The 288,358-nt window shown below is 48.0% G+C and overlaps 4 protein-coding genes and 1 non-coding gene across 8 annotated transcripts; 1 reads left to right on the top strand and 4 right to left on the bottom strand.

The window, feature by feature from the left end:
- Positions 1-23,103: 23,103 nt before the first annotated feature.
- LOC113880707 lies at positions 23,104-37,140 on the bottom strand. Of its 2 annotated transcripts, none has more exons than XM_027523216.1 (4): positions 36,980-37,140; positions 29,714-29,806; positions 27,893-28,101; positions 23,104-25,435 (listed from the first exon to the last, which is right to left on the bottom strand). In XM_027523216.1, the coding sequence occupies exon 4, from the start codon at positions 25,432-25,434 to the stop codon at positions 24,385-24,387; it is 1,050 nt and encodes a 349-aa protein (XP_027379017.1). In that variant the 5' UTR covers position 25,435; positions 27,893-28,101; positions 29,714-29,806; positions 36,980-37,140; the 3' UTR covers positions 23,104-24,384. The 2 variants fall into 2 exon arrangements, with proteins under 2 accessions (XP_027379017.1, XP_027379018.1); XM_027523217.1 differs by lacking the exon at positions 36,980-37,140 and adding an exon at positions 36,141-36,467.
- LOC113880709 (endogenous retrovirus group K member 7 Gag polyprotein-like) lies at positions 23,211-27,837 on the bottom strand. Its single transcript, XM_027523218.1, has 2 exons — positions 25,404-27,837; positions 23,211-24,994 (listed from the first exon to the last, which is right to left on the bottom strand). Exon 1 carries the CDS (start codon positions 27,820-27,822, stop codon positions 26,758-26,760), a length of 1,065 nt encoding a protein of 354 aa, XP_027379019.1. The 5' UTR covers positions 27,823-27,837; the 3' UTR covers positions 23,211-24,994; positions 25,404-26,757.
- A 27,149-nt stretch (positions 37,141-64,289) lies between the features above and the next one.
- Positions 64,290-172,291, bottom strand: SCN5A (sodium voltage-gated channel alpha subunit 5). 2 transcript variants are annotated; one of them, XM_027523174.1, is made up of 28 exons: positions 172,147-172,291; positions 154,978-155,303; positions 152,189-152,307; positions 143,318-143,407; positions 141,860-141,988; positions 135,007-135,098; positions 131,589-131,828; positions 130,139-130,202; positions 128,838-128,979; positions 128,150-128,347; positions 126,906-127,085; positions 125,914-126,285; positions 120,260-120,392; positions 119,079-119,317; positions 108,551-108,724; positions 106,892-107,248; positions 101,335-101,775; positions 99,796-99,957; positions 96,834-96,954; positions 95,818-95,972; positions 85,762-85,935; positions 81,871-81,993; positions 79,513-79,794; positions 76,824-76,877; positions 76,068-76,205; positions 75,324-75,428; positions 73,674-73,944; positions 64,290-67,841 (listed from the first exon to the last, which is right to left on the bottom strand). In XM_027523174.1, exons 2-28 carry the CDS (start codon positions 155,248-155,250, stop codon positions 66,601-66,603), a joined length of 6,069 nt encoding a protein of 2,022 aa, XP_027378975.1. In that variant the 5' UTR covers positions 155,251-155,303; positions 172,147-172,291; the 3' UTR covers positions 64,290-66,600. The 2 variants fall into 2 exon arrangements, with proteins under 2 accessions (XP_027378975.1, XP_027378974.1); XM_027523173.1 differs by lacking the exons at positions 99,796-99,957; positions 135,007-135,098 and adding an exon at positions 135,227-135,318.
- On the top strand, positions 166,585-166,691 carry LOC113881077. The gene has a single exon (XR_003507931.1). It is a non-coding gene; the product is annotated as a U6 spliceosomal RNA (small nuclear RNA).
- A 25,827-nt stretch (positions 172,292-198,118) lies between the features above and the next one.
- On the bottom strand, positions 198,119-287,722 carry SCN10A (sodium voltage-gated channel alpha subunit 10). 2 transcript variants are annotated; one of them, XM_027523303.1, is made up of 27 exons: positions 287,453-287,722; positions 285,671-285,798; positions 281,318-281,398; positions 262,935-263,063; positions 261,002-261,093; positions 258,609-258,800; positions 258,123-258,189; positions 253,954-254,095; positions 253,609-253,806; positions 252,709-252,879; positions 248,589-248,882; positions 245,849-245,957; positions 240,496-240,734; positions 237,195-237,368; positions 227,511-227,870; positions 224,999-225,451; positions 223,566-223,700; positions 221,849-221,972; positions 220,713-220,867; positions 216,900-217,073; positions 212,568-212,690; positions 211,108-211,392; positions 210,326-210,379; positions 209,340-209,477; positions 208,981-209,085; positions 203,157-203,427; positions 198,119-199,932 (listed from the first exon to the last, which is right to left on the bottom strand). In XM_027523303.1, the coding sequence occupies exons 1-27, from the start codon at positions 287,720-287,722 to the stop codon at positions 198,674-198,676; spliced, it is 5,922 nt and encodes a 1,973-aa protein (XP_027379104.1). In that variant the 3' UTR covers positions 198,119-198,673. The 2 variants fall into 2 exon arrangements, with proteins under 2 accessions (XP_027379104.1, XP_027379103.1); XM_027523302.1 differs by having other exon boundaries at positions 223,566-223,703; positions 225,005-225,451.
- Positions 287,723-288,358: the final 636 nt, after the last annotated feature.

Below are 288,358 nucleotides of genomic sequence, written 5' to 3'. Positions count from 1 at the left end.
TGGTGCTCCAGGACTTGGGCCACCCGATTTGAACAACTGACTCACTGGAAAAGACCCTGATGCTGGGAAGGGCTGAAGGCAGGAGGAGAAGGCGGTGGCAGAGGATGAGATGGGTGGATGGCATCACCGACTCAGTGGACATGAATCTGAGCAAACTCCGGGAATTAGTGAAGGACAGGGAAGCCTGGTGTGCTGCAGTCCACGGGGTTGCACGGAGTCAGACACGGCTTAGTGACCAAACAACAACAAACGTAGAAAAGAAACACACATGGAGTTCAGCAAGGTCCCAGGAGACAAAATCAATACACAGAAATCACTCGCATTCCTATACACTGACAATCAGAAAGAGAGATTAAGGGATCAATCCCAGTTACCACTGCAACAAAAAGAATTAAGTATCTAGGATAAACTCACCTAAGGAGACAAAAGAACTGTCCACAGAAAATTACAATACACTGATGAAAGAAAGAGAGATTCCATGTTCCTGGGTAGGAAGAATCAATATTGTGAAAATGACTATACTACCAAATGCAATCTATGGATTCAGTGCGATCCCTATCAAATTACCAGTGGCATTTTTCACAGAACGAGAACAAAAAATTTCACAGTTCATATGGAAACACAAAAGACCCCGAATAACCAAAGCAGTCTTGAGAAAGAAGAATGGAGCTGGAGGAATCAACCTTCCTGACTTCAGATTGTACGACAATGCTACAGTCATCAAGACAGTATGGTACTGGCACAAAAACAGAAATATAGACCAATGGAACAAGATAGAAAACCCAGAAATAAACCCACGCACCTATGGGTACCTTATTTTTGACAAAGGAGGCAAGAGTATACAGTGGGACAAGACAGCCTCTGCAATAAATGTGTTGGGAAAACTGGACAACTACATGTAAAAGAATGAAATCAGAACAGTTCTAACACCATACACAAAGATAAACTCAAAATGGATTAAAGACCTAAATGTAGGACCAGAAACTATAAAATTCTTAGAGGAAAACATAGGCAGAACACTTGACATAAATCAAAGCAAGATCCTCTATGTAGAAGATCAGAAATAGAGTAACAGAAATAAAAACAAAAGTAAACAAGTGGGACCTGATTAAACTTAAAAGCTTTTGCACAGCAAAGGAAACTATAAGCAAGGTGAAAAGACAATCCTCAGACTGGGAGAAAATAATAGCAAATGGAACAACTGACAGAGGATTAATTTCCAAAATATACAAGCAGCTCATACAACTCAATGCCAGAAAAACAAACCACCCAATCAAAAAGTGGGGAAAAGACCTAAACAGACATTTCTCCAAAGAAGACATACAGATGGCCAACAAACACATGAAAAGATGCTCAGCATCACTCATTATCAGAGAAATGCAATTCAAAACTATAATGAGATGTCACCTCACACCGGTCAGAATGGCCCTCATCAAAAAGTCTACACACAATAAATGCTGGAAAGGGTGTGGAGAAAAGGGAACGCTCTTGCACTGTTGGTAGGAATGTAAATTGATATAGCCACTATGGAAGACGGTATGGAGATTCCTTAAAAAACTAGGAATAAAAGCACCATATGACCCAACAATCCCACTCCTAAGCATATACCCTGAGGAAACCAAAACTGAAAAAGACACCTGTATCCCACTGTTCATTGCAGCACTATTTACAACAGCTAGACCATGGACGCAACCCAGATGCCCATCGACAGATGACTGGATAAAGAAGTTGTGGCACATATACACAATGGGATATTACTCGGCCATAAAAAGGAACACATTTGAGTCAGTTCTGATGAGGTGGATGAACTTAGAACCTATTATACAGAGTGAAGTGAGTCAGAAAAAGAAAGATAAATATCGTAGTCTAATGCATCTATGCAAAATCTAGAAAAATGGTGCTGAAGAATTTATTTACAGGGCAGCAATGGAGAAACAGACAGAGAGTAGACTTACAGACATGGGGAGAGGGAAGGAGAGGGTGAGACATATGGAAAGAGTAACATGGAAACTAACATTACCATGTGTAAAATAGACAGCCAACAGGAATTTTCTGTATGGCTCGGGAAACTCAAACAGGGGCTCTGTATCAACCTAGAGGGGTGGGATGGGGGGAGATGGAAGGGAGGTTCGAAACGAAGGGGACATATGTGTACCTATGGCTGATTCATGTTGAGGTTAGAAAACAACAAAATTCTGTAAAGCAATTATCCTTCAATAAAAAGGTAAATTAAAAAAAAAAAAACACACATGGATATATTATACAACATGGAAATATGACCACTATTTTGTAGTAACTAAGAGGGGCATAATGTATAAAAGTACTAAAATTTTGTACCATTGAGACTAATGTAATATTACAAATGACATATACTTCAATTTAAATAATCCATAGGGTGGCTGAATGGATTCACAAAAATCAATTACATACTGTGTACAGGAGATTTGTGTAAATTTTAAGGCCGTGTATAGGATAAAACTGAATAACTGGAAAAAAGATATTCCATGCAAATGATACTTGCCTCACTATTATAAGGCAAAGAAGACTTAAACCTCTCAAAGAAATGAAGGTTATCATATAATCATGAAGGGACTAATTCATCAAGAGATTATGTATGTAACCAACATACATATATTGTATCCTACATAAATATGTATGTATCCAACATTGGAGCATCTCAGCATATAAAGGAAATATGAACACTGTGAAAGGGAAAACATGGAGAAATAAAATAATGGTAAGAAATGTCAGTACCCAACTTTCAACACTGTATAGATCACCCAGGCAGAATACACACCCAGAAGCACAGAACTTGAATACACACTTGATATCACGTGACCGTAACAGACGTTTACAGTACATCGCACTCAACGGCAGCAAGATTTTCATCCTTCTCAAGTATTCATAGAGCATTTCCCAGGATAGATTAAATGTTATACCACAAAAGAAATCCTCAAAAATCTAAGAACATTGAAATCATGTCAAGCATCATCTCCTACCACAATGGTTCGAAACGGAAACTCAAGAAGAACAATTAAAAATTCAAGGACACTTAGCAATTTGAACAACAAGCTCTGAACAGCCACTGCACATGAGACTAAATCCCTAGGGGACGTCCCTGGTGGTCCAGTGGCTACGACTCTGTGCTTCCAGTGCAGGGGGCCCGGGTTAGATCCTACGCACCGTGACTAAAAATCCCGTGTGCTACAACCAGGACTTGGCAGAGTCAAATTAATAAATATTTTAAAAGAATAAAGCAATAGAGAAATAAAAACTACATATCTTAAAGCAGACAAAATTGGAAATGCTAGTATCTAAGCTCATGGTGTACAGGTAAAACAATTCAAAGAGTTATGTTTACAGTGTTAAGTGCATATATTTAAAAAAAAAAAAAAAAGCTCTTGAGAGGCGATCAAGAAGATAAGAGTAGGAAGATACTGAGCTCACCTCCTGCCACAGACACATCAAAATCACAATAATTTACCCCAAAATTATCTCCGAAATGACCTGAAGACTAGCAGAGAAATTCTCCACAACTTCAAGTATAAGGAAGGAGAAACCACAGGTAGGACAGGAGGGTTGGAATCACAGTCTAATGGTACCCACACCTCCAGCACAGTGACTCTCGACTGGAAGGTGTCACAGCCGCATGAGGGGGCCAGGGTCTGAGGCCTCCATCAGGCTGCTCAGCCCAGCACAGCAGGTCTGACTCTGAGAACCTGCCGGGCTCACGTTCCAGAGAGCCGGAGGCTAAGGGAAACTGAGACTCTGCTCTCAGGGGACACCATACAAACTCTCCCCTGTCCTCAGTTCCCGCTCAGAACCAGCAGTTTCAAAGACACCGGGGTCAGACCTACTTGCTCAACTCAAGAGAGCTTCTTGGGGAAGGCGAGAGGCAGCTGGGACTCCTGCTAGGGACTGAGACGTTGGTGGGCAACATTTCGGTCTTCCCTCGACCTGGGGTATACCCTGGCGTGCCCCAGCTGCCAGCATGCCTACGGCCCTTCTGCACCACAAGGCCTCACACCCAGACGCACTGGCGGCCTGGCTGATCCCCTCTGCACCTGAAGCCCCATACACAACCGCCCATAATGGGGGCGGTGCTGCCTTGCCCACCAGCACGCCCAGGGCAATCAAAAAATGCAGGACCTCCTGCCAGTTTAGGCCGGGGTGCAACGCCGCCTACCAGCCGGCCCACAGTAGCTGGCCCTGCCACGCAGCCCACAGAGGGGTCGCCCCTGGGCGCCTGCAGGTGCTGGCCAGGGAATGTGCTGCTGGGCCCTCCAGGCATCTCCTGGGTAAGGCCACTTCTCCAAGACCGGGAAGTGGAATGAACAGAACCTAATGAAGAGAAGTGCACAGAGAATCAGGACACGTAAGGAAACAGAGGAATCTGTTACGAATGTGGTAACAAGATACAACATCAGAAAAAGAACTAGATAAAACAGAGATAAGTGTTCTACCAAAAAAAAAAAAAAATAGTGTTCAAGGTAATGATTATAGAGATGCTTATCCAAGTCAGGAGAAGAATAGATGGACAGAGTGAGAACTTCAGAGAGTAATAAAATATAATAAAGAACCAAACAGCTGGAAAATACAGTAAGTGAGATCAACACACACACACACACACACACACACACACACACGAGGGAAGCAACATTAGCTGATGTGGTACAGGAGAACAGTGATCTGGAGGACAGAGAAGTGAAAATCACCCAAGCTCAATAGCAAGAAGAAAAAAGAATGGACAAATAGAAAGTGGGACCTCTGAGACAACATCAGGAAATATCAACATGAGCATTATAGGGATCCAGAAAGAAGAGAAGAGAGAAACGGGCAGGGTGAAAGTGAAATCGCTCAGTCCCATCTGACCCCCAGCGACCCCATGGACTGCAGCCCACCAGGCTCCTCCGTCCATGGGATTCTCCAGGCAAGAGTGCGGGAGTGGGGTGCCACCGCCCTCTCCTAATCAGAAGGTATAATAACTGATAACTCTCCAAATCCGGGGAAGGAAGCACAGAGTCCCCATCAAGGTGAAGGGGTCCACACCAAGACATTTTAAAGGGTCAAAAATTAAAGATAAAGAGGGATCATGGATGTAGTGAAATAAAAGCAACTAGTTATGTGTAAGGTATTCCCCTAAGACTGTCAGCTGACTTATCAGCAGATGTCGCAGACCAGGAGGGAATAATAGGGTATATTCAATGTTCTAAAAAGAAAAAAGCCTACAATAAGGACACTCTACCAGCAAGATTATGATTCACAATTGAAAGAGAGATCAGGAGTTTCCCAGACTAGCAAAAGCTAAATGAGTTCGTCACTAATAAAACAGCCTTACAAGAAATTGAAAGCAATTTACTTCAGCTTAAAAGAAGTGTCACTAATCAGTAACAAAAAAACACACAAAAGTAAAAAAATCTCCCTGGAAAAGGTATACGTATATTAAGGGTAGTAGATCAAACACTTATTAAGCTTCTGTAAAGAATAAAAGACAAAAATAGTATTTTTTTTTTTAAAAGAAAGGGCCCAAGTAAACCAGAAATGAAAGAGATAAAGTTATAAGACAGCACAGTACGACGAAGAGATTACTACAAACAGTTATATACCAACAAATTGGACAACCCAGAAGGAGTGAATAAATTCCTAGAAACATAAATCTTCTAAGATTGAATCAGGAATAAATAAAAATAGAAACAGAGCAATTATTAGAAATGAAATTGAGTAATCAAAAAATTCCCAATAAACAAAAGTCCAGGACTGGGTGACTTCACTGATTAATTTCTGTCAAACATTTAAAGGAACGTTAACATCAATCCTTCTCAAACTATTCCCCCCAACCTGAAGAAAGAGTGTTTTCAAACTTATTTTCTGAGGCCAGCGTCACCCACAGATGAAAACCAGAGAAGGACCCTATTAAAAAAAAGGAAATCACAGGTCAATATCAGTCATGAACACAGATGCAAAAACCCTTAACAAAACAGTAGGTAACTGAATTCAACAATACATTAAAAGAACCATACACCATGATCAAATGGGGTTTAGCTCACCAATGCAGGAATGTTTCAATATATGCAAACCAACAAGTGACCCACCAGATTAACAGAACAAAGGATAAAAATCATATGATGATCTTCCTCCAGCAAAAGTATTTGGCAAACTTCTGTATCAACAAAATTCAAAATGTGATTTATGACAAAAACTCTCAGTGTGGGCATAAAGGCAACGTAACTTTTATACTAAAAGGTGTGTATGACAAATCAGAGCTACTATCATACTCAGTGGTGAAAAGCTGAAAGAAATTCCTCTAAGAACAGGAGCAAGACAAGCATGCCTACTCTCAGCACTTTTATTCAACACAGTATTAACAGTGCTAGTCACAGCGAAAAAATAAAAATAAAAACTTGGATCTAATTTCTAAAGGAAGTAAAACTGTCACCACTTGCAGATGACATGATAACATGTAGAGAAAACCCTAAAGATTTCACCAAATAATTAGCATAAATAAATTCAGTAAACTTGAAATATACACAAATATAACAGAAAAAGTTATTTTTCTCTGTACTAATAATAAACTATCAGAGAACTTAAGAAAGAAACATGTGATTGTATCAAAAATAATAAAATACCTCAGAATAATTTTAACCGCAGAGGTGAAAGATTTATATACTCCAAGTATAAGACATTGATAAAGGAAATTAAAGGTGACAAATAAATGAAAAGGTATCATATCCCATGCTCTTGGATTGGAAAAATTAGTCTTTTTAAAAGAGCCTTATTACTCAAAGCAATGTACAGATTTAAAGCAACCCCAATTAAAATACCCATGACACTTTTCACAGAACTACGACAAATGATCCTAAAATAAATACAGAACCACAAAATACCCACGTTGCCAAAGCAATCCTGAGGATAAAGACCCAAGCTGGGGACAGCACGCTTCCAACTGTGTGAATGCAGCGAAACAGGCCTCTTGCTTTCTTGCCCCATCCAGTGTGCTCAGTTACGAGTTAGTTTCATGCTTGGGGGCTGGGAAGAAGACTCACAGGATTCTCCGAAGACACTAATGTGGCACAGATGCTACTAACTGTGTCACGGACTCCATCAGGAAGCCCATCCACGAGTCAACAGGGATGCTTCACTCAGCCTCCAAACTGGACAGAGGGCACCCTCGGCGTTCAGCACAGCTTACCACCACAAATCCTCACGGTTTGGTGGTTGGTTCACCATGTGCGCTCCCCACCAAGGCCCTGAGAGCAAGCTTTGGGCAACAGCTTGAGAACACACACAGAAAGCTGGGTCACCTCTGCAGGACAGAGGCAGACCATACATTTCTGCAGTAGCACCATCCTTAGGAGAAGAAAAGAGGGGCTGTCAGCACCCAGCCTATTGTGTTGCAAGATCAAAAGATGGTATATAAGCGCAAGAACTCTGCCAAAAGATGTGATAAGAATGTGAAACAGGTTTATCCATAAAGGCCTGAGAAAGCCGAGAAAGCCCTCTCTAATTCTAGAGGGCTGACAGAGGGTGTTTCCTTCCTGAAGACAATCAGTAAACCCTGAAGCAGGTGGCTGCTACTTGGGAAGTGAATACAGTAGCACAAACACCCCAGGAACATTAAAAAAAACAAAAGTAATCTAACAACACTAAATGACTTCACAAGTCTTCCAGTTATCAACCCCAAAGACTTAGAAATCTTCAATCTACCTAATTAATAAGTTTAAAAAGCTGTTACAGGAGATCTCAGTAAGCTACAAGGAAAGACAGAGAGTTCTGCTACTGCTAAGTCACTTTAGTCGTGTCTGACTCCGTGTGACCCCGTAGATGGCAGCCCACCAGGCTCCCCTGTCCCTGGGATTCTCCAGGCAAGAACACTGGAGTGGGTTGCCATTTCCTTCTCCAATGCATGGAAGTGAAAAGTGAAAGTGAAGTCGCTCAGTCGTATCCGACTCTTAGCTTCCCCATGGACTGCAGCCTACCAGGCTCCTCCATCCATGGGATTTTCCAGGCAAGAATACTGGAGTGGAGTGCCATTGCCTTCTCCAACAGAAAGAGAGTTCAATGAAGTCAGAAAAAAAAAGGGGGGGGGGGGGCGAAGAAAAGAGCAGAAAAACATAACAGGCAAAAACTGTAAAAAAGAACAAAAAACCAGTCTGGAGCTAAAATGAATGAAATGAAAAATGTCAGAGAAAAGTGGATACTTATAGCATTTTGACAAATATGCAGGTAAAATGAGGTATTTTGTGAAATAAAAAACATAAAAGGAGAATAAAAGAACAGAACGCTTACAGGCATGCAAAGATAAGTTTCTGTCAGCATAAAATGGACTGTTTTAACTATGGGATGTTTTCTGTATGCCCTACGGTAGCCACAAAGCAAAGCTCTTTAGCAGAATCACAAACAGTAAAAAAAAAAAAAAAAAAGCAAGCATAGCATACCAACTTGGTAAACTACTGATTTACAGAAATAGACAGGCACAGAGGGGGGAAAGAAACAATGGAGTAACAAAACAGTCAGAAAGCAATTGATAACATGTCAGTCTAAGTCCATACATGTCTAAAATCACTCTAAATGTAAACAGATTGAGTTCACAAATCAAAGCCACAGAGTGGCTGGCTGGATAAATAAGGCCTAGTTAGAGTCTGCATATAAGACACTCATTTCAGCTCGAAGAACACAAATAGGCTCAAAGTGAAGGGATGGATGACTGTATTTCATGCCAGTGGAAGCCAAATAACGTGGAGGCAGCCACACTCACGTCACATAAAACAGACTTTAAGTCAAAACCAACAGCAAGACACAAAGAAGCTGATTTTATAATGATACAAGAATTAATACTTCAAGAAGATATCAATGAAAAGTCAGCCCTCAGGATGGGAGAGAATATTTGAAAATGAAGCAACTGACAAGGGATTAATCTCCAAAATATACAAACAGCTCATGCAGCTCAATTAAAAAAAATCCAATCAAAAGTTGGGTGGAAGATCTAAATAGACATTTCTCCAAAGACATATGGATAGCTAAAAAGCACAAGATGCTCAACATTATTAATTATTAAAGAAATACTAGTCAAAACTATTCAGTACAATGAGGTATCACTTCATACCAGTCAGAATGCCCATCATCAAAAAATCTACAAACAGTAAATGCTGGGTAGGGTGTGGAGAAAAAGGAACCCTCCCACACTGTTGGTGGGAATGTAAACTGGTACAGCCACTTCTGAGAACAGTAAGGAGGTTCCTTAAAAAATGAAAAATGGAGCTACCATCAGTTCAGTTCAGTTGTGCAGTCATGTCTGACTCTTTGTGACCCCATCCCCTGCAGCACGCCAGGCCTCCCTATCCATCACCAACCCCCAGAGTTTACCCAAACTCGTGTCCATTGAGTCGGTGATGCCATCCAACCATTTCATCCTCTGTCATCCCGTTCTCTTCCCGCCTTCAATCTTTCCCAGCATCAGAGCTACCATATCCAGCAATTCCACTCCTGGGTATATATCCAGGGAAAATCATAACTTAAAGAGACACATGCACCCCAATGTTCATAGCAGCACTATTTGCAATAGCTGGGACATGGAAGCAACCTAAATGTCCATCAACAGGGGAATGGATAAAGAAGATTCAGTATGTACTGTAGAGTCCCATATTGAGGTCACAGGTATGAGGCCACAGATGCGGAGCCCAGCACTGTTATCTCTGGAACTGACTGAACTCTACAGCAACCATTGCTAAGAGCTCCCCTATAGTCCTTACCGACCAGTACCCTGACCCCATATTAGGTAAAAATACCCATCCTGGTACTCACCCAAAAGTGCCCTAACCAGTCACCTAATGCCTCCCTTTCAGCAAGAATTTTCTGTCTTGAGGCTATAATACTTGGCTACTGGCCCATAAAAGGGCTTCCGTGGTGGCTCAGATGGTAAAGAATCTACCCACAATGTTCAATCCCTAGGTTGGGAAGATCCCCTGGAGAAGGGAATGGCAATCCACTCCAGTATTCTTGCCTGGAGAATTCCATGAACAGAGGATCCTGGTGGGCTACAGTCCATGGGGTCGAAAAGAGTCAGACACAACTGAGTGTCTTTCACCCAAGTTCAAGCCCAGGAAAGCGTTGGCTCTCCTTTGAGCCTGCCGACCGTTTATGCCCTCCCCCTCTCTAGTCTCCCTTTGGTCGGTGCTCCCTGATCTGTCGGGAAGTCGGCCCAACTGTGCTTGCAGTGCCCACGTTATCTCTGATATTTGTGCTTAATAAACACGCTCCTTTCTGAAATACTCCACGTCTGGAGATTCTTTCCCAACCCTCGCACAGACCACAACACATATATACAATGGAACATTACTCAGCCATAAAAAAGAATGAAATAATGCCATTTGCAGCAACATGGATAGAACTAGAGACTGTCATACTGAGTGAAGTCAGAGAAAGGCAAATACATCACTTATGTGTGGAATCTAAAAAAAAAAGGGTACAAACGAACTTATCTACAAAACAGAATTACAGATGTAGAAATCAAACATCCTTACTGAGATTAGGGTGGGGGAGGGATAAATTGGGAAATTGGGAATGACCTATATGCTACTAAGTCACTTCAGTCGTGTCCGACTCTGTGCGACCCCATAGACGGCAGCCCACCAGGCTCCTCCGTCCGAGGGATTTTCCAGGCAAGAGTACTGGAGTGGGGTGCCACTGCCTTCTCCTGGGAATGACCTATACACACTATAATATGTAAAATAGATTACTAAGGACCAACTGTATAGCATAGGGAAATCTATTCAGTAGTCCATAATGGCCTATAAGAGAAAAGAATCTAAAAAAGAATGGATATATGCAGATGTATAATTGATTGCTGTACACCTGAAGCTAATATAACATTGTAAATCAACTAGATTAGAAAAAAAAATAAGATCAAATTATATGCTGCCTATCAGAGACTGACTTCAGTGTTAAAAACACAAATTAGGCTCAAAGTGAAGCTTTAGAACAAGACATGCCACACAAGTAGAAACTAAAGGAAAGCAGTGGTAGTGAGAGTCATACCAGACAAAACAGAGTCTCAGCCAAAAGCTGCAACAAGAAAAAAAATTAAGGTCATTATATGATAGGAGAAGGGCAAGATGGCAGAGTAGAAGGATGTGTGTTCATCTTCTCCTGTGAGAACTCCAAAATTCAACTCGCTGCTGAACAACCATCAACAGAATGTTGCATCCCACCAAAAAGAGATACCCCACATCCAAGGGCAAAGAGAAGCCCCAGCAAGAAGGTAGGAGGGGCGAAATCACCTTTAGACTCAAACCCCATACCCACCAGAGATGCTCAGAGGGCTCAGACAAAACACCAGGATCCAGAGACCGCCTCCCCGCCAGAGACTGAGCCAGACCTGTGTTTGAGTCTACTACTGTGGGGAAGAATCCCTTAGAAGAAATGGAGTAGCCATCATAGTCAACAAGAGAGTCCAAAATGGAGTACTTGGGTGTAATCTCAAAAATGACAGAATGATCTCTGTTCGTTTCCCAGGCAAACCATTCAATATCACAGTAATGCAAGCCTATGCCCCAATCACTAATGCTGAAGAAGCTGAACGGTTCAATGAAGACCTACAAGACCTTCTAGAATTAATACCCAAAAAAGATCTCCTTTTCATCATGCTGCTGCTGCTGCTAAGTCACTTCAGTCGTGTCTGACTGTGTGACCCCATAGACGGCAGCCACCAGGCTCCGCCATCCCTGGGATTCTCCAGGCAAGAACACTGGAATGGGTTGCCATTTCCTTCTCCAATGCATGAAAGTGAAAAGTGAAAAGTGAAGTCGCTCAGTCGTGTCCCACTCTTAGCAACCCCATGGACTGCAGCCTACCAGGCTCCTCCATCCATGGGATTTTCCAGGCAAAGTACTGGAGTGGGGTGCCATTGCCTTCTCCGCCTTTTCATCATAGGGGACTGGAATGCAAAAGTAGGCAGTCAAGAGGTACCTGGAGTAACAGGCAAATTCGGCCTTGGAGTACAGAATGAAGAGAGCAAAGGCTAACAGAGTTTTGCCAAGAGAATGCACTGGTCATAGCAAACACCCTCTTCCAACAACACAAGAGAAGACTCTACATATGGACACCACCAGATGGTCAATACGAAAATCAGACTGATTATATTCTTTGCAGGTGAAGATGGAGAAGCTTTATGCAGTCAGCAAAAACAAGACTGGGAGCTGAATGTGGCTCAGATCATGAAATCCTTACTGCCAAATTCAGATTTAAATTGAAGAAAGTAGGGAAAATCACTCGACCAATTCAGGCATGACCTAAATCAAATCCCTTACAATTATACAGTGAAAGTGACACATAGCTTCAAGGGATTACATCTGACAGACAGAGTGCCTGAAGAACTATGGACAGAGGTTCATGACACTGTACAGAAGGCAGGGGTCAAGACCTTCCCCAAGAAAAATGCAAAAGGACAAAATGGTTGTCTGAGGATGCCTTACAAATAGCTGAGAAGAGAAGCGAAAGGCAAAGGAGAAAAAGAAAGAGATACCCATCTGAATGCAGAGTTCAAAGAATAGCAAGGAGAGATAAGAAAGCCTTCCTCAGTGATCAATGCAAAGAAATAGAGGACAACAATAGAATGGAAAAGACTAGAAATCTCTTCAAGAAAATTAGAGATACCAAGGGAACATTTCATGCAAAGATGGGCACAATAAAGGACAGGAATGGTATGGACCTAACAGAAGCAGAAGATATTAAGAGGAGGTGGTAACAATACACAGAAGAACTGTACAAAAAAGATCTTCATGACCAAGATAACCATGATGGTGTGATCACTTACCTAGAGCCAGACATCCTGGAATGCAAAGTGAAGGGGACCTTAGGAAGCATCATTACAAACAAAGCTAGTGGAGGTGATGGAATTCCAGTTGAGCTCTTTCAAATCCTAAAAGATGATGCTGTGAAAGTGCTGCACACAATATGCCAGCAAATTTGAAAAACTCAGCAGTGGCCACAGGACTGGAAAAGGTCAGTTTTCATTCCAAACCCAAAGAAGGGCAATGCCAAAGAATGTTCAAACTACCGCACAATTACACTCATCTCACATGCTAGCAAAGTAATGCTCAAAATTCTCCAAGCCAGGCTTCAACAATATGTGAACTGTGAACTTCCAAATGTTCAAGATGGACTTAGAAAAGGCAGAGGAATCAGACATCAAATTGCCGACATCCACTGGATCATCGTAAAAGCAAGAGAATACCAGAAAAACATCTACTTCTGCTTTATTGATTATGCCAAATCCTTTGACTGTGTAGCTCACAACTGCAGAAAATTCATTTTAAGAGATGGGAATACCAGACTACCTTACCTGCCTCCTGAGAAATCTTGGTGCCAGTTAAGAAGCAACAGTTAGAAGCGGACATGGAACAAGACTGGTTCCAAATTGGGAAAGGAGTATGTCAAGGCTGTGTATTGTCACCCTGCTTATTTACCTTATATGCAGAGTTCAGTTCAGTCACGTCCAACTCTTTGTGACCACATGAACCACAGCACACCAGGCCTCCCTGTCCATCACCAACTCCCATTCACCCAAACCCATGTCCATTGAGTCAATGATGCCATCCAACCATCTCATCCTCTGTCTTCCCCTTCTCCTCCTACCTTCAATCTTTGCCAGCATCAGGGTCTTTTCAATGAGTCAGCTCTTTGCATCAGGTGGCCAAAGTACTGGAGTTTCAGCTTCAACATCAGTCTTTCCAATGAACACCCAGGACTGATCCCCTTTAGGATGGACTGGTTGGATCTCCTTGCAGTCCAAGGGACTCTCAAGAGTCTTGTCCAACACCACAGTTCAAAAGCATCGATTATTCGGTGCTCAGCTTTTTTTATAGTTTAACCTCAGATACGCAAATGACACCACCCTTATGGCAGAAAATGAAAAGGAACTGAAGAACCTCTTGATGAAAGTGAAGGAGGAGAGTGAAAAAGTTGGCTTAAAACTCAACATTCAGAAAATTAAGATCATGGCATCTGGTCCCATCACTTTATGGGAAATAAACGGGGAAACAATGGAAACAGTGACAGACTTTATTTTCTTGGGCTCCAAAATCACTGAAGATGGTGACTGCAGCCATGAAATTAAGACACTTGCTCCTTGGAAGAAAAGCTATGACAAACCAAGACAGCATATTAAAAAGCAGAGACATTAGTTTGCCGACAAAGGTCCATCTAGTCAAAGCTATGGTTTTTCCAGTGGTCATGTATGGATGTGAGAGTTGGACCATAAAGAAAGCTGAACGTTGAAGAATTGATGCTTTTGAACTGTGGTGTTGGAGAAGACTCTTGAGAGCCCCCTGGACTGCAAGGTGATCAAACCAGTGAATCCTAAAGGAAATCAGTCCTGAATATTCATCAGAAGGACTGATGCTGAAGTTGATGAAGTTTGGCCACCTGATGTGAAGAACTGACTCATTTGAAAAGACCCTGATGCTGGGAAAGACTGAAGGCAGGAGGAGAAGGGGACGACAGAGGATGAGATGGCTGGATGGCATCACCGACTCGATGGACATGAGTTTGAGTGAACTCCAGGAGTTGGTGATGGACAGGGAGGCCTGGCGTGCTGCAGTCTATGGGGTCACAGAGAGTCAGACGTGACTGAGTGACTGAACTGAACTGAAATAATGATAATGTTGTCAATTCATCAAGATGACAAACAAATAAATATGCACTCAGCAGTGTTACTGTGTTAAGCAAATACTAACAGATTTGAAGAGAGACATAGAGAAGAGAAAAAAAGTGTTTGGATCTTTAATACCCAACTTTCCACAGTGAACAGATCATTCAGAAAGTACATCAGTAAGGGAGTACTAAACTTGAATTATACATTAGACCAAATGGACTTAACAGGCAAAAACAGAGCAGTGCATCCAATAGCAGCAAAATTCTTCTCAACTGCTTGTTGAACATTCTCCAGGACAGATCAAGTAATGTCCTGAACATTCTCCAGGACAGATCATGGTTCATTAAACAAATCTTAGCAAATTTAAGAAGACTGATATCATACTAATTATTAGTGAGTCTGTTATATATTTATGTGTGTGTGTGTGTGTATACACACACACACATTTTTTCCATTATGGTTTATCATAGGATAGTGAGTATAATTCTCTGTGCTATACAGTACAACCTTGCTGTTTATCTATTCTATACATAAAAGCTTACATTTGCTAACCCCAACCTCCCACTCTATCCTGCCCTGAACCCCTCCTCCTTGGCAACCACCAGTCAGTTCTGCACATCCGTGATTCTGTTTCTGGTTCATATACAGGTTCATTTCTGTCATATTTTAGGTCTCACATATAAGTGATATCATATAGCATTTGTCTTCCTCTTTCTGACTTGCTTACTCACATATTAACCACAATGGCAAGAAACCAGAAATGAACAACAGGACAGAGACTAGAAAGTTTACAAATATGTAAAAACTAAACAACATGATCTTAAAAAGTCTATAGACCAAGTAAAAAGTTAAAAAAGAAAAAGATTGAATCATGAAGAAGTAAAACAATCTGAACAGATCAATTTACTATTACGGACACTGAAATAGCGCTCAGAAATCTCCCAGCAAATAATACCAGGACTATATGGCTTCACTGGTGATTTCTACCAAGCTTTTTCCCCTCTATCAAATGTTTACAGAACAATTCACACTAATTATTTTCACCTGGGTAAATCTTGTCACTCTGTGGATGGTACACTTTACATTTTACAAATACACTAGGGGACACATATGCACAATATCAAAAATGTTAGAGCTCTTGGTTCTGAATCTTTGAGGTCTTTGAAAATATTTATCAGTTGAGTTCAAACGTATTTCAGAAATTTAACATGACTGAGCATACATTAAAAATTTGGCAAAACTAATACAATTATGTAAAGTTTAAAAATAAAATAAAATTTAAAAAATATGATTCTTTTTTTTAATTTTATTTTATTTTTAAACTTTACAAATTGTATTAGTTTTGCCAAATATCAAAATGAATCCACCACAGGTATACATGTGTTCCCCATCCTGAACCCTCCTCCCTCCTCCCTCCCCATACCATCCCTCTGGGTCGTACCAGTGCACTAGCCCCAAGCATCCAGTATCGTGCATCGAGCCTGGACTGGCAACTCGTTTCATACATGATATTATACATTTTTCAATGCCATTCTCCCAAATCTTCCCACCCTCTCCCTCTGCAACAGAGTCCATAAGACTGTTCTATACATCAGTGTCTCTTTTGCTGTCTCGTACACCGGGTTATTGTTAGCATCTTTCTAAATTCCATATATATGCGTTAGTATACTGTATTGGTGTTTTTCTTTCTGCCTTACTTCACTGTGTATAATAGGCTCCAGTTTCATCCACCTCATTAGAACTGATTCAAATGTATTCTTTTTAATGGCTGAGTAATACTCCATTGTGTGTATGTACCACAGCTTTCTTATCCATTCATCTGCTGATGGACATCTAGGTTGCTTCCATGTCCTGGCTATTATAAACAGTGCTGCGATGAACATTGGGGTACACGTGTCTCTTTCCCTTCTGGTTTCCTCAGTGTGTATGCCCAGCAGTGGGATTGCTGGATCATAAGGCAGTTCTATTTCCAGTTTTTTAAGGAATCTCCACACTGTTCTCCATAGTGGCTGTACTAGTTTGCATTCCCACCAACAGTGTAAGAGGGTTCCCTTTTCTCCACACCCTCTCCAGCATTTATTGCTTGTAGACTTTTGGATCGTAGCCATTCTGACTGGTGTGAAATGGTACCTCATAGTGGTTTTGATTTGCATTTCTCTGATAATGAGTGATGTTGAGCATCTTTTCATGTGTTTGTTAGCCATCTGTATGGCTTCTTTGGAGAAATGTCTGTTTAGTTCTTTGGCCTATTTTTTGATTGGGTCATTTATTTTTCTGGAGTTGAGCTGTAGGAGTTGCTTGTATATTTTTGAGATCAGTTGTTTGTCAGTTGCTTCATTTGCTATTATTTTTTCCCACTCTGAAGGCTGCCTTTTCACCTTGCTAATAGTTTCCTTTGATGTGCAGAAGCTTTTAAGTTTAATTATGTCCCATTTGTTTATTTTTGCTTTTATTTCCAATATTCTGGGAGGTGGGTCATAGAGGATCCTGCTGTGATGTATGTCAGAGTGTGTTTTGCCTATGTTCTCCTCTAAAAAATATGATTCTTGTAAACTGTTTAGAACATACAAAGAAGTAATAAGGAAGAATATCACTGTCTGTTACGAGAGAGTGGAGAGTAATGGAAACCTACAGGAACAAGCCTGGACTGATTATAAGCTCCGCTTGAAAAGCCAGTGTCTTTAATAAGCAGAGGTGACTGTTCATCTTGTTTGCAGTGAAGTTGTTTGCATTGCAGTTTTGGTTGAAAATAAACCAATGGCAACAATGGAGGGTGGATTAGCATTTTGTTCTGGGAATGGACAGAAGCCTTTAAAAATGATGTTGTGAATACATACTGATAATTCACAAAGGAAACTGTGATCTGTGTTAATAAAGCATATTATAATTGAATCAGTGATCAGCATTTTTTGTTTATTGTGTGTCTATGTGTGTGGTATGAATTGTGGTGCAACTCACATATTTATATTTTCCCAATTCTCTGAAGTACACTGATTAAGAGAAAAATCTGACAAAAGCTTATCTATTTTTTCAAATATTCTTTGAGAATAAAAAATCTTTAAAAATTTTTTATTTTTAAAAATTAAACAAATGTAATAGAATTTTAAAGGTTACTTCCCATTTATGGTTATAAAATATTGCTATTTCCCCCATTTTGTAGACTATACCCTTGAGCCTGTATTTTTTTTTTTGGCTGTGCCAGGGCTTAGTTGCAGCATGTGGGATCTAGTTTCCTACCAGGGATCAAACTTGGGCCTCCTGCACTGGAAGCATGGGAGTCTTAGCCACTGGATCACCGGGCAAGTCCCCCTCAAGCCTGTCTTATGGCCAACACTGTGCACCCCCACTCTGCAACCCCTACACTGCACCTCCCACCTCCCTCCTGGTCACCACTGGTTTGTTCTCTGTATCTGTGAGTTTGCTTTTTTTCCCTCTAGCTATAGTCACTCATTTGTTATATTTTTCAAACAGTATTTGCCTTACTTCACTTAGCACAATGCCCTCCAAGGCCATCCATGTTGCTGCAAATGGCAAAATTTCATTTTTTTCACTGTTAGGTAGTATTACATTGTGTGTGTGTGTGTGTGGTGTGTGTGTGTGTGTGTGTGTGTGTGTGTGTGTGTGTGTGTGTGAATACACATCTTCCTTATCCATTCGTCTGTTGATGGACACTTAGGTTGCTTATATATCTTGGCAATTGTCAGTACTGCTAGTGTAAACACTGGGGTACATCATCTTTTTGAAATAGTGTTTTGGCTTTTTCTTCAATATATATCCAGGAGTGGAATCACTAGGTCATACAGTAATTCTATTTTTAACTTTTTTGAAACTTTAGTATATCCCAATAAGCCTCTCATACTCCACATGCCAGTATATTTAAAATTTTAAGTGATTTTTAAAACAGCCTTTTAAAACAATGTTTTTTGGCTGCATGGGTTGCAGAACCTTAGTACCCCGCCAGGGACTGAACCTGGTTCACAGCAGTGAAGGCGCTGAGTCCTAATCACTGGACTGCCAGGAAATTCCCAGACCAATTAGACTTTAAAATAAGGACATTTAAAACAGACAGAGGAAGACACTACATAATGATCAAAGGATCAATCCAAGAAGAAAATACAACAGTTTTAAGTATTTATGCACCCAAGATAGGAGCACCAAAATACATAAAGCAAGTATTAACTAACATAAGGGAGAAATTGACAGTAACAATAAAAGTAGGGACCTTTGACACCTCACTGATAACACTGGACAGGTCATCCAGACAGAAGATCAATGAGGAAACACTGGCCTTAAATGACACATCACACCAGAAGGATATACACTTCTATCTATATATTTAGATATAGATATGCAGTCACTCAGTTGCATCCAATTCTTTGCAACCCCATGGCAGTAGCCCACCAGGCTCCTCTGCCCATGGAATTTCCCAGGGAAGAATACTGGAGTGGGTTGCCATTTTTCGCCTCCAGGAGATTTTCCCTACCCAGCAATTGAACCTGTGTCTCCTACATTGCAGGCAGATTCTTTACCTGCTAAGTCATCAAAGAATACCATATTTAGATGAGCTATTTAAAAAGGCTTCCAAAAAATGAAAGTGCAGGAGCAGATGGCTTCACAAGTGAATTCTGCCAAATATGTAGAGAAGAGTTAATTCCTTTCTTCTCAAACTATTCCCCAAAATTGCAGGGGAAATTGCAGAGTCAGGAATTATAGTTCAGTTCAGTTCAGTCGCTCAGTCGCGTCCAACTCTTTGCGACCCCATGAATCACAGCATGCCAGGCCTCCCTGTCCATCACCAACTCCCGGAGTTCACTCAGACTCACGTCCATCGAGTCAGTGATGCCATCCAGCCATCTCATCCTCTGTCATCCCCTTCTCCTCCTGCCCTCAATCCCTCCCAGCATCAGAGTCTTTTCCAGTGAGTCAACTCTTCGCATGAGGTGGCCAAAGTACTGGAGTTTCAGCTTTAGCATCGTTCCTTCCAAAGAACACCCAGGACTGATCTCCTTTGGAATGGACTGGTTGGATCTCCTTGCAGTCCAAGGGACTCTCAAGAGTCTTTTCCAACACCACAGTTCAAAAGCATCAATTCTTCGGCGCTCAGCTTTCTTCACAGACCAACTCTCACATCCATACATGACTACTGGAAAAACCATAGCCTTGACTAGAAGGACCTTGTTGGCAAAGTAATGTTTCTGCTTTTGAATATGCTACTAGGTTGGTTATAACTTTCCTTCCAAGGAGTAAGCATCTTTTAATTTCATGGCTGCAATAACCATACACAGTGATTCTGGAGCCCCCCAAAAATAAAGTCTGACACTGTTTCCACTGTTCCCCCATCTATTTCCCATGAAGTGATGGGACCAGAGGCCATGATCTTCGTTTTCTGAATGTTGAGCTTTAAGCCAACTTTTTCACTCTCCTCTTTCACTTTCATCAAGAGGCTTTTTAGTTCCTCTTCACTTTCTGCCATAAAGGTGGTGTCATGGGGGAAATGGTGCAGGAGACTTGGTAACTGAGGACTGGAACATTTGAGGGCATTAGGCACACAAGACATGAGAAATGGGCGGAAGTCCCTGGAATGACGAGAGGACAAATGGCAAAGGAGAAGGAGGAAGCAACGGATAAAAGGCTTGGGAGAGCAGAAGGGGAGGAGGGCTGGGCTGAGAGTTTGGGATCAGGGGATAGAGGCTTCATGGAGATGAAGGTCTGAAATGCACAGGATGGGTGTGGGAGCGCAGTAAAGAGGCTGAGAAGGGAAAGCCTTAGTTCTAGAGATATCTAAAGGTCACAGGCAGAGAGAGTGAGGTCACCATGAGGAGCAGAGAATGAAGGAGGAGAGGGAAAGAGGCAGGTGATGGCAGTTGCAGCGGGTAGATTGGGGGTCACTAATTTTTTCTATTTACTAATCCCATGACTTGCATTTGAATCATAACCTAACTGTGAACAGTTTCTAGTTTTAGACCTTGAGGTAATGACCTTCCTGACATAAAATACTTGTGATGATCCTTTCAACTGAATATACTGTAAAAGATTAGAGAACCAATGAGTCCACAGGGACACAGTATTTCTTCTTTCCTTCAGGGACACCAGGTGCAAGGTGTGACCACGGAAGCACGACACAGAGACCACCAGAAGGAAATGGATCCTGCTGAGCATCTGAATGGTCCTGGAAGTGGACTCTCTCTTGGAAGCTGCAGACAAGAACCTATGCCTCATGAGCCCCCTCCTCACTGACCTTCTAAGACCCGAAACAGAAAGCCCAGCCAAGACTGCTAGATTTCTAACTTACGAACTGTAGAACGTTCTTTAAACTGTGAAATGTGTGGTCATATATTAAGGTAGTGATAGAAAATTACAGAGGAACAAGTTTAATTATAAAGTAATACACATTATGAATAATAAAATCAAGTAAAAATGTCCATGAATTAACCACTCCCCCAGAGGTAGTAAAATGTTATCTCCAGATTTCTAGTCGCTACTAAATGTACCCTCCTTGCTATGCAATTTCCATGTGTCACAAACTGCTTTTGAATTTGTATAGTGCACATCCACCCATACACCACTGCTAAAATACTACGTACATGGTTCAACATTGACATATTGTCAAATCAAACTTTCTGTCAATGAAATCGCTTTCCTTTACCAATGATATTTGAAGGTGATACTTTTGCACCAGTAGCAATGGATCTCCTGCATTCCCAAACAGCGTCTTATTCCATGGTAATTACGAATAAAACGACTTAACCAAAACACTTCGTAATATGCATTTACATAGCTGCACATGTTCTTTTTCCTGCTGTCACAGACGTGGATCTTTGGTTTCTACACATGTGGCTTATCTGGTGAAACTGCTGCACCAACATGCCCGTGCATTTCTGTGTTAGGTGGACAACTGCTAAATTACCTTGCAAATGGATGAGAAGTGTAATATTCTGCCTACTGAGTTCCCACTGTTAAAAGTGATTAAACAAGGAGGCCACTAGGCTGAAGTGACTCTCATGCTTCGGTAGCCTATTTAAGCACACAAAACTTAATATCGAGTCAAGGCATGTTAACCTGAGAACATAAATTAAGAACAGCCAATCACACCCAGCCAACTAGGCTTTCCAAGACCAAGGTGGCTGGGTAAGATACAATCAAATAGTATCCTTGCTTTCATTTGGCATCTTCTCTAGAAAAACCGGACTTCCCTGGTGGCTCAGACAGTAAAGCATCTGCCTACAATGCGGGAGACCCGGGTTCATTCCCTGGGTCGGAAAGATCTCCTGGAGAAGGCAATGGCACCCCGCTCCAGTACTCTTGCCTGGAAAATCCCATGGACATAGGAGCCTGGTAGGCTACAATCCATGGGGTCGCAAAGAGTTGGACACGACTGAGCGACTTCACTTTCCACTTTCCTTTCCTACTCAAACCTGTCCCCTAGTTCCTGCAGATAAAGTGCTCTTAACCACCTTTGATTTGATGCTGCTGGAACTGAAAGGAGGTAGGTTCAGATTAACTCTTGAAAACCTGAAATGGGCAGAAATCAGTATTCTAACACACAGTGCTGCATTTCACAGGGAGCACACGCCTCTAGTCCCTGAACACCTCGCTGAGGGGCACGGGGGCCGAGGACCCTCAGTGCAGTCTCTTCCCACTCTTCCTGGCCCCCCTCGCTCATGCCAACCTCTCCCCAGCACCTCTGTGCCCTACGAGCAGAGACTTCGCCCTTGATAGTAACATCACTCCGCCTGCCTTACCGTCTCCCATCACACGCCGAACAGTGCACGGAGGACTTCCTGCACACGCCAGCCCCTCCCAGGGCCAAGACATCCCGCCCTGGGCTCAAGACCACCAGTCCCGAATCCCACAGTAATGAGGCCCACACACCTCAGCCTGCAGTTCAGGCAAGCTGGTATCGCAGCATGCAGCACAGACCACTTCTCACTCTGATCTGTGGTTACCCCACCTAGGGTTTTCCCTTTTTGCCTTTTCTTTATCTCAAACCTCCACACAGGCACACACAGGGAATCCAGGTGAAACTCACGGTGACTTGAATCTAGTAACTCTAACAATGCATCTGCCCCAAGAGCAGACTGGAATCAGGGGCGCTGGTCACCCAGGATCAGTCCCACCTCCTGAGTAGCCCATTTGATGCCTCAGATCTCTGTTTCTCATTTGAGGCTTAACATTCGGGCACAGAGTTTCCATCCAGAATATAGTCCCTCTTCCAAAATCAGACTTGCAGAGCCTAATAGGAAATGTCAGTTCAGATTCCGTTTAAAGTGATCACTTAAACGACCAAAAAAGGAAAAACTGTCCTGCCATGGCTCCGCCCCCATTCCTTGGTCACCCTTCTCAGAGCAGCTCAGAGACCAGAGCTCCTGGCAACTCTGCCACCTTTGTGAATGGATCTGGCACTTCCAGTTTTTGATGCTCAGACTCAGTTAAGGAGAGCAAAGGACTTGAAATTTGGTGGGTGGGTTTTATCTTTATTATCTGCCGGAGCCAGCCGGCAAAGTCGATCAGGTCCCGAGAACATGCATGACGCGGTTGAGAAAGAATACTACAGCAAAGATGGGGTCGAGAGGATCAGACACGTCTTCACAAAGGGAAGCGGTCTGACCACGACCTTATTCAGCATCTTATATTTATACAGGAGAGCAAGAGAAAAACAAGACAGTTAGCATTTTTCTTGGCTGACCTATACATCTTACAAAAAGTCACAAGAAATCTTGACAGCATGGGAATGGCACCCTGTTATTATTTCTTACACCAGATAACATTTCCTTAAGTGTGAGAAGTTTGTCCAGAACTCCAGGTGTCTGCAGTTAATAGTCGCCTAATCTCTGGGGTGGCGGGACAGAGAGCTATGTTTGCAAGCAAACCCTCAAAGACTGAGGCAGCTCCCAGGGCTGTGTCCTTTAGATAAAGGACCCCGTTCTCATGGGCAGCTCCCCGCATCTCCCCCTTTCTTTTTATATAGGCGCACGCTTATGTTCCTTTAACCTCAGACAATTTCCGTAGATGGAAGCCTTTATCACCCATAGATCATCAATCAGTTTTTTAATTAGACAAGGTGCAAGAAATAAAACAGTTAAAATTATTAAGAATAGTCCTCCTATGGCTGCTCCCAAGTGCCAAATACTATTGATGGTAGGTACATGTCGAAAAAGTTCTTTAACAAAAGACTCAGCTCTTTTTGCAACATCCAAATCAGGTCTGGGCACATTTTCAATGTTCATTATTTCCTGATGTAGATGCAGTAAATCTCAGGAAATATTTTCATTATGCCAAATACCTTCTAAATGAGCTTTCACCTTATCCCAAGCAGTTATACTACTATTATATTTTTTGGGGGTAACACAGATCCATCGAAAATCGGCATGACATTGTACCTGTAATCTCAACTTTATACCTTGAACCTCTTTGCCTAAAAATCTTATAACATCATAAAGGGCATTCAATTGGTCCTCTAGCTTTTTATCAATATCTTCTTGAGTCCCCAGGGTAACGGATACATTTTGTGCCAGATTATCAACAAAAGTTGCAGTTTGCACTGATTGTGCCAGGGACAGGGCTGCAGTAATGGAGGAGGCAATAAGGGTTACCAAAGCTACAAATCCCAGAATTATTAACCCTATTCCCCTGTGATAACGCATTAAAGCAACCTCTACTTCTCTCCAAAGCTCAAGTCCTTTTTCATCACACCAAGACCCATTAATCTTTACAGGAATCATAACAAAAGCAGGCTATCTTAAGACTAGAACCCTAGTTTGATTAGTAATTCCCCTGACACAGTTAGTCAAAGTACAATTGTTACAAGTTACATTATAATTTCGTGACCCAAGTTGTATATTGATAGATCCTACTAATAAAACATAAGGGTGAGGTACACATGCTCGAGGGTACCTCATGGTGAGATTCCATAAATAACCGTGTCTCACTTTCAATCCCACCTGAAGGTAGGAACCCTCACATCCAAGGGCGGCAGCTAGTTTCCAGATTTCTGTTTGGAACACTTTAGAGCCACCCAAGTTCCAAATACGGGATGCAAACTTTCTATTATCTTGTGCTCCAGGGTTTCTGTTCGAATCTGGAGACCAGTCCCACAATGATTCATTTGTCCCAAATATGTTATAAACCGTGGCAGTCTCATTTCGACACAGTTTCCATGGTGCAGCAGTGACTCTTCCCCTTGTTCCAAAGTCGCAGAAAGGGATATCTAAAGGACCAGTTCCACTACGACGTTGAGGAATTCCAGATTCTTTCGTTACTCCAGGAATATATAGGCGCCAACCATTGTCATAATCAGCATATCCTGACTCCCCAACAAAAAGGCATCCTGTGGAATTAAAATATCTAGACAGACAGATAGGTAAACGATCAAACACTCCATGATAAGAGAAATTAACTTGATTAGGAATAATATGTTTATCCGAAAACCCCCCCAAAGCCACAGTATCATTAGTATAAATGGGAATGGACTGATCCTCCCAGCCCACCGGTTGGAGAAGGGGAGGGTCGGGAAAATAAGCCCAGTAGGCATTTGAATCTTCTTCAGAATGTGCAGTATTAATCTGATTTAAGGTAATTAATAAGGTTATCAGAAAGCTTAAAGGCGATATCGGATCGCCCTGCACAGCAACACGATTCTGTGCCTCTCGCATCAATGCCTGGAGTTGTTGCCGAGATGGTAATTCATCATGCTCTTGAATCGTCAATCTCCTCATCTGGTTTACTAGAGATTGTCTCCACCGTGCGTACCAACCTTTCCGGCAGCCATCGCGGCGCTTTGGCATCCTGTGGGAAAACACAAACATGCCCTCGTCCCCAAATTATTACAGGATCTGGTCCATACCATTTTCCCACAAGTGGGTCTTTCCAAAAGACTTTAGGTCTTATTGTTTGCGCATCAAAGTTCCAAAATCGCTGTGCTGCTTAACAGCCACGTATATCCAATTGTAAAAAATTTAGAACAAATAAAGCATGATTTAGAGAGTTGGAGGGGGTACTGACATACAATTCCCCCTTCTTTAGTTTTTGCAATTGATGTTTGAGAGTTTGATGTGCCCGTTCAATAATGCCTTGACCTTGAGGATTATAAGGGATACCTGTTTTATGTGAGATAGACAACTGCGTACAAAATAGTTGAAAATTTTTTCCAGTGTATCCTGGACCATTGTCTGTTTTTATGGTCTTAGGGGTTCCCATCACAGCAAAACATTTAATGCAATGAGCTATACAATGTTTGCTAGCTTCTCCGGATTGTAGAGAGGCATGTAAAAAGCCAGAGAAGGTGTCAATAGTAACATGAACAAATTTTTGTTTACCAAATTCAGGAATATGGGTAATATCCATTTGCCATATGTCGTTTGGCAACAATCCTCGGGGATTAACTCCATAATAGGGGACGCTAAAAAATTGAGGACATGTTTGACATTGCTTAACAATCTGTCTGGCAGCGTCTCGAGTAATGCCAAATTGAAGTCTTAAGCTATTGCTGTTTTGATGGTGTAAGCTGTGGGAAGTTTTTGCCGTTTGTTCCAATGAAGGAAATATCATACGTGTAGCTTCGTCAGCCAAAGCATTGCCTCGTGCTAAAGGTCCAGGAAGTCCAGAGTGAGCACGAATATGACCGAAATAGCATTTATTAACTCTGGAGCAAATTAAATGTTGTATATCACAAAAAAGAGTTTGGATAGTAGAATTCAGGGTACCAATAAATGGAACAGTCTCAATAGTGTTTAAGGCTCTTATGATATATTGACTGTAGGAATATAAATTAAATGGAGCAGAGATTTGTAATAGAGCCTGAAAAACGGCAAACAGTTCTACTTCTTGAGCAGACTTATAATTAGTATGCCAGGCGGCAGTATTGTCCTGTATAATCAAACTAGCTATTCCATTAGAAGAGCCATCAGTAAATACAGTTAGGGCGTTGGCAAGGGGCTGAGAAACAACGATTTTGGGGAAGAGAAATTGGTGATAGTGAGCAAATTGCAAAATTTTATCCGAGGGATAATGATTATCAAGCCGTCCACTAAAACCAGCTAAGGCAATAACCCAATTGTCATGGTGTTCAGTCCCTGTCACCGATTGATATCCGCTGTGATCCCACACTGCTAAGCAAACTCAGATTTCCATAGTAAATAATCTCCTCCAGATAGACAAGCCCGAGCAACCTGTTTCCAATCATTAGGTGGCAGATTTTGATTTCCTAAAGCCTCTATAATAGCCCGAGTAAACGGCGCAGTTGGGCCGTATTGTGCACAAGCCATCTTTAACTCTTTTAGTTGCTTAAAGGGCAGCGGTTCATAATACCTCTGCTGTTGGGCATTTTCAAACACTGGATAGATTCCTGAAAACCCGGGAATATGTTCTCCTTCATCATTAGCTCGCTTAATCGCTTGTTGAAGAAGAGATAATAATATCTCACTTCTAGTTTTCATGTTTTCACCGGGCAAAGAAGCAGGGATAGATATAAGCTCTCGCAGTTCTACGAAAGGCAGACGTGGGTCGAGCCCAGCAAGAACCGAGGGAGGATATGCTGGAGGCGCAGGCTGGCTGGAGTGGGAGTCTCCCTGTGCATCCTTTTTTACTGCTATAACAATTTTCTGAATTAAATTCTCCAGCTGTTCTTTGAAAAGCCCTGAATGCTTTAATTCCCCTTTTCCTGAGGGGGGTTGCATGCTAACCATCATCTCCCAAGGCATATCCTCTCTATGGTACTGAGCCGCTTGTTCATTTAACTCTTCCTGTTCATCAGAGCTTAACACATCATCACTCCCTCCAGCCTTACAAGCTGTTCCCTCAGGCATGGCATAAAGCGGCTCAGGCAGAGGGGCGGAAGGCTCTGCAACTTCGGGTTCTGTGGAATCCTGGAGGGCCGTTTGAATCTTATGTCCCTCATGTTCAGGATCCAGACAGTCTCTTATGAGGGTCCACAAAGAAAAAGCATCCACAGGGACACGATTGGGACCATGTAAGGAATAATATGTCTGCAATTGTTTTCCTACTTTTTTCCAAGTTTCCAGACTAACTGTTCCTTCCTCTGGCAACCAAGGACAAACTTCTTCTACAAAAAGTAAAAACTTCTCTAGCTGTAACTTATTTACATGAATTCCCCTGCCTTTTAACATAGTTTTCAACGTATGTACAAATAACTGGCGGCTATTGCCTTGTCCCATGACTTACTACTCTCGACAATAACACTCCCTGCCCCTTACTTCAAATAATTAGGAATTCCTCGTTACTTACCTCAATCCTGACGGGCAGCGGCTGTCCTCACGCTCCGATTCTCAAGTCCCTGTTCGGGCGCCACCTGCCAGAGCCAGCCGGCAAAGTTGATCAGGTCCTGAGAGTGTGCACGACGCGGCTGAGAAAGAATACTACAGCAAAGATGGGGTCGAGAGGATCAGACACGTCTTCACAAAGGGAAGCAGTCTGACCACGACTTTATTCAGCATCTTATACAGGAAAGCAAGAGAAAAACAAGACAGTTAGCATTTTTCTTGGCTGACCTATACATCTTACAAAAAGTCACAAGAAATCTTGAGAGCATGGGAATGGCACCCTGTTATTATTTCTTACACCAGATAACATTTCCTTGTGCGTGAGAAGTTTGTCCAGAACTCCAGGTGTCTGCAGTTAATAGTCGCCTAATCTCTGGGGTGGCAGGACAGAGAGCTATGTTTGCAAGCAAACCCTCAAGGACTGAGGCAGCTCCCAGGGCTGTGTCCTTTAGATAAAGGACCCCGTTCTCACAGGCAGCTCCCTGGAATTATCCATAATATGGAAAGAGAAGAAACAAAGATAATCTCTACTCCCATGAAGGCAAGCCTGACCTCTAAGTCCTCCTGGTAAAGATGAACACAGAACACCCAGTCCCCAAAACTGAAGACCCCATCCCCAACACTGAAGCCTCCGTCCCCAGAAGATTACAACAATCAACTCTCGTAATGTGTGGATCTTAGCACAGTGTCTTTAACACATATGTGTGAGCAGGCAGTAAATCCTCATGAAACATTGCTTTCATGAATGCATACATGTTGTTCCCCCACTGTTCAGACTCCACTGCTTTCTCTAGTCCCTACTCATTTTGCAAGTGGTGAGCAGAGAATGCCATCTTTCCAGAAGTTGGGGGTGGGTCTTCACTGGGAGCAGCAGTATTTGTGTTCAGATAGGGTGACTGTGTGTAAGGCACTCAGGCACTGTTCTTGATTTCTCTAGATTAATGCTGCTGGGAATGAGGTCTGGGGGAAGCAACTTCATTGACTGCTCAAATTGCAAATTAATGACCCAGACTTGGAGAGTCATAACCTCTGAGTATTAGGCCCCTATTACTGTTTTTAATGGGATTCAAAAGTGATTCATATAGATGGGAAATTCTGAGCAACATTCACCAAAGTCATTTTCACCGTTGACTCTCCATTGGGATCATTTCTGTTATTTTTAGAACTCTACAGTCCTCTGTGTTACATCCCCAGAGCTTCTGTCAGTTAGTCCTACGTAAGGCCCAGGATCAATGATATCTTAAAGAAGTGGCCCAGGTTACTCTATTGTGACGCTGGGTAAACACTGGGAGGCTCCCAGATTCATTTCTGAGGACCCAGTGGAGGGTGTGGGTGCTGGGGAGGCCTGCTCGGCACAGACGTGAATGGGGGACTGTCAGTCTGCCTCACGCTCCCGGTGTCGTAGTGGAACATTCAGGTGTCTCTAGGAGATGAGGAGAAACTCACACAAACTCCATAAAGGAACTCTGTAAATGCACAGATTTTCCCAGGCCCCCAAAAGCAATGGAAGAAGAGTTAGAACATCCCTTGCTGGGCGTGGGGAAGCCTCTGGTTCTCACTCCGATTGCCATGGAAGATCATCGGAGCAAAAGGAAACCCTTAGAGGATTTAGGAGCATGGGGAGTGGAGCAGGAAAGGGACCTCTGTGACAGCGGGACACAGAGGCCTGGACTTCTCAAAGGAATCCCCAGTGAAGCAGAGCCGCCCAAACCACACTTTAGGCCTCGGCTCCTCCTTCACCTTCGGACATCACCTCTGTGCGATCTGCTTATTCATCCCCACCTACCTGGGTGCATGACTGTTGTCTCCTTTTCTTCACATCCCAGAGCTCTTCTTGGCTCAAAAAAAGGTGACCAGATTCAGCTTAGAGACAGCAAAACTTGATTAAAAAAAAAAAAAAAGGAACATATTACTCATCCTGGGGTTTCTACAATATCCAACCCAGTAGTGTTCAGTAGTGGAGAAGGCAGTGGTATCCCACTGCAGTACTCCTGCCTGGGATCCCAGGGACGGAGGAGCCTGGTGGGCTGCAGTCCATGGGGTCGCTAAGAGTCGGACACGACTGAAGCGACTTAGCAGCAGCAGCAGTGTTCAGTAGAGATGACACTATGTAACCAGCAAGAGTTAATTTTAAATTTACACTGGATCTGCTTCAGTGACTTTAACTCTTTTTTATTGTAAACGTACATAATTGCCTGCCCCAGGGAGATAACCGGAGCTGCCCACCTGTGAAGGACTGTAAGGAAGTGCAACTAACACATTCCCCTGCCTGAGGCTTGCCGTTCTAGGAGACATTTGCAAGGGTTTAATAGTCTTTTTACGTGGTTTCCTCACCTCCCCCTATCTCCAATCCATAAATAACCTAGCAACCAGGCCCTGAGAAGATGGTTATTATAAGGCACTAGCCTGCCATCTTCTCTGTCAGCCAGCTCCCGAATAAAGTCCCTTCTTGATCCCAACACCTCTGAGTAGAGTGAGCCTGGACTCTGGTAACAGCTGTAAGTTATACAAAATGACTTCACCAAATAGTATTTCCTGACAGCCTCTTTAAAACACTTAGGAAGCATTTCTCATTTGCAGATCCTTAACTCTACTTCCAAGTACTACTCAATCAAAAGTAAGGAATGGTTATTTGATTTTAAGATGTGGGCAACAATATCTTATTTTATTTTAAATATCTAGAATGACCACTCATCTAGAGCGAAAGATGCAGATCGGCTCAAGAAATGAGGACAAGATGAAACATCATGATTTTTTTTTCACATCAACAAATTGTTATTTTCTTGAAACGATTTCATTTTTAATTTGTGATTATATTGCAGCATTTTAAGATACTTGAATATATACTGCTGCTACTGCTAAGTCACTTCAGTTGTGTCCAACTCTGTGCGACCCCATAGACGGCAGCCCACCAGGCTCCCCCATCCCTGGTATTCTCCAGGCAAGAACATGGAGTGGGTTGCCATTTCCTTCTCCAATGCATGAAAGTGAAAGGTGAAAGTGAAGTCGCTCAGTCGTGTCCAACTCTTAGTGACCCCATGGACTGCAGCCCACCAGGCTCCTCCATTCATGGGATTTTCCAGGCAAGAGTACTGGAGTGGGGTGCCATACAGAACTTTTTTTTTTTTCCCCTGGAGAAACAAAAAGAAACAAGAAAATAACTGTGAAACAGTAATGGAATTGAAGGAAATTTACACGGATTTCCCTGGTGGTACGGTGGCTAAGACCCCGCTCTTCCAATACAGGCGGCTGATGTTCAATCTAGTCAGGCAACTGGATTCCATATGTAACTAAGTGTTCGCGTGGTGCAAGGAAGACCCAGCACAGCCCAAATAAAAAAATACATAAATGTATAAATAAATAAAATTTTTAAATTAGAAAAAGGAAATTTATAGAACACTTAATAACAAAAGCCTGAACAAAGATGAGAGGCTTCATTTTCCAAAGGAATCTCCAGGCAAGGGAAATGAAGTAGAGAAAGACAATTCCCATGAAACGCGATGGTTCATGCACAGTTCTCAGTAGACCCCTCCAAGACCCTGTTAATGGTAATTGGAAAATTATTATCTTTTCAGTTGAGGAATCTGGCCAACTGCCCCTGATTCAAGTGAACAAAATTAACATCAGCTGTGCTGGGACAAATTGCTATTAGCTGCCTGCATGCAGGACTCATCGCCATTGTTGGGACAGTTTTGCAAAATAAAAAAGTGAATGAAAACATTAACCCTTGAAACATTAATCTGCTTATGAGAACAGGGTTAACAGCTCATTTAAAATCACATGTAACTCTCAAGTCCTGTACTGTCGTGTATTTTGAATAGAAAGTCTTTCCTTGAGGCAACTGAGAGCTCTCTTTGTTTTTTAGAACTCTGTGTTATTTCTAGGCCATACAGCAATCAGCTTTATCGGAGCATTTTCGTTATCCTTGTCTATATAGACCAGGAGTCCCCAGCCTCTAGGATCTGATGCCTAATTATTTGAGGTGGAACTGATAGAATAATAATAGAAATAAAGTGCAGGATAAACGTAAAGCACTTGACCCATCCGGAAACCACCCCCTGTCCCCGATCCATGGAAAAATGGTCTTCCGTGAAATCAGTTCCTGGTGCCAAAAAAAGGTTGGGAACCAATGACGTAGACTGATGCTGAATCCAAACAGGACCTAGATATTACATATTCTCCTTCTTCACTGATGTCCCACGACCTACCCTTATATTCAGCAGGCATCTTCTGTATTAACGCATCCCCAAGTTAATAAGAAAAAAGAACATTTTCAACATGTGCACATCAGTAACTCATGGCAGGAATTTGTCATGCTCTAAAGGGAGCCTGTGGAGAAGGTAATGGCACCCCTCTCCAGTACTCTTGCCTGGAAAATCCCATGGACGGAAGAGCCTGGTGGGCTGCAGTCCATGGGGTCGCTAAGAGGTGGGCACAACTGAGCGACTTCACTTTCACTTCTCACTTTCATGCATCAGAGAAGGAAATGGCACCCCACTCCAATGTTCTTGCCTGGAGAATCCCAGGGACGGGGGAGCCTGGTAGGCTGCCGTCTATGAGGTCGCACAGAGTCGGACACGACTGAAGCGACTTAGCAGCAGCAGCAGCAAAGGGAGCCTGGATGGAGAAAATGGAGAGAAGACAGTGGGATATCCTAAAGACCTAACCTTGGCTATCATTAGGAGGAAAAAAAGTATCAAAAATAAAGGTTAGGCAGGACCACCAGAGATACAGAAGTAAATGTTTACAAGGTCTGAACGCATGGGACTTCAGCAAGAAAAGGGGGCACGGCTGCTGATCTGAGTCACTTACAAGGTCTGAATACGTGGGACTTCAGCAAGAAAAGGGGGCACGGCTGCTGACCTGAGTCACAAATTTTATCTGAGAAGCTACCATTTCTTCCTCTTTCTCCTCCATTTCTAAGTTTCTTTCTCAGATGCTATTATATAGAGAAATCACACCTGTACATCTTTGAAGGCATTATCAGCACAGCATTTTCACCTGCTACCTATACGCTCAGGAGGCCTGTGAAGTGCAGAAAGACCACTGCTCTGTCCTTTGCCACGTGGCATATTCAGGAGAAATGAGCTTCTATAGGGAGACCACAAGGTAACATTCTCCTTCCCCGTTTTCATATGCCCTTCCGTCTCACGGTCCACTATGCTGCCACAGCAATGGGGAGGGTGGGGAGCACTGACCTGGCCCACCCACACAGACTCTGTTACCTTGAATCAAAGGTTATCAAGCAAAGGTTACTCAAGTCTCACACCACAACAATACGACAGCTCTCCTGCATCATCCTGGTTTCATCTGGGAATTGCCTGGAAAACGTAATTAGTATTCTATATAGATTATGTTGGTCACCTAAAACTATGTTATACAATTTTGTGAATCAAATACAATATTGAATGTCAACTATGTGTGTGTGTTAGTCACTCAAATTGTGTCCAACTCTGTGACCCTATAGACCGTAGCCAGCCAGGCTCCTATGTTCCTGGGGTTCTCCAGTCAAGAAGACTGGAAAGGGTTGCCATTTCCTTCTCCAGGGGTTCTTCCTGACCCAGATTGGAACCTGTGTCTCCTGCATGGCAGAGAGATTCTTTGCCACTGAGTCACACGGAAAGCCAAATGTCAACTATATTTTTTAAAAAATGTACTCTCGCCCAGACCAATAGACAGAATCTGAGAGGGGTCACAGGAGATAGTAGTAATTAAAACTCGCCTAGTCATCTTTACTAGTAAGCCTAGGGTTAAAAGCACTTATGCAAATCTTGCCTCTCAAACTTGAATATGCATACAAAGCAGTCCACATCCAAGGAAGAAACTGATGCTGCAGGTTTGGAGTGGGGCCCATCAACTGGCATCTTTAACAAGCTTCTTCCTTGAGTCCACTGCTCGCCTAGACCGTTTTTGAGTAGCAGTGGAGCAAGCAGGCATACCACACCTCAGCCCCGACCACCAAACACCCTGTCTCAGGACAACTACTGTCGTCTCCACCAAAGACCACCGTATCACGGTCTTGAAGGCTCACACGCCTGGCTGGCACTTTAGGGCATACGGAAGCCTAATGAAGGCTGTAACACCTGAGTAAGTTTCTGCTTGGAACACATGTATATCGTCATCAGGGCAATGATTACTGAGTCTCCACCATGTGTTTGCAGTAGGTTATAATGTGCTGTTTTGGACATCTCACAGTTGTTATTAGAGTTAACCGTTATGATACCCGAGGGTTTGGGCATTAGGAGTCTCACAATAACCATGATGATGTAGGTAGAGACTCACCTATTTTTCTGTTTCTCTATCATTGACTTTTATTTTTAATATTTGCATACAATAGAGACTACCTACAGATGGCTGGAGGAATACAGAAAGGAAGGCTATCTTAGTTCAGAGTTGTTTTTAGAAATTTATTATTTTGTGTTTACTTTTACTCTTTTCTTTTCTAATAGTGAAGGAGGAAACAGAACAGGGCCAGACAGTGGACTTCCAGTATCTGGGAACGACATACCAACTGGAAACCAGACCCCGCTGCCCCCCCGCCCCACCCCCCACACCTGCCCATGGAAGAGCCCCAGGGCTTGTACCTAGACTCTCTGCCGCCTAAAACAATACCCTAATTATCTGTGTAACCCGAATAGAATCATACATTCTATTATGCTTACTGGGGTATGATCACAGGACTATTGATAATTGTCCACTGTTATTAATTGACCACCTAGGCTTAAGGCATATGAATCACAGGGGAACTTTGATTGTATCTTTCTTTTCCTTTCTTCAGACTAGTTTCAGAGAATTTGGGGAGGTGGGTTTTAGCACGTACACTTAGGGTATATAAGGTTTTCATAAAAACTGGTTGGGGTCCTTGGCTAAGAGGAGACTCTGCCTTGGGCCCGCCAGTGTAATAAACTGCCCTCCGCTATCTGCATTGTCCTTCTGAGTGAGTTTGTTTCCCGAAACACGTGGCTACAACAATACGGTACAAGATTTAAGTTCTTAAGTAAAAGCCAATTAGCTTTCCTGACTAGGTGTATTTTTTATACTCCCATAACTCAAAGGACATGAGTTTGAGCAAGTTCCAGGAGTGGGTGATGAAAGGGAAGCCTGGCGAGCTGCAGTCCATGGGGACGCAAAGAGCAACACGGGACACGACTGAGCGACTGAACTGCAGCTATACAGGGTAATTTTTATTCCTCTATGTTCTCACTAAAATTTGATGTGACCCATTTTTGGTTTATTTTTTAATTTAGGCACCCAGAAATTTGAGGTGCATCTTTTTCTGTTTCCCTGGTCTAGCATAAAGAAAATGTGACATATTTATACACACACACACAATTTTACTCAGTCTTACAAAAAGAGACATCCTTCCACTTCAGACAATGTGAATGAAACGGAAAAACATTACTCTAAGCTGAAAAAGCGAACGCAGAAAGGAAAATAGTGTGTCCTCTCAATTTTGTGTAGAATCTACTAAAGTCTAATTCACAGACCAGCAGGCTGTCTGGCCACTGAGGCACTTGCCAGGCTGGAAATGCCCCCAACACATGCTGTAGTCAGACCTCTGCCCCCTTTGTGAGGCGTGCCGAGAGTCAGAGCCGCCTGGTAACCAACAACCATTACTCTGGGCATCGCCTTGTTGTTCACCACTCATGCCCCATCTCAGAGCCTGCAAGTCTCACCTGGGAGCCGCAGTTGCGTTCCGCCGGCGCTCCTGCGCCCTCTTGCGGCCATCCTCTCTAACGACCACTCCCATCCCTTCCTCCTGACAGCCCAGGCCCAGGGGCTTGCTTGGCCTTGGGCACCTTCCAGCCTGATTTCGTTCCTCTTCTCCCTCTAAGTGCAACGAAGTCTCTACATAGGGGCGTATTTCTCTCTCAAAGTCTGCCGAAGCACTCACTCACCTCTCCCTTCTCCACCACACTACTCCGTTCACCCTTCCGCCTCCACCTCTGGAACCCACGGGGCAGCACTTCTTAAGTTCCAGCCCCCAGCCTCCCTCCAGCCTGGATTCTTCCCGGAGCCCGGAAAGTTCTGGGGCTGGAAGCCAGGCTTCCAGGTCGCTGGTTGCGGGATCATACCGGGAAGGCGAGGAAAGGATGGGGAACTGGAACTTTCAAGCCCATCCACCTCCTTCCAGTGGAAGGAGGAAGGCATCATTTTAATAGTACTTTTCATGGGTCAGCCTGCTCCCCCACGCTATGGTGATTAATACTCACTTGAGGCGGCAGGGACGACCTCTTAACTGTCTCCCTCGATTCCGCCAGAAAGGTCCGGGGCGTCTGTGATACCGCTGGTCCCGACCTCTTTTCTGGGCGGAGGCCAGCGCTCCAGGGGTCCCTTCAGTCCAATCCCCGCTCCCCTGCCCTCGGTACTTGCATCTCAGAGAGGAAGGAGCGCAGAGAGATTTGGCTGAATCCAGGGACCTGCTAGCCTAGGGATGAATTTTAAGCCAGAACGTCCCAAGACGCAAGTGGAGTGAAGTGAAAGTTGCTCAGTCGTGTCCGACTCTTTGCGACCCCATGGAAAGTCCATGGAAGTCTCCAGGCCAGGATACTGGAGTGGGTAGCCTTTCCCTTGGCCGGCGGATCTTCCCAACCCAGGGATCGAACCCAGGTCTCCCGTAATGCAGGCTGATTCTTTACCAGCTGAGCCACAAGGGAAGCCAAGACGCAATTAAAAGTTATTAGAACCTCCTGTAAGAGGGGGAGGGGAGGTTAGGAGGCTGAGGCCCACCGCAACGAGTCCAGCCTCGGAGGACCCCCGCACAGCCTCCCCCGACCCCCAGCTTTCCCGCCTTCAGGAAGAGGGGCGCTGCGACTTCAGCCCGGACTCTGCACCTGCCGCTCCCCAACTCCAGTTAGGACGCGCAAGTCGGCCCTCTCCCCACCCCGGGAGGCCCGAGTCAGCCGGGCGGAGGGTACCGGCGACAGGACGGACCGAAGTTCCCCCGGAGACGCCGCGCGTAGCTCTTCCTAAACAGCAGCAGCGACTGCGAGCGACCCCGCGCGCCGCGCGCAGCAGCCGGGGACGCGCCGCAGGGGCCGGACCCACTTACCCGGCGCGCGGCCCCGAGGGCTGACGGGTTTTGGCCGGAGCGGTGAGGCTTTGGGTGGGGTCGGGGGTCGGGGTGTGGGTCAGAGTCACGCCCTCCCCCTCTTCGTTTCCGGGGCGGGGAAGCGACGAGAAGCCGAGAAGCGAACTGAGGCTCGGCGAGGATCCCCGGGGGGCGGGGCCGCGTGGCCTCGGGTCAGGCGCCCCAGCCTAACTGCCTTCAGGTGTCCCGGAGGACGGTTGACCGCAGTGTCCTGGGATTTAGGTGTTGCTCCATCCTGGATGACACTTATGGTACAAAAGAGTATGGACGGCTCAGAAGCGGGTTGAAGATTTCTATCACAATAGGTAGGACAGGGGGCCGAATTAATAGACGGCTTTGTATTCCTTGAAAGCATCTTGTCGGCTTTAGTTTTTAGACATTGGGAAGTCATAGGTTTTTAAAGCATGGGTGACTTGATTTGTGGGTTTTGTCAGGAAGTATTCTGGCAGCACTGTGTAGAGTGGTAGGGGAGGAAGCTGGTGCTTGCAGGAGAGGTCTGAGACATGAGTGCAGAAGTCCACGTGAGGACCCACGCGGGACTGAACCCATGCACGTGGAGTGACCGAGGAGAGAGGAAGCATGAATCCCGTTTTGGGGTGAGGAAGAGGGAAAATTTTAGGAGGGCATCCCGATTGCACTTAGTTGATTAAATGGGAAGGAAAGCTTTTCTTTTAGACGCTTGGCTTTTTTTTTTTTTTAAGGTGAAGTTTTTTACATGCAAGATATTTGAGATCTTTATGGACCAAAGGAAAGGGAGATGAACACGGGAGAATAGTTGGTGGTGTGGAACTGCGGACAGCTCCAATTGATGTCTAAGATTGAGGATTCTCCCAAGATGGTGGCTGAGTTGATGTACTGTGGGAAAGAAAGACTTTCTGGAAAGTCCAAGAGGTGTATTTGGGAGTAAATGCTGCTTAGGTTACATAGTTACTTAACAGGATCTGTGATAAGACGGAATGACCTGAGAAACAGAGTTAGGAAAACAAGAACAATTTTAGGGCATATTCTGTCACACTTGACTGGCTTTTTCTCAGCCTGTTTGGCTCTGATGAGCAGTGATGTGTGTCTCCAAGGTGTTCACAGGGGTACTCACACCCTCAGAACATTCCAGGCGTTCTTGTAGGAGTGAGAAAGTGGTAAGAGTGTTAGTATTCTAAGCAGATTAATCTCTCTCCTCTGATCAACTTGCAGATTTTAGTATTTTTTGTAATATTAGAAGAAAAATGGCTTAAAGTTCCCTGCTGCTGCTGCTGCTAAGTCGCTTCAGTCGTGTCCAACTCTGTGCAACCCCAGAGACGGCAGCCCACCAGGCTGCCCCGTCCCTGGGATTCTCCAGGCAAGAACACTGGAGTGGGTTGCCATTTCCTTCTCCTAGACTCACTTATTTTTCAAATACTTACTATTCTGGAGCTTTGGTAAATCCTCTTCACTCTCACCTTTGGAAAATAGGCTCTCCCAGCTTTCACTTCTACACCTTAGTGAGCAAATTACAATTTTGTGTGTGCGCTGTTTTCATAAAATTTGTATGACTAGCTTCCTGTGTAGTAGAAGCAAAACATATACAAAGTTTAAAAGGGAAAATTAACCAGTAATTAAGAGCATTTCATAAAACAGCTTTTTGTGTGTGTGTGAATATTTCTCTTAAATGTGTTTTGAGCAAATGCTGTCATGGAAAGTGTGTTGTTTTTCTTAACCTGGCTATAATTTGTATGATCTATCTGCTGAAAGGGCCTAGAAGCAGTGGTAGGCTATTAGCAATGAGTGTACCTTGAGACAAGATCTTGGTTTCTAAAAAAAACATCTCCTGCTGAAAGGACCTGGCACTTGCAGAAATGGCTGATTCCAGGGCTGGTGAGGGAAAGTACATGCTGGAACATCTTGTGCCAGAAAGCAAGAAAGCGGTCAAACAAATGGCGAGGGCATGTCAAAGCGATGCAGGAATCAGGTTTATGGAGTTCTAATTTAACGTGTCTGGAACTACTGGATATCAAAATAAAATGGATTATAGACCTCTTAAATAGGAATCCATATTTTAATATGTAAGTCAATACATGGGTGTAGGAGAAGTTCTGCTTACTGTCAACTGATAAGTTTGTTAGCATGAAAGAGAAAAATCATTTTGTAGCCGTTAATGGCAGTAAGTGTTTCAGACAGTCATCAGTGGTTGTTAAAGCTGGAAAGTGACGTTTTATGAGGAATAGGCATTTACATAGTCCAAAAGATTTCCTCCACAAATTACCTATTGATAACAAAGCAAGAAATGATAACTTCACAGTGGAGAAACTGCCCTTTAACCGAGTGATCAAGGTTAATATTAAATGTGTGGGACTTACTGATAAACTGTACCTCCTGGTGTGATGCATTAAAGTGAAGTGAAACTCGCTCAGTTGTGTCCAACTCTTTGCGACCCCATGGACTATACGGTCCGTGGAATTCTCCAGGCCAAAATGCTGGAGTGAGTAGCCTATCCCTTCTCCAGGGGATCTTCCCGACCCAGGAATTGAACTGGGGTCTCCTGCATTGCAGGTGGATTCTTTACCAACTGAACTATCAGGGAAGCCCATGATGCATTAAGGAGGATACAATATCATTTCTATGATATTTCTGCCCCAGATGCATAATGCTGAGTCTCATCATGCGGAAGTATTAGGCAGACCTCAACTGAGGGATGTTCCATGAAATAGCCAACTTAGAGCCTTCAAAAATGTCAGTGTCCTCAAAGACAGAGGCCGAGAAATTAACTGTTCCACATTAATGAAGACTAAAAACTAAAGACTCAAATACATGAAAATAAAATGCCTTGTGTTATCTTAGGTCAGATCCTGGATCAGGAATACAAAAGTTGCTATATAAGACTTTATTTGGATAACTGGTAACATTTGAGGTCTATAGATTAGATAATTATATTTTATCAGTGTTAAATTTCCTGATTTTGATCATGGTACTATGATTATACAAGTGAATGTCTCTGCTCTTAGGAAAGAGATCCCGAAGGTTATCTTACGACTTATTTTTAAAAGGTTTAGAGAGAGAGAGAGAGAAAGCAATAAAGTGTATTGGGCAAAGTGTTAAGAGTTGGTGAATCTGGGTGAACGGTATGCAGGTGTTCTATGCCAGCCGTACACATTTTAAATTTGCAATTAATTCAAAATAAAACATGTATATTTGTACCTTTCAGTGTATCTTGTCTATGCCAGAATTCTTATTACACTGGAATGTATAAAACTAACCATTAAAAAGACTTAACCTTGCTTCTCCTGAAGAGTCAATCAGTGAATGCTATTCAGACATGTTCAAGTAGCCTTGAAGAGAGTTTCAAAACAGACCTGTCCGCTCTTCTCCACGTAATTCGTGTCAGGATGATGAATGTGTGAGGGCAGTCAAGATAAGCTTCCTGAGGAGTATACTTTGAGTAACAGTCCTTTTTTTATTTTAAAGCATTATCAGTCTTTTCTTTCACATTCTGAGCCTCTGAACCTATATCGTTAGTTTTCCATACCTATATTAATTGATAGGACCTATTCATGTTCGGGCTTCCCTGGTGGCTCAGTGGCAAAGAATCCACCTGCAATGCAGGAGACACAAGAGACACAGGTTCGATCCCTGAGTCGGGAAGATCCCCTGGAGGAGGGCATGGCAGCCCACTCCAGTATTCTTGCCTGGAGAATCCCATGGACAGAGGAGCCTGGTGGGCTGCAGTCCATGGGGTTGGATGCGACGGAAGTGACTGAGCACACGCTCATGTTCACACTGGCAAATCTTTAATTCAACAAATCTTTAAGTACTTGTCAAATGGGAGGAATAAATGACATGCTGCAAATGATGTTCTTGGTTGCCTTTTCCTTCTTCCCTCTATTTCACCTGGTGGGAGTCATCTCTCTCTCTCTCTCTCTCTCTCAATTTCTTTGAATCCAAAACCTTTATCAATTCTTTTACTTAATAACTTGTACTCAGATTTTGCTGAAGCTCTGAACTCCTGCAGAATCGCTGAGGACTCCGCTACGTTTCTCTGCACTTCCTGCTTTCTGGTATGACGGGATGTTCCAGACTCAACGTATGCAAACTCTGGAATCAGCCATTTCTCTTGGGTCTTTTTAACTAGGATTGGTGTTTAGAAACCCAGATCTGGACAAGTTGATTCTTGAGTACTCAGTCTGCCGTATGGCTTCTCACCTGTGTTCACCACATTTATTTTTAGCCTTTTATAGTGAGTGAAGAGAGCCCTCAAGAACACAGTATGTGAATTTTATTGCTTTTAGTGGCTCACTGATCAGAAGACCTTTTTTCTCCACCTTCAATATTCCTGTGCTTTTTGAGAAGGAGATTTATAGATGTTGGTTGTAAAGGAGGCAGATAACTCTGTGTATAATGTATGAGGACATAAAGTTGAATGTTGATAGGAATATATATCTACTATGGGTATGTAGTTTTTCATCTTTCTTAGAATAATATCAAAGGGACATCAACTTTTATATATGTATTTATATTTTTCACTCAATTTCTATTATAGCTTTTGTTAGATTTGGCAACATTTTTCAGATCAAACTTGACTTCAGGTGGAATTTTGAATTTAAAAATCTTTAGCATATCTGTTAGCATGAAAGCAAAATAAAAAGCTATTTTAATAAGTTAAATTGGAAAAAAGGTCTTAGAGCTTGCTAATTGAATTTAGTTGAGTAAAAAATATTATATGTATATGTACAAACATCTACATGTAGAAACTTGGGTGAATTTGGTTAAGGAAAACAGAAATGGGAGGCAAAGGCAGGCAAGGGGAGGAGGCAGGATGTGTGCTGAGAAGCAGCCCCACGGACAATTGGCTCAGAGCACTTGTAAAGGGAAGGAGGTGAAAATAAAAGAAGAGGATAAACAATAAGGGCCTCCTGTATGGCACACGGAGCTATATCACATATTTTGTAATAACCATAATGGAATATAATCTGAAAAGGAATATATATATGTGTATATATAAAACTAAATGACTTTGCCATACACCTGAAATGAATACAACATTAAAAGTCAACTATATTTCAATAAAAAGTTGCTTTGAAAAAAGGGGGGAAGGTTTGCACCAGATGCTAGAAACCTTGAATGCACTGCTAAAAATTCAGGTTATTTTCTAGCAATTCATAATGAAATCATTGTTAGTAAAATCATGTCCTTTAGTGATGCTGACAAAGAGGACATGGCATCGCAGACCCAAGGTGGGTCTGTTCCTCTCAAGGAATGAATTTATATTTGAATCATGAATTCTTGTTTCCAAGGGGATGCATGTAATTACATGTGGCAATTCAGAAAACCTGAGAAGTGCTTGTGTTTTGTCTTCTGAAATCCGTCCATTTAGTATTTGCTTCTTGTTTACAACTATACTTTGAACCTTACTTTAGGAGAATGTGGCTAATAAAAATAAGGTATTTATTTACTTTTCTATCTAGGTAATGAAGTATATATGCGTGTACTTCGGAGGAAGTGGAGCAGATGAACGGGGATTTATCAAGGGCCTTGTTTACCTCCCAGTATGTATGTGGCTTTGTTCATGCTATCCCAGTCCGTCCTTGCAAACAGCTCTTACAAACAGGTGGTGATTCTCTTGTTTTAAAGGAAGGAGATTGAGGTTTTGAGGGGTCATGTTCAAGTGACATTGCTAGTAATTGTCAAGGGGGAAATCTAAATGTGGGTCTCTCTTCTTGTATGAGAATTGCTCATCATTCACAGCGTTGTTCTTTAAGCTCTCATAAATCTCCAGTGAAGGGATGGTTCTGCTCTTCATATGTAGAAACTTAAGGCCAGGAGGTAAAACATGGTGTGGATGGAGAGCAGTTACAAGTGACAGTTGCTGGCGTGCAAAAATAAGAGCAGAAAATGGGCCAAGAGGAGGATTCCTTCTAGCCAGGCAGAAATGTCTGCTGGAATATGTAGGAAAGAACTGCAGCGTCATAGGACCGGAGCGAACATGAGCCCGCGGGAAGATGAGAGGCAGTGATTTTATCAGAAGTGAGTCATCTGACAGCTCTAATCACAATCACCCCCTTTATTATAGCTTAGGTCAGCCATGTGCCTGTTTCAAGAAGAGATAGAATCCAGGCAAATGAAACATACCTGAAGATTCCAGCCTGAACATTATAATTGTCCTGGCAAGAAAATGAGCTTCAGATTGGATGGCTCGGCAGTGGGGGTGGTGGTCCTATTAGAAGTGCTTACCTGTCTGTGTTTTCCTTCTACGGCGTTATTTTCCAAACTTCCACTAATTCCAGGAGGGGGAAGAAAGGGAAAGTATGCCTCCTGGGATCTTTAGGCTTCAGCTGAAGAGATCAGGAATTTTTTTTTTGAAATCTCCTGTTTTATCTTTAGACAGTCTTCATTTCCATATCTGTTTCACTTGAAATCCATTATTTTATTGGTTAAACATTTCCTTATCCCCCTCCTAAATCACTCAGTAGAAGTGACCATCTGGGCAGATGTGCTTGTTTCACTGGCTTGGCATCTCCCGCCCCCTCCTAGGGCGGGTGCCCAGTGTGAGAAGGACCATCTCCCAGGGTTTGAGTGTCCGTAGAGGCTTCACGGGTAGCACACGGGGCGGCCACACCCCTGTTGACTCCCCACCCCTGTGACTCCCTCCCTTCTTGTCCCTCAGGTGGGGATTCCCCATTTATCACACCGTCACGGTCTCTTTCTTTCACTTGATTGGCATGAGTTTATTTTAAGGGCTTCATCTCTTGATGTGTCCAATCGCTTTATTTTTGGAGTGTCTTTTTTATGTCTTGCTAGAGGAACATAACCAAATACCTAAGTGAGTCTTGCAGGTACCTATTTTAGCCTCAGCCTGTGTCGCTTGTGGCCAGTCTCTCTGGCCCTGCATCAGCACGAAGGCCCAGCTACATGTGTGTGGAGCTGGGGGTTAGATGGGGGACAAATTGTCATCTCTGTCTCTTGGGTGGGAAGAAACAAGCTCAGGCCCTCATGTACAAAACCTGATTTCAGGTTGTGAGGGAGTGCCAGATTTATGATTGTTATATGTATTGTATTTTCTCTCCTGGTCGATTTCCAGTTTTCGTTACAGCCTTGACAAGAGTGCAGTGTTTTTTGGTAATTTGACAGCAGCAAGGATTTCCTTTGTAAAGTATTTTTATACCTAAATATTATATGAAAAGGATTGTTGCTGATTTACTGATACTAAAGACTTGGTTCATGTTAAGCCCTTGGTCCTTTGTTGAGGGCATCATTTGTGTCCAACTTGTTTTCTTCTGAAACCCTTTTGTCTACCTTGAACTGGTCTCATCTTGCTTAATTCTGTGTTTTCCCACAGGAAACTGTCCCTCTGCAGAGCTATCTTTTGTACCAAATGCAATTGCATTCCTGTCTTTTGAATGACATTTGCTACAAAAATAGCTCTTCACATAGGCCTTGCAGATTTCTAAGTTTTTTTTTTAATTTTAACTAACGGCTCTTTGTGTCTTCAGAATTATTCTATGAGAGGGATGATTTGGGGATTGTTATTACCCGTTTTATGAATGAAAAAGGAGATACTGGTGGCTGTGATTTGCAACTTAGTGCAAAGCCTCAGGTCTCTGGGGTTTCAATCTGGTGAACCATTCTGCTTCAGTACCCTAGTTTCTAGAAACATTTTCTGAAAGTCTTCCAATTTTCCTGAAAGTGGGAAGAATTTGTTATGTAGATTGAGTTATCTGCAGAAAAGAGAGCTCTAAAATATTTCAGGTTTTTTTTGTAAGTTTTAAAATCAGGGAGGAAAAAGAGTTTTCTGAATTTCCAAGTAGGACTGGTTCCTACATTAGATAGATTAAAGATGTTTACTTCCTGTGAAAAAAGAGGACTGAATCAGAGAAGATAGTGAGTGACTAAGTGTTCATTTTTCTCTTTATTTCTGGGGATAGTATTTTATCCCTCTTAATTGAAATATTGTGAGAAGGTCATGGTGGAAGAGTCACACTTTGTGATTCCTGGTAGGAATTTCTATGTCTCCGAGATTTCTAAAAAGTAGTATTGGAGGTCCTTTAGCTATGTCAACAGTTTTAAAAAATCTAATAGAAATGGTTCATTTCCATGAGGTAAAGCAATGAATCTTGAGATGTCAAGCTTCTTTACTTTTGGGTGGAATTTAATGAACCTGATTATAAGCCCTGTTTGGCAACACATGGATATGAACAATTAATTATTTTTGAGAATTGTCATTTGTAGACGAAGAGTCCACGAGGAGAGAAAATATTCAAGTGGCTGGTCTCAAAGGCTTCTAGAATAGAATGGGAGTCTGAGGTTTGTGCCGCAGTGACAGAGGATGTCCACCAGGTGGCACCAAGGATTTGCCTATCCGTTGGCTCCCGGCTAGTTAATGCCTGGAATACCTGAAGCCCATTTAAACTTCTCCCTGCTACCCGCTCCCCACCCCCCGCCCCCCCGCCCCCCCCGGCCCCCCGCCCCCCCCCGCCCCTGAGTTGTAAACCCTGCGCAGCTGCTGCCCTGCCCTCAGTTCTGGTTCCTGACTTCCTCTGCACCCACGACCTCAGCGCAGGCATTGATGCTCTATTGATACCTCACCACATTCTACCTGCAGTGAAAACTGTGGGTGTTGACTTCTCCCCGCCATGGGACGCTTCTGAGAGCAGCGCGAGCTGTATTTACTTACTTTCAGCCTTATTCCTTTAGTATTTCCAGCGTGCCGGGCACAGCGCCTCTGAGTTGCATTCTTGAGTGAACATCTCTTGGTGATCTGTGCGCTCGTTGTGCACCCCATCGGGTTCACTTCGGTGTGTTTTTTGGTCTGTGAGGAACACGCGTAAATGACTTGTTGGAGGGGGTCACGTAGGCTGTGCAGTTCCGTGAACCTTACTCTAAACCGCACCCTGACCAACCGCTTGCACTAACTTCCAGGACAGCTAGTTAGAGATCACTCCTCTGGGTGGGTCTTCCCCGCACCCCTGTGGTGGGTCGTGGTGGCGGGGCCTCCCTGCGTGCTAGGCAGCAGATGGCCTGAGTCGTTGGGCTGTGCCGCGTGGGTAGGAGCTGGGGAAGGCAGAAGCGAACCCTCTCCGGCTCTGGTCCCTCTGTCTTATCTGGGCTGCCGGCGGGGCCTGCCCAAGCTGGCGGTTTGGGTCTGGAAGGGAGGCCTCTTAGAGGGTGGGCGGGCCTGGGAGGACCGGGGCCAGCACAGCATGCCGTTGTGGGATCGCGTCATTTTATTGGAGGCCATTAAGGAAACGGATGCTCACTTTTTCTTTTGCAGAAAACAGATAATGGCTCTTAGGCCAATTGGAAGGAAATCTGAACAGGTTTCCTAACAGTGTTACTTCATTATTACAGCCAGCCGGCACAGGCGACCAAGTTGTCTCCAGCTCTGGCTGCTTTGTTGTGTGGAGACCTTTCCAAAGTGTTAGATTTGATGACACATTCAGGAGTTGTGTGTTTGATGGCAGACGTGAGTGTGCAGAGCTCTGAGCAGACGGCGTTTACATTTACCTAATGTAATTTTTAAAATGAGCCGCAGTCTAGGTGACACTGGAGATAGCGATCCTGATGTGGTCTGTCTGGCTGCTTCTTGAAAGGCTGTTTAGCTCCCTAGTGAATTTGATAAACCGAGGCCGTATTTTTATTTCTAGTGATGGGAGTTCCCAAGCTGGCGGTTCTGACCTTTGAATGTTTAGAGCACCAGAAGTTCTGATTGTGAGACAAAGAGAAGGCCCTGGCTTTTCTTAAAAAACCCAGGGGACTTACCTGGCGGCCCAGTGGTTAAGACTCTGTGCTTCCAGTGCCGGGGGCACAGGTTCGACCCCTGATCATGGTACCCACACGCCTCGTAGTGTGGCAAAACCCAAAACAAAACCAACCCAGGACTCACTCCTGGCATTCCTTTGTCCTACAAACAGAGCAGAGGATGGGACCCCTTCTCTTTGGGGTGACCTTCCTTTAAAAACAATAAGAATTCCATGGTTAATGCTCATCTTCTCTGGGAATCTGTGTTTTGGTTTCTTATTACCTTTGGCAGGTGAATTTAAATCCGTTGGGATGCATGTCCCTTATCGTACAGGAAGGTGTTATGTTTTCTGTCTCCAAATCATGTATTTACTCAGCTTTCTTGGAACCCAATATTGTGTTTTCTGTAATTAGGACTTGAGTTGGTCTAACGCCTCTATGCATTATCCTGACCACGTGTTGTATATTTCTTTCTCGTTGCTCCTCTCGTGGACCCGCTGTTTCTCCTCTTCTGCCATGTAGAAGCCCCCAGAACCTGCATTTTCTGCTCACTTAGTGAGTCGTGTATACAAAGCTCATTGCTTTCCATGTGTTATCCCACAACTACCCTCTAAGGGAAACGGCACTGTCCTCATCTTACCCATGAGGAAGCTGAGGCTTGGAGAGCTTAAGTGTTTTGCCCAAAGTTCATCTTCCCAAAGAAGTAATCCATGAGGAACGAGGCACCCGACATGGGGTATGTTGAAGTCGTCTCTGACACAGAGGCTTTTGGCTTAGAAAGACGTTCTTCCGTGGGTGTCTGTGAGCCTGGGGCCCGCTTGGGGAGAGCGTCTGGTTTCTTGTCTGCCGTCCAGCCAGAGACTTGAATGTCCTCTGACTTGAACCCTCCTTAGTTCTTTGGGAAGAAGCAGTCACAGGGGGACTTTCCTGGTGGTCCAGTGGTTAAGAATCTGCCTGCCAGTGAAGGGGACGTGGATTCGATCCCTGGTCCAGGAGGATTCTGCAGACCTAGGAGCAACTAAGCCTGTGAGCCACAACTGTTGAGCCTGCGTGCTGCAGCTGCTGAGCCTGTGCCCCTGGAGCCGGCGCTCCACAGCAAGAGAAGCCGCCGCAATGAGAAGCCTGCACACCGCAGCTGGAGGGCAGCCCCCACACCCCAGCTAGAGAGAGCCCGCATGGCAGCAAAGACCCAGTGCGGCAAAAGTAAATTAAAAACAAGAAATGGTCATTGAAGGTGAGAGGTCAGTGCTTTCCGGGGTTGATCAGAGTCCCTACTTGCCTTCAGAAATGTGGCTCTTCTAGTGACCAATCCATGCGTGTCGCTTGCTTTCCAGGTGGGCCTTTTGTTCCAGAGGTTGAGGCACCTAAGAAGGGTCTGTGCCTGCACAGTCACCAGCCCTCACCTTGGGCCTGTCTGTCTACCTGGATGGCATAGGATGGCTGGTTGGGCCAAAGACCCCAAAACTGTTAGCTCCGAGGGAAGCAGTGGCTGTGTTTCTGAGCCAAGTCTCTAGTTTGGGTTTACGTGGAATCCTTTCATGGGCTGTCATCAGGGTAGGAAGTAAAAATATCTTCAAATAGGATGTAGGGTGTAGGGACTTGTCTGTGTCCCATCACTGCTGTCGTTCCAAGTGGTATTACCAGAACAATTTTCATGGTGTTTTGTGTTTGTCTCATTTGTCTCTAACAGAAATGCCAGGGCTTGAGATAAAGTTAAGATGGTAATGACTGGCCTGATTCTGCCAATTGTTAAAAAAGAAGGAAGCTGGTGGGGTCAGAACACCGCAGCCTGATTATAATGGCCTCTTCATCACATCATTCCCCATTAGCTTGTGCCAGTCTTTTTTCTTCTCAGGGAGAAACAGCCAAAATGTCACTGTGACCAAACCCCCCACCCCCAGAAAAACACCTGTTACTTTCTCTCCTTGTTGGAGAGGGGACAGAGGGGTCTGGGTGTTTCTCCAGGAGCCCGAGGGTGGCTCTGGGGGGAGGTCTTACCACCCATCTTCGGAGGCGAGCCCCCGTCTGCTGTCCCCTGAGCCTGTCACTGCGCTGTCCCCTGACCTGAATTTCCAGCAAGTGTGTGGTTATCCCCGTACTGTTTCCACTCCCGCATCTCCACCTGGATGGTTGAGAATCTTGATTTTTAGATCAGTAAATTACAGTCCTTTTTAAAAGATTTTTTTTTTCTAATGTGGACCATTTTTAAAGTCTTTATTGAATTTGTTAGAACATTGTTTCTGTTTTAGTGTTTTGGCCACGAGGCACGTGGAATCTTAGCTCCCAACCAGGGACTGAACACACACTCGCTGCCTTGGAAGGCCACTTCTTAACCACTGGGCCACCAGGGAAGTCAGTAAAGGGTCTTAACATATTTTTAGTTCCTGTAAAAATGCTACCTGGTCATTGTGAAAAATAGAGATAACTACGTATAATTTTAAAAAATGCAGTCTCCCAATCCTCATTTTTATATGTAAAAGCTTTGTTGGTGTATGACAGGTAATGCTTGAATTTTTATCTCAGCACTTCCGTTAAGGGTCAGAGGGTAAAGAATCTGCCTGCAATGTAGGAGACCCAGGTTCAATCCCTGGGTCAGGAAGATCCCCTGGAGTAGGAAATGGCAACCCACTCCAGTATTCTTGCCTGGAGAATCCCATGGACACGGAGCCTGATGAACTACGGTCCATAGAGTCACAAAGAGTTGGACACAACTGAGCTAACACCAAGACAGACTTTCCAGTGTAAGCACTGCATAGAGCTCAGGACGTTCCTCTGAATCGGATCACTTCCGCCTCCTCCCGTGGGACGTCTGAGAACTGGGGCTCAGACGCAGCAGAGCCGTAGGCCAGGCGTCTCCACCTCACTACTGCCCTGAGCCGATCCCCGTCCAGCCCTCCTCGGTCCTGTGAGTTTTGGGGCTCCTGTACCTGGGACTCTGCCTTCTGCCCCGATGTACCCAGGGAGCCCCTGGTGCTGCCGGGGAGAAGGACCAGGCTGGGGGCTCTGCTGCTGAGAGCCTGCCTGGGGGTGAGGGGCTCCCTACTCTCTCCACTCACAGTGACATCTTTATTTCGAGGCTTCGGGCTCTCTGGTCTGTGCACTGAGACTGTGTCACCAGTATCGTGTGGCAGGGGGACCTCACACAAGTGGCCAAGGTAGGATGGGCGTGCGAGCCCCTTAAACCCCTGCCAGCGCTTCTGGCCTCGGGCCTCGGTCTTCCAACTGGAAACCTCCGTCCATCCTTCAGGACTTAGACTGGAGCCCAGCAGGAGAGGCAGAGTGTGATCTGGAGGGAGCGGCTTCCTGCGGGGCCGGGTGCAGCCTGCAGTCCTGCTCTAGGAGTGACTGTGAGTGCCCACGGGCTCCCTGGCCTCATCCTCCTGAGCCCCTGTCGGTCACTGGTGTCAGCATGACGCACCTCGAATTTCCCGTCAGTGCCTGTCCCCACCCAGGGCCTGCTGTTGTGTTGCCTGCTCACGCCCCCGTCCACCTTGTCTGCCCTTCCCCTTCATGGGCCCCTGGTCTCCTCCTCGAACCTCTGATTCATTCTGGTGGAGCTGGTGAGGGGTGGCCTCGTATCGGCTGTGGAGCTCCCGCTCTTGCCTGCCTCCAGCCTCCATCCAGCCGCTGTGCTGGATGTTGTCATGGAGACAACCTATCACGGGATGCCATAGGTATCCAGGGACCGACCCTTAGGTCAGAGGGCTGACAGATGCCCTGCACTCTATAATTTGGGGCAGAGGAGATGGGGTAGTTGGATGGGCTTTTCTTCTGTGCTCATGAACTTGACAGTTTGGCCAAGGGCCAGTCTACCCTGAGCGCACAGCACCTCTAGGGGTCACTGAACTAATGCCACACTGCTGGGACCCGGCCCCAACACGGAGCTTCAGTCAGCAGGCTGGGTGGGATGGAGGGACCCTTTGTCCAGTGCACCTCGTGTTTGGCTCACATCAGAGTAGCCCAGGAGGCTTAACTTTTCCTCCCAGTTTTATTTTGAATAATTTCAAGCCTTCGGAAAAGTTGAAAGTGCATTGAAAGCCCTCTCCCTCTATATTGCATCTCCTTTGTGTTCTTCTTTTCTTGAACTACCTAAAATTAACTCATTGTCTAAAAAAAAAGTAAGTCGTAGACATAGCACTTCACTTGTGTTGTTGTTTTTTATTTTTTAATTGAAGTATAGTTGATTTATAATGTTGTGTTAATTTCTGCTGTACGGCAAAGTGATTCAGTTTTATATATATATATATATATATATATATGAAAAGTGAAAGTAAAGTCGCTCAGTCGTGTCCGACTCTTCGCAACCCCGTGGACTGTAGCCCACCAGGCTCCTCCGTCCATGGGATTTTCCAGGCAAGAATACTGGAGTGGGTTGCCATTTCCTTCTCCAGGGGATCTTCCCGACCCAGGGATTGAACCTGGGTCTCCCGCACTGTAGACAGACGCTTTACCGTCTGAGCCACCAGGGAAGTCTATATATATATATACACACATCCTTTTTAAATATTCTTTTCTGGTATGGCTTTTCATAGGACATTGCGTATAGCTCTCTGTGCTATACAGTAGGGCCTGGTTTATCCACTGTCTATATAAAAGCTGACATCTGCTAAGTCTAACATCCCACTCCATCCCTCCCTCAAAACCCTCTTCCTGGGAAACCGCAAGTCTGTACTCCGTCCGTGAGTCTGTTTCTTTTTCACAGTTCGTTTGTGTCATATTTTAGCTGCCACATGTAAATAATATCATGTGGTACTCGTCTTTCTCTTGGCCTCACTTAGTATGATAATCGCTAATGACATCCATGTTGCTGCGAGTGGCGTGGTTTCACACTTTGCTATGGCTGGATAATACTCCATTGGATATATGCACCGCATCTTCTTTATCCATTCCTCTGTCCGTGGACATGTAAGTTGCTTCCATGCCTTCGTTATTGTGAATAATGCACAGCACTTCACTTTTTAATACTTCAGCCTGAATTACCCAGGGAAAAAAAAGCCCCTATACCCAAAATAAGTATTATCCCCTCTAAGAACATTATCAAGAACTCAATATCATCTAATAACAATCTCAATGAGAGATTTTCCTGCATGTTCCCAAAATATTTGTTATACTTTTGAAGCATCAATTTCAATCCAGGTTCATATATTTTGTTGTTATGTCTAATCTCCCTATCTTGAATAGTCCACCTAGTGAGCTTCAAAAAATACAGTAAATTCTCCAAATCCATACTTGAAGAAGATTTTGATTCAGTATCTAAAGGTCTTCCCTGGTGGCTCAGTGGTAAAGAATCTGCCTGCAATGCAGGAGACCTGGATTTGATACCTAGGTCAGGAAGATCCCCTGGAGGAGGGCACAGTGACCCACTCCAATATTCTTGCCTGGAGAAGTCCATGGACAGAGGCGCCTGGTGGGCTGTAGTCCATAGGGTCGCAAAGAGTCGGACACAACTGAAGCGACCTAGCACACACACTCGCACTCTGAAACAGGGAGGTGGCCCACTCACCTCGGTGCACACATGCATGTGAAGCTAAAATCTATTTTGTGAACAAGCAACACTGGTGATCCTGATGAGCATCCAGGGTTTGGAACCAGACTGGGCCCTCCTTTACTCCCACCCTCCCATTATGCACATGGCCCCTAGACAGGAGTGTTCTGGCAAGAAGAAGGTCTTTGAGCTTGACCTTGTGAGCATCCTGGTAGCTCAGCTGGTGAAAATTCCACCTGCAGTGCAGGAGACCATGGTTCGATCTCTGGGTCAGGAAGACCCCCTGGAGAAGGGATAGGCTACCCATTCTAGTATTCTTGGGCTTCCCTAGTAGCCCAGCTGATAAAGAATCTGCCTGCGATGTGGGAAACCTGGGTTCCATCCCTGGGTTGGGAAGATCCTGTGGAGAAGGGAAAGGCTACCCACTCCAGTATTCAGGCCTGGAGAATTCCATGGAAGGAGTTAATCAAGGCTGTATATTGTCACCCTGTTTATTTAACTTATATGCAGAGTACATCATGAAAAACCCTGGACTGGAAGAAGCACAAGCTGGAATCAAGATTGCCGGGAGAAATATCAATAACCTCAGATATGCAAATGACACCACCCTTATGGCAGAAAGTGAAGAGAAACTAAAAAGCCTCTTGATGAAAGTGAAAGTGGAGAGTGAAAAAGTTGGTTTAAAGCTCAACATTCAGAAAACGAAGATCATGGCATCCAGTCCCACCACTTCACGGGAAATAGATGGGGAAACAGTGGAAACAGTGTCAGACTTTATTTTGGGGGGCTCCAAAATCACTACAGATGGTGACTGCAGCCATGAAATTAAAAGACGCTTACTCCTTGGAAGGAAAGTTAAGACCAACCTAGATAGCATATTCAAAAGCAGAGACATTACCTTGCCAACAAAGGTTCGTCTAGTCAAGGCTATGGTTTTTCCTGTGGTCATGAATGGATGTGAGAGTTGGACTGTGAAGAAGGCTGAGCGCCGAAGAATTGATGCTTTTGAACTGTGGTGTTGGAGAAGACTCTTGAGAGTCCCTTGGACTGCAAGGAGATCCAACCAGTCCATTCTAAAGGAGATCAGCCCTGGGATTTTCTTTGGAAGGAATGATGCTAAAGCTGAAACTCCAGTACTTTGGCCACCTCATGCGAAGAGTTGACTCATTGGAAAAGACTCTGATGCTGGGAGGGATGGGGGCAGGAGGAGAAGGGGACGACAGAGGATGAGATGGCTGGATGGCATCACTGACTCGATGGACGTGAGTCTGAGTGAACTCCGGGAGTTGGTGATGGACAGGGAGGCCTGGCGTGCTGTGATTCATGGGGTCACAAAGAGTCAGACACGACTGAGCGACAGATCTGATCTGATCTGATAGTCCATGGGGTCGCAAAGAGCTGGACACGACTGAGCGACTCTGATTTTGTGAATATCAAGGAAGAACTTTCTCCTATGCCTTTGGGCCCCCAGGCGTCCAATTTTCTTTGTAGAAGAGCTTCATAACATTAAGACAAAACCTTCCTTGTAACTCTGCCTATCAATGACAGACCCTAACAGCTGTTCTGGGCTGCACAGACCTGGTGGGTACCCACTCTCACCTGATAGCCCTTTAGAGATGAGGAGCTCCTAGAGACATCTGTGCATCTCATGGGGATTCATGGATTTCAGACCCTTCAGCATTATTTCACATGCCCTCCCGGTGGGCAGCCACATCTGGGGAAAGATTTCAGGGTGAGGTGATAGCAATGCTGAATCAAGTGAGGGGATTGACACCCTCCTTTTCTCACAATACCACTGGTTCATGTGGAACTCACTGTAACTGGCAGCTTCATGTCTTTTCCACATGATCTACCGTCACATCTCTTCCCGTCATGTGCTTACATAGTCAATTTTTGGAACACAAATGTGGCATTATACATATATATGCCCAACTGTTAAGATTCTATTTTCTTATAGTTCCTGCCCATCTTCAGGTGAGTTCTCATTCTTTATGATCCTGACTTGACCATCTGACATGTTAGCTATGTCTCCCAGCTCTAAGATCGCAGATTGGATAAACAAGCCTTCAACGTGTCCCTTGAAAACAGTGAAGCAGACAGAGCCAAGGAGGGTCCTTTTGGTAAAAATTTCATTTTACACAGCAATCTCCTTCACACACTCACCCAGCAAGTTTCATGTGATAATAATGGGCTCTGGTATTTTCAGAACTTCTGTTCATTTCTCTTCTATATCTTAAAAAAAACAAAATTAAACTAAATTGACTGCATAATGCAAAAATAGGTATTAATGATAATTTGCTGCTAGTAGTGAAGAGCCTGCCTGCCAATGCAGGAGACATAAGAGATGTGGGTTCGATTCCTGGGTCGAGAAGATTCCCTAGAGAAGGAAATGGCAACCCACTCCAGTATTCTTGATTCTTGACTGGAGAATCCCATGGACAGAGGAGCCTGTGGGCTACAGTCCATAGGGTTGCAAAGAGTCAGACACGACTGAAGCGACTTGGCACACACGCTCGCACTCTGAAACAGGGAGGTGGCCCACTCAGCTCTGGGTGCACACAGCATAGCTGGGTCAGTGCTTTGGACCCAGGGAGGCACACTTGGCTGCCCAACCGTCTTCCCCCCATCTAACATTTGACCTCCACCCCATAAGGCCAGCATCTGCCTCCAATGCAGGAGACCTGGGTTCCATCCCTGGGTTGGGAAGATCCCCTGGAGAAGGAAATGGTAACCCACTCCAGTATTCTTGCCTGGAGAATCCCATGGACAGAGAAGCCTGGTAGGCTACAGTCCACGGGGTCGCAGAGTTGGACACGACTGAGCGACTTCACTTTCCCTTTCCCTAAGGCCGTTGCAGTTATTTTACTTTGCTTCATAATCCAGTCATTCATCATTGACTCGCTTTAGCTCTCCAAGGCCTCTTAACTTCCTGGAGGCAGGCAGATTGTGGAGGTGGCTCTTTTCTGGGGCCTCTAGAGGGTTCTGTAAATAGCATGTGCCCAGGACTTGTTGTGGAGTTACCAGCAAGTTATCCTGCTTGATTCCCGGCGTGTTCCCTGTCCCTGGGAGGGAACCCAGGAAGGCTGGAAACTAGGACCTGGCTGGTGGGCCGATCCCCCTGCAGGAACCAGTTGGACCAGCTGACCGTGAGACCGGCCATGACAAAGGCTTCTCAGAGGGGACAGCAAAGCACGTGCGTTGGCCTTTAGGCTCCAGCCAGGGCCCAGGCTGTGTGCCGGTGGGCGGGCTGCTGTGTGCGGAGCAGAGCAGGGCCCTGTGTCTGGGATGTCTGGGTGCCCAGCACTGCTTCCGGCCGCTGCAGCTCTCAGGGCGCTCTCCCTGCTCACTCTTCATCAGGCTCCGCCAGGTCTGGTCCTGAAGCTGCCTTTCCCAGTGGGAGCATGGGAGCAAGGGGGTGCCAGTGAGAGTGTGCTGAGCAGGGTTTTTGTGTGTTTGGCCCAGGGAGAAGCTGAGTTAATTTAGGTCTTCCAGCTGTGTGCAAGTGTGGAGCCCTGCCCTCTCCCCTGCCCCCAGCCAGGATCTTGGGATTATTTCCAACCTCTCCCTCCCCCAGCCTCAGTTCCTTGAAAAGCACAAGATGGACCACCCTCCCTCTGCTGATGCCAGGGCTCCTTTCTGCACAAATGTCTCCTAAGGCTGTGGGGGTAGGGACAGTGGCGGACAGGGGCCTTGAATTTGCCAGGCCTTCCCCATACCTGCAAGACCTTGGCCCAGTCAGGGGCCCACCTTAGCCCATGAGGTGAAGTGAAAGTCACCCTGTCATGTCCGACTCTTTGTGACCCCATGGACTGTAGCCCACCAGACTTCTCTGTCCATGAGGATTCTCCAGGCAAGAAAACTTGTGTAGGTAGCCTTTCCCTTCTCCAGGGGAATCTTCCCATCCAGGGATTAAACCCAGATCTCCCACATTGCAGGCAGGTTCTTTAACATCTGAGCCACCAGGGAAGGCCATCAGGTAGGACACAGGTTTTCATTCCCACCACCTTTCATGATGGGCCCCTGACTTCTACCCCGGCCTCCTGATTTCTGGGCAGTGGGTCCCCTCTCACCTCTCTGCAGCCCCCAGCCCCCACACTGCAGAGGAGGCCTTCAACCTCTCGCCATCATTGCCATTCAGACACAGGCTGAGACCTTGGATCTTCTCCAAGGTCAGTGGAGTCCAGGACAATATGGCGTGTCTGTGTCCTCACTCCCCATATGAGGCTGAAACTTGAACGGCCTGGGTTCTTCAGGGACAAGCGTGCCCCTCACTGCTCCTTCACTGTGGCCCCAGGACCCTGCCTCCAGGGTCCCAGGTGGAGGCTCAAACCCTCACCTGCCCTGGTCCAGAGTCAGAGCCTAGCTCTGCTCCTTTGCCTGCTTGCAGTATGATTTCAGGTGAGTGAGATCTGCCTGGTCCCCTAGGTGGAACGAGGACCAGAAACCCTCCAGGGTCGCTCGGCGGCCAGTGTTCTGACTGTCCAGGGCAGGGCTCTGCTTCTCAAAGGCAGCCTGCAGAGGGGGCTTGCGGGGAGGCGGGTGGGGGCAGCCTGGAGGCCCCGGGGATGCACGGGCTGGGGGGCCTCAGAGGAGGTGCGAATGAGGGAGGCAGAGCAGGCCAGTGCGGACAGCTCTGTCCCAGCGCTATCTCCCGTCCCCGACACCCTCTCCACACCCGGGCGCCGATAAGCGGGTGTGAGCCACGGCCACCATGTGACAGGCCCTTCAGCGGGGAGGGGATGGGGGTGTCCATCCACCGCTGAGCCTGGACGGCAGCGGCCTCCTCCCCCTCCCCTCGTCCCTGGCGGGCTGGACAGGCCTGGGCAGCCCCTCCCACCCCTGCCTGGAGACTGTCCTGGGCAGCGAGGCCCCGCCTGCTGGGTGCGGGGAGCAGACCTCCCTCCGTCCTTTCTGGCAGAAAGCCCAGGAGGACGGCCGCCCCTGCCCAACTGCTCCTGCAGTGACCTCATCCCCACACCCCATCTCCTGCAGTACGCATGGCCACCAGCTTTCAGTCATCCCCCACCCCCCTACCAGCTCTGACTTTGGGGCCAGCATTCCAAAGGGGCCTCCTCCTTTCCTCCATGGCCCCAGGCAGTGATCATCGCCAGCAGGCCAAGGCCAGAAACCCTTCACTTCCGGGTGGTGGGCCAGGGGTCAGGGAGGAAGAGAACCAGAGCTTGGAGCTCTCTGGATGGGGAATGGAAAGGCCAACCGTCTGGGCTAGAGGCTGCGCGGACCCTCTGGGAAAGGGGGTCTTTGTCCCCTACGCCTAAGGCACTCAACTTGGAGCTTCCTCCTGCTTTCTCAGAGTCTTGCTGATATGTTCAGACCTGGAGGTTGTTTTGATTCTCAGGCTGTGGCCTGCTGCATCCGGCAGCCTGTCCATGTGCATTCAGGCGTAAGAGTGTGGGGTCCTCTGTGCTCCCGTCCCTGGGTTCCGTTTTCAGCCTCTGCATGGCTTGTGCATTTTCAGGGCCCACAGTCTAAGGGTGCTTGGCGTCACATCCCAGCTCTGCCATCCTAACTGGTCTGGGCCTCAGTTTCCCCATCTCCATGACAACAGGGATGTTAGTACCGCATACATTGTAGGACTCTTGCAAATATCAAGTGAGTTACAAAGTATTTGGACAAGGCCTGGCACACAGCATGCACCATGGGGTTTTGGCCATTATTATCATTTGCGTAAATTTTACTTTAATTTCACTTATATCCTTTATGCTGAGTCACCAGTTATTTATGTTTTGCTCATTTATTTTGTAATTCTCTCTACATATACGTGTCTAGTATACTGTATATATAGTATATATATATGTATATATATAATGTATTATATATAGTATATTTAATATATTTTATACAATATGTATATACTACATATACAATATATTAGGTATATAATATACTATAAATAGTGTATATTTATACTGTATATATTCTATATATACAGTATATATTCTATATTGTAATATACTATGCACAGTACACACATTTCTTTATCTGAATCACTAGAGAGTAAGTTGAAGACATGATGCCTTTTTACGCCTAAATACTTGAGAGTATATTGATGAGGATAAGGATATTCTTTTGCAAAACCACAACACAGTTAACAAAACTAGAAAATGTGTTATTTAATCCTTAGGCTATATTCAAATTTCGTTCATTGTCTCAATCTTATCTTCTATTTGTTTATTTTTTCCTTTTCGAGTCACCTGTTGCATTTAGCTACCATGTCCCTTTGATCTCCTTTAATCTGGAGGAATTCTTCAGCCTTTCCTTGTATTACTTGAACCTGACGTTTCTGAAGAGTTGAGGCCAGTTATTCTGTAGAATGCTGTTGCTCAAATGCTGTTTGCTGTTTCCTCGTGACTACTTTCAGGTTATGCGTTTTCGGTAAGATTACCACATAGGTTATGATGTGTCCCTGTGAGAATCACATGGGGAGACATGCAATGTACATTTTCTCATTTGTTAGAAATGTTGTCTTCGATCAGTGGTTTAGGAGGTGAGCACCAAATTCGCCCTCCCCACTGTTAAATTAAGAAAGCTATAAAAAGCAATGGTTGGAGGATACTTTGAGACTATGTTGCTCATCAAACTTTTACGTTAATTTTCATCCACTGATGATTTGTTACTCCCTTACTAACTGGCCCATCCAAACTGCCCGCTGTGTGTTTTGATGTGTATCTATCCGCCTAAGAACTCTCTTACTTTCCAGGATGGTCCAGGGCTCATCTTGTATTTTTTCTCTACTCTAACAGTGAATCAGCCGTTTCACCAAGGAATCCTCTTTCCTTTGAATGAAATGGTATTTGTAATCTTTGTAAACAGTATTTGTTTATGTGGCTGTGCTGGGTTTTAGTTGCAGCATGTGCACTCTTAGTTGGGTCATGTGGGACCTAGTTCCCTGACCAGGGATCACACCCAGGCCCCCTGCATCGGGAGTTCAGAGTCTGGGCCTTTGGACCATCAGGGAAGTCCCCAGGATAGTATTTAGAAAGCAAGACTCGGGCGCTACATGAGCTCATTGATACCAGTGTATTATTGTTTCTAGGTGAGCATTTTATCGTCTGTTCATTTGGATGCAATGGTGGGAGCAACGCCAACCAAACAGCAGCTTGGAGATGGGAGGGGCAAGGTGGGCTGGATAGGGTCCCTCCCCTCTCTGGCTGTCTGAGTCCTCCCCGCCTTCTCTGTCCTTCTCTCCCTCTTCATCATGACCTCATGTCCTCTTTCTTAGTCAGAATTCCTCTGGAGATTCCAGCTGTGGGAACCTCTGAAACCAGCTCCCCAGCTACGTGTGTGATACCAGAGGCAGGCAACTGCGCGACCTTTGTGTGTGAACAGTCAAAGGCAAAGATAATTTACGAGAAAGTTTTTGCTGAGAACAATCTGGTGACAGGGTGATTGGGGAAGACACATTTGGAAGATTTCCACCTGGAAACTTTCCTTCTTCCTGCACGAAAAGCACACAGCCTGTGCTGAGGTTAGGGCTGGGGTGCTATTGGAGGTGTGCTCTCCAGATAAGCCTCCGCCAGGCTCGGGGGACCAGCAGGAATGGTTATACGCCTAGCACAGCCCACTCACCACGTCCACAGGGAGCAGGTAGAAAGAAAGTACCTGGAGTCCAGTGAAGGCCACTTGGCGGGCTTTGTTAGTTACGCAAACGTTGGGTGAGTGGGTCTCCCCAGTCCCCCACTTGAAGTTAGTTAACTGTTTCGAGACAAGATCCAAGGCTTCCTCTCTCTGAAATCCGAGGTATGCAAAGCTGGCCTCTGGCGGAACTGCATCAGGTCACAGCAGGACCCAGTGTCCACCTGCTGCTTCCTGAGACGGGAAGGGAAGGAGGCTGCGGTGGGGTGGAGTGGCCACAGTAAAGGCCCTGGGCCAGGGGCTTCTGAAACGAAATGACTGGGGAAGCAGAAGTCGGTGGTGGTGGCAGGGCTCCCCTGTGTTTCATGCGGGGAAGGCTGGCTTCAGGGTGGAGTGAGGCCACTTTTGGGAGGTGCTGAACTGGGCTTGCGCTCTTGACTGGAGACTGTGATTATTTATCCACAGAACTGTCCCCTAGAGAAGAGTCAAAGTGGGTTCACCCCTTCAGCTCTCCATGTCTTTGAGGAATGGTACTGCCTTCGGGTGGGCTTCCCAAGTGGCCCAGCAGTAGAGAATCTGCCGACAATGCAGGAGACGTGGGTTACGTGGGTTCAATCCCTGGATCGGGAAGATTCCCTGGAGAAGGAAATGGCAACCCACTCCAGTATTCTTGCCTGGGAAATCCCAGGGACAGAGGAACTGGCGGGCTACAGTCCATGGGGTTGCAAAGAGTTGGACCTGACTTAGTGACTGAACAACATCAACGCCTTTTGGTAGCCTGGACCCTGCAAGGTATCCAGGTCTCCTCAACAGTGAAATGGCAGTGCTGTCAGACCTCAGCCCCTATTTCGTTTTATAAACAATTCAAGCAGAGAGTGAAGATCCCTCAAAAAAAAAAAAAAAGTAAAAAAGAGAGGAACTGGATACGTCACTAAATTCTTGACTAGTTGATAGAAAACATTAAGTCCGTTCTCTGAGTGAGCTGGGGGCCACTGGGGTTCTGTGTGAAGCAGCAGCCTGAGCCAACAGCATGACTTTTGATAGACCCCTCTGGCTGCTGTGTTGAGAATGGTCTGGACCCAGGACCAAGCAGGAGGCCTTTGGGAAATTCCATGCGAGGCCATGGTGGCTCAGACCAGCAATGGCGGCCGTGCAGGTGTTGAGAAGTGGTCAGGCTTGGGATGCATTCTGAAGGCAGAGCCAACAGGATTTCCTGGGATTGGATGTGGAGTGAGAGAGAGAGAGAGAGAGGAGGCGGGGAGGACGCCAGCTGGAACCGAGTAGCTGGATCTCCAGCCGGACACCCCCGTGGAGGCTGCTGACTGGTTTTGCCTGTCCCTTGGGGGCCTGTGGCTGAAGTCAGGACAGAGACCGGCGGTGGGGGGTGCGGAGGGGAGTGGAGGGGCTTGGCCTGCTCCTGGCTCTGGGGCTCAGGGCTGCACATACTGATTATTCCATTACCCCTCATTTATTGGCCTTATTGGCTTTTGTCATTTCCTCATTGTCTCCTGTCTGGAGGGAAGACTATAAACGTGATGGATTGATACAGGATACAGGAGGCCCAATTATCTCCATCGAGCCGGCCTCTCCTCTTGGTCAAGCCCTCCCTGCCCTCTTGTCCTTGTAGAACCTTCCTCAGCCCCGCACACAGAAGCAGCCTGGCCCCTGGCTGTCCAGGAAGTGCAGCCCGAGAGGGTGAGTGGCAGACAGATGGTCCCCAGGAGACATGGCTCCAAGAGCAAATCCTGGAGGCAGACTCAGCCCACGGCGGCCAGACACAGGACGGCAGGGCGGGAGGCCAGGATGGACCGCTGCCGCTCGCCCGCATCCGGGGAAGGGGGCTCTGCTGCAACTTGCATGCCTCTCTGGAACCCGAGCCGGCTCATGCCTCCACGGAGGCTGGAGTAATGGGCCTTTTCTCTCCGGCAGCAGGTGCCTGGCAGCTGACCGTGGATGCCAGCCCCGTGAGCTGGCATGGGAGGAAGTGCTTGGCAGAGTGGTGATTGTACGTGTTGGGCTTGGGCCGGCCCAGCCCCCTCCCCTGCCATTTACACTGACTTGGGACACCCACAGGAGAGAGGTGCCTCAGGTGGGGCCTCTTGGGATTCCCCCCGGACAGAGCTTGGCAGCTGCCAGGCTTTGAGTGTCATTTCTAAACCAAGTCCCTTGCCCCAACCTCTGGTCTGTCTGTCTCCCCTTATCCTGAGGATCGTGGTCCAGGGTGGTTGGGACAGGAAGCCTGAGGTTCAGTATTAGGATTTCAGGCATCTCCCTGTGAGCACATCTGCCCCCTCATCAACATGGACACTGGCTACTGTGCCTTGAGTGTACCCTGTGTGTGAATCTGCCCATGCCCCTCCATGTAGGTGACCTCCTTCCAGAAGAACAAGGAATGGAAGGTAGAAATGTGGCTGAGAAACAGGGCCAAGGGTCTCATAGGACAGAAAGGTAGGAAGGGTTCAAACGGAGGAGAGGGTCCAGGTGAACCCCGTGGACACTGAACAGCTGGGTTGATGGGGTGTCTCTTGTTTTAACGCTCCTGGGGTTCTATCTGTGTCGGGCACGGGCAGGGCTGGAGAGGGTGGTATGGGGGTGCTGGCTTGGCCTTCCCCAGCCCTTAGGGAGCACATACACAGAGGACAGTGTGCTGGAGGGGTGTACAGTCCCGGGGCACCCCCAGCCCATGAGAGGTGGCCTTTGGCATCTCCTGGCTCTCGGCTGCTGCCCACTCCATCTCCACCTGTAGGAGTGAGTGCCTGGCTGTCTCCCTGACCCTCCCAGCCTCCGGGCACCAAATCCCATGGCCGTCAGGGCTGAGGCGGAAGAGCGGCCGGCACGGGGCAGGGAGCTGCCAGGGCCACGGCCCCAGGGTGAGAGCTGACGTCTGTCCAGGAGCATCTCTGTCCCTGCCAAGGGCTGAGATCCCGGGCTGCATGCCTTCCCTCTGACACAGAAGCCGGCGTCCGTCCCTCATGGAGCCTGGACCCCTGCCTCGCCCCAGAGCGGCCGGGTGACAGCTGCGGTGGTGCAGTGACTGCAAGGCCCCCTCTTGCCTCCCTCTGGACCAGTCTGCACCTCTTCTGTTGGAGGGACAGGTGATTTACAGTGTTGCGTTAGTTTATTGTTAGTTTCAGGTGTACAGCAAAGTGATTCAGTTATACGTGTACATACATCCATTGTTGTTCAGATTCTTTGCTCGTATAGGTTAATATAGAGTATTGAGTAGAGTTCCTACGCTACAGCAGTTCCCTGTGGATAATCTGTTTTATATATCGTAGTGTGCTGTGCCAAGTCACTCAGTCATGCCTGCCTCTTTGCGACCCTATGGACTGTAGCCCACCAGGCTCCTCTGTCCATGGGGATTCTCCAGGCAAGGATACTGGAGTGGGTTGCCATGGCCCTCCTCCAGGGGATCTTCCCAACCCAAGGATCGAACCCGGGTTCCCCACATTGCAGGTGGATTCTTTACCGTCTGAACCACCAGCGAAGCCCAGTAGTCTGTATTAATCCTCAATTTATCCCTCCCCACCCCCACCTTTCCCCTTTGGTGACCATAAGTTTGTTTTCCAAGTGAGGACTGGGCCCCCCCGGGGCTGAGAAAACTCAGGTGGGCCAGTGACAGGGATCTGAGTGGGGCTCTGGGATCCGGGTGGAGGTCTGTAGGCCAGCTGCTCTGGAGGTGGCTGTGGAGCACAGTGCTGCCAGGGCCGGGCCGCAGGCCAGCGTCGGGGGCAGAGGCAGCAGGCGGAGAGGGGCTGTGAGCCACCACAGCAGGGCTACTGGGGGAGCCCAGGGGCTTGGCAGGAAGAGGCTGAACGGACCCACGGGTACCCACGGGCAAAGAAGGGGTCATGGGGCACCCAGAAGAGTACATCCCCAGGGCTGGGAGACCACTGGGAGAAGGCCCCACAAGCCTGAAGATGCCGCGTGGTGCCTGTCCAGCCACCCCATCTCTGACTGTCACGGGACTGGACATGCTCAGAAGGAAGCCAAGGTGGTGTTTACAACACAGGGCGGCTGAAGGCTGCTGTTTCACCAGGACTGAGTGGAAAAGCCCCAGGAAGCTAAGGTGGTATTTACAACACAGGGTGGCTGAAGGCTGCTGTTTCACCAGGACTGAGTGGAAAAGCCCCAGGAAGCTAAGGTGGTATTTACAACACAGGGTGGCTGAAGGCTGCTGTTTCACCAGGACTGAGTGGAAAAGCCCCAGGGCTGGCCTGGTTTTCATCTGGGGCCAAGGAAGTTATCTCCACTGAATAAAGTTGAAGGGGACAGGGAGAGGCAAAAACAAAGGCTGGATTTGATGACATTGGGGCCGTGTCTCTTCAGACACCATCTTTACAGGCATCTGTTCCCCCCTAAATATATGTGTGTGTGTGTGTGTGTGCACGCAACTGAATTATTTTTCTGTACACCAGAAATGAACACAATATTATCAATTTGTAAATCAACTCTACTTAAAAAAAAATGGACAGAGTCCAGACCAGGTCATGTAAGCCATTTATTGGTTTGTTTTAAAAATATGTATCTTATTTATGCACGAAGTTTGGTGCGAAGTGCTTGGGTAGTTCCGACAACGGCTGGCACTTGGTGCTTGTCCCTCCCTCCTGTGTCCTCCCCTCCTGCTGGTCACTGTGCAGTTCTGGAAAAAAAGCAATGAGAGACACGCTAAAAGCTAAGGAGTTGGCTTCGCTCGGCCCTGCCCTTGGCCACACGGTCTGCAGTCAGTGGCCGGCCCTGGCACCTGCCTCGGGCTCCTGGGCTGTCCCCACACACAGAACCCCAGTCTCCTTCCGGTCAGCTGGGCCTGCAGCCCGGCCGGCCTGCCCACTGCCTCCCCGCCCACGCAGGGTGCCAGGTGTTGCGGAGGGCATACACCTCTCCAAGCCTTGAGAGCACAGCACAGAGAGCTACAAAAATAAGATTTCCACTCAGAGAAGTGGTGCTGGGATAGTTAAAACCACGTCCCACGCCGACTTCCAGGGAACATGAGAGAAGGGAAAGCACTGGGGGCGGCGGGCGGCTGGGGCTGCCACCAAGGGAACTCGAGTGACAAGAAGAAACGTTAATACTTGACTCGCCGCTGGCGGTTCCCCCTCAGCTCCCCACGGCTCCCCCCGACGGCTCGGCGAGGTAGGTTAGGACAGCCAGCTTCTGGCTTCTGGGGCTGCCCCGAGAGGCGGCCTGTGAGGTGGCCGCCGGGTGGAGGGCGGCTTTGCTGGAGAGTGGACTTGGCAGCCGAGCCCCTGCCTGCACAGCCTCCACCAGCCACCACTGTCCCTCTCAGGGTGACAGTTCTCTACGTTGAAAGATTTGCATATGCTCAGTAGGATTGTCAGCAGCTGAAGAGGCCCTGTGGTGGGGTGGGGGGTGGGGTGGGGAGGGTGGTGGTAATTGGACTAGAAAAAAGTATTTTTCCCTGAAAAGGCCTGCTCACAAGACCCATGGGCAGCCTGGACCCTGCCCCAGGAGGTCCCGTGTGTGGTGTTCCCGGGACCCTGGGCTGAGCAGGGGGGCGCTGGTCCAGGGTCACTCGACTCCCTTTCCCAGGAGACCTGGGGTCCATTCCCCTCCTAGGGCCCTGGGACTGGGCTGAGCATCCTGCAGCCCCTTCCCTGCACAGGGCATGGGCAGCCCTCCCCACTCCCCGTGCTTTCGCAGCTGGAGAGGAGCTGGGGTCCACATAGGCACCCCCTCAGCCCCGAGCAGAGGCAGAAAGGTTTGGAGAGAGAGCCTGGGTGATGACAGCAGATTCCATTCTCCAGGCGGGCTGGGGGGTACCATGCTGGGGGCTGTGGAGTGGGTTCTTCACCCCAACCCCATGGGCTCAGCCTTCTCTTCCTGGCCTGTGGGGCAGGGCCAGCCAGGCTGGACAGCGCGGACAAGCTGGGTGGCAGGACATATGTGCCTCCCTCAGGCCCTTCCCTTAATGTTAATACTCGAACAGAGGCCACGCTCTACAGGGAAGAAAGGCAACGTCAGTGCCAAGGACGAGCCCTGGGAGCCAGGCCACTCTCTTCTGGAAGCTTGTATTTACAGGCCTGACTCCAGGGTGGCCTGCATAAACATACAGGGGGGAAATGGGGTAATGAGTGAGCCCTGGCTGACAATAATCCCACCTGTGGGGGACTGGGGGGAAAGGCCGGTCACCTCGCTCGCCTCGGGGAGTCCAGGCCACATGTGGCTTGTGTCTGGCCTCTGTGAGTGTGAGAGTGTGCGCATGTGTGTATGGGAAGGGGTTCAGCCCTCCTGGCACCTCAGCCCAAGCGGCGGGGGACCCCCTTTCTGCCCCTAGGCAGTGAAGGCCCGTGGGACCCACACCGGATCTCACTTTTGCATTGACAGCAGAGCCGCAGCAGCTCCACAGACACTCTTGTTCAGAGTTAGGAAGAGGCAGTGTGAATCGCTGCCAATCCATCCATAAAAAAAAAAAAGTTCTTTGCTCAAGTAAAAAAATATCAAATATAATAAATTTATGAAAGCCCATTCACAACATACACAGTCTCGGTTTCGCATTTTGCCTCAGCAGCTGGGATGGAGGTGGTGGTCAGAGCCCCAGAGCGTTGCCGGACCAGACCCAGCCCCCAGGACTGGTAACCCCAGACAGACAGCTCGGCCAAGTGCTTCCAGCCATCAGCGCGGTGCACAGGACTCTGCCTTGTCGGTCCACGGGGCCGAGGCTCCTCTCTCACTCCCGAAGCCCAAAGCAAAGGTCGGACGGCCCAGCGACTGCTGGGCTGGGGCTGCCTTTGGGTTTGCCGCGATGCTCCGCGCTGGCGCCCCCCTCCCTGGGCTGCGCTCACACGATTGACTCACGGTCCCTGTCGGGGGTTGGGGGGAAGTCGGCGAGATCCTCGCTTGGGCTGTAGTCAGACGCCCGCACCTGGGGGTTGTCGCTGGTGGCCCTGGTGACGCTGTCATAGGAGGGCGGGAAGGACGTGGAGGAGACGGAGGAGCTGGAGGGCAGGCCGGGGCGGCGGGAGAAGTTCTCGTTCATCATGTAGGCGATGAGGCCCTCCTGCTCGGGGGCGTCCTCCTCCGAGAGGCCGCTGCTGCCCGCCTGCTGGCGGTAGAGGAAGGAGGCGTGCTTGACGGAGCGCTGCAGCAGGTGCCGGCGGAAGGCCCGCTGGATGATCGTGGCCGACACCTCCTCGTGCTTCCGCCGCAGCGTGGTGGTGATGGGCTCGTAGGAGATCTTGGACGGGTTGGCCGCCATGAACTTCTCCTCCATCTGGATCTTCAGGGCGTCCATCTCCCCAGATTCGCCCAGGACCCTCTTGGTGAAGGCAAAGAGGATGTCCATGCAGTGGATGCGGTCTCCACTCACCATGGGCAGGTCCATATTGATGAGGCTTATCTGGTTGGGCTTGGGGATCCGGAGTGGCTCTGACAGGGCATCGGCGAAGTCAGACAGGGCCAAATACTCGATGAACTGGGTGGCCTCCGGGTCGAACTTCTCCCAGATCTCGTAGAACATGTCGAAGTCATCCTCACTCAGGGGCTCCGTGCTCTCCTCCGTGGCCACGCTGAAGTTCTCCAGGATGATGGCGATGTACATGTTGACCACAATGAGGAAGGAGATGATGATGTAGGTGGTGAAGAAGAGGATGCCCACCGCGGGGCTCCCGCAGTTGCCCCGGGAGCCGTTGCTGTTGGGCAGGTTGGGGTCGCAGTAGGGGGGCCCCGTGTTGAGGATGGGGCTGAGGAGCCCATCCCAGCCCGCCGACGTGGTGATCTGGAAGAGGCACAGCATGCTGTTGGCGAAGGTCTGGAAGTTGAACATGTCGTCGATGCCAGCCTCCCACTTGACGTAGGCGAAGTTGGCCATGCCGAAGATGGAGTAGATGAACATGACGAGGAAGAGCAGCAGCCCGATGTTGAAGAGCGCGGGCAGGGACATCATGAGGGCGAAGAGCAGCGTGCGGATGCCCTTGGCCCCGCGGATCAGCCTGAGGATGCGGCCGATGCGGGCCAGGCGGATGACGCGGAAGAGCGTCGGGGAGAAGAAGTACTTCTGGATGATGTCTGAGAGCACAGTGCCTGTGGGAAACAACAGAGACTGTGGCCACTGGTGGCATCACTGTCCTCCCTCCAGCCCAGCCTCGCTGGGAGGGGTCTCTGCACAAGCAAGGAGCCTGGGAGTGGAGGCCTGGGTCACCTGGGGCCTGTAAGGACCCTGCCTCCACCCACCTGAGTCTCCAATTCTGCATTTATGGTCCAGAAAAGGACCCACAATTCCTGCATCCTTTGCAAAGTGCCTTCTCAGCCCTCCGCTCCTTAGTCTCCTGAGCCTACCTGCACATACGAGGCCCATTATCCAGACTGTGGTTCAGGGGCCTCAGCAGACCTGCTCAGCATCCCTGATAGCCTAGCTTGGACCAGAACTCTAGAACTTTTAGCTCCTTGCTGCTCAGAGTGTGGTCTGCAGACCAACAGCCTTGGGATTTCCGGGGCACTTATCAGAAATGCAGATCTCAGCTCTGCACCCACACCCCTTGTGTTTTAACAAGTCCAGGTGGTCCGTGTGCACACTGAAATACAAGAGGCACCGACCAGGCAATTGGCACACTCCTCACACCTCACCTGTCACAAGTCAGCCTCTCCGAGGTGCTTCCTGTGACCTTCCCACCCCTGCTAGCTGCCAGGCCTGCCCACTCTGTCTCTACTGACTACTCTGAGTTTGGAGTTTCAAGGAGCATGGATGTAAGTTATAGAAGAAAGAATGGAATATACTTGCCTTGTATTGGCCCAAGTGAACTTTCCAGACTTTTCATATATTAGGTTGGTGCAAAAGAAATGGTGGTTTTTGCATTGTTGAAATCTGCTGTTTGATATTGGAATACATTTTAAATAAATGTAGCTAGGTTCTACATCACTTTAGTGTGCATTTCTCGCTTTATGTTTTTGTTTTTTTGTTTTGCTAATGACTTATTACTTGCTGTTTATTTTATATTTATTTTAGACTATGGAGATGATGTTAGGCAAAAAACAAGTTTGAGCAATTTTCTTTTTTGAGTTCAAAATGGGTTGTAAGACAGCACAGATAACTTGCAACATCAACAACACATTTGGCCCAGGAGCTGATAACAAATCCACAGGGCAGGGGTGGTTCAAGGAGTTTTACAAAGGACACGAGAGCCTTGAAGATGAGGAGCACAGTGGCTGGCTATTGGAAGTTGACAGCAACCAACTGAGAGGATCATTGAAGCTGATCCTCTTACATGAGAAGTTGCCAAAACTCAACGTTGACCGTTCTACAGTCTTTCAGCATTTGAAGCAAATTGGAAAGGTGAAAAGGCTTGATAAGTGGGTACCTCTTAAGCTGACCGCAAATCAAAAAAAGCATCCTTTTGAAAAGTCATTTTCTCTTATTGTATGCAACAACAACGAGCCATTTCTTAATCAGATTGTGACATGCGATGAAAAGTGGATTATATACCATGACCAGTGATGACCAGCTCAGTGGCTGGAAAAAGAAACTCCAAAGCACTCCTCCAAGCCAAACTTATACCAAAAAAGATCATGGTCACTGTTTGGAGGTCTGCTGCCCATCTGATCCACTACAGCTTTTGGAGTCCCTGTGAAACCATTACCTATGAGAAGTGTGCGCAGCTGATTGGTGAGATGCACTGAAAACTGCAGCACTGACAGCCAGCACTGCTCACCAGAAAGGCCCAGTGCTTCTCCGTGACACGCTCGACACACATTGAACAACCAACACTTCAGAATTCGAACGATTTGGGCTATGAAGTTTTGCCTCATCTGCCGTATTCACCTGACCTCTTGCCAACCCCCTATCACTTCTTCAAGCATCTTGACAACTTTTTGCAGGGAAAACGCTTCCACAACCTGCAGGAAGCAGAAAATGCTTTCCAAGAGTTCATCGAATCCAAAAGCATGGATTTTTGTGCTATAGGAATAAACACTTATTGGCAAAAATGGGTTGATTGTAATGGCTCCTATGTTGATGAATAAAGATGTGTCTGAGCCTAGTAATAATGGTTTAGAATTCACGGTCCAAAACCGAATTACTTTTGTACCAACCTAATGATAATGTCACTCACGAACATGTGTCAAGTGTTCACTGTCAATAAAGCACTGGGCTGAGCAATTCACACATCCATTTACCCCTTCCAGTTACCCTAGGAGGGAAGCTGATACTATCATCCTCCTTTTCCAGAAGAGGAAACTGAGAGGTGAGGTAACTTATCCAAGTTGCCACCTAGTCAGTGAGAAGTGGGGATTTGACTCAGACGCTCTGGCTCCAAGTTGAGCTGTTAACCATGCCTCTCTGGTACACAAGCTCTGGAACCAGTAGTTCCTGAATATAGTCTACACTTCCTGGAATCTTGGAGACTGTCCCTCAGGGCTCCGTTCCAGCTCCTGACACCTGCTTTACAGAGAAGCTCCTCTCTAGCCCCACCAGGCATGGCCTCACCCTCATCCCTGCCTGAGACCTCCTGGAGCATTTCCTGAGCCCACTTCTAGCTTCTAAGCATCTGTGCATCACTATAGCCACAGCAGCCCCTCTCTTGGCCCCTGCCTTTCCCTCTGAGTCACTGAAGAGGCTATACACGGAAGAAAGATGAAAGCCAGTTATCCCATGGCAGAAGTCTGTGGGGGCAGGGTCCAGATTGGGCTCTGAACACAAGTGACAAAAGAAAGTACTGATAAATTGGACTTAAAACCTCTGTGCTCCAAGAGGTGACAACCAAGAAAGTGAAAAGACAACCTACAGAATGGGAGAAAACATCGCAAATCTTGTATCTGATAAGGGACTAGCCTCTGGAATATATAAAGAATTCTTACAACTCAATAAAAACACAAATACGTCAATTAAAAAATCAAGCAAAGGATTGGAACAGACATTCCTCCAAGATACTTCTCCTGTTATATACCAAGATATGCCAAGGAAAATGACCAATAAACATATGAACAGATGTTCATCATCATTAGTCATCAGGGAAATGCAAAGCAAAACCTCAATGAGATGTCACTCCATACCAGTTAGCAAGGCTGTAATTAAAATATACAGACAGGAACAAGTGTTGGTGAGGATACGGAGTAACTGCAACCCTCCTACACTGAATTTGGGGTTGTAACGTGGTGCGGTCACTTTGGAAAATAGTTTGGCAGTCCCTCAAAATTTTAGATTAGTGGCTGCCAGGGGGTGGCTGGCTGTGACTGTGAAAGTTGCTCAGTCATGTCCAGCTCTTTCCAACTCCATGGACTATACAGTCCATGGCATTCTCCAGGCCAGAATACTGGAGTGGGTAGCCTTTCCCTTCTCCAGGGGATCTTCACAACCCAGGGATTGAACCCAGGTCTCCTGCACTGTGGGCAGATTCTTTACCAGTTGAGCCACAAGGGAAGTCCAAGAATACTGGAGTGGGTAGCCTGTCCCTTCTCCAGTGGATCTACCCGACCCAGGGATTGAAGCAGGGTCTCCTGAAATGCAGGCGGATTCTTTATCAGCTGAGCTGCCAGAGGGCAGGGAGAGGGAAAATGGTGAGCTCAGTAGGTGCAGAGTCTCTCTTGGGGGTAAGGAAAATATTCTAAAATTAGAGCGTAATAATGGTTGCACAGGCATACACTCTCAACGTAAGACCAGAAACTATAAAACTACTAGAGGAGAACATAGGCAAAACACTCTCTGACATACATCACAGCAGGATCCTCTATGACCCACCTCCCAGAATATTGGAAATAAAAGCAAAAATAAACAAATGGGACCTAATTAACCTTAAAAGCTTCTGCACATCAAAGGAAACTATTAGCAAGGTGAAAAGACAGCCTTCAGAATGGGAGAAAATAATAGCAAATGAAGCAACAGACAAACAACTAATCTCAAAAATATATAAGCAACTCCTACAGCTCAACTCCAGAAAAATAAATGACCCAATCAAAAAATGGGCCAAAGAACTAAATAGACATTTCTCCAAAGAAGACATACAGATGGCTAACAAACACATGAAAAGATGCTCAACATCACTCATTATCAGAGAAATGCAAATCAAAACCACTATGAGGTACCATTTCACACCAGTCAGAATGGCTGCGATCCAAAAGTCTACAAATAATAAATGCTGGAGAGGGTGTGGAGAAAAGGGAACCCTCTTACACTGTTGGTGGGAATGCAAACTAGTACAGCCACTATGGAGAACAGTGTGGAGATTCCTTAAAAAACTGGAAATAGAACTGCCTTATGATCCAGCAATCCCACTGCTAGGCATACACACTGAGGAAACCAGAAGGGAAAGAGACACGTGTACCCCAATGTTCATCGCAGCACTGTTTATAATAGCCAGGACATGGAAGCAACCTAGATGTCCATCAGCAGATGAATGGATAAGAAAGCAGTGGTACATATACACAATGGAGTATTACTCAGCCATTAAAAAGAATACATTTGAATCAGTTCTAATGAGGTGGATTAAACTGGAGCCTATTATAGAGTGAAGTAAGCCAGAAGAAAAACATCAATACAGTATATTAACGCATATATATGGAATCTAGAAAGATGGTAACAATAACCCGGTGTACGAGACAGCAAAAGAGACACTGATGTATAGAACAGTCTTATGGACTCTGTGGGGGAGGGAGAGGGTGGGAAGATTTGGGAGAATGACATTGAAACATGTAAAATATCATGTAAGAAACGAGTTGCCAGTCCAGGTTCGATGCACGATACTGGATGCTTGGGGCTAGTGCACTGGGACGACCCAGAGGGATGGTATGGGGAGGGAGGAGGGAGGAGGGTTCAGAATGGGGAACACGTGTATACCTGTGGTGGATTCATTTTGATATTTGGCAAAACTAATACAATTATGTAAAGTTTAAAAATAAAATAAAATTTAAAAAAAAAGAAAGGGTGGGTTTTGTGTTATGTAAAGTATATCTTAATAAAACTGTTCTTTAAAGAAGGAATTTGGGCTCTGAGGTCAAACAGATATGGGCGTGTACTCTGTTCTCAATGTTTCTGCCTCTCCCTAAATTCGTATGTTAAAATTACCCCTCTCAAAGATGATGGTATTTGGAAGTGGGGCCTTGGGAGGGGCTTAATTTCATGAGGGTGGAGCCCGAATGAATGGGCTTAGTGCCCTTATAGAAGAGGTTCAGGGAGCTCCCTAGCCCCTTCCAGTTTGCGAGGACACAGCAAGAAGGTGTGGGTTATGAACTGGGAAAAGGACCCTCAGCAGGAAACCCACCATGCGGCGCTTTCCTCTTGGACTTCCAGCACCCAGATCTGTGAGAAGTAGATTTCTGTTGTTTATGAGTTACCCAGTCTGCTACTTCTGTCGTATCAGCCTGAGTAGGCTATGTGTGATTCCTATCTCAGCTTCTCCCTAGCTGAACGATTTCCCTGCCTTGGTGCTGACTTTATATGGTGAATTGCATGAGGCAAGTGATGTCTGAGAAGCCTGGCACACACCAGGGTGTGCTCCGTGGTGTGTGCAGGTGGCAATTCTCAACTCCAGAAGGTCCATCTCCAGGGTTAAACGTCTACTTCAGAGGGCCACCTGCCTCCCAACTCTGGAGACTCTTTCTTGGGCTTGAAGGCTTTCCTTTGGGAAGGCAGGGAACCCCCACAGGCCCCATTCCCTTTCCAAGACTCACCCTCGAAGTTCTCCAAACAGAGAGCTGTGTTCCAGGGTCTCAGGGAGGGTGGGACCAGGAGGGGGTGTTGGGTCCTCTACCAAGCTGGCCCCTTGGCCTGAGTGGCCTTCCCAGATGTGTGTGTGTGTGATTGTGGGGGGTGGGGGTAGGAAGGACTGTAGGGAGCGAAGAATTCAGGACGCTGGTGTACTTGGCATGGAGCACAGATCAGGGGCCAGGGGAGGCCTTCTCTGCCCAGCTGACGTGCATACCCACCTACGATGGAGAGGATGACAACCACGAAGTCGAAGATGTTCCAGCTGTTGGTGAAGTAATAGTGGCGCAGGGCAACCATCTTGAAGATACACTCGGCTGTGAAGATGCCCACGAACAGCAGGTTGATCTTGGCCAAGATGTTGACCTTCTCGGGGCTCTGGTCGTCTGTCTCCACCATCATGGTCACCATGTTTAAGCAGATGAGAAACATGATGGTGACGTCGAAGGCCTGCTTGGTCACAATGTCGAATATGAAGCCCTGGTACTTGTTCTGAAAGGAAGGGCAAAGGAAGGGCTCAGCAGGGGCCTCAGACAGGCTAGTAGGCCTCCTTTGCTGCCCCTCAGCTCAGACCACCCACCCTCCGACTCCACCCTCTGGGGCAGGGGCGTCCAGTGCTCACAGACTGCCACAGGGAGAGGAAAAAGGCAGGATGCTGGACAGTCTGGCTCCCTGCTGAAAGCTCCCTGGGCTTCCAGGCCCAGCCCCGGGCTCCTTGTCCCAGACACCATCTCTCATGGCGCCCCTTGTTCATCAAGCTTCTCTTTTTGTTCCCACTGTCTGAAGGCTCAAGGTCAGATCTAATGTTCAGCTCTAGAAACTGTCTCAGCCCTCAGGTTAACAAAATTTCTCCATTCTTTCTGTGTGATTTATTTATTCCATTGAATCTGTATATGTGTCTTGAATTGCAAGATTATTTTGGGGAAAGTGTAAGTCGCTCAATCACGTCTGACTCTTTGCGACCTCATGAACTGTAGCCCGCCAGGCTCCTCTGTCCATGGGATTCTCCAGGCAAGACTACTGGAATGGGTTGCCATGTTCTTCTCTAGGGGATATTCCCAACCCAGGGGTTGAACCCCGGTCTCCCGCATTGCAGGCAGATTCTTTACCATCTGATCCACCAGGGGAGCCCCATTTTGGGGAAGAGAGATGATTATAAACAATTGAAAACACACACACACTGCTAACCTAGACCAGAGCATGGAGAACAGGAAAGAGTCAGATGACATGGATGAATTGGATGCAAAAACTGGGGCTGCCACCTACAAGCTAATGATTTAGGTACCATCATCTGCATAACCTAGGCTGCCCTGGTGGCAGTCTGCAGGGTCACAAAGAGTGCAGGGTCACAAAGAGTCAGACATGACTGAGTGACTAACACTTTCACCTGAGTTACCTAAGTATTGCCCCCATCCTGCTCCAGTACACACACACACATACACACACATGGGTGTGTGTTGGCCTGATTTGGCCAAGGGAGTCAGCCTAGCAGAGCACTCAGCAGGCCCCACCCACCTGGGGACTCTATGGCTCAGGGAGTTACAAGGATGAGGTCACACAGGGTCTGCCTAGCCCTCCCTGGGGAAAGCCTGCAGTGCTATAGGGGAGGAGGGGCCTCACTCAGAGGTTCCTGTGGGAGGGGATCATCCCTGGGCTCCCACAGCTGTCTCATGCCTTCCCCTGTACCTCCATGAGACTGAGGCCCCTGTGCATGATTGGAGGTCCCTCCTTCCCTGGGCAGGCCAAAGGCCCCAGGTTGCACCAAAAGACTGTGAAGAGGTTCCGATAGCTGGTCTTGTGGTGTGGGGGCTTCCCAGGGCCCTCTTTGGGCAGATCTTCCCCACGCCCACCGAATTGAGAGCCTGGCTCACCAGGGGCCGTGGGATGGGCTTCTGGGGCTTCTTGGAGCCCAGCTTCTTCATGGCGTTGTAGTACTTCTTCTGCTCCTCTGTCATGAAGATGTCCTGGCCCCCTAAGTGCAGAGACACAGGCACCAGCCTCATCTGGGGGTTCTCAGGGACCTAGCCTCCTTGGTGAGGTTGCCAGGGTGGCCCTTCTCCTCACTGCCTCTCCTGGGGGAGAAAAGTATGCCTTATCCTACATCAGAGAGTCCCCCTCAACCACCACCCTGGACCTGCTTCTCCAGGGTGCCTTTCCTCATTCACCTTGAGCTCTCTCTGACTTTGGGACTTGCAAATGCAGCCCCGGCCTCCATCCTCTCCCCTGCCCGGCTCAGCCACCCTGGAAGTTCCCTCTGCCCACCTGGCTTGCCTGCCACCCAATCGTAGCTTCTATGATGGAACTCTGGGAAGACCTAGGCCTCTGTGCAGTGGCTCCCCAGCCCCACCCCCATGATCCCCGATCATGGGCCAGGTGAATAGTCCCAACTCTCACCCCAGCTCCTCTCAGGAGCCTCATCTCTCAGACTAGGGGCCCCTTGTTACACACTTACGGGCCTAAGCAGGTCACATTATGGATACACCCCTCTCCCACCCCAGCCCGATGGGAGCTTAGTCCCCAACAGGAAGGAGGAATGGGGCCAGGAGCCAGAGAGGCTGCCAGGTGCCTGGCACCCAGCCCTGCCCTGCAGCCTGGTGGGCCCGTGCTCTACGTATCTTTTTCTTCTGCTGGTTGAAGTTGTCAATGATGACACCGATGAACAGGTTCAGGGTGAAGAAAGACCCAAAGATGATGAAGATGACAAAATAGATATACATGTAGAGGTTGTATTCCCACTGGGGCTGCTCCTCGTACTAGAGGGGAGAAAGCAGACAGGAGGTCAGGCAGGCAGGAATGGGGGATGGGCTGGCCGGGTGTGTCAGAGGAAGGTCACCACCCGGGGTGTGTGTCTGCGTGCGTGAGGGGCAGGCGGGGATGGCGTTGAGGAGGGTGGGTGGTGGCAGGTGAGGAGGGCAGGCACGCCGGGCTCAGAGCTGGCGCTGTGTTCCTGTGTGGCTCCTGCCCCTGGGCCACTGGGAGGTTTGAGTATATGGGGGTGTCTCGCAGCATTCAGCTGTCCATGTGATATGGTGGCTGGTGTATGTCTGTGGGGCGGGGACAGGACCACAGAGAAACTTGATTGGGTCTCTGTTGCTCCCACCCCACCCTCCAGAGGTAGAATTTTTGTTCAACTAAATTACAGTGAATGCAATTCACAAGATATCTGAGAATCTGGGGAGTCCCCGGGAGACCATACAGCCATGTCCCAGGGGAAGCCAAGGGCATTCCAGAGAGGCTCAACTCTGGGCTGACACAAGAGACCTGGCCCTTATGGGATGCAGACCCTGTTTCCGTGGCAGCTAAGCAGCTGGGAACCTTGGGTGCTTGGAACCTTGACTGATTCAAGGAGAGAGACCAATGTGACAACCTACCCCCCTGGAGTCTACAGCTGCATACATGATGTCCATCCAGCCTTTAAATGTTGCCTGGAAGAAAGAGACAAGAGTAAGGAAATTTAATTCTGCGTCTATGGAGTTACTCCGGGCTCCTATCTGGGCAGATGGGACCAGGAAGTAACCTCCCACTAGACGTAGGCAGCCTGCTCCACCCTTTCAGCGGTGTCCAAGTGGCTGGGCAGTTGGGGAAAGGCCTTCTTGTTCAGGGCTGAGGCGGAGGGGAAGCCAGCCAAGCAGACACTCCAGGAAGGTCACTTAGTGGGGGAATAAGCCTTCTGATGTTGGCCAAGAGACTACCCTTCAGATCTGCATTCATTTCAGATTCTAAAATGACACAGAGGCCTACAGGGGTGTCAGGAACACAGAGCGGGCACTGGGGTTCCCTGCTCTGGTTTGAGGCCGGCCTCAGTGCTGACCTGGTCCTCTCTGTCATAAGCCTTGGGGCTTCTGCTCCACAGCTTTCCAAGGACATCCCTCAAGAATCCTAATGTTCCCTCACACTTAAGGGGGTCCTTTTGCTAGTGGTGTGTTGGCAAATGACTAACAACAAATGGCTTTCCAGAAGGAAAAATAAAAGCCCTGACTGGGCTTCCCTGGTGGCTCAGTGGTGAAGAATTCGCCTGCCAATGCAGGAGACACGGGTCCGATTCCTGACCCAGGAAGATCCCATATGCCGAGGAGCAACTAAGCCCGTTTGCCACAGCTATTGAACCTGTGCTCTAGAGCCCAGGAGCCACAGCTACGGAAGCCCTTGAACCCTAGAGGCTGTGCTCTGCAACAAGAGAAGCCGATGGGAAGCCCACACACGGCAACTAGAGGAAAACCCGGGCAGCAATGGAGACCCAGCACAGCCAAAAGTAAATACCATACAATTATACATAAAAAAAAGCCCTGACTGTGTGTGCCAACTTCTCTGTGTAAATATTCCCATCACGGCCAAACTCAAGTTGCCAAAGTGTCGTTACTGAACTCAGTGCTGGGAAGAGATGCACAGGACCACAGCATTGCAGTGTTTCCATGGTATAACTATAATAGGCGTGTGTAACCTCAAGAGCATAGATGATAACAAGCGGTCATGGTAAGTTTTTATTTTGTTTCAATATCGTTGAGTTAATTACAAGTTTATAAATCTAATTTTTAATAATGGCTCACAGAATAGCGGAAAATATAACAACCGGCTCTTGCGAGTCCACACTCGCTGGTTCTGGCATGGCAGGAAAGAGGAGGCCGAACAGGACAGGGTCCTGGCGCCGGTTGCATGGATGGCCCCAGTCTGGGCTGCTAGGATGATTCAGAGCTGAGGGACATGCTTGGTGGTGAGACTGACTACCTAGCAGATCTCATTGGTATCCTTGGCACAATCCTATTGTGTCCTGAGCCTCTTCAGGGTGTAAACTGGTCTACACAGATTTCCTACATCTGAGAGTTTTTATGAGTCAGGAACGGTGGATGGGGAAACCAAAGCAGCCATAGAGAAGGCAACTGCTTCAGCTTCCTGTGCCATGGGGCCTCACCCGCACAGAGGCCTGGAGATGCGGTGGGACCTGCTGGGGACCACCCAAGGTTATGAAGTGCCCGTGACCGGATTCTTTCTAGCCACTGTGCGGGTGTGTCTGCAACGGCAGGCAGCTCTCAGACTACAACGGGGGCTTTCCTTCTGAGTGTTGACATTCAGAAGGGAAGGCTTTCTGGGTTGGGCTCTAATCCTGTTCCCCATGAAGTATTTCAGACACTCTGGAGCAAGCTACTCCTGGGATTTAAGAGATGGGTGGAGTTGCTTCCCTGGTGGCTCAGCAGTAAAGAACCCACCTGCCAATGCAGAAAATGTGCAGGAGGCTAAGATTTGATCCCTGGGTCAGGAAGATCCCCTGATGAAGGAAATGGCAACCCACTCCAGTAATCTTGCCTAGGAAATCCCATGGACAGAGGAGCCTGGTGGGCTACAGTCCATGGGGTCACAAAGAGTCGGACACGACTGAGCAACTAAACAACAAACAACAATGGAGGTGTGAGGGGAAGTGTGAGTTCCCCTCTGCTCAGCACTAGAGACAGGTGTCTGGGCTTTGCACTGGGACAAGAAGAAAAAGCTGCAGCTTTACGTGTTACAGTTCTGTTTGCGGTTCTGCTGTCAAGGCTATTTGTATGCTGTGCGTTAGAGTCACTGAAGCCATCGTCCTCACAAATCAATAGAAACTTTGGTAGGGCCGTGAGTGTTTGAACATCCTGCACATTAAAGATGAAAGTAAACATATTCTTTTAAACAAGGCAGGAGGAATCACCCCCTTGTATAACGAGGGGCGGCCAGAGTCACAATTTTGCTAACGGTTCAGTCCCTGGGTGTCTGTGGTCATTCACGTGCAACCTGTGCTATCGCACTGCCAAACTGACAGTGTGAGGAGTCAACCTGACTGCTGGCTGCAGAGCTGGGTAAAATGCCCCAGTGTGGAGTCCCACGCCATATTTGGAGAGTGTAGCATCTTCCTTAGAAAGGAACATCTGGCACCTTCCCAAACAGACAAGAAGTCTCTGGAGAATCCTGACCCTCTTGTGAGGATGCAGAGTGGCCCCGCTGTCCCCCTCCTGCCCACAGCCTCGGGGAAGGGACCTGTTGCTGGACAACCAGGGAGAGGAAGGCAGCCCCCCCACCGCCCGCCGCAGGACTCACCACCTGCAGAAGGGCCAGGTACCCGGCCCCCACGTTGTCAAAGTTGACCTTCACCTTGGTCCAGTACAATTCGCCAGTCACGTTGAAAGACTCACAGTCGCTCTTGTTGTTCACGATGGTATAGTTCAAGGGCAGGTCTCCCTCGGTCTGGTTGATGCATCTCCCAAACTTCCCCGCGAAGAGGTTCACGCCCATGATGCTGAAGATGAGCCAGAAGATGAGGCAGACGAGGAGGACGTTCATGATGGATGGGATGGCGCCCACCAGGGCGTTAACCACAACCTCAAGTGGGCAGAGAACAGACTCAGTTTCTGGGGGTGCTCAGAATGCACCCCCTTTGTAAGATGCCCCCCCAAACCTACTGAACTCCCTGGGTGTAGGTCCTTGCGGGGGTACGGGTGGGGAACATTTCCTGTCAACAAGAAAGAACAGTCCATGGCTGGAAGCTCTGGTGGGCAGTGAGAGAGAGCACACATGCCTTCTGCTCTGCATCCCACACTCACACAGCTCAGAGCCCTCTGTCTTATCCTTCATAGCACTGCCCGGAATCCATGACCTTCAAACTTAACTTTCAACACAGTCTCTGCTAGATAGTATGCCAGAAATCTGATGGGGAAGAAAGGGTCTCTGGAGACACATTCTCTGGGCTGAGTTTCTGGTTCATTTTGGGGCTGCCGCTCCTGAGATGGATGGGTGTTCTCCCGCAAAGCGTGCCCAGGGGCTCTCTGGGTGGTGCGTGTGGAGGGTGCTCAGGGCTGGCGGGGCGGTGTGCACGCACTGGGCCTCTGCCCGCTCCAGGGAGCGGCCCTCTGACCCTGTGGAGCCACAGCCCCGTGCTCTCTTCATTTAAATTCACAGCACCCAGGAGAGGCATCCTTGGCAAAAAGCACTGGGGACTTCACTCCAGGGAGGGACCTAGTCCCCAGCTGTCTGTGAGCCAGGAACATGTTTGCCACACAAACTGGAGGCGGAGCTGGCGTGGGGCTGTGTGGTGGGTATGGTGCCAGGACGGGTCATGCTGACACGTGCAGAGGAAGTGGGAGGGGGGTGCCCCTGGCCCAGCATGCAATGAACATGGGAACAGGGTGGAAACCAACTCTCGCATTTGCCTTTGGCTGCCTTTGTAGCCAGTAGCCACAGCAGAGGCGATCCTGGTAACTAGTGTCTCCCCCATGTCCCCGCGCCCCAGAACCAAGTGTTTTTTTCTCCCATTGGACATTTGGGAGCATCTAACTTAGGTCGGATTATTCACTTGTGAGTGGCTTCCCACCAGAAATAAGCAGTTTGTTTCTCCATGGATCAGGGATGTGGGCGAAGTTCAAAACCATCAACCGAATGGGGCTGCAGAGTGGTGTCTTCTGGGTCAGTGAGAGACACACAGAGCTGTCTGCTAAAGTCACAACAGAACCATGCACATTTCATACAAACAATAAAAAACTCAATAAAACTCATACTGTTATGCTGCTGCTGCTGCTAAGTCACTTCAGTCATGCCCGACTCTGTGCGACCCCATAGACAGCAGCCCACCAGGCTCCCCCGTCCCTGGGATTCTCCAGGCAAGAACACTGGAGTGGGTTGCCATTTCCTTCTCCAATGCATGAAAGTGAAAAGTGAAAGTGAAGTCGCTCAGTCGTGCCCGACTCTTCGCAACACCATGGACTGCAGCCTACCAGGCTCCTCCATCCATGGGATTTTCCAGGCAAGAGTACTGGAGTGGGTTGCCATTGTTATAAAAAACAATAAAATACTCAAACACATAGGCTTGTTTTCTTGCTATATATCACGGGTAATGTTTTTTCTTGCTGGGCTTTTAAATTTGCCTTAAATGTGCACATTCTTTGGTAGAACTTAGTGACTGGAGAAAAGGCAGAGCTCTCTGCACTTAGAAAATAGTGCCAAAGAGTTTACTAAACAAATCAAACTGCTCTCTGATCGGTAGGACTACAACTGGCTGCTTGCTTGCTTGCTTTATCCTCACTAGCCCTGCCCTACTGCCCATCCTAGAGGGGAGGCAACCTGTGTCTGTCAGGAGGCGGGGGACACAGACGGGCACAAGGAGCCAGGGCACACAGACACGAGGCCCCATGGGAGAGCAGAAACTGAAGGGGCCCGGGCTGGCGGGGCTGGGCTGCAGCTGAGACACCCGTGGTCCAGCCCTTGCTTCCTTTCCTTTGTCCAGTGCTCTCTGGCCCTCGTGGAGCCCACAGGGCTGGGGCATCGGGCCTGGGGGGAGATTCTTACAGCTCTCCACCTCCGGGCACCTCTAAGCCCAGCCGTACCTCCTGGAGATCTCACACATGTTTGCAGCAGGTCAGCAAGTGAGTCTGGGGGTCCCCTTTACGGAGCCACCCCTCTTACCCTCATGCCCTCAAATCGTGACAGGGCTCGCAGGGGTCTGAGCGCACGCAAGGTCCGCAGTGACTTGATGGGGCCCATCTCAGCAAAGCCCAGGGCGTTGGCCACCAGGCTGATCAGCGAGACCTGTGGGAGAGAGGGCGGTGAGGCCATGAGGCCAGCTCGAGACTGGTGGCGGGGCTCTTGGCCTACCGAACTCAGGCTGGGTTCAGTGAGAGAGCCAGCAGGCCTCCCCGTGTCCAGGCTTTATGATTTCCGGCTGGATCGTCTTCACAGGCTGTCCTGTGCTGGGTCAGCCTTGCCCTGGCCCAAGAGGCTGGGGACAAGGCCAGGCGTGTCCCAGCTTTCAGGCCTTCACCACGGACGGGCCTGCGGTGTGCACTTCATACACATGTCTGTGATAGCTCCACTCACCCCAGGCCTTGGAATGCATCTCCCCATTCTACCGATGAGAAAATGGAGTTCCAAAGCCACCTGCTAGTGTGGAAGAGCAGGGCCACAAAGCCTGGGTGGCTTTAGGTCCCCGTGTGCTTTCCTTCAAATCAGATTCTTGGGCTGGCCCATCCCCTCCCCCAGAGTAAACTCTCTGGGGGAAGAAGGACCATCCTGAGTTGAATGAGAGCAGACAGACCATCCTGGGGCATTTCCTCAAGGCTGAACCTTGCAACATTCTATCATCTTCACGGAAGAGAGGCTCAGATGGAGCCCCTGTGGACTGCTCTCTGCTTCCTCTGCCCTGCCCCCACTGGGACATTTCTACCCCTCGGACTTTATCCCTCTAAAGCTCCATGGGCATCCAATCCCTTCTTATGTCACTGCTGGCCAGTGATCACAGGTTGGAAGTGGCCTCCTGCCTGACCTCGCTGGCTATCACCATTACCGCCATCCGGGCTCTGAGGGCAGCCTGGGGGTGGTGAGGGGCCATGGGGAGTGGGGGGTAGGTGTGACCCCCATAGCCTGCTCCAGGCTTGGAAGTGCAGGTTGGGAGAAGGCTGGGCAGAAGAGCTTGGAGGAGCTGCCTCCTCCAAGGACTCCCAGGATGGACTTCTGTGCTGCCCCGACTCACCCCTCGAGGATGCTGGTCCCCACTCTGGAGAGGACGAGGGGCCTCTCTCAGGGACCTGCTGCTGAGGCCAGGGTCCCAGGGACCAGGTCTGGCCAGGCTCCCTAGCTAGTCCCCAGCAGGCCGCCCTTGTCTGTTCCTTCCCAAGCTTGCCCCAACTTTCCACCCGATCTCAGCTGATGGCAGCTCCATCCTTCCAGCTGCCCAAGCCACAAGCCTTGGCATCATCCCTGCCTTCTCTGTCTCACACACCCGACATCCAACCCATCAGGATTTCCTGTTGGCTCTGCCTTCAAAATACCTCAGAAGACCAAATATTTCTCACCACTTCCACTGCCGCCATCCTGGCCAGGCCACCGTCATCTCTCCCCTGGATTACTGCCACGGCCTCCCAACCTTCCCCCTGCTTGCACTTCCCCTCCCCTGGACAGGGTGATCCTTTCATAATGGGTCAGATGATGTCATTCTTCTGTCCAAAGCCCTCCAGCACCTCCCATTTCATTCTAAATAAAGGCCCATGGTTTTTCAAAGGCTGCATGCGTTCTACCCCATGCAGTCTGGCCTCAACTCCTGCACTTCCCGTCCCCTCCTCTGCTCCAGCCACTCTGCGCTCCTTGTGGTTCCTCGTGTCCCAGGCACTCTCCCACCACAGGACCTGTGCACTGCTGCTCCAACCTCTGCTTGGAATGTTCTGCAGACACCTGCCTGGCTAGCCCCAACTTCCTTCAAACATCGCCACAGTTGGCCTACTTTCAGCCAGCTTGTTTAAGTTGTCATCTGGGTCTTCTCTCTGAGTCCGGGCCCTCCTAATCCCCTTCCCTTTCCACTTCTTTTTCTCCATGTGTACATCACCAGTGTAATATACAAAGCCGGCTCATGTATTATGCTTCTGGTTCCCAGTCACCTTTCTCCACGCAGGCAGCGACTTTGTCTATTTTGTTCCCTGAGGTCCGCAGCGTCTGCTCTAGCACCTGCATATAGTAGATGCTCGGCAGTTTTTAAAAACTGCACGAATTGAACATGGAAACACCTTTCTCCAGATCTTGAGGCCTGAAGTACACCATTTCCATGGGGTGTGGGAATGGGGTCAGGGGGCACGGCCAGTGTCAGGAAAGCTGGATTCCAGCACTACTTCCTTCTTTTTCTTGGGCCAGGCCCTTCTCCGCTGGGACCCTCAGTTTTCCTCTCCACAGGCTGATTCTCCAATCTTGGGAATTTCAGGCCCCGAGGCCTGGCCTCAGCTAAGTTCTCCAAGGTGGCAGGGGGTGGGAGGCGGGTGGGAGGGGTGTGGGCTTCCCCAGACATCTTTGCAGACTCTATCTGGCCTGCCCTGGGGAAGTCAGTCCCACGAAGCTGCAGGAACAGGTGGGTGAGGGGGCCAGGGCGGAGCTGCCAGGCTCCCAGGGCTTCCCACAGCCCCTTAGCAGGGAGGCCCCACGGTCCTTTCCGTCACCTCAGGGAGGCTCTGAGGGCCCCAGGCTATAAGCGCCCCCAGAGCCCCTCCCTGACTGCCACCCCAGCACCCCTTACCCCAGCATTGACATCTTTTCAGCCGCTTGTGGTGGCTTGGAGTCACCTGTGAGGAGGCCCACCCATGAGGCTCTGTGTCCGCACGCGTACTCTAGCTCAGGGGGCCACTCAAGCTTGACCTCCCACCAAGGCCTGACCCTGGCCAGGTCCACTGGCCGTCGAGCCCCGCCTTGGGCCTCTGGGGCTGCTGTAAGGACTGAGCACAGGCCTAAGCTAGAACTCTAGGAAGCACAGCCCCTGCAGGTGGGCAGAGCCTGACACCAAGCCCAGAAGCCATGGGCGTCTTCTGGAAAGCTTTTCCCAGCTTGCACATCCTGACCCACATTCTGTTGTGGGAGAAGCACCACAGCCAGATGGTAAGCCCTCACTTGGGCCCTTCGCCGTGTTCCCTCTGCCCTCAGGGAGCACAGATCCAAGGCTGCCCTGCACCCTGAGCCTCAATTCTCCCCCCGTCACCCTCTGGTTACTCTCCCACTTGACTGTACTCAGGAGCCCCGCAAGACCCCCAACTCACCCTGCTTGCACCCAACAAGGTTCCGGGGCCTGGGGAGCTGTGGGGAAGGGGCTGCATTCCATCTGCCCACCGGGTGCCCAGAGGACATGCCAGCCTCCTACCCCAGGCCCCTCTGGACACATCAGAGACTGGCACAGCCTGCCAGCTACCAGATGACCCAGGGAAGCTGGCCGGAACCCCTCACCCAGCCCATGTTCATGGCTTTCCTCCTCACAGGTGACTCCATCCCGACTCATCCTCCCCGTTGTGGTACCTTCTACCTGAGCCAGGACGACCTCCCACCTGCCCAGCACCCCTTCCCCAACCCCATGCCCTCTGGCCTTTGGTTCACTTCATCCCCTCTCATGTGTAGACATGTAGGCTCTTAACTGGCCATGTGTGTAGTGGTCCTGACGGACACTTCACAAGGTGCCGTGGTGAGGGCTGTAATACAGGCTCATCAGCACCCTGCTTCTGGCAGTCCTGAGAGGGTGAGAACTCACTCCCGCCCTGGCTCACAGCCCTGCCAGGACTGTATGCACTGACCCCCACAGTGAGTCCAGTTTCTCCCAGGAGCAGGGCCTAGACTTCCCTGTGTCCCTGGCTGGGGGTTCTGATTGCCTCCCTTCTGTGACCTCAGACTCAGATCTCCTGCCCCTCTGCCTGCCTTGCAGCACAGCCAAGAGCCTCCACGTCAGCCTGTGGAACTCCTGCCACCTGTCCTGTCCTCCGATCCCTCAGCCTCAGCTCCTTCTCCCACTGGCAAAGGGCGCCCCCTCCCCTCTCTTCCCTCAGGGGCCACACTCACGTCCACGATGAGGAAATCAAGCCAGCACCAGGCGTTGGTGAAGTACTTCTTGAAGCCGTAGGCCACCCACTTGAGGAGCATCTCCAGCACGAAGACGTAGGTGAACATCTTGTCGGCGTACTCCAGCAGGACCTTGATGGTCTTCCGCTCCTCCAGATAGATGTCCTCAAAGGCCTGCAGACCAGGGTGGGCAAGGCAGACATGGCGTCCTGACCCAGCCGGTCCCAGCCCACATGAGCCTTCATCCCTGACGGCATCCCTCCCCCAGGAGGCCAGGGCGGAGGAGGCCGCACAGTGGAGGGGCTTCCGCGGCATGCTCTCTGAGCCCCGTGGGCACCACTGCTGGGTCAGGAAATGGTGTTAGATGGTGTATGGACAACAAGGAAGAATGTGCAGTGAGAATGCTTCCACCTTCACTTTGAAGAGCAAGTCTCAGTTCAGGGCTAGTGCATCCATCGTGAAGATCTCTCTAAAACAGCTCACAGCCTATTGTCAGAAACAGCACACATCTATCTCCCCCTGCCCACCCACCCCACTGTGTTTTTACTGTCTTCACTTTGGGCACTTACCTACTTTTCATAGGAAACAATATTGGTTTCCAATGACAACAATCATTCAAAGTTGCCCTTTACAATAAATTTATTCAAACAAACAAAAAACCAGTGAGTGTTTATATTTAATGCAAAATTGCACAGAAGTGATAGTGAAGGCAGTCTGTAGATATGAAGATTAGGAAACACAGGACTAGACAAAGTCAGACCTTCTGCAATCGTCAGAATCTGGGAGTCAGTCTGTCTAACAAGCTAGCTGTTGGTCTTTCCCCACCTCCTCACTCCTGCCTCAACCCAAATCCCTGGGCTGAGAGAGACTCGGATGGCCTCTGCTGCCCTCTTCCAACTCCAGGCTTCCGATATGTATCTGCCCCTCCCCCAGGATGTGCTCTGAGGCTCCCAGTCTAGGCAACTGAACGCGTCACTGAGGGCCCTGGGGAGTGCCTCCATCTTTCGCTCTGGGCCTCCCTGTGCAACTGCAGGGCCTCTGTGAGCTGCAGTGATCCAGGGGCCCAAGCCATCAGCAGTGCCCAAGGACGCACTGCCCAGGCGACACGTGGTTAACCTGGTCTGTGTAGGTGGGACAAAAGGATAATTCAGGTCCCCAGGTGGGGTTTGCGGATTCTTCAAGATAAAAAGCAGGCATTTTTTTTCCTGATTATAAAAATATGTGTCTTTGATAAAAAAATGAAATAATACAGAAATTATAAAAAAGAGAATAAACAACAATAACAACAACCTCCATCCCCACAAATAACCCAATCGAAAAATGGGCAGAAGACATAAATAGACATTTCTCCAAAGAAGACATACAGATGGCTAGCAAATACATGAAAATATGCTCAACATCACTCATTATTAGAGAAATGCAAATTAAAACTACAGTGAGGTACCACCTCACGCCAATCAGAATGGCCATCATTAAAAAGTGTACCAATAACAAATGCTGGAGAGAGTATGGAGAAAAGGAAACCGTCCTACACGCTTGGTGGAACTGTAAGTTGGCGCAGCCACTGTGGAAAAGAATGCAGAGGTTCCTCAGAAAACCAAAAACAGAACTGTCATACGATCCAGCAATCCCACTCCTGGGCAAAGACCCAGACAAAACTCTAACTCAAAAAGGTAAATGTACCCTCTATGTTCATAGCAGTGCTATTCGCAACAGCCAAGACATGGAAACAAAAATGTCCATCAACAGACGAATGGATAAAGAAGATGTGGTGCATATTTACAATGGAATATTAGCCCGAAAAAGGAATGAAATTGGGTCATTTGTAGTGATGTGGATGGACCTTAAGTCTGTCATACACAATGAAGTAAATCAGAAAAAAAATACCATGTATTAACGATATATATGGAATCTAGAAAAATGGTGCAGGGCAATACTGTTTGTAGGGCAGTAACAGAGATGCAGACGTAGAGAATGGACATGTGGAAAAGGTGGTGGTGGGGACAAGGGAAGGGTGGAACAAACTGGGAGACATATACACATACATGGCATTGACATATATACATACATGGCATTGACATATACACATACATGGCATGGACATATATACACTACCATGTGTGAAACAGCTAGCCAAAGCAGTCTTAAGAAAGAAAAACAGCTGGTGCAATCAAGCTCCCTGACTTCAGCCTACATTACAAAGCTACAGAAATCAAAACAGTATGGTACTAGCACAAAAATAGGAATATAGATCAATAGAACAAGACAGCCCAGGAATAAGCTCACACACCTCTGGTCAATTAATCTACAACAAAAGAGGCAATACTATACAATGGAGAAAAGACAGTCTCTTCCATAAGTGATGCTGGGAAACCGGACAGCTACATGTCAAAGAATGAAATTTAGAACATTCTCTAACACCATACACAAAAATAAACTAAAAATGTATTAAATACCTAAATGTAAGATCAGATACTTTAAAACTTTTAGAGGAAAACATAGGCAGAACACTCTTTGACATAAATCGTGGCAATATATTTTTGGATCCACCTTTTAGAGTAATGAGAATAAAACAAAAACAAACAAATAGGACCTAATTATACACAAAAGGATTTGCACAGCAAAGGAAACCATAAACAAAGCCAAAAGGCAACCCACAGGATAGGAGAAAATATTTGCAAACAAAGTGACCAACAAGGGATTCATCTCCAAAATATACAAACAGCTCATTCAACTCAATATGCCCCCTGAAATAGACACTTCCAAACAAAGCACACATATGGCCAGAACGCACGTGAAAGGGTGCTCCACATCACTAATTATTAGAGTAACGCGAATAGAAACCACAGTGAAACCAGCATCAATCACCTCACACTGTTAGAATGGCCATTACCAAAAAGCCTACAAACGATAAATGCTGGAGAGGGTGTGGAGAAAAGGGAACCCTCCCACACTGTTGGTGGGAATATAAATTGGTACAACAACTATGTATTCAGTATTGAGGTTACTTAAAAAGTAAAAGCTAATCCAGCAATTCCACTCTTGGGCATATAGCTGAAGAAAACTATAATTTGAAAAGATGCAAGCACCCCGATGTTCACCACAGCACTATTTACAACAGCCAAGACATGGAAACGACCTAAATGTTAACTGACAGAGGAATACATATACACAATGGAATATTACTCAGCCATAAAAAAGAATAAAAATTCCATTTGCCTCATGGATGGGCCATGGAGATTATCACAGTAGGTTAAGGCAGAGAAAGACAAATATCATGTTATCACTTAAATGCGGAATCTAAAAAAAAACCAACAAAATGATACAAATGAATTATTTATAAAACAGAAACAGATTCAGACACAAAAAACAAACTTATGGTTGCCAAAGGGAAAGGTAGGGGGGGTGCATAAATTAGGAGTTTGGGATTAACATGTACATACTATTCTATATAAAACAGATAATCAACAAGAACCAGCTGTATAGCACAGGGAACTCTACTCAATATTCTGTAATAAGCTATATGAGAAGAGAATCTGAAAAAGAATATGGATATATGTATATTTAGAGCTGAATCACTTTGCTGTACATCTGAAACTAACACAACATTGTAAATGAACTATATTCCAATATAAAATAAAAATTTAATTTAAAAAAGACTACAAAAAGTTAAAAACAAAAAGAATGAGGTACACATGTAAAAGAAAGTAAAAGAAAGCCCTTGCCTATTCCAAAGGCCAGAAAAAAATGACCTTTCTTTTCTATTTCTTTCCTTCTTGTTTCATTGTTTTGTATCATAATTTAAAAAATCTAATATATTTTGGTAAGGAGTAAATATCTATTTTAATATTTTTTCTAGAGTGACTCGTCAAGTGTCCTAACACTTTATTAAAGAACCCACTCTAAATCCACAGAGTAGAAGTCAACACTATAATCTGCTGCTGCTGCTGCTAAGTCACTTCAGTCGTGTTTGACTCTGTGCGACCCCATAGACGGCAGCCCACCAGGCTCCCCGTCCCTGAGATTCTCCAGGCAAGAACACTGGAATGGGTTGCCATTTCCTTCTCCAATGCGTGAAAGTAAAAAGTGAAAGTGAAGTCGCTCAGTCGTGTCCGACCCTCAGTGACCCCATGGACTGCAGCCTACTAGGCTCCTCCGTCCATGGGATTTTCCAGGCAAGAGTACTGGAGTGGGATGCCATTGCCTTCTCCGATAATCTACTACACTTCTATATTTGCTTACGACTTCTGTGTGGTTCCATTGCTCTCCTGGTCGATTCCTGAATTAGTGTCACACAAATTTTCCTAGTCACTTTTCATAATTTTTAAGATACATTTAAACAACGTTTTGTCAAATTCCCTTTAAAACGTTAGAAATTTATTACTGCATTGAGTTTATCAACTGTTTTAGGAACTAATTCAGTCTTTCTGCTCAAGGCTGGAGTATATTTGTAGTGTGTTTATCTGTTTGTCTTCCTTTACACTCCAAAGGAAAGTTTAATAGTTTTCTTCATGTATCTGTTATACATTTCATGTTATATTTATTCTCAGTTATTTTATGGTTACAATGCCTGGCATCTAAGGACTATTGGAGAAATGTTACTTGTGACTAAATGTTTCTATTACAACAGCAACAATTATTTGTACATTTGTTTTATAACTAGCCATATTATACGGCTATGCTATGCTATGCTATGCTATGCTAAGTCGCTTCAGTCGTGTCTGACTCTGTGCGACCCCATAGACGGCAGCCCACCAGGCTCCCCCGTCCCTGGGATTCTCCAGGCAAGAACACTGGAGTGGGTTGCCATTTCCTTCTCCAATGCATGAAAGTGAAAAGTGAAAAGTGAAAGTGAAGTCGCCTAGTCGTGTCCGACTCTTAGCGACCCCATGGACTGCAGCCTACCAGGCTCCTCCATCCATGGGATTTTCCAGGCAAGAGTACTGGAGTGGGGTGCCATTGCCTTCTCGGATTATATGGCTATATATATTATATTATACGGAGAAGGCAATGGCAATTCACTCTAGTACTCTTGCCTGGAGAATCCCAGGGACAGGGGAGCCTGGTGGGCTGCCGTCTATGGGGTCGCACAGAGTCGGACACGACTGAAGCAACTTAGCAGCAGCAGCAGCATATTATATTATATTATATATAATGGCTATACATATATATAATATTATATATTATATATAGCTATATATATTATATATATAATATAGCCATATTATATTATATTATATGGCTAGTTATAAAACAAATGTACAAATAATTGTTGCTGTTGTAATAGAAACATTTAGTCACAAGTAACATTTCTCCAATAGTCCTTAGATGCCAGGCATTGTAACCATAAAATAACTGAGAATAAATATAACATGAAATGTATAATAGATACATGAAGAAAACTATTAAACTTTCCTTTGGAGTGTAAAGGAAGACAAACAGATAAACACACTACAAATATACTCGAGCCTTCGAAAAAGCAAGAGAGTTCCAGAAAAACATCTACTTCTGCTTTATTGACTATGCCAAAGCCTTTGACTGTGTGGATCACAATAAACTGTGGAAAATTCTGAAAGAGATAGGAATACCAGACCACCTGACCTGCCTCTTGAGAAACCTGTATGCAGGTCAGGAAGCAACAGTTAGAACTGGACATGGAACAACAGACTGGTTCCAAATAGGAAAAGGAGTACGCCAAGGCTGTATATTGTCATCCTGCTTATTTAACTTATATGCAGAGTACATCATGAGAAACGCTGGGCTGGAAGAAGCACAAGCTGGAATCAAGATTGCGAGGAGAAATATCAATAATCTCAGATATGCAGATGACACCATCCTTATGGCAGAAAGTGAAGAGGAACCAAAAAGCCTCTTGATGAAAGTGTAAGTGGAGAGTGAAAAAGTTGGCTTAAAGCTCAACATTCAGAAAACGAAGATCATGGCATCGGGTCTCATCACTTCATGGGAAATAGATGGGGAAACAGTGGAAACAGTGTCAGACTTTATTTTTTTGGGCTCCAAAATCACTGCAGATGGTGACTGCAGCCATGAAATTAAAAGATGCTTACTCCTTGGAAGAAAAGTTATGATCAACCTAGATAGCATATTCAAAAGCAGAGGCCAACAAAGGTTCGTCTAGTCAAGGCTATGGTTTTTCCAGTGGTCATGTATGGATGTGACAGTTGGACTGTGAAGAAGGCTGAGCGCCGAAGAATTGATGCTTTTGAACTGTGGTGTTGGAGAAGACTCTCGAGAGTCCCTTGGACTGCAAGGAGATCCAACCAGTCCATTCTGAAGGAGATCAGCCCTGGGATTTCTTTAAAAGGAATGATGCTAAAGCTGAAACTCCAGTACTTTGGCCACCTGATGTGAAGAGTTGACTCATTGGAAAAGACCCTGATGCTGGGAGGGATTGGGGGCAGGAGGAGAAGGGGACGACAGAGGATGAGATGGCTGGATGGCATCACTGACTCAATGGACGTGAGTCTGGGTGAACTCCGGGAGTTGGTGATGGACAGGGGGGCCTGGCGTGCTGCGATTCATGGGGTCGCAGAGTCGGAGACGACTGAGGGACTGAACTGAACTGAATGAGTGTTAAATTTTCTCTAAGCAACCATTATCTACAAGTAATGATATGCTTGTATTATTTTAAACTCATTTTATACTTGATTCTATTAACTTCAGTTCTTCTATTTTCCTATTTTTATGCTGCATGTTTGGTTTTCTTGATTAACTGCACTGGCTAGTACTTCAAAGTCATTATTAAATAATGAAAAACAGCTAAAAGGTAGTTAAATTATCTTTTTTTATCCTTGACTTTAATAAAATGTTTCTAGTGCTTTACTTACTACTAATGATGATGTAGAAGTTAACTTGAAATTAAGTTTTTCATTAAGTAAAGGAAATCTATTTTATTTCTATTTTTACCAAAGTTTTAAAAATCAAGCATTCACTGAGATAATTACATGGCTTTTCATCTTTGTCTGATTCATGTAAATAGATTTCCTAACAGGGCATCCTTCTGACTTTTTAGGATATACCTCGCTGTGACTCATTTAATCTTTTAAATATTTTACTGAATCCTATTTGCATGTATTTTAATATTTTTGCATCACTACTCACAAGTATAGAGTATGAAAACTAGTGTGTTGTTTTACTTTTGGTAATACTTAAGGTTTTTAAAAATCAGCACTGTTAGCTTTCATAAAAATAATTTATAGATTTTCCATCTGTTTTTCATACTCCAGAAGATTTTTAAATAGAATTTAAATTATTTTCTTCCTTGAAAATATGAAAGAATCCACTCTTGGAGATGTAAGAGATTAGATAAGCTAGTGGTTTATTGATCACTTTAATTTCTCAAGGAATCAGCTTTGGAATTTTATCAATTTTACTGTTTATTTTCTAATTCATTAATTTGTGTTTTTACTTTATTATTTCCTTTGCTTTCTTTACAATTATTTTGTTGTTATATTTCTAATTTCTTGAGTTAACAAATTTATTCTTTCTATTTAACAAGGAAAATGTTTAAGTCTATGAATTTTAGTCACTACAGCTTTGGCTATATCCCACATAAAGTATTAGCAATATTGTTACTTTCTAGTTTCTTCACCTGCCCCAAGTCAAAGTTTTTTCTCTACCTCTATTTTTCCTTTCTTATTTTTTTAGATATCAGGAGGACAAAACTGGTTGAATCATAATCTTTGATGCCACACCCCCATATTTGGTTCATGAATAGTTTCTTTACTTCTTTCAGTTCAGTCGCCCAGTTGTGTCTGACTCTTCGAGACCCCGTTGGACCTTCTTTTTTTATCTGAAGATTTTCACCTTGAGTTCAACATTTGTTTGTTTAACATTAACAAACAAAAGCACTTTGATTTTTGTTGTCCTTGTTTACAATTTCCTGCTATATCTTACTATTTCACTTTTAATATTTCCGAGTCACAGAGTTTCAGGGTTGTACTTTGAGAACACACGGCTGTAGTTTTTTGTTTTTTTCTGATCCACTTAGAATCCTTTCCTTTTAAAATGATGAATTTTATCCAATTACATTTATTAATAAAACACATGTCTGATCTTGTCTTTGCCATATTATTTTGTTTCCTGATTTAATGCTTCCTGGTTCCTTCTTTTCTCCATATCTTTTTTGCTGTAAAATCTGTGTTCTCAAAAGAAATTTTTTTTCCCTTCAGCAATTTCAAAGTGATACATAGTCTGCTTTCTGTTAAACAAGTTTATAACTTTAAATAACACACTCTGACTTATTTTTCTCAATATATCATTGATGTGGTTTTTTTTTTAAACAGTGCTTGGCTGTCTACCCTGATGAGATTCACCATTTGCTTGCCAAAACACCTCCTCACTTATGCCAGGCTGAGCTTTTCCTCCACAGCCCAGACTAAATGGCTCTGGCTGCCCTTGTTTGTGGCTGTTTAAAAACAAAACTCGTTGACATATTGTCAAATCCTCCTTCTCTGAAGCCTACAGAGATTTGGCTCTAGCCGATGGTAAAACAGCATGTAGCCAGCAAGCAGCGGCTCCAGGCCCACTCTGGAACAGCGACAGGATAGTACAGGGTGGGCGGGAGGCCCAGAGGTTTAGAAGTGACAGCCGCAGTGTCTCCCCGTGGCTGGCCCCATAGGAGGCAGCATGTGGACTGTGTTAGTCGCTTGGTCGTGTCCGACTCTTTGCGACCCCATGGGCTGTAGCCCGCCAGGCTTCTCTATCCATGGAATTCTCCAGGCAAGAATAGTGCAGTGGGTAGCCATTCCCTTCTCCAGAGGAACTTCCCAACCCAGGGATCGAACCCTGGTCTCCTGCCTCGCAGGCAGATTCTTTACCATTTGAGCTACAGGGAAGTCTCAGAGGCAGCAGCAGCATGAGCTGGAGGCAAACAGCCTGGGATCAGAGTAGCCCTCTCACTCTCCCTATCTAAAGTCCAAAGCACTCCTTGTTAGTTGCTCATTCATGGGGCTCTCATCTCCCCAACAATACTGGGTTCTTGCTCCTTCTGGGCTAGTGAAGTTTCTGTTTCCTCTGCCTTCTTGATCACCCCTCTCCCTGTTCACAAGTACCTTTCACAACTCTCTCCTTCTAGAAGGGCTCCAAGAGATGAGTAGGGTGCTTGGGAACCAGTTGGGGCATCTCCAGAGGCCCTCGCTGTTCCTCCTGGTCTCACCAAACCTCCCTGTTTTCCGTAGTCCAGCTCCATCTGCTTCCTCTAAGGAGTCTTCCTGATTGTTCTAGTTCCCCCTGACCTTCCATCACTCTGAATCACCTACTCCATTCTTGTTCTCCTCTCTCTGGAGCTGATCTCTGACTATCTCAAACCTGCTGAATCTAGTTTCCCCAACTAGACTAGGAGTCCCTGAGGCCAGAGCCGGGGTCTCTTCCTCCTGTTGCCCCTCCACGCATCACAGGACCAGTAGATACAAGGAGAGCTTAGTAAAGATCTATTGAACAAATGGAAAGTCAAGACAAAGGACTTAGAATCTGACTCTCTGGGCTCAAATGCCACATCTGCTGCTTGTGAATGGTGGGGCTTTGGACAAGTTACTTAATGTTTCAACAAAGGGTTGCTATGGGGATTAAATGTGATAATGTGTGAACTACATAGCTTGGCCTCTAGCCCTAGAAGACATGGAAGGAGTGGAGCTACCAGTGTACGATAGCCTGCATTAACTGCACTGAACCAGTCTGATGGCATGTCTGATGCTGTGTGCAGGTGGGTATGTCACCAGGGCTTAGGTGTAGGTGGTTGGTGACCTGAGATTATGCTAGCTGTACACTGGGATCTGGGAAAATCACTTCCCTTTGTGGAACAAGGAGGCCTGGACAGATGACCTCTGCCATGATCCCTTTCTGCTCTGACCTCTGTATGTGCTGTGGGTGTTGACAGTTTGTGAGTTGGTCCTCATCTGGGGCCCTGGGGGGTTTCATTTTCAGCAGAGGGCTCTGCCCCAGTTTCTAACCTGGCTTTCCAGCTGGAGATGTCCTTTCTCTGCCTACCCCTTCTACTTCATGCCCCCTGCCCACCCTCTACCCCCTGGAGGGTACCAGTGCGCCACTGCTGAGCAGGATCATGAAGATGATGAACGTCTCGAACCAGCTGTGCTCCACGATGCGGTAGCAGGTCTTGCGCAGCCTCCACCAGACCTTCCCGTGGGCCTGTGTGGTGTCCACGGTGCAGCAGGGACAGCGGCGGACACAGCCTGTGGGGGAGGGAGAGAGCTCAGACCCAGCCCGGCACCTGCGAACGCCCACATCTGATAGCAGGAAGTTGGACACTTGAAAGGATGACTGAAAGTGGTTACAATGATGGATAATGAACTGGGCCACGTTGGGGGCGGAGCCATGGTGGGGGGTGACGACCATGGGACCTGCCCTCAGGAGGCTGCAGGCGGCAGGTACTCCATGCAGAGGGTGGATGGACTAGGCTACCAGTAAGTAGATGAAGGGCCTGGCAGGTCTGGGCCGGGCTCCAGCTTGTCCCGTGCTCACCCGGGCAACTCATCCCCTGGGGGAATGTTCCAGAATCCCCTGGGGTGCTCGGTCCCTGGACTTTCTCCATGTTTGCAGTTTCTGAGCCTTGGGAAGGGCAGACTTCTCACTGACAGTCCTAAAGGGTGTGCCACATGGAAGACAAACCCTCATTTTATCCCCGGCTGCCCTCCAAATATACCATGGATTCATAAAAGCTCCAGATGCTGTCACCAACATGGCCACATGTCACACCCACCTTGAATGTTTACAGAGGGCCTACTACGTGCCAAGCACTGTGCCACAGCCTGAGGGGATGGGGGAATTAGACCAGACCCTGCTGCTATGGGGGCCCCCAGTCATACCACCACGCCACAAACGCAGCCGACCCACATCGGTCCAGCCAAACACATCTGAAGGCACACCTGCCGTAACTCACGTCACGGGCAGGTGGGGAGGCCCCCAGGGTCTTGAGGAATAGGGAAAGAATAACAGGCATCTGGGTCAGAGCGGGATGTGATACAGCAGCTGTGGGTCCTCCTGCCCCTATGCGCAGGGCTGAGGCTGGGCCGTAGTGCCAGCCGGGGCCGTACCTTCAGTGAAGCAGTCCTCTGGATCTTTGACATCCTCTCCGAGGTCAGGGATCTGCTCCAGGAGGTCAGCAGTGTTGGTCATATCTGCCGTGCTCCCCTCAGAGTAACTGTCTTCGGGAAGCTGCAGGCAGGATTGTAAGGTGGGGAGGGTGAGCGCATGAGTGTGGGCTCTGTAGCAGCCTCCAGCCTGGGGCTCCCACAGTGGAGGTGCCTAGGCCATCCCCTCCACAGCACACCTGGGGAATCTGAGCCCAGTGGGGTGGGAACCTGCCACAAAGGTCATTGAGGCTGGGCCTTAGGGCCCCTGGATCTGTGATTCTGGGCTGCTGGTGTCTAGAGCAGGGGTGCAGGGGTGGGACAAGGGTTCTGGGAAAACCCCAGGAATGGGGAAGGCATCCAGGTGGAAGTGAAACAGGCATGAGGAGCAACAGGGACACACACTGGGATGTGGACACAGTGGCAGCCCAGCACACACGCAGGAAACAGGCAGGCCACGCCCAGAACAGTCAGCGCCAGGGTCAGAGGCACACACAGGCACCGGGTCAGACATGCAAAGAGCAGGCCAGGGACCCCAGCCCACATTTCTCACTCAGTTCATACGGGTGCTGGTGTGAGGCATACAGCCTAGAGCAAGAAGGTGCCGGAGCCTTCCCTGCCTGGTCACGCGGGCTTCTGTGGCCCTGATCCCGCATAACCTGATGATGACAGGTATGTACCACTGCCCTAGGAGCACCTGTGTGTGTCACATGTGGGCACCTGTACAGGTGTGCTATAGTTCTGCCCAGTTCCCCTCTTTGGGCCAGTGCACCTGTCTCCAGCTGCTGCGAATACTGTTTAGCCGACCCCGTCTCCAGAAAAGTGTCTTTAGCCAGGGACCTGCCATCCTTGGAAATAGCTTGGGGGTTACAACCCAAGTCCAGGGTGGCTGACACCCAGTGACTGACTGATATGGAAGAGACCCGGCTGAGGCTGGAGTCCAGCCAGCATAACATCTGGAGCTGCTTCTTTTGCCTTAGCCTGCTTTTCTCACTTCCTTATGGGTCTCTCCTGAGGGCACCTTCTCAATGAATCATTTGCACAGGAAGCCGGGCTCTGGCTCTGCCTCTGGGAATCCACCTTAATGACAAGTATGGCAGGGAAGAGGGTTCTGGGGAGGAGGGCAGCCTTCATTTGCTTCAGATCACATCTACAACACCCAGCTCAGTCGTCCACCTCATGCTGCTCAGGCTCCGCTCCTCTGGGGAGAGCTGGTTTGAGTTCTTGGGCAGCCTTGGCTCTCAAAGCTGCCTTCTTTTCTCTTCCTTCCACAACTCAGTCCACTGCTGTCTCAAAGTCCTCTTTAACCTTGAGACTGGCCGTAAGGAGTAACTGGATCCTGGTGAAAATGTAGAGAGTGCCCCTGCGTGCAGGGTGGCTTCTGTGGCTCTGAGGGTCGCGTCCTCACTCCAGCTTCGTTGTGCAGTGCTGAGCTGGGAAAGTCACAGTTGAGGGACTTTGTGTGCCTTTTCTTTTCAGACACTAGAGCTTTCACGTGTGACGACAAGTTCTCAGGATTTCCCGGGCAAGTGAGATGAGGGGTCCTTCTCCTAGGAAAGTCCCAGCCCACCTGGCTGTCTCCTCATTTCCACTGGGACTTGATCTGAAGAGGTGATGAAGGTACCAGACTTGCTCAAAGGTCAGCATTCCAGTACGGGAGCCCCTTCTGTCCATGACCTTCTGTCCCTCCCGTGTCTTCCTGTTCCCCCCGCCTTGGTGTGTCAGACTGTCCAGGAGGACAAGTGTGACGTGTACAGTCAGGGCAATGATTCCATTAGGCCCTTGTACTCCCAAAATGGCCATGAAAACAAAGCTTCCCATGGGCCCATCCCATGAAAGGAACGAGACAAAGGAGAAATGTTGTCTTGGAGCAAGTCACAGCTGCCGGACTGAGGCTGAGGTCAGGCTGCAGGACAAGGGCCCTGGGCATGGTCTCAGCACATGACCTCCACCTTCCTGGGTGCTTGGCAGAGCAGGGGTGGGGTGTAGACAGTAGCGCCACAGTCCAGTTAGCTCAGGGGCTGCAAACCCAAATGCTTACGGGGCCAGGCAGGTGATGGAATGAAGGCAGGCAGGTGAGATCTGGCCAATCGCAGCATTCTGGCCAGTCAAGGAGGTGGTTACATTCTTCAGCAGGGAGGCTCTTCTTCCAATGTTTTTTTCAAGAGAAGCCAGAATGCAGACTTTTTACAGAAAAGCCTCTGGATTTTAAATGTTGGTCATTGTTATTTTGTTGTTCAGTAGGTCAGTTGTGTCTGACTCTTTGTGACCCCATGGACTGCAGCACGCCAGGCTTCCCTGTCCTTCACCATCTCCTGGAGCTTGCTCAAACTCATATCCATTGAGTCAGTGATGCCATCCAACCATCTCATCCTCTGTCATCCCCTTCTCCTGCCTTCAATCTTTCCCAGCATCAGGGTCTTTTCCAATGAGTCGGCTCTTCGTATCAGGTGGCCAAAGTATTGGTAATGAGCTCAAATTAAAACTCTTTTGTGTCCAGAACAAATTCCCCTGACAGGCCTTGTATTCGCCGCCTCAGCTTCCGTCCAGGTGAGAAGCGGCTAGTGGCTCGAGTGTTGAGAGCCTGTGCTCAGAGCTCCCCCAGTCCCCCAGGATGGGCTGACTCACAGGACAGACTTTCGCCAACAGGACCAAAGCACAGGAACCCAGTGAGGAAGGGGTGAACACGCAGGGGTTTGGGGTTAGTCCTGTGGCGTGCTCCTGGGGGGCTGCTTCCTAATTTCCGAATGGCTCTGGGCCCCAAGCCATCCCTCCCCTGTGTGGGGCCACTCCGCAAACAGGTCTCCCACACTGGCTGTGACAGCGGCTGTGGCTCCCACCAGAAGGTTGGTGTCTGGGGGCCTCTCACGGCCTCCAGCCCCAGCGGCAGTGCCCCATTGGCTTCGGGGACAAAGGTGTGCGTTACCTCACTGCACCCTGGGGCGGGGGCCTCTGCTCGCCGCTGCTGCCGCAAGTCTGCCTGAACCTCACTGGCCTCGGCCCCAGAGGAGGTGGTCTCCGACACCTGGCTCCAGACCCTCGGCTCTGGGAGGGCCTCTGGGCTGCCGGACGCCGGCTGGGATTCCTGCTGAAGAGACCCCCCCAGCTTATGAGCTATCCAGCCAGTGTTTCTAGGATCCTGGCTCTGCTTCACTACTCTCTTCATGAGGCATCATCTCCCTGAAGACCCCTCCCTCAGGCATTCATTCTAAGGCTGACGAAAGCTCCTGAGAGGACCAGGCAAAGGGCCTAAAGCTAAACAAAGCCCCTGGCCTGGCTGGCACAAATCTCCCCTCCTCTAGCTTCTTGAAGGGTGTCAGTGCACCATGATGCCCAGCTCCCAGGTGCTGGCAGCTCCACTTAGGAAGGACAGGCTTTCCCAGGAGTTCCCATGGCAGCTCAGCTTGCTTACACACACACACACACCACACACACACACACCACACACACACACACGTCTCAGGGCCAACAGGCTCAAGAGAAGGAGAAGAGGAAAAGCAGGGACAGCCGGAATCCCACTCCTGTGCTGGAAGCATCCTGGAACTAATTCCAAGCCGCAGTTCTGGCAACACCAACCCTTCCCCTCCCCCAACTGACTCTGTGGCTGTCCTGCCGCCTGCCTGAAAGGGCAGGAGCTGGCCTCAGGGACCACAGGAAGGCAGGAGTTTGTGGAATCAAGCCTGGAGCCACAGATCAAATTCCGTGCAGGGGAGCAGCTGCTCTTCTCAGCCAGACCCACCCAGTGCAGGCCCCAGGGAGGTGGCCAGCGTGGGCCCAACGAAACTGAGACCCAGTCCTCACTGTCTGACCAAGGACCTTGGGACAAGCCACCTGAGCTGGGCTCAGGCCGTGAGAACACTGAGGGAGCCGGGGTGGGGGTGGGGTGTACAGTCCTTTTTGTTCAGACTCCAGTCCTAAGTGTTAAAAATAACAGGTTGGGAGATAAGATAGTGCTGTCTCTGACACCTGCCATCTTAGGGATGCTTATTTTTAAACCTTAGAATGAGCTCTGGGCCTCGGGGGAGGGGAAGGGGCAGTGGCGGGGTCAGGAGGCCGCTCTCCCCCACTCACCAAGACATTCCGCCTTGTTAGTCTTGGAGGGGATAAGGTCAGGGTTGGGTCTGGGAGCCAGGCTTCCTGGCTCTGTCCTAGACCTGTGAGGAACTCCTAGCAAGTCTGTCTCTCTTGTCGTGCCTCGGTTTCCCTCTCTGAACAACTGGCTGCCTGTGTCCAGCCCGGGGATGAATGATAGACAGCGGTCCCTTGAAGATGCCCTCCTGGGCTGGGCTGGGGAGAGAGGGTTGACGGCTGGCCTCAGCATGCCTCCAAGAGGCTGGTTCTGGGGGGGTGGCCTGTGTTCCCCCTCCAGGCCAATCCCTACTGGGGCAACTGCTCCAAGTGAAGCTGGGTCCCCTGGACAGGAGGTGGTGCTCATGCACACGAGGGCCAGGGTTTGGGGGCTCACCTGCTTGCTGGACTCTTCCTCTGTGCTTAGGCTGTTCTCCTCATCCTCCTCGGGGTCATCCGTGTCTGACTCGGCCAAGGCGATGGGCACACACACAGGCTCGGCATCCCCAGGTGCGCCCTGACCTGGCCGCTGGCCTTCCTCAAACCGCGTCTCCTTGCGGGCTGGGGGCGCCTTCTCGCTCTCTGGTTGGGGTGGGGGGCTGGAGGTGGCGATACAGCCTGGCAGCTGGCCCTGGGAGGCGAGGGCCGTGGGCTTCTGAGGCGGCCGCTGCAGGAGCACGCAGCAGAAGTCCCAGGTGGTCCGCTTGATGAAGCGCAGGCCTCGCTGGATGCGGGCCAGAGCCAGCTGGAGGTTGTTCATCTCCCCATCCTCGTCAGGAGCTGTGAGGTTGTCTGCGCTGAAGGAGCTGAGCAGTAAAGCCAGGAAGAGGTTCAGGACCTGTGGAGACAACGCCAAGCCCTGGGCGCTCAGGATGGAGAACACTTGAGGAGGGCCAGACGCAAAGAGTGCAAGGCTTGGACCGTGGGGCCTCATTCTAAGCTCTCACTCCCTTCAATATAAAGAGTTTAGCTCTAAAAGGAAAGGCGAGCTCTCATCCTGAGGTAGGAGATACACAGGCCCCGGACTGAGCAGCTGCAGCTGGTCTCCTGCTGATGCTTCGAGATGGGAGACCAGCGGGAGCGCTGGGTCCTGATTGGGTGTGTTCTCATGGGTTTCCCGGGCCAACATGTGTGCAGAGAAGGCCCTCAATCTAAGGGGAGGACAAAAGGAGTGAGAATAGGCCAGCTAGAATCCATCTTGGCTGAGAGATGCATGTCCACACTAGGAACAGATATGGAGATGACTGGCTAGAAAAAAACACAACAATGGAAAACTGCCCGATTTAAGCAACCTAAACTGCTCCCTCCTAACTTGCCTGTCTGCTCTTCCACATGTACTTTGCTTCTAATAAACGCTTTTATCTTTTTCACAGTCTTGGTCTCTTTGCTGAATCCTTTCTTCAAAGAAGAACCGAGGTCCTTCTTCCAGCTTTTCACCACCAGAATCAACCCCTCCTCCCAAGGGTTCAGATAGTCTGAATTGAGGGCGTGCAACACCAATGGGTGTTGGTGCACATTCTATGGGAGAACCGTGGGTTCCTCTGATGTCAAAGCCTGCAGATATTGCCATGCTGTCTTGGGAGTAATGGGGGGCCCTGTAGGCACGGCGAAAGCTTCCCTAGTGGCTCAGCAGTAAAGAACCCGCCTGCGGTACAGGAGACAGGGGTTTGATCTATGGGTTGGGAATATCCCATAGAGGAGGGCATTGCAACCCACTCCAGTATTCTTGCGTGGAAAATCCCATGGACAGAGGAGCCTGGCGGGCTACAGTCCATGGGGTCGAAAAGAGTCAGACACGACTGAAGCAACTTAGCATGTACACATGCAGTCATGGTGAGCACAGGACTGCTCCCTGGGAAGTGGGATCCAAGCTGGGAGTACCAGGGAAAAGACAGCCTCCCACCCAGAAGCAACCCAGAGCATCCATTCATCGGCCCACCCATCCATCGCTCATCTGCTGTTGGGGACCTCCTGGGAAGGGGCCTGTGCGTCTGTTGGTGAAGGAGGGACAGTGATGTGCCTCTAAGTTCCCCACTGAAGCTAGTTCCCCACTCAAACATCTGGGGGCTCCTGCTGTGCAGCACACTCCACCGGTGTCCCCAGATGTTACTATGCTCCCCAGGTGAAGGACATGGGAACTGAGCACGGAAGAGGGCGATGGCAGGAGAAGAGGCCAGGTGGCAGCTCTGGGGACTGACTGCAGGGTCAAGCCACTGAGAGGGGGTTGCTGTGTCCAGGTGCTGGAGGGTGCTTGGGTGGGTGCTTGTAACACTAGACAGCTGGGATGGAGTAGAGAGACCTGGGGCTGGTGCCAGGGGCCAGCCTTGGCTCCAGTGCCCATATGCTGCAGGGAGTCAGGGGAGGGGCTGAGGTCTCAGAGGGGCCAGAAGACACAGACTTACTATTATGGATTTGAGACCCCTAAGGAGGGGTTGCAAAATCCTCCTGTCTTTGGATGGTTCTTGACTACTGCTTGTTGCTAAGTGAAGTGAAGCGAAGTCACTCAGTCGTGTCTGACTCTTTGCGACCCCATGGACTGTAGCCTACCAGGCTCCTCTGTCCATGGACTGTAGCCTACCAGGCTCCTCTGTCCATGGGATTTTCCAGGCAATAGTCCTGGAGTGGACTGCCATTTCTTCTCCAGGGGATCTTCCCAACCCAGGGATAGAACCCGGGTCTCCCACATTGTAGACAGACGCTTTACCATCTGAGCCACCAGGGAAGTCCATTAGCTTGTTGCTAAACCATCCTGCAAGTCTGAAGCTTTAGTTTTGGTTAAAAAAGCGAACTTCTGTTGAGTGACAAGGGACTGGGCTTGGGTCTTGGGGAGGGTAACTGAAGATGGCAGCGGGCTTGCTCCACACAGGGGGCAGACTGGCTCCCGGGCACCACCAGGCCGATGGGCTAGAGAAGCAACCTCCCCCACCTTGGGCTTGTTCTTCCCCCACAGCCACTCCCAGAAGGGAGTCCAGTCAGATGGGGGCCTCTACATCAGGGTGGTGTGTGAAGGTGGACACCCAATCTGAATCTTTCCTGCCCTGGCTTCTTACAAGCCCCTGAGACACGTCTGTCAGCAAGCTGGGAAGGAGAATTCTGACGAAGGCAGTGGGCAGGATTGGCGTGCCGGGCCTCAGAAACCTGCCTTTGGTTTCGGAAGTAACACTCATTCATGTGGACAGTATGGAAAGGTTAAGAAGTGGGCTCTCCTGTCCTATATCCACAGAGAGATGATCGCTTGTGACACCTGGCAGCCTTTTTTTTTTTTAATGCCGTCACTGGAGGGGTGAGGCATGTGATGGGATTCAGAGCTGCTGTCTACACTGATCCCTGGCCAGGCCCCTGGCCTCTGTCCACACTGGCCTGGGCCTGACCTGCCTCTGTTCCTGGTAGCCCACCCTGGATACGCCCACCACAGCCCTTGCTCACGCCTGGCTTAACATCTGATCACCAGGCATCCAGGGTCAGGCTGGGGGTGGGGCAGGGGGTGCCTGGGCAGCCCCTTCTGCCCACAGAGTGTGCCAGGGCCTTCCTTGCCGCCGGCTTCGGAAGTTCGGCGGCTTCCGGTGCTTTCCCCGTCAATCACACGCTGCTGCTCCCTGGCCCCTGCCTGATCATCACTTCCCATTTCAATGGCAATCTTGCTTCCACCCACGCCCGGCAGCGGCCCAATTCCTGAGGCGGCCAGGGAGGGGTCTGCGTGGGCTGCGTTTGCTTCCCTCCTCCAGCAGCCTCTAATCTTCTCATCCCCAGGCAGATCCGCTTGGAAAGCGCAGGCTGCGTGTGCGTGAGAGCAGCTCAGCCTGGCCCTGGGCTAAGAGCTCTGTGCACTCACATCCTCCTCGGAACACACAAGAGTCTGCTGGGCCGGGGGCTGAGTGAGGGGCACCCCGAGTGGCCGCGGCGTGTTTGAAGGGATGGGAGGGGGTTGCGGGGCCAGCCAAAGAAAGAGCTGGACTCCATGGGCACTGAGCACCCTGCTTCCTCTCTGAGCTCCATCCTTGGAGACCAAGGGAGATGGACCTCAACTCAGACTGAGCCCACCCTGGCCTGCTTAGGGCATGTGGGAGGAGAAAGCAGCAGGTCTGAGACGCCCTTAGGAATCTGCAGCCCATGGTACTCACATCACCCAAAACCTCCCTGTGTGCTGTGGAGCCTGCAGTGCCCACACCAGAGGCAGTGGGAGCCAGACCCTGCAGCTGTGACGGTGGGACGTGTGTGGGCCCCTGTACACCCAGGAAGAAGGCTGCATGTCCACAGCGGACACTGACTTCTCCCTGAACCACTGACCCTCTCAACCTTGCTTCTTCCAAAGGCTCCATCTCTGGCATTTAGATTTTGATCTCTCTCAACTCCAAAAATTTCCCACGTTGTAAAGACACAAGGCAAGATGCACTCGCTCTGGGACAGACAGGTGACCAAGAGGGCAAAGACCTGGCTCCTTCTGACGGGGCAGCAGGGCCTCTCACCACAGCGACCCAGGGTGACATGCAGGGCTCCCTCAGGCCCCACCTCCTGGACCAGCACCTGCCTGCACCTGTGCTTTGCTTAACCTGCTTCTTCCCTCTCTAGCAGCGCTTGTCCATCAGGTCAGCAGCAAGTCCCCTCTACCAGAAAGGCCTCCTTGATTTCCCTAGCTGAAAGGGATCAGTACCCATGGTCTCCCCCTTAATGGCTCTGATCATTCTGACCAGCTTCATTCAGGCCTGTTTGAACTCTCCACCTGCTCACTCTCTCAAGGTAGCGAGGAAAGTCAGGGCCACATTCACCTCTGTATACCCAACAGCATCTGGCACAATATTTTGCATGTACCAGGGGCTCAGCAAATGTTTGTTAAGCTGAATTGAATCAGGTGATAAATCAGACAGTGAACAGCTAATAAAGTAATGAGTAGCTGAGCAAATAATTAATTAATGGATATAAACTGAACACATAAAGAATAAATAGGTAAATAGATGGGTAAATGAATGAATGAGCAAATAAAGAGTGATGTGGATGAATGGATAGCTTAATTAGTGATAACTGGCTGGATAAATGAGTAGATGGATGGGATTGACGAATGAATGAATAGATGAGCGGACTGATAGATGGACGTAGAGCTGGATGAATGAGCAGAGGGATAGATGAGTGACTGGACAGATGAGTGATGGATGAGTGAATGGATGGATTCGTGGGTGAGTGAATGGATGTGTAGATAGATGGACAAATGGATGGATGAACAGGTGCACGTGTGTGTGAATAAATGGGGATTGATAGATGGATAGTTGATGGATAGATGAATGGATGGGTAAGAGAATGAGTAGATGGGGTTGATGGGTGGATGGCTGGGTGAGGGGATAGATAAATGGATAGGCAGATTGGTAACTTAATAGATTGATAGAGACAGACGTAGACAGATGGACGGGTGGGTTATTGATGAGTGGATAGATAGCTGGATAGGTAGAGTAGATAGATGAGTAGAGAGATGAAAAGAATGAATGGGTAATAGATAGATACATGAATGGATGGGTAAATGGGTGAATGAGTGAATATTGCTGTTGTTGTTCAGTTGCTAAGTCATGTCTGTCTTTTGTGACCACGTGGGCTATAGCCCACCAGGCTCTCTGTCCATAGAATTTCCCAGGCAAGTATACTGGAGTGGGTTGCCATTTCCTTCTGCAGGGGATCCTTCCTACCCAGGGATCGATTGTGTGTCTCCTGCATTAGCAGGCAGATTCTTTACCACTGAGCCACCAAGGAAGCCCATGAATGAATAGGTGGAAGGATGGGTAAACGAGTGGATGGATGGATGAGATTGATGGGTGGATGGGTGAGTTGACAGATGACTGACGGAGGTAGTGGATGGATGGAAGGAAGGGTAAGTGAATGGACAGATGGATGACTGGGTGGATGGGTAGCTAGGCAGATGAATGGACGGTTAGGTGAGAGAGTATGAGAGAGGCCTCTGGCCAACTTACCACGAGGTTACCAATGACCATAACAAGCAGGAAGACCAGCAGGCATAGTGACTGCCCAGACACCTCCATGCAGTCCCACATGGTCTCGATCCACTCTCCACAGAGGATGCGGAAGATGATGAGGAAGGCATGGAAGAAGTCCATCATGTGCCAGCGGGGCAGGAGGCCCGAGTCACTGATACGGTGCCTCTGCTCTGAGTAGTTCTTGCCAAAGAGCTGCATGCCCACCACAGCGAAGATGAACACAATGATGGCCAGCACCAACGTCAGGTTGCCTAGCGCGCCCACTGAGTTCCCAATGATCTTGATGAGTGTGTTCAGGGTGGGCCAGGACTTGGCCAGCTTGAAGACCCGAAGCTAGGGAGGGAGGGGTCCTTGTGAGGGCCTCTGGCTCCCACTGCCCATGGACACCCTCACGCCCCTAGCTCCTGCCTGAAAACCCAGGGCTCCCTTGGAGGTCACCAACACCTGTTTCTCCCCTTTTTCCAAGAGCACACATTACTGTTTCTCTCCAGAGCCTGAGGGTAGTTTTCACTGCGCTCTGATCTGGGAGTCAGGCCGACAGCTCCAGACTCCTCTCCCCAACCACCCCTTCTAATTGTCCCTGCATCAGCCTGTTACTCACCTTGGTCTCACTTCTAGGAACCACCCAGTAGATTCCCCCATCATGGAATGTCCCTTTTCCAGACCTTTCCTCATCAGGGGTCCTTCCAGGCAGGCTCAAACCATCCCAGACTTGCCCAGTCAACTCTATACTTCCCTCCTCTCAGTCATCATAGAGAAAGGTAGCCAGTGCCTAGCATTTATTGAACACCTACTGTGTCAGGCCTTATGCTTGGATCAGCTAATTAGGAACTCCAAATAACTACATGAGGGTGGCACTGTTATTACCTTATTTGACAGATGAAGAGGCCTGGAGTAACTTGTCTAAATCCCTTGGATCTTGGCAGTGCAGTTGGGATTAGAATCCACAGCCTGGGCTTTCTCTTTTGCCCCAACCATTCTGCTTTCCTAGCCCAAGTTGAAGCCACTTCCTCCAGAAAGCCTTCCCTGACCTACTTCAGGCCCCATGCCTGGACCTCTGAGACAGTGTGAATGAACTCAGAGAATGGTCCACAGACTCATGGCTATGACATTATCTGAGACCTGCTAAATCCACATTGGAACTTTAGCAAGATTGCCAGGCAATTTGTCTGCACAGTAAAGTTTCAAAAATGCAGATTCTAAAACCAGCAGGTAGAGCCCCAGGTGAGCTGTCAGGAGACTTGGCTCCACCTGTTACCTGCCATGTGGCTTTGGAAAACTGTTTCACCTCTTTCAGACCTAGTCTCCTCATGTGTAGGATGGGAATGCAGTAACACTAGCTCCTCTCCTGAGATACTGTGAGGACTAAACGGGGCATGCTGAACCATAAAGGGCTTTGCAAATTATCAGGATGGATACTACCCCAAATGCCTCTCTGGAGGGAGGGATAGCTCCCCTGCCCACCTCTGTGTCCCCCACATTACCCATACTAGCCTAGGCTGTACCTAGCGAACGGCTTCTGGGTGAAGGTATGAAAGATCAGAGCAGGGGTGACTGAGTGATGGCCTCAGAGAGGGCATGCCTCAGTGGTCCCAGGCCCCCACCCACCCACCCCTGCCAGGCCCAGCCGGGTACCAGGCGGAAGGAGCGAAGCACCGACAGATTGCCCATGCGGGACAGGCCCAGCTCCATGAGGCTGAGGATGACGATGATGCTGTCGAAGATGTTCCAGCCCTGCTGGAAGTAGTAGTAGGGGTCCAAGGCAATGATCTTGAAGGTCATCTCTGCTGTGAAGATTCCTGTGAAGACCTGGGAAGGAGTGGGAATGAGGAGTTCCCAACATTTAGGCTGGAAAGAGCCTCTGGCAGCAGGGTCTCCCTACCTCCTGACTCTTGCTCCGGGAGGGTCCCCCTCCAGGGCTGCCAGCTCTGACTGTGCCCAGAATCCCAGTGGGTGCTTGCTCGGCCCTGGCCCACTTCCTTGGGGACACCTCCAACCCGATAACTCCAGCCAACTCTGCTGTTTCCCAGACATGACCCACCAGCCTGGGCTTCAAAAACAACCGAGCCCACTGACGGCTAAAGACTGATGGCTCTGGGAGGCACCTGGGATCAGGGGAGGCTGGGGTGGACCTCGACACCACCCAGCTTCAGACTTGTTCAAGCCCATGTTGCCACAGGAAATTTTCCCTGCTTCACACACACCAAATTCACACATTTCCACAAACACTCATGCTTCCACGGCTCAGCACCTTCGCCCATGCTGTTCCCACTTCCTCCCTGTCCATGTGATGACTTTTCTCAATGTAACAACAATCAGCCACCATTTCTTGAGGCTTGACTATGTGCCTAGAGCTGGGCTAGAATGCTTAGAATAAGTCATTTATTTTAACCTGCCTAACAACCCGGCAAGAAAAGTAGCATTAAGCCCATTTTACAGGTAAGGAAATTGAGGCACTGAGAAGTTAAGTAATATGCTTGGAGTCAAGTAGCTCATAAATTTGAGAACCAGGAGAAGAACATTATGGCAATGTTTTTAATAGGGACAAAAGAATGCCCATCACAAGGAAATGGTTAAACTATTTATGGCTCATCTGTACAGTAGAATATCCCACAACTATTTTTCTTACAGGGAAAAAAAAAAAAAAAACGATGCTGTCGGAGAAGGAAATGGCAACCCACTCCAGTGTTCTTGCCTGGAGAATCCCAGGGACGGTGAGCGTGGTGGGCTGATGTCTATGGGGCTGCACAGAGTCAGACACGACTGAAGCGACTTAGCAGCAGCAGCAGCAGGTGTTTAATTAGTATGAAAGGACAGTCACAAGGTGTTATGTTTCAACAGTAAGTTTATAATGTGTACAGTATGATCCCATTATAGACATAAGCCAAGGTTAGAGAGTTTTGTTGTTGTTCAGTCACTCAGTAGTGTCTGATTCTTTGCAACCCCATGAATGCAGCACGCCAGGCTTCCCTGTCCTTCACCATCTCCCAGACTTTGCTCAAACTCATGTCCATTGAATCAGTGATGCCATCCCACCATCTCATTCTCTGTCATCTGCTTCTCTTCCTGCTTTCAATCTTTCCCAGCATCAGGGTCTTTTCCAGTGAGTCGGCTCTTCATACCAGGTGGCCAAAGTATTGGAGCTTCTGCTTCAGCATCAGTTCTTCTAATGAATATTCAGGGTTGATTTCCTTTAGAGTTGACTGGTTGGATCTCCTTGCTGTCCAAGGGTCTCTCAAGAGTCTTCTCCAGCACCACAGTTTGAAGGCCTCAATTCTTCAGCTCTCAGTCTTTTTTATTGTCCAGCTCTCACATCCTTACATGACTATTGGAAAAACCATAGCTTTGACTAGACAGACCTTTGCAGGCAAAATCTTCCCACTTCCTCGGAAGCCACTATTAGGGCTCAGGGCTCTGTGAACCATCTGCTGGGAGTCAGGGGAGGTGGGTGCCCACACTCACAGCCTGTCTGTCAGATCCCAGTGAGCTTGTAAAACACGAAGAGCTGTTTGTATCTGAAGCCCCTGCTGGGGCTGGATATCTCAGCAGTCATAATAAATGAGGCCAAAGAGAACAATAACCACCCTCTCACCCACTTGACATCCTTGAACTGTAACTCTTATAAACAGCCTATGGAGTTATTATTCTCCCCATTTTACATATGAGGACACTCAAGGCTCAGAGAGATGGAGAAACTGGCCCAAGATTCCCCCAAGGCAGACCCGGCTCTGGAACCCAGGTCTGGCTGCTGTTCTCTGCACATCTTAAACTATCCAGCTTTGCTCTCATGCCCTTACAATGCCAGTGATGATCCCTGGTCCAATTCATTTCTTATTATAAATTTCTGGAAACGGAATTGCACAGTCAACAAGCACTTTCAGAGATTCTGACACCTGGGTGCTAAATGATCCTCAGAGATAGGTTTTAAGCAATTCCATGAACCACGTGGGAAAACTGTTTTCCCCATAAAGATGCTAATTCCTGTCTCACTCACCTCTCCAGTCCAACAGGACAAAGGCCGTTTTTTATTGTTGTTTTGTTGGACATTTCTTCAATGTTTTAAATTTCTCCTTTTGTAAAGTTGCCTCTTCATATCCTTTACTTATTTTCCTGTTAGGGTGTTTGCCTTTTTTGGGGTGTTGTTCATAAATAAATGTACTTTATGCCTTGCAATAAACGCACTGTATACATTGCGATTTTCTTATAATATTGGTGCAAATACAGAAAAACAGACTAGAGCTACAGAATTAAGAACTCAGAAATAGGAAACGCATATTTGGAGACTTGATAAATAACAGAGATGGCATTTTAAATCAGGAAGAAAAAGGACAGACTATTCAGTAAACAATGCTGAGAAGAATGGTTACCTCTATGGAGGAAAACGAGTTTAGACTCCTACCCCACACTATATTCATTAATTAGTTGCAGGGAAATGGATTCAATACCCAAATACAATAAACATTTAAACCTTCTAGAATAAAAATGGGGGGAAATATTTAAAATTTGGAGGTTGGGAAGGCTTTCTCTAACACCACCGAAAGTTTGTACCATGAAAGAAAAGATTGCTAAATTTACATACATTAAAATTTATATCTGTATAGTAAGTGATACGGTGAACAAAGTGAAATCACTACCACAAACTGGAAATTGAAGTTAGGAAAAGTATCTAACTGGAAAGACATGGAATCCAGAATATATACTGAACGCTTACACATCCGTACGGAGAAGAGGGACAACTCAGCGGCAAAAACACAACCACAAGAATGGATGGCGGAGATGACAGAAGAGGACCTTCGGATGGTTATAAACAAACGACACACAGAGAATGCAAATTAAATCAACACCGAGTTACTATTTCTCACCCATAAGAGAATCAAAAATAAACTTCTCTGTGTTGGCAACGACATGAAACAGTGGGAACTCACACTCTGTAAGAGCGTGGATTTGGTGCAGCCCTTTCAGGGAAGAGTTGTACAGTATCTGGGAAGTCACAGCTGCGCATACCCCAAGCTGTAACAATGTCAGATATGTATAGTCTTAAGAAAGTCTCCTTGTCTGCGCAAGGAGGCACGTCCAAGGAAGCTCTCTTCGCTGCATCGTTAGTCACGGGAAGGGCTTCCCTGGTGGCTCAGATGGTAAAGCTAAGAAGCCTTGTAGGCTACAGTCCATGGGGTCGCAAAGAGTCGGACACGACCGAGTGACTGCACCTCACTTCTAGAGGAACATAGCCAAATACCTAACCGAGTCTTGCAGGTACCTATTGGGGCTTCCCTGGTGGCTCAGATGGTAAAGTGTCTGCCTGCAATGCGGGAGACCCGGGTTCAGTCCCTGGGTTGGGAAGATCCCCTGGAGAAGGAAATGGCAACCCACTCCACAGAACTACATTGACTCCAAGGTAATTGCTATCATGCATGTTTCTAAGTATTTTTGCCTGGTTTTAAGGTTTATATAAAGGGGCCATGCCCTATGTATTCTTTTTTTTTGCAAGTTCCTTTTATTCTTCACATCATGTTTATGAGATTTATCCATATTGAAAGATATATATGCATTCCTTCTAATTGTGCATAGTGTTTCACCGCATGGAAATACCACAACATATTTTATACACGGGAGGGTAAGCTCTGGCTTCCCCAGGAGCTCAGCGATAAAGAATCCGCCTGCAATGTGGGAGACGCGGGTTTGAAACCTCGGTCGGGAAGACCCCCTGGAGGAGGGCACGGCAACCCACTCCAGTATTCTTGCCTGGAGAATCCCCATGGACAGAGGAGCCTGGCAGGCTACAGTCCATAGGGTCGCAGAAGAGTCGGACACGACTGAAGCAGCTTAGCATGCACACACACAGGGTAAGCTCCTCACCTAATTCCTTAATTTGTCTTGACAGACTTTACTTTTCCATATGAATTACAGGACTGCCTTGTCAAATCCCATAGGTAAAAAGTATGTTAGGATTTTTATCAGAATTACACCAAGCATCTAGGTGTAATTTGATCAGAACTGATATTTCTACAATATTCAGACTTTCATCCATGAAAATGGCATATTGCTGCACTAAATTAACTGTTTTTCATGCTTTTATAATTTTTCATATCAAATTTATAATCTTCTGCTACATTTATTCCTATATTCCTCAGTTTTTATTGCTATTGTGTTAACTTATAAATTCCTCTCTCCAAATGATCACTCATGGTGTCTTGGAGCAGAATTAATTTTAATATATTGAGCCTGTACCTACCAGCATTGCTGAACTCTCTTACTAGTTCTAATATTCCTTCTGTAGATTTTCTTGGATTATTTCTCTAGACAACAACATAATCTAGAAAATAACATTGGATCTGTTTTCCTTCATTCTTCCTTCTTTTTCTTCTCTTACTACACTGATAAGGGCTCCAGTATAACTTGGACTGGAAGCAGGCAGATGGAAACAAAGCTCGAGCTGTGGCGCAGCTGTGTAAGCCACTAGCAAAGAGCACGGGCTCTAGAAACAAAAGGCTTGGATTTAATCTTGGGTCTTTCACTTCCTGGCTGTGTGACCACTCTGCCTGTTACCTTATCAGTAAAATGTTGTTTTTGTTTAATCGCTGCGTCGTGTCCGATTCTTTTGCGACCCCATGGACTGTATCCTGCCAGGCCCTCTGTCCATGGGATTTCCCAGGCAAGAATACTGGAGTGGGGCACCATTTTCTTCTCCAGGGGATCTTCCTGACCCAGGGATTGAATCTGTGTGTCCTGCATTGGCAGGTGGCTTCTTTACCACTGAGCCACTTGGGAAGCCCCATCAGTAAAATAGGGGTAATAATAATAGCATTTCCCTTACTGGTTGTTATAAAAAATTAGGTGTTCAACAAGTGTTAACTATGCTTATTAGAGTCTCTTTGTGTGTTAATTTTTTTTTCCTCTTTTTTTTTTTAATTTTTTTTTCTAATTTTATTTTATTTTTAAACTTTACATAATTGTATTAGTTTTGCCAAATATCAAAATGAATCTGCCACAGGTATACATGTGTTCCCCATCCTGAACCCTCCTCCCTCCTCCCTCCCCATACCATCCCTCTGGCTCGTCCCAGTGCACTAGCCCCAAGCATCCAGTATCGTGCATCGAACCTGGACTGGCAACTCGTTCCTTACATGATATTTTACATGTTTCAATGCCATTCTCCCAAATCTTCCCACCCTCTCCCTCTCCCACAGAGTCCATAAGACTGTTCTATACATATCAGTGTCTCTTTTGCTGTCTCGTACACAGGGTTATTGTTACCATCTTTCTAGATTCCATATATATGCGTTAGTATACTGTATTGATGTTTTTCCTTCTGGCTTACTTCACTCTGTATAATAGGCTCCAGTTTCATCCACCTCATTAGAACTGATTCAAATGTATTCTTTTTAATGGCTGAGTAATACTCCATTGTGTATATGTACCACTGCTTTCTTATCCATTCATCTGCTGATGGACATCTAGGTTGCTTCCATGTCCTGGCTATTATAAACAGTGCTGCAATGAACATTGGGGTACACGTGTCTCTTTCCCTTCTGGTTTCCTCAGTGTGTATGCCCAGCAGTGGGATTGCTGGATCATAAGGCAGTTCTATTTCCAGTTTTTTAAGGAATCTCCACACTGTTCTCCATAGTGGCTGTACTAGTTTGCATTCCCACCAACAGTGTAAGAGGGTTCCCTTTCCTCCACACCCTCTCCAGCATTTATTATTTGTAGACTTTTGGATCGCAGCCATTCTGACTGGTGTGAAATGGTACCTCATAGTGGTTTTGATTTGCATTTCTCTGATAATGAGTGGTGTTGAGCATCTTTTCATGTGTTTGTTAGCCATCTGTATGTCTTCTTTGGAGAAATGTCTATTTAGTTCTTTGGCCCATTTTTTGATTGGGTCGTTTATTTTTCTGGAGTTGAGCTGTAGGAGTTGCTTGTGTATTTTTGAGATTAGTTGTTTGTCGGTTGCTTCATTTGCTATTATTTTCTCCCATTCTGAAGGCTGTCTTTTCACCTTGCTAATAGTTTCCTTTGATGTGCAGAAGCTTTTAAGGTTAATTAGGTCCCATTTGTTTATTTTTGCTTTTATTTCCAATATTCTGGGAGGTGGGTCATAGAGGATCCTGCTGTGATATATGTTGGAGAGTGTCAGGGTTAGTAGAAGGAAAGAAATCTTAAAAATTAGAGCAGAAGTAAATGCAAAAGAAACAAAAGAGACCATAGCAAAAATCAACAAAACCAAAAGCTGGTTCTTTGAAAGGATAAATAAAATTGACAAACCATTAGCCAGATTCATCAAGAAACAAAGGGAGAAAAATCAAATCAACAAAATTAGAAACGAAAATGGAGAGATCACAACAGACAACACAGAAATACAAAGGATCATAAGAGACTACTATCAACAATTATATGCCAATAAAATGGACAACGTGGAAGAAATGGACAAATTCTTAGAAAAGTACAACTTTCCAAAACTGGACCAGGAAGAAATAGAAAATCTTAACAGACCCATCACAAGCATGGAAATTGAAACTGTAATCAAAAATCTTCCAGCAAACAAAAGCCCCAGTCCAGACGGCTTCACAGCTGAATTCTACCAAAAATTTAGAGAAGAGCTAACACCTATCCTGCTCAAACTCTTCCAGAAAATTGCAGAGGAAGGTAAACTTCCAAACTCATTCTATGAGGCCACCATCACCCTAATACCAAAACCTGACAAAGATCCCACAAAAAAAGAAAACTACAGGCCAATATCACTGATGAACATAGATGCAAAAATCCTTAACAAAATTCGAGCAATCAGAATCCAACAACACATTAAAAAGATCATACACCATGATCAAGTGGGCTTTATCCCAGGGATGCAAGGATTCTTCAATATCCGCAAATCAATCAATGTAATACACCACATTAACAAATTGAAAAATAAAAACCATATGATTATCTCAGTAGATGCAGAGAAAGCCTTTGACAAAATTCAACATCGATTTATGATAAAAACTCTCCAGAAAGCAGGAATAGAAGGAACATACCTCAACATAATAAAAGCTATATATGACAAACCCACAGCAAACATTATCCTCAATGGTGAAAAATTGAAAGCATTTCCTCTAAAGTCAGGAACAAGACAAGGGTGCCCACTTTCACCATTACTATTCAACATAGTTTTGGAAGTTTTGGCCACAGCAATCAGAGCAGAAAAAGAAATAAAAGGAATCCAAATTGGAAAAGAAGAAGTAAAACTCTCACTATTTGCAGATGACATGATCCTCTACATAGAAAACCCTAAAGATTCCACCAGAAAATTACTAGAAATAATCAATGACTATAGTAAAGTTGCAGGATATAAAATCAACACACAGAAATCCCTTGCATTCCTATACACTAATAATGAGAAAACAGAAAGAGAAATTAAGGAAACAATTCCATTCACCATTGCAATGGAAAGAATAAAATACTTAGGAATATATCTACCTAAAGAAACTAAAGACCTATATATAGAAAACTATAAAACATTGGTGAAAGAAATCAAAGAGGACACTAATAGATGGAGAAATATACCATGTTCATGGATTGGAAGAATCAATATAGTGAAAATGAGTATACTACCCAAAGCAATTTATAGATTCAACGCAATCCCTATCAAGCTACCAACAGTATTCTTCACAGAGCTAGAACAAATAATTTCACAATTTGTATGGAAATACAAAAAACCTCGAATAGCCAAAGCGATCTTGAGAAAGAAGAATGGAACTGGAGGAATCAATCTACCTGACTTCAGGCTCTACTACAAAGCCACAGTTATCAAGACAGTATGGTACTGGCACAAAGACAGAAACATAGATCAATGGAATAAAATAGAAAGCCCAGAGATAAATCCACGCACATATGGACACCTTATCTGTGTGTTAATTTTTTAAGCAGGTTCCAGGAACAGTCAGGTATAAATTCGAACTCCAAATCTGTATAAAGCCAAATTCACAGACACAAGCTCCCAAGGCTCACTTTTTTTCAGCCCCTCTCTCCAGCCCTGACTGAGACTGACAACCTTCCTTCTTTATCATTTCCCAGGGCCAGCGTGTGAATTTTTTTTAGTTCACCACTGTATTGAATGTAGGGTCATATTCCTATGGGGCTACTCGGTTCCAAACCCTACTTGCACTGCCCCAAACACAAGTCTTGTCTCTGCATGATCACTGAAATCCAAGCCCCCCAAATTACTCGATCAGCACCCATCCCACCCTCTAAAGCAACTACAGAATGATTTCCCACATTTACCGCTACGGTTTTTAAGTCCCTCTTTGTTTTCGGCACTTGGGGATTTTTGTTTTGTTTCCTTCTCATGAACTTTGCTATGTGTGTCAAAGAATATTTGCTATATTTTGCCATAATTTGCTATAATTTTGCTATATTTTTAATTGTTTTGGAGTTGGAGACATCTCAGGTTTTCTTCTCCACAGTATTGCTAAAAGCAGGTATTTCATTTGCCTTTTACCTTTGTTTATATAATGGGCTAGTTAAATCTATCAATCTTCTCCTTTATGGAATTTGTCTTCAGCGACATGCTTAGAAAGGCTCTTTTCACACCAAGGTTATTTACCCATGCGTATTTTTGTGGTTTTGTTTCTTTACATTGAATATTTAAACCATCTAGAATATTAATATTAACTGCAAGACAATTAAAATATTACATACTAACAATAAAGCTATCCAAACAGGAAAGAAGAGCTGTAATCCAACGACATGACCTATTACTAATAATCTAACCACAAGTTTAACACAATCACAATTCAATCACATCTTAGTGGTCCAGGGAAGCCACCTGTGCTCTTCATCACCTTGACGAATGGCTCCGTCCAACCCAATGGTCACATTCCATTAAAATTGCATTCAGCTGAAACCCTACATAACCACCACTTGGAGACCGACCAACACAAGACCGGCACAATAGTGCAACGAGACTCCTACAGACTGAGAGCTAGCTTTTCCTTCTGTTTGTATACAGAAGGAAAGAAAAGTAGAACCACAGCAAAACAGACTCACATTTGTGAAAAAATGTCAACAGACCCTGTAGAGAATTACCTAGAGCTCTGGATATGGAAAGTAATAAGGGAAAACGATCTTCACACTCCACAGTGTAGGAGACCTGCCCGCCCGTGGGGGCCACTGTGGAGCTGGGACTGAGACAGACTGGGCTGGGTCTGCAAGAGGAGACAGCTTGGACTGAATGAGCCCTCTGCCCACTCAACCTCAGCAATGACCCCAGGAGCTCCTTCCAGAAGCCAGTGGGCTCTCTGCAGCTCTGCCCTGGGATCTGCTGCAGAAGGACCAGCAGGACCCTGTCCCCTGGGGTCAGGAGACAAGAGCCACACGCCAGCCCAGTATGTCACTTCTCTGGCCTCAGTTTTCCATGTTTAGGGTGAAGAGCTAGGACTTGATTTGGTGTCAAGAGAAAAAAATCAGAATTAGAACTGACACATTCTGACTTCCAGGGATAGTCTCTTCAACAACAACAACAAAGATAATAACCACAGCTATCATTTGAGTGCTTATTGTTTATCAAACTCTGAGCCAAGCACATTACACACATTATCTTATTCAATCCTCATTAGCTTCCTGAGTTTGATATTGTCATACTAATTTTACATTTATTACATTCAGCAAATACTTACTGTACCAATTACTGAAACTAAGTAATTTGCTTGAGGTCATATAGTAAGACTGAGTCAGAATTCAAATCTGTCTCTGTCTGATTTAGTCACTCACTCATTCACCCAGTCATCCATCCATCCATCTCTGTGTCCTTCCCTTCCTCCTTTCTCTCCATCCCACCATCCATCCATCCTTTCCCTAAGAGAACTGCCTCTTTTTGGCATATTCTCCTCCTCCATTACTGCCACGCCCCATGTCCCCACACATCAGGATCCCCTCAACTCACTTTTGTTTTCTAGCCTTTGGGCATCTTTATCCCTAACTCTCTTTCCCAAATACATCGCCCAGCTCCTTGAAAGCTGATCCTGAGGCTCCTACCAGAACGTCTTCCATAAAGATGCCTATCTTCAGAAGACCCTTTTGTGCTCTGAGTCCCTCCTCCCTCACCCACGAGGGCTGTGCCAGCTGGCCAAGAGCCCTTCACACCACAATGCCCATTTGAGAATTAGCTGCCAGCGGCACTTACCAGGTTTCCGACCTGCAGCATCTCCTCAAATTCGGTCGTCATGTTGTAGTGCTCCAGTGCCATGAAGAGCGTGTTAAGCACGATGCACATGGTGATGGTGAGGTCAGCAAATGGGTCCATGACCATGAACTTCACTTTCTGCTTAATGGACATCCACAGCGGGCAGCACTCCCAGATCAGGTAGTGCTGGGCAAAACGGATCCAGCACGGTGGACACCTGCGCTGAGACTCCTCCAGCTCTGGGGGCAGGGAGTGGGGAGAGCCAGTGAGCTGGCTTGTTTCTGTTGACTGTGTCACATAACTTTCCAGAAAAGCTGTATGATGTTCTCAGCAGATGACAGGGCTGCTGCATAACAGGGGGACAGAAAGCAGGCCAGGGAAGGCTAAGGGGAAGAGGGGCCTGTGTCCTGACTTCTTACTCTTGGAGTGTGGGAAAAGAGGGCCACAGGGACAAAAAGCCAGCATGGGTACGGGGAAAATGGGGACAAGACAGATGAGGACAGGTGTGGGCTCTCTGGAAACAACACTCCCACATAGATGTGGGGCCCCTCGGGGGAGGACAGGCAGAGACAACATCTGAGATGGGCAAGTGCAGATATAAGGACACTCAGGACCCAAGAGGTAGGAACAGATGTGGATATCTGGGACATGTCAGGAGAGATGTGGGGGTGGGGGTGGTGCCTGGGACAGGAGTCATATGGGACAGGAGGGAACAAATCAGGGGGCTGGTACCAAGCTCAGGATGAATGAGATGTGGCGTTGCCTAAAGTGGGACTAGCTGAGACAGATGTGGGATGCTTGGACTAGCCTCGGCTAGATGGGGAATGATGGGGAATAGGCTAGAACAGGCCTGCTTGGGGTGGGACGGCCCCAGCAGACCTGGGGATACTTGGCAGAGGACAGGATGAGACCAGTGATCACCTGGGATGGGGCAGGGCGGCTGCAAGGACATTTGGAAGAAACACAGGCATGACTCCTGAGGATGTCCAGGACAAAACAAGCTGGCACAGATGAAAAGACACTCAGGACAGGCGACAGAGACTGAAAAGTCTGGGACAGCTGTGGGGATGTCCAAGGCAGGCTCAGCAGCTAGGGCGAGCCTGGCTCTGGTCTGGATAATGGCTCAGACCAGAAGCGGGGGGTTGGGGAGGGCGGTGTTTGGATGACGCCGGGGTGCTGACCTTCCAGGGCACTGGTGAGGACGCTCACTGCACTGAGGGCTCGCTGCCGCTCTCCTGGCTCCTCGAAGCTGTCTACACACGGAGCCTGGGGCGTCAGCGTCTGGGGCCTGCCCGGCTCCTCCGATGGTGTGGTCTGGGTGTAACCGAGAGATCTGCATCAGCCTGGGGATGGACGGGGGTCCACCTGGACCTGGGGCAGGTGCCCCAGACTCAGGCTGGGGAGGTCCCAGGGGGCCACCATAGGGGTCTTGACGTGACACCGGGCTCTGCTCCCAGCTCCCTCCCAGTTAACACTTCCCCTCTCGCCAATCGTTATCCCCTTTGTTTTCTTTTCCTGCACATCTCTCATTAGTGGTGATTCCTGGGTGGGAAACGACATGTACTGAGTTCTTTAACCAGATGCTCTCATATACATTAGTACATGTGAAAACGATCTGGGAGTCTTAATTGATCCCAACCTCCCTTGAGGCATGAGCATACAGAAGCTGAAAAAAAAATATGTACCATGCTCTAAGGTGACATTAATAGAAGCATAAAGCACAATGCTTTGACATAGCTGGTCGGAGCTTTTGTGGAGGTAACTTAGCTGTATCTACTAAGAAAATTTTCAGTTGGCTCTGAGTTCCTTGCCTAATAATTGAACTTCATAAATAATTATACACGTGCAATCAAAAATATGCAACGCTGCTCACTGCAGCACTGTCCCTAATACCATAAAAACAAAACAACTGATCAATAGGAAGAATGTTAAAATCAGTTATGGATACAATCCAACTCTGGACTGTGACACAGACAGTAAGGCGAGCAAGGCTGTTGCATGAGTGTTCCCATGGGAGCACTTCCAGGACCGTTTGATGAGAAAACAGGAAAAAGATCTGGAAGATAACACACTAAATTGTTAAAGTGGCTGTATCCGGGGAGTGGGACTGTGTGGGGAGGGCAGGGCCTTTGACTTCTGCACAGTTAGATTTGTTTTCAACAAGCTTGCACCAATTTTATAAGTAAAAGAACCAGGCCTGTGAATGGAGACAGCGTGAGTCCTGATGAAAAGAGGGGCAAAACATACATTCCCTGGGCTTACTCAGAACCTCCCACAGAACCAAGCGGGGCCCACAGAGGCTTCATGTCGGCATGGCCATAGTCTGTGAGGCCAAGGTGGGGCTGATGAAGGCACTGGGCTCTTCAGCGTGCAAGAGTGAGGCACTATAATCTCTGTGGGTCAGAGGGAAGATGGGGGTTAGGGCCTGGGGTGGGGTAATACATTGATCTGGGCTCAAGTTAAGGTCAGCTTTTGTGATCCGTGGAATTGCCCTAAAGTGTTGCCTAGGGAGGTAGTGAGCTCCCAGTCATGGAAGTCTTCAAGCAGAGGTGCCTGAGAGGGATACATAGCTGGTGGAGCAGTAGTACCCTGGGTCCAGTACACCCACAAATCAGGCCAGCTTAACTCACAAACATGTCTTAAATTTTCCCAACTTCTCTCCTCTACCATCTGTGATAGTTCGGGTTTTCATTCAGCAAATTTTACTCTTTCCTCTCCCACTGTGACTGAAGCAAAAGTCCCTGTCCTGTTGGTGACACGCTTGCTTTTGGCCAAGGGAACGTCAGTGGGCATGCTGTGAACAGAAGCTTTGATTGTCCTTGTGCCATTCACCTTGTGTTCCAGCAATCCTCCAGGAAAAGAGCTTCCCCAAGCAGCTGCCACCCTTTCGGCTCAGGACAAGCACAAGGGGAGCATCCCTGAGCCTAATCTATAGTACGGAGCCAGCCACGTGCAGTCTGAGGCACAGCTGCCTGGCCAAGGTCAACCTAGACCAGGCTGACCATGGTCAGCCTGCAGAGAGGTGAGCGTGAGTTCTCACTTGCTGTTAGCCATTGGCTTTGGGGGTAGTTTGTTTCGCAGCAGTATTGTGGAAATGACTAGTACGCTGTTCTAGGGCATGCTCTCATCATCTCTTTTCCAAAAATACTACAACAGCCTCCTAACTGACCTCTTCTCTCTCCTCTATTCTCTACACAGCTGAAAAAGATACCCTTAAAAAGTAAATCAGTTCCTGATAATCCTTTGAATAACAACTCTCCCCCGTCTTATTCATAGCACATCCAAACTTCTCTTTAGCTTACAAGGCCCTGCACAGTCTAGACCCTAACTGCTCCAACTCATTTTCTATTCCTGGTTCCGCCACACCGAGCCCTGCCCAGCCCTCTCATCCCTTAAACATGTCAAGCTTATTTCCTTCAATGCCTTTACACTTTCCGTTCCCTCTGCCTAAAGCTCTATTCTTCGACATACGTGTGGCTGGCTCCCTAAAATCTTCTACTGGTCAATTTTAATGTTACCTTCACGGGGAGGACTTCCCCGTGTATTCTAACCAATAGCTCCCCATTCCCAGCCCTCCCCCTAGCGACTTTCTATCACATGACCATTATTGGTCCCTAGAAATATTGATCAGTTTACTGTCTTCCTGACTATGATGCCAACTCCACGAGGTCAGAGCTCTTGTCTGTTCTGTCCACATCCTTGGTGCCTTAAACACTGGCTGGCATTCAACACAGAGGGCTGGTCCTGGGTAGATGTTGGATGGATGGATAAACACGTGGCAGCCAGGGGCCTGGGTTAAATTCTAGCTCTGTCCTTGAGATGACTGTGGGGGTGGGGGAGGAAGGAAGGAGACGAATCTGTTCAAGGTGCCTCTAACACCCCCTCTGCCTTTGGGGCCAGGCACATATTCAGATATCAAGCAAAGCAAACCTTCACCCTCTGCTCCCAATTAAAGCCAGCTGTCGGTCGGGTCAGCTCTCTCCCTGTTGATGAAGCACCCACTATGTGCCCGACACTGTGCCTTTTTTTCAGACTAGAACTGGGCAGGAGTATCGCCAGGGGCCCGGCAGACACAGGGAAGGCCTCCTCAGGGGACGACAGCCCGCTAATCTCTTTAACTTTTCAAATAACCCCCTTGGCCTGCTAATCCCTTTAAGGTTACAAATGGGCCCCACCGAAGTGAGAATGGGTGAAGTCAGAGTTCCTGGTAATGAAGTGTTTGAACTTGGATTCCTCCCGACATGTGCGGTACAATGAGATGATTTTCTCCCTAATGAGATTAGGAAATTCTATTAGTGCTCCAGCTGCTGACCTGATTCCACAAGGCTGAGGCTCCAGGGCTGGACCTGCGGCCCTGGAAATCTGTGTTCCTGGGAAGTTGGACACCCCACCCTCCAAGTGATGGCCAGGGGCCTCCCCAGACCCACCCAGAAGCTATGGTCTCCCCCAGTGTGTTCCCAGGACCCTCTCCTTGACTCCCCACTCCAGAGCAGTGTGAGGGCCCCAGGCGCTCGGGGGGTGCTCCTGGAGTTGTCACACCTTCTTGCTCTCTAATAACAATAATAGCTAATAGTAATGATTCCTCGAACATGAGGCAAGTACTGGTCTAAGCACCAGACAGGTTTTAACTCTTTCAGTCCTTGCCACAACTTTTTTTTTTAATGCTCTATGATTCCATTTATGTAACATACAAAAAAACAGGCCAAATGAAATTCTGGTGTTAGACGCTGGGATAATGGTTAACTTTGGGTGGGAAGGAGGGAGGAAACTGGGAAGAGGGATGCTGGGGGAGCACCTGAGGTGCTGGCCAAGTTTTTATTTCTGCATCAGATGGTACATGCTTGGCTCAACACAACCTGCTGATGTGGATATTAATTTTATTTCTACTTAACAAGTGATGGGGTTTCCCTTGTAGCTCAGTCGGTAAAGAATCTGCCTGTAATGCAGGACAGCCCGGTTTGATTTCTGGATTGGGAAGATTCCCTGGAGGAGGAAATGGCAACCCACTCCAGTATTATTGCCTGGAGAATACCATGGACAGAGGAGCCTGGCAGGTTATAGTCCATGGGGTCGCAAGAGTCGGATACGACTTGCGACTAAACCATCACCACCAGCAGGTGAGGACACGGAGGCACAGAGAAATTCGTTGACCCGTGCAAAGTCCCACAGCTGCAGCACCTATCTGAGCTGGAGCAACAGTCTCTCTCTCCAGCCTGCCTCCACCTTTCTGCTCAGATTTCCCTGTCTTGTCCCGCTTCCTCAGAAAGTCTGCCCTTCTCCACCTCCTGCCGGCCTCAGGGTCTGAGCCGCACATTTGCCCTTCTCCCGGGTGGGCTGCTCCGAGGCCTTTGTTGGGGGACAGCGGTCAGCAAGGGCACTTGATGACCGGCTGGGCGGTCACCAGCCTGTCATGGGATCGGCTGACTGAGTGATCAAAGCTCTGACTAGCTCTAACTATCTGGCACCTCCATCCCTGTCACCTCTCTGACAGTCGGTCCAACACCTCTCCCCTTCACTCCCTGGTTTCCTGCACCCTGCCCTCATGGTGTGTCCTCCCGTATGGGAGGCATGCTTCTGCCTCAGGGCCTTGGCACTTGCTGTTCTTTGGGCCTAGAACATGCTTCCCCCAGATGATGCAAAGACAGTCCGTTACTACGTCGTTATCACCACATCAACACATGTGTGCATGTCCTGAGTACTTTATGCACATTAGCCCTTCATCCTGACGTCAATCCTGAGGTGGGTATTTTATTTATTTTTGGCCAAACCGTGCAGCATGAGGACCTTAGTCCCCCCAGCAGGAACCAAACTCATTCCCCCTGCAATGGAAGCCTGCAGTCTTAACCACTGGACCACCAGGGAAGTCCCTGAGGTGGCTGTTTTAAATCCATTTTACAGACAAGAGATCTGAGGCGCAGAGAAATAAAAGAACTTGCTCACAGCCATCCAGCTGGTAAGTGATAAGGCGAGATTCAAATCCAGTTTGTCTCTAGAATCTGAGTGCTAACCTGTCTGCCATAACCCCCTCCACTTGCCTCCGTTAAGTTGTTGTTTTAATACCCTGCAGTAAGGAGGTTTCCCTTTCTCTCTTTCCTACTTTTGTTCTTCCATAATACTTAGAGTTTGGGTCAGTATTCCCCAACATTTACCGGTTTGTAAAGCTCTGAAATACTTCAAACTTGATGAGGTTCTTGTTGCCCAGAACCTAGGAAATGTCCCCTTGCCACTCTGGCCCTTCTCCAGACTGCCTAGGGTCCACAGCCCTCCCGGGCCCACCCCGGGCACACACAGGGCCTCCAGAGCACTGGTCTTGCCACTGCAGTGTCTCAGTGCCTGGCTAGTTGCTAAATGTTTAACTCTCATCCCTGTTTATCACCATTAATATGCACATACTCGTTCGTTTGTTGTTTAGTCGCTAAGTCATGTCCGACTCTTTCGCGACCCCATGGACTGTAGCCCACCAGGCTCCTCTGTCCATGGAATTGTCCAGGCAAGAACACTGGAGTGGGTTGCCATTTCCTCCTCCAAGGGATCTTCCCGACCCAGGTCTCCTGCTTTGGCAGGCAGATTCTTTACCACTGAGCCATCAGGGAAGCCCTGATATGCATATATATATATATATATTTTTTTTTCTTCTTTTTCTTTCTTGATTTGTGTCTGTCTGGAAAGTCTAGGAAGGAGAGATTTTTTTTTTTTTTTTGGTAGGCTTATTTATCCTCGAGCCCAGCACACAGTAGGTGCTCAGTAAATACTTGGCAAGTACTTTTAGACCTGGCTGTGGTGAGCAGTCTGGGAGATGGGATGTGCCTGGTGCTGCGCCGTGGGGCGGGCTCACCGTGTCCGGGGGGCGCTCCAGCTTCATAGGGTGGAGGAGGTGACTCCCTGGGGAGGTGGCCTCGGGGTCTCCTGCCCCCAGCAAGGAGACCACCCCGTTACAGTCCACAGTGCTGTTCCTTTTGCCGTTGAGCACGTGGCCGGGAGTTGAGGTTCCGGGACTGGGCTGTCCCAGGGTACTAGGCTGCCGCAGGGGCCAAGGCACCAGCAGTGATGTGCGGTGGCTCTCACTGTCCCCGGCGGTGCTGTTTTCATCGTCCGCAAAATCTGTCTCGGAGCCCAGGTCCCGTCGGCGGAAGGTGAAAATGCTCCCGTGGCTGGAGCGCGGCTTCATGGAGGTCCTGCTGAGGCCATGGGTGATGCTGAAACGATTCTGAAGGCACGGAGAGAGGACATGGCTGGGACAGCGTTTCACGTGCTCCCGGCCTGTCACTCACGGTATCGGCCCCGGCTCAACTTGGAGCACTGAGGGCTTCTGTCTGCCACATAGGAACCGAGGGGGCTGAACTAGGGGTGCTCCGAGGAGGGGTGCAGATTACAGGCAATCCTGCATTTTCTAGGGTCTCTGCTCACCTGAGGCCTGGGCTCCTGGGGCTCTGAGACTGAAGCTCATATGGGAAAGAAGCAGCAGAAGGCTCCTGATGGTATAGACAGGCCTGGCCCGAGCAGGACCTCGGCAATCAGCCACATCCCTTGCTCATCTGGGCATGTCTGTGAGCTCCTACCAATCCACACGACGGGGGTGCCCCCAACTCCAGTGCTGGGACTTAGCTGAGGTTGGGGATATGCTAACACCCAAACCTACCCTATCCCTCTGCCCAGGGCTTCTCCACTCTAAGAGTGGCCATGGGAAACAGGAGGGGCTGGGAGGGGGCTCAAGGAATATTTTCCTTGGGGAGCAACCATGGGGGCTCTGACAGCACTAGGCTTAGCATGATGGCTTTTGGATGCCAGATCCATCCTGAAAGGGGCAGAGCCGCAGCTGGGGGTTACCACTGCTCGGGGACCATCCTCTGAGTCGGACTTGGGGAACTTGTCGTCCCCACACTCTTCCGTCCCTGAAGACATTCGTTTTCTTCTCTTGCTCCTTCTCTCGTGGGTGGTTACTGGGGCCAATGGGGACATCTCCAAGGAGCTGCGGGACACGGTGTCCACACCCCTGATGGCGAGGGCCTGAAAAATGGTGGAAGAAGGGATGTCATGGTCATGCAGACAGGGTGCAGACTCAAGCCAAGGTAGGCCAGACAACTATCAGCACCTTGGTTTTCCCCAACAGTAAGTGCACTTGCCCACTCACCCCAAAAGGGGGGCATTATGGAGAGGTGTGCACAGACAGACCCAGGATGTTTCGAGAAACATCCAGATCCAGGGAGGAGGAGAGTAGTGGCGAAAGTGGACAGCTCATGAAAGAGTAGAGTGTTGGGCAGGTGCGACTGGGGGTGTTGATGAGCAGAAGTGACAGAACTAGAGGGCAGGGGATCTTCTAGAAGGTTTGGCTGGCCAAAATGGGTGCTGGAGGAGGTGGAATAGGGCAGTTTGTGGATGTCCTTGGCCTGGCTTCTAAAAGGTTTGTTCTGCAGTTAGCTGCCAGCACCCATGTGTGGGACTGTGGGGACAGCCACGGCAGCATTACCAGTTCTCATTTGCTGAGCCTGAGCCTTTGACCTTGGATCTTCCTATCCCAACAGAAGGTATCCCTTGACCAGGATAAACTATGTCTATGGACACAAGATTCTCTTTTACCCAGCATGCACTGGGCTCACAGTGACCGCTTTTAGCCTGGAGCCACCACCTTTATCCACCTGGCACCACTTCATCCGGAAGAGACCATGGTCATAGGGAAGAGCTTTCCCCCAGCAGGCACCATCCTCACAAGGCCCACCTTCACTCAGCAGGCACCACTTACACCCACCTCATGAACAGGCTCTGTCTTCACTCAGCAGCTAACAAATTTTTATTCAGCAGACACCACATTCACAGGAAATATCTATACCCACCAGACACTTGCTTTATCCAGCAGGTACCAGCTTTACCCAGCATGCATCACTTACAGCCACCAGCTGTACCCAACATGCATCATACCTCCAGACACTGGTTTTGCACAGCAGGTACCAGCTTTACCCAACATGCATCACACCCCCAGATACCAGTGTGACCCAGCAGGTATCATGCTTGTAGGCACCCACGGTCAGGTGAAGGCTTGGTCTGGAGGTTCCTTGGCTGCACTGCTCACTCACCTCCTGCTCTTTCTTGAGCAACTCCATGGCTTCCTGGAATCGCTTTTCCTTCTCCTCTGTCTCTGCGATGGTGGCTTGGTTTTGCTCCTCGTAGGCCATGGCGACCACAGCCAGGATCAAGTTCACCAAGTAGAAGGAGCCCAGGAAGATGACCAGCATGAAGAAGATCATGTAGATCTTCCCTGCAGACCTCAGGGTCTGGAGGAGCAAGGGGGCAGAGGTCATCTTCACTGGGGCTCCATCTGGGTCATGGGTGTAAATTCCAAGTTGCCCAGCCTGGCTGTGCCAGGGGTTCAAACGGCCACAGCATGGGGAGGCAGTAGAACATGTCCCGCCTAAAGACAGAAGCATCTTAACCTACAGAGAGGGACCTACATGCACGGGGCGGTGCCCCACTCGTGGGAGGAGGCAGAATGCTCCAGTTGACAGAGCAAGTGTTGCATCACATAGGGTGAACTAGCATCCCACTCACAGAGCACAGAGTGTCTTATATAGAGGGCTGGGTCCTTGGTCACAACAGAAGGCAAGTTTCTCTGCCTGCTGAGCCCCGCCCCTCAGAGCCCTCTGTCCTCACTCTGTTCTGGCCAGTGGGGAAGCTGCTGGGGCCGCCTGTGGCTAGTCACTTGTGCAGCCTGGGCCCTGCTGCTGGGTGCTCAGCCCATCCTGGCGGCCTTGCGCACCCACGTACCTGCTGGTAGAGGCGCTCCCAGCAGTCCTGCGTCATCAGTCGGAAGAGTGCGAGGAAGGCCCAGGCGAAGGAGTCGAAGCTGGTGTAGCCATGGTCAGGGTTCTCACCTGCCTTCAGGCACCTGTAGCCCTCGGGACATGTCCTGTGGCCAGACGCACCAACTCTGTTCCATGCTGTGAGGGGGCCTCTGTCCCCGAGACTCTAGTTCCACACAGCGGGGTCCTGCCTTCCTGATTTTTCACACTGTGCCTCCCACCCGGGACAGGCTTCTCCTTTTCTCTTCATCTGTCTGCTGCCAGGCCTAAATCCAGCTCCCTCTGTCCACACGACATGCCATCCCAGCTGGTGTCTGCATTGCTTCTCCCCTCCCAGAGGAAGTGTCCAGGGCCTGGCTCAGGTTTCTTCCCTGCCTGCCTACCCCAGGGTAGCTGGGCACAGGGCAGACACTCAGGGGGAGCACTGAGGCTGAGCTGAATAGGCCAGACCTGGGCAAAGGCCAGACCATGGGGTTGCGGGACGACTCCGGGCTGGACAGGCTGGGGCCCAGCCATGTCTGGAGGGGACAGTCTCTCTCCCAAAAGGGAGCACTGGGCTGGAGCCATGAGTGGACTGTGAGACAGGATGGGGACAAGGGAAACTTGGCAAGTAGGAGGATGCAACCAAGGGGCCTCTGCGCCTTGCTGATGTGCTAAATTAAGAAAAGAAGACTTTCTCTTTGGCAACAAGAAGGGCTCTGGAACTCCACAGTCAGACGAGCAGGCCTACTGCCCCGCAGAGCACTCCCCTCGGTAAGCCTATGTGGCCCTGCGGAGCAGTTACCCTGCCCGAGGTGCAGGCGCACACAGGGCCCCAGAAGATGCACGTGGCACCGAGCGTCTCTGGGAGCCACACCCTGCTTGCCCTGGAGGAGAGTCTAGGCCACCAGGGGAGGCCATGCTTACTCTTAACCTGATGGACAGTTCAAGACAGAGAAAGCGAAGCCTGGAAGGGGAGGGTGCCACCCTGGGGGGCTTTGGGAAGGGAATGGAGCCAGGGTTGGACTGGTGGGGGGCCCTGCGGTGCTTCCTGGGTCCTCTCTTCAGCATTCTGTCTGCCCTCCCTGCAGAGGTGAGTCCCCTTCTCTTTCTTTACCTCTCCAGGCTGTCTCCCTGTGGGGGTGGGGGGAATCTTCCAGAGACCTGGCTGGGAAGAGAACCAGGGAAAGTCTTGCTGTCCCTGGCGTCAAGGGCATAAACAGAAAGCACTGGAAGGAGAGTCCCCTGGCTGGGTGAGGTGGCCCTGGGGGGGGGGGTGGTACATACCCAGCGTCGGAGCTGTTCCCACACAGTAACACGTCAGAGGTGCCATTCTTGAGTAGGTAATTTTCTGGAAGAGAAGCATCTGATAAGGAGGGGCGTGTGGGGTCCAGACTCCTGGGGTTTCCAACTTACATCCTGGATGTGGGGAGGGGTACAGAGGCACCACTGGGTGTCTTCTGTCTGCTTCTCTGTTCCGGCCCTGACCTCTGCCCTCTGGCTAGGTTTGAGGCAATGCTGGCTGCTTCTCTGGCCTTCTGCTTGCTGCTCCTCAGACAGTCACCTATCAGTGTCCCCAGTGGACTCAGGAAGTCCCCACAGGGAACTTCTACACCTGCTCCAATCACTCAGGGGCCAACCTCGGTCATGAGAGGCCACGAACTAGGAGGCAGGGGTCTGTTCAGACAGGGCTAAGGTTGGACCAGGTAAGACATGGGACACCAATCCCGTCGCCTCTACTCTGAGGCCATCTATCAGTCCCCCTCCCACCCCACTACCTGCCTCGGTCTTAGGCAGCAGTTTTCCAAGACCAGCAGCATCAAGCATCAACTGGGAGAAAGGCAACTTTCCAGAGATACCAACTCAGAAACTAGGAGGTGGGGCCCAGCAGTCTGTGTTTCCTGGAACCTTCCCAGTGACTCTTGCATGCATGAAAGTTTTGGAACTGCTGCTACATGGCCACAGCTGCATCACAAGCAGATTCACTCACAGAGTTTCCATCTATTTCATTTTTCCAAAGTGGACTGCTGGTGTAGGTTAGAGGCCTTGACTTCAGAATGGCCCTTGGGGCCCTTGTAGACGAGCACATGGCCTTGTACCACCATCTACCATCAACCTTTGGTCCAGACTGATGGCTCTAGACAAGGGGGGTTCTGGCCATCAGCCTGGAGGATGGAAGTGTAACCCACACGGCAGTGAGACAACCTGAGGGGCCCACATGGCTTTGCAGCATCACAGAGCTTGTCCTGGGCTGCACACGGATGGAATTAACATCCTGACAAGGATCACTGACCTCAAGTGACAAAGCCCATGCCAGGCAGTTGGGGTCTCCACTCTGAAGCCTCAAAAACTGTCCCAGCTCTGTTCCCCGACCCCTTCCCAAGAGAAAACCCTCCCCCTGCAGGCAGGCTGGTTTCTTCACCATTCCCGACCCTGCAAACGTGGTAACTGCTGTTCTCCTATCTATCTCTCCATCCTCCTGCTCTTCAAGGGTCATCTCCCCATGCAGCCTGAGAACTCAGTGCTAAGACTGCTCTTCTGCCGTCCTCTCTCCCGGAGCCCCAGAGGGCAGGGGCGGGGATCCCTGACACCCAGCCAGGTCTCTAGGGGGGCGGGTAGGGCTTGGATGTCCCCGGAAGGAGGCCTGTATGGGAGATGCCCGGCCCTGGGTGGGAGATGCCCAGCTCTGGTGGGGGTGTCAGAACCCTGCCAGGGGGCCACAGAGCCAAGTCGGCACCTGGGTCGTTGAGGTAGTCGTCCAGCGATGCCCAGATCAGGCCGTCGGCCTCCACAGAGGCATTGGTGCTGTTGGTGCCGTTGAGCACCGTGAAGTTGCGGACGCACTTGTGCCTCAGGTTGCCCATGAAGAGCTGAAGGCCGATGAGGGCGAAGACGCTGAGGCAGAAGACCGTGAGGACCATCACATCGGCCAGCTTCTTCACAGACTGGATCAGGGCCCCCACGATGGTCTTCAGGCCTGGGGGAGGCAGGCAGAGCGCGGGGTCACCCGTGGTGCCACACCCCCTGCCCCAGTGAGCAGGGGCCGGGCCTGAGGGGCGCTGGGCTGGGCGGGCGATCATGAGGTGTGGGCATGGGAGGGAGGCCTCTCTTGCGTTTTTCAGACCAAAGCTCCCCCCTTCCTCTGCTGCCGAGATTCTGTCCTGATCCCCTGCAGCGGGAGCCCAGCCTGGAGTGCCTCTGTGTGTCTTCAGAGGGGCCTCGTTCTCCTTGCTCTCCCATAGCCAGATACCTGATATAAGCACAGACAGTGCTGTTTCCTTGAAGGAGCAAACACTTGAAGCCTGTCCCTCTCTCACTGGCCCCTTTAAATGTGGTCCCTGGGAAGGAGACAGAGGGCCAGGCCCATTGCAGGGCAATGGAGAGCCTTGGCCTTGACCCTGAGATGGGAAGAGACACAGCCATTCTCAGCAGGGGAACGTGTAAGCCAGGCAGGTGTGTGTGGGGGTGTGGGATCCGGCAAGGCCGTGGTGGGGGATGTCCCAAGGAGCCTGTTCTGCCTCAGGTCACACTTTTTGGGAAAGGCTCAGGGGCGCCTGTTTTGTGTTTTCCTCCTCTGCCCTGTGCCCTGGGGACTCGTCCCCGTCCATCCTGCTCCCCAAAGCTGAAAGGCCTGATGTGTTAGTTGCACGGACCGTTCCCTGCAGAAGCTAGCACGTGTGGACGCCTTTGGTGTGACACTTGGCTGCGGGCCTGTGGCAAGTTCACAAGTTCGAGCAGAGCATAGGCAGCGAGGGAGCTTTTCTGCCAGCAGCGGGGACTCACCCCCTCCACCCCTCCTCCCCAGCCCTCCATCAAAGCGGCCAGATCTCAGATTAAGCCCCATCCATCCATCGTCCAGCCGGTTAAAGTGTTAGGAGCACCCGTGTGGCAGTGCCCATGACTCAGAGACAAGGAGGCAGCGATGGGCAAACACGGGAGAGGGGAGAGGAAGTCCTCCCCACAGTGCCAGCAACGCTGCTGCCTGCCCGGGGCTCGGAGGCACTCAGCGTCCTCTGGGAAATCGTCCTGGCAGATGTTGGCAACTGCCTGGGCAGTGAGTGGACCTCGCAGGGGTCTGGGCCCGGAGTAGTGGTGGTGGTGGTGATGGGATTCACGAGCCCTCTGTAGTCCGGGACTATGCTTCATTTCTAGCAGAGCTTCTGGGACCCTGTGGTGGGCGTCTGGTTCTCCTCGCCATGCCCACTGAAAGAGGCACGGGGAAGGGGGCAAAGTGAGCGGCAGTGGGCAGCAGCTCACATTTCCAAACTGGACTCTGCCTCCACAGCATCTTTGGCCTAAAGTACTCAGTTCAAGGCTCTGAACACCTCCTAGTCTATGGAGACAGTGTTCTTGGGAACAGTCAGTTGGCGACCCATCCCTTTAACCACTTCTCAGATTGATGAGAGTCCACTTCTGGCCAGGAGGATTCCAACCAGGGACAGGGGTTCTCTCTGAAAAGACCCAGGAAGGGATGGGTCCTGGCGGATCAAATGGGTAAGTCTCCCTCCACTGAAGCTCTAACAGGCTGGCTGTTAGAAACCAACCATTCCGATTCCTTCCCATTTTAAAGCAAAGGAGACTGAGGTCTGGAGAGAGCCACGGCTATTAAGCCTCAGCGCAGGGGACAGCTCCTCCAGGGAGACTTCCGTAATGCTGACCACAGCATTTTCCTGATGCTCACTTTCAGGACCTGCTGTCTGGCAGCTTTGAAGAGATCCAGTGGGGCTGGGCTGGGAATGGCGGGCTCCCTCTCCTTTAACCCGAGACGGAGAAACAGTTTCCTGTCACCCTTTTGTAATAAAACAAACTGGGGCATGCCTTTTCTTAATGGCTCTGGTCAGTGTGCTTTCCTACCTTCGCCGGGTATGTGCTATAAAGTCCCCGGGGCCCTAGAGGACAGACCCTGAAGTATCTGAGGATGTGTGTGTACCAAGGCCAATGACACCTGTTACGACGGTGGGGTGGGGGAGGCTTCATGGGAGTTGGAGCAGCCTGTCCCACTCACTATGAGCTCTTAGCATGCCTGGGCCACTTGTGGGGAGTGTGGGGGCAAGTTGCTCCTGTGCTCAGCCCATGGTGGGATCAGAGCCAGAAAGAGCATTCTGAGGCTCAGTGTGAAGTCAGCATGAGTAGGGGCTCCCCTTATATGATAAATGAGCCCCACCAGGGGAGGCTGAACTTCAGGGAGCTCAGACCAGGGCCCCTGGCTCCCTGGAGGCAGCAACAGCCAAAAGCAGGCCAAGGGCCCAGGACCCATCCGCTTTCCAAATCAGGAGTGGATACCACCATCTGGTTCTGCCGTCTCTCCAGATCGGTGGCATACAAACTGTTTTCAGCTGCCTGCTCAAAAGAAGCACCTGCTCCAGTTCTGAGTGTGGACATGCTGGGAGGCGCCTCTGGGCTCTGACAGCGTCAGAAGTCTTAGAGAACGTTCCTAGATGGATGGGGTTGGCTGGCTTTCTGGAGAGGCCACCGGGGCCTTAGCCGCTTTCCCGGGGACAATTGCCAACATGTTGTCAAGGAGAATTTCTTCCCGAGGCTACCATGCACGGTTTGCTAAACGTCTACCGCACGTGCAGCGAGGGCTGTTAGACGCCAAGGCCCGGCGGCGCCTGTCCACAGAGTACGCTCTGATCACAGAATGGGGCGCGAGTGCCAGCTGTGCGTGTATCACCCAGGGGGCTCAGGGCAGGGACGGGGCGCTCAGCCGCCAGAGGCCACGCCCATTCTGTCTTTCTGGGCTCTGGGTGTGGTTTCCCTGCAAATAGCTCTTTTAGTGTCCTGATCGCAGGACGATGCTTCAAGGGGAAGCAACACACACATAAACTTTGACCTCTTCCGATGGTTGAGTTCAGTTTGGGAAAGCAATCACTGTCCTGGGGAGAATTTGGGTTCAACCCAGGACCTTCCATGGTGTACTCTGGGCCCCCGGGGGTCTGTGGTGCTGGGCTTTGCTGGGGTGGGTCTGGAGCCCCTTTGAAGCACCGAGGGGACAACCGTGTCCAGTGCTGATAGCCCCAACATCCGAGCTCTGGGAAAGGTACTCTGGGGACAGGCACATTCGGGGGGACCTTCCCGAGGGTCGCCTTGGCCCCCAGGTGGCTGGAAAGGCCCGAGCGAACCCCTCCAGCCTTGGCGTTTAACCTGATTTTCACCTGAAATGACTGATATAGTTTTCAGGGCCCGGAGGACTCGGAAGGTACGTAAAGCTGAGACATTGCCCAGGTCCACAAATTCAGTGGTGTATCTGTAACAGGGGAAATTCACACACAAGAGTGACAACACACCAGGAGGACACACGTCGGGGCGGGGGTGGGGGAGACAGAGAGAGAGTCACTTGTAGCTGAGATCCGGGAGCAAAGCTGAGCATCTTACCTGGGATAACTGAAATAGTTTTTAGAGCTCTCAGGACTCTGAAAGTTCGAAGAGCCGACAAATTGCCTAGTTTTATATTTTCTGATACATACCTGCAGAATCAAACCACAGTTATTGGGAATTACAAAGCAGCAGCTCAGCCCACCCTCCCCGACCAGCCCTCTCTCTTCTCCCGCTCCCACGGGAAGGGCTGGGCATGACCCGCGGCCTCCCCCAGGTCTTTTTCCTGCTCTCATCCCTCCTGCCATGGGGACCTCAGCGAGGATGCCTTAAGAGTGTCCACAGGGCAAGCTCCCAGGCAACTCTCTTGGTGACGGTGCTAGGAGGCGGCTACTCTGCCACATGCTCCATGCCACTGGAGACCGATGCCCAGCCACATGGTGGGGTCTGGGGCTGGGGACATGGCCAAGAGGAGACTCCATTTTCCAGGGGGAAAGTGATAAAGGAAGCAAGCGGCTGTCTGGCCCCAGTTGTGCCCTGCGTCTTCTGCAGTGTCATGGCTCATGCCTTGAAGCTCTGACCTGTGGGACTCAGAAGCCCTAGAGACCACTGTAGAGGCATGGCTGGGTGTCTGAAGTTAGTCTGCTTGCTCCTTCCAACCACAGATCTCTGTGCATGGGCTGGTTCAGGACTCCCTGAAGTCAGAAGGTGGCGGTGACCTGAGAACTCAGAGGAAGAAGACTTCCCAAGAGGATGCTTTGGAAGGCGAGATGGGAGGTTGCCCAGATAGTGAGCTCTTTGACTACAGGCAATGGCCAACAAAAGAAGAGGAAAAAAGCAGGTTGTGGAGTCCTAGGGATGTGCCAACCCCTCTCCCATGAGGCCACCTCTGTCTTGGTGTCCCCTTCCGATGGGTCTCCATGGGAGGAATCATCTTGGGAAGTAAGCAGCCCGCCTGGGGATATGTCCTGCTCAGGCCCAAGTAGTGTTTAGCTGGGCTGAGTGGCCATGGGCCCAACTTGGACAACAGATTCCATAGCCCCAGAAGGAAGGTGTCAGTCTCCGGGGGGCTGGGCCCACCCAAGCAGAGCACAAGGACATGTGTGGATGGGTCCCATGACCAGGCTGTCTGAGCATGGATGGATAGTGTGTGCCCGGGGCCGTTGGGAGAGTGGCAAGTGACTGGTGATATTTAATCAAAGGTTTCACATCCAAGGTGTCTGACATTTAACCGAAGGTGTCTGATGTTTGACAAAGAACAGCGGACTCTGGATGGCTCATGTGTAACCAAGTGTGTCCGACCCGGTGTCTGAGTGACATCAGCCCAGCGACGCTGGGTGAGTGTCGAGGGTGGGTTGACAGGGCTGATGGACTCACTCTGCCAGTCAGGGTGGCCCTCCAGGCCCTTCCACTCTGCTTAGAGCTTCTGCATGTGCCTTCAAGCTCTGGGGGTCTGCAGGGAGGGACGTGGCAGGCTGCGCCAGGGACTCAGTGTCCTGAGGTTGGTCGGGTCCGCCTGACCAGCACTGACACCAGCTTCCTGTCCGTCCACTCACGGGCTCCTCCATCCTCATGGGGCTCTGTGGACCAAGCCTGCTCCCTCCTCACTCTCCATATCCCTTCAGGGATGGGAAGTCAGCAGACTCATTCTCAGTAGAGCTTTCCTTCTGTCTGTACCAGGTCCTTTCTATGGTGTGGTTTCCATTTCTTCCACTGGACTCACGGCAGCCTGCAAATCTTTCTTGGTTGCAATAGTCAGATACAGCCCTGGCTCCCGATGGGAGGTGAACATCACCTCATCTGTTGATTCGGTTGAAGCTCCCTCTCCACTTTGGATGGCTAGTCCACTTTCTGTGAGGGCTCTGACCCTCAGGCCTCCGAGGGTCACACATTCTCCTCTCAGGCTTGGACTCTGTCCTGATGAGGTGTGGCCATGGGACTGTCAGGATGAACCTGCACCACTGCCAACGTCACTGTTACATGGAAGCCACCGTTCCGGCCTGCAGGTGGCTCTGGGTCCATTTTCTGCGGCTACTCCAGTGGGTGTGCCCCAGAACTGGGCTTTCTTGCTGAGGACACTGGCTTCAAGGCTGTGTCTCCTGGGTATAGGGAATGGGCAGAGAGCTGTGCCAGAGAGGGGGCCAACTACTTCAGTCTCTTGTCCCTTCCAGACCCTGCCTGTTCCCTCGGGTCTCCAGGGAAGCCCTGCCCATGTCCTTCTTGGATTTAGCCAGTCTGTGCCCGTCCCAGTGTAGACCCTGCCTCCCCCACCCCCTAAGGGTCCCTAGCATCAGCAGTGCTTGCCCTCTAGTCAGCACCTGCTGGGCACAGGGAAGCCAAGACCCCAAGGGGTGTGCTCCCCATAGCCTTCAAGGCCAGTGGCGTGGCTGAGAATGGGGCGGGGCCAGCAGCCAAAATACTGAGGAGGAAGAAGCCTGGAAGGCGGGGTGCAGGGCAGGGTGAGGGCAAGGTGTGTCTGTGAGCACGTCTGTGACACGGGGGGCTATTGCCTCTTTTACTCAACCCAGAACCTGGTGCCTGACTACTTCCCATCTCGGGGCCCTAGACCCTCATCGAAGCCTCTTCTGGGGCCCTGGAGTACGGCAAGGCAGGAGAGACCCTATATCTAGCAAAGGGGCAGCTTCAACAGTGCCCCAGAGCGGGGTGGAGCAGAGATCTGTGCCGCCCAGATGCTCCATCGAGCCATTCTACTCTTTCTGCGGGGGCCGAGCCTCAGGGCAGGGGCAGACAGCTGGGGTGGGATCATGGGCCCTGACACAGAAAGAGCAGACGGTGGTGGGTGAGAGTTCTACCCCATCACACCAGCCCCAGTGCGAGAGGCTTTTGGAAGCTGAGGAGCCACGAGGAGGGCAGAGCCCGGCTTTGCTCCTGCTCAGCCCCCATCCGGTCAGGCGGCCCTCCCATTCCAGGCAGACGGCCCCTCCTGGGCTGCAAGGCAGAGGTACAGCCGGCACGTTAGCTGCTGCGGTGATTGCCACCCTCTCCTCTCTGCCCTCCCTGCCTTCCCTTCCAGGTTTGGTTTCCATAACAACCCCAGAAGGTGGGAGGCAGCTGGTAATGCCCAGCTGAAAGGGGGGCCACAGGAAGAGCTCCGGCTGGAGGGTTGCAAGTGGAGCCTGACAGGCTTCCTGGCACCCTCCTCTGACCCTCCACTCTAAAGTGGGTGGGACTGGGGATCAGGTGCAAGCCTAAGTCAGAAACATCAGATTAGGGGTGCTTCTCAAGGTTACGAGTTAGGAGACCTGGTTTGAGTCCCTGTGTTGCTGCTGATTCATCCTACAATTTGAGGCAAGGGGTAGGCTCTCTTTGAGCCTCAGTTTCTCCATCATTAAAACGGAGGGGAGGTGGGGGAATGTCAGTGAACAGAGCTTTCCTGCCACTCTGATTATTCTAGGAGCCCCACATTACTGAATCACTTTGGTTATAGCAGAATGCTTTTCACTGCATCACCACAGCAGTAATTCATTGTTTTCGCAAAGCAGGAGCACCGTCAATCGAAGTGCTGGGCCAGTCTAGCCCAGAGAGCAAATCTGGCATTCCAACGGGCCCGGCAGCTCCAGGGGAAGTGAGCGGGCCATTTCTTGTGAGACATTCAGAAACGTGGAAACAGTCTGGTCGCCGTGGAGGTTTGCTCTGCTTTTTCAGCCCAGGGTCAGTGTAGAATGAGGGCAGGAGGCCTTGGTGAGCAAGGCACTCCTGTTCTGCGATTCTGAATGAAGGGAGTAGTTTCCCTTGGGGTTCCGTGGAGGGGGTGGGCGCTGACCTGGATCCTCTCACGAGACAAGACAGGAGGACTTCCTAAGAGCTAGATGGAGAGGACTCGGAGCACCACCCAGAGCCACGGGCTGAAGACAAGGCAAAGCCTGGCTCCTGACATCAGACAAGGGGCCCAGGGTTCTGGGTGCGTTGTTGCAATAACCCAGTTCTCTGCTCAGGCTCCAGGATAGGAAGGTAGGGAAGGCTCAGGCAGACGCGGTATCCTCCTCCTGTGACTTCAGGCCCTCAGGGGTCTGTGGATCACCGCCCACCTCCCGCAGGGCACCTGAGAGCTTGGGCCTGGGGATCCTACTCCACTCTCATCAGTCGTGGCTCAGACACAGAGAACGCTACCTCCCTTCTCACACCTGGGACTCGCCTCCCAGCTCTGTGTTCTCAGTTGATGACCCTGCTTCTTACCACAGAGAAAACAGAAGCAATCAGGAGAGAAATTCCTTCTCTCATCATCGGATCTATCAATCCACCCCCACTGCCCCTGGGAATTCTGTCTTCCCTGCTCTTATGGCCAACACTCCCCCCAGACCCTGGATTCCTGACCCCTCGGGGCCAGCTCAAGGGCTTTGGTCCTGCAGTTGGCCCCTTTCCACCATCACCAACTTGCCCTCTCTCCTGGATCGTTCCCATCAACCTGCACAGATGCTCCCTTCTTTAAGGGTTTTCCCTTCACCCATCCTCCCCTCTGATCACCATCCTACCTTGGGTCCTCTTTTAGAGTAAACCCCACAGACCAGATGGGTACACTTGCCCTGCTCCACTCTCTTCCCACCCTGCCTTGAGCCCTCTCTAATCAGCTGTGTCCCCCATCATGTCAAGGTCAAAGTCATCTGCCCTTTTTACGTTGTTGACTCCAACAGTGCAGCTCAGTTCTCACGAGCCTCCTTGTGGTTCCTTTCGAGTCACGTCCCCTCGCTGGCTTTCAGGACACTGCTCTCTCCTGGTTTTCCTCAGCCTTCCCCGGGGGTTCCTTCCAGTCTCTTTGCTCCATCCTCCTTCTTCCTGACTTCAGGATGTCGGAGCGTCCCAGGGTACAGTCCCCAGGCGGCTTCCCATCCCTGGCGACTCTCCCAGATGATCTCATCCGGTCTCCTGGCTTTAAATACCATCCGTATCCCGATGGCTTCTAAATTTATACCTCCGAGTGGACCTCTTTCCTGAACTCCAGGCTGGAAGATCCAGTTGCTGACTCGGTATCTCACCCTGGATGCTTTCAGACTTAATATATTCCACACCGGATATTCGAGTCTTCTCCTCCCTGCGTTCTCCAGGCCGACACATGGTCACACCGGCCACCCAGCTGCTCAAGCCAAGAGCTGCCTCGAGGCCTCCTGTCAGCCCTACTTTCAAACACCCCCAGGATCTGAGCATATCTCACACTTTCTCCACTGGAACCCTGGTCCCAGCCGCCACCCTCTCTCTCCTGGCCCCCAGTACAGCCTCTGTGCTTACCCTTCCCCAGAGTCGCACCCACAGAGCAGCCAGGGCCACCTCCTCGAAGGTAAAGCAGAGTGCGTCCCTCCCTGCTTTTACCCCCATCAGCTCTCATCACACTTGGCTCTTTTCTCGGCCTGTTTGAAGTCTGTCTCCCACAGCCCAGGGTTCTTGCCCTTGTTTGCTCTGTCTAGGCCTAAATCGACACTGGATTCCGGGTGACTGGTAGCCCCCTCCGAGCCTCGGTTTCCCCACCTATAAAAGGGTGGGCTGGAGTCAGCTGACCAGTATCGTGCCTAGAAATGGGGGCTCTGCTGCCTGTTCTGACCGGAAGACAGAGAGCACCCCATCATCAAGGTCCAGCCTCTCTCTTTCCCTCTCTCCTCCACTGCATAGCTGAGCTCAGAGCCACTCACATCCAAGGGCCAATAAAGACTTCATCATGAACAGGCCGATTTAGTCAATCTGAGAAACCTAGAAAGCGGCAGCAGAACTGCACGTCGGATAACACCCAGCTCCACACCACCCCTTCACCAGCGGGGAAAGCGAGGCTCGAAAGGGCAGGGAGTATAACCCTCACCGGCTCTGCTGTTGCCAAGGTGCAGCACCCAGCCCTGCACCCACTGGGCTCTCCACACACATCAGTCTTTCGGAATGGGTTTGATGGCTAAGCCCCTGACCACGACTCCTGCATGAGAGGCCTGCCCTGATCCCTCCAGCCTGCCAGAACCCATCCTCCGTTGTCTGAGCTATCCAGAGCGGCATGCCTCAATCCAGCCCCTCGGCAAGAGGTCTCCTCCCAGGCAAGGAAGTGCGGCTTCAGCCGGTGGAGCAGCAGGCCTAGGGTCGCACTTGCTCACTGCGTCCCCGGCGTCAGTCTGCTCATCTGTAAACTGGAGATAAGGAACCTCAATCCCGTCTACCTCTCTGGCTGGTGTGAGGACCTAGTGGATCATATCGGTGACTAGGGGTCTCGCAATGTGCCAGACGTGGGGTCTGTGAATGGAGATTGAAGCCACGCCAGGGTGCCTGGCAGGAGCTCCTGGGGATGTCTGGCCACTTCTCTGGGCTCCTTTGATCTCTCTTCTGCAGTTTAAGTCACCTTGGAATCCAGGTCACTTTTCATAGTGGTCCAGAGATTTCAGGTTGTAACACTGGTTTCCCTTGACGGAAAGCACAGAGGATGCGAAACCTGAATCTTAATGAAGCCCCTTGAGCACAAGGCTGCCACGGAGCCACAGATGAGCCAGTGGCCCTGAGCCCTAAGGAAGCCTGAGCTACCCTGAACCCGTCTCTCCCCACCAGGATGAGCCAAGGGCCTCTGTGCCGTCTTCCACCTCCACAGCAGGAACGCGCGTTGCTCTGCAGCCACCTGTGGAGCTGGCGTGGCCTCAGCCTGGGGCCAGGAGTGGCGCCCTCGCCCCTCAGTGTGGCCTCTCCCAGAAAGCGCAGCCACAAGGTACTTACGCCATGATGATCACGCTGAAGTCCAGCCAGTTCCACGGGTCCCGAAGGAAGGTGAACGCGTGCAGGCAGAAGCCTCGAGCCAGAATCTTGACCAGAGACTCAAAGGTGTAGATGGCAGTGAAGGTGTACCTGGGGAGGAGAGATCAGCGGGGGGTGGGGGGGGTGAAGCCTGCAGGCCAGTTGGCATGAGCCCTGTGCATCTTTCCCCCTCGGCGAGGGCCCTCAGACCAGGCTCTCTGCAAAGCCCCCCGGGCAGAGCTGGAGTTGGGAGTTGGAGCTTTGTTCCAAAAACCTGGTCGGCTAATGCATCATCCCGTTTACTCAGCATCGTGCACAGGCCTCCCACATTCCCGTGTGAACTCTCTATCTTCTCTCAGTTGTCTTGATGTAAGAAGACCCTTCACCTGTCTCCTCACCGCAGCCCTGGGGGTTGAGGTACCCTCTGTGGCCACTGTCGGGCTGTCAGGACGCTCAGAGCCATGGCCCCGCGCTTGTTTGTGGATTCTCAGTGGACAGCCTGGTCTATCGTCAACCACCTGTGGGTAGGTGGGTACAGGGGTCTGCCTTGGCTTTGAAAGCGGGTTGATGTTCTAACACCTGGGACTAGAAGACGGCTGTTCTCCGAGCTCGGGGCCAGCGGAGCAACCCCAAAGGCTCGGATGCCGGGGCTGCGGCCCACAGGGCCAGACGAGGAAAGGGCCACGGCCCTGCTGGTCTCCGGGTCTTAGCAGCTGGATGCGGAGCGCAGCGTCAGTGATGCTGCCGGGCCCTGTGTGAACGAGGCAAGCCGCCTAGGGAAGAGAGGCTTCCCCAGCCTTGTGGTGGTCCCCTGAAAACAAGAGCCAAATGCACCAGGGGTGTTGGGTCCTCTTAGAGCCCATAGGGCAGGTACTTTCATCTGGGAAGGAAGAACCAGGCAGCTTTCTAAAACTGGTTATAGGAAGTAGGACCTAGGGAAAAGAGGCAGCAGCGTGTGGTGCTGAGCTACGGAGAGCCGGGGGCCCTTTCGGGGTGCCCACTCCCCCTAGCTGCAGTTTGAAGGGGTTACTTCTCCAGTTCTCTCTCATCTGTCAAACGGGCCCAGCGGCCATACCTGCCCTACTGGGTTGTTGTGAGGGTCACGGGACATGATGCTTACAGTTCTAGGACAGTGCCTGGTGCGCACCAAGCGTTCATTCAATTATTAGTTAGTATTGCCTCTGTGCATTCTCCAAAACCATCAGGTGGGTCAGGGAGAAAGCCCTCTTTTTGCCAACCCAGAGAGCTTCCTCTCCTGACGACACAAATCAAAGCACAAATTTGGCAGGACTGGAAGCAGCAAGAGAGGGAAGGGCTGGGCCAAGGGCGCCCCAGGTGGGTGAGTCGTGGGTCTCTGCTCATGTGACCTTGAGGCCAGGAGTCTCGAAAGGGAAAGGCAGAGGGGGCAGGGCCTGCTGGAGAGGCCCTGGGGATACTCACTCGACATATTTGGTCCAGGGCGGAGGGTCGTGCTGGGCCATGAACACGCAGTTGGTCAGAATGGTACACATGATGAGCATGCTGAAGAGCGTGGCGCAGTGTCAAGGAAGGTCGCCTGCAGGGGGCCAACCGGCCGCCACCACCAGCGGGCCTCACCCCTGGGCCCCACCCCACCAGGCCAAGGCTGCCAGGTGGACGAGACGAGGGCTCCCAGGAGACACACTGGGGCTCTGCCCAGTCCTTGCCAATCCCTCCCCTCTGAGGCTGGACACCTGCCCTGCTCCATGGCCTCTGACAGGGACCAGACCCTTGAATTTGAGCTATTAGCAGAGTCCTTTGTAGGGCCCATCCCAGAGGGATGGATGGAAGGAAGGAACCTCCCAGACCTCAGAGGTTTTTACCTTTATAAACGGCTGCTCAGAGGCCACTGTTTTGGGGGGAGGGAAGCCATGATGGCAGGGCTCTGAGTGCCCTCCTCCACTTCTATGGGAGTGGCCCAGGCTGACCTTTGAATCAGGACTTCTGCCAAAACCTATATGCCTTGTCAGGACACACTGTCCTGGGGGGAAGCAGGAGACGGGTTCTCTGGCTGTTGCTTCTTTTGCACAGGCTTTTCTCTCTTGGCCTCTGCTCCACCTGGTACCCTGCTTCTCTCCTTCAAGGAGCTCCTCAGGGTGGTCTGCCCTGACTCCTTGCTTATTGCATCCCCAGGGCACCGGGCACCCCTCTGTTAGCATGTCTGCCTCCCTGAATGACAGCTTCCCTCTGTTCCCACCAGAAGGGGAGCTCTTTAAATGCCACGACTGTGTCTTGGGCAGCCTTGGGCACTTGGCCTCGAACCGAACTGCTCCAGGCCTTGTCTGATCCCTGACTCCTTGGCTCCAAGTCCCAGACGCTGCTTCAGACTGGATGAAGCTCTGCCTGACCGCCATGGCCTCTCTCACCTCTACCAGGACTGCAGAGGAACAAAGGCCAGACCCTGGGCCTCCTGTGGGCGGGGACACCCTAGGGTCCCGGCCCAGAACAAGGACACTCTGCTGCCCTCAGGAATCCTCTCCCGAGTCTGACTGAGGAAACGGCTTCCCACCCCTGCAGCTGCTCCCACGGTCACCATCTTGCCATGGCATGGTCCTGCAGGGTGATTCACATGGACGCCCCAGGTGCTGCAGTAACTGAACTCCGGGGGCCTGCCTTTTCCCTCCCCATCACAGTTCCACCCTTTCCCATGGCCTGCCCAACCTCAGGCCCAATGCGGAGTCCAGTGCAGTCAGACTGGAGAGGGGGCTGAGCTAGCGTTTTGATTTCTGGAAGAGGGCTGGCCCAGCGGGGGAGAGAGGTGGGATGTCTTCCACACCTCCAGTGCTTCTTGGAGAGAATCCAGGGAATCAGGCAATAGCATGTTAGATCCAGCCTGCAGCTTTATAGCGAATTCTCCAATTTCTCATCTGAGATGACAGGGGTCAGATTTGGAGACCCTCACCCCTAGTTAAAACAGGGTTCAGTTCAGTTCAGTTACTCAGTTGTGTCCGATTCTTTGCGACCCCATGGACTGTAGAACATCAGGCTTCCTTGTCCATCACCAACTCCCGGAGCTTGCTCAAACTCATGTCCATTGAGTTGGTGATGCCATCCAACCATCTCATCCTCTGTCATCCCCTTCTCCTCCTGCCCTCAATCTTTCCCAGCATCAGGGTCTTTTCCAATGAGTCAGTTCTTCACATCAGGTGGCCAAAGTATTGGAGTTTCAGCTTCAGCATCAGTCCTTCCAATGAATATTCTGGACTGACTTCCTTTAGGATTGACTGGTTGGATCTCTTTGCAGTCCAAGGGACTCTCAAGAGTCTTCTTCAATATCACAGTTCAAAAGCATCAATTCTCTGGCACTCAGCTTTCTTTATAGTCCAACTCTCACATCCATACATGACCACTGGAAAGTCATATGACTACTGGAAAGCTGGTAGCTCAGCTCAGAGGCCAGGACTGCAAGGAGCCTTGATTTCTCCCCAGCTAGGGGGCACCTCCCAGACACTGGGGTCCTTCCCTCAGCTTGGTATCTGTCCCTCCCTCTGCCTGGGGGAGGGTCTCCACCACTGGGCCTAGCTCCTTCTCCAGCATTCAAGGGCAGATTAGATAACCATCTCAATAGCCCTTCTCCCCTACACACACACACACACACACACACACACACACACACATTCCTCACACCCTGGCTCCCTGCCAAGGCTTTCCTCACTGGGCAGGGAGTTAACAAGCTCCCTTAACCAGCCTTTCTTCATCCCCAAAGGTCCATTGCTTAACTGTCTACTGAGGATCAGATGACTCCTGAAATATGAAGGTAATGATGCTAACCGCAAGTATTTATTGAGCCCTTCCTAGGTGCCAGGCTCTGCTGTCTGCACCCATTGACTATTTCTCTCCTCCCAAGAATGCAGGAGGTGGAGACTTCTTCCCCATTCTAGAGATGAGGAGACTGAGGCACAAAGAGGTTACCTTGAAGGATACTCTAGTAGGTAGAGAAATGCCCCCCAGCAAAGACAATCAAGTCCTAATCCCTGGAAACTATAACCGTTCATGTAGATGGCAAAGGGGACTTTGCAGATGTGATTGAATTAAGGATCGGGTGATTATCCTGGATTATCTGGGTGGGCCCAATGTCATCACAGGGTCCTTATAAAAGAGGACCAGCAGGCGTCAGCATGATGTTCGTGAGAAAGACTCCACCAGCTGTTGCTGACTTTGGAAATGGAAGGAGGCCAGAGCCGAGGATTTTCCGCAGCCCCTGGAAAACAGAAAAACCTAGAAAACGGATTCTGTCTGTGAACCTCCAGAAAGAACTTCGGCCCTGTGGATACCTTGTTTTTAGCCCAGTGAGATCTTTTTTGGACTTCTGACCTCCAGAACCATAAGACGACAAGTCTGCATTGTTTCAAGCTGCTAAGTCTCTGGTAATTTGTTGTAGCAGCTGCAAAAAATGACTGTGGGTCCAACCCTGGTCAATAGCAGAGCCCAGATCTGAGACCTGGCCGTCCTGATGCAGGCTCCACTCTGAACTCCGCTGCAGCCTCACCATCTCTGCACAATGACAGCAAAGTCCCCTGGTCCCTTCCCTCACCTCCAAACTGAAGGGCCTGTGGGAATCACATTGTTTCAGGCCCTCAGTCACCAAGTGAGAGTGCCATCCCACACTTGGACTCTGACACCCACAGGCACGCTGAAAACCATGGGGTGAAGAGCTCTGTAAAGTGTGTGCAGACAGCCACCCAGGAAGACGAACTGAATTATTTGTCATTTTTAAGAACCCACCTCACGTGAGCATAAGGGCGTGGCTCTGTGTGGGGGACAGGGAGACCTCCAAGCCATTGAACTGCTTCAAGATAGGAGATTATGAAAAATCAGACTGGTCTCCAGTGAGGCTGGGCAGGAAGGCTTCCTGGAGGAGGCATTCACATAGGCTCTGGAGGCTGGTTAGGGTTCCTCCAGCAAACAGCCCAGCTGGTCCTGGGGAAGCTCAGGACTAGAGAGATGCCTGTCTGAGGAACCGAGCCTCTCCCCGCTGTGGTCATAGCACTCACGGCTCTCATCAGCGTGGAGAAAAGGCTGCTTGGCAGACAGCAGCAGTGTGGACAGGCTGCCTTGGACCAGAGGACTCAGCTGGACACAGACAGAGGTGAACTGCAGTCTGACATCAAGACTTAGGGAAGAGCCAGAGCGGACAGCCCTTCTGAGCCCTGCCAGCCACGGCCTGCGCTGCACAGGGGGAAAGGAAAGGCGCCATCTGAATGAATTTTGGCTTCTCCAGACTCAGCAATGCCCTAGCGTGAGTTGCCGAGACTCCAGTCTCTGCCACTTGACTGCTCAAAACCCTGCCTGGCTCTCCAGTTCTTGAGGACGGCCCTGCCGTTACTCTCAGTTGTTGTTGGGTAGGTGTGTGAGCGTGTGACCTTTTCCTACATAGACTGAGCCTCTCGTCCACGTGACTCTGCCCAAGCATCCCTGAGTTCCCATGGAGCCACCACACAGCCAATACCAGAGAGAGAAGCCAGGCACACTCCCGGCCGGAGCGCACCTGTTTGCGCTGCCTGGTGGCTGCAGGCCGATGACTGGGCGGGTTTCGTGCGTGGGCAGAGGCAGAGGCCAGCTCTCCAGGGCTGAGCCGAGCCGAACATCTTCAATCCTGTCATGTCATTGTCCCTAAACACCCACTCCCAGCCTCGTAATTAAAATGCCAGCAAGGACTGCCAGCCTGGGTTGTGGGGAATGCCTGAAACTGGGGCCGCCTGTCTTCAGATGCTAAGGAGTCAAAAAACTCCCAATGAGAAGGGAATTAACAGTAGGCATATTTTCATATATTTGTTCTATTAAATGAACACACACACCACACACACACACACACACACACACACACACACACACACGGTTTGATTGCCCATTTGAATCTAGAAGAACGTGGGAGGATTTTGTGAACATATCCTGTGCACCCAGAAAGGCAAAATGCTGCTCGCCATGAACGTGCAGCGTCTCTGAATGTGACTGCAGTGGAATTTGGAGTTCTGTTGGTTTCTTTTATTTAATCCTGGCAGGAACACATTCTGCAGGATTATAACAAAAATACATCGGGAAAAAAAGTTCTCCATGCCCATATTTACTTTTTAGGCAACTTCCCAGGGACGCACTGCGAGCATGGAGCCCAGAGCAAAGCTGAACAGAGTTATCGTGCGCTTGCGAGCCGGTCCCTGGGAATGCCTGGATTGTCACAAGTGAGAGGAATTTCTTTCTGGAGAGCAGGGCCTGTGTTCCTGCCCGCTTTCAAGTAGTCTTTGTCCTTACTGCCCTTTCCAAAGGGCCTGGCACAAAACTTTGCACATTGGGGGCTGAGATGTTTGAATATCTGTAGAAATGTAAGCCAGAGAAAGCGATGGCACCCCACTCCCGTACTCTTGCCTGGAAAATCCCATGGACGGAGGAGCCTGGTAGGCTGCAGTCCATGGGGTCGCTAAGAGTCGGACACGACTAGGCGACTTCACTTTCACTTTTCACTTTCACTTTCATGCATTGGAGAAGGAAATGGCAACCCACTCCAGTGTTCTTGCCTGGAGAATCCCAGGGACGGCGGAACCTGGTGGGCTGCTGTCTATGGGGTCGCACAGAGTCGGACACAACTGAAGCGACTTAGCAGCAGCAGCAGCAGGAATGTAAGCAGATAATTAGCTTCAGTTTTGCAACATGAAAAAGTTACTAAAGATCTGTGGCACAGCAATGTCAGCATGACTGTTCTGGACACTTAAGAATGGTTAAGATGGTCAATTTTATATGTTTTATACCACACAAAATGTGTGTGTGTGCTCAATCACTTCAGTCCTGTCTGACTCTCTGTTACCCTATGGACTGTAGCCCACCAGGTTCCTCTGTCCATGAAGATTCTCCAGCCAAGAATACTGGAGTGGGTTGCCATTTCCTTCTCCAGGGGATCTTCCCAACCCAGGGATCGATCCCACATCTCCTGTGTCTCTTGCACTGCAGGGGATTCTTTACTGCTGAGCCACCAGGGAAGCCAGCGCACGTGTGTGTATACATATGTATATTCTGTGTTATTCTTAGTCACTCAGTCATGTCCGACTCTTTGTGACCCCATGGACTGTAACCCACCAGGCTCCTCTGTCCTTGGGGATTCTCCAGCCAAGAATACTGGAGTGGGTTGCCATGCCCTCCTCCAGGGGATCTTCCCAACTCAGGGACTGAACCCAGGTCCCGCATTGTAGGTGGATTCTTAACCATCTGAGTCACCAGGGAAGCTCAAGAATACTGGAGTGGGTAGCTTATCCCTTCTCTAGGGTATCTTCCCCACCCAGGAATAGAATCAGGGTCTTTGGCCTTGCAGGTGGATTCTTTACCAGCTGAGCTACCAGGGAAGCCTATCTATATATAGTCATATATCTCTATCTATCTATCTATCTATCTATACAGAGAGAGAGAGAGAGAGAGAGAGAGAGAGAGGAAACTTTTGTAATTCAAGACTTGAAATCTGTATGCTTTAGAAATGCATGGTGACTGCTGATTGGCATGGGACTCCTTCTTCATGATAAAAATGTTTTGGAATTAGAGAGTGGTAATGGTTGCACAGCCTTATGAATATACTGTACTGAATATAAGTGTACTGAACTGTACACTTAAAATGGTAAATTTTATGGTATGTGAATTTTATCTTGATTGAAAAATGCATGAAGAACTTGTAGATTTGAGGCCTCACACTGGTGGTTCTGGTCTGGAAGGGGCTAGGAGTCTTCATTTTTAGCAAACTTCCCTGGTGCCACTCAGACTGACATTTAGAAGTGACTGCCTTTGAGCAGTGAGTGCACAAATCATAGTTGTTGTTTATCGCTGCCGTGCCTGACCCTTTGCAACCCCATGGACTGTAGCCCGCCAGGCTCCTCCGTCCATGGGCTTTCCCAAGCAAGATTACTGGAAGTGTGTTGCCACTTCCCTCTCCAGGAGATCTTCCTGATCCAGGGATTGAACCCACATCTTCTGCACTGGCAGGCGGATTCTTTACCAGTGAGCCACCAGGGAAGCTACAAATCACGGAGACTTTCCTAAAACACAGGTTCTGGACCCGAGATTCAGTAGTTCCTGTAAGATCCTTGTGATGCTGCTGCTGCTGATCAGCATACCCCACTTTGAGGGCAAGACCCAAGGACACAGAAGGGCTGCTCCCCAACCGCACAATCCAGGCCCCTCCTCTCCCTCAGTGCCTCCCGAGCCCGCTAGGGGGCGCTGTGGGAGGCCCGCCGGGCGCTTCCATCCCCGGGTAGCAGAGCATCAAGGAGCCTCCCAGAGCCATCAAGAGCCCAGCGCAGGGCCTCCCGGATGCTGAGCCTCTCCCTGGGGCAGCTGCCCTGGGAGACAAGGTCCACATCAGGGTCCTCAGGGCCGGTCCTGCCAGGCAGAACCAGCTCCTCACAGCCTGAGAGCCACCACTTCTGGTGGCCCCTCTGGCCAGGCTGGGGACTCTGCTGGCCCTGCTCCCCGTGGCTCACCTGCCTCCCTGGCCTCAGCCGCCCCGTGGCCCAGCCTTGCAGGAACCCCGGGGCTGCAGGTGCATCCCCAGGGGCTGAGCTGACTGCTAAACAGAGCTGGTTGGTTAGATACCTGGAGGAGAAGCCCCAGGTGGGAGCCAGAGCCTGCTTTCAGTGAGGCCACGCCCTCGCAGTGAGTCCAGAGAGAGGCTCAGAGCACGAAGAAGGATGGCCTTTCCTCCTACTGCACTGCTCTCACCAGGCTATGCCCACACGCCAGCAAAATGACAACTCCTCATGTGGTTGTCTAATCACTCTTGGGCGGGGGGGTGGGGTGCTGTAAAATTCCCAAGGGGGCAAGGACAGGGACTTATCCAGTTTGATAAGCACCCCAGAGTGCCAGGCAAAGTGTGTAGCACCTACAGGGAGCTTGGGAATGGCTCAAAATTAAATCCAGAACCACCCATGCCTCACAAAGTAGGATGCAGCTGTGAATAGTAAGCTGCTCCATGAACACGGTCCCTCCCCACAGTGTCTGCCCACCTTGGAGACCACCCTTCTGATGCCACAGTTACGGCCTAAAAAGGGGGGTGCGGTGTTCCCTGGATGTACACGTCTCAGGATCCCCAGGAGACAGGTCAGAGCAAGCTGGAGGGGGCCAGAGAGCATCTGCATGCAGAAAACGAATGGGCCCTAAGGCCCTCTGAGTGGCCCCGGGTTTGGGATCAGCGCTGGGTCACAGGTGGGCAGACCATGGAGCCAGGAATGGGCACCTCTCATCCCTGCCTGGATAGGAAAGGCCCCCTGAGTAGTCAGCATTCGGTTACTCAGTTCCTCACTGGACAGCCATTTTCACCAAGCCTCCTGCCCTGCCCAGAGGCCTTGGCCTTCCAACCAGAAGGGGAACAGAGAGGAAATTTTAGGGAGCTCCCTTGGGCCCAAACTGCCAACCCCACAACTAATCACACTGCTGAGCCCAGCAGTGTTGATCAATTAACAGCCAAGCCAGCTGCAGCTAAAGCAAAGCTGCCCAGGCCCTCACGCTGAAACACAGGCACCTCTGACTCCATGGCCAGACACCCGCCCTCCCCAAGAGGCTCTGCATGTGGGATCCCTTTTCTGAAATCCAAAGAACAGCCATTTCCCTGTTCCATGCTCGGTCTGAATGGGATCCTTCTAGGACCCAAAGACCAGTACCCATCCCTCATCGCACCACAGCCCACCCATCGGTCTCCTCCACAGCCTGAAGCTTTTTCAGGCTGTGGTTTACATAATTTAATGCTAACCAGAGTTCTTTGAGATACTCTGAAACTGCAAATGTTTTGTCAACACCTAATCAAAAAGCAAGTGTTGCCTCCCTCGAAAGAGGCCCACGTATGACTAAACCAGAGGCCTCCTGATTGGGAAGCAGTTTCTCCTTGGCTGAGCCCTGGTGACCTGCCGGAGGTCCCTGCCAGTGGGTGGGGAGGTGCAGGGCATGGCAGGGTTGGGGGGGGCTGCAATGCGAAGGGGACATGGGGAGCCAAGACCAGAATCAGGGGACACTGACCGGCCTCATTTCTTCTGCTTTCCTTGGTAGCTCAGCTTCTAGGACGCTTCTCTCCTGAAGAATCAGCTGAATCTCCCAAGCCTTCATGTGTCCACTATCCCCCAGGATCTTGTTAAAATGCAGATGCCAAATCGGCAGGTCTTGGGGTGGGGTCTGAGAGACTGATGTCCAATCGGCTCCCAGGTGAGGACTGTGTGCTTGCTTGTTTGAGGACTGACCAGGAATCAACATCGCCCTTAGTCCTAAATGCCCTGTCCACCCTCTTCCCCGGGTGGGGCCCACCCAGCAGGGATCGATTGCAAAGGATATGAATGCACCAAGATCTTCACAGCCACTCTCCGGATGGGGTGGAAGGGGCTGAGGACATGCAAGGCGTTGGTGGCGCTGAACCGGAAGATGGTCTTGCCTTTGTTCAGGACGATGAAGGTCTGCGGACAGAGAGCCACTTTAGGTAGGGTGGCAGCCCTAGGTCCTTATGGAGGAGCTCCTGGGGGGCAAGTGTGGGCTCAGAGGTCTAGAACTCTGGCAGAGGGGTAGGGTGAGAGGAAGAGGAGAGGGCCTGACAGAGTGGTGGGGGTACCGGGAGCTGGCAGGTGAGTGGATCCTCACATGGTCACCCATGGCTGGGCTGGGACAAGAGCAAGTTCAGGGGATTGTCAGGTTGGGTAGATTTAGTTTCGTTTCAGTGAGAAGGGGCCTTTCATGATCCTAGCTGAGCTGTTATCATAGCAGAGGCCAGGACCCAGCTGATGCCCCCCTGGTTCCCCTCTCCCTCTGACCCCTCTGTGCTTCCCCACCGGGCCCACCGAAGACTGAGGGTGCGAGGAGGGAGCTGGGTCAGCAGGGACAACCAAAGAGGGATGAGGAAAATGCAGAACTCAGCCCAGGAGACAGAAACTTTCCCTGGGACCCTGTCTCCTGGAGTCCAGACAGATGGCAGCCCCAGCTGACACCAGAGGCCACGACCTGGTGTCTTCCTCACTAGGGTCATGTGTTGCCCAGGGTAAACCTGCTCTTCACGCTTCTGGAAGATTCTATCTACACAGCACAGTGAGGCATGGGAGTGGACAGTGGGTGTTGGAGGCTGCGCCACAGCACATGGAGTGGGCATCTGCGTCCAGTGCCGTCTTTGAGGACAGCGGTCCATCCCCGTTGGCTACAGCAGGCACTGCTGAGGTGGCAAGGCCTGGGGCTGGGCTTCTCCCAGGGCTGAGCTGGTGAGATAAGGTTCTATTTAATCTGGGCTAGGGAGACAAGCTGTCCAGAAAGATCGGGACTGAAAGTTCTGCTGTGGTACCTGTGTCACCCCATGGGGTTGCAGGCAGTGTGACCAGGGGTCAGTAAGGCAAGACAGGAGGTTAGAGACCAGAATCCTACCTGGGGCCACTGCTCAAGTGTCCCTGGTCACAGGGACAGGAGAGTGTCCCTGACTGCTCCCGGGCTGAGCTGCCACCAGCCCCCAAAGCCCAGCCCAGCTCTGGCCCACTCTCAGTTGGGTCCCTTTGCCATGACTCCAGTCTGTGAACTCCGACCCCATCACCACTTTGATGCACCACTCAAACCATGACTCGTCCCAGACGTGGCCTTAACCCCAGCCCTAATTCCAGCTCTGACCAACCAGGACCTAGGCCCACCCACCCTGACTAATCCCAATATAGCCAGAGCCCTCACCTTCACCCAGCCTGAGTCACCTGAATTGGGGGGTGGGGAGTGAGGCCAAATTCATGGTCTCTTCGCCCACATGTGCGCATAGCCTGGGTGGGCTTGACCTCCACCCATGCACACATGCGTGCACAGGGGGAGACAGCTGCGCATCACTCCCACTCGCAGACCCCTGGTCTCCTGGATGCAGTCTCAGCGCATAGTGACACACCGCTCAGGCGCCTGGTAACACTGACACACACTCAGGAACACCAGGTGCTGGCCCTGCCCTGGAAATGCCAGCCTGTCAGCCCTCAGTGCCTCCTCAGCCCGGGCACTGACAGCAGGGATGTGGGCAGGACCCGTCTTGCTTGGCACCCAGCCTTCTGGGAAGAGGCCTCCACCAAATTGAAACCCACCTTCCCCTGGCCATGTAGCCCAAAGTGTGGGCAGCTGGGGTGGGGACTCAGGCCTCTGCAGGAGCCCTGTGTGCCCGAGGTCTGGCCGGGTGCAGGCGGCACATGGTCCTGAGAGGTGAGGACAGCGCAGGGGCCCCAGATGGGGGAATTTATCTCCTGGGTAGAAATTCATGCTGGAGGAAGCTTGAGTTACCCCATCCAAGTGGCCAAAGGGCTTCCCTGGTGGCTCTGACAGTAGAAGAATCTGCCTGCAGTGTGGGAGACCCAGGTTTAGTCCCTGGGTCGGGAAGATCCCCTGGAGAACAGAATGGCAACCCACTCTGGTATTCTTGCCTAGAGAATCCCATGGACAGAGGAACCTGGCGGGCTACAGTTGTGGAGTCGGACACGGCCGTGACTAAGACACACAAAGAGTGGGCCAAAGTCCATTCCTCTCCCCACACTCTGAAGGGACAATGGCAGAGCCACCGGCTTCCCACTCCTTTCAGATTTCCCATGAGCCCTCACAGTCCCATCACCAGCCCACAAGGCCCAGATGCTGCCGCTGTGGCCCCCAAGCCGTGATGGCACAGCCAATGCCCAGCAAATTCTCTGGGGTGGGGGGCGGAGGCTACACGCTGTCCCTGCTTGGGGGAGGGATCCCATGCTGTGCTCTGGGTCCAAAACTCAACTCAGGACAGGACTCAGGGCCCGACTCTGACTGACATACACACCACAGGATCAGGAGTCCTCCAGGGGTGGAAATCTGACCACAGATTATCCCCTGAGTAGATGCTCCACCAGGAGGCAAGATTTCCAGAGTGGCTGCCTGCTCTTTCCTTAACAGCACTGAACCATCTCAGGCTGCATAATTCTGGGCTTTTTTTCTGGAACTCCAAAGTTAAGGTGATTGGAATATAGATTACTAATGACTCACTTCCCCGAGGCCCAAGGGAGCCAGCCCCAAAGAGAGCCCCGTATGGAGGTGAGAACCTCTCCCTGTCTGCCTGGTCGACTGAGATGCTGCGGGGAGGCGGGGTGGGAGTGGGTGGCAGTCACCTTTTGAGTGCTATAGAAGGGGTCCAGGTCCTCCAGGGGCTCCCCGATGAGCTCTCGGGGTGGGTTGCCGTAGAGATCCGGCAGCTTTTTGGAGGCTTGCAGGTCCAGCTGGGGCCGGGGCGCCTCCTCCTCGGGCAGCCCGTCGCGGCTCTCCTGCGAGGCGGCCGAGCTCCGGGCCTGCTTCTCTGCCATGCGCTTCTCGATGGCCGCCAGAGACTCCCGGGTGAACCTGCGGAAGCTGCTGGTGCCCCGAGGTAACAGGAAGGCTGCCATCTTCTCATCCTGCTTCTGGGGCACAGGCTGTCCTCACGCTGCCTGAAGGGAAGCTGAAAGACACGCAGACATGGGGCTGAGGCTGCATCCGGGGCCAGGGGGCGGGGTGGTCAGACCTGGGGGGAGCGGCTGGGCCTGGTGGAGGAAGAACCCACATCCTTGCAGAGATGCCCCCCACCTCTCCAGAGGCATGCCCGGCAGATGCCGACCCGGGGAAACCCGGAATCCTCTGGGCTGCGGGGAATGCAAGGGGATCTGCAGGAGGGGCACTTGTCCCTTCCCCATCCCAAGGAGCAACTTTGAAAGCAAGTACACACGAGAAACTGGGTCACCAGTGACCCTTCATTCTACCCTATTCAATACAAAAGGAAACCCTCACACCTGTGGGTTTCCTGACCAAGCCCACTTTGACACACTTCTCACAACTGGTGCCCCCCCAACACCCTGGGCTGAGGGGGACACTCCACGGGAAGGGGCAGGAAAGGGGCTGGTCATCTGTTCATCCTAGATCTCTGGCAGGGCTGGTCCTGAACGCACGAGTGAGGGAATGAATGGTGACTACGTAGGTGAGGGGCAGGTGCATTAGAAGGTACCTGATGGTGCCCTTCCTCTCATTTGCCTCCTCTACAGGACACCCTGGGACCCTAGGAGGGTGATCAGAGGCCTCCCGGGCCAATGTACGAACTCTGGGCTTCCTTTCCAGGCAGCTCTCTGGCCTGAGTGGTGGGACCAGAGGGCGGGGGACAGTCTGTCTGGTCTTCCCACCGTGTACCTGTGCGGGGGAGGGTACCCAGACTTCACCTGGGGCACGGAGGTGCCAACATCTGGCAATGGCTGGGGCATCTGGATCTGCTGACCGAGGCCCAGGAAAGTCCTGCAGGTTTGGGGAAACAGCTGGGTAACAGTTTGGCAGCTGCCATCCAGATGTTGGCAACCTGGCGTACACAGCTGCCTCAGGGGCCACCCCCCAGAGCATCTCAAGGAAATCCCCGAGGGAGACAGCCTTCCAGAGATGGGAAATGCTGACGGAGCATCCCAGACTCCCCCACGCCTCCACTCGCTCCCCTCCCCCTGAGTCTGAACAAACCCTGAGAGATAGCAGAACCAGAAAATGGTGACCCCGCCTCCACTAGGACTTCCAGCCAGGCGCCCACGAGTGATGCCATACAGGGAGAATGTGGCCCCCAGTGGCCTCAGATGATCCAGGACCTGGTGTGAACAGGCTCTGACTCTGACACGGAGCCTGGAGAATGTGTGCCCGACTGCCCCACCAAAACAGGATGTGGTCAGCCCAGCTCCCCAGTGGGACACCTCAGCCAATGGGAGGGGAAGGCCGTGTTGCTAATTACCACATCAAACCCAGGCAGGGCCGGGCACCTGTTGGAGGTCTCTGCCAGGACAAAATCCCTTTCCGTCAAAGATCGGCTTGGCCTTGATCTGACTCCTGACACACGTCACTGCTGACCCCAACGAGCAGCCGCCACCCTGACCCCTGCGCATACCCCGCCAAGGGCTGGGGCCCCGAGCACCGCGAAGTAGGCACCTGGCCAGGTGACAGGTAAACAGTGAGCAAGCACAGCCAGGTCTCAAAAGGGCGCCCCTGGTCCCAGGGGCGCCATGGCGCGGAATGTGTGAAGGGAAGCCAGAGGAGAGAGGTCCCAGGACGCTGTCAGAGCCACCCGTGCTTCAGCCTCTTGCGCTTCTCTTTCCCTCCAGTAAAGTTAAAGGAACATCCTTGTTGAAAACAGCAGGTGAAGGAGTAGGTCCCCCTTTAATCAAAGGCTGTCCCTCTCTACCTCCGTCTTTGCATGCACAAAGACAGGCAACTGTAATACTTATCACCAAATGTGAATGGTGATTTTTTTTCCCCCAGGCTGGGAATTCAGGTAATTTTAAACTTTCTTCTTTGTGCTCTTCTTCAGTTCTTGAATTATTTATGATGATTTTGTGTTACTTTTACAAATACAATAAACTCATTATTCTTTTTTATTTTTTTTTTAAAGAAGAAGCCAGCCTGGATGCCAGTAGCCCCTTCCTTGCAGGGCAATCCTCTTCACTCAGCAATCACTAGCCCCGTAAATCAGGAAACCTCCTCTTTTGCTTGGAATTATTTCCTAAAAATAGTGTTCTCTGTCTCACTGTATCCATCTGTGTCCATATGCCTGCAAGGTTTCTGGAGACACGTGGACGCCCATGGACCTACGGAGTCTTTACTGGTACATACCCGTGCATGTGTGTGTGTGTGCGTGCAAGCCTGCACCTGCATATGCATCTGTTCCAGTAAAAGTGTTTGTAAAATGTGTACTGAAATCAACTTTTCATACAGATTGGTGCCCATATCCTAAGTGTACACACGTGGATGAATTTCCACAAACTGAACTCACCCAGTATCTAGCATCCAGGTTGGGAAATAGGTAATTTCCAGTTCCTCTGAAATAGGTAATTTCTAGCTCCCCTTCACTCCCCAACTGAATAACCATTCTTCTGACTGCTAACAGTCAGGAGACCAGCTCTGTCTCTGCAGTTCGGAGGCACCTAACAGACCTCTTGGAGTGATGGGAAAAAAATTCAGGGGAGGGGATTGCCTCTCATTCTCAAATTACCTACCTGAAATCTAACAAATTCTCTACCTGAAACTTAACATCTCCTTCCATTATGAATGTAGGCAGCAAAACGGAAGGGCCAGCATTACCGGTGACCAACAGAAATGCAGCTATTTCCCTGTCCCATGACAGGGGCTGCAATATCTCAAATGTCATTAATGCCATGGCTACTTTAAAACTGGGGCTTCCCAGGTGGTTCAGTGGTAAAGAATTCACCTGCAATGCAAGAGACGCGGGTTCGATTCCTGGGTCGGGAAGATCCCCTGGAGGAGGATATGGCAAATCCACTCCAGTATTCTTGCTTGGGCAATCCCATGGACAGTAAGCCTGATGGGCTACAGTCCATGGGGTCGCAAAGAGTCAGACACGACTGAGCAACTGAGCATGCACATGTATTAGAACCATTGTTAGATATTATCTAATAAAGTAATCATGAAGCCCCAACAACGGGGCCCTGGGTCCTGGGAAGGGTCTTTCCGCAGCTGGCTTCCAGCAGGGAACCAAACCCCTGGGGCTTGGTGGTTTGTGAAACCAGATTCCAGAGGAAGTTCCCGGCTCCCCAGCAGCAGGGCAGCTTCAGGTTCCAAAGTAAACCTGCCATGAGCGTGCTTTGTCTCTGGGTCCCCACAGGTGGCCCACTGTGGGCGGGTGGGATCCGTTTTCTCCCTTGTTCTCCGCTGCCTGCACCTGGCTCTGGCCCTGCCCTTCCCTCAGAAGCTCGGGGCCCACGCCCTGCTGAGGCTGAGGCTGAGACTAGCTGAGCCCTGGCTGCAAGCTTTCCAGTGACAGCGGGGTAAGGAGACGTCGGTGTAGATCTGAGGACACTCCAGACTCCATACCCTTCTGGCATAGGTGCACAGGCCCTCAGCTTTGTGGGAAGAACCCACCTCTGGCTGGGGAAGTACAGGGGGCCTCTGTCTCTCACAACTCCATCATGTGGGGGAGCCGGTCCCAGATTTGATTCAAAGATCACACAAAGATCATACTCTTCTAGATGCCAGCATTTCATGACTCTCACTCTCACCCAGGACAGCCTCTCCATCTGCACAACTTCTCCACTGGCAACAGTCTCTCCACCTGCACCAGTCTCTGTACTTGAACCAGTCTCTCCATTTTGGACTGCCAGGAGATCAAATCAGTCAATCCTAAAGGAAATCAATCCTGATATTCATTGGAAGGACTGAAGCCGAAGCTCCAATACTTTGGCCACCTTATGCAAAGAGCTGACTCAATTGGAAAAGACCCTGATGCTGGGAAAGACTGAAGGCAAGAGGAGAAGGGGATGACGACAAAGGATGAGATGGTTGGACGGCACCACCAAGTCAATGGACATGAGTTTGAGCAAACTCTGGGAGATGGTAAAGGACAGGGAGGCCTGCCTTGCTGTAGTTCATGGGGTCTCAAAGAGTCGGACACGACTGAGCGACTAAACAATAACAACTCCGTTTATACCAGCTTCTCCATTTGTACCAAATTCTCCATCTGCACCATCATCTTCACCTGCCCTCTAGGCTGGGTCAGCTTCTTCCAGCTGATCCCTCTTCCTGGGCCAGTTTCCCCTGTTCTGTCACTTAAGCTCTAAGGAGCCCTTACTCCATCCTGTCCCAAGTCCATCAGTGGATTACCACGTGCATCTCTCCCTAAGTTCTGCTGGCTCCTGCGAGTTCTTGGGAGCAAACGGTGAGCCCTCCTTTTCAAACCGGCTCCTCCTGACATCATCTCCTCGGACACTGGCCACAATCCCCCAACTCCACCAAACATCAGGCCTCCATCTCCACAGCCACTGCCCTGGGATGGGCTTCCTGGCTCCAACTGGGACTAGTCCTGAGCCCACTGCCACCGCCTCCTCCCTCGTTCCTTCCACCTGCCATGTGCGGCTCCCACCACTCCCTGGCTCAGACATTCCCAGCACTGCCGCTGGCCTGTGCTGGGCTGAGTCGCTGCAGGCTCCTCTCACTGCCCCACCTCCTCCAGGAGACCCTCTCTGACTGCCCCCGCCCACACTGACGTCCCTCCTCTGGGCCAGGAGGCTGAGGCCGCATCCCGTCCTGGATCCCTTTCTGGCCTCAGCTGCCCTCTGACAGTTGGTGGAGTGGGTCTGGTCTCCCCAGACATGTTGGAAACCTCTTCTGAGGACAAGGCTCCCTCCTCTGAGTCACTAGCCTGTAGGTACAGGAATTCACATCTGGGTGGAAATGCTGTAGGGGGAGAGTGTTAACTGTTCACACCAGAAACTCGACCTCCCTAGACTGTCTCATCTTTTTACATCTTCCTGAAAGAAGATTTCCTGAATGCACAGGGCACACAGCTGGTGCTCAGTCAGTGGTGGTGGTTATGATGCCGGGACATGGGACAGGACAGCCTGGCAGCCCGCGGTGCAGCCGCGTAACGTTGAGGTGGAGGAGGGACACGCAGACATCCCGGGCGTCAGCACTGAAATTCCTGAATCCCCAAATACCCTTCAGTCCCGGGAAAATTAGGCCAGCTGGCCGTTCCCTGTGGTGAGGAGGGACCCGACTCCAGCCTAACCCCTCCTTGCAGCCCCTTCCTGCCCACGCTCCTCCCGGATCCTGAAGGCAGTTCCTGAGTCACTTCTGGCATTTTGGTCACCTTGGAATTGGAGCCTCTGGAACACAACAGGCAAAGAATATTCTTTGCCATGTAAATTTATGCAAAGCACTCTGTGGAAGTGGTTCCCTGGCTTCCTAGAAAATCTCTGCTGGCTTCCTTGGCTCTGGGCGCCTCCTTCCTGCCCTGCAGCCCAGGTGACCTCAGGCTGGAGCACCCATTGCCCTGGGCAGTGGTTTCACCCCTGATCTACCCCTGCCCCCTCAGTCCCGGGGGCTCAGGGAGCTCAGGAAGTAGGAGCTCACTCCCCAGAGGCAGAGGTAAGGGTACCAGGAGCCACTTCATTTCTTCCTTGAGGAGAATCCGTTGGAACTAATCAGTACCTCAACACATAGACTCATTTTATTAACTGAATGACTCAGTGAACATTTAATCAGCACTCACTGTACACAGCCCTACAAATTATTTCTTAGAATACTCTTCTTCCTCAGATGATGGATTCCAAATCAACAGATGCAATGATAGGAAAGGGAGAAGAGTCACCAGCAAATAGACTGTGGTAGCTTGTAAGGATACTTTCACTGGGTATTGTTGAGACTGGCATGAGGAGATGCCCTGGGCCAGAGAACCCAGACTTGTGCCCAGGTCTGCTTGCCTCTCTGTCTCTGAAAGACTTCCAAGTTCAATGCGGGACAGCGGCAAAGTCAGGGCTGTGGCTCGGAAGCAAGACGGCCTGTGCGATCCTGGGTCCTGGCCACTTGTGTGTTCTTGGGCAACCATCAATTGATGGTTCTCTACCTCACTTTTCCCACAGGTAAAACAGGGTTAATAACAGTACCTATTTCATGGGGCTGTTCTGAGGCATAAGTATATTAACATTTGCACATGCTCAGCACATGTGTCATTTGCTATAATCATTGTGGTTATCGTTGCCATTCTTTTTTCTCTCAAGAAGTCCAGCTCAGAAGACCCTTCTCTGAAAAACCTTCTGGTGGCCCACACCTGTCCTCCCTGCCTGGCTGGTCCTTCCCTTCCCTGTGTTCCTGGCATACTGCATTCCCATATTTGGCTTTATCACAATTTGCTTCCACATCTGCCTCTCCCTCTCCCAAAGCACAGTCTGGCCCCCAAGAGGAGCCTATAAGGGCCTGGTGAATGAAGGAGTGTATGCGTGAATGAACAAGTGCCAGCTTAACCTTCCTATTCCCCAGCCACTAACCACACCGTGACCTTGGACAATGTTATTACCACCCACCTCATCCTTTCTGGACCTCAGTTTCCCCAGCCATGAGCTGAGGTGGGTCAGCCCAGCAGCGTCACCTGCTAATTACCTGCCTGGGAGTAACTTCACACAACAATCCTAGGACGAAGGGAGGTTATTATGCCCATTTTACAGATGGGAGACCTGCTGCCACCATCCGTGGCGAAGCCAGGCCCGTGAGACTAACCACTGCACGACACTGCCTCCCGCCTCTGCCGGCACGGAGAGCAAGGAGGAAGGGTCAGGGTTACCTGCGGCCTGCCCCTCTGGACTGAGCATGTCTGTGATCCTGGCTCCAAAGCTAAGAGCCAGCCCATCAGCCTCCATGGAGGCTGATCCTCCTCCAGCGCAGCCCAGCTGGCCAGGACCACGCCCAGGCGCCCATGTACGGCCAGGGAGACCTGGCTGATTTCTGCCCCTGCCCAGAGTCGGCATTTTCTCTGACAGCAATTTTCTCTCCACCTCAGGCTCGTGGAGCTGCTTGGTACCAGGGCGAAGCCACCCCGACCCGCGGCTCGTGAGCACCTGGCATGTGGCTGGTGCCCGTCCAGATGTGCTGTTGTTACATCCACACCAGCGCGGAAAGCTGCTTGTCACGATAAAGAAAGCCAACTATTTCATTATTAACTTTAAAACATCGATTACAACTTAAACTGATCATATTTTGCATATATGTACTGGGGGAAGTAAAACATATTAAAATTAATTTCACTTGTTTACTCTTGAAAATGTGGCTACTAGAACATTTTTAATTGCCTCTGGGACTTCGCATTTGTAGCTCAAATTATATCTCTATTGGGTGGCACTGTCTTAGAGTTCCAGCCACTGGACCCTTAAACCCTTACAGAACTCCACCTGCTTCGGGGCGGGGCCTCTGGCTGGCCTGGGGGTGGGGGAGGGGAGGGAGCAGAAAATGAAGGGGAGGAGGGATGGAGGGGCGGGGGATGGGTGGGAAGCGAGCCATCCTCAGCGGACTAGAAAGTGGCCACCCGGGTTTCTGGTCTTGGCTGTGGGTGGCTGTGCTGGCTCCAGCCACAGGTTGGGATGGGAGGGGGCGGCGGGAAGGGGAGGGGTCAACAGCGTGTTTCGGGGCAGCCCTCCTGCCCAGGCAATTATCTGCACAGTCCTGGCTCTCCCAGGGTAACAGCTTGGACAAAGGCTCAGCGGGGGTGTCAGCTGGTGCTCGTGGCCTGTGCATTCAGGTCCCTGCTCCCAGATCAAAGGCACATTGGTACGTCCTTGTGCGCACAGGGGCTTCAGCTAACCGGCTCCCTGCAGGCTCCATTCCTTTGAGGCTGCACAGGCATTAACCCTGTCCACTCTGGAGCCGGGTCCTTGGGAAGTGGGGAGCCGTGTCACGAAGGGGCTTTCCTTCCCCAGCCGCCCTCCCAGCCCCCAGAAATCTGGGGAAGTCCTGCAGAATCATCCTCATCTCTCTCTGAGGTGAACACGCCCACCCCAGAAGCCGGGGATGCCCTCATTTACATGCATTTGCATCTCATTTATTCCAACACTCAGGCAGAAGCTGAGGCTAATTCAGCTGACAGCAAAACCTCACTGGCTTGCTCTGCTCAAGTGATTCCCCAGGCAGGGAAGAAAAGGGGATCCTTGAGACCAGGCCCCCTTCTGGACTGGGAGCTGTGGGCAGAGCTCAGGTCCAAAGGGGCACTTTGGAGCCAAGCCCTGGATTCAGCCCAAGCCTCCTGCCTTTTCGTCCCGCTTCCCCGCAGTAAGGGTGGGGCCTGGGGGCTAGGAAGTGGCAGGTCATCTCATCTGAGTGTTCCGTGGTGTTTCGGTGGCAGGTCAGAGGAAGTGCAAACCCTCCACTGGGCACACGGCACCCCCTCGCCCCAAGCTCAAGTCTCCTCCTCCCGCTCCCCTCCAATGCCCATGACTAAGGATCTATAATGTGCTGAGCAGCTCTGAGCTGTCAGTCAAGGCCCAGCACTGCCTCCGGCTCTGGGTCTCCCGGGTGGAGACCTGGATCATCCACTATTCAGAGACCAGAAGTTGGAGAGCTGGCTCAGTCACCCTGGGCACTTCGGCCCCAGACCCTGTGGCAGCTATACCCACACAATACATATAGCCGGGCCAGAAAGGTGCCCCACTGTGGCTCAGGAAACGCCCTCCAGGCATAGAGGTGCCCCTGAGATAGCAATCAGCATCCCAAGTCTTTCTCTGACCCGGTTCCTTCCAACTCACTTTTCTCAATCCCTGGGTCAAAAAAAGCCTCCACAGGGGAACTGTGTACAGATGCCATGGCAACCGAGGCATTTATGGGGGCACCTACTGTGTGCACTGAAGAAGACACAAATCCCCCAGAGAAACCTAGGAGTCCCCAGAGGGAGAAGCCAATCCACTAATCCACAAAGTTCACGCCACAAAACTGTCCAGAACACAGCAGAGCCAAATGTGCGACCCTTGAGCCTTAACACTCTTTTAAACTGAGGCATAATATACACCTAAAAATGCACAGATTTTAGGTGTACGGTTGGTTGAGTTTTAACAAATGTGTATATATGCCTGTGTAACTACTGGGGCTTCCCAGGTGGCGCTAGTGGTAAAGAATCTTTCTCCACCGCAGGAGACCTGGGTTTGATCCCTTGGTCAGGAAGATCTCTTGGAGAAGGAAATGGCAACCCACTCCAGGACTTTTGCCTGGAGAATCCCACGAACAGAGGAGCCTGGCGGGCTACAGTCTATAGAGTCATAAAGTCAGACACGACTGAAGAGAGTTAGCAGGCATGAGCATGTAACTACTACCCCAATTAAGATGGCTCCCCACTGTCCCTTTCCAGTCAACTTCTCTTGACTTCTATCACTGCAGATTAGCTTTGCCTGTTCTAGAACCTCTTATACATGGAATCACAACGTATGGGCTCTTGTGTGTTGTGTTCTTGCTTAACATAATGCTTTTGAGACTTTTACATTTTATTTGCTGGTGAGTGCCATTTAAATTTGGAGAAGGCAATGGCACCCCACTCCAGTACTTTTGCCTAGACAATCCCATGGACGGAGGAGCCTGGTAGGCTGCAGTCCGTGGGGTCGCTAGAGTCAGACACGACTGAGCGACTTCACTTTCACTTTTCACTTTCATGCATTGGAGAAGGAAATGGCAACCCACTCCAGTGTTCTTGCCTGGAGAATCCCAGGGACGGGGAAGCCTGGTGTGGCCGTCTATGGGTTCGCACAGAGTCGGACACGACTGAAACGACTTAGCAGCAGTAGCAGCAGCAGCCATTTAAATTACTTGTGCAATTCACAGGAACACAAGTGACCCATCTGGGGACAAGTCCTTAATTCAATCATAAAGCACAGGGCTGGAAGGGACCCGAAGTCCAGCCGTCTCTGGGGACGATCGGCCCCGGGGGATTCTTATGGAGTTTTGTTTTTTTTTTCTTCTTCCCTCAGACATTTCCCGAAATGGAAGCTCAGCAATTATACATATAATAGGCACCCAGGCCCAGCAAGCGAGTGGGGGCTTTCCCCTGCATTTCCAGTTTCATTATCAACTAGCTGTCGCTTTATGTAACTGGCAGTCTGCACTGCCCGTGACCCAGCACGGTGGCAGGGTTGGCACCGGAATGGGCTTCTGAGCTCCTGGGCCTTCCCCTGCTCAAGTCTGGCCATGGTGGGCAGGCCTCTGTTGCTTACCCTCTCTGTACCGCTACACCAGTTGGGTGTCCCATGGGTGGGGCCCTGGGCCCTAAAGGGAATGGGCCCAGGGCTGGGATTTTTCCCAGGAAGAGGCCCAGAAGCAGGCAGCAGTGCTGGGCAGCAGAGAGCATGCACCTTGGCTCTTAGAGGCTCTCTGGACCACTTCCCTGCTCTCAGCCCAGGTCGATGAGGCTGGGGCTTTGATGTCCACGCGAGAGGTATTGACTGGGATGGGCTGGTCCCTCCCATGGCCTGCTCTCCCCCTGCCCCCATCTTAGATCCTCCTGGGTACCTCCCAGCCCAGATGGATGGATGCTAATGTAGCCTGAGAACTGAGTTGGTACTTCAAGCCAGATTACCCTGCCCCCCACCCTGCTGTCCCTCTGAAAATTGCCTCCTGAGCCAGGTTCTTCCTTCACACAGGCCTTCGAGGAATCAATACCAGCCAGAAAGGTGTTTACTACCCTCCTGATGCCAGCAAGAGCCTTTCTACTGTTCAAAATCCATTCCCAGAAAGCCCGGGGACTGCCTGGGCAAGGCCTGGGTGGGGCCAGGGAGACACCGCTCTAGGCCTAGTGCCAGCTGCGTGCCCGTGTGACCTTGAGTCTAGGGGGCAACCAGCAGCGGCCCTGGCCTCCTGGGGCTCTCAGGAGGGAAGTGAATGCCCTTGGAGATGACGGGCAGTGGGATCTCCAAGTGGGTGAGGCATCTTCTCGAGCCCACACAGACTCCGGGAGAGTACCTTTGTCCTTCCACTCAGCTAATATCTCTGTGGGGACGTGACTTTCCACTGTCTCCCTGGGAGATTTAATCAGAAGAACTGAAGAGGAGAGAAAGAGAAAGAACTCCAGCCTCAGATCATAAACATTCTTCCGAAAACAGGCTGAAAACTTGACCTGCTCTCTTTTGCCTCTCCAAATGCTGTGCGCTTTCCATGGCTGGGCTCCCATTCCACCTTCTCCAGGCAGCCTCCCCTGGCTGTTCCTGGCCACACTGACCTCCGGCTGGAGAGACTAAGCTCCCAACTCCAGCCTCGCATTTACTCCTGGGCAGACCTCTCTCTGGCTTGTGGGAGAACCGGGGAGGCCCTGAGGTCCTTTTCTGCTCTCCCAGAGTAGTAAACAGAGTGAGGAATGAACAAGAGATGGACAGGCTGTCCCACCAGACTCTGGTTTCGACAATCACAAAGAAATTTTCTGCTGGGCCTGGGGCACACCAGGTACTCCTCCAGAAAACAGAGTTGGAGTGCTTGCTTAGGCAGCACATATACTAAAATTGGAATGCTACAGAGAAAATTAGCATGGCCCCTGCCCAAGGATGACACCCAAATTCATGAAGCGTTCCTTTTTTTTTTTTTTTAGAAAACAGAGTTGGAGATGGATAGACTATGGACGTCCAAGCTCCCCACACCAAGGCTGTGGTGACTCTGCAGAGATGGGTGAAGCGGGCCTGCCAGGAGAGGTGATATCACTTTCAGAGTCCGTGAATCAGATGGCTCCAACACTCTGCCAGCTGTGGTGGCTGCCCCCAAAAAGCCTAGTCCTGGATTTCCTCCACCATTTAAGGGCCCCAGGTCCCAGGAATTGACTTGGGGTCTCTATAAATAGCACCCATCCCATATTGATCATCTTAAAAACACACAGTACGTTCCAGGCCCACAGAGAGGAGAAAAGTCTAAATATAGTGTCATCCCCAGGAACTGCTGCCTGTCCGAGGTGAGTGGTATAAGCAGCACATAAGCAAAGGGGTGGTCTGAGGGGGCTGAGAACTGGGAGGGCAGGGGGTACAGACACAAGGGACCTCTCCATCCCCACACCAGTCCCTCTGCTCCAGCACAGCAGCCAACCCTGCTCAGAAGTTTGGTCCTGCCCCAGGCCTTTGCACTGGGAGTCTTCTCTTTACAAGACACTCTTGCCCCAGATCTCCTCGGGATTGCTTCTTTCGTGTTATTCAGGTCTCAGTTTAGTCTCCTCCTTCAAGATGCCTTCCCTGACCAGCCTGTCTAGAGTCACTCCCATCTCTCCACCACCTCATCCTGTTTTATTTCCTTTATAGCACTGGTTGGGCTTCCCTGGTGGCTCAGATGGTAAAGAATCTGCCTGCAATGCAGGAGACCTGGGTTCGATCCTTGGGTTGGGAAGATCCCCTGGAAAAGGGAATGACTCCCCACTCCAGTATTCTCGCCTAGAGAATTCCACGGACAGAGGAGCCTGGCGGGCTCCATAGGGTCACAAAAAATCAGACACAACTGAACGACTAACCCATAGGGTTGCAAAGAATTGGACACGACTGAGTGACTAACACACACACACAGCACTGGTCAAAATCTAAAATTCTCCTTGGTGTCTATTTGTTTCATGGCACCCAGCCTGTCTTTTCCAACAGTATGTAAATTTTATGAGAGCAGGTATTATATCTGAGTTGTACAGCTTCTATAAGGTTCCCTGGCAGAGATTATGTGTTGGACACCCAAACCAGGTGCTCTCCAACCACCTAAGGCTGAATTCAGCCTCAGACCACCACCACAGGCAAGTCTGGGCTGGCAGAGGGCAGTGGGCATCGAAGCCCGGGCTCACTTTGAAGCCCCACCCTTCCGTGACTGTGCCTGCACCGTCCAGCCTCTCTCCACGGGCTGCCCTGGCTTCATCTTCTTGACCCTGTCTCCTTTGTGCATTTAGCCATAGGACTTTTGGCCCAGCCCCTCTACTTCTGGAAACCTGCTCTTGACAACCTCATCTTATCCCCCAGACATCAGCTTTCTGGAACCCTTTTCTCTCCTCAGAGCAAATCTTCCTCTTCTTCCTGCCCCTCGCCCCCAGCAGGAATCACAGTTCCTGCCATCAAAATCACCCTCTCAGAGCAGCATGGGAAGAGTCACTTCACCCTAGGCCTTCCTGACCAGCCCACTGGACAAACCAGAGCATCCGAGAACACCATGGGCACGCTTTCACCTCACAGATCTCCCGCCCTCCCTGGGAGGGAGAGGCATCTTCCCCATAAGCTCGCGCATGTGGACATACCACACGGACACACGCCTGCCCGTCCACCCCAGGCCCTCCTACAGCACCCCCTTGAGCCCACCTCCCCCTGGCCAGCTCCCCTCTATCTCCTCCCTCTTAAACCATCAAACTCTTTGAAAGAGCTGTCTACACATGCTCTCTGCATGTCCTCACCTTCTGCTTGCTCCTTAACCTACTCCAGACTGAAATTCCATTCTCACCAATTTATTCATTCATTCATTCAACAACACACCCAGCACCACATTCGGTGGGTGTCAAGAGGGAAATTTCTGTGGTCAAGGTCACCAGCACACTCACAGTCGCTCAATCCAATGGACACTCATTTTAAAATTAGGCATTCTTTTTCATCTATCCACGAGCTTCTCAGAATGTATCTTAACTCTCCCTGGCAGAATCAGGAGACTCCCGGGACATGTGCCCTCCGTGCTTTCTGTGACACCTCCCACTGCTGGCTCTCCTCCCACCTCTCTGACTGCTCCATCCCAGCCTCCTCTGCAGACTTCTCCAGCCTCAACTGTTGCAGTGTCTCAGGGCTCTCTGGACTCAACTCTTTTCTCCCACCCTCTTCTCCACATTAGGATTGCCCTGGTGCTTCCAAAACTACTGATGCCTGGGCCTCACCTCTAAGTCGAATGAACTAAAATTTCTGGGGGTGGAGCCTGGGCATAGATTGATTTTGTTTAAAAAGCTTTCAAAGTGATGCTAATATCATCAGGGTTGAGAACCACTGGTCTGCATTCTCACTGAACAAAATATAATTAATACTGCCATGGCCCCAATGACCAGCCTCTGCGGATGATTCAAAGTTTCTGCCTCCAGCCCAAATCTCCTTCCTAGACCCTCGACCTTTCCCTCCAACTGACTGTAGGGTGTTGGCATCTCCCTGGAAATACTACAGGTTCAGATCAGGACCCTGAAACATTCATCACCTTCTCCTTGGTTCTACATCAAGCTGATCAACCCAGATTCCACTCGTCCATCCTCCCCTCACAGTGTGATACGGCAGCAGTGAACCTCACTAGTGAGCAACTGAAGCTAGGGGTGGGAGAGGGCATATCCCTTAACAGGGAAGGAAGTGGGACACCACAAGTTCTGTCGCCTGTGGTCATCTCCCTGTCCCTGTCCTTCAGCTGAAAAACTTTTGGCGGAGCCCATGGTCTGCACTGGACAGGTAGTACAATGCAAAGCTGTTAGACTGACACCTGGGCTCACACTCAAGTCCCGCTACTTGGTAGATGTGTGATGGTGCGCACGTTACTTAACCTTTCTGGGCCTTTAGTTTCACCATCTACAAATTGGTCCTTATTATGGTCTCTGCCTCCAGGGTTGATTCAACGATTCAGCAAGATGAGTCTTATAAAGTGCTTAGTGCTGTGCCTGGCTGGCAGAAAGCACTCAGTGAATGTTCGCTATTTTTAGTACCATTACTGAGGATAAATTCCCAATTCCTGAGCGGAGCTCACAAGGGCCCCCGTGACTGTGACCTTGGCTTTAGCTTCCACTCTTCTCTTCCTCATACCATGGGACCCGTCGGGTCACTAAACAATTGTACTGTTTCACATCTCTATGCTTTTGTACCTGCTAGACGTGATGGCTAGGCTGCACCTTCCCCACCTAGAAAACTCCTATTCATCCTTCAAAATCCAGCAGGAAAGTTATTTTTGTTAGATAGATACCCTTGACTTTCCTGGCCAAAGATAATCACTCCTCTTTTGAGTGGAGTGGGGATACGCTTCTACGGCTGCACACTTTTCCAATAAGCTTCCCAAGGGTCAGCAGGAATCAGCTTCCTATGAAGAGAACTGAGACTGCTGTTTACCACTGTCCCATGTTGGCCCCAGAACTCCCTTCTCCTTGGATTCCCTAAACACCAGCTCCTGTGCTCCCCAATTCCCAGCCCTCTCTGGTGCTCCCCACCACTACACCGAGTTCCATCTTCATGTTGAGTGAGTCAATCCTGGAAATCTTCCAGAGGACCTTCAAGCACCACAGAGTCAGTACCAAGTCCCCCAAAGGCACAGCAGCTGGCTGTACCACACTGGACTGAATGCTGGCTCTTGGCACCCCAGGGCCAGTTCCCTTTCTGCTCAGATTCTCTGGGATCAGTCCTAGGTCAATTCAGCTCTCAGAAAGTAGATCTCAAGGCATCTTCACCCTGAGTGGGGCCCCCAATCCACTGACTTCTCAGGTGACCTTGGATTAGTCCTTGACCCACTCTCAGCCTCAGTTTCTCCCTACCCTGGCATGATGTGGTGATGATGATAGGGTTGGATTAAAAATTCACTGAGGCTCATTTCAGCACAGGACTGGACATTCTGGTATAAAAGCTATGTTCCCGACTCTGGCAGTTCTCTGACCCGACCCGACCCTCACTCCTGTGACTGCAGCAATGCTTGAGCTATCAGCCCATGCCACTCTCAACCCACCTCCCAGCTCCATTACCGCCCACTCTCCTGCACCTGCCCAGTTCTAAGGGGGAAAGGCTGATGGCAGCAGTAGGGGCCTGGGCTTCTGATGGCGGGGCCTCTGCCACTCAGGGACCCTCTGGATCCTGAAGGGCTGTGGGAATCAGGGAGAGGGGAGACGTGCTGCTGCATGGTGGGCTCATATGCAGCATCCACATGATGCTGTCTAAGCTGTCTGTGGAGGTGCCTGGGGTCTCAGCAGGATGGGAGGAGACAGCTGGGGGAATGGAATACCAGCCCAGAACCCCAATAGGAGACTGATCCCATCACTCCCACTGGTCTTAAGCACTAAGGAGAGAAGATGACTCCTGCCACAACCTCGGCCATGGCTTCCGGATTCGGCTGTGCGCTGACCTCCAACAGGTGTTTGCAAGGCGGGCCTAAGGCCAGAGCCTGGTCCCCAGCATTCCCCTCACCACGAGCACTCTCCACATATCCAGCCCCCACAAGGTTAGGAACCTCTGCTTCCTCCCAGGGCGCCACCAAAGGCGATCAAATAACAAGTAGAAAACGGCCTTCGGTCAGGGCGCTTGGATCTGCCCCGTCAGAGCGAAGAGGGCAAAGAACTCGCCCGATCCCAGCGCACAGTCTCCCCTGGAGAGAGCCCACGGAGATCCCTCCGCAGCCAGGGCTCACAGAGACCAGATGTGTCCCCGTTAGGGCGTCAAGAGGGCACAGAGCTCTCTTTATGTTCGGAGCGCGCAGAGACAGGACACACGACATACATCTTTTCCTTTCGGGGTCCACAGAGATCTATCCCCGGTCAGGACACGCAGAGATCTCACCCCAGAGAGGACAGCCCCGGCGGACTGCTCTACAGGGCCCAGAGAAAGGAGGGTGCATGGCCCCTTCATTCCCAGCCCTGCTTGGTCAGTTCCCCCGCTCTCTGGAGTCACACTCACTGCGCTCCTAGTCGCTGTTCTGACCTTGGGGTCTCCGGCCTCCGGAATCCGGGTCCCAATCCCAGACCCTCCCCGAGTCTGCGCCAGGATCGGCCGGGAAGCCGGGGCCGCAGCTCCCCCTCCCCCGGCCCTCGACAGCGAACTGGGAAACCCGGAAGGAAAGGGAAGGGGAGGGGGCGCGCGCCGGCTAGAGACGCCCCCCTTCCCGGGGATACCCTCCAGCCAGGCTGCTCTGCGCCCCTTCCTCTCCCTCCCCTGCCCTCGGGGGCAGAGATGGGGGAGGGAGCCTGCCGGTGGACCCGGGGCTGGGGAGGGGGCGCGCAGGGGTTGGAGGCTCCAACCCTCGGGGAGGAAAGTTGGGCGGCGGCAGGCAGAGGGGATTCCGCCGGGCCGGGGCTGCTGGAGGAGGCGCTCGCTCACCTGCTGGTCCCCCGGCCCGGGTCCCGGGATGGGCGACAGCGGCTCGGCACGGACTGGCTCGGCGCGGGGCTCCGGGCACCGGGCGCAGGCTCAGCGGCCCCGGGGGCGCGATCCCCGCATCCCACGGGCGCCGCCGCCGTCTCGGCTCCGCCGCTCGGCTCGGGCTCCGGGGCTCGGCGGGCGGCGCGGGCTCGGGCTGGGGGCGGGGTCGGGGGCGGGCCCCGCCTGGGCTCGGCCTGGGGCTTGGGGCCCCAGGCTGGCTCCGCCCCAGAGCGACGCGCCCCGGACTCCGCACGTGGCGCTCCGCCCGCTCTCAGGGTGAAGTCCTGGGCACCCGCCGGGGCGCACACCCCCGCGTTGACCTGGGGGCGCCCCGCCACAGAAAGCGGCCCACGCGGACACGACAGACGCGCGCAGACCCGGCACACGCGGGGGTACACACATAGCCACCCGGAGACGCTTTGCTACAGCCACCTACGCCTACGCGGACAGGCAAACACCCTGGCACACGCGGGGTACACACTCACACATGCTCACTGACTCGGCGACCCTACCACAGCCCTCACCTCTGTGGACACGGACAAACACTGACATTCACACACACCTGCTCTCATAGACACACAGACACCCACACGGACACAGGCAGACACATCACTGACACACACAGACACCGAGGCAGACATACTGTGACAAACTCAGGGACACCTGCGTGACTCAGAGACACATATCCACTGACACACTGACACAGAGACACACGCATAGAAAACCACAGTCTCCTAGAGACACATGCACACACACAGCACAGAAGTCTGCACAATGGTGGACACTTTCATACTGACACATTGGTACTGACAGAAACACCCAGACCAGAAACAGCCAACACAACAGACACAACCAACACGGGGACACCCACACTGAAACATACACACTCACTTCACCCTGTTGATCTACAGGAAACTTACACCTTGACACACCCGTAGGCACTCACCTGCTGGCACTGGGACAGACTGTCTCTCACACACGGATGCAGAGACCCGCACAGTGACTGGTACAGTCATTCACACACACAGGCTGACCCACAGGGAGACATACCCGGGAACACACATCCTTCTTTAAAAGAAACAGGCCACCAGTTTTTGCCCACAGGCCAGAAACATCTTTGGAAGGGACGGGCTATTGCCCAGAGTCAACACAGGAGCACACACATAAAAACACACACAGAGATACACAGCCTTTGTCTTCTTCCCCAGCAGCCTTCTAATCTCTCCTGACATTTTTTTCAACGTTCCTAAATGTAAATAGCGCTTTCAGAGGGCACCCAGGTGCTGTGTTTGGCAGTTTGGAAGCTGTGACTTGCCTCTCCATTTTCGGGATCTTGGAGACATCACCAGGGGGCCATCCTCCATTTGGGACCTGGGTGTGGCGCTCCAGGGATCACTGGGTGCCTTACCTATATACTGAGGAGCTATCTGTCCCTACAGAAGGTCAGTCTGTAGGAAAGTTCAGGACACAGGACCCTTTCTGGCCAGGGGTCTGATAGGGTGGCTGGCGCCAGATAAACCACATTCCCGCCTCCTGCTTCTGGTCCCCTGATGGGTCTCAGGTAGGCCAGCATCTCCCACTAGCGGCCAGAGAGGGAAGTGCAGGCAATGTCAATTTTTAGCACCACCTGACCCCATGCCTCTTAGGTGGGAGGAGAGGGCAGCAGAACCTAGGTTCTCCCTGAGGTTTTCCACCAGGCTTCTGGAGCCCCAGAATGAAGATTCAAACTTGCAAACGAACTCGGGCCAAGAAGGAGACTCAGAACGGAGGCTGATGTGGGGGAGGGGGGTGGGGCGGGCTCAGAGAGACTCTGTGCTCCATCTACATCTAGCAGAGGTGGGCTTCTCACACTCCTTATGGTGGGCACCTGGATTTTGCTCACAGGAGAGGTATGCACCCCAGATTTAAACAAGGGCAAAGAAGCTCATTAGAAGGAGGAAGAAAAGCTCTGATTCGGTTCGGATTCAGAGATTCAGCAAACATATCTGGTGGTCTGAGAGTGGCGGCAGAGGGCAGGAAAGGTTAATGGACCAGAGACAGGGCACCTCCCACAAGGAGCCCTTGTCAAGATCTGGGAGACTCCCTTCTCTTTGCCAGACCCCATTTAATGAAAGCTGGAACATCCAAGGTTTTAAAAACTGTTGCCTTTTTTCTGCTCTTCGCCCTAGCTGAGGTTCACAGTTGGGTTAAGCGCTTTGTGCATCCACAGAGGATTCCTTCCCCTCCTGTATTACTTCCTTTTGTTTCTCCTCCCTGCTACCACCACCTTGCTGTCAGCTCCCTCCCCACACAGGGGCCCTTCCTTATAGGCAGGTCTTTAAATATGTACACATCTTTGTAAAATATGCAGTATTGTGTTTGTGCCTATGGATTTTCATATGTGTGTTTACTGCCCCAGCAATTTCGTTGTTGTTGTTTTACTTCTATTGAAACTACATATGGAAAAGTGCACAAACCCGAAGTGTTCAGTGCAAGAGTTGTTTAACCCTGTTAGTTGAACCCATCCCTATAGCCAGCACACAGGTCAAGAAACTAAACGGCAACGGCACCCAGACCTCCCCTTCCTGCCCTCTTCCTATCACCAGCACTTCTCCCCTGAGATTAACTACTACACTCACAGCCAACTCCCTAGGTTAGTTTTGTCCAGTTCTGATATTTATTTAACTAGCATCAGATAGTACAAATGCTTGTGTCTGGTTCTTCTGATTAGGTTTGTGAGCCTCATCCCTGTGGCTGCTTGTAGTCATATATATAGTTCATTTGTCCTCATTGCATAGAGTTCCCCTGTGTGAATACCCCACACTTTATTTATCTACTCTTTGGCTGACGGGCATTGGTGATTCTAGCTGGGGGTTACGACGACGAGCACTGCTATGACCGTGCCGGGGTGTGAATTTCAGTGGCCATCTGTGTGCATTTCTGCCAGGGGCATACCCGGGAGTGGCGTTGCTGGGCCACGGGAGGGAGTGTGCTCACTTTTAGGAGGCACGGCCAAATAGTTTTCCAAAGTGGTTCTACCAACATACTCCACCAGTGGTGAATGTATAGAGAATTCTGGTTCATCTGCATCCTCTAGCACTTGGTATTTTTGTCTTTTTCATTTTAGCCACTTGAGTGGGTGGGAAGAGGTTTCATATTGTGGTTTTAATTGGCATTCCCCTGATGACTAATGAAACAGAGCGTTTTTCATGGTTTATTGGCCATTTGTGTGTATGTGCTTTCCATTTATATAAAATGGGCATTGTTCTAACTTTCATTCTTTTTCTTATGTTTCTCCCTTAGTGCTGTGATTTTGAGCTCTATCCATGTTTTGGTGTGGGCAGCTAGTTCTTGGCTTCTGATAGCTGCAGTGTTCTGTGTTATGCACCCAACAAGTTTTATTTATCCAGTCCCCTTGAGAGGGATGCTAGGTAGGGTTGAGGATGGAAGAGTAGTAACTGGCTTGTGTTTCTGTTGGCTTCATTCTGCTGATGCCTGAGGCGGGGTGGGGGGAGGTGAAGAAGCAAGCTGATTCAGGGTTCAGAATCCACTGGCACTGAGCACCAGGCATCTTAGAAGGTGGAGGTGCAGGTTGGGGCTAAAAACAGGAGGTGTGGGGAAAACCGCACACAAAAACCCACAGCCCCAGGCAGATGCCTCCTCCCTACCTCCGCAAGCTAAGGGCCGGTCCTTCCCCATCTACTCGACTACCTCTGGCTCTGGGGGCGGGCATCTGGCAGGAGTGGGAAAACTTCCTGTGAGTAAAGGGATCTACTGAGAGCTCTGGTTCTCTCTGCAGGTGCCATAACTCTGGCAAAAGACTGAGGAATTCTGCGTTGAGAAAATGACCAGCCCAAGAGAAAAGACCTCTGATCCTGGGCACCTACCCAGTCTTGTCCACTGGAAGCCCTGCCGCCTGGGAGCTGTGCTCCCTCCACGTGCATTGCCATCTTATTTCTCCTTTGTCGGTCTCCCCTCTGGAGGCTGGACAAGCTGAGTATTTGCCTGTCCAATTTCCCTGTAGCTGGGGCTGGCCACGTGATTCTTGAACGGCCTGGAGTCATAAGCAAAGCTTTGCTGGGGAAGGGCGGATTCTGGGAAAGCAGTTCCTCTCCTGATAAAAGAGGACAGGAGCAGTGGGGTGAGCTGTCTTCCTTCTTCCCCTTCCTCCTGCCTTGAATGAGGGCACGATGCTTGGAGCTGATGAAGCCATCACGTGGCCATGCAGGGAAGGCCAGAGAGTTGGAGGGTTGGCCCCAATGACCATGATCCCCAGAGCCCCCCACTTCGTACTTTCTTTCACCCCTTGTGCAAACAGACGAAACCAGATTCTCTGTCATTTGCAACCAGGTTGTGTTGGATGGGGAGGAGTCTGGAAACCCGGGTGCTCTTAATACAAACTGTATACCAGCTCTCTTGCTTTTGGCCTCACCTCGCCGCCCCACTTCCTGAGGTACCCACTGTCTGAGTTCCAGAAATGTCCTGGGGTTTTGAGGTGGAGGAGTTCTTTGCACTCCTTGGCACACGTCCCTCGGTGGGCTCTTTGAATTCAACCTTCGCCGCTCTGAAGTCAGTTACCATTCAAACTTTCAACAAGTTGTCATCATATCTACTGTTGCTTCCTCTTCCAGACGTTTTGTCCTTGTAGGGAGGGTTTATGTCTTTTAAAATTGTTTCGGTATAATTTTAGTGAAATTTTAAGAGTTGCCTTCAGTCCACTATATTTTGAAGGAAGTCCTCCATATCAGTTTCTCCTCTAGGTAAGTTTAAGTAGCAATCACATGGTACCCTTGTGGGTTGTCAGTGTTTTCCTCGGAAGGGGCTTTGCTCATGGTCAAGGCCAAGGACACGTGTGCTAAGTCGCTCAGTCATGTCTGACACTTTGCAGCTCCATGGACTGCAGCCCACCAGGCTCCTCTGTCCATGGGGATTCTCCAGGCAAGAATACTGGAGTGGCTTGCCGTTCCCTTCTCCAGGGGGTCTTCCCAACCCAGGGATCGAACCCAGGTCTACCACATTGCAGGGAGATTCTTTACCGTCTTAGCCACCAGGGAAGCCCAAGAATACAGGAGTGGGTAGCCTATCCCTTCTCCAGGGGATCTTCCTGATCCAGAAATCGAACTGGGGTCTCCTGCATTGCAGGCAGATTCTTTACCAGCTGAGCTACCAGGGGATGGTGACCTGATGCCCCCTTTATACCTAGATGAAGGACAGGCTAACACTTATTGAGGGACCATTGCCAGCTGGGACCTGCTGTGTCCTACTTGCACCTTCAGCCCTAGTCACACCCAGCCCCTTACCTCTGCCAGCTCCAGCACAAATGATGCCGGTCTTCAAATGAAGAGCCACCCCTTCCTCCAGACACTCGACTGCCATCTGCTGGAGAGTTGAGAGAAAATAGACGTAAATCTCTGATGGCTAAGAATGTGCATTTTGCCCCCAAATTGTGTGAAGCACAGCTGTATGTGGCTGACTGCTCCTGCCTTCACCTCGACCATCTCTTCCTCATAAACTGTCGTCCCTCACACATCAGCTCTGACCAGTGTAGTGAACTAGAGATCCAGGCTTGGAGGGTGGGAAGCTCAGATGGGATCAATTACTATTGTCCACGTGAACTCGGATGACACATATAACCTTTCCAGACTTTACTCATATACAGAGTGGAATAACTATATCCCCACCTGACTGAGTCGTTGAGAGGATCAAATGAAATAACACGTGAGAACTACAATAAATATTTTACAGGCTGAACTTGTTGGCATTTGTACTGACTGAAGCCTGTTCACCCTTTGCCTTCAGTTGGATTCCCTATAAACACTCTGAGATGGAGGTTTTCATGTATGAGGTTTCTAGGGAGCGGACTGGGGTTCAACGTCCGTGAGGATGTGAGGGAGCAGTGTTGGGCAGAGGAGACGTTGATCTCCAATGCAGCTGCAACAGAGGCTTCAGCCAAAGGCCACAGGAGACTCTGGAGCGGGGTGATCCCGTGGAGCTGTCCCCAGTTGAGACTGGGGAGAGTGAGCAACCTTTTCTACCTGAACTTCAGTCATCGGTGGTATCATGGTGAGGCAGCTCCTGCAAGGCAGGGGCAGTGCTCAGAGTGGGTGCAGCTTTGAGCTGTCAGCAGCCATACTCCTGGCAGCTGGAGGGATAACAGTACCTCGATCCTAAGAGGGGCTCTTGGCGGTTTGCCGCAGCATCCCCCTTCCCTGGGTCGTATATGTGGGGGAGGGTGTTGGTCTCAGCAGATGTGATATGGCAGGTGTTGGAAAAGAGCCAAAGATGGATTCTGTGCACAGAAGAACCATCCAGGGTCTGGATTTTGTAGAATAAGAAGCACTAGCCTGCTGTGGCCAGGGTCAGATCTCCCGGGCTTCATTTCTTCCACTCAGCTGCCCTTGCTCCCAGCTTCGCCTGTGTGAAGCATATTCCATAGGCGCACCCCAGGTCCACATAGGGCAGCCTGCTTCCTGTTCTGTCCCACTCCACAAAGGACACGTGGTCACCCCGAGTCCTGCCACCTTCGTGACTGTGACGTGGTTGCCCTGTGCCATAGCTTGTATCAGCACAGTCGTGGATTCGAGGAAGAGGTTCAGTAGGAGAGACTCGAGGCCGGGAACCAGAGTCTGGGCTCCTGAGTGCAGCCCACAGATGTGCTTATGGGAGGGGATGTTGAGGGCAGCTCAGTGCGTCTGACAGTTTGTGGTGCTACAAATGTCTTTAGGGAGGACATGCACTGTCCTCTTTGGTTCCCACCATTTCTTTCTCTATCATGTTTTACGTTGTATTATGCATTATAATACAATATATAATACAATATTATAATATATTATATAATACAATACAAGAAGAGGGTTCTCCTCTTCTGGATGAGGGCCCAGCACCCCACGAGGACTCCGGAGCACCCCATGTGGTCACGTGAACGAAGATCAGAAGTAGGTGGGTGCTGATGGGAGGGATGGAAATTCTGGGCTCCGGGTAGGGAAGCGGTTCGGGGCAGGAATGGAATTGAGGCTGATGGAGGGTGAAGCTGGTTACAGGGGAGCTGGGGAGCTGTGCTCAGAGCTAGAGGCCCCCGCCAGATGGGCACCGTGCTTAGTCACAGAGCTCGTATCACGGTTTGATTTTTCTGCCTTCGTGAAGCATTTTTATTGAAACGCATAACTTGAGTGAATCTCAAATGTGTCACGCTTGGTGAAGGGAGTCAGCCTCAAGAGGTTACATATACTGAAAGATTCCATCTATACGGCATTCTGGAGAAGGCAAAATTAAAAGAACAGGAAGCAGATGTGCGGTCGCCAGGGGCTGGTGTGGAGGGAGGTGTAGCATTGGAGGGCAGCACGAGGGAGGGAGCGTTTCAAGGTCTGGGTCGTGACCGTGGTGGTGGTTACACGACTCTGCACTTGACAGAAACTCAGAACTGTACACTAAAAAGGATGAGTTTTCCTGAATGTAAATTAAAATATAAATACAAAATTTAAAAAGAAAAAAGGAGGCATCTTTACCTTTTTGAACAGGAGTGGTATTTCCTTCAGGAATGTGTGAGTGTGTGGGTGTGGGTGTGGGTGTGTGTGGAAGAGAAAGAAGAGGTGTGTGTGGTTCTTGAAGAGACAATGGTCAGAGCCGCTGTTCCGAGCCCCAGAGAGCTGGAGAACAGGGTCTGTGGACTGCAGGCATTCAATCTCCACTGCTCTGTATGTGAGCTTGAACCGAAGGCTCTGGTTGCCCAGAAACAGGGGTTTTGGACTTTAAAACGAAAGCCTGGATTTTTTTTTTTTTTTGGTTTGTTTGTTGGTTCTTTTTTTTTTTTTTTTTTTCCCAGACACTTCCTCCCTAGTGCTGCCATGGTAGTGAGCAAGGGAGGGAGCCAGTGAGTGAGTCCTGGCTCCACACCTAGAGAACCTCTGAGCTTTCTCAGCTCCTGCCCCTCTCCAGCATCCACAGCGTCCTAAGAGTAAAAGCTTCACAGATACAGAAAGAGAATATGGGGTCAGCAGCCCCAATGACTCAAGCCCTGGTGCTGGGCAGACCAACTCCCAGAATCCTCTGGGCCTCAGTTTCCCCGTCTCTAAGACAAAAAGCCTGTGGGGATTATGATATTCTCTGACATTTCGCAAGAGTGCTGTAGCAATGAAGGAAGGAAGCCCACAAGGCCACAGGCACCCAAGGAAGGACTCTGTCCACACGCTGACATGTGTCCTGGGGCGCCATGGCTGGCAGATCACCCAGCCCCCTCTCCCCCACCTCCACACTCCTGAGAGAAGAGGGTGAGCCAGGGTGCCCAGGGCTGACAAGAGACTTCAGAAGACTTTGTAGGGAAATTGGTTTTTTCACTGCAAGTCATTGCTTTGGGCCAGAAAATGCTCAGAACTGGAAGCAGCTGACAAAAGCCGCCTCTTGTCTGCGAGTATATCAGCTTTTGAAGAGATAAGAGGCAGGGGCTGGAGTGCAGGCTTCTCAAGAGAAGGCTGACAGGAGAACAGAGGAGCTGCCTCCCACTCTCGCCCGCTCATAGCATCGGGGCTGCGGGGTGGGGACATCAACCATGCCAGCTCCATCACTGCTCTCAAGGGAGGGGATGGTCCCGGGACAAGGAGTGGCCTACCTCAGGCCTGGAAGTGGCAGTGGCTGTTGTTGCTGGGGTCCCTAGGGGTGACTCTGGGGCCCTGGCATCTTCAATGTGCACCGTGGGAGTATGGAGCTGCTCTGGACTCGTAATTTCTGAGAGGTGCAGAGAACAGGATCCCTGAGGCCCCCATACTGGAAAGGAGTGTCAGGAACCAGATCAGCCTTGCTTCCCAGGGAGCTTGGCTTCAGCTTTTAGCTATCTGCATCTCCAAGCTGAAGCTAGAAGTCCTTATCACTTATTTAGATAGAGAGTAATTTAGTATAAAGATTGTTAATGAGGTATTAAGTTGCCAATTAGGTAACTGAAAAGGTGGAAAGAGAACCCTTTCCATGGTGGGTGGTGTGCCATTCCCTGAGGGTGCAGCCAAAGCTGTGTGCATAGTTAGAGTGGAGGACTGGAACCTAGAAGGGATTGTGTTCTTGTTAGAATTTAGTCACGTGGAAACACCTAGTCATGAGGGGGGCTGTGAGAAAAGACATGTGGGCAACTTCCACTCATGCCTTCAGAAAGAAAGAATGCGCCCTCCCCTTTCCCACTTCCTACTGGCTAGAATATGGATACAGCAGTGGGAGTCAGGAAAGCCCTCTTGAACCATGAGATAAAAGCTTCATGGTGAAGTTGTCAGAGTAGCTCAATAGAAGGATGGTTCTGGAGCTGCTTTTCAGTCCTAGACTTCTCATCCGGACTTTTATGTGACAGAGTAATGAACCTCTGACTGTCTAAGCCTCTGCTATAGGAGCCAATGCTATATTCAGTCCATATTAACTGATACAGAATAAAGCATTTGGCAAAACCCAACACCTATTCATGATACAACCTCTCACTCGGTTAGGAATAGAGGGAAACTTCCTCAACTTGAGAAAGAGAATCCATAAAAAACCTACAACTGAGATCATATTTAATGGTGAAAAACAGGATATTTTCCCTCTAAGACTGGGAAGCAAGGCAAGGATGACTATTCTCATCAGTCTTATTCACCATAGTACTGGAAGTTCTAGCCAGGCAAGAAGAAAAAGAAGTAAAAGCATACACATTAAAAAGAAAGAAAGCTCCCTATCTGCAGATAACATTATCTATTAGAAAATCCCAAGGAATCTACAAAAGCAAACTCCTATAACTAACCGATGAGTTGAAGCAAGATCCCAGGATACAAGATCAACACACAAAATATAATTACATTTCTATATACTACCAGTGAGCTGAAATTAAAACACAACTATCATTATAATTATTCCAAGGAAAATGAAATACTTACATGTAAAGCTAGTAAAACATGTATAGGATCTAAATGCTAAAAATTATAACATGTGAATTTTAAAAATTCAGGAATATCTAAATAAATAGAGATACATACCATGTTAATGAATTGTAAGACTCATTATAGTGACTATGTCAATTCTTCCCAAATTAACCTACAGAGTTATTGCAATTTTTGTCAAAAATCTCAGCAATAGTTTTTGTAGACATTGACAAGTTTATTCTAAATTCTATATGGAAAGGCCCAGGATTTACAATAGCCAAAATAATTTTGAAAATAAAAAGTGGGAGGAATCACTCTCCTCAATGTTCAGGCTTACTACATATCCACAGCAATCAAGACAGTGGAGCACCGGTGAGGGGCTAAGCACAAAAATCCCTGGAATGGAAGACAGAACTCAGAAAAAACCCACACAAAATGTCCAGCTGATTTTTGACAGAGGTGCAAAAGCAATTCAATAGAGTAAGGATGAAAGTGAAGTGAAACTTGCTCAGTCATGTCTGACTCTTTGTGACCCCATGGACTATACAGTCCATGGAATTCTCCATGCCAGAATACTGGAATGGGGAGTCTTTCCCTTCTCCAGGGGATCTTCACAACCCAGGGATCAAACCCAGGTCTCCTGCTTTGCAGGCGGATTGCAGGGAAGCCCAAGACTTTTGAATAAATGGTGTAGGAGCAACTGGATATCTCTAGGCAAAAATATGAACCGAAACCCAAACCTCAAAGTTAACTCGAAATAGATCACATACTTAAATGTAAATGTAAATTTAAACTAAAAAACTTTTAGGAAAATATGAAGGTGAAAGATTTCAGGACTTAAACCTGACATAAAAAACATGATCCATAAAAGGAAAACTTGGCCAATTGCATCTCACCAAAATTAAAAAACTTTTGCTCTGCAAAAGATACTGTTAAAAGTATGAAAAGACAAGCTGCAGTCAGGGATAAGATAGTTGCAGCTCACGTACCTGACAAAGGACTCCTATCTAGAATATACACAAAATTCTCTAATCTCAACAGTAACACTAGCCCAAATAATAAAATTGAAAAATGGACCAAAGACATGAACAGATGTTTCACTGAAGAGGATTTACAGATGACAAATAAGAACATGAAAAGATGTTCAATACCCTTACCCACCAGGTAATGGGTCAATGAGGGTTTGCTTGTGGAATTGTCCTTTTCTGCTTTCCTCTTTATTTTAAAGTTAGAATAAAAATTAGCAAAAAAGAAATTCTATCCAAACCAAATAAATCAACAAACAAGAGTTAAGTGAGTGGCGTCTACACCGTTGTTCAGTCAAGTTTTGCAGTGAAGGAGAGCAGGGAGATGGGCAGGAGGAAGACCCAGGAGGAGGGGGAAGGAGGTGTGTGTGTTTTAAGGTGGGGGATAAAGAACATATTTGAAGGCTGATGGGAATGAAGACACTGACAATGAAGAAGGAGGGTGGATGAGGATGTATGTGGTCCGGAGCACAGACTGACTTTTGATTTCAGCAGAAACGTTTTTCCATTTTAGGAGGAGAGAACACAGAGAATACGCTCACTGAGGCGGGTGAATTGGTCTATTTGCTGGTGGGAAGTTGTCTGATAACTTTATTCTTTCAATGAAGTGTAAAAGGATGTTAAATTGTAAGTGTTGATTGAGACACCAAAATATAATACATCAGACATGTTAAAGTAAGGTGCAAGAGCAAGATGCAAATTTTTGAAGAAATACTGACATGACTCTTAAAACCCCACCTACACTGCGGGTGCAGGAGGAAGGCTGTCAGGATGATGATGGAAGGGTTTTTCGAGGTCCAGGTGAGAAAGGGCCACCTGAATCCTGGGTGAGAGTCTTCCAGGATTCCTTGGGGCGGCTGCTGCTGCTGCTAAGTCGCTTCAGTCATGTCCGACTCTGTGCGACCCCACGGACGGCAGCCCACCAGGCTCCACTGTCCCTGGGATTCTCCAGGCAAGAACACTGGAGTGGGTTGCCATTTCCTTCTCCAATGCATGAAAGTGAAAAGTGAAAGTGAAACCGCTCAGTCGTGTCCAACCCTCAGCGACCCCATGGACTGCAGCCTTCCAGGTTCCTCCGTCCATGGGATTTTCCAGGCAAGAGTACTGGAGTGGGGTGCCATCGCCTTCTCCGTCCTTGGGGCTAGAGGAATCCTGAAACCATGGATCACCTATATATGCTATGAGATATGCTTTTTTTTTCCCTGGAAGTCCTGCAACTACCCTAAAAGTTAAATGTATTGTTGAACAGACCTATGCCAACACTTCAGAGACAGAGGAGACAAGATGGCAGAGTAGAAGGATTTGAGCTTACTGTCTGTCTCGAAAACACCAAAATTACAACTAACTGCTGAACAGCTATTGACAAAAAAGACTTGAACCTACCAAAAAAGATATTATACATTCGAAGTTAAAGAAGAAGCCACAACGAGATGGTAAGATGGGAGCTTTTGGTATATAATCAAATTCCGTATCCACGGTCTCCCACAAACTGGTAAGTAATTCTGTCACAGAGGTTCTCCCACAGGAGTGAGAGTTCTGAACCCCACATCAGGCTCCCCAGCCTGGGGTCTGGCATAGGGAGGAGGAGCCCCAGAGCATGTGGCTTTGAAGGCCAGCAGAGCTTGAGTGCAGGAGCTGCTCAGGACTGGGAGAAACAGAGACTCCACTGCTGGAGGGCACACACGAGATGCCACAGCACTGGGACTCGGGGCAGGGCAGCGACTCTGGAGGAGCCTGGGCCAGACCGACCTGCGTGTCTTGGTGGGTCTCCTGGGAAGGTGGGGGGCAGCTGTAGCTCTCACTGGGGGACTCACTATTCGCCTCAGCGAATAGTCCTCTCTGCAAGCTCTCCCGAAGGCTGCCCTTTTGGTGCCAAGACTTGACCCCACCCAATAGCCCGCAAGCTCCAGTATTGGGACCTGTCAGGCCAAACAGCCAATGGGTGGAATGCAGGCCCACCCACCAGCAGCCAGTCTGCCCACAGCCACCTCTAAACACACACACCCCTTTACGTGGCCTTGCCCACCAGAAAGACAAACCCAGCTCTAGGGGACAGGCAACCGGCCCTCCCACCAGGAAGCCTGCACAAGCCCCTGGACCAACCCCACCCACCTGAGGGCAGACACCAGAAGTGAGAGGAGCTATAGCCCTGCAGCCTGCAGAACGGAGACCGCAAACACAGAAAGTTAGACACCGTAAAATATATATATTCAGAGGAAGGAACAAGGTGAAATCCAGAAGAAAACTAAGTGAAGTGGAGATAGGCAATCTGCCTGAAGGTGGAAGGATCTTTAAGGATGATTCTTGATGGGAGGGGCAAGAGTGGGCTGAGACAGTATACAGAGACCCATCCCCACATCCACTGGCGAGGTATTGTGGGTGGGGTGCCTGCCTTTATATCTGAACCCTGTGAGGAGGATTTTAAGAGGCCAGCTTTGGGATCCTTGCAAATGGGAGATGCAGCGGTCGGTGGGACATTAATCAGCTAAAAGTGGGCTGTCCTAGCTGTTGGCAGAGAAGCTGAAGGAGAGGTGGCTTTGTTGTGATGGAGATGCCCTCCCAGAATTTGGCAGACTATTTGTCAGACCTGTGACTGTTCCCAGGCATCAGATGTGGGGTATGAGAGAGAGAGAGAAAGAGAGTGAGTCTATGAATCTATCAGGGCCCCTCAGCAGACAGCACCTGGGGGTGGACCACCTCAGGGCTTCTCAGGGCTACAGAAGGAAGTGAGTAGGAGGATGAGCTGGAGGGGAGGGTATTACTCCAAACAAAGGACCTGCAGGTGAGAGATCTCCAGGAATCAGAGCTTTTATGAATTCACAAAAACTCCCAGAGAGTTATCTTTAAATGTTGGCTTGGCTCAGAAATGGGGAGAATCTTCCAGTGCCCTTCTCTCTCCAACCGTCAAACCCTGTTGGAATCAGAGACAGCACCTAGGAGAGCAGGAGGGAGAAAGCAATCAACACGACCAACACCCCTTCCCAGGAAGCCGGCAGCCTGCTGCAGCCCGCCTTAGCCAAGGAGGAGGGAGAGCCAGAACCTTGAATGAAGTTGGAAACTTTGGCTGTTACACAGGACTGACACGCTAAATACCATGTCAACTGGGGACTTAAAGTGACCAACAGACTTCTTATTACATAAGAGTAGTTAGAAAAGTTCTGGGATAATCCAAGATTTCATTCAGAAGTGTTACAACTTGTATCCCCAAGAGCAAATGCAGATAGTCAATAGGTGCTTGGAAAGATGTTCAATATCGTTAATAGTCAAGGAAATGCAAATCAAAACCACAATGAGATATCATCACACTCCTGTCAGAATGGCTGTCATCAAAAAGAACACAAAAATTGTTGGCGAGGATGTCGAGAAAAGGGGACTCTCGTACACTGTTGCTGGGGTTGTAAAGTGATGCAACCACTGTGGAAAACAGTACAGAGGTTTCTCAAAAAACTAAAAGTAGAACTACTATATGACCCAGCAATTCCACTTCTAGGTATGTATGTGAAAAAGAAAAAACACATATTCAAAAACATGCATGTACTCAGTGTTCACAGCAACATTATTTACAAATGCCAACATATGGGAGCAACCCAAGTCTCTATCAACAGGTGAATGGATAAAGATGTGGTGTGTGTGTGCATGCACACACACACACACACACACACACACACGTACATTTGGACGACTACTCAGCCATAAGAAAAGGAATGAAATTTTCTCATTTGGAGCAACATGAAAGGTTATTATGCTATGTGAAAGAAGTCAGACAAAGACTGTGTAATATCTCTCATCTATGGAGTCTAAAAATTACAACAAATTAGTGAATCTAACAAAAAAGAAGCAGACTCACCAGATATAGAAAACAAACTCGTGGTTACCAGTAGAGAGAGCTAAGGGAAGAGGGGAAATATTAGGGTGGGGGATTAAGAGGTGCAAACTATTATGTATAAAATAAAGTATAAGGATATATTGTACAACACAGGGGATATAGGCAATATCTTATAGTAAATACAAATGGAGGATAAACCCTTAAAATTTTTGAATCACTATATTTTATACCTGTAACATATAATATTGTGCATCAACTACACTTCAATAAAACATAAAAATTTACGAAATGGTGAGTGGCAAAAATGAAGCTGCATCACTGAATAGGGAAGGAAGAGTTGGGAGCACAGACTGAGAATGAATGAGGGGGAGAAGTCAGGGGTTAGAAGGGTTGGAGGTTTGAGAAGAGACACAAAAGTGTCATTTTGGTGAGTAGGAAAATGAACTTTCTAGGGAAATGCAACAGGGTCATTGGAAAATATTTGGAGCCCATCTAAGGTTTGTGGTTATGAAACTGAAGTAAGGCCAGCAACTGTCTGGAGTAGGAGCAGAGAGGGTAGAGATTTGGGTTTAAGTGGAGTGAAAGTGAAAGTGAAGTCACTCAGTCGTGTCCGACTCTTTGCGACCCCATGGACTGTAGCCTACCAGGCTCCTCCGACCATGGGATTTTCCAAGCAAGAATACTGGAGTGGGTTGCCATTTCCTTCTCCAGGGAATCTTCCTGACCCAGGGATTGAACCCTGGTCTCCCGCGTTTAGGCAGACTGTTTACCGTCTGAGCCACCAGGGAAGTCTGTTTAAGGTTTTACTGGACATGTAGGATTCAAGGGGAGGGTGGCAAAAGATTTGAAAGTGTTTTGAAGCATGTGATTATCAGGCTAGACCACGACATCAGAGTGGGCAAGGGGAGAGTGGGAGTGATGAAAAGGCAAAGGATGGAAGACCTACAGCCTTTGGAGAATTATATTTCAGTGGCTGGATGGCATCACTGACTCGATGGATGTGAGTCTGAGTGAACTCCGGGAGTTGGTGATGGACAGGGAGGGCTGACTTGCTGTAATTCATGGGCTCGCAAAGAGTCAGACACGACTGAGCGACTGAACTGAACTGAATAAGGTAAGTGTACTGGTGAGGGGATAGTTGGCCAAAGTATAAGATTGGTGTTGTTGATAGTGATGACAAGGTTCAGGATAGACCACTGTCTCAGTAGAGAATGCAGGGTGAGGGATATGATCACTGGATCTGAGAAACCCGTGTATTGGGCCAATCACTCTGGAACTGAGGACAGGAATAGGGTTGTGGACAGTGAGCCAGAGGCTGTGGCATGGCTGAGTGGTGGAGAATAACCTCCGGCTGATGATATTGCTGATGATACTCCAGAGTTCAGTGGGTGAATTAGAAGCAGTGGTCATGGGACAAAACCCAGATGAGGCCAGAAAGGTGTCAGGATGCAAAATTTAACTCTTGGCTTTATGCAAGTGCAAGATCAGCACTTGAAAATGAGCAATTTCCTGAAATTTTCTGCCCGGGACACCTTGCTTTCCTCACTCTAGTCCCCGCCCTAGTAGACGGTACTAAAAGAGAAGGGACCAACCCTGCAGGAGTGGAGGGAGGTAAGCTTCCTCCTCTGTACTGATCTGGAAAATATAAAAATTATTGTGTGGAGTCTTCTTGAATGGGGCCTCTGCTTCAGAGCAATCCATGATGACCGTGGGGACTCAGGGAGGAGGTGTTGCTAGATCTAACCAGAAAACATCTCTTATGGTCCAAGATAGCTCAGGATTCTTAGACAATATATTCAGAACATGTGCTCTAGTGACCTCCAACTGTAGCATCTTCATGATCTATGGCAATGTTCATGCAGAAGCTATGCTCTTCCTGTGCTGCTCCCATCCATGACTAAAGATAGGGAGGCAGGAACAAGAGCTGGGTCATTCTTGCCCAACAGAGTCCTCCACTGGGCAGTCTTTTTCCTGGGAGTCTCCTCCAACTTGACTGTGACTTTCTCAGAGCTGCAGTATGGTCTGAGGTTCTTCCTGTCTCATCTTCCTTCCTTCCCTCTCTCCTTCCACAGTGGGAGACCTGCATCACAGCCTAACGCTCTCTCTGCTGACTCCTGCTCCTTCCCTTTTATTCATCATTAATGTTGCTCCTGATAAATCCCTTGCACATCTAGTTCTGACTGGACATCAGCTCTTGGGGGATCAGAATGGGCATAGTAATCCTTTCCACACCACGGGAGGGTGTTGTGGGTGAACACCCTGTTGTCTTAGTCTGCAAGTTCTCTTTGGGAGAGATCCTGGGAGGGGTTTTGAGAACTAGTGGCTGCAGGAAGTGTTGCAGCTGGCAGAATAAACATATCTAGAAGTGCTCACTATTATCCTCGAAGAGATCTCTATCCTGAGAGATTTAGACCAAGGTAAAACACGGTGCAGGCTCAGTCCAAAGAAGTCACCCCGTCCACAGTGCACAATGGGTGACTCAGGTGAGCACCACAGTCCACACACACGATGCCACTGGAGTGAAGCCGCCACTTTGATCCCTTATTTGTCAGTGTTCTGGAGACAGCTTTGGCTGCTCATTGATTTCTTTCTGGGGCAGACAACAAGGGGGAAGCCAGGAAGTTTCTCCCATAGTCCTCTGCTGCTCTGAGTGGCACCAGCCGAGTTCCTTGTTAACTGACGGTCACTTAGTATAATGCTGTGTGCCAGAAAAAGGCACCATGACACTTCTGGGTAAAGTCCCAGTTTGGAGAGTCTTATTGCAAATAGTGGAGTGCCAAAGTAGCCCAATACAATAAACTGATGGAAAAGGGGGCCATAAAAGGTTGTGGACTTGTCAAGAATCTTTGTCCATTTATAAGATGTGGTGGGAAACTGAAACTCAAGCTTGTAATTAACCTTTTATTCATTATAGAACAATTTTGAAGCAGAGGCAAGGATCTACTTGGTTTTAGGACTGTTATCACCAAAATCAAATCTTCAATAGTGCTTGAGAGCACTATTGAATAGGGGATAGGAGTTTTAACCATCTCATCGGTCAGGAGCAGCTGGGTGATGGGTAGAGAGCTACGAGAAGAGATGACAATCTCACTTCTGGGTGGGACCCTTGGCACACCTCATATAACCTTGGGGAAGTGATTCCTTTCCTGCAGACCTTGGTCCAGCAACAATATATAAAAAGCCTGCAGATGAGATGATGGATGTGTGGACAGCATGAGAAAACAGCTTCCTAACTCTGAGCAGGGGGCTATCTGGGAGTTTGTCTTAATTTTTATTCCCCCAAATCAGGAGCTGAGACAAGGATTTGGGTGTGTGTGTTAGTCACTCAGTCGTGTCTGACTCTGCGACTCCATGGACTGTAGCCCGCCATGCTCCTCCTTCCATGGGATTCTCTAGTCAAGAATACTGGAGTGCGTTGCTTAGGAGGCAGGTTTATTTCCAAGGTTATTCCAGGAGGCAAAAGTAAAGAAGCAGAGAGAGAATTAGCTAAGGAAGGGAGAAACTCCCCTCAAAGCTGGTTAGGGCTGTGGGCAACTGGGCAGGGCAGGGTCAGGTTGAGACCAGTGAGTCACCTAAGTAGAAAGGTAAGGAGGTCCTTACTTTCAGGATTGCAAAAGACTGGCCTTACATGAGGACTTGGACTTTCTATCGATTCTCCAAGAAACTTGATTCAGAATTGTTCCTCCACAGCTTGGGAGGTTAGGATATTAATTTATCTTCCAAATCCTGCATTCTTGCATTGGTTGAGGACTGTCCTTGAGGTTGTCAACATCTCCCCTTCCCTCTGCACTTCTGGGCTGCAATGTCTGTGTGGGGAAAAGTGGCTTTGGAGAAGGCCCTGAAGACCAAAAGCTGCAGAGTTCTATTCAAAGTCAGATGAGGCAAGGGATGTGGTGTGGGGCACAAACAGGACCCGCTACAGAGGCAACAGTTAGAACCAGACACGGAACAATGAACTAGTTCCAAATTGGGAAAGGAGTACATCAAGGCTACATATTGTCACCTTGCTTATTTAACTTAAATGCACAGTACATAGTGGAGAAGGCAATGGCAACCCACTCCAGTACTCTTGCCTGGCAAATCCCATGGATGGAGGAGCCTGGTAGGCTTCAGTCCATGGGGTCGCTAGGAGTTGGACACGACTGAAGCGACTTAGCAGCAGCATCAGAGTACATAGTGAGAAATGCTGGACTGGATGAAGCACAAGCTGGAATCAAGACTGCTGGGAGACATATCAATAACCTCAGATATACAGATGACGCCACCCTTATGGAAGAAGGCAAAGAGGAACTAAAGAGCCTCTTGATGAAGGTGAAAGAGGAGAGTGAAAAAGCTGGCTTAAAACTCAACATTCAAAAAAAGAAGACCAGCATCCAGTCCTATCACTTCCTGGCAAATAGATGGGGAAACAATGGAAACAGTGACAGACTTTATTTTCCTGAGCTCCAAAATCACTGCAGATGGTGACTGCTACCATGAAATAAAAGTTACTTGCTCCTTGGAAGAAAAGCTATGACAAACCTAGACAGCATATTAAAAATCAGAGATGTTACTTTGCCAACAAAGGTCCATCTAGTCAAAGTTATGGTTTTTCCAGTAGTCATGTATGGATGTGAGAGCTGGACCATAAAGAAGGCTGAGTGCCAGAGAACTGGTGCTTTTGAACTGTGGTGTTGGAGGAGACTCTTGAGAGTCCCTTGGACTGCCAGGAGATCCAACCAGTCCATCCTAAAGGAAATCAATCCTGAATATTCATTGGTAGGACTGATGCGGAAGCTGAAGCTCCAATACTTTGGCCACCTAATGCGAAGAACTGACTCATTGGAAAAGACCCCGATACTGGGAAAGATTGAGGGCAGGAGGAGAAGGGGATGACAGAGGATGAGATGGTTGGATGGCATCACTGACTCAATGGATATGCGTTTGAGCAAGCTCCAGGAGTTGGTGATGGACAGGGAAGCCTGGCAAGCTGCAGTCCATGGAGTCGCAGAGTCTGATGCGACTGAGCAACTGGACAACAATCACAGTGGAGTCGAAATGGTAGGATCCAAGTGTGGCCTCCCACAGTGGACTTTGGAGGAGCTGCCTTCTATTCTGACCCTCAAAGTGCTGGTCGTGTCCAGAGAGGACCCCACGTGTGGTGAGATGTTCCTTTGCACATGAAGCATGGTGCTTCCCACCCAACACGTACTCGGTGGGGGTTGGGTGCAGCGTGGTACTATGTGAGGACACCCTGGGATGTAGAGCGGCAGATGGGCTCTCTCATTTTCTCCCCCTTTCTCTTTCTGCTTCTTTCAGTGGGCAGAGAGGGCATTTTTATCTCTGTTAACCCTCCTTGGTGAGGAATCTTTATTTCTGCTGTAGAGACAAAGAAGGTTGTTCAGAGAAGTTATGATATGTAAGCAAGAGGTCTGGAATCAAAGTGGGACCTCTGGCCTCATCCAGAACTTGGTCCGGAGCACCAAATTACTTAGCTGATGAGTTGAGTATTTCTGTGTGGATCATTTGCAGACATCTTCAGCTTCCAAGTGGTGCTGGGGCTCCCTGTTCTAACTACAAGAAGCATCATTATTCAACAGGCATATACACACACATGCCTTTATGTTACTTTGTAATGTGATTAAGTCTGTAAGCAAGAGCAGCTGCATTTCTAATAATCAATTAACTCAGTTCTGCTCAGGGAAAAATAAAGTAATGAGTCTTCTTCATGCATACCCCTTTAGAATTTGTTCTTTGCACAATGAATCATATTGACCAAGCTTTGCTGTGGTTGTTGGTTCAACTGGTGTTTTAAAGGGCCAACAGGAGCCATGAACTTTCCTTGGTATAGATTTGATGCCCACAGGCAAATCCAGCTTTTCTCTGCCTGAACTCACTTGGATAATAAGTCATCTGGGGCTTCTCAGGGGAAGATGCTTGAAACATATTTCCACTTCAGGCAATGCTGCTGCTGCTAAGTCGCTTCAGTCATGTCCGACTCTGTGCGACCCCATAGACGGCAGCCCACCAGGCTCCCCCATCCCTGGGATTCTCCCAGGCAAGAACACTGGAGTGGGTTGCCATTTCCTTCTCCAAAGCATGAAAGTGAAAAGTGAAAGTGAAGTCGCTCAGTCGTGTCCGACTCTTCGCGACCCCATGGACTGCAGCCTACCAGGCTCCTCCGTCCATGGGATTTTCCAGGCAAGAGTACTGGGGTGGGGTGCCATTGCCTTCTCCGACTTAAGGCAATATATGAGTGATTTTCTAGAGACAGAGTAACATTGCTGATATTTGGGTCCTAGGGAGCATTTATCTGGAGGAAAAGGACTGGGAACTGTCACCAGAGATGTAGATGGAAGCTGGCACCCTTGTCCATGGTGTGGGGGGGCAGAAGGTCGGGTGGCGGGGGAGGGGGGGGACATTCTTTTTGAGTAGATTTGGTGGCCAGTGGTCAATGTACATGAGACACTCACAAATCCATACTTCAGGTCCCCATTTGGCACAACCCCATCCTTAATCTCTCCCCCCAAATTCAAAATTTCTGTAACCTGTCACTGTTACCAGAGAGATCTTTAGAAAGCATGAATTTAACTCTTAGGTTGAATACTCCCCGGGCATTTTTGTCTGCCTAGCCTTCTTTTTCTATGCTGGAGCTATCAATCAAAATTCCCCTCCCTTTTCTTGCTGGAGGTGGGCCAATCAGATGCTCTCTCTTTGAAATCTGAATCCTAACTGGACGCTAACCAAAAAAAGAAAAGTAGATACTGATTGGTCCTGACCCCATGAAGCGATTGTCTATTGGTGCCTAATACCCAGAAACCTGCCTAGCCCTGGCTGCTTTCCTTGCTGTGCTCAGCTTTTTAGTTCCATTCTGAGTTTTCCTGCAGTCATCGAGTACATTTTATGCTGGGATGGGTTTCTGTTGCTTGTAACCAAATAACTCCTACCGACATAGAAATTGATGCATGGAGATGGGTGTTATTATTAATAGACCTTAAAGTGTGGCATTGGTTAAGATGAGCTAGGCTAGCACTGAGAATCTCCCATCCCCCTGGTCTAAATCTAGAAATTTCTGTCATGCTGTAACCTGTAATCACTGGAGACTCAGACCACCTACCTCATGCAGCAGGAGTTGAAGGACCTTGATAGAAAGATCTGTAGAATTTGGAAAGGTGTGGGCTACTTCTCGCAGGTTTAGTAAAGGTACACACACAAAAACAAACTTTGCCTCAACTGGCTGATATGAAAACAGAAAGGGAGGCCTTTTCTAACACTGGCCAGCAGCCCAAGATCTTATAATCATGCCTTGGAGAGTGAAAAAAATCCAGCTTTCTGTCCCCAGCTAATATTGGTGGAGAAGAGGCGGGGAGAACTGGAAACAGTGGTGTGCTAGAGCCAGCTCACACTGACTCAAGTCGACATGGCTTCCCAAGTCTGCCTTCAGGGATGTCACATCGGTACCTTGACATGGGCCGCGGTGGGAGTGTTTACATCGGATAAAACAGAAAATGCTACAAATAAGTGATTTCTTTTTACTCCTGAAGATCTAACTGTTTAATATTTACCAGCATACTGATGACTGGAAAATTAGAGACAGAGGTAAGAATGGAGCTGGGAGAAGCCTAACACTCTCCCCTCCTCCCACCTCCTTCAAAGGATCCCATCCCTGTGCTCTTACCAGGCAAAGGAGATTATTACTCCAATCTAAAGAGCTGCCAATGGAATACAGACTAGGATAGGGGAAGGTAAGCTTCCTCTGTACCTCTCCACCCAAGCCAATTTTTTTGTTAACAATATCTTTGTATGGTGGCTGCCTGCAGTCAGGATGCACGCAATTCAGCTGAGGGATGAAGAAGGGCAAATCATCTATTGCTAAAAGGCAGTAATGTCCAGTCCCAATTTTAGATTGAAAGACCATAACCCGACAAGATCTAATGAGTTGGCAAAATGCAAGAGATAGAAGTCATACTAGTGCTTTGAGGGAGTTGTATTGCCGCAGAAACTTCAGTCCAGGGAAATAATGGCCCGTGATTGCTCAAACCTTAAGACAGCATGCAGGGCTCACTGATAACCAACAGAAAGTACAATATGCTGTCCGTTCCTTAGGAGAAATTGCTTCCCGGTGCTCCTGTCTCGAGGGAGTAGGAGAGAGGATGAGGAAGGCTCCCAGAGGCAGGACCAAGAAATCATTCCACTGTCAAGGCCAGCAGTACATGCTCCGGGTACACTGTGGGCTGGCACTTCTGGATCTGGTTTCTCTTTTTCTTAATAGAGATTGTTATTGAAGTTAACATATTTATCCTATTCTATTGTCTATGTGAGGGCTTCCCAAGTGGTGCCAGTGGTAAAGAAGCTGCCTGCCAATGCAGGAGACATAAGAGACACAGGTTCGATCCCTGGGTCGGGAAAATTCCCTGGAGGAGGGCATGGCAACCCACTCCAGTATTCTTGCCTGGAGAATCCCATGGACAGAGGAGCCTGGTAGGCTATGGTCCATGCTGCTGCTGCTGCTGCTAAGTCACTTCAGTCATGTCCGACTCTGTGCGACCCCATAGATGGCAGCCACCAGGCTCCCCCGTCCCTGGGATTCTCCAGGCAAGAGTACTGGAGTGGGCTGCCAGTGCCTTCTCCACTAAGGTCCATAGGGCGGCAAAACGCTGGACACGAATGAAACAACTTAACAAGCACGCCTCGTCTGTGTGATGGCTAGCCTTTGGAGACTGGGCCAAAAGGAGCTAACTTTGGACTGTTTAAGAAGAACAAAGTTAGACTAATAGTGTTAATTTACTTTGACATTGTTCTCAGTGCTGGGGATACATCCATGAGCAAGTAGAGTCCATGCCTTCACAGGGCTTACATCCTAGTGGGGAAGACAGGCAATGAGCAAGTACATATATAACATCTCAGAGGGTGGTAAATGCTGGATTGGGCTGGTAATTAGATGGGTTGGTAAGGGAAGAATGGAAGAAAGTGTGGGAGTGCGCAATGTGGATACAATGGCTGAAGGAAAAGCAAGTTCCAAGGGTTTTGTCCTGAGGCAAGACTATGCCCAGTGTATTTAAGGAAAAGCAAGGAAGTGTGGCTGAAGCATTGAGAGTTGGGCTGAAGATGAGGTCAGAGAGGAATAAGGGTAAGATTATGTAAAACATGCTAATAACATTTACTTGGAGAACATAGAAGCCACGGGTGGATTTTGAGCTCCGGCGGCTGTTTGAGAATAGACTGCTGGGGACAAGAGTGGAAATGGGGGACCAGTTGGAAGGCTATTGAAATAATACTTGTGAGAGAGAATGGCTCCTTGAATAAGTCGGTAATTGAAAGTTTCCTTTCTCTAGAATTTCCTTTTCTGTTACCTAAGATAGAACTCCTAATCCTTTTAAAAATCAGCTCAGATAATCCAAGTCCAAGATAGAAATACCACAATTCAAAGCAGCAGATAGTAAATACTTCTGGGAAAAGGGAGGAGAATCCAACCCAAGATATTAAAAAAATTTAACTTGTGAGCTGTATACACACAGAAAAGTGCATTAGATATATATGTTTAACTTGACACATATGGTGTCAATGGTTATAAAGACAATACTTGTAAAGAGAACCAGCTAGGTGGGAAATTAGAACACTGCCAAAGACCTAGTCACAAATGCCTCCTTCCCCCCATCAGTAACCTCTACCCCGACTTTCATGAACTAATTCCTGCTTTTCTTTATTCATCCCCAAACAGTATATTTAATTTTGCCTGATTTGAACCTCATAAAATCATATAGTATATATAGTCTGGTGTCTGGCTATTATGTCTTTAAGATTCATCTATAGACATGCACAGGGCTATACCTCATTCATTCTCATTACTGCATAAAATTACATTTAAAGAATACACCAAAATTTATTAATTTATTCTACTGCTGATGGACATTAGGCTGTGTCTAATTTGGGTCTGTTATGAACAATGATAATAAGGAATCTTGTTCATGTCTCCTAGAGCTTGTGTGTGTGGATTTTTCGAGGTTTCATACCTACCAGTGGAAAACCCATGTGATGAGTATATGTACTTTAGTAAAGTACATAGTAAACTCTTAGTAAAGTTAAACTGTTTTCCAAAATGCTTATGCCAATTCGCATGCTCCAGCAGTGCATTAAGCTTCCTGTTGCTCTATATCTTAGCTGACACTTGATTTTTGTTATAGATTCTATAAGTTTTACAGATTTGATAGATGCATAATGATAGAGCACTATGGTTTTAATTTGCATTTCCCTGATTACTAATTAGGTTGTGTGTTCTTTTATTCATAAATAATCATCTTACTAATCTGCTTCTGTGGGTGCTTGCAAACCCCCACAAGCATTTGGGAAGCCTCTTTGGTCTCTGATGGGTCAACTGTGATAGGGAAAGTGAGGCCCAAGAAAATCTGTGTCTGTGAAGCATGTAAGCTGGACCAGTCTTTAGGTTTTGTAACTGAATGCATGGGAAATTTTATGAAATGATCAAGCACATATCAATGAATTGACCTGATCCTTGTCTCATCATGGCAGAGAATGTCCCAAGAGTTAATAGAAGATCACAGTTGTCATTCAGAGCCTTTATGTCCTATGCTGTCACACAAACCTCTTACTCTCTTTCATCTCAAGCATGCCATGTGCCCTTGACCTGAATGTCATCCTCTGACAACCCTTACTCCCTCCACTGCATAAGTCCAATGAATCTTTGGGGGATTAATTCCCATTATGCCTTGTGCGTAGAGCAGGGGCTGTCAAATAATAGGTACTTAATATCATTTGTAGGATGAATTAAACAAAGCATTGGCCTTACCTTTTATCTCCCAGATCATCTTTCTCAAAATGTCTCTTTTCTTTCACTTACACTAATTATGGAGTTCTGGCCAGAGGGGAATGTGAAAACCTTCCTCCTTAAAGTCTATGAGATGTCAAATAGGCTCTGGAATATATTCAAAAGCGGCCTTTTGGCTAGACAGCAGAAAGGTTTGGCCGTTGCTGCCTCAGAAGAGAGTGTTTTCTTCATCTCAATTGGGACAGGGCATTACTGAGTTCTACAACTTGGAATGCAAGGGCTACAGAGACTATCCATTCTGCCTCCTGCCACCATGGGGAAGGAGGTTCAGAAGTGAAAGAGTTTGGCCCAGGTCAGCCAGGCGAGCAGTGGAAGAATTGGCTAGGATGAGGACAAGCTCCCAGAACAGTGCTCCTTCCTGTCTGCCCAGCTTTAGCTGCAAACTGCAAGATATCAGGAAACTTGAAAGTGAATGAGACATGATTTATGGCACATCAGTGTCACATAATTTTTTTAAAATGATGCTTTGAGTTATAACATTGGTTTTGACATATCTTTAAAAATATTAATTTTAATGGATAGCTCAGAGGCCTTTCATGACATAGACCACAGGTATTATCTTAGGCCAGAGTAGTTGTCTGGCAGCTGTCAACATGCAGTCATGCAAAATCTTAAATAACACTGCCAATCTCTATGTGCTGTTTTACAGAGGACAACCTTGGCCCTTTAGCAACATCCTTGCCATGTATCTTTGAAAGTTCTGGTCCTGAGATGTTTGTCTTGGTAAAGATAAGCTCTAGTCACCATCAAAATAAAAGGACCAGGGACATTTTCTGGAAAGTAAGGGAACCCACCATCTGATACTGAAATTGAAAAAGGAAGTCACTGTGGAGATGCCCTTGGTTTCTGACTCCTGTTGCTGTGTGAGGGTTTCTCCAAAGGTGGGTACCAACTGCATTCCCTGCCCAGTTGTGACACTGTGACTAGTGGCATGCATTGGTGAGTCGGTGGTGGTAAGGTATCACAGAGCAGCGGGCACATCAGAACTGGACATGCCCACGCTGGAGGGTCCACATGAGGGCCCAGCGGCTTCTCTACTGACAGCCTCCCCTTCATTTTGCATTGAGCTGGATGTGCTCAAGTTGACTTGACCACTAAGGCCTCTAGTGACACTGTCGTAGGATGGTGGGAAAGATGTGGTGGAAGCAGTTTCAGATTTGTCTGGGAGCGCACAGTTCTCATTTGCTACGAGCACAGCAAAGCCTTCCTCGGGGAGTGCTGCCTCCTCCTCAGCCCTGGGCGCCCCCGCAGGGCTGGCAGCCGTCCTGGAGCGGTGTTGCATGTAGCTCCGATAGGCCTTTTGGATGACAGTGGCCGAGATGTCTTCTTGCTTCCATCGGAGGGTGGTTGCTATTGGTTCATAGGATGCTTTTGAAAGATTAGTTGCCATAAATTTCTCCTCCATATTTGCCTTCAGGGAATCCAACTCCCCCGATTCTCCCAGGACTTTCTTGGTGAAGGCAAACAGGATGTCCAAACAGTGGATCTTATCTCCAGGGACCAAGGGCAGGTCCATCTGGATTAATACACTCCGATTGGGTTTGGGGATTCTCAGGGGGCCAGACAGGGCGTCTGCAAAGTCTGAGAGGGCAGAGAAGGTGATGAACTGGGTGGCCTCTGGGTCAAACTTCTCCCACGTCTCGTAGAACATGTCGAAGTCGTCCTCACTCAGGGGCTCCGTGCTCTCCTCCGTGGCCGCATTGAAGTTCTCCAGAATCACTGCGATGTACATGTTGACCACGATGAGGAAGGAGATGATGATGTAGGTGGTGAAGAAGATGATGCCCACGACAGGGCTCCCGCAGTCCCCTCTGGTGCTGTTGTTGATGGTCAAGTTGGGGTCGCAGTAGGGGGGCCCCGTGTTGAGGATGGGGCTGAGGAGCCCATCCCAGCCCGCCGACGTGGTGATCTGGAAGAGGCACAGCATGCTGTTGGCGAAGGTCTGGAAGTTGAACATGTCGTCGATGCCAGCCTCCCACTTGACGTAGGCGAAGTTGGCCATGCCGAAGATGGAGTAGATGAACATGACGAGGAAGAGCAGCAGCCCGATGTTGAAGAGCGCGGGCAGGGACATCATGAGGGCGAAGAGCAGCGTGCGGATGCCCTTGGCCCCGCGGATCAGCCTGAGGATGCGGCCGATGCGGGCCAGGCGGATGACACGGAAGAGCGTTGGGGAGAATAAACTTCCAAGTGATGAAACAATTGCAGAGAACACCAGGCCTTTAAAAGCAAGGGAAGATGGTCTGATTAGTACGTCCAACCATGAGCCCTGACAAAGTTGGCTGTGATCACACCCCCTCATCTCTGCCCGTGTGGACTTTTATGCGAGCATCTCCATTCAAGCACTCTGGGCCCTCTGAGCTTGGCACTAAAGTACTTGGCCTAAAGTAGGGGCTCAGTAACTGTCCATTGCATAAATCTGTCTCCTTTGAGTCAGGCTCGCCCTTCCTACCGTGTTCTTATCTTTCCCTACATCCAGATACCTTGCTAGTCAACCTCCATGGTTCTGCTGTCATTTCAACTGGATGTGACTGCGTCTGTGCCACATGCTGACAGTCCTTTGTCTGTGACACAGACCTGGCTCTCCCCTGAACATTCAGCCCTCAGGTCATGCCTGTTCTTCCACCCTGGTCCCATGCTCTGTGAGAGCCGGGACCCTCTATGATTCATATCCTTATCTCCTACTGCGAAGATTGACTCAGTTCCTGGCACATGGTCCTATGGATAATTGTACAGAGCCTGGAATAAATTATAAGGGGCCTGAGGAGTTGGGCAACTTGCTGACAGCTAAAGCAGAATGGCTTTGAATGGCCAGCTGTCTACATAATGGCTTTTATTTGTTTCTTTCGTTTCCAGCTGTGTTTGAACTCTGTGTTAGGGCCCAGAGATGAGTTTGTTTAGGGTCAGTTACAGCACCTCAGTCCAAACTATGAACTGGAATTTGCATGTCTCCTTGTGTGATATCCAACTCAAAGATTTGTCTTGAGGACCTGAAGAGGCCAGTTAAGACCACCAAAGTTTAGGCAAGGCCTTTAGGTCACACAGGATTCAAAACCTCTCAGGAGAAATGGTGAGGGGGTATGGTAGATGCTCACTCTCCTTGCCAGGGTGCCCTTGATCCAATTCTCCTACTTGTCTTTTGTCATATGAATATGGATAGTCATGGTAGTATGTTGGAAGGAAGAAGGACATGGGAGGAGAACTGGGAAATAATTATAATTTTGTATTATGAAATCTTTATGAAAGCCCCTCTCTTAAAGTCCAGTTTAACTGGGGCATTTTCCCATAGTGTGAGGTACATTATGTGTTTTTATAATCTACTAAGATTCGGAGAAGGCGATGGCACCCCACTCCATTACCCTTGCCTGGAAACTTCCATGGACGGAGGAGCCTGGTAGGCTGCAGTCCATGAGGTCACGAAGAGTCGGACACGACTGAGCGACTTCACTTTCACTTTTCACTTTCATGCATTGGAGAAGGAAATGGCAACCCACTCCAGTGTTCTTGCCTGAAGAATCCCAGGGACCGGGGAGCCTGGTGGGCTGCCGTCTATGGGGTCACACAGAGTCAGACACGACTGAAGCCACTTAGCAGCAGCAGCAGCAGCAGCAAGATTCTGCCAACCAACTAGTCTACCTTTACAAGGGAGAATGAGTCTTCATACTTGTAACAATTAGATATTCCAAACATGTCTTATCAGTGGGAAGGAAGAAAGGCAGAGAAGACAGAAGCATGGCTGAAGGGTTCTTGCACTTGTTTTCAAGCTGTCTTTTCTGCCAGTGGTGGTGTTGCTGTGTAGGTCAAAGGAACTAGTGGTTTAGGTGTGCCCAAGATAGAATGGAGTGCTTTGTGTATCTTTTATTGCTATGGTACTGATATGGGAAGTCACATAAGCAAGCTCCCTTCTCTAATATAAAATAAAAAATGGCTTTCAGAGTCTCTCACTTTGGAAGGAAAACAAACAAAGCAACCCTTCCACCCCCAGAAAACCCAGCAGCAATAGGAAAACAAAACAAAAAACAAAAATAAATTTCAACTCCCCAAACAAGCACAACCCAAGGCTGTGTTTCAGCACCAGGAGAGAGAGACTGATTAAGTGCTGCCAGGTTGTATTTAGAGGCTATTAGCTCTTGATGGTAAATCAATGGAAAATTAAATCTATAGCTATGCTTTGACATGAAAAGTAAGCAGGTCATGATATAACAGGTCAGGATATATTTATAATGCAAAGTAAAGCTGCTGTGCTGGGATTTGGCCTTTATAGGGCCGAATTTTGGCAAATCATGTGAAGGCCAGGGACAGTCTCTTGGTTGTTGGTAGGAGGCTGTTAGTTTGTTAAAAAGAACATTGCTGCTGCTGCTAAGTGGCTTCAGTCATGTCTGACTCTGTGCGACCCCATAGACGGAAGCCCACCAGGCTCCCCCGTCCCTGGGATTCTCCAGGCAAGAACACTGGAGTGGGTTGCCATTTCCTTCTCCAATGCATGAAAGTGAAAAGTGAAAGTGAAGTCGCTCAGTCGTGTCCGACCCTCAGCGACCCCATGGACTGCAGCCTTCTAGGCTCCTCTGTCCATGGGATTTTCCAGGCAAGAGTACTGGAGTGGGGTGCCATTGCCCCTGGTCTAAATTCAGCTCTACCTTTCACAAACTATATGACCTTGTATAACTTCCTTAATTCTGAAGCTCCATATTAAATGTATAAAATGACTATAGTAAACTCCTTCCCAGGGCTGCCATGGAGAGCCATGGATCCCAGCCCAGTTCTCAGAACTCAGCAAGCACTCAATTATATGGTGGCTGCATTACCCACTTGAGCCTCTGATTCCATTCATTTTCTCTGAACAACATCGACCCCCAAATACTGGGCCTGTCATTTAACACCACCCAGACTAGGTCATAAGAGCACTGACCTCTTGGCATTGGTCCCCTGACTTTTCTGTCACTCATATTCCCTGAGTGGATAGTTATACAGAGTTAATTCCAGACCCTTGACTTAAGAATCTCCTCTGAACAATCTCCTTCTAGTCTTTCTGCACTCTTCTGGCAACCACCTCCTTTTCCAGAAAGTATTTTATGACTCACCTCACACCACACCACCCACTCTCTGCTTTGAAGGCCATAAAGATAAGACCCACTGGAAACTCTGTCATCTTAGATTCCCTACTGCCCCCTGCCCCCCACGTTCTGACGATGGCGGTGCACACAGCATGTGCTGGAATACTCTTCATGGCAGCATGGAGAAAGCCAGTGGAACCTCTCCCTTTCATTGGGAGGTGCGGGGGCATTTTAAATCCGCTGCTTTTGCAAAGCAGCAAATACTGGACTCCTCTAATATACAACATAGGTTTTTAGAAGTTTGTTAGCTGTCCCTTTGGTTTTGAAAGACCGGTCAAAATGACCCCAAGCAGAGGCTGGGTGACCCAACCACATGCAATGTCCACTTACTCCCAATGGACAGGACCACGACAACAAAGTCAAACACATTCCAGCCGTTGGTGAAGTAGTAATGTCTCAAGGCAAACATCTTCATGACACACTCTCCCGTGAAGACGGCCACAAAGAACTGGTTGATTTTGTTCAGGACTTTTGTCTTTTCTTCACTCTGCTCATCAGTCTCCACCATCATGGTGACCATGTTGAGGCAGATGAGGACCATGATAACGATGTCAAAAGTCTGCCTGGTCACGATGTCAAAGACAAAACCCTGGTACTTATTCTGAGAAAACAAGAGATGGGACATCAGGCCTTTGGGCAACATAAACCAGGCACCTGGAGAGGCAGTGTTCTTTACAGAAGGGTTTTTAATGTCTGTCTCTTTAAACCTAGATGTCCATCAGCAGATGAATGGATAAGAAAGCTATGGTACATATACACAATGGAGTATTACTCAGCCATTAAAAAGAATACATTTGAATCAGTTCTAATGAGGTGGATGAAACTGGAGCCTATTATACAGAGTGAAGTAAGCCAGAAGGAAAAACACCAATACAGTATACTAACGCATATATATGGAATTTAGAAAGATGGTAACAATAACCCGGTGTACAAGACAGCAAAAGAGACACTGATGTATAGAACAGTCTTATGGACTCTGTGGGAGAGGGAGAGGGTGGGGAGATTTGGGAGAATGGCATTGAAACATGTATAATATCATGTAAGAAACGAGTTGCCAATCCAGGTTCGATGCACAATACTGGATGCTTGGGGCTAGTGCACTGGGACGACCCAGAGGGATGGTATGGGGAGGGAAGAGGGAGGAGGGTTCAGGATGGGGAACACATGTATACCTGTGGCGGATTCATTTTGATATTTGGCAAAACTAATACAATTATGTAAAGTTTAAAAATAAAATTAAATTAAAAAAAAAATAAAGTCTGTCTCTTTAATCTCCCTCACACTCCACATCCTGACAGAAGCCAAGTCTTGATCTTCCAAAATCTCACTTGTGGTTGATTCTATGCTCTTTCCTCCACTTACAGTGCCTTTCCAGTCCCTTCTCTTGGCCATCTAAATCCCCTTGAGTGATCTATCTCTCTTAATCCCCACTTCCCTCAGGGAGTCTTCAATTACACCATACCACATCACTTCATCCCTTCTTTGGGCTCCCCAGCCTTTACAAGGAAATCAAATATTCCTGAATATTCATTGGAAGGATGGATGCTGAAGCTGAAACTCCAATACTTTGGCCACCTGATCCGAAGAACTGATTCATTAGAAAAGACCCTGATGCTGGGCAAGATTGAAGGCAGGAGAAGAAGGGGATGACAGAGGATGAGATGTTTGAATGGCATCACCAATTCAATGGACATGAGTTTGAGCAAGCTCCGGGAGTTGGTGATGGACAATCCATGGGGTCACAAAGAGTCAGACACAACTGAGCAACTGAACTGAACTGAACTGAACAGCCTTTACAGTCAGTCTAGAGTTCTAGTGTTTCCTGTATACCTCTCTTTTCTACTAGAAAATGAGCTCTTTGAGGATGGGTCATGTCTTATTTAATTTTGTGTTCCTGCAGTGCCCTGCACAGAGCAAGAGTTCAAGAACTTCTTGAAAAATTATTTGAGAGTCAAGTCGAGTAGTGCACACGCATATAAAGTCAAGTGCAGTGGTACAACTGATTCTTACAAATGCTATTTTTATTCCTGGATAGATGTGTAAGCAGGGCACGGAGTCAGGTCTTGGTTATTTGCTTTCTTAGAGGAAGGCAGAGTGGCCTGGACAACCAAGATATCATTTTGGATAGGGGCTGTTTTTATGGCATTAAAAATTTTTTTTTCCTTGTGTGGCCCTCTAGTCTTTCCTGTGCTGTTAACATCTTACTGTTCTGTGAGTTCTTGATTCCAACTTTACTCTCCTCCCTCACCTCGTCTTTGACACTTCTGAGCTCTCTGGAACTCACCTGCCTTGATCGGCAAACTTCTCCTCTTACTCACCAGCTGCTTATTCTCCCCACTCCATAGACCCCAGGGCTGGGGACAGAGATGAAGTCCCTCTAATTCCTCACGGTCACTCCCAGACCTTTGCTCCTCCTGTGTCTCATAAAACCTCTCCTCCTCTGACACCTGCATCATCAAGTTAGCCCACCTTCACCCCCTCTTCTTTGCTACCACTTACCTACATCCTGGTCCCTCTGCTTTATTACTGATGAGTGAGACTCTTGGCCACACTTGACCACTCTTGGCTATTTGCTCTCAGATCCTTAGCTAAATCTCTAATGATCTAGCTTTTCCTTAGAGAAAAATCTTAAACCTCATGTCTCTCTCCAGCTACCAGACTACTTCTCTCCCCACTTTCACAGTTAAATTTCTTGAAAGAGTTATGTGTAGTCATTGTTTCCCATGCACTCCTCAGCCTCCTCCAACATAGCTTTTGTCCCCATCCTGTCGCTAAAATGTCTCTTGTTAAGATCTCATAACCTCCATGATGCAAAATCCCAAAACACTTGTTTGACATCATTTAGCACATCCTCCACCTTGAAATGCTCCTTACTTGCTTCCTAGCAGGCCTGACTTCCCCGATTCTTTTCTTGCCTTTCTGGCTGCTCTTTTTTGAGTCTTCTTTACTCAACCTTGAGATGTTAGAGTTCCTCCAGGCTCAGTCTTAGGTACCCTTTGCTCTTCACCCCATTCTTTCTCTCCTGGCAATTTCTCCAGCCTGTGAACTAATATGTGTGTGATTTTGCTAATTGTTTTCCTGCGTCACTGGACTGCCATCTCTGTGAGGGCAGGAACATCTCACTGCTCTATCTCCAGTGTCTGCATAGTATCTAGCATGCACTAGATGATCAATAGATAGCTGAATGAATGGACAACTGAATTACACTTCAAATAGAATTATAAAGTCACTCCACTAGGTTGCTTACATTTACTTCTGTACAAGAAGGACTTCCTGAGTGCATAGTATGTGCAGAGCTCTGCATGAGTGGCTGTGAGGGAGAAAGGAACCTGTTATGAGTCTTGCTAGGGAGCTTCCAGGAGCTGCGAAGCAGGCAGAGGGGAGAAGGGCCGTGATAGAGGCTGGTTCCTGCTTTCTGCTTCACAGTGGGGATGGGATGCTACCCTGCAGGGTTTGAGCAAAGAATCAGACCCAAGCGGGCCTGGCTCCAGGCATAGCTGCTGGCTCATGTCTTTTCTGGGATGCTGAGCACTGGTAGTTTTTATTTCATCACTGAAAATGGTGAAGAAAATACAGGCCCATTCATGACTTCTAATGAGACAGAGCAGGCAACACTGCTAAGTCTGGACATCATGTTTGTCCTCGATACTCAGCTGCTGGGGAATGATGCAGCTTTCTAGCTGCTCTTGGCTTAGCTTGTGGGCAGAGATCACCTCTTTGCAACCCTCGGTGCTCTCAGAGATGATGAAGTGGGTGACTGATGATGTGATATTCTGGAGCCTATTATTTTCTTATAAAGTGGAGTATATGAAACCTACTTTTAGTGATTTCTATAGTAGGGAATGTTGCAGAATAAAATTTACCAGTTTTGTGGAAGGTTTTGTCTTTGCTATAATGAAGCAAAAGATTTAGAACTTGGGCTTCACCTGAGGCAAGGAGTACTATGTACATGCATGTGTTGGAGGTCTGTATGTCATCCGAGGTTGGCCCTGCTATGAACTGGCACACGTGCACCTGTGGAGCAGAGTCCTATACCAATGCTCACCTTACTTGACCAGCTCCACCTGTTGGGGCCCCTTAGGGAAGAAGGTGGCCATTCCAGTGCTAGTAATCTGATGAGGAGGAGACCAGACCTGGGAAGGTGAGTCTTAGATGGGAGCAGGCATTTCTCTTTGGGCTTGGGCTTCTTTCTTGGCTCTGGACATTGTGGAGGGCAGATGATCAGCTTTGTCCCAGTGGATAGTGGGTGCCAAGATGTCGCCTGCCATATGGATGCCAGCCAGGAGCTAGGATGGGCCAAGGCTTGTGGGTCCTGGAGACCAGCCAGATGCAATTGCTGCTCGGGTCCTGCTCTGCCAGTTTCCCTTTTGGCATCCCTAAGCCTCAAAGTCTTGTTTAAATGTTCCAACCCTGCCTCAGCTATGCTGAACGGAACAAAGGAAAGAATGTTGGCCATGCCTGGACCAGAATATTAAGGAGAGAGTCACGTTCCTCCACTAGAGCTATTAGTGCTGATAGTTAATGATACACCCCCATCCCATCCAAAGGAATGACTAATGTCAGGAACTCAGCTGGGCTATGAGGCCTTACTTTTCTCACCCACATGGAAGGCCTCCTCCAGTGCTCACCTTGGAGGACCTTGGGGATGGTGCACACAATCAGGAAACATGATGATTTGTTGTAGGTCTTCCTACTCAACCACTGACTTCCACCCCTATTGCACTGTCTGGAATTTCAACACTAGAGTCCTACCTTTGTATTCAGACAGCACCCTCTCCATGGTCCCTTTTGGAAATAGAACCCACTCTGTCCCAAGGAAATTGTCCTCCTTGAGAGGAGAAAGCTGTGATTGGCATGTGGGATTGACTGATGAGAGGGGAGAAGCTGAGATGTTATAGAGAGATGAAGCAAGTATGTAGGGAGAGGTACCCCAAGCAGTCATGATTTTGCCAAGGGTTGCCTCTAGCAGAGAACACCTTGCTGTCTGTTCAAACGTGGATTCAAAACCAGTCCAGCCATCAGTATAGACTAGCAAAGACTCAGCTGCTTGCTTCTCAGTAGGTCTTAGGAGCCTTCGCCCATAACCCCTACTTGAGTATGATTGGCTGGGCTTAGCCTTTCATCTACATCTTCTAAGTTTGAACTTGTTCATTGGACATTGGAGGGATACTCGCTGAACCTTAGGGACTCACTTCAGGCTAATTCAACCCCAGTTATCTTGATCTTACACTGGATTTGGAAGGAAACCTCTGCCCCTACAGAGATCTGAACGTCCTCTCACTCCCCACTGTAACACCTCTTATCAGAACTGAGAGTAGTGATACATTTGTGATCACAGTTTCCAAGTAAAGTGTGTGACAGGTCACAGCATTTTCCCCTCCTGTAAATGTTTTTAAGACTTTGTGCTCATGAAGTTTTTAGTAACTTATGCAAACCCCATGCCTTGATTTAGAAATCCTAATCCCTTGACCAACAGAATGTTTGTTTCCCTGATTCATTTAGGAAAAGGCCTGTACCTTTGCTGAAGGTCCTTAGGCTTTGCCCTTGTGTGAGGAAGGGCTAATGGGCTTGAGCCATGGCTTTTAGTGAACAAAAGAATCAAAGAGGGGTATGGCGCTAAGCTTTGGTCAGTCTTTAAACACTAAAGTGGGATAATTTTTGGTTCCTATTGTGTCACCTGACCATGACCATGACTGGGCCCAGGATCCCAGCTGGGCTGGGTTTGGCCATTTTCTCTCTGTCTACCTGTAAGCATAGGGTGGAATGTGGTGGTGAGCCTGGAGATACATTGCAACCTACATCATGACTCATAATCACAAATGTTTAATCTCAGGTCTCGAACCATCCTTAATATCATTTAGCCTAATCTGTTTCTGATCTGGTGCTGGAACCCTAACCCTGTTGGGCAATTCACTACTTCCCTACACGGGTCTATTTGGAACATCTACAGGAGTATGTTCACTCCAGAAGACCAGAGTTGCTTCTTGCAGACGTTTTTTTCTGGGGCCTGGAAACTCTCATTAGCTCATCCCCAAACTCAACTAGATGTCCTCCTCCACAGAGAATTCTGGTCAGACCCCTACCAGCACAGGCATGGGCTGTCAGGTTGGAGTGACATGCCCTGCTAGAGGGGGTGGGGGGATTTGGGGCTCACCAGGGGCCGTGGGATGGGCTTCTGGGGCTTCTTGGAGCCCAGCTTCTTCATGGCGTTGTAGTATTTCTTCTGCTCCTCTGTCATGAAGATGTCCTGGCCCCCTAAGTGCAGAGAGACAGGATAATACACACCACTGTTATTGCCCCCAGTGGCAGCCTTCAGCCCTTTCTGGGCCCGACTCCAGACAGGGATGAAGGCTGACATCAGTGGGCCAGGGGCAGTGTTGGTGCTAAAGGCCAAGACTGGGCTCCTGGTCAGGCATGGGGGCTGTGACTAGTGGTGCCTCAGTCCTGAGGCCAGGGGACAGATGGGAAGTCTAAGATGTGCCACTACCGCAGAAACACTCGAGCCCCACTTATCTTTTTTTTCTGTTGGTTGAAGTTGTCAATGATGACGCCAACAAAGAGATTGAGTGTGAAGAAGCCGCCAAAAATGATGAAGATGACAAAGTAAAAGTACATGTACACGTTGTCCTCCCACTTGGGCTGCAGGTTCACCTGTGAGCAGACAAGTGGTGGCATGGGAACAAGGGGGCGTCTTAGCTTGTGGTAACCCCAAAGAACCCTGAGCCCCAAGACAAGGACCTGGGTGCAGGGGGCTTATTGGGAGGTGATCCCAGGAAGCAGAAGTGAGGGCGGGGAGGGGAAGCAGCAACAGGATAAAGGCCGTGCCATCATCACAGGCAAGTGGTGCGTCATCCTCTAAGGACCGCAGAACACAGCTCAGAATCGTGCCTCGAAGGGACAAGGAGGCAAGGGCATGTGTCTACAGACTCCCACAGCTGATGTGTGAGGGTCACCCCTGTGGACTTGCGGTCCTCTGCGCTTGCAGGAGGAGCTGCTGAGCAAACTCTGAGGCACTGAAGAAAATCAAATCTCAGATAAAACCAGCAACAGAGCATGAGGGCGAACTCAGAGGGGGCCGAGGGGACATGGGACGGACTGTCAGTAGTGTCTTTTGCCCCAGCAGGAAAGGGTCTTTCCCCAACAGCACCCATCTCCGCCCATCAGCTGCCACGATGGTGTCTGAAATTCCATTGTTCTAGCTATACTGCCCTTGGCCCCACCTCTGCCCAGGGAGTACCCTCACACACAGTCTTTTAGAGGTTCTCTGATAATTTCCTCAATGGTGAACAGAGGAAGAACTTGAGAAGCCTAGAAGACTAGGTCGGTTTAAACATCCAACAGAGGGCCTGCTGGCCGCTGTTCCGGGTTGTGGGATGGTGCCAGACTGCTGGGTGATCGCCTCTCTCAGCACCAAGGCCGCTTTCAGTCCATTTCAAATAGACTAGTGTGGGTGGGATGCACAGAGGGAGAGGCAGGAGGGGCTGCAGGCTGAGACTCACATCCCGGGAATCGACAGCCGCATACATGATGTCCATCCAGCCTTTAAAGGTTGCCTGGAAACAAGGAGCAGAGGCCACTCAGTGTCCGCCCAGTCATCTCCATCGGCCTCTATTTTGATTCACTTATTTGTCTGTTTTTCTCATAGAGCATTCCCCGCCCGCCACTCCCCGGAGCCAGTTCTGACACGTCTCTGATTTCAGAGCCTAGCATGCCATAGCTACTTAGGGACTAGTTGTGGAACAAATCTGTGAACAAATGGTGGCATGCAGAAAGTTGTGGGTAACTGCGTGACAAACATAAGTAATCGCAGCAGCACTGAATGACAAGTGGATGAAGGCAAGGGATGAATGAATGAATGAATGGAAGTGTGAATGTTAATGACATTCACAAGCCAACATTACTTGTCATTACAACAGACCTGGAACATAGTTCGTTACCCTCTAGGAGATGATTTGCAGTAGAAGACTGTTTAGTCTATGTGACTAAATCAGGTCTATTTTGTGAAAGTAGTGAATTCTAAATTATCACCCAATACAGTCCCATGGCAAGCCCATCCCTTTATTCTGTTAGCCCACATTGGTCCAACTGCACCACTATGAGGTCGCACTCACTGATAAGCTCCTCTAGCCTCACAGTGTCCTCTGTAGGAATAGGGAACAATCTCAGTTCACATTGAGTGCTATCCCTTGCAGAGTCTCCACAGAGCATCTTCTGGGAGGCCCCAGACTGTCCACATTATTGAGCAGCCAAAGGAAGAGAAAAGGTTGATCTCAGGACTCACCACCTGCAGAAGCGCGAGGTAGCCCATTGCAACATTATCAAAGTTGACCTTCACATTGACCCAAAATAAGCTTCCAGTGTGGTTTTGACGTTCACAGTCAGACATGTTATTCACAGTAGACCACGGCACAAGAAGAAAGCCTTCATTGGTCTTGTTGATGCATTTCTGAAACTTCCCTGCGAAGAAGTTCACGCCCATGATGCTGAAGATGAGCCAGAAGATGAGGCAGACGAGTAGGACATTCATGATGGATGGGATGGCACCCACTAGGGCATCTACCACCACCTGGGGAGAAAGGCAAAAAGACCTGGAGCCCCACCAATGTTCCACTTTTCTTGCTAAATTCCAATTCTTTCTACATTTATTCAGGTTGCGTCACAAGCCAGTGGCCTTTGGAAGGAAGAGAAGTGGGTTAATCAGAGCCAAAATTCAGACTCAGAAGACAGAGGCACTGGGCAGCTGAAGATGGATTTATACCTTCTCTCTCAAGGTCATTCAGGGCAGGGCCCACTGTCTCTGTCAAAATTGAGGACACATTTATAAGTGCATACATGCTCAGTTGGGGGTACAAGTGTGTTTTGTACTTGCACACACAGACTTCTAGAACTTTATTTTATAAAGTATATTTTTATAAAATATATAGTGTACTTTGGTCAATAATCAGTGAGAACCCAAATTCATATTCACAAACTTGCTGATTTGTAAATCAGCAACCTGGAGATAAAATAAATATCAAATATTTCAATCATAAGTTCCTAGTGTTTGAAAAGATACAAGTTAATTTTAAAAGTCCACACTTGTTTTGAAAGTACTGTGTATTTTTTGAGGCAATGGTGGAGGAAGAAAGCAGACCTTGCTTTCTGTACCAGGAGACCTTCATGATTATGAGGAGGGGGGGGCGGGAATGAGCAGTCCCTTGTCCCCCTGTGAGACAAACGCCAGGCTTGTGAGCATTCCTTTCTGAGGAAGACAGGGAGGGCAAGGTGGAGGCTGAAGCCATGGATGAGGAGAAGGATGGATCAAAGGAGAGAATCCAGAGGACAAATGATTGCGCTGGGTTGGAGAAACGATCCTTGCGGGTGGGTGGTGGCCAAGCTGCTGTGTGTCACTGTATTTAAAAGGAATGTCAGAGGCAAGGCTTATTTGTCATGGAAAGATGAAGAGCTTGGGATGTTGTGAAGATTTTTACAATAAGGACAAAAGGCGTGAAGCAGGGTCACCTCACTGAGAGCAAGAGAGTGAGGTCTGGGTCCTGTTGGATGTGAGAAGCGAAGAGCGCTTACAGAGGAACTTGAAGGAGAACCAGGAGAGTTGGGACACTGCAGGACCACCAGTGTGACAGCAGAAAGTGGGGCTCTTTGGGGGCGGGGCCCAGCGCTCAGGGTCAGTGGTACACAGAGCATGAAGGTGGCGTGGAAACCAAATGCTGCAGACCAGAGCAGTTAGGAGGTAAGTCTTACCCGCATGCCTTCAAATCGAGACAGAGCCCGCAGTGGCCGCAGGGCACGGAGGGTCCGAAGGGCTTTGATGGATGCCATATCAGAATACTGCAGGATCTTCGCTATGAGGCTTGTCAATGAGATCTGACAAGAGAGCAGGCAGAGAGCAAAAGCATCACCCTAAATTTCCTCAGTTGGCCCTGGTGGAAGAAGACAGGAAATCCCTCCCACTCCTTACTCTGTAGGAGCCATCATCCTGGCTTCCACCTTATTCTGAACTCTAATGAGAAGTAAAGCAAGAGTCCAATCTCTTCACTTTCATTAAAGCTTTCATTCAACATTAATCTGAACTACTGTTGAAGAAAATCTCAGTCTCTCACATTGCCACCCCCTGGTTGTAGGTAGTCAAGCTCCTGGTGGAGTAAATCAGCCTTCCCTTTCCCCTCTAGGGGCATTAGCCAGGTCCCAACAGCCTTTAACATTTGATTGACTTTCAGAGACTTGGATAGAGATGCTGGCCCTTCATGGGGGTGACACTGAAAGTCCATCTTGAGGAATATAAAGTGATTCTCAATTGTATGTGCTCAGAAAAGAGGGAAGGAAAGAGTCCTGGGCTGGGTGAGATCTGTTTTTTAGTCGCTCAGTTGCGTCTGACCCCATGGACTGTAGCCTGACAGCTCCTCTGTCCATGGGATTTCCCAGGAAAGAATACTGGAGTGGGTTGCCATTTCCTTCTCCAGGGGATCCTCCTGACCTAGGGAATTTTCCTGTGTCTCCTGCATTGGCAGGCAGATTTTTCACCACTGAGCCACTGGAGAAGCTGGGTGGGGTCTAGTTCCCTTTCAACACTGATTTTTTTGCAACCTTCAGTCAGTGCCTTGCTAGTCCAGGTTTACAAAAGTTGTTACCCTTTGTAAAGTGAGGAGTCAGGCTAAGAGAACTCTGAGGCCCTCACAGCTCTGCAATTTTGCAGGAGGATGACCTGCATGGGGTCAGGAGACTCAGCCTTGACAGGCAGCTGAGGCACGGTGACTTGAGTTGTGAGTCCCTGCTAGTCAGTCGGTTTTGCGTTTTTGCAGGAGGATGACCGGCATGGGGTCAGGAGACTCAGCCTTAACAGACAGCTGAGGCACGGTGACTTGAGTTGTGAGTCCCTGCTGGTCAGTCGGTTTTGCGTTTTTGAAGTGTTGGACCAAGGACTGTAAGTGACACAAACTGACATGGAAAAATGGTCATGCTTCCCAGGAACTTTGAAGGTTCCAGAGAGATACCTTATGCATTGGCATGAGCTTGCCAGAGACTGTGACCCAGTCCTGGGAGACCCCAACGGCACCATGACTGGTGGGCTGAATTCAGGCTCAGTCTGTCTTGATAGCTGGGTGGGTGTGTCAGAAAAGAAAGGGTTTACACTTGGGTGCTAGAGCCCCAAATAATGCCTGTTCTCTGAACTGTAGCTTATTCCACTAGGACAAAAAAATGGAATGGGAAGGACCCCCTTCCTTCATCCAGGCAACTCTCCAGACGTCACCAGGTGGCACCCAGCTGCCTGGCTGACTGACAGCAGGAGGTCTGGGGCCAGTTCCATCCTGGACCCTGTTCAGTCTTTTGCTCAGTCCCCAGGAGGGCTGCAAAATCTGCAGTTGGGGCAATCAGTAGCTGGGGCCTCTCCATCAAAGCCCTCCTGCTCAAGTCCAACTCCATTCCTACAGCTCAGGCCACAAGCCTCCCGACTGATCTCTAGGCCCCATTGCTGCATCCATCCCATCCATTCTCCACTGCAAATTTGATTATGATCATGTTTCTCCCTTACTCCCAACCTTCCCTGATGCTTTATCATCTCAGGACAAGCTCCAGACTCCTTAGCCTATATTATATGGCCACAGCCTGCTTTGCCAGTCATATATCACCCATATACCCTACCCAAATCAAATCATTCCCTAAATGTACCTGTGTCTGTGCCTCTGCCCAGGGTCACCTTTTAATTACATTGGCCACTCCACCCCTTTTTGTACCTTGTTGCTCCCACTCATTTTAAGTTCTGTATCTAATGCCAACTTCTACATGAAGCCTTCCCAGCTACGCCACCCCCAGAGTGGATGCAGGTTTATGTCTCTATGTCCCTAAGACACTAATTGCTTCCAGCAGTGCTCACAGCATCCTCAATCATCATATGTTTATTTCTCTCTGTGTGTCCTATCTGCTGGAGGATTAAAGTATAAACTTCTGGAGATAGGGAATTTTTATTTCTCGGCTTCTATCTCTGCCAGAGCACTTCATAAGACAATCTTATATTCTGTAGTTATAAATAAGCATTTTGACAAATTGAAAGAAAGACAGAAGTATGTTGGCATGAGTGGATGGAAGAAAGGAAAGAAAGAAGGAAGATATATTGATAGAAAGTTGAAGGGTGATTGGATAGAAGAATGGATTAAATGATACAAGGATGGATATGATAGAATTGAAAGAGAGGATGGAAGAAAGAAGGCAAAGAAGAATTGACATAGTGGATAAATGGGGTGGATGGACTGGGGAAGGATGGCTGGCTGGATAAAATGACTGATGGATGAATGAAAAGATAGATGGAGAGAGGAATGGAAGAGAAGAGAGGATGGATGGAAGGTTGACAGGATGGATGAGTGGAAGAAAAGGGGATGAATGGACAGATGGGTGGAAGAAAGGAAGGACAGGTGGATAAGGAAGATTAAAGGAAGAATAGAAAGATAGAAATGAATGAGTAGAAGGATACTTGGATGGAAGATGCTTGAATGAATGAATAGAAAGTTAGATGACTGGACAGTTTGATAGAAAGAGAAATCAAAGGATAGAAAGAGAAGGGTTAAGAATCAATTGATGGATGGATAGAAAGTTAGGGTGAACAGAGGGACAGAAGGGACGAGAGGAAGAACAATGAGGATGGATGAAGGGAGGGGGGGGACTGACAGAGGATAAATAGGAGACGTAAACATGAATGGATGTTTGGAAGGAAGGAAGAAGGGAAGGGTGAACGGTCGGATAGATGGAAGAAGGGATGGGTTGTCAGAAGGAGAAATAGTAGGAAAATGGGTGGATGAGTGGGTGACCATTTCAGGTGATTAGGACTGAAATTAGTGAGACCTGCTTAGGAGTGACTGCCCCTCACGAGGGTGGGTGGCTGGAATTAAACATTTATCCTTCATCTATGAATAATTATTTGATAACCTACAAAACTATCACCTGTGACTCAGATTTCAGGCCTCACAGCTAATCCCTGTGATACAGTGGCCTGATGCTGCTAGTGCATTGGTATCAGGAAAGAAGAGAATTGGGTGCCCAGGCCTGCTGTGGGGGACCTGCCAACACAGGAGGCTGGACAGAATGTTCTGAACTGGACTCCATCCAGCTTCAGGAGGCAAGCACCAAATACAGACACATTTCCTAACACCTCTGATGTGCAGACCTTGGCACCGATGGCTGTGGGAGTGCGGGAAGCAGAGAAAGACTTAGCACGTGCCTCCCCTGCCTGCAGGGACCCTCAGACATGCAGCAGTGAACAAACAGCCCAGGCAGCCATCCTGAAAAGCCAAGACTGCAAGAGCCTGGACAGAGGGAGGACTGCATGGTCAAGAAGAGGAGGCACTCTCTCTGGGCTCTGGGGGCTAAAAGGACTATTAGGAGACTTTATTGAGTATGGTCTCCCCAGAGCTTTGAGAAATCTCAAGTTTAATGAGTGGGAGGCCCTTGGTAAATCCCCTAAGGCAGGGCCAGTGGCCACAAGTCCATCTGAACACACAAGCTCCAGGCATCACCTCTCCAGTGGGGCCTATCTCACTCTTAGTGCCGCTGGGGAAATGCCAGTGGGGCACGCTCGGTGGTTCTCTATCCTGTCCGCACATTGGACATGCCCAGAAACTTTTACAGGACACTGATGCCTGGACTCCATCTAGGGCCAGTAAGATATGAATCTCTGGGAAGAGGAGTGTTTGTTCACTGTATTCTTACGAGCTCCCCAAGTGATTCTAAAGCACAGCAAGGGCTGGAGATCACTGAGTCAGAGGGAGGGCAGGTTCTCTGTGCCAGGCAGTCTTTAGCATCCTGAGGTCCGGAAGCCCTGCCAGTGGACTCAAGGTCATGTCTATCTTGCTTTGAATGTAAAATACAGAGAGTAGAAAGTGGTCTTTCTGGATGGAGACCAAGGACCTAAAGACTCACTCGAAGGTTACTGTTGTGTTGGAATCATGTACTGTTTAGATCTTACCTGGATCACAGGGATGCAGGGCTATTCTCAGATCCCTTGCTAAACTTTCTTTGCACTAGCTACAGCCATCAGCCAGAGGAAAGGACCCCCAGCTCCACAAGTGCCCACTGTTCACTCACGTTCACGATCAGGAAGTCCAGCCAGCACCAGGCATTGGTGAAGTAACTCTTAAAGCCGTAGGCCACCCATTTGAGCAGCATCTCAAACACAAAGATGAACGTGAACACCCTGTCGGTGTACTCCAGCAAGGCCTTTACCGTGGGCTTCTGGTCAAGGTAAACATCTTCAAAGACCTGGAAAGAAGGAAGCAAGTTGACAGGTGGCCGAGACCCACAGCAGTGGGGCCCGAGGAGAGGAAAGGATCTAGCCAGCCCTGGCCACAGCCCCTGGGGAGCTTTGGGAACCAGCTCACCTGCATCATTTTGTTTTCTCTGCTCTGGGGAGGTAGCGTGAGCTAGTGGAGGAGGCCCTGCGAGATCCAAACCAGGACTTCCCTGGAGCCAGCGGGGACACACAGTTCTGCTTATACTTTGCAGGGAAGCCGAACACAAGTGAGAAAGGAATCCTTCTCGAATTGGATTTTGGAAGTGAACCAAAGGGATTTTTTAACAGTGACTTGGTTTAAAAATAAAAGCAACAAAGGATGTTCATGAAAATGAAAGTAAGGTTCACCAATGAACTCTGGAAAAGAATGCTGCATTTCACCAGTAATCAAGGAAATCCAAATGAAGAAAAAGATGCCATTTCTCTTTCATCAGGTTGATGAAGAGGAAGAGGCATGGGGTGGGCGGTGGATGGGGTGAGGGGAACCCCCAGTCAGTTTGGCTGTGGGGAAGCAGCTCCTTTCACACACAGCTGGGCGGAGTAAAAACTAGTGGAGTTTTTTTGGACCCCTAACTTGGGAATATGACTCAAATGTTTTAGAAATGCAGCAATTCTGCCTTCGAGAATGTATCCTAAGGACACTACCTATTGTTGGTTCCCACTCAGATCCTGTTGAAGGGACCAGTGTGACCATCTCCAGCTACTGTGAATGTTGGTTGCTAACAGCTGGTGATGCCTGTTGCCTGAGAACACGTCCCTGGGCTGAAGGGAAGGGACTCCACCTCAGGAGACTGTATCACCCCTCTGGGGGCAGCTGCAGCCAGTGTCTGACTGACCCCTTGCTTCAAGGTGGAACAGTCCTGCGATGGCCTTTATGCTTCAGAGCGCCCATGGGATCAGGGTGAGGCTGGGCTTCATGGGAACCACATCTTTTCCCAGCCCCTTTCCCTGTTCTGTCCTACTTCCTTCACGTGCTCCAGCCCAGAGGAAAGTGAGTCACTCAGTCGTGTCTGACTCTTTGTGACCCCAGGGACTATACAGTCCATGGAATTCTCCAGGCCAGAATACTGGAGGGGGTAGCCTATTGCTTCTCCAGTGGATCTTCCCAATTCAGGAATTGAACTGGGGTCTCCTGCACTGCAGGCGGATTCTTTACCAACTGAGCTACCAGGGAAGCCCAGAGGGTGCCCTCCACAAATTGCACAAGAATTCCTGCTTCCAGTTCTGCTTCTAAGGCTGGATCTAAGACAGGAAAAAACCGACACCTCCAAAGGAGTGCACATAAGGATGTGTGTGTGTTCTCAGTTGCTCAGTCATGTTCGACTCTTTTGTGACCCCATGGACTGTAGCCCACCAGGCTTCTCTATCTTTGGGATTCTCCAGGCAAGAATACTGGAGTGGGTTGCCATGCCCTCCTTCAGGGCATCTTCCCAACCCAGGGGTCGAATCCAGGTCTCCTGTGTCTCCAGCATTGTAGGCAGATTCAATGCTATCAGGAGTGAGTGTGGGGCTTAGCTACTGCAGCCAGTCAATAAGACAGGAAGACCAAATTACCAAGAAAATTTACTGAGAAATTATGAAATGCACAAGTGTGATTTCCATTTTGTAATACTTATGTATTACATCCATAAAAAAGATGGGAAGGAAGTGCACCAAAATGTTTTCAAAGTGAGATTCTCTCCGAGTGATAGAAAAATGGGTGTTATTTTTCTTTGCATTTTCCCATAATTTCCAAGTATTTTTTTTGCACTTTGTCAGATAAAAACTCATGCTATTTTTTTTTTTTTTTAATGTACTCAAAGTAAAAGCATAAGGAAGACTAAATTTGGTGCCAGCCAGTTCAGTCCCTTGGGGAAGGAGAGGGGGATGGGAGAGCAAAGCTGGGGCGGGTTCAGCAGCTGGTGTGGGATGTGTGCTCCCTGCCTGGAGGGAGGGCGGGGGAGCAGCTCGGGTGTGTGGAGAAGGGGAGTAGAGAGAGAAGAGAAGGAGATGATGAAGAAAGCACCTAGTCCCTAGCAAATGTGGTTACAGTCACATCAAATGAATGAGGTTATCTTTTTCAGGATAGAGGGAAGGGTATGTGTGGTGAACGCACTGCCCAGCCTCCCCTTGCCCTGCAGCGTGGCCTCTGCACTTAGCACTAGGCTGAGACTGCTATTTGAGAGAGACCTCACCACCCTGTGCTGGGGCAGTGGGCACCACCAGATGCTGCCAGCCCCTCTCCACTCAGCCAAGATGGCAGGCCAGCCTGCTGCACGAGACTCTCCTCCCTCAGCTCTGGGCCCTTGCTGGCTTAGCTTTCCTCCCATCAGACCCTCTCACCTTCTTTGGCTCCTCCTGAATGCTGAGACAACACCCTCAGCAGTTTGGCCTCCCTTCCTGGGAAATGTGGCTTTGGAGTGCATGCCCAGATGGTCAGCATATTGCTTTCAGGGAGTAAATGACACCTGGGGAGTAAGACAAGTGGAACCACTGGGGCTATGAGTCAAGAGGCTGGGGCGTGAGTACTCCGTTTAACTAACGAGCTGGGGGCTTTCGGGGCTGTGATGTCCTCATCCATAAATGTGGACCCCTGAGGATGACAAATCCCTTCCTGTGTCCATGTCTACCTTGGTTCACTGGGAAGATGAGTTGAGATTGCATGGTGAGCCTAAGGCATGGTGCAGAGGGAAACATCCTTCCGTGTGCTACAAAGCTGGGCATTCAGCAAGAGGCTTAGGATGAGTGTGTGTTCAGTTGCTTTCAACTCTTCGCACATCTGTGGACTGTTTGCAACCTGCCAGGCTCCTCAGTCCATGGAATTCTCCAGGCAAGAATACTGGAGTGCCATTTCCTCCTCCAGGGGATCTTCCTGACCCACGGATCGAACCTGCATCTCCTGCATTGGCAGGCATATTCTTTACCACTGAACCAGTTTAGGAGGTGTCTCAACTCAGAATCTCTCTGACTGTAAGGCCTCGTTATTCAAACTGTGGCCTGTGGACCAGCACCAGCACCATGTGGGAGCTTGCTGGAAATGCAAATTCTCAGGTCTCACCCCAGATCTACTGAATCAGAACCTGCATCTTAAGAAGCTCCCTGGGCGATTAAATTTTGAGAAGTGCTGTTGTGATGATTTTCCGTAAGCATTGAATGAATGACAGCAGTTATTTGCAAGTGACCTGATAGTGCAGGGAAGGGTGGTCCTCCTGGTTCTGGGCCCTCAGAAAAGGGCGGTGTGTTTGGGAGGCCAGAAGGTGAAAAATCAGGGACTTTGGATCAAATGAGGGCAAAGTTAGGTTTTATGACTGAAAAGCTGGGTAGCCTTGGACAAGTCCCATGAAGCCTTTGAGTGTCGGTTTCCCTGTCTATAAAGGGGATCTCCACACTCACGGCTTGAAATCCACACAGTCAGGTGTAGCAGGCCAGGACCTGGGCGCCTCAAGCACAGATCATGCACTCCTGCTAAGAGGAGCCCTCATGCTGGGCTGCAGATCGCCCTTCAGTCACAGGTTGGGGACTTCCAGCCCAGGAGTCAAAGGAGCCCAGCGTTTCAGCCCCAGGGCCTCTGGATGGTGGGAGATCACACACCTGGAGGACTCTGGGGTAGGGACCCCATGCTCCCTTACCAGCGCTCCACTGCTGAGCAGGATCATGAAGACAATGAAACTTTCAAACCAGCTGTGCTCCACGATGCGAAAGCAGGCCTTGCGTACCTGCCAGCCTGTGGCCCAGGGAAACCTGGAGCTGTTCACTCTGCAACAGGGACAGTGGTGAACACAGCCTGTGGGGAGAAGGGCCTGGGGGTGAGTGATGTTCCACTGGTAAAGGAAGCGCATTTGGCTCCAGCCCTGGCAGGGAAACCGCTCTGCTGGGAAAGCCACTTGCTGCTCCTTTGGAAAAGAATTCTTTCCTGGGAAGTGAGAGAAGCCGGGTCCCTTTTCAGGCAGCCTTTCCATCCTGCCCTTCCTCCTCTCCACCACTGGTCTCGCTAACTCTCACCTCCTCCAAGGCATCTTCCTCCCTACAGGTGATATCATGGTCCCTGTCCTTATCCCACCCTCTCTGGTGGCTGGACAAGACATGGGGCCTGGGCCTGGGGGTGTCTGAGGGGCCATGCCTGAACCTGTGCTGAACTGGGAGGTCCTTACGGCTGGGATGGGGCCGGGGGGCAGCCCAGCCCAGGGTCATGTGAAAGTAGAAACTCAATTAAATGGTTCATTTGTTTATTTAGGCCACAATCACTTTCATCATATGAAATATGTTTATTCATTTATTGCACAAATATCTACTGAGGACATGCCAGGCCTTGCTGTTCTAAATACTGAGGAAAAAGAAGGATAAAAGATGCAAGTTCTGCCTGTAAGAGTCACACAAAGGATCGAGGGACACAGATGATCCTACCCTCCTCTGGGTCCTTTATGTCCCCAATCAAGAGTTCATGGCAGTGGCTACCTTTCTCTTTCACTCTCAACAGGGCAGGTTTATAACTCAGTGAGGTGTTTTCAAAGGTGATGAGTAAGGCAGAGCATCTGTTTGCTGTGTCTAATGTGGCGGGAGATACAGATTCCACCGCTCAACTTCTGGGAGTCTGGCATTCGTGTTTGACGCTGGGCCCTCAAGCCTGAGAGAAAGGAGCAAAAGATCCTGCTTGTCTGTCTCCCGTGGACCCCAGGCCAGAGCCCTGAACACAGAAGTGTCCAGATGAGCTGGATTCTGGCCCTAATGAATGTCAAGGGGAGGAGGCCTGTGGCTGCCACTCTACCTTCCGTGAAGCAGTCATCTGGCTCATCGAGGTCGTCTGCCAGCTCAGGGATCTTCCTCAGGATCTCCTCAGGGTCCAGGAAGTCCACAGTGCTGCCTTCCGAGGAGCTCGTGTCATCCGCTCCCTGCAGGGCAAAAGCCCCAGCAGTGAACCCAGCTCTCCGTGGGGCCCCGTGAATCTGCACACGGTCACCATCGGCCCAACGGGCCTGGAGTTCCAAGATGCCCTGAGATACAGAGAGAGCCCCTTGGGGCTGGACCCACCATGGCGCCCCTTCTGTTCTGGTGCCTCGCCAGCTGAACCCCAGAACAGCGGTGCTCTCTGCGGAGCCCCAGAGGTTCAGCCGTGCAAGACTTTAAACCTCCAGGCCCCTGATGGAGGGCTGGCGATGGCCCGAGACACCGTAATTACACCCATCAAGACTCTCAGCGTTCACTGGGCTTGAATATTTAATCATGGAGCAATGCTGCAGGGGCCCTGCTGCCCTCCTGGCAGCTTCAGCCCTGTAATGTCTCCAGATGAATTCAATTAGGAGCTGAAGCTGCTCTCATATTAGTAAACCTGATCGCCCGGCTAATGGACCCAAATGGGGGTGGGTGGGTCCCATCTGTCATTGTCAGGCCCCTCCCTGCCTGGCCGGGGTCATGGACAAAACAAAAACAAAAACAATCCCCAGCAGGAATGCACTGAGAAGACTAGCCAGGGGAGTCCTAACAATGCTCAGCAGAAATATGCTGTCCACATGAAGAGTACCCCTCACCCAGCTGGAACCAAGAGGCCAGTGTTCATCCAGGGCCCTCAAATCCCACCTCAGCCCACCCTCTTCTCTCACCCCTCTGGGCCAGCCTTGCCCAGAGGCACACAGCCAGTGGCCGGCACTCCTCAAGCTGATGGGCTTGATAGCTTCAGGATGAATTATGTCTTCCTTATCTTTGCCTGCCCGGTGCCTGTCACCATTGGAACTCGGTGGTTAGGTGTCAAGTTAAATTCTTATTAAATTCTTGAATGTAATATGGAGCTATTACAGATGCTAAATCTTTAGAGATACCTCTTTCAATGTAACTTGTTTTCTTTAAAGATTAGTAATGAAACCACCAAGTTTATTTTTACCGCTTATAAGATCTTCTTCCTGTTTGGCCTATGTGAGACCATCAGTTCACCATTCAGTACAGACAGCCTCTCCCCAGCACCAGTCTGGTTTTGACCAGAGACGATGGTGTGGACAAAAGAAAGTGGGGGTGGTCACAGGGAAGACTTCTTCACCCACAGCAACTCCGACTTTTATCTGCTGGCTCTGAAAGATACTCAGCTTTCTCTGTGCATTGTCTTTTTGTTTCCCTTTTTCTTGCCTGTCATTTTCTGGGCACTTATACCATTTCTGGCAGGAGCTAAACATTTGACAAGCAGCATCTCATGGAAGCTTCAAAAGTCCTACCAAGTAGCCATAACCACTTGGCTTCCAGATGGAGGCACAGGGGCTCAGAGAGGTTGAGGAATGGGTCCTGGCCCCCTAGTCTATGGAACCTCTTTCTTCCCAATAAAATCATACTGATTAGCCCAGAGATTAGGAAGGACTTTAAAAACTCCCAAGATGAGACATGAGGTTTGGTTGAGCATGGTCTGGAACGCCTCATGCCCGGCCCCATCCTCTGGGCCCCACCATCCTGGTCAGTGTCCGGCAGGCCTTTCAGCCTCTCCAGGAAGCTCACATACCTACCTCTGCAGGGCCCTGAGCAGGAGCCTCGCCTTTGCACTTCTCACCTAGGCCTGGAGTCAGGTCTTCAGAGGATATTCCAGACCCTGGGCTCCTGGGTGGCAGGTGGTCCTCATACTTCCCAACTTGCTGCAGCTGCTCCTGATAGTGAGAGAAAGTCCTCTCTTGGGTACCTGGGCTCCCCCTCAGTTGATCACTTCTAACTCTGAAGAGATATTGCACAGCATTGTCTGCCAGAGCCAAGGACTTGATACATACAATTAATGTATATACATATAGCCAGATGGATCTCTGTGTGCTCCTGGCATCATTACGGACAAGCTGTGTGACATTAGGCAAGTTATTTAACCTCTCTTATTTCTATTTTTCCCATCTGCAAACTTGAGAAGGCAAGATCTACTTTATTTGGTTATTTTGATGACTAAATATGTTCATACTTGCAAAGCACTTAGCAAGTAGTGCTTGGCTCCATAGATGTTAGCCATGACCATTGTCACTTGTTCTGGGGTCAGAGTGATCATGAACTTGGCCCTTTGGAGACCCCAAGAACCTCCAAAGTAATTAAAAATGACTCTGAGTGGAGACGGCTGTGACAGAGTTCATGTCCTTTACTCGGGGGATGTTGATGGCCTGCCTTCGGCTGTCACCCAGACAAAGGCATGTAAAATATGGCAGCTGATAACAGCAGCTGCTGGAACACAAGAGCAGTGACAGCTGCAAGGGAAGGAGGCTAGGGGAGAGCTGTAGACTCAAAGCACAGCTGTCTGAGGCCACTTAGTGGCCTGGCCAGCAGCACTCTGTCCCCAGGTCCCATAGGCAGCCCTGCCTTTCCACGTTGTGGAGAGGCGCATGTGCTCAGTTGTTGAGAAGAGGTTAACAAGGGTTGATTTATACCTTAAGGTAGAAAGGAGCTGTGCAAAGCACTTAAAAATATATGTTACCCAAAAATGTGCTTTAAATTCCTTGGTGCCAAAGGAGCAAATGTCATTTCCCTGTGACATCCCTTGTCGGGAAAAGTTGGATGAATGAGTCACATAGTGATCATTTAGGCTGCTGGTGAAGATGAGAGGAGCCTTGCTTTTGGACAACATCCTGTTCTTAAAGGAATCTTATTCACATCTCCTGCACAGAGCCCGGTTGGGTGGAATGAATGGGGCAGCTGTAGGAAAGACACTTTCAAGCATCTCCAGGTGGCCTGGGGATCAGACACTTCCCCTGCCCTCTGATTGCCCTGCTTAAATGCAACCTTCTCCAGAGAACTTGGCATGGCCTGTGCTTCCTAATGTCTAGGGCTCTTATACCTGGCTTGCCTGGGGCTCTTCAAGGCTGCACCAGCCCTGAGGTTGGAAAACCTCTTATTAAAATTTCCCTGCTGCCCCTGGTCACTCCAGCCCTGAGGCCCCTCCCTGCTTCCTGTGGTTATCCCATGGGAGAACTCTCACCTGCCTTTGGGGGATCATTTCCTGCCTGGTGCTCTGAGCATCCTCCTCACCATTCTCCTCCAAGTCATCCAGGTCGGATTCGCCCTCAGCAATGGGCACAGAAACCCATATGTTAGGATCGGTGATGAAGTCACCAGGGTCGTCCCTGGGGCTTCTGAGAGCTGGGAGCCGTCTGGGGCTCCCCAGGGCTCCCTCAGCAGCAATGTGGTTCTTGGCTATGGAGGTGGAAAGTGGGATTTTCACCACCAGCTGGGGCTTTGCCTTGGACCGGGGGAGCAAGCAGGGCCGACTGAGGAAACTGCAAAGAGCCCTCTTGGTGCGCTGGCCGAACACCTGGATCCTGGCTAAGGCCACCTGCAGATTGTTCACCTCACCGTCGTCCTCAGGTGGTGTGAGGTTGTCGGCACTGAAGGAGTTCAGCAGCAGGGCGATGAACAGGTTAAGCACCTGGAGAGAAGGTGTAGCAGCGAAGATCATGTTGATGAGCTGAGCCCTTCCACAGCCCACCAGGTTGGCAGCTGGATGGCAGGACAGCCACACCTGGGCCTCTTCTGCCCACCCAAGATGCTTGTCTTCGTGGGGAAATGGACATTCTGACAGCAACTGAGAGGAGCCTCAGGGATGCCCTTAAGATGTCCATGCCCATGCCACATGAACAGGGCCTGGAAGCATTCTCCACCACAGAGGAGGGTCACTCCTGCTGAGCAAAGGGACATTGAGGGACAACAAAAGGAGCAGGCCTGGGCATGCCCCAGGACCACCCTTATCAGCCAAACTCTGGTTCAGCTGCTCACTCTGGAATCCTGGGTACATCTCCTCTCTGCTTCCAACTTCATGTCCTTCCCCTATCAGCAGGGAGTGGGGGTCCCCTACCTTTCAGAGTGGTTGTGAAGAGGAAATGACATGAGGATGTAAAAATGCTCAGAGAGGCAAAGTTCCTGCCTCAGGGTCAGGGGCCCCTGTGACTCTGCAAGGATGGGGAGCTCAGCTGGGAGGAAAGGCAGTCTGTCCAGCCCCCTACTCAGAGAGCAGGTAGAAGGCTGCTCTGGCTCAGGAACCCTGGTGGGAAAGACTTTGAAGAGCCTGGATTTGTCTTGTCATCCCCTCTTATGGTTTAGTTTTCCCTTATCTGTAAAAATTTTATGGGAAAAGAATTCAGGTTGGTTGACTTCCAGGAAAATAAGAAAGGGGCTCCTGTAAGACATGGAAGTGACCCAAATGTCTATCAGCAGATGATTGGCTCAAGAAGATGCGGTGTGTATAAACACACACACACACACACACATATACACAATGGAATATTAATCAGCCATAAAAAATATATTTTGCTATTTTTAGCAACATGGATGGACCTAAAGGATATAATGCTTAGTGAAATAAGTCAAACAAAGAAACTTACTATATGATATCACTTATATGTGGAATCTAAAAAACAATAAATATGAATATACAGAACAGAAACATACTCACAGACAGAAACTAAACTATGGTTACCAAAGGGGAAAGGTGGGAGGAGGAGCCATAAATTAGGAGTAAGGGATTAACAGATACAAACGACTATACACAAAACAGATGAGCAGTAAGAATTTACAGGGATAGCACAGGGAATCACACTCAATATCCTGTAGCCACTCATAATGGGAAAAAACCAAATCGCTAAGCTATACATCTAAAACTAATACAATGTTGTAAATGAACTATACTTCAATAAAAAAAAAAGAGAGAGAGAGAAAATGGTTCCTAGAAGTCACACCTTCCCCCTACCCAGGCCAGAGCTGAGAGCAAGGGTACCCGGAACTTGAGAGAGTGGACACAAGCTGAGGGGGAGGAGCCAGGCTGGGACAGAGAAGGGGTGGTGGGGCCAACTGGGATAAAGGCCTCCAGAGGGGCTTCCCCCAAGCCTGGGAGAGGATTTTGTTACTGTCATCATGATGTTGGATGTTATCTATGACCTAGCTCCTTCCTCTAGTCCCATTGTGCTTGCCCTCATGCTCTTAGCTAGAACCCATATAGCTCCGAGATATCAGTCAGTTCTTATTCCCTACCCCCTCCCCCCCAAAAAAAAATCTCCTGATACCCCCTACAGTGGGGAAGGGAAATTTTCCTTCAACAACTAACAACTAACATTTATTGACTTTCTGCCATAGCTCAGATGCTACACTAGGCAATTTGCATATATTATTCCTACAATTTAATTCTCCCAGTAAGCCCATGAGTAAGCACTATTTTTTTATTTTAAGGGAATTAAAACTCAGGAGATTGTCTCTTGCACAGGATCACCCAACTTTACTGGAGGTGGAGCTGGGCTTCTAAACCAGGTCTTTCCTGCTCTGTCACATAAGCTTATTCCTGCTGCCTCCCAATGGACAGTTCTCATGATGTACCCCACACCTCTCTGAAAGGTTTGAAGGCTTTTTCGTCAGGGAGGTGCAATGTGGCAGCACATGTGCAACAGCAAAGCTTTCTAGGGTAACCCTGAAGTCTCCTGCATTGCCCGTGCACTCACCACCAGGTTGCCCAGTACCATCACTGTCAAGAAAAGGATGAGGCAGATAGACTTCTGGCCAACTTCCATGCAGGCCCACATGTTCTCAATCCACTCTCCACAGAGGATCCGGAAGACGATGAGGAAGGAGTGGAAGAAGTCGTACATGTGCCAGCGTGGCCAATCTTCGTTGAGCGCTGAAATTTTTTTCCGCTTTTGGCAGTAGTTTTCCCCCAGGAGCTGCTTGCCAACCAGAGCAAAGATGAAGACAATGATGGCCAGGATGATGGTGAGGTTCCCCAGAGCCCCGACCGAGTTGCCGATGATTTTGATGAGCGTGTTTAAGGTTGGCCAGGACTTGGCCAGCTTGAAGACCCGCAGCTGCAGAGAAACAGAGACCGTGTCAGGTCCTGGAAGCTGACCATCACCTTTCCTCTCAAGACCTGGTCAGAAACCAAAGATCTGGGAAAAGCACATGGCAACTCACTCCATTAGCATGGGTTGATCCCAGAAACTGCTTTGAGGCCTTCCGCCCCATGTTACCTGTTACTCAAAAATATGACCAACCCTCGATGTACTAGTGTGCTCCACTGATTGTGGCCAAGTCAGGGGTCTCATACTGGGGTTGTGGTCTTGTGACAGGTACTCTGCTCTGTAGCCACAAGCCTCCTAATGTGGAGCTACTCTATGGGGTGGAGTGGGGTATGAGGGAGCTCACAAATGAGTGAGAAGAGCTCACGTTTGACCTGAATAGAGGCTAGCCGCCTGCAGGTAGGGCACGATCCACTGCATTTGATAGGTATTGGCTAACCATTGTCTTAGGGCATTTCTTGTCCTGAGGCTGTGAACAACACCTTTAATCCCCACCAGCTCTGAAATGGCAAATATCTGTGATTTCAGAGGTTTATTTACTTGACCAACCAATCTACCTACTTTGCTGAACACCAGCCACACGCACACTAGGCACTGTACTAGCCTGTGAGGTATATGGAGAGTGGCATACAGGCTCTTGTCCTCACAGGAACAATGAATTAGTTGTAAAGATAAAGGCAAAGACCCAGGAAGTCTTCACTGTAAACCCAAATGTGCTAAGTCCCACAAGAGAGCAGAGTGCCATGCATAAAGATGTTTAAACATTTAAAAAAAATATTTGTGTGGTTCTCTAATTTGTTAGAAAGAAATATGTGAGCTCAGCTTTCATGGGGTATTTATGGAGCACTTACTAAGAGCCTAGTAACTTCCCTAGTAGCTCAAACGGTAAAGCTTCTGCCTGCAATGCAGGAGACCCAGGTTCAATCCCTGGGTCGGGAAGATCCCCTGGAGAAGGAAATGGCAACCCACTCCAGTATTCTTTCCTGGAGAATTCCACAGACCGAGGAGCCTGGCGGGATACAGTCCATGGAGTCGCAAAGAGTCAGACATGACTGAGTGACTAACATACAATACTAAGAGCCAGGTTCTGGTTAAGGTGTTGGGAGGCTGTGCTGGACAGAGCAGCAGCAGTTTGATCACTCAACACAGCAATCAGCCCAGAGGGAGTGGGTTTAATCCCCTTATACAGGGAGTTCCATATCTATTTTTCTATGTGATGTGGGGGTGGGCAGTCTGTGTTTACCTTAGAGCAGTGGCTCAGCTGGTAAAGAATCTGCCTGCGATGTGGGAGACCTGGGTTCCATCCCTGGGTTGGGAAGATCCCCTTCAGAAGGAAAAGGCTACACACTCCAGTCCATGGGGTTGCAAAAAGTCAGACACAACTGAGAGACTTTTTCATTTTCACTTTCACTTTAGATTTAATCTGGAACTTCTATTAATGAAGATGCTTTTCTTTTGGAACAGAATGCAAAGTAAGTCTAACATCTGTCCTCTACTAAAGAAGTCACCATTTGGTGAGGAAATGTCCTTGAACTTGTGAAGAATATCAGAAAATAGAGTAATATGGAAGACTATATTGGGTCCCCCTTGGGCTCCCTTCTCCATCAAAAAGTTACTAAAAATGCTAGATAATAAAATCTTAAATGCATTGATCATCTGTCAATAAAGTAATTCTTTGATCAAAAATTAAATAATTCTGTGAATTCAGAGATATAACTAGATTTCTGAAGTCAATTTTACTCAAAGGCATTTGTAAAACTGAGTGAATCTGAGCATAAGTTTTAATAGTCTCATGAGGCATAGCAAGCAGGAAACATCCCAGTGCTGCCTGAGGTAGACAGTGTAACAGGAATTCTCCCATCATTAAGGAAAGGTCCCATAATAAATATCTCTCAAGAGAATGGCAAATTGAATGGCAAATTTCAGATAAAACTGAGAGAGGTTACTGCCAGAGGCACTCACTGAAAGAAATTCTAAATGATGTACGTCAGGCAGAAAGTGATCCCAGAAGGAACGTATTATACGCAAGAGTGGAAAAAGAGCAAGGAAGTGCTAAGTATGAGAATGACTCTTAAACGCGGAATGGACACAACAGTAAAGTCTCATGGGGTAGGGCAGAGACTGGCTCTATGGCATTATTCACTTTTACTCCTCTCAGCCACAAAAGAATACTGTTTTCCAGCTTTACTTGCAAATAGTTGAGATCATATTATTGAGTTCCGGCTGATGGAATGGAGATAGAGACAGAAGTAATATGCACCACTTTCAGGCAGAGCCATAAAACACCATGCACTTTCTCTTCCTTTCCCATCGCCCCCATGGAGGCCACCCATTGAAGATGGGAGATACACACTGTCCTGGATCCTCGAGTCACTACTTGGAGCAGACACACAAGGAGAGTTTCCCAATCAGCATGGAATACACTATAAACATAAACCTCTAAGGAAAGTTATGACCAACCTAGATAGCATATTCAAAAGCAGAGACATTACTTTGCCAACAAAGGTTCATCTAGTCAAGGCTATGGTTTTTCCTGTGGTCATGTACGGATGTGAGAGTTGGACTGTGAAGAAGGCTGAGTGCCGAAGAATTGATGCTTTTGAACTGTGGTGTTGGAGAAGACTCTTGAGAGTCCCTTGGACTGCAAGGAGATCCAACCAGTCCATTCTGAAGGAGATCAGCCCTGGGATTTCTTTGGAAGGAATGATGCTAAAGCTGAAACTCCAGTACTTTGGCCACCTCATGCGAAGAGTTGACTCATTGGAAAAGACTCTGATGCTGGGAGGGATTGGGGGCAAGAGGAGAAGGGGACGACAGAGGGTGAGATGGCTGGATGGCATCACTGACTCGATGGACGTGAGTCTGAGTGAACTCTGGGAGTTGGTGATGGACAGGGAGGCCTGGCGTGCTGTGATTCATGGGGTCGCAAAGAGTCGGACACGACTGAGCGACTGATCTGATCTGATGCTAACTCACAGATTTAGAGACTATCACTCCAACTAGTTGTACTTCTCTTGATTAATGGAGAAATTTGTATGTTGAAGAGAACCATTTCAACAATATCAGATATGTGGCACGGGCTTAATGATCACGTGATGGATAGCAAGGAAACTAACAGAAGGCTTACAAAGTGTTGATTTGTGTTGCATGGGCAAAATGATTGCCTGTAATAATTTTGGGGTGGATCATGAGCTAGAAGCCCTAGGGGATAGGTCTGTTGAACAGAAACTTAGTATCAGTTGTAATTGGCTACGTTTTAACCAACTCTCTTGTAACCAGCTGTTAAGATATTGTAAGGCAGACTTCCCTGGTAGTCCAGTAGTTAAGAATCTGCCTTGCAATGTGGGGGACACAGGTTTGATCCCTGGTTGGGCAATTAAGATCCCACGTGCCAGACATAGAGAAGAGACCTGTAGACACAGTGGGCGAAGGTGGGGGTGGGACAAATTGAGAGAGTAGCATTGAAACATACAGTCGTGTCTGACTCTGTGCGACCCCATAGACGGCAGCCTACCAGGCTCCCCCATCCCTGAGATTCTCCAGGCAAGAACACTGGAGTGGGTTGCCATTTCCTTCTCCAGTGCATGAAAGTGAAAAGTGAAAGTGAAGTTGCTCAGTCGTGTCCGACTCTTAGCAACCCCATGGACTACAGCCCACCAGGCTCCTCCGTCCATGGGATTTTCCAGGCAAGAGTACTGGAGTGGGGTGCCATTGCCTTCTCCAAATATACACATTACCATATGTAAAATAGATAGCCAGTGGAAATTCGCTGTATGATGCAGGGAGCTCAACCCAGAGCTCTATGACAATCTAGAAGGTTAGTATGGGGTGGGAGGGGAGGGAGGTTCAACAGGGAGTGGACATATATGCACCTATGATTGATTCATGTTGTATGTCAGAAATCAACACAACATTGGAAAGCAATTATCTTCCAATTAAATATAAAAATTTTAAAAAGTCCCACCTGCTATGGAGCAACCAAGCCCACAGGCCACAGCTACTGAAGCCTGTGCACTCTGAGCCACAGCTGGAGAGTTTGTGTATAAGTCTGTGCGCGCCGACAAAAGATTCCACATGACACAGGGAAGATCCCGCATGCCATAACTAAGTTAACTAATTAATTAAAAAGACTTTATAAGAAATAAATGCGCTCTGGGAATATTTGGCTCATTGATAATAAATAAAAGGAAATAGAATCCAGAAGTTTAATGTATAACTGAATCACTTTGCTGTATGGAAGAAAGTGACATAACATTGCCAACCAACTATACTTCAATTGAAAAAAAAAAAGAACCCAGCAGTTTAGAGTCTTGAAGGTTTAGGGAAGTACACTGTTTTAGACCTCAAAGAGTAAGCAATGAGATTAAGTCTTTATGTGCTCAAGACCAGTTAAAGGTTTCAGTGAAATGAAGCACATCTTAGCAAAGATCATATTAATGCTGTAGCCACCCTTTGAGGCAGAGAGATGTGGGGACAAGAAAGCAGAGAAACAGAGCAGAACTGAGAACTTTGCCGAAGAAAGCGCTCTGAGTGTATGACACAGAGAGAGGTCTGAATTCCTCTAAGTTTTGAAGAAATTGTATTACAAAAGAAACCATGAGCCCCGATTGATAAAGCCTTTGACTGTGTAAGCTGGTCGTATTTCCACAAGGAGGGGCAAGCTATGAAGGTTGTGCAGGCCTTCTTCATACATGGCACAGTCCCTTCTAGAAGGAGTCCCACCGAGAGCTGACTGAATTGTGTAAGACTCCAACTTGAGTGAGGGATATACTTTTATTGGGCTAAGCTACTGAATTTTGGGTATTGCTTGCACAAGTCTTGAATAATTTATAATTGATTAAGTCATACAGCTTTTAAAAAACAAGATAAAATTAAAATACTTAATAAAATAGGAAGCTGGGAAGGGGGAACTGGAATAAAAGTTGTCCTGGAAAGTAAAGATCTTAGCTAACTTCTGACTTTGATTAAGTTAACAATACCTGCTCTCATTTCTAAGGTAACCACTCAAAGAATAGAAACAGAGTATTTCCAAACCAATAAAAGAGAAAAATGGAACAAGGCAAAACAAACAGTTCAAAATAAATCAAGAAGAGAGACAGAACAAAAATGCTAGAACAGAGGAAGCAAATAGAAAACCCAGAATATAATGATAGACACATATCCAAATATATCAGTATTCACCATAAAATAAGCGGGCTAAACGCTTTGGTTAGAAGACAAAAAGTAGATTGTCAGAACTGAATAAGAATCTAAAATCTGTCTACCATTTATAACAGGCATATAAAAACCTTAAAGATACACAAAGGCTGGAAGTAAAAGGATGGATAAAGATATATCAGGCAAATTCTAAACTAGAAGAAAACAGAGTTGCTTCTGAAAGTGAAGTTGCTCAGTCGTGTCTGACTCTTTGTGACCCCATGGATGGTAGCCTACCAGGCTCCACGATTCATGGGATTTCCCAGTCAAGAATACTGGAGTGGGCTGCCATTTCCTTCTCCAGGGGATCTTCCCAACCCAGGGATCGAACCTGGGTCTCCTGTGTTGCAGACAGACGCTTTATTGTCTGAGCCAGTTGCTTAATTAATATCAAACAGAAAGCATTTCTAGGGATAAAGAAGGTCCATTCTCTTGGATAAACATTTTACTCTACTGGGAAGATATAATAATTTAAAATATGTATGCATTTAAGAACATAGCCTTAAGGCAGAATCATAAGGAGAAACATACCATGCTGTAATCACAGTGGGAGATATTTTTACACACGACCATCTCAGTAATTGCTACAACAAGCAGACAAAAATAAGCAAGGATATAGAATATCTGGACCATATAATGAACTTTCTCTACTCAGTGGATATATATGCAGAATATTGCACCCTACAACTGCAGAAGATACTTTTTTCAAGCACATAAGGAATATTTTCACTGTACTGAGCCAAAAGGAGATTATTAATAAATTTCAAAGCATTGAAATCATACCGTGTATGTTCTCTGAGCACAATACAATCAAGCTGGAACTCCATGGTATAAAGAATTACCACATACATTCAGAATTAAGAACCATGCTTCTAATTAACCTTTGAATCACAGAATAAATCACATTTGAAATTAGGCAATATTTAAAATCAAAAATATGGAAAATTCTACCTATTAAAGCAGTTCTTAGAAGGAAATTGAAATCTTCAATGAATAGATTGGAAAAGAAAAAAGGTTGAAAATTCTGTCTTAAGAAGTTAGAAAAAATAAAATATGTAGAACAGAGGATGCAATTATGCAGGATTAATTGAAATAGAAAACATCAATGAAGTAGAGAGGATCAACAAGATGAAAGTTGGTTCTTTGAAAAGACTAATAAAATTGATAATCTTTGGCAAGACAAAGCAAATAAGAGAAAGCACAAATCACTATTTTTAAAAAAAGAAAAAGATAGCAAATACACGTGATATGGAACATTAAAAGATAATAGCATAGCATATACAACTTTATGCCAATAAACTTGAAAATTCAGATAAGAAGGGGAAATTTTTAGAAAAAGCATAACTTACCAAAACCAATTGGAGAAACAGAAAATCTGACTAGTTTCACAGACATTAAGAAAATTCAATCAGTAATGGAAAATCTTGACCTCCAGATGGTTTCATTATTGAATTCTACTATACATATAAGAAGCAAATAATTCCAATCTTACCCAAAGATTGGGTGTAGAAAGAGAGGAATATTCCTCACCTCTTTTTATGGAGATCAGGATAACCTTGATATCCTAATCTTTATTTTTATGGAGATTAGGATAACCTTGAAGCTCCAGTACTTTGGCCACATGATATGAAGAGCCAACTCATTAGAAAAGATCCTGATGCTGGGAAAGATTAAAAGCAGGAGAAGGGGATGAGATGGTTGGATGGCATCACCGACTCAATGGACATGAGTTTGAGCAAGCTCCGGGAGATGGTGAAGGACAGAGAAGCCTGGCATGCTGCAGTCCATGGGGTCACAGAGTCGGACACACTGAGTGACTGAACAACAAGGATGACCTTGATAACCTGGATACTAAAATCTAGCAAGGACAATGAAAGTAAAGAAAATTACAGGCCAAATATTACTCATCAATATTGATGCAAATTAAAAAAAATTATTAGTGACCTGAATTTTCCAATGTATATATGAAAAAATATCATGATCAAGTTGGGTTTGTCCCAGGAATGCAAGGCTGATTTAACATTAGAAAATCAATTAGTATAATTCCCCACTTTAACAGATTAGTGAAAATCATGTGATTATCTTAATCATGCAGAACAACTGTCTGATAAAATTAAACATCCAGTCATGATTAATATTCTTAACAAAAGAGAGCCTCCTAAACTGATAAAAAAAAATCTGCCACAAATATCAGACATGCTGAAATACTGAAAGCATTTTCTTTGAGATCAGGAAAACAGCAAGAATGTCTGCTGTTAACACTTCTTTTCAATAGTGTACTGGATGTCCTACCCAGCACAGTAATGTAATAAAAAGAACCAAATGGCATAAAGATTAGAAAAGAAACAAAGCTCATCATTTGCATATGATATGATTGTGTTAACAAATTTAAAAGACTGCATAGATAAATCATGAGACTTAATAAGAGAGCTATCTGATACAAAATATTAAATAGCAAAATGTTAGCAAAAAAAAAACAAAACTGGAAAAGAACATTTAAAAAGAGATTTCACTTGAAATAGCATAATGAAGTAGGGAATATCTAGGAATATATCTAACAAAAAATATGCAGGAAGTCCCTCATGGAGAAATTGTAAAACTATTGAAAGGCTAAAATAAATGGATTGTGTGCCATTTTCATGGATCAGAAGATTACATAACATAAAGGTTACGTTTTTTTTTTTTTCCCAAACGGATCTAGGTATTATTACAATCCCAACAGAAAAAAACAACAACAACAATTTTGTGTGTGTAGGTGTGTAACTCGGCAAGTTGATTCTAAAATGAGTATGAAGTACAGGGGCCATGGTAGCCTTTTTTTGGCACTTAGAGCAGCTTGTCGGAGAAGGTGATGGCACCCCACTCCAGTACTCTTGCCTGGAAAACCCCATGGACGGGAGAGCCTGGTAGGCTGTAGTCCATGGGGTCGCTAAGAGTCAGACACGACTGAGCGACTTCACTTTCACTTTTTGCTTTCACGCATTGGAGAAGGAAATGGCAACCCACTCCAGTGTTCTTGCCTGGAGAATCCCAGGGACGGGGGAGCCTGGTGGGCTGCTGTCTATGGGGTCGCACAGAGTCGGACACGACTGAAGCGACTTAGCAGCAGCAGAGTAGCTTGAGGGACTTTAGTTCCTGGAGCAGGAATTGAACTCTGGTCCCCAGCAGTGAAAGGGTGGAATCCTAATCACTGGACCATCAGGGAATTCCTGGGGCCACAATATTCTTGAAGAAATAAAACAAGGTGGGTGACTTGCCTTACAGACACAGATGCCATGGGGACATCTCTTTTGTTAAAATAGGGGAACCCCTTCAGTAGAGGGCATCCCAGGGCTGAGCTGGGAGAAGAGCTTGGATGAGAGACTAGTAGCAGATGGTTTTTGAGGTGGGTGAGACATTGGGGCGGTGATTTGGGGACCCAGGGAAATTGTGTGCCATTTTCATGGATCAGAAGATTACATAACATAAAGGTTACATTTTTTTCCCCCAAACTGATCTAGGTATTATTACAATCCCAACAGAAAAAAAACAACAACAATTTTGTGTGTGTGGGTGTGTAACTCGGCAAGTTGATTCTAAAATGAGTATGAAGTACAGGGGCCATGGTAGCCTTTTTTTGAGATGGGGTTGGGGGGACTCGAGTTAGGCAGCCTGGCTTCAAAATGCACATCTGAGGCTCACTCAGCAGCGGGGAGACTGGGTCAGCACTTAACCAGTCTGTCTCAGTTTGCCTCGTCTCTGTGGGGATAGTAAAAGCAACTCTGTCCAGGTGATGTAAGCCTAAAATGAGGCGAGTTATGTCGAGGCTTTAGCTTTGTGCGTCATGTATTGCCAGGGCTCAGGAAACAGTAGCTGCTGTGATTATCATCTACTGTATTTGACAAGAGAACAACGGGGTGCTGAGCATTCCCCTCTTGGGGCAGATGAGGGGGCCCAGGAGAGGGAAGGCTCGCCCCCACTCTGAGAAGTGGAAAGCACCAAGTCTCCCAGGAGCCGCACCCCACATCCTCCCACAGGGACGGAAGAGAAAGAGGGAGCCGGCAGGTGGGGTCCCCAAAGGACAGAGTCTGTTTCCAGCAGAGAGCCTGCCTGGATGTCCGGGCGGGGGGTCCCCAAATCGCCAAAAGAGCACGTTACCAGGCGGAAGGTCCGCAGCACCGTCAGGCTCCCCTTCCGGGCCGCGCCCAGCTCTATCAGGCTCACGGTGACAATGATGCAGTCAAATATGTTCCACTTCTTCTGGAAGTAATAGTAGGGGTCCAAGGCTATGATTTTGAAGACCATTTCAGCAGTAAAAAACACGGTAAATACCTGCAGACAGAAACAGGGATTCATCTCAGCGGGGTCTGTGAGGTTGTGGCCAATGACAAGCAGGGCAGGGGAGAAATGTCTTGTTTATAGAGTGGCAAATCCTTTTACTTCATTTTTATTCACTTTCTGTATCATCTGCAGACTCCTAAAGGATGAGGGATGGGAACACTCAGTGAGGCAGCATAGAGCAATCCGTGGACCAGTGCTCAGGTAATATGCATTAGGGTTTCCAGGCTTCAGTGTTGGACACAGAGTAAGTGGATAATCATTAGGACAATAATTATTATATAATTATGTAAATAAGAAGTCAATCTGGTTCAGTTGTTTAAAAGCAGGGATTGTGGGGCAACACAGGCCCAGATAAAAACACCAACTCAGCCATTTCTAGCTTGTATGAGCTTGGACAAGGAATGCATCCTCTATACTTCATTTTCCTCATCTGTATGATGGGTTTTGGGCTTCCCTGGTGGCTCACTGGTAAAGAATCCGCCTGTCAATGCAGGAGACCTGGGTTCGATCCCTGGGTTGGGAAGATCCCCTGGAGAAGGGAATGGCAAACCACTCCAGTGTTCTTGTCTGGGAAATCCCATGGACAGAGGAGCCTGGCGGGCTACAGTCCACGGGGTCACAAAGAGTCAGAGAGGACTGAGCGACTGAGCAACAACACTGTGATGGGCTTAAGTGAGATAATGCATATGCAGTTCTTAGCAAAGGTCCCAGCAGACAGCTCGTCATTAATCAATAATAGCTATTAGCAGAAACAGTAATGATACATTGTCTCTAAGATTCTTTCAGCTCTAAGTATCTTTAATGGTCTTAGGCAGGACAGAATTGTGATGTTGAAAGAGGTTAGGGCCAGGCTCAGGTCACGCAACAACCAGCAGGGAAAGGAGGAGACAGGTAAGGAAGAAACCGGAGACCAGGGCCAGGAGTTTTCTTTCATTTGCTCTCATCAGAGCTTCTTGCCAGCCTGGCAAACAGAGGCAGCTACATCCCTTCTACAGAGAAGGAAATGACTGAGAGTTTAAGGGACTTTCCTGATGCCATAAGACTACACCTGTGAGATACAAAGAGCATCCATGAGTGTCCTTTGTAGGCGAGTCAGTGTGGCGTGGTGTGGTGTGTTGGGGGGTGAGGTCCTGTGCCCTAGAGAGACCTTGGTCGCCTCTGGCTCCACTCTCACCATCTGTGTTACCTTGGCAAGATACTTAACCTCTCTGGGTCTTAATGCTCTCTTTTGGGCTGTGAGGTGGTGATAACCTCATGGCCCTGTTGCAACGCTGAGATAATATTTACAAAGCACCTGATTTACAATAAACACCACACAGTGCCTGCCTTTCTTTTTGAAAAACGACTCTGGACTCTGTCACAGCAGTAAAGGCCTTTGGTCTTTCTTGCCTTAACTTCTCCAACTGTAAAATCAAATGTGGGCTCAGAGATCTCTTCCATAGGATCCTTGGGGTCTATGATGACTCTTGGCAATAAGCTCTCCCTTCTCTTTCCCTTTCCCCTTTTCAGATCAACTTTAAATAGAATATGTCTTCTTAGCCTGCATGCTGGGGCTTCCCAGGAAGTTCAGCTGGAGAATTTGCCTGCAACACAGGAGACCCCAGTTCTGTTTCTGGGTTGGGAACATGCCCTGGGGGAGGGCATGGTAACTCACTCCAGTATTCTAGCCTGGTGGGCTACAGTCCATGGGGCCGCAAAGAGTCGGACATGATGGAGCAACTGAGCGTAGCCTAGCACAGCACAGGGCAGCACAGTGCAGCAGCCTGCTTGCTGCTGAAACGCAAGGCACGCTGGCTCCACAGTGTCCCAGAACTGACTGGCCTCCTTTTTACATCCGTGAATTCTGGGGAGAGGAGAGATTTCTAGAGAAGTCACATTTCCTCTGGGACACCTCTATCTACCTGTCTGCAGCCTGCAAGGAGATAGAAGAGCTGTATGGTCCTGGTGGACCTAGTAAGCCGCCCAGTGGAGTGGACACTGCGGGGGACATGGAGGCAGGACCCCGACCTCTCAGCTTCAGCTTTTCTTGTGTGCATGTGTGTGGCCCTTTGCTCTGGTGCAATTTTCATATACTCACATACACACACGTACACTCACATGCACAATCGCTCCCTCACACACACACACACACAAGCAGTCCTGTAAAGGAGATTAACACTCAAGAGTTGAGAAGTGTGAGCTTCAGAGCCAGTTGGCCTGGGTTCAAATCTTGATGCTATCACTTGCTCACCTCTAGGACCTCGGGCAAATTATTTAACCTCCCGCACCTCGGTTCTTCCATCTGTGAAAGGGCATAATAATAGCACCTACTATATCGGGGTTTTTTTGTGAAAATAAAATGAGATAATCCATGAGAAGCATCTGAGGTTATGTGGGGTCTGAAGTAGGTGGTCAAATAAAGTTGGCTATTATTACTGTGGGGACACGGGCTGATTCTTGAGTCTGATACTTTACTCAGCATGCAGGGAAATCTGGTACGGATTTTATCTTGTTAAAAGGAAATAATACTAAAAAGTTATGGAAGAAAATTTAAAGGAGAGTCCTGTTTAAACCAGATTAAAAAAAAAGTTTGGACTCCCTGATGCTTACAAGATGACAGCAACTACAGGCCCAGGTTCCCGCCCTCTCTTTATTTTTCCCTCCCTCCCGCCCCCTTTTGGCTCTTAGAGGACAGAACTGGAAAACCTCAGCCACTGTGTTTTGTGGTCACAAAAGCCATAGAGTTGGAAGGAAATTTGCAAGTCCGTAAGCTGTCTCCAGATGGGAAAGTGGCATTTCTCGTCATTTCAAGGTAGAGGCAGCTGCAATCCCGAGAATTCAGCGGGGCGGGGGTGGGGTTTCCTAAGTTCTGTAAAGGGGGGAGGGGGAGCTGCTGCCCCTAGGTCAGGGCTCTTGCAGGCCACCTCCCTGGACTGTTTATCTGAAAGCAATTCCCACCAGCGTAGCCTGGTCCTCCAGACTTGACTTTCTGTGCTCAGTGTCCACGCATCTCCCACACTGTTCCCTTGCTCTCAGCCAGCTAGATCAACACTCCAGTGACTGAGGGCATGCCACCACCTTACCCAGAGCCGCCCCAGCCCTGACAGCGTGGGCAGCGGCTGCCAGGGCACTCACTCACAATGTTGCCAATCTGGAGCATGGCTTCGAAGGCGGGGCTCATGCCATAGTGCTCCATGGCCATGAAGACGGTGTTCACCACGATGCACAGGGTGATGGTGAGCTCTGCAAAGGGGTCCATCACAATTTTGAAGAGAAGCGTCTTGAGCTTCACCCATGTGGGGCAGCAATCCCAGATAAGATACTTCTGAGCCAAGCTGGTCAAGCAGGGTGGGCACCTCTGTTTAGACTCCTCGAGTTCTGCATCACAGGTGTGGTCAGTGATAACTATCAGCCAGGCGTGGACTCAGAACCCCACCCCATGGCCAGCCCCCAGACCTTGTAATTAGTTATAACTACCACCTCCCACCTCCACTTCAGCGCTCACCCTCTTTCGCTCTGATTGCCGTTTCCTGTAGTCTAGCAAGTGCACCCCAACCTCTGTCCCCATTTGGTCCTTCAAACCATGGACTGTACACTTTTTAACTGCTTTGCTTCATAGAGGTCATGTCTTTGCTTCTCAACTTACCCAGATCAGATTTCATGTCTATCCCTCCTTATACTCCCTTGCAACCCTGAGTTCCCTTGCCAGCTCCTCCTCCATTGTACTTTCCTGGCAAAACCCCAACTCTGAACAAACCCAACATGCGGACAACTCTGTACCTGCACCCAACCTACTGAACTGGGTTAGAAAAAAATAACAAAACTATGTTGACTGCTCCCAGCTTGTCACCACCCAGAATCCTGCCGTGTTTCTCCATTTCAGTCCTTCAGTCTTCCAAACCTGCATTTCTCACTACCTCCCCTCTCCTCCAACTTCTGCCTCCTCCTCTCTAATTCTCACTCTCTGCTGATGAGTAATTATTAAATAGTTATCCATGAGGAAAGATAACATGAGAGTGCATACATTGTTGTTACTGGAATAGGTACACATTTTTCAAAACACAAACACAGGTATGCAAAAAACGTGACTTAAGGGTTTTTCTCCCCTGTAACTGAATTCAATTTATGCATCAAGTCCCCAACTAGGGGACTTAATTTTGGTTAATTCAAAGTCTGTTACTACTCATTATCTAATGTTGTGTCTGAGTTCTGGGGATCTCAAGGTTGGTGGAGGGTTGAGCTGGTCCTTAGTCATTGCCAAGTGTGTTTCACATGAGTCATCAATGTCCCCATCTGGTAGCTGGTGGGAGAGCCAAGGAAATGGCTATTCCCTGTTTAACTCTCATTCATCTCCTTCTGTAGTCTTAAGTGGGAACAAAGGGATCATCCAAATACTCTCCTGTAATGCCAGGGCCACAGGGCAACCCGTGAGGTTGCCTCAGGCCCTCTCTATGCAGATATGTTATTGGCTCATTCTACCCTACAGTTATGCTGTGCCAGGTATGCAAGTCTCTCTCTAAGACTTGCTACCTCTGGGTTCACCTAGAAAGTAAGGCATTGATCGGCTGTTTTCAAGTCCCTCAGATTTTTTCCTTTCTTTATTTTTTGGGTGTCTATTGTCCACCATGTCCTCCCCTGCAGTGAGAATTCAGCCCAGGACTGGGTGGAGAGCCAGGGCCCCTTCTCAGGGACACACCAACATCCAAGCTCCCTTCTCCCTCCTCCAGCATAGGACATTTTAAAATTGTCCAGAGGGGATAAATAACTGGATGTGACTAAGGCCATGCTTTCCACACCCTGAGGCAAAACAAAGGCTGGATAAGAAGACAGGTCTTATACTCAGGGTAAGAAAGATACAGCCATGCTCTTTGGGAACTCAAGTGCCAGGTGGCCACTCTCTTCCTCCATCTCTTGGTTTGCTGTCAGCAATTAGAACTTGGATCCATCCTTGGGGAGACTGAGTGGATTCCTACCTGATTGATGGAACCCGAATTAATAAGTATTTAGTAACCTTAACAATTAATTTACTGAAATTGCCTTCTAACACTCAGCATGAGCCTGAGACAGAAATTAAGTTATAAGATGTAAAAGTTACAGCCATGAAATATACTGGAACAATTTTTCCATGTTTGAAAACTCAAGACTGTTAAATTTCTTGCAAACCGGAGTGGTAGCTTGAAATTCTCCAGTGCATGTTAGATCACTTTTTCCCCCCACACTGCATGGTATGTGGAAATCCCCCAACCAAAAATTGAACCCATGCCCCTCCTTCCCATGCAGTGGCAGTGTGGAGTCTCAACCACTGGACCACCAGGGAAGTTCTACATCACTTTAAAAAATCTAATTTGTGAATACATATGAAGCAGATAAAGAACAATATTGCATAGGAACCTGGAATGTTAGATTCATAAATCAAGGTAAATTGGACGTGGTCAAATAGGAGATGACAAGATTGAACATCAGCATCTTAGCAATCAGTGAACTAAAATGGATGGGAATGGGAGAATTTAATTCAGATGACCATTCTATCTACTACTGTGGGCAAGAATCCCTTAGAAGAAATGGAGCAGCCCTTATTGTCAACAAAAGAGTCCAAAACACAGTACTTGGGTGTCACCCCAAAAAATACAGAATGATCTTATTCTGTTTCTAAGGCAAACACTCAACATCACAAAAATCCAAGTTGATACCCCAAACACTGATGCCAAAGAAGCTGAAGTTGACCAGTTTTATGAAGACCTACAACACCTTCTAGAACTAACACCAAAACAAAGATGTCCTTTTCAACATAGGGGTTTAAATGCAAAATAGGAAGTCAAGAGATGCCCAGAAAAACAGGCAAGTTTGGCCTTGAAGTACAAAATGAAGCAGGGCAAAGGCTAACAGAGTTTTGTCAAGAGAACATGCTAGTCATAGCAAACATCCTTCCCAACAAACCAAGAAATGACTCTACACATGGACATCACCAGATGGTCAATACCAAAGTCAGATTGATTGCGTTCTTTGCAGCTGAAGATGGAGAAGCTCTATATGAGACCTGGAGCTGACTGCAGCTCAAATCATGAGCTCCTTATTGCAAAATTCAGGCTTAAGTTGAAGAAAGTATGGAAAACCACCAGGCCACTCAGGTATGACCTAAATCAAGTCCCTTATAATTATACAGTGAAGGTGGCAAATAGATTCAAGGGATTAGATCTGGTAGACAGAGTGTCTGAATAACTATGGACGGAGGTTCATAACAATGTACAAGAGGCAGTGTCCAAAACCATCCCAAAGAAAATGAAAGGCAAGAAGGCAAAGTGGTTGTCTAAAGAGGCTTTACAAATAGTTGAGGGAAGAAGGGAAGTGAAAGGCAAGGGAGAAATGCAAAGATATACCCAATTGAATGCAGAGTTCCAGAGAATAGCAAGGAGAGATAAGAAGGCCTTCTTAAATGAGCAATGCAAAGAAATAGAGGAAAACAACAGAATGGGAAAGACTAGAGATCTTGTCAAGAAAACTGGAGATATCAAGGGAACATTTCATGCAATAAGAGGCATGATAAAGGACAGAAATGGTAAGGACATAACAGAAGCAGAAGAGGTTAAGAAGAGGTGGCAAGAATACACAGAAGAACTATACCAAAAATGTCTTAAGACCTGGATAACCATGATGGTGTGGTCACTCACCTAGAGCTCATCCTGGAGTGTGAAGTTAAGTGGGCCTTAGGAAGTGTTACTACAAACAAAGCTAGTGGAGGTGATGGAATTCCCGTTGAGCTATTTAAAATTCTAAATGATGACGCTGTTCAAGTGTTGCAATATGGCAGCAACTTTGGAAAACTCAACAGTGGCCCCAGGATGGGAAAAGGTCAGTTTTCATTCCAATCCCAAAGAAAGGCAATGCCAAAGAATGTTCCAACTACCATGCAATTGCACTCACTTCAGTGCTAGCAAGGTTATGCTCAGAATCCTTCAAGTTAGGCTTTAGCAGTACATGAACCAAGAACTTCCAGATGTGCAAGCTGGGTTTAGAAAAGGCAGAGATCAAATTGTCAATATTCGCTGGATCATGAAGAAAGCAGGAGAATTCCAGAAAAGCATGTACTTCTGCTTTGTTGACTATGCTAAAGTCTTTGACTGTATGGATAACAACAAATTATAGAAAATTCTTAAAGAGATGGAATACCAGACCATCTTACCTGTCTCCTGGGAAACCTGTAGGTGGGTCAAGAAAAGTGACAGCTAGAACTGGGCATGGAGCAACTGACTGGTTTCAAATTGGGAAAGGAGTACATTGAGGCTTATTTAACTTACATGTAGAGTACATCATTCAAAATGCTGGGCTGGATGAATCACAAACTGGAATCAAGATTATTGGGAAAAATATCAACAACCTCAGATATGCAGATGATACCACTGTAATGGCAGAAAGTTAAGAGGAACCAAAGAGCCTCTTGATGAAAGTGAAAGAGGAGAGTGAAAAAGCTGGCTTAAAACTCAACATTGAGAAAACTAAAATCATGGCATCCAGTCCCCTCACTTCAGGGCAAATAGATGGGGAAAAAGTGGAAACAGTGACAGACTTTATTTTCTTGGGTTCCAAAATCACTGCAGATGGTGACTGCATCCATGAAACTATAACAAAACTAGACAGCGTATTAAAAAGCAGAGACATCACTTTGCCGACAAAGGGCCATAGAGTCAAAGCTATGGTTTTTCCAGTAGTCATGTATGGATGTGAGAGTTGGACTATAAAGAAGACTGAGCACCAAAGAACTGATGCTTATGCTTATGAAGTGTGGTGCTGGAGAAGACTCTTCAGAGTCCCTTGGACAGCAAGATCAAATCAGTCAATCCTAAAGGAAATCAACCCTGAGTATTCATTGGAAGAACTGATGCTGAAGCTGAAGCTCCAATATTTTGGCCACATGATGTGAACAGCTGACTCATTGGAAAAGACCTGGTTGCTTGGAAATATTGAAGGCAGAAGGAGAAAGGGGTGTCAGAGGATGAGATGGTTAGATAGCATCACAAACTCAATGGACATGAATTTGAGCAAACTCCAGGGAATAGTGGAAGACAGAGGAGCCTGGCATCTTGCATTCCATGGGGTCGCGAAGAGTCAAACACAACTTAGGAACTGAACAACAACAAAATAAAGCAGATGTTAATTTGAATACGAAAGGAACTAGAGGATTTCATTCACAGGATTCTATTATTTTTGAAAATTTATCCACATTTAAAAAACCACATTGATAGGCTGATTCATGTTGCTGTATGGCAGAAACCCAACACAACATTGTAAAGCAATTATCCTCCAATTAAAAATAAATTTGAAAAAAAAAAACACTGATAAAGGGTAATGGAAAGAGAGCATAAAAAGAGTAATAGTTATGATCCCAGGACACAGAGATGAGTGCCCTTCGACACAAGTTTGGGGCATCCCATCTTCTGCATATAAGGGGCCTTATCATGGCATACTGAGAAGAAGTTCCAATGAGCAGTACTTACCCTCGAGGACAGAGGTCATGATACTGACAACGCTCATTGCCCTTTGGACTCGGAAAGGTTCATTCAAGTAGTCTGCTGTTAGGAAAGTCTTCTGTCCTGCATCAGATGCCTGCTGGGACAGAAATAGAGTCAGGACACTCTCCAAATAGAAGTCTTCAGTGGCAAAGACTGATCACTCAGCCTCTTATTGGCCTATCTTGGGTGGTTGCAAGCTGCCCAGTGAAGCTATGATCCTCTGCAGTCATGCTTGGAGTAAAGGGTCTGCTGCATGAACTTGGGGTAAGAGCTCAGGTGTGAAGAATAGGACACAAAGCTGGGATCCAACTGGAGCCTGGGTTCAAGTTGACACATGACCTGGGATCACCTGAGGCTTTGCTGACTCTTGTTCTAGGATAGGTACCTGAGCACCAGAGCAGAGATAGAGCTGCCTCAAGAGTCTCTGAGATGTTTACCAAAGGGAGGTGGGCAATGCAGAGGCATTGGGCCAGGCAGTCATTATTGGACTTCTGCTGGGATGCGCATGTGACATTCACCCAGAACTCCTACACCACAATAGGGCTCCTTGACCTCCCTCCTAAGAGGCCCGTATCTCTCCCCAGTACATGACCTGGTTCCAATTCTACATGATCTCTTTCTGAGGGAATGCTTATGTGTCTTGATTGTCCAGTTCTTCGTTTCTGACACAATCCTTTTGATTCTTCCGTCTCTGGGCCTTTATTGGAAGTTCTGTCTGGGTTCTGTGCCAGGCCCCTAACTCTAGTCACACACATACCCTGGATGTGGGGAGTCCCAGGTTCATAGATGCTGACTCAGCACTGCACAAACCATTCAGAATACAAATTCAACAAGTGTTTACTGAGCACCTGCTGTAGGTGAAGCTCATAGTAAGTACTTCATACATACAAAAAAAGTTTGGAAAGTTCTCAGCCGTGAGGACTCAACAGAAGGTTCTAGCATCTACTGCTATTATTGATCAGACATATATATATATAAATGAAAGGGCTCTGTGATTCCACTTAACCCTCTAGCCATTTAGAAACCTTTTAATAAGGTTTTTACAAGAGGAAATATGGAGGCTTGAAGAATTTAAGGGACTTGCTAATGGTGACTCAGTTGGTAAATGGCACAACTGTGAATGAAGTTCAGGTCCCTGTGACGTGGAAGGGCTTAAGGAGTTCATCTCGCACTAGTTGATAATTTCACTAAAATGAATCAAGCCTGGAATATCTAGGAAAGTGGCAATCCACAGAATAACAAGAAGGTTTCTTGAATGAGGCATTTTCCAGAGTGTTAAAGTACCTCCCGCAGCCTGGTGTTGACCTGAGGGCTCTGGGTTGGCGATTCTTGGTTGATCCTCGGAGGACCTACCCTCCACCATCTCTGCCCTGCTCCATACTTGGGGAGGGTGACCTGGGCAAACTGAATCATCCTCACCCTCTGGTTCTGGTCAGGTATGGCCAGTGGGAGGCACAGATAGGAGATCAGAGGCTGAGAGGAGGGAGGAGTCACTATCTGTCCATTGGCTACTTCTCTGCTGGGCTATTGCTGGGCCACCTTTTGTTAGGCCGCCTCCCACATAAAGTGGCAGCACTTGCTGGGCTCTGGTTCTTCCCCTCATTCCTGCAGCCTAGGTGGGTTACAGCTTCCCACTGTGGCTAGTCTCTCAGTGCTTCACTGCCCCTTCTTTGTTCTTGAGTCCAGAGCACACCTCTTCAATAAACTTCCATAAACTCCAGTTGCCCACTGCAGTGGCTCATCTGTTTCTTGCTGGGACTCTGAATCCCATACATCCAGTCAGGGATGGAGCTAAGGTAACTCTGTGAGACTTAGCCAAGTCACTAGAGCCATATAATGGTCAGCTCAGCAGTCTGTGTGCAAACCACCCTGTGTCCTGGACTGGCCAGAGGGCAAAAGAAAAACAGAGAAGCAAGTTTTGAAGCTGGAGGGAGAGTTTAATTAAATCACAGCTCCAATCAGATGAGGAGTCTCTGATTTGCCATTAAATTCTGGGATTATGCTGTTAAGAGTGTTGGCCAGTTAGTCACTGTTGCCTAATTTGTGCATTTTGGCAAGTTCTTTCTTCTCCAAGTCAAGTTAGGGATACTCTGCTTCTGCTAAGATCTGTCCAGGGCACCTCCCAGGATTTCTCTGAGTCTTAATTGTCAAGCCCAGGATAGTTTGCACAGAGTTACAGGCAAGAAGAGAAGAACATTTCTTTTTTTTTTTTCATACTCATCCAGGGAGCAAATAGGCCTATCTCTAAAGCAGCGATAGGGAAGAGGGACAGAGAAACTCCAGGGGAAAGAGATCAGAGCAGCTGGAAAATAGTCTGTATCACTGTTGTTGTTGTTTAGTCACTAAGTCATGTCTGACGCTTGTGCAGCCTCATGGACTGTGGCCCACCAGGCTCCTCATCCATGGCATTTCCCAGGCAAGAATACTGGAGTAGGTTGCCATTTCCTTCTCCAGGGGAATCTTCCCAACCCAGGGATCAAGCCTGGGTCTCCTGCATTGCAGGCAGATTCTTTACAGAGTAAATGAGGAGACAGGTTTGATTTCAGGTAAATTCAATCACTCCGTCTGGGTCTCACCTATCCTGCCTGTAGAATGAGGGTAGCTGGGAGGAGTTGGGCAGAGCAACATTTAAGTGATCCTTCCATGGGTAACACACAAGGCTTTTTGGCCTGAGGCCTCTAGCTGCAGAGCAGCCCCAGAAAGCCTGGAGCATTCACAAACTCACCGAGACTTCGATGACTCCAGGGGCAAGCTCTCCAGTGGTCATTTTGGGAGCTCCATCTTCTCCACGCCCTGAGCCACAGTTGAGGGTTTGAGGCAGTGGACTCCTAGGGAGGGGGCCTTGCTGGCTTGCACGCCTAAGCATCAGCAGAGAGCCATGATGGCTTTCATGGTCTCCAGGAAAGACTCCATCATCTGTGACCCCATCAGGGAATGAGATGTCTCGGCCAGGGGCCTGGAAATGGAACACACTGCCATGGCTAGCCCGGCGTCTCCCAGTGGCGAGGCCTAGGAAAGACTGGGCATTGCCCCAAAAAAGCAGGAAAGAAGGTAGCCTGGAAGATCATCCTGCAGGCAAATCTGGAACTCAACACTTCCCTCCACCTACTCGCACTTCCTGCCTTCAGCCTTACGACCCTCCTGTGCAAAATTAAAGACACAGATCTATGGAGTGCTCTAGGTGTACGCAGAGAAGGAAGGAAGGAAAAGAATATTCTTAACTCAGTCTGGGAAAAGGCCAACACTGAAAAGAGACTGCAAGGTGCTCAAGGTCAGCAAATAGGCCATCATGGCCAAGGGTATGTCAGAGGACAAACGTCACCCAGGTGGGTCAGTTGTTTGCCAATCTTAGGCCATGGGGCTGGACAAAGGTATCTTAAGTTCCCCGCTTGAGTGCAAAGTTGTGACCTCAGGAGACAGTTATGTACACCAATACAGAAACAAGCTTGGTAAATGGTTGTTGAAAGAACGAGCGCTCTTTATTTTCTGAAAATTAGGTCTGACAATTCATTAGATTCAGCCTATAAGGGTGTGAGAGTTTGTGTTGCAAAGGAGGAGACAAGAGCTTTGTAATATAATGAGCTTCCAGGATCCCTTGAGGCAAGCGTTGAACAGTCAACAATGGGGAGATGGAAGGGAGAGTTGCAGTCTAATTTCCTGGAAGAATAGTGCCATTCCTCCAAATCAATAAACATTTCCCATCAAAATCTTCTTCCCAGGGAGTCGTGTGGTGTACAGTTGCCAGAGGAAAGGAGCTAATTCATAGGCCTCGAGCCCCTGGAGGGTTAGTATGCTGGGTTGGCTGGTTCCCACAACCATGAACCTGACCAGACAACTTATCAGTTCCGTCCTCAGCTCATAGAAAGTGCTTCTTTCTTTTTTTAAACTAATTTCTATTGAAGTATAGTTGCTTTACAATGTTGTGTTCCTTTCTACTATACAGCAAAGTGAATCAACTGTGAAAGAAAAAGTGTTAATTATCAGTTGCATCCAACTCTTTCCATGGACTGTAGCCCACCAGACTCCTCTGTCCATGGGATTCTCCAGGCAAGAATACTAGAGTGGGTTGCCATTCCCTTCTCCAGGGCATCTTCCCAACCCAGAGACTGAGCCTAGGTCTCCTGCATCACAGGCGGATTCTTTACTGTCTGAGTCACCAGGGTTAACTATACATGTACATGTATCTCCTCTTTCTTGGATTTCCGTCCCATTTAGGTCACCACAGAGCCTTGAGGAGAGTTCCCTGTGTTACATAGTAGGTTCTCATTAGTTATCTATTTTATACATAGTAGTGTATATATGTCAATCCCAACCTCCCAGTTCCTCCCACCACCCTTCTGAATTGGTTTGTTCTCTACGTCTGTATCTCTATTTCTGCTTTGCAAATAAGATCACCTATAACATTTTTCTAGATTCCACATATATGCATTAATATATAATATTTGTTTTTCTCTTCATGGAAAGTGTTTCTAAAATCTAAACGTTGACTTCCTATCAAACTCAGATCATATTGCTGAATTTCCCCTCCCTTACTTAATTTCTTTTACTTACTAAATTATTAAAGTTGGGACACACTTAAAGCCCTCTTGACCTACCCCCATCTCCCTCAGAATTGAAGTTTGCTTTCTGGATGATTTGGAGCCTCGTCCTGACAGCAATCTTCACTGTAATTCAGTATTAAAAACATAGCACTCTTTGTCTAGAATATATGTCCAAGGACTGCGAACTCATAAAATCTATGTATCCTTCCTACTTTTGAAGCAAAGGAGCAAAATTGGCAAGTCCTTATGAAAGATGGGACAACTGAGTCATATGCACTTGGGCACTAAGCAAACCAAGAAACTAAGAAGAAAATTTTGGTCCTGTATTTATCAAGCAATGTCTCCTTGGCCACAACCTAATATTTCAGAATTAACCTATTTGGCAAATGGTGGACAATGGCTTCTGAATCTAAATTCTGGACTTGCCTTAAAATCATTCAAGCAGATCAACTGGTATCCTGTGTGTTCTCTGAAAGCTCTGCTGCATCTCTCTGCTAAGTGCTACCCCCAATCTCCCTCTCATTACTGCTGATCAGAAAATGGCTTTTTATTAAAACTGCCTATGGTCTGTTTACTACAATAACACACCTGGGAAAGAAGGAAGGGAATGCCTTAACAAACAGAAACTCCAACCAGTTAGTACTAAGGAAGTATCCAAACAACATCTCCCTGTCCTTAGAACAAACATGATCTTTCTGCCTGGAAAACATTCTTTCTCAAACCCTCCCAGTCCTCAGTTACTGGAGGACTTACTCACTACTTACTAAGAACTTCAATTATCCCCTACTTCATGAAGCCTTTCCTGATACACTCTCACCCTCATAAGAATAGATGTTCCTGCTCCTATTCCCCAAACAACATCTATCTGTCCCTAATATAGTATTCAACACATAGCTGTTTTTATATCTGCCTCCTCCACCCAAATGGAAGTTCTTGAAAAATGGGCCATGTTTTAGTCAACTCTTTATACCAAGTACCTAGTGTTGTTGAATTAGAAAGGGATGTTTCCTCTTTTGCCCTTTGAAGGTAAATCTAGCTAGAGAGACAAGCACACACATACACCAGACAATTATTGGACATCCAAGTGCTAATCTGTGTGAAGTTGACTGCCAGAAATTAAAGCCCAGTTCAGAGTGTCACTGACATGTCCACAGAAGCTGGGATTCATCCTGCCCTGAGGTTGTCAGAGCTCCAGACAAACCCCAGTTTGAAACAGCTTCTGAACTGTGCCCTGTTCATGCCAGGTGTTGCTCAAAAGAGGCAGAGCAGACCCTCATAAATGCTGGTGTGTGGGTGTCACCGAGGCCAGAGTGTGTGGGAGTGTGTCTGTGTGTGGACATGCACACAGAAGTCTGGGGGTTGTCGAGATCCTATTCCAAAAAGTGACACATCTTTCAGAAGAGCACAAGGAAAAGAGATCAAGAGGGAAGTGAGATCCAGCAGCTCTGAAAAATAACCATGTCAAGCCCCTTTCGCATACTGCTAGTGTGGGACCTGCTCTACCACAAAGGGGTTATCTCTCAGGCCTGTTGAAAGGGTACATCTGGGGTACACAAGACTTTCAAGGGAGAGGGAGCCGGTGGGAGGAAACCCAGTGAGTACCGGGACTCTTGGAGTGGGAGGTAGTAGGTGATGACGAGAGGGAAAATTGCTACTGGGTCTGAAATGAGGTCCTGAAGGTATTCCCAGGCTGGATTGTTACCACGAGACAGGTGCCAGGATCTCCTGGGCCAACAGTAGGTGAGAACTTGAGCTGGAGGAGCTGAGGCATGAGGTTAGAAAGAAGCTTTTAAATGATTTCAGCACCACGAACAAGGACCCCTCTTCTGCTCCAGAACTAAAGATAAGAGTGTCAGAAGGAAGCTGACCCTTGATGCCCAACAGGTTCACAGACACCTCATGGTCAGCATGTTCAAACCACCTGCCCTATCTATAATCCAGAGTTCTTCCTCCAGTGTGCCTCTCTTAGAATCACCACCTACTTAAATGGCCAACCTGGAAACCTGAGAGTCATTTTGGACTTCTCCCTTCTTTTGCAACATTCCACAGTCCTAGTCTTGTTGATTCCCTCGAGCTCCCATAAAAGTCTTTCTAATCCACACTTTTCCCCATCCATAATGTCCCTGCCCTAGTTTAGGCCACCACTGGTAGTGGTGGGGGCATAGGGGGTGGATTATCAAAACATCCTCCTAGGCTCTGTGCCTCCAGTTATCTCTCTGCTACCAACCTCTTTCCACTTCAGTGTATTGTGCATGGAAGCTGCAAAAGTGGGTTATCTTTCAGGCACAAGCCTGAGCGCCTTACCATTCGGTGCTGGTTGTAAGACTCAGACCGGAGTGACTTGTTGTCGTCTGTGGAGCCCTCTGACACCCTTGACTTCATTCTGTGTTTTCCTTCACTGGCAGTTTTGGAGGCCAAGGGGGATCCATTGTGAGACTGGAGAGAGGCTGTGTCGACCCCCAGCGCTGCCAGCACCTGAGGGGAGAGAATAGCAGCTATAGCCGACAGTATCTGGATGTGCTCAGCATAAACGCGTGTCCCCCAGACAGTGGGTGAGGGCTTCCCAACCAGAGGAGGCCTGATTCAGGACCAGAGTGATTGTTGGATTGGGACATTGGGCAAGAGCCACCTCTAGGTCACTTCCCTCATTCATGCCCTTGTAGTAAACTCTGTTGATGCCCTGCCCAGGTTTCTCTTACCAGGTCAGTACCCTCATCTCCAGCTGCTTGAATGTTAGTAAACATTACTAATGTTAGTAACCCATTAGTAAATGGGTTACAGCTGCCGAATTCTGCAGAAAATTTCCTTTGACTGTACATTTGGCTTGAGCATGGAGGTATGAAGGGCCAGTCCTTTTGCCTCCAGGTAGGGCTACCTCTGTGGAACAAGTCATACCCTGGAGTTCCCCATGGGATCAGGTCAAAGCAGTCTCTAGCTGAGGCCACTGCCTTATTTAATTCTTCCCTTGTTCCATCCTGCTAACTTTGATCCCCTCCTAAGAGCACCCCTCAGTGAATCACTTGCGCAGGCTCTTCATTTGGGTTCTTTTTTTGAGAAAATCTAACCTAAGATAGTCCCTGAGATAAGATGAATCCTTGCCGTGGTTCCCTAAAATGACAGCCTTAATGTAAGACACTGGTCCAGATGTCTGCCCAACTGTGAAAGGCCTACAACAGACTTTGCAAAGGTCCAGCCCTCACTGACCTCCTGCTCTGTCTGGAGCATCTTCAGGGCCTCCTGGAACGTCTTCTCCTTGGCTTCAATTTCATCAATGGTTGCCTGGTTCTGCTCCTCATATGCCATAGTGACCACAGCCAAGATCAAATTGACCAGGTAGAAAGACCCCAGGAAGATAACAAGCACGAAAAAAACCATATAGATTTTCCCAGAAGCCCTCAGGGTCTGCAGATTCAAGAGAAAAAAAAGAGAAATGTGTACCCAGATAACATGGCCCCCTGATGTGGTCAGAGTCCTCCAGGAAAAAACATAGCCATGCAACAAATGCTCCAAACGCCAACCGAGTGTGTATGGAGACATGCAGATCAATACCTGCTGGTAGAGGCGTTCCCAGGAATCCTGTGTCATGAGGCGAAACAGTGAGAGAAAAGCCCAAGTGAAGGAATCAAAGCTGGTGTAGTTAAAATCTGGGTTGTCAGATGTCTTAAGGCAGAAATAACCTTCAGGGCAGTGGCTGCAGCAAGAACAGATAAGGCTGTCAATCACGCAGACTTCTGTTTATTGGGGCCAAGACAGTCCAGGGCTGCCAGAAGGCCTGAGGGTTTGAAGTCAAAGACTGGAGCTCAAGGCCTAGCCTTATTCTCATTAGCTGAGTCACCTTGGACATTCAGCCTTTTTAGCCCTCAGTTTCTTTTGCCCATTAAGTGGGATAATAATGTTAGGAAACCACTTATCAAAACTGCCCACTGTGGCCAGACACAAAAATAACTTGTTACATGAGTTACGGCAAAAAAACTACAAGTGTAGTTTCCCACTAAGGAAACTACAAACTGCCACCAAAACCAACTGGAAGAATTCAGGAGGGACCAAAAGGAGGGAGCAGACACCAGCCCCTAATAATCCTGCAAACCTCCCAGAAACCCTTGCTCTGGAATCCGTCTTGATTGAGAGATGTGTGCGCCACCAGGAAGGGCCCTGAGGCAGACCAAATATGGGCATGAGCAAAATGATTGGCCAGAGGCAACCCGGAAAACCAGCACCACCTGCATAAACCCTGAGACTGGGAGCCATAGGAAGAATACCCGTTTACAAAAAAGAAAAATGCTCTGCTCAAGCACTTAGTCTTTCATTTTGTCAGTATGTGTTTATCTCCCCAGAAAATTTATTTCTACGTGTTAGACAAGAGTCCACTTTTCTGGGCCTAGTAGGGGATTCTGCCCCCGTCTCCCCCCCACCCCCACCCCCACACATACAGCCTGGCCTTGCCCCAGTAACATAATACCTTCAGTTCAGAGTTTCATGCAGAGAGAAATGGCCTGGAGAAGACTAGCTGGCCCAGACAAGACCTCATAAGCTTTTTGCAAATTCACACTGCAAGAGGGACAGTCAGTAAAACCTGAGTCAGTTGGCATCACTTGCAGAGTTGTCTTTCAAAGGAGGACACACATTAGCCAAGTTCACTGACCAATTAGATGTAACAATAAAGACACCACTTCCCAATAACTGAGCCTCTCCCTCTCCTAAGTGTTTCACAAATGCTATAATTTAATCGTCTCAATAATCCTTTAAAAAAAAAAACAAACAGATGCAGAAGCTGGGGTTCAGAGAGAAGAAGTCAGTAGTCTAAAACCACACAGATGCCAATGGATTTATTTCAAAGGAGAAATAAAATTGTCGAGTAGCTTATGAAGACTGACCTATGAAGAAAGGCCAAACTGAAGATGACTGCCTGCTGAGTCTTGGGGTGGGGAAGGCTCCACGTCCCTCTTTCTCATCATAAGCAGCTAAGCTGATGTCGGGAAGCATCTCTAAGCTCAAGGCATGTGAGAGATCCTTTCCACCCGTGTGGGATGACCTGGCTGAGGAGAAGGTAATGCTTTTTTTCTTAGTTAGGGATTCTACTTTAGGATTCCTCCACCAACACCAATCTCTGAGGGATCTTCTTACTCCAGACATTCATGCAGACACACAGGCAGGAACCCATACAATTGATTAGGGCCTGAAAACTTGATTGTAACCCAATCCCAATTCTATCTATCTCCAACTTTGGTTGGAGATTTGCAAGTTCCCAGGCTCTGTAGACCCACATATAAAGACACTCTCTTGGTTTCACTTTCCCAAGGAGCTAGTTAACCCATTACCTGTAGGTTTGCTAGTTAATGTTAAGGGCAGCCTATCTCTGCCTCCTGTAGAACCCCACTATAGCTGCTATGCATCAACAGCTAACTGCTCAAGAGAATTAAATGAGACCATGGTGCAAAGGCTCTTGCAAGGTGCCTTCAGCGTAGTAAATATTATATGTAAAATGCAGAATTAAAATTCTTGCTGTTTTTAACCAGAAGCTACCAAAAACATGGACTAGAATAATATATGTGAAAGAATGCTGAAAACCATCAAGTATTTCTTGGTACTTGTTCTCCACCTTGAGACCTCAGACTTTCTCCCTGCAGTGCCATTGGTCAGTATGGGCTTTTGCTTAGGTCTCTGACTTCTCTGTGGCTCAGCACAGAACCCAGGTTTGGTGTTCACAGCATGCCCACCAAGGTTCTCTCTGCCCGTCACCTAAGCTGGCCTCTACTTGACACCCCAGGCCTTTCCCAGCCCTTTCCACTTCTTCCCGCCTGGCCAGGACCTACCCATCGGGATAGTTGGTCTCTCTCGGAGTCAGAAGGGGGCCCCATGGGCGGACCTCACAGCTTTACCACAGTCAGTGTATGGGTTACTATGGAACCATGCTCCTGAGAAATGTCATTATCCAGATGGGAAAAGGACATTGACAGATCCTTGGTTTCAATTAAGTCAAGGGCAAATGAAAACTGACATCAGAACAACCCTCTTCCTGAGCTCAAGAACCAAATGCCAAGTGCATTTATGAAGAAAGAGACCAGGGGGCCTGTGTTGCTCAAATTCTTCTGTTAGTCCCACCCCTCGGCTCTTGATGAGATTGTTTTCTTAGGGAACTGATGAAGGCTGAACTCCAGCATGCCCCACCCTGTACTACTTACACAATATAGGACTGTTAGTCATTCAGGGAGTAGGTTGTGTGGGCCCGGGCTTCCAGACACCCCTGCCATGGAGATGGGCAGGGATGAGCCTTTCTCATCTGTTGCCTAATCTCTTTCTACTCATACCTGCTCCCGCAAAATCAGCAGGCAGACCTGAGGAGTCCCATGTGCCTTTGCTTTGTCTCACATTCTATTCTGCTACCTGGAATGGTACCATCCAAACCATCTCTTGTTCATCCAGCCTGGAGACATCCTGTTTGCCCTTCAACCTCACCACCTCTGGGAAACCTTCCTTGACATCCTCCCTGCCTCACACCATCACCTTGCTGTGTTTTCCCAGCCCAGGGAGCCTCTAGGACAGCACTGGTTCTCCATAGCACAGCATCTTTATGTAAATGCATCAGAGCTCACAAACTGGCAGATTGCTGGCTGAATTTGCATTGCTAAAATATTGTGTTTGGCCCACAATATGTAGATATTTTTTGGAATTTGTAGTCAATGTTTATAGTTAAGAAAGTTTACATAAAAATCGAAATTTCCTGTCTCTCTTTTAAAAACCTGGATCATCTGGAAGCAGTGGATCCATGTTTCCACATGATAACCAAAAGCTGAACTGGGAAGTGGCTGCCACTTTGGCTGGCGCGTTAACTCTCATGGTCTTGGTACCCACCCAGCCCATTCCTCACATTCTAGACACATGTTGTTTTGTGTCTGGCCTCTGTAAGAATTTGAAATTGCAAAGTCTGAGGCATGTGTCTCTTCCTCAATTATATGAGGATAATGAAACCCATGTGATGGAGTTGTGACAACTAAATGAAGAGCATTTGACACAAAACATATTTAATAAATATTACTTCCTTTCTTGGGCAGATTATTTGCAAAAATGACCATAATTATTCCCTTTCCCGTCTCCATACCCCTTTCAATATGGTGTTGCAAGTTTTCCCATCAAGAGGTGAGTCTGTTCCTCCATTTCTTGGATCTGGACTCACTTGTGCCCTGCAACTTGGGTCAACAGGATGCAGTAGAAGTGACATTATGCCAGTTGTAAGCCTAGGCCTCCAGAGACCTTGCACATTTCCATTCTCTCTCTCGGAATCCTGCCTCCAATATGAGAATAAGCCTGGGCTAGTCTGCTGGGGGGTGAGAAACCATGCGGAACAGAGACAAGACACCCAAGCTGAGGCCATCCTGGATCAGCTGGACCCCTGCTAATCTGTCCACTGTCTGCAGATGCATGAATGAGTCCAGTCAATGTCAGAGGAACACCAGGCTGATCTCAGGTGCAGATGCACAGAACTGAGCTAAATAAATGGCTGGTGTTTTAAGTCACAAAAATCTTGGGGATGTTTGTTTCATAACAAGAGCTTACTCATACACTCTCTTCCCATGAGCCTGGGATGGCAGAGGCCATGGCTTATTAATTTCCACATTTTCCTCAGGACTTTCAACCTAGGCTTTACCCAGAAAGAACTGATGACAAAAAGGAGGAAGGGCTGCTGGGCACTGGTGTTTTGTTATGGCTTGAACACTCACCCTGCATCAGATCCATTGCCACAGAGTAAGGGGTCAGAAGTGCCTTCCTTGTTGGTATAATAATCTGCAAAATAAAGGAAGAAGCAGAAGTCTCACATATGGTTCTCAACCCTCAACTCAAGCCTTGAGTGGTGAAAGCAACACCTGCTGAGACTTCTGCCTGAGCAAGGAGGATATCCTTGACTGCGTGCCCTCCGTGGGTATGCTGGGAGCTGGGAAGGGGAAATGTCTCATCTGGGAAGAGAGAAGCTGAGCTGTGGCCTCAGCCTTGTGCAGAGGCAGAATCCTCCAGCAGAGGCAGAATGACTTGCCTCTGGACTCATTTCCTTGTGAAAGGGACATTGGACAACCGAGAATGGGGGTCCCCAAAGTAAAACACAACTCATGAGAAGAATTTCAATCAAAATATATGTCTGCACAGGTATAAAGAGGCGTCACACTCCCCATCAACCAGACCTTGGTCCCCTTGGCAGTAATTCCACTCCCGATTTTCGTGAGAGGAGTAATTGGCTGTCTCATTGACAACCATGCAGTTCTTGACACATTTGTTCTTGAGGTTGCCCTTGAAGAGCTGCAGGCCCACCAGGGCAAAGACACTCAGGCAGAAGACAGTGAGAATGGTCACGTCAGCCAGCTTCTTCACCGAGTGGATCAGGGCCCCCACGATGACCTTCAGCCCTGTGGGAAGATGACAGTGGTACTTCTACATGGATGACGTCGCACACACAGAGCACACACGTGTGCCTGGCACGCTTGCATCTTAGCCTTCCTACCCTTTCATTACACACAGGTGTGAGATATTTTACAAACTCTAGGGCAGTTTCAAGCCCAGTCCCTCATCTGAACCTTGCCATAAGCCTGAGAGGCAGATAGGAAGAGAATATTGTCCAATTGTAAAGATGAGGCAACTGAGACCCAGGCTATGCATTATTAAAATCTTCTTAAAGTGAATAAATTCCAGACAGTAGCAATCTGATGAAAAAATAATTATTGAGTGCCTGCTGTGCTCCAGGTACTAGGCTTAGCAGGAGGCTGCCAATTTCACTCCAGTCATTTGGTATCTGTCTGTCTGTCCTTATCTCAGTCCTGGGAGGCAGCTTGAGGCTTGGGGACATAGGAACATTGGTGTGTGAGAGAGAGAAAGAGAAAGGAGGAGAAGAAGAAAAGAAGAAAGGAGGAAAAGAGGAAGAGGAGGAAAAGGAAAGAAAGAGGAGGAGGTGGAAGAAAAGGAAGAAGAAGGAAGAAATGGAGGGAGGGAGGGAGAGATGCAAGGGAGATAGAACAAGACAGGGACAGAAAGACAGAGGGATGAGCACAGCAATAGAGTGAGGCCATGAGAGCCACTGAGAGCCACTGAGGAAGAAACAGAGAATCTGAGCTGCTCAGATGGGGCCCCTGATTGTTTAAGGAAGGATGATTTATTGCTCTGGCAAAGGAAATCACCTTCTTTGGAAAAGCAGATTTCTAAGTAACAGAAAGAGCTCTAAGCAGAGAAGCAAGCTGCGATCTAGCCTTGCCTTGTCTTTTTGGCCAAATAATCCACCAAGCACCCTCTGCCCTGCTTGGTTCCCTCTCAGGAGCCAAGCAATGGTTAAGGCACTGGTCTGTTGTGGGGCTGTCTGACAAGTGAGGGAGAACTCGATAGCATCAGTGAGTAGGTGGGCACACAGAGAAACAGTCCATCACAGAAGTCTGGGGGTGGGCGTAGGGTCGGGTGGGGGGTTGAGGAAGATGGGAAGGACCAGGGAGCCTCTTTGAGGAAGTCAGAGCATGGCAGAACCCTGAGGATGCGTATGAATTGAGTGAAGAGGAGAAGGGACTTTCCTAACAGAGGAGCAGTGTGGCCTGGGGCTGCGTGATGAGCAAAAGCTATGAGTAACTGTGGAACCACAGGAAGCTTCTGGAGGTGAGTACAGGAGAGAGATGAGGCAGGAGGGGAGTCTCCATAGGCCAGGTGTTGTACACAAAATTCAGGGTCTTCCTGGCTGAGTAGGTGAGAGAGATACTAAGGGGAAGAACTGACTACTTATTGCTGTGATTCTCTTCATGAAGAAAATGATTCTTCATGATTTTCTTCGTTCAGTGGAAGTTGGCAAAGACTTTCCAGTCATTTCCTGCAGAGCCAGATGCAGAACTGTGGAAAGGGACTTTAGCGTATGTATTTCTGTTTCCAGGTGAGGGCAGGGGTTTTTGGGTGAGGGAGGGGAGACAACCCATTAGGCCACAAGGGGGAAGCCTTGAGTCCCATCTCAAGGCCATTACCTGGTCTCAGGCCTCACCATCCCCTCCATCAACCCAGAGCGGGTTGAGGAGTATCATGTGGCAACAGAGATATTGGAGGCCCAATAAGATCAGCCCTGGGGGACTATTTCCATTTCTGAATTGTCTGTAATCAAGAATTGTCTAATTATTTTCTCTTCTGTGGGTCTGAAGGCAGGGCTGAGGCTTAAATGTTCAGATTCATGAAAATGGGAAAGACAACCACCAGAGCCTAGGACTGCCTTTTCCCTTCTTCTCTGTTTTCAAGCTTACATTTTGGTTTCAAGTATAAAAGAATCTGACTGGAGGCTTGCCTGAATCCCACAGTGAGAATGTAAAACAAGGACCTGATCTTTTTGTCCGTTATGGACAGCATGAGTTACTCTGGATAGAGCGCTGGCTAAGAATCAGGACACGAGGTTTCCAGGTCACAACTGCCTCTAGTGATGAGGATTTGGGATTGTGTTTTCTACTCTCTGGGCCTCAGTTTCTCTCTTAAATGAGGACAATAGTCCATATTCTGGCAATTTGTAGGCTGTTTGTGAAAATCAAAGTGGGATGTTAGGCTGTGGAAACCAATATAAGCTCTATGAGTAAATATGCTGGTTAAAGCCACTCACCCGGGATCACAGACACGGTTTTTAAAGCTCTAAGGACTCTGAACGTCCGCAGGCCTGAGATCCCTCGGAGATCTGTCACTTCACCAGCGTAGCTGTAGGACCAGAAATCAGTCAGCATCTCTGCATGAAGAGGGTCTTGGGAATTTATGCAGCGTAAACACAGGCAATTTTGGGCAACACTTGCATCCATGGACTGACATGAACCCTGATTTAATTATGGCAATATTTTTCAGAGTGGCCTCTTTGAGAAGATGCAAGAACTTCCCTGGTGGCTCAGTGGTAAAGAATCCGCCTGCAATGCAGGACACCTAGCTTCAATCCCTGGGTCAGGAAGATTCCCTGGAGAAGGAAATGGCAACCCACTCCAATATTCTTATCTGGGAAATCCCATGGACAGAGGAGCCTGGTGGGCTACAGTCCATGGGATAACAAGAGTTGGACATGACTTAGCAGCTAAACCACCACCACACCATTGTGATCTAGAAGATTCTGTGTACTACCATGCAGATGGTGTGTGGCCAACCCATCTCCTTGGGCACTGGTTCCTCAGGGAAAGATCTTCATGTTCAGGAGGTACAAAGCTGATCCACTTTGACAGGCCAATTATCAGCTCAGATTTAAGGTCTCCAACTTCTCCCTGAGGGTATGGGACTAACTCTGGAAAATGACTCCCAAAGCAAGAGTCTTTGGCAAAGATACCCTGGGCCACAGAGTCCCAAATGAGGAAGCTGGAAAGAGATAAGGATAACACCCCCAGAATGGCAGCCTGTTTCACTTCAGTCACTCAGTCATCATGTCCAACTCTTTGCGACCTCATGGACTGCGGCACGCCAGGCCTCCCTGTCCATCACCAACTCCCAGAGTTTACTCAAACTCATGTCCATTGAGTCAGTGATGCCATCCAACCATCTCATCTTCTGTCATCCCCTTCTCCTCCTGCCTTCAATCTTTCCCAGCAAATGAGTCACTTTTCAAATGAGTCACTTCTTCGCATCAGGTGGCCAAAGTATCGGAGTTTCAGCTTCAGCATCAGTCCTTCCAATGAATATTCAGGACCGATTTTCTTTAGGATTGACTAGTTGGATCTCCTTGCAGTTCAAGGGGCTCTCAAGAGTCCTCTCCAACACCACAGTTCAAAAGCATCAATTCTTCATCTCTCAGCTTTCTTTATAGTCCAACTCTCACATCCATACATGACTACTGGAAAAGCCATAGCTTTGACTAGATGGACCTTTGTTGGCAAAGTCATGTCTCTGCTTTTTAATATGCTGTCTAGGTTGGTCATAGCTTTTCTTCCAAGGAGCAAAAACTAAAAGCATCTTTTAATTTCACAGCTCCAATCACCGTCTGCAGTGATTTTGGAGCCCCCAAAACACAAGTATGTCACTGTTTCCATTGTTTCCCCATCTATTTACCATGAAGTGATGGGACCAGATGCCATGATCTTAGTTTTCTGAATGTTGAGCTTTAAGCCAGCTTTTTCATCCTCCTCTTTCACTTTCATCAAGAGGCTCTTTAGTTCTTCTTCACTTTCTGCCATAAGGGTGGTGTCATCTGCGTATCTGAGATTATTGATATTTCTCCTGGCAATCTTGATTCCAGCTTGTGCTTCATCCAACCCAGCACTTCACGATGTACTCTGCAAATAAGTTAAATAAGCAGGATGACAATATACAGCCTTGGAGTATTTTTTTTCCCAATTTGGAACCAGTCTGTTGTTCCATATCCGGTTCTAACTGTTCCTTCTTGACCTGCATACAGGTTTCTCAGGAGGTAGGTAAGGTGGTCTGATATTCTCATCTCTTAAAGAATTTTCCACAGTTTGTTGTGATCCACACAGTCAAAGGCTTTGGCATAATCAATAAAGCAGAAGTAGATGTTTTTCTGGACACACCTATAATGTGTGTCCAGATCAATGTGGAGAAATACTCACGCCAGAGTGATGACACTGAAATCCAGCCAGTTCCAAGGATCTCTCAGGTAAGTGAACTCATTTAGACAAAATCCTCTTGCCAATATCTTTATCAAGGCTTCAAAGGTATAGATGACAGTGAAGACATATCTGGGAGGGAAGATGGAAAGGGAGTGTTAACTGCACCTTGGAGAGAGCTCAGAGAGAGAGTGGTTGTGATTGTTCCAAAGGAGAGTGTGCAAAGAGCATCCAAGGTAGGGAAGGAGACGAGGGGAGGCTAGGGAGATGAGCCGCAGATGGAGGAACTCAGAGGAGTCGCAGAGATGGCTGGGTGGGGAGGGACGTGCGTGGCTGGGATGACTAGCAGCCTCGGCTGCTCTGAAGGTGGGCAGAGGGTGAGGGCATGCAACCACCGCAGGGTTCCAAACAAAGCTCTTCCTGTTCCATGAGGTTCCTCAAGGCTCCCTGCCCTGAGGGAAGCCGGCAGTTCCTCCCTCAACTTGACTGAAAATATGGAAGAGGGAAGAGATCTGACTGCATCCCCCCTCTCCAGACTTCTCTGCTTCCCAGTCTTTTCTTCTCATGCCATGCTTGGCCTGCTGGCATTTCTGGCCTCAGGGATCCTGGTCTGTTTACTATCTAAAGCAGTAAATAACTAGGTGTCATGGAAGAGAAAAGCATCTGAATTCATACACATTTTCTCAGGAGGATGGGTCCTGTTAGAGGAAGTCATCTCAAAAGAGCCTTTTTATTCTGTTGGACACATTTTGGGTCCGGATTTGAGGAGAAGGCTCTGAAGCTGAGGTTGAGAGTAGGGGAGTGTTTCTCTAGTGTTCAGAATGCCTCACTCACCAACAGCAGTGGTTCTCAGACTCCAGCACAGATCTGACTGACCCCATGGAAAGCTTGTTCAAGCACAGATTTCCAGGTTGTCAGCCCAGAGTTTCTGATTGGTAAGTCTGGGGTAGAGCCCAAGAATTTGCATTTCTAACAAGTTCCCAGCTCAGCCTAATGCTGCTGGCCTGAGGAACTACCCTTTGAGAACTACTGCCCAAAGGGACATAGATGCATGCATAAATCACACCTAATTTTAGATACCCTACATTTTTTTAAATTATAAGATTCTTTTTTTTAAATTTTTTTAAAATTTATATTTATTTATTTTAATTGGAGGCTAATTACTTTACAATATTGTATTGGTTTTGCCATACATCAACAGAAACACTGGTATGAAAAATGAAAAGACTTTTGATTGAATATGGCAGATTGAAAATGTATTTACCTCCAACCTTTTGGAAATTCTTAAATGGTAGTAAAAGGAACTTTTAAAAAAGTATATATTCACTAGGGCAATGTAATGGAGAACACAACAGCATTTTGGAAATTAGAGTTAAGATGGATGAATGGTAACTGGCAGAGCAGACCCTGGAAAGCTGGAAGCAGGGACTTCCCAGAAGCAAGCCAACCCAGATAGCAGAGCTGCTTAGGACTTAGGGATGTTAAATGTCTCTGAAAGTGGAGCCCAGGGAGACAGGGGCAAGTGGGTCTGTAAAGAGAGCTTGAAAGTCTTTATTAACAAGCAATTGGGCTTTCTAAATACCACCCCACACCACCCATTCAGAGAGGAACTGCCTCCTCTGATCTGGAAATAGACTGACTGAATAAGAGGGAGAGAGCTGCATCCTGACACAGGGGTATGAAAGAAAAATTTACATATGTACTAAAAGGCAGCAACCCTGCCACCCACCCACTTCTTCCCCTCGGTAAGTTCCTACAAGCTTGGCAGTCAGGTTAACAGCTCAGGAAGATGTTGCCCTTTTAATATATTCAGGCAGCCACTGAGCATCAGGAATCTGAAGGATACTTCTAACACTAAAGACTAAAGGAACGAAACAGGAAAGAAAAAGAAAAAGGGAGAATGCAGATAGAAGTAGATTTAGGAAATATCCCGATCATTAATATTTTTAGAGAGTTAGGAGATGAGAAGACAGTGGGTACAAACAGAAGGCTACAAACTAGAACATTCAAAGGACAAAAGCGAACACTTTGAAAGCAAAAATATGATAGCAAAATTAAAACATTAATAGAAGGGCTAGAAACACAGGTGAAATCTCACAGAAAGTGGAACAAAAAGAAATAAATAAGAGGTGATTAAAAATATGAAAATTAGAGAATTAGACCAATAGGTACAATGTCTGATTAAAGGGAGATCCAAAAAGAAATAGAGAAGGAAATATACAGGAAACAATTATCAAACAAATAGTATAAGAAAATTTCCCTAAACTGAAGGATCTAGTCAGCTAAAATATCCATGAGTGTTCAGGAAAATGAACGAAAAATGTTCATAGCAAGGCACAACACCACAAAATTTGAGAACATTTTACACAAACAAAAAAGCCTAACTTTCTCTGAAGGAGTGAAAATCAGAGGTTACATACAAAGGACTGAGAATCAAAATAGCACCAGATTTCTTCAGAGCAAAAATTGGAGGTTATAAGACAAAAGAACAATGCCTTAAATTTTTGAGGAAAATAATTTCTAATATAGAATTGCTTCTCCAGCTAAACTGTTTAGATGAGGGTAGAATAAAGATATGCCAAGTCTCAGAAAATTTATTTCCCACCAACCCATCTAAAAAAGTTACTAGATGCTGCTGCTGCTGCTGCTGCTAAGTCGCCTCAGTCCTGTCCGACTCTGTGCGACCCCATAGACGGCAGCCCACCAGGCTCCCCCGTCCCTGGGATTCTCCAGGCAAGAACACTGGAGTGGGTTGCCATTTCCTTCTCCAATGCATGAAGGTGAAAAGTGAAAGTGAAGTCGCTCAGTCGTGTCCGACTCTTCGCGACCCCATGGACTGCAGCCTACCAGGCTCCTCCGCCCATGGGATTTTTCAGGCAAGAGTACTGGAGTGGGGTGCCATTGCTTAGATGATATGTCCCACCAAAACAAGGAAGTAATCAATAAAGAGGAGGATATGGGATTCAGGGAAGTGACAAATGGGATTCAAAAGAGGATGGAGAAAGAAAAATCTCTGGAAAAGATCTGTTCATCACATTGAGGGAACATCTAGACCAAACTGAAGCAGCAGTTGAAGGACACTAAGAGGGATTTTCCCAAGAAAAATAGAAATCGATGGATAATCTGATACATCCAAGTAAACTTAAGCAATAATTAAACCTCTGGAGAAGACTTTGGGTACAAATTAGTGATAAATACATAGAAAACTGAGCAAAGGAAGAAATGAAGTCCTTATTAACTCCAGAGAAAGCAATATATGTGTGTGTGTGTATATATATATATATATATAAGCAAAATATACTGCATGATACAGCTGTGAGTAGTATTTGCTTAGCAATACTATTCTATCATCGTATATATAGTCAGGCAGTGTCCATATTGTCTGATTCTCTAACCAAAAATTATAGCTATAATTTTTGAAAGAGAAAAAATAAGTGTAAATATTTTCTCTTTTCAGAAAGAGAAAATAAGTGTTTATATGTGGAGTTAATCCCTTTCTTTTCTATAACAGAAAGCCAATAGATAATATCTAATGTGGAAAAATTTTTTTAAATAGTAGTCTGAGTATATTATTAGAGAATGAGAGGTATCAAAGAAAGCAGTAGGCAAAAAAAAAAAAAAAAACCAGAGTGGTTGCCTCTAAAAATACAGATTAGGTGTGAGGAGATGAGAAACATGAAATTGCTGTTTTTGTTTGAATCTTTATGGAGCTGTGTGACCTTTTAAACCTTGTATCTGTGTATCTTAACTAAAAGTAAAAATCAGATTAAAAGGCAAATAGCAGTAACGTTTTTTTCCTATCTGTGAGAGGAGAAATGCTGTTTGAAATCATTCACAAAGAAATCTATATCTGGCTGGGGAGCTGCTTGAGCTGTCAGCTCCCATAGCTTGTTGGGTTTCCCCCCGCTCTTTATGTTTTCTAAATTAGAAAATCTTAACTCAGAATTATAGGTTGTTGGGAAGCTTTGACAGATTATTTCTGGCCTTTCACATCAAATTCAGATCTAGAAATTATGGAGAGAGTTCTCTCTGAAGACTATTTTCAGAGTTTCACCAGAGGACAAGAGCCCGGCTTAGTGCCACTGCAAGCCAGGTAAAAGGTCTCAGCTGGGGAGACAGCAGCTGACGGAGTTACATCCTCTCTCTGGTGACATTAGCCTCACAGGGTATGTTTGCATGTTCAGATGCAGCATTTGGATGTGATTTTTAATATGCAAAGACACATCTTAAGTGTTTTTCCTGATGAGTGAAGAAAATCATTGGTACTGGGAAAATGTCGAACTCTCAGCCACTGAGCTGTTTGCACCACTGTTCAGTTTTAAGAAGTTGTGATATTTAATCGTTTAAAAACCCTGGTATTTAGACCCTGAAGTCAAAGATCCAGACTATTCAACATCCTAAATATATTACTGAGACATGCTATGCATAGCCACAGAAATACTCATTTTAAAAGATTTGATTTCTTAGTAGAAAACACTGCAAAACCTTTCTTTGTTGTTGTTGTTTGCCAGCCAGAGCAATTCAGTGTGCAAAAGTATCCTGTACTCACTTTTTGTTTCAGTCCTATTGGCTGAGGAGACATATACTAAGTGACCACAATCAGTTTATAATCACAACTTCCATGATGTCCCTCAACAGCAAATCAGGGTCTGGAGGCATGCTATAGACAGACCTCCACTATTTTCACCAATAAGCACCATACTGCATCTGGAAGCAACATCTTCCATTGATATAGTGGAAGATACATTTCCTTGCTGCTCATGTAGCTAGAGCTTCTTTAATATCAATTTAACTATCTTTTCTTTCCATTGTGGTAAAATACATATAATAAAAAACTTACTACTTTAAATAACCATTTTAAGTATATAATTCAGCAGCATTAAATACATTCATAAAATTGTGCAAACATCACCAAAGTATATCCATCTCTAAAACTTTTTCATCATCTCAAACAGAAACTCATTAGGCAACTCCCCATTTCTCCTTCCCCTGTTCCCTGACAACCACTATTCTACCTTCCCCATCTCCATAAATTTGCCTATTCTAGGTACCTAGTATAAGAGGAATCATATCAATACAATACTGGTCCTTTTTCGTATCTGGCAAATTCAACTTAGCATAGTATTTTAAAGCTTCATCCATGTTGTGGCAAATATCAGAATCTCATTCATTTTTAAGGCTGAACAATATTTCATCATATATACATACCACATTTTGTTTACCATTTATTTCTTGGACATTTGTCCATTTATCTGTTGATGGGACATTTGGAAACCACCTTTCAAGTATTGTGAATAATGCCTCTATGAACATTGGTGTAGGAGTTAATGTACTTTTTTAAGTCTATTTCATAATTGACAAACTAAGTTTAATTAAACCAGAAATCTCTTCTTTTAAAATCAGCTTCATGAAAAATAGGTCAAAAAGCTATCGAATACTTCTCTCTCACATATATGGTGAATCTATACTGACAACTGATTTATTCAATCATTTTACTCAACTATGAAGTACAGTGTCTGCTTGTTTACATACATAACAGTCATCGATTTTTAAATGCCAGTCACATTATAAGAAATCCAATAGCTCTGATAAAGGAATTGTACTGATTATTTCTTGCTTTCTTTCCAACCACAATATTTGTTATTTTTGAAGCTAGTTTTATATCTTATCAGCAAAGGTATAATTGTGCTTATTTTTGCTATGAAGGCAAATGATGACTCTATAGTTTTTATATCTTTCAACCTTTAACATGGAATTTTGACAATTTTGTACTGGAAATCCTTTTTTTTTGCGTTTGTACTAGGGACAGTCAGTTGGTTTAAAAGTGAGGTTGATAAATTAGAATATAGTATGGAAGTTTTTGGAAGTCTTCTATTATTATTTGATAAAATGTTAAGGGATAATAAATTAGGTATTAGAACAAAGGGGCTTCCCTGGTGGCTCAGACAATAAAGAATCTGCTTGCAATGTAGGAGACCTAGGTTTGACCCCTGAGTTGGGAAGATTCTCTGGAGAAGGAAATGGCGACCCACTCCAGTATTCTTACCTGGAGAATTCCAGGGACAGAGGAGTCTGGAGGGCTACAGTCCATGGGGTCGCAAAGAGTCAGACATGACTGAGCAACTAATACACACACTCTTGACCAAAAGGTTCATTGATCCAATAAAATGTATCATTATTCATTGTCATCTCCCTGTTTTCTTATTTATTTTTATCTGCTTTTGTGTGATTATCCACATTGATTGTCCACTTATGACATACAGAGTCAAGCTTTTTGCTTTGATGAAGTCCATTTATTACTTATAGGATTTATTTTTCTATTTTCATCACTATTATATTTCTGCAAATCACTTTTACAATTATAGTTCATTCTTTGAATTGTGATACTATGCAATGGTAATGATGAAAAATGCAAGTTTAACAAAAGTAAACAACAAATGTAAACATAATGAAATAGGACAATAAAATACGTTAATTAAGATAGAGGATTAATTCCATAACTAACTCCATGTTAACCAGTATGAACTAAGGCAGTCCTTGAAGTTCATACACTGCTCTAAAAAACATGAAAAGTCAGAAATTCTATGTAAATGACAATTAATTTTACATTTCAGATTTTTAAATGATCTGTGCATAAAATGATTACATTGCTTTTTCTTCTGAATCTGTCAAATGTTTTAGAAGCTACTGAGAGATTTTTAGTGAAAATTCTTTGATCACTTATTGAGAAATGCCATGGGGGGATGGAGAGCTGAATTGTTCTGCAGAGCAGAGTGAGAATTTGGAGTTCTCAGGGCCAATATAGAAGGAAGACAGTGAAGCAGAGATGGAAAAGCAACCCAAAGGGTTGGCTCATGAGAGAAGATTATAAGTCAGCCTCATTTACCTAGACAGATCAAATGAAATGTTGGCAAACTGAATCCAGCATTGATCAAGCTAGAAGCATTAAAAGAGATTAGCAAATTTATTACTGTAACCTACTATATTAATAAATAAAAGACTATATGATAATAAGAATAGAAATATTGATAAAAACCAATACTCATTCAAAATGAAACTCTTAAACCAGAAGTGAAAAGGAATTTCCATAACTTGATAAGGGAAGTATCTTATAAGAATCCCATAGTCATCATGATAATAGTGAAATATTAGATGCATATTCTTTAGAACCAAGAACAAAAGAAATATGGTTACTATTATAGCATCAATTCAGCATTGTCCTGAAAGTCCTGGCCAGTTTAATAAGACAGGAAAAATAAACAAGTGGTATAAGAATCATAAAGAAAGAAGCAATTTCCTCATTATTTGCAGATGATATAACTGTTTGAATAATAATTGTTAAGGAGTTCTACAAGGTTGCTGAATGCAAAACCAATATACATAAATTTAATAACATCAATTTATTTTAGCAATAGAAATATTCAAAAGGGTAACAAAATGGTAATGTATCTAGAGACAAGATACGTAAGAACTTTACAGAAGATGTCAACTCTTATGGAAGAATATAAAAGAAAGCTTATATAAATTGGGAGATACAATTATATATGTTATAAAAGTGGCAATTTTTCCTGTAGAGTAAAGTCACTCAGTCATGTCTGACTTTTTGTGACCCCATGGACAGTAGCCTACCAGGCTCCTCCATCCATAGAATTTTCCAGGCAAGAGTACTGGAGTGGGTTGCCATTTCCTTCTCCAGGGGGTCTTCCCAACCCAGGAACTGAACCTGGGTCTCCCGCCTTGCAGGCAGACACTTTAACCTCTGAGCCACTAGGCCTCCCTAGATTTAAGGGACTAGATCTGATAGATAGAGTGCCTGATGAACTATGGATGGACGTTTGTGGCACTGTACAGGAGACAGGGATCAAGACCATTTCCATGGAAAAGAAATGCAAAAAACCAAAATGGCTGTCTGGGGAGACCTTACAAATAGCTGTGAAAAGAAGAGAAGCAAAAAGCAAAGGAGAAAAGGAAAGATATAAGCATCTGAATGCAGAGTTCCAAAGAATAGCAAGAAAAGATAAGAAAGCCTTCCTCAGCAATCAATGCAAAGAAATAGAGGAAAACAACAGAATGGGAAAGACTAGAGATCTCTTCAACAAAATTAGAGATACCAAGGGAACATTTCATGCAAAGATGGGCTCGATAAAGGACAGAAATGGTATGGACCTAATAGAAGCAGAAGATATAAAGAAGAGATGGCAAGAATACACAGAACAACTGTACAAAAAAGATCTTCATGATCAAGATAATCACGATAGTGTGATCACTCACCTAGAGCCAGACATCCTGGAATGTGAAGTCACATGGGCCTTAGAAAGCATCACTACAAACAAAGCTAGTGGAGGTGATGGAATTCCAGTTGGGCTATTCCAAATCCTGAAAGATGATGCTGTGAAAGTGCTGCACTCAATATGCCAGCAAATTTGGAAAACTCAGCAGTGGCCACAGGACTGGAAAAGGTCAGTTTTCATTCCGATCCCAAAGAAAGGCAATACCAAAGAATGCTCAAACTACCACACAATTGCACTCATCTCACATGATAGTAAAGTAATGCTCAAAATTCTCCAAGCCAGGCTTCAGCAATATGTGAACCGTGAACTTCCAGATGTTCAAGTTGGATTTAGAAAAGGCAGAAGAAACAGAGATCAAATTGCCAACATCCGCTGGATCATGGAAAAAGCAAGAGAGTTCCAGAAAAACATCTATTTCTGCTTTATTGACTATGCCAAAGCTTTGACTGTGTGGATCACAATAAACTGTGGAAAATTCTGAAAGAGATGGGGATACCAGACCACCTGACCTACCTCTTGAGAAACCTATATGCTGGTCAGGAAGCAACAGTTAGAACTGAACGTGGAACAACAGATTGGTTCCAAATAGGAAAAGTAGTACATCAAGGCTGTATATTGTCACCCTGCTTATTTAACTTATATGCAGAGTACATCATGAGAAACGCTGGGCTGGAAGAAGCACAAGCTGGAATCAAGATTGCTGGGAGAAATATCAATAACCCCAGATATGCAGATGACACCTCCCTTAGGCAGAAAGTGAAGAGGAACTAAAAAGCCTCTTGATGAAAGTAAAAGAGGAGAGTGAAAAAGTTGGCTTAAAGCTCAACATTCAGAAAACGAAGATCATGGCATCTGGTCCCATCACTTCATGGCAAACAGATGGAAACAGTGTCAGACTTTATTTTTTGGGGCTCCAAAATCACTGCAGATGGTGATTGCAACCATGAAATTAAAAGACGTTTACTCCTTGGAAGGAAAGTTATGACCAACCTAGATAGCATATTCAAAAACAGAGACATTACTTTGCCAACAAAGGTCCGTCTAGTCAACGCTATAGTTTTTCCAGTAGTCATGTATGGATGTGAGAGTTGGACTGTGAAGAAAGCTGAGTGCCAAAGAATTGATGCTTTTGAACTGTGGTGTTGGAGAAGACTCTTGAAAGTCCCTTGGACTGAGAGGAGATCCAACCAGTCCATTCTGAAGGAGATCAGTCCTGGGTGTTCTTTGGAAGGACTGATGCTAAAGCTGAAACTCTAATACTTGGGCCACCTCATGCGAAGAGTTGACTCACTGGAAAAGACTCTGATGCTGGGAGGGATTGGGGGCAGGAGGAAAAGGGGACGACAGAGGATGAGATGGCTGGATGGCATAACTGACTCAACGGACGTGCGTCTGAGTGAACTCTGGGAGTTGGTGATGGACAGGGAGGCCTGGTGTGCTGCGATTCATGGGGTCGCAAAGAGTCGGACATGACTGAGTGACTGAGCTGAACTGAACTGAACTGAGCATGGCCCCGCCCATCAGAAAAAGTCCCAGTTTCCCCCTCAAGTCAGTCTCTCCCATCAGGAAGCTTCCATATGCCTCTTATCCTTCTCCATCAGAGGGCAGACAGACTGAAAATCACAATCACAGAAAACTAACCAATCTGATCACGTGGACAACAGCCTTGTCTAACTCAATGAAACTATGAGGCTGTGTAGGGCCACCCAAGATGGACGGGTCGTGGTGGAGAGTTCTGAAAAAACATGGTCTGCTGGAGAAGGGAATGGCAAATCACTTCAGTATTCTTGCCTTGAGAACTCCATGAACAGTATGAAAAGGCAAAAAGATAGGACACTGAAAGATGAACTCCCCAGGTCAGTAGGTGCCCAATATGCTACTAAGATCAGTGGGGAAATAACTACAGAAAGAATGAAGAGACGGAACCAAAGTAAAAACAACACCCAGTTGTGGATGTGACTGGTGATAGAAATAAAGCCCGATGCTGTAAAGAGCAATATTGCACAGGAACCTGGGATGTCAGGTCCATGAATCAAGGCAAATTGAAAGTGGTCAGACAGGAGATGGCAAGAGTGAACATCGACATTTTAGGAATCAGCAAACTAGAATAGACTGGAATGGGTGAATTTAACTCAGATGACCATTATATCTGCTACTGTGGGCAAGAATCCCTTAGAAGAAATGGAGTAGCCATCATAGTTAACAAGAGAGTCCAAAATTCAGTATTTGGATGCAATCTCAAAAAGAACAGAATGATCTCTGTTTCCAAGGCAAACCATTCAATATCACAGTAATCCAAGTCTATTCCCCAACCAGTAATGCTGAAGAAGCTGAAGTTGAACGGTTCTATGAAGACCTACAAGACCTTCTAGAACTAACATACCAAAAAGATGTCCTTTTCATTATTGGGGACTGGAATGCAAAAGTAGGAAGTCAAGACATACCTGGAGTAGCAGGCAAATTTGGCCCTGGAGTACAGAATGAAGCAGGGCAAAGGCTAATAGAGTTTTACCAAGAGAATGCACTGGTCATAGCAAACACCCTCTTCCAAAAACACAAGATTCTACACATGGACATCACCAGGTGGTCAATACTGAAATCAGATTGATTATATTCTCTGCAGCCAAAGATGGAGAAGCTCTCTACATTAGCAAAAACAAGAGTGGGAGCTGATTGTGGCTCAGATCGTGAACTCCTTATTACCAAATTCAGACTTAAATTTCCCTACTTGAAGAAAGTAGGGAAAACCACTAGACCATTCAGGTATGACCTTGATCAAATCCCTTACGATTATACAGTGGAAGTGACAAATAGATTCAAGGGATTAGATCTGATAGATTACCTGAAGAACTATGGACAGAGGTTTGGACAGGAGGCAGTGATCAAGACCATCCCCAAGAAAAACAAATGCAAAAAGGCAAAATGGTTGTCTGAGGAGGCCTTAGAAATAGCTGTGAAAAGAAGAGAAGCGAAAAGCAAAGGGGAAAAGAAACGATATGCCCATCTGAATGCAGAGTTCCAAAGAATAGCAAGAAAAGATAAGAAAGCCTTCCTCAGTGATAAGTGCAAAGAAATAGAGGAAAGCAATAGAATGGGAAAGACTAGCTATCTCTTCAAGAAAATTAGAGATACCAAGGGAACATTTCATGCAAAGATGGGCTCGATAAAGGACAGAAATGGTATGGACCTAACAGAAGCAGAAGATATTTAGAAGAGGTGGCAAGAAAGCACAGAAGAACTATACAAAAAAGATCTTCACAACCCAGATACTCACGATGGTGTGATCACTCACCTAGAGCCAGACATCCTGGAATGTGAAGTCAAGTGGGCCTTAAGAAACAGTACTACAAACAAAGCAGTAGATGTGATGGAATTCCAGTTGAGCTGTTTAAAATCCTGAAAGATGATGCTGTGAAAGTGCTGCACTCAATATGCCAGCAAATTTGGAAAACTCAGCAGTGGCCACAGGACTGGAAAAGGTCAGTTTTCATTCCAATCCCAAAGAAAGGCAATTCCAACGAATGCTCAAACTACCACACAATTGCACTCATCTCACATGATAGTAAAGTAATGCTCAAAATTCTCCAAGCCAGGCTTCAGCAATATGTGAACTGTGAACTTCCAGATGTTCAAGTTGGATTTAGAAAAGGCAGAAGAAACAGAGATCAAATTGCCAACATCCGCTGGATCATGGAAAAAGCAAGAGAGTTCCAGAAAAACATCTGTTTCTGCTTTATTGACTATGCCAAAGCCTTTGACTGTGTGGATCACAATAAACTGTGGAAAATTCTGAAAGAGATGGGAATACCAGACCACCTGACCTGCCTCCTGAGAAATCTGTATGCAGGTCAAGAAGCAACAGTTAGAACTGTATGTGGAACAAGAGACCGGTTCCAAATTTGGAAAGGAGTACATCAAAGCTGTATATTGTCACCCTGCTTATTTAACTTATATGCAGAGTACATCATGAGAAATGCTGGACTGGATGAAGCACAAGCTGGAATCAAGATTGCCGGGAGAAATATCAATAACCTCATATATGCAAATGACACCACCCTTATGGCAGAAAGTGAAGAAGAACTAGAGAGCTTCTTGATGAAAGTGAAACAGGAGAGTGAAAAAGTTGGCTTAAAACTCAACATTCAGAAAGATCATGGCATCTGGTCCCACCACTTCATGGCAAATTCATTGTTTCCATGGGGAAATAATGGAAATAGAGACTTTATTTTTTGGGGCTCCAAAATCACTACAGATGGTGACTGCAGCCAAGCATATTAAAAGCAGAGACATTACTCTGTGGACAAAGGTCTGTCTAGTCAAAGCTATGGTTTTTCCAGTAGTCATGTATGGATGGTAAGTGTTGGACTATAAAGAAAGCTGTGGGATGAAGAATTGATGCTTTTGAACTGTGGTGTTGAGAGGACTCTTGAAAGTCCCTTGAATTGCAAGGAGATCCAACCAGTCAATCCTAAAGGAAATCAGTCCTGAATATTCATTGGAAGGACTGATGCTGAAGCTGAAACTCCAATACTTTGGCCACCTGATACGAAGAAGTAACTCATTTGAAAAGACTCTGATTCTGGGAAAGATTGAAGGCAGGAGGAGAAGGGGATGACAGAGGATGAGATGGTTGGATGGCATCACTGACTCAATGGACATGAGTTTGAGTAAACTCTGGGAGTTGGTGATGGACAGGGAGGCCTGGCGTGCTGCAGTCCCTGGGGTCACAAAGAGTTGGACATTACCGAGCGACTGCACTGGAACTGGAATCCCCTACAATGTGGATTTTGTGTTTGTTTGTTTGGCAGCTCTGCACCGCATGTGTGATCTTAGTTCCCTGAACAGGGATCAAACCCATACCCCGCTGCAGTGGAAGCATGTAATCCTCACCACTGGACCACCAGGGAATGCCCCTTCCAATGTTCTTGTCTATTTACCCTAATATTCCTATAATTTTTGATTTACGAACATTGTTGCCACATTATTTGTTGCAAAAATATACACTATTGTTTATGGATTATTTAGCATTATGTAGAAGGCAAGGGCTGGAGAAGGCAATGGCACCCCACTCCAGTACTTTGCCTAGAAAATCCCATGGATGGAGGAGCCTGGTGGGCTGCAGTCCATGGGGTCGCTAGAGTTGGACACAACTGAGCGACTTCACTTTGACTTTTCACTTTCGTGCATTGGAGAAGGAAATGGCAACCCACACCAGTGTTCTTGCCTGGAGAATCCCAGGGACGGGGGAGCCTGGTGGGCTTCCATCTATGGGGTCACAGAGTCGGACACGACTGAAGTGACTTAGCAGCAGCAGCAGCAGCAGCAGCAGCAGTGTCATTTTTATCCTGTTTATTAAGTTTGGGGCTAAATTAAACCTTCTCTGATATTAAGATCTTGCTTCCTGTTCTACCTACCTTCACTATATCTTTGCCCATTTTTAAATTTTGACCTTTCTGTGTCACTTTGAGTGGTATATTTTTAGTCAGCATAGAATTCAGTACTGCTTTGTTATATAATATGACTTTTTTAAACAGATGAGTCAAATACATTTATATTTCTTGACATGATAGATTTGATCTCAGTTTATTTATATTACTTTGTTACATTTTTAATAGTTTTTAAAATATTTCATTGTCTGATGTGTTTTATTTGCTTTATTTTTCTGTATGATTCTGAATTTAGAAGTTTTTATTTCAGTTCTAGTACTTACTTGAAAATATACATTTATAATTATAATAAAGCTATACAATACATTGCCCTTACTATGTTGTCTCATTAATTCTCTTTCCCTTCTGTTTTATCCATCATCTGACTGTATTTAATAATATTTTTTCCTGCTTACTTTTGCACTGTTTAATATAGTTATTTTTCATTCCTGTGTATCAACTTTAAAGAATGCTCTTTAATTTCTTGCTGTTAGAAAAGCAAGTGAACATTCTCTGCTCCCATGTTCTTCCCTCATTCCAGTCTCAGTTTTTGCCACCTGTACCACATCAACATTTTCAGGGCTCTGGCGTTTTAGAGGGTAAAATGCCTTGGTCTTCATTTTTATCCTTCTTTGCAGGCACTGTCATTTAACAAGCCCTGGTCTGCTGAGTCATTCACCGTCCTCCATCCACTTTTGGTTTCCTGAGAGTGTTTTGACATCTTTTGTCCTCTGTGCTTTCTTTTCTACTTCTTTTTGTTCTTGTACATTTATACTGTTCCCATGCTGTCATTCCATTGGCATTTTCAGGGGGCTGGGGTAAAACATATTCATGCTATCGTCCACATTTAACCAGAATCCCCAAATAACTCTTACTTTTGATAGAAAATGCTTTTGCATTAAAAGTTAAAAAGGATAGAAATTTTACATGCTATAATGCTATGTCATCTCTGTATATATGTATATATACTTTATATAAAGAGAAAGAATAAACTAAAATTCTAACAGCAATTTATTTACCAAGCTACTATCTTCTGACTATTTTTCAGTATTCTGCCTTTAATGCAACAGTCATTTATTTTAAATTTATTTTGTTTGAAAGCTTTTCATTATGATATGTGTCTGACTCGTTGCGACCCCATGCTCTGTCGCCCTCCAGGCTCCTTTGTCCATGGGATTTCCCAGACACCAATACTGGTGTGGGTTGACATTTCCTACTTGAGGGCATCTTTCTGACCAAGGGATCAAACCCAAGTCTCTTGTGTCTCCTGCACTGACAGGTGAATTCTTTACCACTATGCCCCTGGGAAGCCCAATATGTAACATACAGAATGAAAACGCATATGAAATATAAATTAGCTGTAAAATGAATGCTTGTGTATCTGTCAGCTTAGGCTGCCACAAGAAAATACTATAGATTGAATGGTTAAACGACAAATATTTATTTTCTCACAGTTAAAGGGGCTGGTGCCAGCGTGGTCAGGTGAGAGTCCTCTTTCTGACTTGCTAATGGAAATTTCTTACTGTGTCTTCACATGGTAGAGAGGGCTGTGGTATCCACTCCTCTCTTACAAAGGTACCAGGGTCAAAGCTCTGCCGTTATAACCTCATTTAACCTTTATCACTTCCTTAAAGGCCCCTTCTCCTTTACAGTCACATGGTGGGGGCAATTAGGGCTTCAATATATGAATTCGGGTGGCGGACACTTCAGTCCATAGCAGCTGTATGACAACTACTCATGTCACAAAACAAAACATTTTGAACACCCACAAGTTCCTTCCCTCTTCTGCCCTAGGGGTTACTACTACCCTAACTTTTGGTACTTTGTTCTTGTGTTTTTAGTTTATATTTTTATCTCCTGAGTACACATCCAAAGTAGTTAAGTTGTGCTTGCTTTTGAATTTTGTATAAATGGAATCATATTTTTGAATCTTTTGTGTCTGGCTTTTTTTTTCAATATTATGTTCTTAAGACCCTGATTCTGGGAAAGATTTAAGAAAGGAGGAGAAGGGGACGACAGAGGATGAGATGGTTGGATGGCATCACCGACTCAATGGTCACGAGTCTGAGCAAGCTCCGGAAGTTGGTGATGGACCAGGAAGCCGGCAGGCTGTAGTCCATGGGGTCACAGAGTCAGACAAGACTGAACAACTGAATTGACTGATGTTCTTAAGACTGTTGTATGGAATTATAATTTATTCATATTCAGTGCTATACATTATCCCCTTTTAAGAAAACAACGGAGATAATTAATACATTAAAAATTATATAAGGCACTTCCCTGACAGTCCAGTGGTTAAGACTTTGCCTTCCAGTGTCAAGGGTGAATGTTCAATCCCTGATCAGGGAACTAAGATCTTGTGGCCAAAAAATGAAAACATAAAACAGAAGCAATATTGTTACAAATTTAGTAGACTTTAAAAAAATGGTCCACATTAAAAAAATGTATGGACATTTTGGCCATTTCCAATTTTTGACTTTTGTGGGGAATGTTCATGAATGTTCTTGCAGCCGCATCCTGGTGTCCGTAAGTACGAATTTCTGTTAAGTGTATGTGCCTAAGAGTATACTCAGAGGTTCACCATGTTTGTGTGTTTTCACCTTTATTTGCTAATATTCACTGCCATCCAAAGGGGTTGTACAAATTTACATTCCCACCAGCAAGACAGGAGTTTCTGCTGCTCCATATCTTTCTCAATTTTTGGTATAGTCACAATTTAGAATCTCTCCGTATGCTTTTATTTTATTCATATCTCCTTGATTAAGAAAAAGGTTAAGAATATTTTCATATGCTTCCTGACCATTTTGGGTTTCTACTTTTATGAAATATCTACTTTATCTTCTCAGTTTTCCAATTGGTTGCTCTGACATATTTCTAATTGATTTGTAAGGGCACATTATTCTGGATATAAACACTTTTGAGGCATATGTGTTGCATGTTCTACTTGCTAGATTTGTGTTTTCACTTTCATAAAGTTGTCTTCTGAGGAACAGAAATTCTTTAACATCCTAAAATGTATCTGTTTTTTCCTCTGTGGCTAGTGCGTCTTGTATCACATGTAGTAAATCTTTCCCTAACCTGAAGCCATGAAGACTTCTCTGTGGTTTGTTTGTTTTTGCTTCTTTGGGGGTTTACTCAACCTTCTAAATGCTTGATGTCTTTGTCTTTCACAAAGAAATTTAGACCTTAATCCACCTAGAATTGATTCTTGTATTTGGTGTAAAGTTGGATGTTCAATATAATTATTCTGTTGGGATTCCTAATTCTTCATCATCATTTACCAGATGCCCTTTCCCTGCTGTTCTGCAGTGCTGTTTTTGTCACCAATTCAAGGTCTGTATGTGCACTGTTTGTTTACGGGCCAACTATTCTCTTCCACTGCTCTGACTAATCTTATGCCAATGGCACTGTGTTTCAATTATTGGAGCTTTACAGCAAATCTCGATATCCAGTAGAGCCCGTTATTTTCTCCCACCTCATTTTTCTGTCTCAAAAGTGTCTTGGTTGGAATTTGAGATTACAATGGCTATTTTATGTTCATAATTATATTATCTAAAAATCATGACATCTTTGATACTTCTTTTCTTATTCTTATACGTTTTATTTCTTTTTCTTGCTTTACTACACTGATTAGGATCTCCTTTACAAAGCTGAATAAAACTGATGAAAAAGACATCTTTGCTTTTTTCCTTTCTGATCATAAAGAGAAAGCTTGCCATGTTTCACATCAAGTATAATGTTTGCTTCTTTCTTTAAAGTGGTTTCCCTTTATCAGAGTATAGCAATTCCCTTATACTTCTACTTTTCTAAGAGTTTTTAATCATAAACAGATGTCAAACTATATAAAATTCTTTTTAGCATCAATTAAGATGACCACTTGATTTTTCTTTTTAATTGATAAATAGAAATAGAATTTATTTCCAACTGTAGCATGATTTCAGTAAAAGGCAAAAATCTAAAAGTTGGAAAAAGAGAACACTCTACAGAGCTCCTGTTATTATACCAAAAATATGTTTTTTGGTTATGTTTGAACTGGGTGAGGGGCAACTGTCCTAGATATGTTGGTGCAGGATGTTTTTAGAAAGGCCCCCAAATCTGAAGCTACAGATTCCATCATTAACCTAGGGAGATAGAATAATCTCAGGAATATTATAGTCACTTTGAGGTATATGACCCATGATAACTTAAACAGTTTCATTCATGGGTTATTTTTAGAATATGTTGCAGGACCATTTGTTCTTAGCTCTGCCTCACTATGCTCCATCCTCTCTCTCCAAGTAGGACGTCCCTCAGTTTCATTCAGATGTACACCTAGCAGGTAAGTGTCTGTGTGGCAGTGGCCAGGGGAAGCGGGGAGCTCATATACCCAGGCCACCCCAGACCAATGAAATCAGACCCTCTGGGGCTTGGACCCAGGCATTAGAATTTTTAAAATCTCCCCAGGGAGAACCACTCATCTATAGCTCTTTGAAGCTGAAAATCATACGTGTGTTTATGAAACAGAGTCCATAGAGAAGAAGATATTTATCCGTGGCAAAGTCAGATAGGCAATAGGATTCCACATTACCCAAATGAGACCCAGCTGGATGAATAAGAGAAGCCACCCAGTGAAGGAAGAGAAAGAGAGGACAGGAAGGAAAGGCACAAGAATGACAGCAAATCTACTCACTCCATTCTCTCCGGAAGTTCTGTTCGGGTCATGCCCACACAATTGACCAAAATAGTGATGGTTATAAATAAACTGAACCACCTGAGAGGGTCGTGTTAAGGAGAAGCTGAAAGTCACCATGTCTTCCTGAGGTCACTGCTGATCACCTTGACACTGAATTGATTAAATTAATAACTCTTTCACTAGGATCAACTTTATGGTCTTGTCACATAATAACAGCTAACACTGAGTGCCTACTCTCGCTGAATACTTCGTCCATATTATTTCTAATACAACTAACCTATAGGTGGATATTATTATCTATACATTGGAGCTAAGAAAATGGGCTGACAAAGCTTAAATATTTTTCCAAAGTCATACAGTTAGTCAATGATGGTGCTGAGATGTGTCCTCAAATTGTCTGAAAACAGAACTGAGCAAGATGAAACAGAATCCCTTCTCCAAAATGTCCTTCTTCCCTGACACTTGCATTTAACTGTAGAGTATGGCTTGAAATTTCATCCTGCAAATGTCTCGTTTTCCCTAAAAGACAAAGAGAATGCAGTAGCCCCCACCCCTACCCTCCATTAACCATGGTTTCATTTTCTGCAGTTTCAGTTACGTGTGGTCAATGGCAGTCTGAAAATACGCGTGAAATTACCCACCATTCTCAGTTAGCGTGGTGACATCTCAGCCTTCTAACTTCATCCTGCCAGGGATCCCCAACCATCAACATTGTCTGCTTCTGACACCCAACCATTGACATCATTATGGCTCCATGATCCAGGGTCACCCAAAGCAGATGTGCCTCCCTCTGACTTATCATCAGGAGGTCAATAGTAGCCTAATGCTATGTCCCAAGGGCTACATCATTTGCCTCACTTTATGTCATCATTGTAGGTGTTCAATCTCACACCATCACAAGAAGGATGAGTACAGCACAATAAGACATTTTTAGAGAGAGAGCACATTCACCTAACTTTTATTACAGTACTTTGTCATAATTTTCCTACTTTATTACTGTCGTTACTCTTACTGTGCCTAATTTATAAATCAAACTTTATCATAGGTAGGTATGTATAGGAAAAAACACAGAGGGTTCAGTACTATCTGTGGCTTCAGGCACCCACTGCGGGTCTTGGAATGTATGTCCTATGGATCAGGGGCAGGGGAGACAACTGTATTCCGAGGAAGTTAGAGATAAGGGGAGGGCCACATGCTTTCATGGGAATTAGGGTAGTCAGATTGTGTTTCTAACTTAGCTGAGGTCAGTCACACTGAGGAAGTGGACATCTGGTTAGGAATGGTGGAGGCAGGCACAGGTGGGTAAAATGTTTGCTTAAGGAGAAGATTCCAAACAGGATTAGGCTGTCAAGGAGAACTCTGGTGAGTAAGAGGGAAGAATATTAAAGGCAAAGAAAATATCTTTGTCCCTTTAAAGAATATTAAAGGGGCAAATAAATTGCAAGAAGGGGACAGAGATACTGAATAGGAAGGTGAGTGGATGAGGGTAAATAGATGGGGCAGAAATATTGGTGGCAAAGTCCAAAGATAAATATCTCCGATTGGACGTTTTTCTGGGGACTAGCGGGGTTCCTAACAGTTACTTCCTAAAGACAAACAACACCTGAAGAGAAGCTTGACCTACAGAGAGCGAGAGAATCACTTTTCTTCCATAATTTCAATTTGAGCAGAAATATCTATAACTATTTTAGTTTTCTGTAGATGCCTTTAATGTACTCTGTTTTACAGTTACTTAGGAACCCATCTATTTTGAAAAAGGAAATTCTACTAATTAAACCACATTTTCCTGTTTACTTGCAATTGAATTAAGAAATGTGTTCATGTGGGGGGAAAATGTTAACCCAAGGATTAAATTAAAATTATATCTCCAACTCCACAAACCTTTAAAAGAATGATGATATATTCTGATAGTATTACTTGTGAAAATGTTCACAGAAAATTTGATTAGAATTATAATTTTGGTGAAATATTAATAATAGGAGATTGAGAATTCCATATCTGGGAGAATATTCTGGGGGCTGGAGCTACCAAGTTCATGAGATTTAAATATATCAATGCAGTCTTTAGTGAGAAAGAGACCCTTAACAGCTTTTCTGTCCAGCTGTGACTCCACCCAGCAATTCATCAAATCTCAAGATAAAAAGAATATTTACTAGTACACTTTGGTTCCTTAATGGGATTTTACTTCTAAATAGCTGTTTCTTACTTGCTGCTGCTGCTGCTAAGTCACTTCAGTCGTGTCCGACTCTGTGCGACCCCATAGATGGTAGCCCATCAGGCTCCGCCATCCCTGGGATTCTCCAGGCAAGAACACTGCAGTGGGTTGCCATTTCCTTCTCCAATGCATGAAAGTGAAAAGTCAAAGTGAAGTCGCTCAGTCGTGTCCGACTCTTAGCGACCCCATGGACTGCAGTCCACCAGGCTCCTCCATCCATGGGATTCTCCAGGCAAGAGCACTGGAGTGGGGTGCCATTGCCTACTTAAATAGATGTAAATCAACCAGAATGGATGAAAAGGAGTTTGCATATTTGCTGTTTTTATTTGTAATTTTTATGTAATTTATATTTTTAAAAACACCTATATAGAGATGACATACTTAGAGAAAAAATTACTGTAATTCATTTCCATTAACATCCTACTTCCTTATTGCTGACACTACTCTATGCAGGATGTAGTCCGGATTTTTTAACTTGCTATATGGCCTTACACAATTAATTTAACGCCCCAGTATCAGTTTCATCATATATAAGACGGAGATGCTAATCCCTTCTTCAAGGGTTCTTGTACCTATGACAGTGTTCATGCTTAGCAAGCATTTAGCAGTGGGAGGCTGTTATTATCAGTAAATACTCTTTCATAGTATTGTGTGCTGTGCTGTGCTAAGTTGCTTCAGTCATGTCCAACTCTGCAACCCCCATGGACTGTAACCCGCCAGGCTCCTCTATTCATGGGATTCTCCAGGCAAGAACACTGGAATGGGTTGCTGTGCCCTCCTCGAGGGGATTTTCCCAACCCAGAGATTGAACCCGTGTCTCTTATGTCTACTGCATTGGCAGGCAGGTTCTTTACCACTAGCACCACCGGGGAAGCCCTTCCGTAGTATTAGGAAAGTTAAGAATGAATTGGGTTTCCCTAGTGGCTCAGTAGTAAAGAATAACCTGCCAGTGCAGGAGATGCAGGTTCGGTCCTCGGGTTGGGAAGATCCCCTGGAGGAGGGCATGGCAACCCAGTACAATATCCTTGCCTGGGAAATCCCATGGACAGAGGAGCCTGGCGGGCTACGGTTCATGGGGTCACAAAGAGTTGGACATGACTTAGCAACTAAACAACAACAAGACTGAATTAAGAAAGTCATTCCCACAGGTTGGCGATAAAGGCAAAACACATAAAGGCTAAATGTAATGTAGTGAGCTACCAGCTCACTGAATGCCACCCAGCAATCCAACAAGCTGCCCCAGAGTATGAGATGAGAGCTCTTTTACTGTCCTCCCTCAACTCAGAGGAGGCTGGCTGCCATCTGCCAGGCCAGTCAAGGCAAGGATGTTCTTGCAAATCGACCTCCTAGAAGCCACAGCTGAATTGCTTATTAGGAACTTCCAATTTGGACAGTCACCAGGGAAGATCCTTAGAAACCAAGCCAAAGTCTCTTGTTTGTCCTAGTTTGGCTTGCCTTGAGAAAAAAAAAAAGAAAACAAAAGCTGGAGACAGTTCTGAAGCTACCTAAAGCAATTAATATATTACAGACATTTGAGCAGTGTGTTTCTAATCACTACTGCATTCCCCAATGGCATGAACCTCAGACTATTGACATTTTTAACCTGCTGGTAGTTTGGGCGGTAACTAATGCTCTAGACAGTGCCTCATGACCAGTGGGATCCCAGTGAGACAATCTTCACTCTGCCCATTACAGGCTGTTCTCTTCACCCACTAGGAAGGGCTGCTTTTTTGACAAATAAGCAGTCACTGTCCAGCATGGTTAGACCACAGAGAACTAACCTACCCCTGTCTCATCTGCCCAAACCATAAAGCCTTCCTGGTTATTATGTTGTGGAAGAGCAGGCCACATATGGTGAGAATGTGCCTGGGTGCCCTTTACAAGCTGTATGCCCACAGGTGGACCCAGACTGGTCTACATGCACCCCAACCCACCTGTGGGTTACATGAATACCTCCTCTGTCTTGGGACGGCTTTCAGGTGTTGAACACATTAAAACCACAAACATTGTTTTCAATTTAATGATCCTATTGTTTTAGGATTCAATTGAAGGAAGGCCCCGTTGTTAACCCCTGAAGAAGGTACAGGACACAGTTGGCAGCATCTGATTCTAACATGTGGAAGAAGCAACCGTGCAAAGGATATGAGTGGACGGACACTTTGATGGCTATTCTTCTGATCGGGTTGAAAGGACTGAATAACCACAGGGCCCGAGTGGCGCTAAACCGGGAAATGGTCCTCCCTTTGTTCAGCACCATAAATGTCTAAAACAAAACACAACAGAAAGTGGACCTCCAGTGAGACACACACATCCTCACCCAACCATGGATTTGAACATAAGTGAGATCATCTCAGGCTCATGAGTGACAAGGGCTCTGAAACCTATGAGTCAATGAGAGGCAAATGGAGGGGCAGACAGAGAAGATCAAGAACTAAAAGCCATGTCCTCACTCCCAGAAAGACCCCAGACCCCCGTGGCTGACTGTACACCAGATGGGCCCCTGAGGCTGCCCAGTGAATAGGAAACTGACCCAGGGCTGGTGAGATATATCATACAAGGGGGAGGATTCTGGCAGCAGGGAGGTGGAGTTCTGGTTGCATTTATTTCCTCTTCTGATTAGTGGAACATCCCTGGAATGGTCCTTCTGTTCTCTACCTCCTAGGTCTCCCCTTTCAAACCTTCTACTGGTTCACTCCTCTGAACATCTAGGGAGGATGTGGGTTCTTGGCAAGTGAGAGGAGAGAGAAAGGCATTCCAGTGCCTTCTTATTTTTCTCTACAAACCATATTTAAGATGGCTGGTTCCTGCCCTTCCCAGCTCCCAAACACACTCCCCTTTTTCAGCTGTGTAGAACGTCCGAGATAGTTCTAGTTTAAACTGGATGTTCTCAAACTTTAATTTTAGGGCCCTTTTATATTCTCAAAAATTACTTAGAACCTTAAAAATATTTTGTTAATGTTTATACCTTTTTCTTACACCACGTGTGTGAATGTATGTGTGTGTGTGTGTGGGGGGGTACGGGCTGCCCAGGTGGCATGAGTGGTAAAGAACCTGCCTGGCAATGCAGGAGACGTAAGAGACATGCGTTTGATCTCTGGGTTGGGAAGATCCCCTGGAGGAGGGCATGTCAATCCACTCCAGTATTCTTGTCTGGAGAATCTCATGGACAGAGGAGCCTGGTAGGCTATGGTCCATAGGATCACAAAGAGTTGGATATGACTGAAGCGATTTAGCAAGCATGCATATGTCTGTATATATGCATGCATATAAGTGTATGTATATATTTATATACAATATCAGAAATAAAAAAGGGCCTTTTAAAACACAAGAGTATATACACATACATTCCTGTAGCTGTTAGACTGATGTGATCCTCTATTAATAGCCTCTACATTCACTATTGTATATTCACAAGAGAATGTGAGTGGAAAAGACAAATGACATCTAAGGATCTTTAAGGCAAAGTTCTGAACTCCCAAACCCACTAGAAGGGTTTTGGGAACCCCAGGGGTTTTGAGACCCTACTTTGAGGACCACTGGTTTAAATCATCCTGATTTTGGTTCCCCTTCCTTATTCTACCCACTGCCCCACCTCCAGCCTGAAGATCTCTGCTCCCTACTTACATAGAGATCCAACACCTCTAGAGATCTGAGGCTAGAACTCAACCAAGGGAATGGCCAACTTTATCTGAAAACTCCACAACAGTTGTCTTTAGAGGATCTGAATTTAATTAACCTCCACCATGAATACCATAGAGATTCAAAGAAAGCATTGAGGAGGTGAGATAGAGGTATTTTTCACTAACAGTCCAGCTGACAATCACAACACCCAGGGTGCAGGAGGACTCCTGGACTGGGTGGGACAGAGGCCTCTTCTCCCAGAGCTGAGAATGGCCATTCCCGCCAGTAGCCCTTACCCGGTGTGTGCTGTAGAAGGGGTCCAGATCCTCCAGCGGCTCCCCAATCAGCTTAGGCGGGAGCGTACCATAGAACTTGGGCAACTGGTTGCAGGCTTTCAAGTCTAGCTGGGGCCGAGACTTCTCTTTCTGGTCCTTCCGCTTCCTGAACTTCTCTTTGGGTTTCTTTGTCTTTTGCTTAGCAGCAATTCTTTTTTCAATCTCCAGCAGGGACTCCGGGGTGAATCGACGGAAGTTGGTAGTTTCCAGGGACCCAAAGGGGAATTCCATCTTCTCATTCTTCTTTAGGAAGAATATTCTTATGAGAGTGAACACAACCACAGAGAGGTAACAGCCTGCCTATTAGCTCACCCCTCCAACCCTGCTTGCTAGAACAGCTACCCTCCCCCCACCTCTCTAGTTCTTTCCTTAATTCACACTGAGCTCCCCTAGGACTCCACTGCCCAGCAGTGTTCAGTCCACTTTAAGCCAGTACCTCAGAGTAGTCTCTGTGCTGTCCATGAGCTTCTAGCCACTGTTCATTTAAAATTTTTGTATCCCACCACCACCAGATCCAGCCATACTGCCCTCTCTCCCCATTTCTATGACCATTGAGTACAGGCACTTGGCTGCATTCATCAAAGACTTTGGTTTATGATCTACTTTATCTTGAGTCTTATCCTACGTTCTGATCACCACCTTTTATCTGCTGACAATTTTGATGCTTCTCCCCTTCTCTGAACTCCATTTGGACCTCCAGACTGCTTTCTCTATTTGTCCATGACTGAACAGTTCTCTCCATATCCAGATAAGAATTCCATGAACAACCACTCCCCTGTCCCTATCCTAAATATCCAGCTTAGGTCAACTTTGATGACTCTAACTCAGGTTTCCGTGAATCAGGACTGTTGAGGAGTGATGAGGAAC

This window comes from Bos indicus x Bos taurus, chromosome 22 (genome assembly GCF_003369695.1).
Source record: "Bos indicus x Bos taurus breed Angus x Brahman F1 hybrid chromosome 22, Bos_hybrid_MaternalHap_v2.0, whole genome shotgun sequence".
NCBI lineage: Eukaryota > Metazoa > Chordata > Mammalia > Artiodactyla > Bovidae > Bos > Bos indicus x Bos taurus.
This window is presented reverse-complemented; position numbering and strand designations above follow the sequence as displayed.

What these genes read in the sequence shown, in the direction of transcription:
- LOC113880707 (XM_027523216.1), bottom strand. Translation starts at nt 25,434, where the DNA reads ATGCCAAAGCGCCGCGATGGCTGCCGGAAAGGTTGGTACGCACGGTGG.
- LOC113880709 (XM_027523218.1), bottom strand. Translation starts at nt 27,822, where the DNA reads ATGGGACAAGGCAATAGCCGCCAGTTATTTGTACATACGTTGAAAACT.
- SCN5A (XM_027523174.1), bottom strand. Translation starts at nt 155,250, where the DNA reads ATGGCAGCCTTCCTGTTACCTCGGGGCACCAGCAGCTTCCGCAGGTTC. An exon ending in CCTCACCAGTGCCCTGGAAG is followed by an intron (nt 119,318 to 120,259) that starts GTCAGCACCCCG and finishes CCCTGCCCCCAG; the next exon opens with AGCTGGAGGAGTCTCAGCGC. An exon ending in AGCCCATCCCACGGCCCCTG is followed by an intron (nt 73,945 to 75,323) that starts GTGAGCCAGGCT and finishes CCTTCCTTTCAG; the next exon opens with AACAAGTACCAGGGCTTCAT.
- SCN10A (XM_027523303.1), bottom strand. Translation starts at nt 287,722, where the DNA reads ATGGAATTCCCCTTTGGGTCCCTGGAAACTACCAACTTCCGTCGATTC. An exon ending in TGCTCCAGACAGAGCAGGAG is followed by an intron (nt 252,880 to 253,608) that starts GTCAGTGAGGGC and finishes CTCTCCCCTCAG; the next exon opens with GTGCTGGCAGCGCTGGGGGT. An exon ending in CTCGATTTGAAGGCATGCGG is followed by an intron (nt 211,393 to 212,567) that starts GTAAGACTTACC and finishes CTTTCTCCCCAG; the next exon opens with GTGGTGGTAGATGCCCTAGT.